Genomic DNA, 288,358 nt, shown 5'->3' with positions numbered 1-288,358 from the left:
TCATCCACCTTAGACTTTTTTATTCTACTCTGTTTATTACTAGATAGCACACTTAACCTGGGACATACATAATTCAGCAGTGAACTTTTTCCATTTTCCTGGTGTGCCCTTCCCCATAGTTGCTTTATTCCATTCAGTTTCACCTAACACAATCTGTATTTCTCCATTATCTTTTATTGTTTTTCTAATTTTGTCTCATTTTAAGTCCTAACTAATAATTTAATTAGAATATGGGCAGGTTCATACTGGTATGACCCTGGTTACTTCAGTGGCATTATTACTGATTCACACTGGTGTAAATTGCACTAAGTAAGATGAAAAGCCTGTCCCAGGAAATTAACTATGACACAATTACTTAAATCCCGAACAAGCCCTCCCTAAGGGTGTGTTTCCTGCCCTACCTTCATGTTTCCGGGCTCTTTCTTGTCAAGGGGGCTGGAGCACATGATTTATGAGGAGGGGCTGAGGGAACTTGGATTATTTAGTCTGCAGAAGAGAAGAATGAGGGGGGATTTGATAGCTGCTTTCAACTACCTGAAAGGGGGTTCCAAAGAGGATGGAGCTAGACTGTTCTCAGTGGTACCAGATGACAGAACAAGGAGTAATGGTCTCAAGTTGCAGTGCGGGAGGTTTAGGTTGGATATTAGGAAAAACTTCTTCACTAGGAGGATGGTGAAGCACTGGAATGGGTTACCTAGGGAGGTGGTGGAATCTCCTTCCTTAGAGGTTTTTAAGGTCAGGCTTGACAAAGCCCTGGCTGGGATGATTTAGTTGGGGATTGGTCCTGCTTTGACAAGGGGTTTGGACTAGATGACTTCCTGAGGTCCCTTCCAACCCTGAAATTCTATGATTCTATGATTAAATACATCTCAATTTCTGTCCCTTTGAACATATCAGTGTTAATCAAACAGGCCCCATTTGCATTTCTTCTGTACCCCAAATTCCCATTTTGTTAATTGATATCTGAGTAAAGCTGTTTAATAGGTTGAGTAATTCTGGTGTTAGAGAATGTGGAATAATTACAGATTGCATATATGGTTCAGGTCAGGTAAGTGCTATCCTAATAATACTACTTAGCACTTGACAGCTGTATACCCAAAGCAGTTTATAAAGGTGAATATGTATCACTAACTGAAGAACAGAGAAGTTAACTGGTCTGTCTACGATCATACAGTGAGGCTGTGGCAGAGACAGGACTAGAACACAGGCCTCCTAATTTCAGCCCTGTGTCCTACCCACAGGACCAACATTGTGCTTTACATTCATTGTCCTTATAGTCTATCTAATCATATTTAATGAATGTGATTGATTTTTTCTTGCTTGTTGGCTCATGCATGTGGCTCTGAGCTCTGTGTTTTGTGTCTTTGTGTATGGAAAAGGACTATCTGCCATTAGTTACTACTGTTGTTCCTATGTTTGTCTAGAGTAAGTTTAATAAGTCTGTTTACAACCAAATCTATGCAAGTGGGTTGAAGAGATATTCTTATCACTGGCATCCAGAGTGCTGTTATACCAATAAAATAAAAACCAGCAGGATCTTATTAAAGGGAAAAAGGCAAAATACCACATTTATTGTGAATACAGAAAGAATCATAGTAAGCAGTTATAGTTATAACATTCCATTCAATCTCATATTTATTCACACATTCATTCATTCATACACACACACACACAGGTTCTGCAAGGTTGTTATCATAGTTACCAGCCTTAGAGTTGCTCATGCCAAGCCACTGGCCAGGTGGCCTGGACATGAGGAGGGAGCAGGGCCTTGTCAGATGCTCATCCGATGCTCCTGGAAGTTGGTTTGCAGAATCAGACCCCAAAGTTCTCACTTTTTAGAGTCTATTTTTATAGGAATTTCTTCCTATGCCAGTCTATGGGAATTGCTTCATCATGCTGAATCAATCAGCAGATAGCACATTCCTGACGGCTCCAAGATGTTATCTTGTTCTTTGGTTCTCCCATTCTTGAGGCTGTTGGGCGGATTCCAGTTTGCCCTCCGGGGGGGGGGGGCGAGGGGGGGCTCCTCTGGTTATTTCCACTTGACGCCTTCTTCAGCCGATGGACACTGGATTCTTAGGCTGGCACCTTCCTGATCATTCAGTTATTATCAACACCAAGCATCCATCCACATACATCCTCTATCTCTATTTTAATCACAATTGTTAATACAACAAAAGGGCGGGGAGTCTCTGGGTGCTGTTTCTGTTGTTAGAGTATTGCTTTGAGTCTCTCTCTCTGTGAATTGCTTTGAGAACAGACTCTGTCTTAGAATGTACTAACACAATTAGCAGCTTGCAAGTTTCACACATAGAGGGAGAGAAACAGTACCAAAAACCAAGAGACCTCTTAATTAGTAATACCTGGAATTTAAACTCTGGGGAATCAAACTCATTTGTGATTTTAATACAGAACTTCTTTAATATGATCCAACATAATCCCCCTTTTGACACTAAGATTTATAATCGTCAGTGTCACTTTCTATGTAGCCTATTCAAGAGAAAGTATCGTGAGGCAATTTGAGTTTGTGATTCCAATTCATGCCACATACATGATCCTAGTGATGTATCTTTACTACAAGGTTCTGGGGCAACAGGCAAGGTGAGGCACACCCACTTCTGAGGAGTCCATTCGGTACAACCTCTAGTGTCCAATAGCTTCCCTCCCTCCCCAGCCCACTGGCTCAAGGTCCAGGGTAGCCAGAAGGATGCCTCCAGGGACTGTTGGTGTGCAATTTTGACAACAATTTCTCCCATTAACAAGTCTGGTTTACAGTACTGGAAACATATTGCATCCATTCATATTGATAAGTGTCAAACAATGATCTCTTTCTTTTTTAACAAATGCATCAAACCCTTAATATTTCCCAATATGACCGAGAACATTTTGTGTTCCAGAGTAGCTAGTGCATTTCAGTGCATCCCATAGCTATTGCTGTGTAGTTTCCTATTTCTAATATTCTTTTTTTCTTATGGATAAGCCATATGGTAGTATTAAGCCATTATTAAAGATTCCATCGGCCTTTTAGGTTACCCAGACCAATTTGGACCAAGTCTACATTGGCATGTACTTGTTTTTGTATCAGGCTGTCCTGTAGCTGGGACAGAAAGCTTAATTTATTTTTAAGTTCCTGCAGGTCTTCAGTATTTTTTTTTAAACACACAACAGTGCCAGCATCAAGACAGAACACAAGACAAAACATAGAACACAGAACACAATTTCTATTGTGACAGTAGATTCATGGTATTGGGTTGCTTTTCAGCTGGCATCAGCTTTTCCTGATTTTCTGAAAGACAAAAAGAACATGTTTCTACCCCTTTTGGGGTGGCAGATTATTGCTTAAAATATTTCTTTTACAAATACCCTTGCTGATTACAGGCAAAACAGAGGAATTGCCCCCACATTTTCCTGTTTTTGTTCTATAGGCTGGCCAGGTTTCAATGGCTTTTATCTTTTAAGGGTTATGGGGAAATTATCCCACTGTTTAGTCATTAAATCCCTGAGTTTTCCTTCTTATACAGCAGACCAAGTTTATAATGTTTTTCCTGCTGTGTTAAGCTTTAAGTTTTATTTACAGGTAATAACTGAGAAGCATCATTACCATACAACCTTAAAGGATTTTTCCAAAAATCATACACACGATACGTTGTTACAGGGATACTTATTATCATTACATTTATTAAAATTATCTTGTTATCCCATGCCTTTTATTTAGACAATTTGCTGACCAGGTATGTCCTTTATCTGCAGCTCCTTTGTGCTGCTAGTTCTTTCCTTCCTTTATCATTTAGGTAATTTGCATTTTCACAGAAACTTCCTGCTTTTGGATTTAAAGCCATCAGCAGCTCAGATAGTCTATCTTAAAAGGGACACAATCAACTTTCACCAGAGTTTTGATTACTTTTAACTTCTGCTTCCAAAACACACAGCAATCTGAAAAAGAAAACCCAACCTATTGTGGCTCCCTTTGGAGCCCTAATAGCATTTTAATTAAGTAGCATGGTATGTTTGCATTTCTTTTGCCCCTTCTACAATATACCCTGCACATGTTCTGGGACAAATGCACATTCCTTCCATAGTTTAACTTCTATAACATTATCCAGATCCATTTTTACATAAGGTGTCACTATTTCTTTTTTTGCTTACAGACTTTTCATGTACCTTAAAGTGACAGTCTGATTACACAGAGCCATTTTAAGACTCAGTGTTTCTAACATTGCTTCTTTTTGTTTTGTGTACCTCACCCCTGCTGTTGCTTCAGAGAGGCACTGTCTTTTAATTTTTTTTTTACTACAACTCTCATCTGCTATTTTGTTACAAAAACAAACAAACAAAAAGAATCCAAAATTTTTTTTTTATATTCTCCTGATTTTGACTGCCCTGCTGCAGCCACAACTTAAAAACATTTTAAATTTTGAAAAGCATTGAGTTACCTTTTAAGGGTTAAATGCCAAATCCCAAAGCCAAACAACACTAATTACCTGTATCTAGCAAACAGGTCCGTCAGTTTTGCAACTTTGAATTAAAGAGTCAAATGGATTTTTAGTGGCATTATTTAAAACAAAAACAAAACCAGTTGGTCCTTAGAACTTTACATATTTACACACACACACAGATAGATACATACACATTTTCTTTTCCTTAACATCCCTTCCACACTGCTCTGTTTTTTACATCTTACATTCCCTTTATACATTTGAGGCAGTTAAGTTCCAATAGAACCCTCTTATGTTCTTTTAGCAAATTTGACTAAATTGTCCAGTCAAATGATTTTAATCAGATAGTTTATTTTTGCCTGGCTAATTTACAGACATTCCTTTGGAAAAGGGCCCATTTTTCTTTCAGAATGGCTGCAAAGAAACCAAGAATGGTCTTTCTCTAACACTTTTCCTTTTTAACATTTTCAGTTAAAAGTTGTTTGGGTGAAATACAAAGTTTAACTGCTTAATTACCTCCAGCCTCTGCATAGTTAACTTTTTTTTTTACTCTCTTTTCTCTTTGTAATTATGCCTGGGGGTGCCGTACATAGGACCTTCTCCCCCTTTACCTGCCTCCCTCCAGCCTCTGCAGAGTTAACTTTTTCACTCTTTTTGTATTCCTGGAGTGCCTCTTTCACTATTTTCAGCTGGCTTTGGGTATTTGTAGCCAGCACCTTCCAATTGTCTGCTCCCTTTTCCGTTTGTGCCTTTTCCTCTTTACATGAAGATAAGCGGGGGAAGAATCCTTACATGCCTCCCACAACAACCAAATTGCTGCTGCATCTCTTTTGGCAGCACTAGAAGGTTTGTATATGAGGATATACTGAGCCAATCTATCCTCTAGGTCCGAAATAGTGCAGACATCAGCTAGGGCTTGTTTAGTCCAAGGACTGTCCCCAAATTTTTGAAGGATTTGTTTAAAAGGTGTAATTTCTTTAACAAACGGTGAGGTTGGAGTTCCTTCTTACTCCATTGCTCCCTCTGGTACTGGCTTACCCTGTTTTCTTTTAAACATCTTAACATGGATATTTCAATCTCTTTGTCACTGCTGGTATTACTTAGCAAGTGACACAGCCTAGATTCTGAAATCACAGCTTAATCTATGCATTTTTCCCCTGCTACCTTCTCGGAGGCCAGCAGGTCCCCTGCTACCTTCTCGGAGGCCAGCAGGTCCCCTGCTACCTTCTCGGAGGCCAGCAGGTCCCCTGCTACCTTCTCGGAGGCCAGCAGGTCCCCTGCTACCTTCTCGGAGGCCAGCAGGTCCCCTGCTACCTTCTCGGAGGCCAGCAGGTCCCCTGCTACCTTCTCGGAGGCCAGCAGGTCCCCTGCTACCTTCTCGGAGGCCAGCAGGTCCCCTGCTACCTTCTCGGAGGCCAGCAGGTCCCCTGCTACCTTCTCGGAGGCCAGCAGGTCCCCTGCTACCTTCTCGGAGGCCAGCAGGTCCCCTGCTACCTTCTCGGAGGCCAGCAGGTCCCCTGCTACCTTCTCGGAGGCCAGCAGGTCCCCTGCTACCTTCTCGGAGGCCAGCAGGTCCCCTGCTACCTTCTCGGAGGCCAGCAGGTCCCCTGCTACCTTCTCGGAGGCCAGCAGGTCCCCTGCTACCTTCTCGGAGGCCAGCAGGTCCCCTGCTACCTTCTCGGAGGCCAGCAGGTCTGGTTTAATCTGTTTTTCCTGCTACCTTCTCAGAGGCCAGCAGGTCCCCTGCTACCTTCTCGGAGGCCAGCAGGTCTGGTTAACCTAATAGAAATGCCTAGCTCACTAGAGCTGGCGGTGTGCACACCAATATTTACAATAACTGAGGTTTTTTACCAATATTCCCCCTTTCGCATTTCTCCACCAAAATGTTATACCAATAAAATAAAAACCAGCAGGATCTTATTAAAGGGAAAAAGGCAAAATACCACATTTATTGTGAATACAGAAAGAATCATAGTAAACAGTTAGTTATAGTTATAACATTCCATTCAATCTCATATTTATTCACACATTCATTCATTCATACAAAATCACACACACACACAGGTTCTGCAAGGTTGTTATCATAGTTACCAGCCTTAGAGTTGCTCATGCCAAGCCACTGGCCAGGTGGCCTGGACATGAGGAGGGAGCAGGGCCTTGTCAGATGCTCATCTGATGCTCCTGGAAGTTGGTTTGCAGAATCAGATCCCAAAGTTCTCACTTTTTAGAATCTATTTTTATAGGAATTTCTTCCTATGCCAGTCTATGGGAATTGCTTCATCATGCTGTTGCTGAATCAATCAGCAGATAGCACATTCCTGACAGCTCCAAGATGTTATCTTGTTCTTTGGTTCTCCCATTCTTGAGGCTGTTGGGTGGATTTCAGTCTGCCCTCCCGGGGGGGGGGGGGGGGTGTCCTCTGGTTATTTCCACTTGACGCCTTCTTCAGCTGATGGACACTGGATTCTTAGGCTGGCACCTTCCTGATCATTCAGTTATTATCCACACCAAGCATCCATCCACATACATCCTCTATCTCTATTTTAATCACAATTGTTAATACAACAAAAGGGCGGGGAGTCTCTGGGTGCTATTTCTGTTGTTAGAGTATTGCTTTGAGTCTCTCTCTCTGTGAATTGCTTTGAGAACAGACTCTGTCTTAGAATGTACTAACACAATCAGCAGCTTGCAAGTTTCACACATAGAGGGAGAGAAACAGTACCAAAAAACAAGAGACCTCTTAATTAGTAATACCTGGAATTTAAACTATGGGGAATCAAACTCATTTGTGATTTTAATACAGAACTTCTTTAATATGATCCAACAGTGCGGGTGTTATCTGATCATCCTTCCAGTTTAAAAATTTTAATTTCTATCTGGGCCTGGGCCAGCTCCAGCTGCAGTCACAGCCTAAAGTTCTAGTGATGTCAAAGGGAGCATGATCAAACTCTTATGGGCTTGCATACACATTTCTTTCTCAAATGTCCTATTGGTGCTACCACTGGTTCAGTTCCAGCTGGTAGACCTGGGAGAAGGGTCGGAATTTGTGGGGAGCATGGGCTGTTATAGCAGGGATAAGGGAGAGACAAGACAGAACTGGAGTGGGGGAATCAAATCAGTATCTTAGATGTCTGTATACTAATGCGAGAAGTATGGGGAATAAGCAGGAAGAATTCAAAATGCTAGTAAATAAACACAACTATGACATAGTTGGCATCACAGAGATTTGGTGGGATAATACGCATGACTGGAATATTGGTATAGAAGGGTACATACAGCTTGCTCAGGAAGGACAGGCAGGGAAAAAAGGGAGGAAGTGTTGCCTTATATATTAAAAATGTATACACTTGGGCTGAGGTTGAGATGGAAATAGGAGACAGATTTGTTGAAAGTCTCTGGGTAAGGATAAAAGGGGTAAAAACCAAGGGTGATGTCCTGGTAGGGGTTTACTACAAACCACCTGACCAGGAAGAAGTGGATGAAGCTTTTTTTAAACAACTAACAAACTCATCGAAAGCACAGGACTTGGTGGTGATGGGGGACTTCAACTACTCAGACATCTGCTGGGAAAATAACACAGCAGGGCACAGATTATCCAACAAGCTCTTAGAATGTATTGGAGACAATTTTTTATTTCAGAAGGTGGAGAAAGCAACTGGGGGGAGGCTGTTCTAGATTTGATTTTGACAAATAAGGAGGAACTGGTTGAGAATTTGAAAGTGGAAGACAGCTTGGGTGAAAGTGATTGTGAAATGATAGAATTCATGATTCTAAGGAATTGAAGGAGGGAGAACAGTACAATAAAGACAATGGATTTCAAGAAGGCAGACTTTAGCAAACTCAGGGAGTTGGTAGGTAAGATCCCATAGGAAGCAAGTCTAAGGAGGAAAACAATTGACAGTTGGCAGTTTTTCGAAGAGACATTATTAAGGGCACAAGAGCAAACTATTCCACTGCGTAGAAAATATAGGCAGTATGGCAAGATACCATCCTGTCTTAACCAGGAGATCGATAATGATCTAAAAACCAAAAAGAGAGTCCTATAAAAAGTGGAAACTAGGTCAAATTACAAAGGATGAATAAAAACAAACAGAGGTATATAGGCACAAAATTAGAAAGGCCAAAGCACAAAACAAGATAAAACTAGCTAGAGACATAATTGATAACAAGAAAACATTCTACAAATACATTAGAAGCAAGAGGAAGACCAAGGACAGGATAGTGTTCTTCTTAACCTCTGAGGATAGGACAAGAAGAAATGGGCTTAAATTGCAAGGGAGGTTTAGGAAGTTTTTCCTAATGTCCATCCTAACTGTCAGAGTGGTTAAGCACTGGAATAAATGGCCTCGGGAGGTTATGGAATCTCCATCATTGGAGATTTTTAAGAGCAGGTTAGACAAACACCTGTCAGGGGTGGTCTAGAAAATACTTAGTCCTGCCATGAGTGCAGGGGACTGGATTAGATGACCTCTCGAGGTCCCTTCCAGTCCTATGATTTTATGAAAATACTGCCAGTCTTCTTCACTTATAACAATGCTAGTAGAATCATAAGTGTAAGAGAGAAGAACACACTGTCATGAATCTGTTTCATCATGTGCCTTTTGCAGATGTGAAATATAGAGAAAAGGAGGCTATTTTTTCACACTCACAGAGACATGCATTTTTTCTTTCTGTCATGCGAAACAGTTATATTTTATATACTTGCAAAGGTTGCTAACAGCTAGCTTGTCAGAGATCAATAAATGCCTCTTTATGGGTATGACTAGCGCCTCTATTTGTCCTGACCTGAAAATGAGGAAATGGGGACTATTACCTGCAAACAACTATGAGGTTGGTAGGGCTACTGTGTATATTTATGATACTGTGTATTCCTAGCATTGCTTCTTCATCTCATTTGTTATTTAAGCCAAACTGAGTTTACTCTCCGCTTCACTTTACATTATATGATCTAAAAATAATACTTTGCAAGTCTACAGGGTGTTTCAGCTGAGGATCTCAAAGCACTTGACAAATATTATTCTACTGAGCTACACAGAACTCCGTTGGAATTGGTGTTAGTATACTTAATTTACAGACAGAGAAACTGAGATGCGGAAAGGTTAAATGACTTTCATGATGATGCAAGGAGTGGCACATGGCCTTAGAAATTAGGTACCTGCACAGAAAAGCAGAGCTATTTTGCTGATTCACCCTGATATACAGAGTAGGTATGTCCTATTATGTCCTGTGCAACCTGGGAGCATAAAAGTTTTTGTCTCTTTCTCTCTCAGAAAGATTGGGTAGAAAATAAGACGTCTTTCAGAAAAATTCCTAGACACAGCAATATAAGAAGGAAGCTGAGATTTGTGTTTTAGTTTTCTTAAGGAAAAAGGAAAATTTCAGGAAGAATGGGCTAGTGCTGATGAATTTTGGACACCTGTTGTTTATGTATATGGTGTGGAAAATGGGATAGAGATTCTGCCACTTCTCAGTCAGTGAGAGAGATAAAGAGAGACCCTAGGAATTCAGATTCCCACTCTGCAGCTTTAACACTATTCAAATATCCTATAGTTAGTTTAAATTAGAGTGTCTGTGAAGCCTACATTGAAAAATATTATTGCAATAATTTTGATTGATTGTCACAATACTGCTGTGTGTGTTTTTGAAGGGAAGAAGAGTGAGCGAGAGCAAAATGTTGGTACTGGTAGCCAAGACAGTTCATTTTATATCTGTGAAAAGAAAGAACATTAAACATCAGGAATGACAGAATTTCATGTAAAAGTATTTTTCATTAGGAAAACAATTATATTGAACTGTAACTGAAACTGTTTTACATGCCTGTAAATGGTTTCAAGCAGGACAGCTGATGGGTAAAAAGTTCCAAGTGCCATGGGATCATTCTGCACTGCAGATAGTGATGCAGTTGGAAGAGTTGGTATAAATGTATTTATAGCAACAGTGGAGAAAATACAGCAGTTATCCACTGAAGTTACTTCCAAGTATTGTGGTCCTGTGTATGCACAAAACTACAATTATATGCTGCATTACAATAATGTGTGTACATATTACATGAATATACATATATATATATATATATATATATACATACACACACCCCCCCACACCCCCTTATGTATTTAGATTCCTCCCCCGATTTAAAGGAGGAGGCATCAGAATCTTTTGCAGCTACATATAGAAATTATGTAACCTCCTGCATGCAATATATGCCTTTTATATCAAAGTGAACTTCTCAAATTATTTCACATAAAATTATACCTTTTGAAAAATCTCAAGAATTAAAAAAACAAAGCAAACGAGATTTAATGGTCAGCAACTAATTATATATAACATTATAATGGTGGTTGACAGATTTCCCCCCATACTCTTTTTTTGGAAAGACCCCTCTTTGAATTACAGCTTTGCTATTTCCTCCTTTATTAGACAGCAGGTAGTTTACTGCAGCTTTGCAGAGAACAACAGAAGTGAATTCAGGTCTATATAATCTTCTATATCCTGTTCCAAGCACATATTGTCATAACAAATGGAATAGAAGCCACCCTCCAACTAAGGCTGCACTCACTTTTAGAGGACTAAATAAATCTACCCTCAAGCAGAAGCAGTGTTAAACGAATTACATTTGTAGTTTCTTTGTAGTTGTGGCTTCTCCTCAGAAGTAACGAAGAACTCTTCTGAGCAAAGAACTACTGGCTACATGATTTTTAGTACAAAAACAAGACCTACCCATATTAATAGCATTGAGGTTCTCAGTGGGAACCTCATGAGAACAATATGTATGGTCGTATTTCTTCTGTTTTTCTGGAGTAGAAATAATATGACACACCATAAACTGTCCCCCACACAGGCTCACACAAGCTGCCTAAATTGGGGAGAAGACCTGGAAACTTAGCTATCAAGATAGGAATTCCATTCTCATGCTCAGGGCCACATGTTCAGAGATCGCTTACCTACCAGAGGTTTGAATATAATCATCAGCACATGTCAGTCTCTCTGGGATAGTATCAAATCTGTCACCACACAACAACTTGTACTGAAATGATATTTTCTAGCGTTAGACATTTCTCACTCAGAACAACAAGATGAATAGCTCAATACAAGTGGAGAGAAATAAAATTCCTAACATTGTCTACAATCGCTCTGAGAATTCGGTTTAATCTTTCGATGCAATTTAAGCATCTAGGGCTGCTAAACAACACGGTTGTACAACATTTATGAACACGTGTATGTTCTCCTGAAATTGAATCAATGAAAGAATAGCTCTAAACATGAAAAACTGGAACAAATAGGCAGAATTCCATGATGTTTCTGGCAAAATTTCAATCTCAAAGGTCAGTGCTTCTTAAATAGAATTCAATGGATAAATTCAACGTCTGCCCTTAAAGTATTACAGGCTTTACATCCTGAAAGGGTCTCTAAATTGTTTGGCTGGAAGTCAAAGACAATGAGTTACAATTAATGTCAGGATGATCTCTTCAGAATAACCAGTAACATTTTGGGGATCACACAGACCAGTAAGGAGTTCTGTCACTGTCTGCCCTGTAATCTTGGGTGCCTTAATATGCCACTAGAAATTGTGCAACAAAGCCCGTTGCCAACTGTGTCCACACATCTATTCAGGGGACACCATCATAGGGCCTAATTACATCAGCCACACTATCAGAGGCTTGTTCACCTGCACATCTACCAATGTGATATATACCATCATGTGCCAGCAATGCCCCTCTGCCATGTACATTGGCCAAACTGGACAGTCTCTACGTAAAAGAATAAATGGACACAAATCAGACGTCAAGAATTATAACATTCAAAAACCAGTCGGAGAACACTTCAATCTCTTTGGTCACTCGATTACAGACCTAAAAGTGGCAATTCTTCAACAAAAACTTCAGAAACAGACTCCAACGAGAGACTGTTGAATTGCAATTAATTTGCAAACTGCATACAATTAACTTAGGCTTGAATAAAGACTGGGAGTGGATGCGTCATTACACAAAGTAAAACTATTTCCCCATGTTTATTTCCCCCTGCCTCCCCCGTTCCTCAGACGTGCTTGTCAACTGCTGGAAATGGCCCACATTGATTATCACTACAAAAGGTTTATGCCTCCCCCACCCTCGCTCTCCTGCTGGTAATAGCTCACCTTACCTGATCACTCTTGTTACAGTGTGTATGGTAACACCCATTGTTTCATGTTCTCTGTGTATATAAATCTCCCCACTGTATTTTCCACTGAATGCATCCGATGAAGTGAGCTGTAGCTCATGAAAGCTTATGCTCAAATATATTTGTTAGTCTCTAAGGTGCCACAAGTCCTCCTTTTCTTTTTGCAGATACAGACTAACACGGCTGCTACTCTGAAACCTGTTAATATGCCACTGTGGCTCAGATAGGTTTACCATATTTCAAGTTCCCCAAAAGAGGACACTGCCGGGGGAAGGGGAAGCTGAAGTGTGTGTGTGTGTGTGTGTGTTTGGCTGGCGGGGGGGGGGGGGCAGGAGGAGGTTTACAGGAAATGTCTGGGATTTTTGCAGAGCAGACATTGCAGCTCAGAAGGAGCCCCGATTAGTCCGCTTCCCTTTTAGTTTTCCAAGACCAGGGTTTTCTTTTCAGTTTCAAGTTGTGTCAGTGTTTCCCCATTAACTTTAATGGGCCATCATTTGTGCATAGGTGCCTGGAGCTAGCTTCATCTGGTTGTGGAAGTAGCCCCTCCCTGTCTGACTACCTAGTACACCACTGTGAGATGGAGCTGAATGTTACAACACAAATTATGAGCACAGTTGTAGAGATACCCAAATACATAATCCGTATGTATACATTTTTCATCAAGTATAACCATCCAGTTCAGTACATTACAGTCTTTCGTAAGAAACCCTTCCCAACATACTTTTATAGCTCAATAACATTGTATGCAATCAGCTGATTCAACTGCTTATTCTTGGGTTCAAAACCCCCTACGTTCTTACTTTGAGGTATCTGGATCCTGATTGTTACCCATGCATGGTATAGCCAAAGAGTTTGGACAGCCTAATGGCTTAGCTGATAAGACAATGCACTAATGCATAGGAGACACTGGTATGAGAACTATTCATTTGGTCTCAGTTTAAACCCTGGAGTGGTTTTAAGGGAGCTTTGCAGAGATGATAGCAACGACCAATTTCTGCCATCCTGACTCAGATTGAGTAATACCTTATTATGTGACTAGCACTCCTGGAATCAGTGGGATTATTCATAGTACTCAGTGTGAGCAAGGGTGCCAGAACCTGGCCCTTCGTTGCTGTTGGAACAAAGAAAGAGGAGCTGGCATTATACTCTTAACACCTCTTTGTAGTTACAGGGAATGGGGAGTAGAATTGGCGGGAGAGTGGGGGTAAGAATGGTGGGTCAGAATGAAAGGGGAGGTTCAAAACCCCAGAGCCTCTCACTAAAACTGACCTACTATCCCCAGCTTCTGCTGTGGGAAAATGGGAGCTCCCTAAACATATATGGCCTGGGACAGGGATAGGTGTGAGAAGGGAGCGCTCAGACTCAGACATCCTGAGTTCCCTTTTTCATTAAAGGTCTTATTTTGCTAAGACTTTTATTAATTGTATTTAGTGTTTTGTGGAAGGCATTTGTTTTTATTTGTAGTTAATTGAAAGCTTAGTAGCTGGTACCATGAAAATAATTCCTGATTGTGGGGGTTGCGTTACCATAAATATTTTACCCCTCTTCCTCATTTCTCTATTGTCTTCCCCTCTTTCTTGGGACATATGTCCACTGAAAGCTGCAGCCACTAGAGAGTGACATGAACACATGCTTTTGAGCATGTTGGACAATGACATTCAATCCAGCATGGGCAATGTCTGGGAGGACAGAGAGACCCATGAAAGTCCAGAGATTATTACTATATATCACAACACCATAGTTCAAAATGACATTTGAAACCCATGTGTGTCATATTTAGCTACCATGAATGCTCAAGGAACAGACATGGGTAAACATATGGATGTAACAAATCCAGTAGCTGTTGTTACATAAGATGTCAAAAATATTCCTATTTTCACAAGTACCTTAAATTGGAATCCCCACCACATTTTGTTTCAAACCGCACTATGTGGAATCAGTATGGCTTTAGTTGATGTGGACAAGGCCAAGGACATAATCCATATTAATTGTTCAGGACAGGGGTTCTGATCCTCAACTTATTGCTACGATCCCAACCCTCACCTTGTTTTAGAAGAGATGAGGAATACTTAATTGAGAAAGGAGAAGAATAAGAGGTGATTTGATTGACATGCAAAAAGTTAGGAAGAGCATTTAGAAAATTGACTGTGATGCTACTTTTCACCCTGTCTGCAAAGTGAGAATGTAAAAGACATTGCATTTAACACAAACTAAAAAGGAAATACTGTACTTATTTACGCAATGTACAGTCAGCCTATGGAATTCACTTCGACAGGTCACTGAGACTAATAAATATAGTCTTTGAAAGGCCAGATGACTTTTTGTCCATTAATAATATTTTCAGCTTCCATGTGTAAGCTAAGAATGTTACAGGGGTATGCAATCCTAATGCCTGACCACATAAGGGGTTCAAGAAAGAATGTTCTAACCCTGTTTTTAGCATTGCACAAATTGGCCATAAGCATTATTGTGATTTCTTTTTTAGCTTTGTGTCATTCAAATGGAAAGAAAATATAGTTCAATCCCATGCATATATATTTATATATATGCATATATAATTATTATTATAATACAATAGATGTGCATGGCATTTTACAGAAATACGAATGACAGATTCACAGTCTCAGGCAGTTTGCAACATAAATTAGAAAACATGGCAAAGCATAGCTGTTCTGTCTTTGCTTGTTACACAGCATTAAGAATATGAGGAAACCACATGGACACAGTTGGGTTCTGGATAACCATGGTTAATAAGTATAGACAAACATACAATGCCTAACTAATACACACACACACAGACACACACATGCTGCTGCTCTGGCAGGGTTCTGATGGCTTCTACAACAGAAGACAGGGAGGCTCACTAGAAGTCTCACAAACTATTTAAAGGGTTATTACTCAGTCTCTGTACACTATAACAACAATAATAGAGGGAAGGAGTGTGGGAGACTGAAGGTTAGAGTGGTGAACAATAATGAGATGTGCCTTGTGTTAGTATGCATCACTTATATTTTGGTTTAACCTCCAAAGGGTATCAATTAGTTTAATAGATTAGAGTTCATGAAGAAAGTCCAAAGCAATGGCAAGGATGTGGGGGAGGTTGAGGAATGGAAGGCAAACTCTTGTGTCATTGAGCTCCCTATAAGTACTGCCAAGTTTCATATTAGCAGTGTGCTCTGAAGAAGAAATGGGAAGCAGCACAGCCAAATTGTAAAGCGTGTTCTGAGGTCTGATATATACTGCGTCAGAATCATGGGATGATGCGCTTCTTAAAACATTCTGTTCATGCCAGTGGCTAAACTACAGAGGAAGGCAGAGAAGGGAGTTAAAGTCTACCCAGTCCAGAACATGAAATATTTCACCTACTGTATTTGCAGAATTAGTCTTGAGTAGTATTGTGTAATAAATAGGGGTGTCGATTAATCACAGTTAACTCACATGATTAACTAAAATAATTAATTGCGATTAAAAAATTAATTGCAATTAATCACAGTTTTAATCACATTGTTAAACAATAAAATACCAATTGAAATTTATTAAATATTTTGGATGTTTTTCTACATTTTCAAATATATTGATTTCTATTACAACACAGAATACAAAAGGTACACTACTGATTTTATATTATTTATGATAACAAATATTTGCACTGTAAAAATGATAAACAAAAGAAATGGTATTTTTCAATTCACCTCATACAAGTACTTTAGTGCAATCTCTATCATGAAAGTGCAATTTACAAATGTCAATTTTTTTGTTACATAACTGCACTCAAAAACAAAACAATGTAAAACTTTAGAGCCTACAAGTCCACTCAGTCCTACTACTTGTTCAGCCAATTGCTCAGACAAACAAGTTTGTTTACATTTACGGGAGATAATGCTGTGATGGGTTCGGTCACAGACCCCCTTGGGACTGTCACCTGACGTCCTGGAATTACCTTTGAGCCCGTTTTCCCTGCCAGCTTGGGACTCCAGAACCATGCCTTATTGAACCAGACATACTAGCCTGCAGCAACAAAGACCCAGGTCTGGTCCACACCCCCAAAAGCTGCAGACTTTAACCAAAAACTGCTCAGCATGTCACCTATCTCCAGCACCCAGACACCCAGTTCCCAATGGGATCCAAACCCCAAATAAATCCGTTTTACTCTGCATAAAGCTTATACAGGGTAAACTCATAAATTGTCCTCCCTTTATAGCACTGATAGAGAAATATGCACAGCTGTTTGCTCCCCCAGGTATTAATCACTTACTCTGGGTTTCCTAATAAACAACAGTGATTTTATTAAGAATAAAAAGTAAGATTTAAGTGGTTTCAAGTAATAACAGACAGTAAGCCTGAGCTAAGCAAAATAAAACAAAACATGCAAGTCTAAGCCTAATACTTTAAGAAACTGTTTACAGGTAAATCTCACCCTCAGATATTCCAATAAGCTTCTTTCACAGACTAGACTCCTTCCTAGTCTGAGCCCAATCCTTTCCCCTGATACAGTCCTTGTTAGTTCCAGCAGCCATCTTAGGTGAAAAGCAAGGGCTTTCTTATGACTGGGATCCCCTTTCTTCTCTTCCACCCCCTTCTTTAGCTTTGACACAAGGTGGGAATCTTTTGTCTCTCTGGATCCCCACCTCTCCTTCTAAATGGAAAAGCACAAGGTTTTAGAAGAATACCATTCTTCCTGGGCTGTCTTACACAAACACAGGAAGGCTTGCAAGTAAACATAGCCATTTACAACTAATTGTGCTAGTCAATGGGAGCCATCAAGATTCTAAACCATCATCAATAGCCCACACTTTGCATAATTACAATAGGACCTCAGAGTTATTCTTTATATTTCTAGCTTCAGATACAAGAATGGTACATACATACAAATTGGATGAACACACTCAGTAGATTATAAGCTTTGTAATGATACCTTACAAGAGGCCTTTTGCATAAAGCATATTCCAGTTACATTATAGTCACACTCATAAGCATATTTCCATAAAACATTATGGAATGTAGTGTCACAAATGCTGCCCACTTCTTATTTACAAAGTTACCAGAAAGTGAGAAGAGGCATTCGCATGGGACTTTTGTAGCTGGCATTGCAAGGTACGTGCCAGATATGCTAAACTTTTGTGTGCCTCTTCATACTTCAGCCACCATTTCAGAAGACATGCTTCCATGCTGATAACACTCATTAAAAAAATAATGCATTAATTAAATTTGTGACTGAACTCCTGGGGGGAGAATTGTATGTCTCCCGCTCTGTTTTACCTGCATTCTGCCATATATTTAATGTTATAGTAGTCTTGGATGATGACTCAGCACATGTTGTTCATTTTAAGAACACTTTTGCTGCAGATTTGACAAAACACAAAGAAGGTACTAATGTGAGATTTCAAAAGATAGCTACAGCACTCCACCCAAGGTTTAAGAATCTGAAGTGCCTTCCAAAATTTGAGAGGGACAAGGTGTGGAGCATGTTTTAAGAAGTCTTAAAAGAGCAACTCTCTGATGTGGAAACTACAGAACCTGAACCATCAAAAAAGAAAATCAACCTTCTGCTGGTGGCATTTGACTCAGAGGATGAAAATGAACATGCATCGGTCCACCCTGCTTTGGATTTTTATTGAGCAGAACTGGTCATCAGCATGGACGCATGTCATCTAGGAATGGTGGTTTAAGCATGAAGGGACGTATGAATCTTTAGTGAATCTGGCGTGAAAATATCTTGCAATGCCAGCTACAACAGTGCCATGCGAATGCCTGTTCTCACTTTCAGGTGACATTGTAAACAAGAAGCGGGCAGCATTATCTCCTTCAGATGTAAAGAAACTTGTTTGTCTGAGCCATTGGCTGAACAAGAAATAGGACTGAGTAAACTTGTAGGCTCTAAAGTTTTACATTGTTTTTTTTTTGAATGCAGTTATTTTTTGTACATAATTCTACATTTGTAAGTTAAACTTTCATGATAAAGAGATTGCACGACAATACTTGTGTTGGGAGAATTGAAAAATACTATTTCTTTTGTTTTTTACAGTGCAAATATTTGTTATCAGAAATAAGTATAAAGTGAGCACTGTACACTTTGTATTCTGTGTTGTAATTGAAATCAATATATTTGAAAATGTAGAAAACATCCAAAAATATTTAAATAAATGGTATTCTATTATTGTTTAACAGTGCGATGTGTAGTCAGGGCCCTGAAGCCAGTGGCATTTTTACCTATGCATGGTCTCTCAGCCTGATGAGAGCATGTCTAAAATGACATCTTAACAAAACACGAGTGTCCTGTTTACACTAACCCTTCCACAGTTAATACTATTCATGGAGTTGACCTAACAGTAAGAGTGGTAGCAATTTTTGGTAAAAAAAAAAAGCCTAGCATAGAGAAGGCCTAAGAGTGGCTGCTTGAGACACAGCAGAGGGAGAATGCCTTTGGGAAATTAGTGCTTGACACTCTGCATTCACTCTCCTATCACATACCCAACACCATATGCAAAAAAACCCAACTCGACTCAACACAGTCAGCCAGCAAATTGGACTGAAAATCAACCGCAATAAGACAGATATCATGACCTTTAATATTGTCTCACCACCACCAGTATGGATAGAGGATTATGTTCTCACCAATGTAGAAACATTCACATACTTGGGCAGCACCATCAGCCAGGATGGTGGGACAAGCCAGGACATCCGAAAAAAAATCAATAAAGCCAGGAACACCTTCAGGAGCTTAAATACAGTCTGGAAATCATCAAAATACAACACCAAAGCCAAACTCAAAATTTATCAGTGCTGCATACTTTCAACACTACTTTATAATGCAGAATGCTGGGGAATCAGAAAGTATGACACATCCAAACTGTCTTTGCCTCAGCAAAATCCTCCATATCTTTTGGCCCATAACAATCTCAAACCAAGATCTATCGACACAGTGCAGCCAGGAGGATCTGAGCACCATCATTGCCAGGAGGCGTTGGAGATGGATCGGTCATGTGCTTTGGATGGAAACTGATTCCATTACCGGAGTAGCAATAAGATGGACACCTGAAGGCAAGCGAAAATGAGGCTGCCCGAAAACAACATGGCGAAGAGCTGTGGAAGCCGAGCTGAAAAACCTGGGGCAGAGCTGGGGAACCACTGAAAGACTTGCCAGAAACAGACAGGAGTGGAGGAGCTTTGTCACTGCCCTAAACGCCAGAGGCGTAATAGGAACATGATGATGATGAGTCTGCATTCATAGGACTAATCCCTCAAGACGGGGAACTTTTTGTATGTTGAACAATCTGTTTTCCTGTTGTTAATACAGCCTACCAGTGTACATCTCGAGGAGGAGACCTTGCTGACTGCTAAAAGTGTGTTTGCTGTTGACCGACTCTACCAGTTTACACAGTGAGACAATGGCTAAGTTGTCATCTCTACCTATAAAAAGGGCAGGAAACACGCTAAATTTAAACTCATGAGAGACCTCATTCCATTTTCACTCCAGCGTAATTTCAAACCAGCGTAATTTCACTGACTTCAGAGAAGCTACTTCTAATTTACATCAGTGGAAATGAAAGCAGAATCAGATTCATGGAGACCGATTGATAGGATGGCATTTAACATCCACAGCTGCCTCTGTGGAATAGACAAATAAATAATATTTCTACACAGTTTCCTGGACCACTCTTCCTGCCATGCGAGTCTGATGCTAAGCCCTCCTCCAGCTACCAGACTTGCGACAGTGGCAGCCAAAGGGAGCAATCACTAAATATGAGGGAAGCCTTACGCAATTAGAAATGACTATGATATTCTTGATATCTCCAATTCTGCAACTTCCTTCCCCGAGAGAACCACCCAGAAATAGTCACGCTCACTACAATGCATTTCGATATATGGGTAACCGACAACAGACATGTTATTTCCCCAGTGATTGCATTTTCATTAAATGAATGTTTTGTGTTTCCATCTATGCATTTGGCTAGTTTGGGCTGGTACAACCTGAAAAAAGAGGTTCAGCTTTCATAGAAACTGAGGTGATTAGTTCTGAACATTGAATGTGGGTTCTTTCAGCAAGTCTGCCTGTTTGGCCCAGTCAAAGAAGATATTTCTACCTCAGCCTCCCCATTCCTTTTCCACATGGTCCAGGAGCTGCTACACAACAGAAGGACAAGCAAAGAAATTGAATTAGGTTATGTGTAGGACCCTGCTGAATTCACAGCCATGAAAAATGCATCACGGAGTGTGAAATTTGGTCTTCCCCCATGAAATCTGGTCTTGTGTGCACTTTTACCCTATACAATACAGATTTCATGGGGGAAACCAGTGTTTCTCAAATTGGGGGTCCTGACCCAAAAGGGAGTTGCAGGGGGTGGGGTTTACAAGGTTATTTTAAGAGGTTCGCAATATTGCCACCCTTACTTCTGCGCTGCCGTCAGAGCTGGGCAGTCGGAGAGCAGTGGCTGTTAGCTGGGCACCCAGCTCTGAAGGCAGCATCCCGCCAGCAGCAGTCCAGAAGTAAGGGTAGCAGTACCGCAACCCTCCCTACAATAAGCTTGTGACCCCCCGCCCTCCACACACACCTCCTTTTTGGGTCAGGACCCCTACAATTACACTGTGAAATTTCAAATTTAAATAGTTGAAATACTGAAATTTATGATTTTTAAAATCCTATGACCGTGAAATTGACCAAAATGGACTGTGAATTTGGTAGGGCGCTAGGTATGGGTCAAGAAGTAACTGCTCTTGGCCTTTGCTCATTTTGAGGCCCAGCCAGCCTTGAGTTAGGGTACTCTGGGGAAGGGGTCAACATGCTTTCTCTGTTAGATCAGCTACTAATCTGAGTTGGAGGATCAGGCCCTCTCTCTTTAAGGTTTAAAGTCATCTAGTGCTCAGGAAAGATGTAAAACATAGTGCTTGTAAAATGTGCAAAACTGATATACTTACAGACATGGATGCTGAGGTCATCAATTCTATTCCCATCACAGGCCGTCAGTCTTTGATGGTAATACTACTGACCAAAAGGTGAAAGACTCACCCATTATCATTGTCTCAAGCCACACTGGAGATGTGGATATATCATTACAATGCTTTTATAACTGTTTCTGTACTTTTTGATAATTTTTTTTTTAAAAGAACGCTTCCTAGCATCCCATCAGCCTGTTTGTCAGATGCTGCACATTAAACAGACATCTTTACTGAACTGTTCACAATAATCCCTCAGGAACCTTTTTTTACTGAAAGGTGATAGCTAATTTAGAGCCCAACAGTGTGTATGAAAAATTTAAATGAATTCTGCCAATGTGCTCTGACCAAATGACTTCTGTTGATTGTGCTCCATCCTGGCGTGGTGTGAAAACAGAGAATTTGCTTCACTGAGGAAGGGCACCTTAGAGACCGCGTCTCTCTCTTTTCCCTGGGTATCTGTCATGGATAAAACCAAGGAGATAGATTAAATGTCACCAACAACCTTTACTCTTTTGTTTGTAATTAATGGCTCTTTGAGTGACTCACGAGACACAAGGAGTTAACAAATGAGTTATAATAAAGACTATTATATCCTGTTTCATAATTTCAGTTTCACACTGAAAAACATCCTTCTGTAACTCAGAGAATAAGGTTCATTAATACACGGTACATTGCCACAAATTGTATAGAGATTGAGTTTTGGTACCCCAGGAAGTCAGAATAGTTTCCTAATGTTTTCAAACCTCTGTGCCCAATGTTAGTTTCCTAAATCCAGATTTGACATCTAAATAAGTGGCTTGATTTTCAGAGGTGCTGAGTACGTGCAGCTACAACCAGCTTCACTGGGATTTATGGGTGCTCAGCACTTCTGAAAGTCAGACCAATTTTCTTTAGGAATCTAACTGTAGGATTTAGGAGCCTAATGTTAACCACCCAGGTTTGAAAACACTGGCAATAACATAGTGTTGAAAGAGTTAGAGAAATACTGGGCCAAATTTCAGAAGTAGCCATTAGTTCTGATTGCCTAACTTTAGGCACTTATTAGGGAGCTGATTTTCACGCATGTTGAGCATCCTCAGTTCCCAGCAGCTTAAACTGGAATTGTGGATACACAACAATTCTGAAAGTCAGAGCCCTTACAGGGGTCTAAAATTGGACAGCCATAACTAGAGCACTCAATATTAAAGGGCCCCACTTTTGAAAACTGGGGCCACTGTGATTTCTATATAGGATGACAGTAATAGCAATGATCATTTAAAATTTCATATATGTTGAGAGAAATGACAGGTATTTTTTCAAGCAATTCCACTGTGTTAGAACACTGCTGGTCCTGAATTAAACAGATTCACTTCCCAAAGGATTGCTGGAGCCTGCAGTATATTATTTGGCTTTCTGTGGAGAGAATTATGGCAGCATAATTTAAAGCAATCTTCATTATCCATGCTATAGTACGGTGTTCAGAAGCAGATTAGGAGTTTGTGGGGCCCTGGGCCAGAGCAGGTGGGGGCTCCTCCCCACCCCTTCAGCCTGCAGTCCCCCACTCCCCCTGCATTCCTGCCGGGGAATGGAGCCAGGGCACAGGGGCTTCCCCTGTTCCCCTGCAGGAGCACCAGGAGTGGGGCAAACTCCTGCTCCCTGACTCTACTCCCCAGCATAAACGCCAGGTGGAGTGGGTTGGGGTGTGCCCATTTTTCCGGGCCCCCCCAATTGGCTGGGGCCCCTGGGCATGGGCCCCGTTGGCCCAGTGGCTAATCTGGCACTAATGGTGTTAGGTCCCAATTCTCCAATTGATTCCATGCAGGCACAGGAATTTGCCACTGCTGAATCAGTTGCAGGATTGGGGATTTTAGTGGTGTTTGTACAGGGATAAAACCAATCCATTCACCTGGCCACAGGTAAGAAGCTATAGTAGTGACTGTGAAAGCCAAGGATCTAGGGTAAAAGGGTAAATATATGGAGAAAATTAAAAATAATCCTCTGTCAAATTTGTTTCTTCATAAATTAACATTTTAAAACTTCTAACATCTTCAAAAACAGTTAATGACTAATATAAGCTATGTTATTTCAATAGAAATTAGACTTTTATATAAATTATTAATTACAAATTATTTAATAATAAAATATGCTCTAACAGGTTGCAGACACAAACACTGCTTAATACCTTTAAAAAACAATCCATACTGGAGTACATATAATATTTACACTTCTCTACAACAGGGCCTAATACATTTTATAATAATTTATATTCAGAAAACAATTTCTGTTCATCATTTAGGGCAATGATAACAAACCTATATTTTCAATCTAAGGACTGAATATATTCTTTCATTAAGATCCAGAGGTCAGATGTGTCCCTTTCCCTCCCACCCACCCCACATCAAAATTTCTAATTTCAACATATTCAAAAACATCTCAATAGCGAGGTGAAAAGCAGGATGAATTTTTCATTAATTTTTACAAAATATTCAGCGTGCTTTTTCTGTCAAAAAATGAAAATTCCAACCAGCACGAAGCAACATTTTAAATATTTCCCTAAGCTCAGACAGAACGAGTTGAGCTCCTATCCTATTCTCCCTGGGACCCCCAGAGCCTGGAACAGAAGTAGGCAATGAAGCAATCAGAGCTACGTTCTCCTCCCCACAACTTCCCTCCTCTGTGATGCAGCAGGGAAAAGATTACACCTGCTCAGCATGCTCTCGTTTCACACCAGAGCTGTACCTGGGACTGCTGGGGAAGCATAATCAAATACAAATCTTAACAGAAGCACCCTCAAGGACTAAAGTTGCCCTCAGGCCTTAGGTTAGATGCCTTCTGTCACCCTTACACAGCGTAGTCCGTTTGACAACCTTACCCCACGAGTAGCCCCATTGATGCCAATTTTTGTGAATGAGCATGGTCTTCATTTAAATATCACAAAAAGCACTGACTCCCCTTTTTAAAAACTAAACCCCCGCAAAAAACAGACAACTTTACCATAATCCCAGTTAAAGTGAATAGAGCTGTTTAAGCTTACAGCAAGGACTGAATTTCACTCATGGTGATCTGGCTTCAGCTCTGTGTATCTTCATCTCTCTGCTGTCTTGTTCTTCTTGCTGGTGCTCTCTCTCTCAGAATTCATGATAACTTCAGAACTGCATCAGTGCTTATTTAATTCCTTAGGATTGGCTGGACCCAGAAAAGTTATATTTACAGTTCTTTTCATCTGACACACTGTGGGGTTCTGGGAGAGAGGGGTTTCCTTACAACTAGGTCTGATGGTCCAACTCTCTGATTGGTAGTAGTAGTTTACCTGCTACTAAACGGTTGCCATATTTTTTCTAGAACTTTCTATATTCTATTAGATCAAAGAGACTCCTTCTATTGAATTTTGATCAGTGAACAGACCTACTCCTTGAGCAACCCCAATAAATCCTAGGAGCTTTTCCTCAAGGAAACTACAGTTCAGAATCCATGAGCATATGAGAGAATATAACCTATGAGAAAAGTTTAAAGGGATTAATATTTAGTCTAAAGAAAAGATCTGGGAGCTTTAGAGGAATGATAATGCTAGGAAAATATTTATTGGGTGATAGTGTAAGGGAGAAAGAGAGAGATGACTATATCATAATGGTGTACCAGCACTATCATAGCTAAGGTTGCATCCCAACATCTGCTTAAAAATTGATCTTTCTAAGCCTCTAAATCAACATGCGTAATTGGATTTCTTTGTAGTTTGATGAGTCTCAGAAAGGTGCCCATTAGGGTTAGTGACCCAATTTGGAGTTATTTGAGCCAGAGGTTCTGGAGATAAGCCCCCACTCCAAACAGCCATTTAAAAAAGTTTTTTGGTGGTACCCCCCCGACCAACGATCACGCTACTGATGTGACGTAGGTCAAAATGGTTTCAACTCTGTTGCGTTCTACCCAAGGTGGTACCCATTAAATCTTTGGGGGCTCCAAACTGAGAATGGTATTGAAGAAAATATACACATTTACCTTGCATATGTGCCAATATTGAAAAATGACCCAACATTTATATGCTTTAAAGGTTCACTCTTGTAAGTGCTCTAAAATCTGAATGGTGAATTGGATTGCTTTGAAATTTGGTGTGCCTCATGGGGGCATGAGTTAGCAATAGTAATCCAAATTTGAGTTCATGATGGAGGAGTTCCCAAGTTACAACTCTGCCTTCCCCAAATGTTTTCCTTTTGCTGTGTTGTACTGAGAGGTACTGGATGAATCACAGACCTTGTGATGGCTGTGAACTCACATTTCAATTAACATAATTAAGGATAAATTAATAACAACCCCACACCTAAGACAAAAAGGAGTTTTGGACTGAATGGTTGGAGAGAGCTACACTTTGTGGGTCATGGATGGCCATTGTAATTTGGAGGGAATGTAATAAAAGAGTATGGAGGAAAAAAATTAGACATGTGAATGTTTCCTGGAAGGAGAGGGGCATTAGGCAGAAAAAGCAGTGGAGGTGTTGGTGGAGAGGGATTTGAGGGCTGCAGCAAAGGAAGGGAGGGAGGTTATGAAGAGGGGGATAAATGAGGGTGGATGGATGGTAGGGAAGATGAGAGTTGGAAGCTCAGGTGAGGGAGAACCTCCTGAATCTTATAATGCCAAGGACCAGCGAGTATGAGCTATGGGCATATTGAGGTGTTGCTTGAAGATAGTAGAGGGACAAGTATAGGCAACTTTTTTCTCCTTTAATAGTGTTAGATGGAATTCTGTGGGTAAGAGTGAATGGATTTAAAAGGAGGTGAAGAGCTTGTACATTTTCAGCAACTGTGGGATTGGCAGAGTAAAAGTATGTATGTTATCAAGTCATATAGGGGCACAGCTGAAAGAGGGCAGAGTTTAAGGTTCCATGGACAACCTTAATTGTTCATTGTTTGGTTTTCCGAAGTTTGAGTTTTACTCAACTCAGTGCTCTGCAAGAGCAGTGTTCCACAAAGCAATTTTAACTCCCTGATCATGTATTTTTTTGCCATTGACTTCATATAGGATATTAACAGCCTACCCACTAGTAGTAGGTTTACCCTGAAAATGATCAATGCAACTTGAATATCAGTAAAAGTTTTTTAAAGGTAAGGACCAAGGTGGCCGCCCACATCTGTAGGATATTTATTTCTATACATTTAAACAACATGCATATAAAGGCTCTTGTTATCCTAATACTCAATTCAGCTTACAGTAACATAATGCTGACTACCCAGTAACATTAACTTCTCATATACAGGAAACAAATTAACTTACCTGACAAAACCAAAAACAAACAAATTACATTACATGCCCTAAACTTCCCCCCCAAATGCTATCAAATAAAGGATAATTTATGAAAACTATGGGACAAAAGCTTATTTTGAAGGCATGCTATCCCCACCCTGTTTTATTCATGATACAAAATTTTTATCACAGCATATGATCCTTTGATTGGAAACAAATATTTATAGTTGAACTAATGCTTCTTAACAGCTCCTCCTTGGGTAAGGGTGGTGGAACATTAGATGCCAAATAAACAACATCCATTAAAGTACATCACAAAAGCTCATCATTTAGAAAGGACAGCCGAACTATGTGCATAATGAGGTAATTTTAGGTAAATTTATTTAGAGGCGTGCAAGTCTGGATTAATGAGATTGCAGGAAGATTCTTCTCTTTCCTCCTCACTTCTCCCATTAGTTAGGCAGCACAGATGACACTTACACCAAACTGTTCCACTTTTAGTATTCTACGTGTTAGTTGTAGACCTAATTGATAGATTGGTGTATCGAGTATCGATTAATCTCTTAGACTGCAGTGATCAATAAGAGTTGAGTCTTCTGAGCGGCTACAGCCTCAGAAAGATTAGTACCATTATTATTAGAATGAGAGACCCAAGGAGAACATGAGAAACAGCTGCAATTTATCGTAAGTCCTTTCATTAACAAATCCATTAAACATACAAACAATCCCACAAACACTGAAACACTCACATTTCATCCTGAGAAACCCCGGAAGGGAACATTTGCATTGTGAACTTGCAGCAGGAACATATCAAGGCACACTTTCATCAAGATGGAGTCCCCCCCACCCCTCCCCAGAGGAGGCAGGATCCTAAGCCATGAATTTGACCCTTGAAACAAGGCAAAGTTTGGAGGCATAAGGACACACAGAAAGACTTTGAATTATCGTTCATCTGAGGAGACAAGGAAAAACAGGGCCTTGGACTCTATGGGGATCCTGGCTAAGAGTTTGCCAACTACTGCTGGGAAAGGAACTTTGGGGAAGAAACGACCTAGAACAAAGAATGCAGTTTAAGTTAGGTCTTAGCCATTAGAAGGCACACTTACTTTTGTTTCTTTGTTTGTAACCATTTCTACCTTTATTCCTTCTACTTGGTATCACTTAAAACAAGTTTACTAAGAAAAGGACATATGTTATTTTTACTATAAACCAACTCAGTACTGTGCTTGAAGGGAAGGGTGAGTTTAACCCAGGTAAGTTAATAAGTTGTAACGTACTGACTCTTTAAAGGAGCAACAAACTTAATATCTTCTGTAAATGTACAGTGATAGGGGCTGTGCATTGCACAGACACATCTCTGAGGAGCTCAGGGGACTGGAGTTCACTGATTGTTACCTGCTACCCAAGGTTAAGACTGGCAGATCTTGAGGAGTTTGCTGGTGAGGAAGACAGATGGGTGTGGCATGGAGCTGACACAGTTTAATCTCCAGCAAAGTTCACTCTTGCTGAGGCAGAGAGGTAACATGGTGGCTCACAGCTCTGCATGTCCCCAGCTGCCTGTTAAAGGTCCTTCAGAAAGAATGCGTGAAGACTGAGAAACCCTTGACTGGTGAGTGGAATGCCGTGATGGCGGCTAAAAGAACCTTGATAGACCTCAGGGACAATCCCAGTGATTTCAAGGTTAGTAGGTAGTCGAATATGGACTCTGGGGGAGAAGTGGCAGGAGATATGGAACATTGGGTGCACCAGATCTTGAAGTGCTTCCTCTTCTTCTTCAAATAAGTCCTTCATGTGGTAGGTCTCCTGCTATTTAATAGAACTGAATAGACTTGGGAAGGCTTTCTTTGTCTAGGCCTGAGAACCATTGAGGAGTCAGGCCTTTGGGTGCAAGGATAATGGATTGTGGTAGGTTATGGATCCTGACTCCTGGGTCAGGAGGTCTGTCATAAGGGAAAGGTGCAAAGGTGTGTGTGTCTCCAGATGGATTGGGTTCAGGAACCACACCTGTCTTGGCCATACCAAGTCTATGGAAAATTATAACTGCTTTTTCTTATTTCAGTTTGAGCAGGGCTTTGTGGATAAGTGGAGTTGGAGGGAAGGTGTTAATTTTCCTGATATCTGCTGGGAGAGCAATACAGCGGTGCATAGACAATCCAGGAAGTTTTTGGAAAGCGTAGGGGACAATTTCCTGGCGCAAGTGCTAGAGGAGCCAACTAGGGGGGGCGCTTTTCTTGACCTGCTGCTCACAAACCGGGTAGAATTAGTGGGGGAAGCAAAAGTGGATGGGAATCTGGGAGGCAGTGACCATGAGTTGGTGGAGTTCAGGATCCTGACGCAGGGAAGAAAGGTAAGCAGCAGGATACGGACCCTGGACTTCAGGAAAGCAGACTTCGACTCCCTCAGGGAACGGATGGCCAGGATCCCCTGGGGGACTAACTTGAAGGGGAAAGGAGTCCAGGAGAGCTGGCTGTATTTCAAGGAATCCCTGTTGAGGTTACAGAGACAAACCATCCCAATGAGTCGAAAGAATAGTAAATATGGCAGGCGACCAGCTTGGCTTAATGGTGAAATCTTAGCGGATCTTAAACATAAAAAAGAAGCTTACAAGAAGTGGAAGGTTGGACATATGACCAGGGAAGAGCATAAAAATATTGCTCGGGCATGCAGGAATGATATCAGGAGGGCCAAATCGCACCTGGAGCTGCAGCTAGCCAGAGATGTCAAGAGTAACAAGAAGGGTTTCTTCAGGTATGTTGGCAACAAGAAGAAAGCCAAGGAAAGTGTGGGCCCCTTACTGAATGAGGGAGGCAACCTAGTGACAGAGGATGTGGAAAAAGCTAATGTACTCAATGCTTTTTTTGCCTCTGTTTTCACTAACAAGGTCAGCTTCCAGACTGCTGCACTGGGCATCGCAAAATGGGGAAGAGATGGCCAGCCCTCTGTGGAGATAGAGGTGGTTAGGGACTATTTAGAAAAGCTGGACGTGCACAAGTCCATGGGGCCGGACGAGTTGCATCCGAGAGTGCTGAAGGAATTGGCGGCTGTGATTGCAGAGCCATTGGCCATTATCTTTGAAAATTCGTGGCGAACGGGGGAAGTCCCGGATGACTGGAAAAAGGCTAATGTAGTGCCAATCTTTAAAAAAGGGAAGAAGGAGGATCCTGGGAACTACAGGCCAGTCAGCCTCACCTCAGTCCCTGGAAAAATCATGGAGCAGGTTCTCAAAGAATCAATCCTGAAGCACTTGCATGAGAGAAAAGTGATCAGGAACAGCCAGCATGGATTCACCAAGGGAAGGTCATGCCTGACTAATCTAATCGCCTTTTATGATGAGATTACTGATTCTGTGGATGAAGGGAAAGCAGTGGATGTATTGTTTCTTGACTTTAGCAAAGCTTTTGACACGGTCTCCCACAGTATTCTTGTCAGCAAGTTAAGGAAGTATGGGCTGGATGAATGCACTATAAGGTGGGTAGAAAGCTGGCTAGATTGTCGGGCTCAACGGGTAGTGATCAATGGCTCCATATCTAGTTGGCAGCCGGTATCAAGTGGAGTGCCCCAAGGGTCGGTCCTGGGGCCGGTTTTGTTCAATATCTTCATAAATGATCTGGAGGATGGTGTGGATTGCACTCTCAGCAAATTTGCAGATGATACTAAACTGGGAGGAGTGGTAGATACACTGGAGGGGAGGGATAGGATACAGAAGGACCTAGACAAATTGGAGGATTGGGCCAAAAGAAATCTGATGAGGTTCAATAAGGATAAGTGCAGGGTCCTGCACTTAGGACGGAAGAACCCAATGCACAGCTACAGACTAGGGACCGAATGGCTAGGCAGCAGTTCTGCGGAAAAGGACCTAGGGGTGACAGTGGACGAGAAGCTGGATATGAGTCAGCAGTGTGCCCTTGTTGCCAAGAAGGCCAATGGCATTTTGGGATGTATAAGTAGAGGCATAGCGAGCAGATCGAGGGACGTGATCATTCCCCTCTATTCGACATTGGTGAGGCCTCATCTGGAGTACTGTGTCCAGTTTTGGGCCCCACACTTCAAGAAGGATGTGGATAAATTGGAGAGAGTCCAGCGAAGGGCAACAAAAATGATTAGGGGTCTGGAACACATGACTTATGAGGAGAGGCTGAGGGAGCTGGGATTGTTTAGCCTGCAGAAGAGAAGAATGAGGGGGGATTTGATAGCTGCTTTCAACTACCTGAAAGGGGGTTCCAAAGAGGATGGCTCTAGACTGTTCTCAATGGTAGCAGATGACAGAACGAGGAGTAATGGTCTCAAGTTGCAGTGGGGGAGGTTTAGATTGGATATTAGGAAAAACTTTTTCACTAAGAGGGTGGTGAAACACTGGAATGCGTTACCTAGGGAGGTGGTAGAATCTCCTTCCTTAGAGGTTTTTAAGGTCAGGCTTGACAAAGCCCTGGCTGGGATGATTTAACTGGGAATTGGTCCTGCTTCGAGCAGGGGGTTGGACTAGATGACCTTCTGGGGTCCCTTCCAACCCTGATATTCTATGATTCTATGATTCTAAGTGGCAAAGAGTGTGTCTTCCAGGAAGTTGAGCCCACATCCTCTCCTCAAGAAGAAGTAGTGGCATTTCAAGTCGGAAGGCATGGCAAAGAGGTCTACCAGGGGATGACCCTGGGTAAAGTAGAGCTCTAAGAAAGACCACATCAGTCAGCTCCAAAACATGGTCTCAATAGAAAATTCTGCTCAGTGAATCTGCAATGGTGTTTTGTGATCCTGGCAGATAAATATGCACCAGTTTCATAGCCTCACTGATTCTTCACATAAGGATCCAGATTTTGCTCCTCAGTAGTTCATATAATCTGTGGTTGCTCAGTGGTCCAACATCAGTCTGATCATTGGGACCCCAGATGAGAGATAGGATGAGAAGACAGGCATAATGGACTGCTCAGAGTTCAAGGACGTTGAAGTGTAGTGACAACTCTCAAAGAGTCCCTCTGCCTTCAATGGTATAAGCTTATAAGTGAGGGCCCCAGCCTAAAGGGGAGGAATCTGTAGTGAAGTGTGTGGGAGACAGATGTGAGAAGGGGATTCCCATGCAGACTTTTTGAGAGTCCTTCCACCAACTGAGTGAGTTGAGAACTGTCTGAGGGACCGACACCTCCCTGAACAGCTTGCACATGCTGGGAATATAGACTGCCTTGAGACAGGCTTGAAGACACAGACAGTAATTGCATGTAGGTTATGAACATTTGAGCTGCCAGTGTGCTCAGAGCAAATGAAAAACCTTTGCTGTGTTTTGTGGGTTCTGCTGTAAGGTGGAGAGCAGGTCAGATATCATGACGAACCTGTCTGCAGGTCGGTACGCTTTGGCTGCCACAGAGTCTAGGGTGGCCCTTGTAAAGTCTGTGTGTTGCACAGACATCAAGATCAATTTCTCTATGCTGAAGTGAAGGCCTAGGGAAAGGAATAGAGCTAGGGCCTTCTTGGTGGCAGACTGGACTTCCAGGAAAAACCGGCCACTTAGGAGCCAGTTGTCCAGATGGGGAAAATTGACTATTCCCAAACAAGTGGGCTGCAATGAAGGAGGAGACCTTCCTAAAGATCCTCCGGACAGTAAATAGGGTGAAGGGCAGGACACAGTACTAGTAATAATCAGTTCCCACGACAAACCTGAAGAAGCGCTGGTGCGCTGGATGTATGGCTACATGAAAGGAGGAATTCTGAAGGTTGAGGGTCACAAACTAGCACCTGGAATCTAATGATGGAATGATTGTTGCTAGGGTGACCATCCTGAAGTGCTGTGTATAAATAAAAGTATTTAGAGATTGGAGGTCTAGAATCAGTCTCTATCCTCCTGTTTTCTTCCAGATCAGGAAGAACCTGGAGAAGAAACCCTTTCTAATAAAGTTCGGAGGAAAAAGTTTGATTGCCCCCACCTGCAGGAGGGACTCTGCCTCCTGCTTTAGGGCCCCATGTGAGAAGTATCTCTGAATAGGGACGGACAGGAAGGGAGAACAGTGTGCCCTCTCATTAGCTCCAAGTATTTCCACAATCGTAGACAATTTCAGCACTTTGTTTATGCTGGTTGTCATTTGTTGGCGTTGGTTGTTTTTCAGCAAATCCTTCAGCATCATCAAATGAACATGTAGGGAGTCAAAATCAAAGTAATCGGCATATAAAATACAGATTTCATTCAGAACTTCAAAGATATCGCCATTGGTAGCTGAAATCACAAGATTCACAATTTGGTGAAGTACTTTCAGAGTTTTCTGATTAAACTTCCAGGCCAGCTCACATGTTACAATGTCAAGCAGTTGAATGAATTGTTTATGAAATTTTTCTTCATGAATTTTAAATACATATGGTGCACTTCCATCATCCATGTGTCTTGGTCAGGGGTGGGCAAACTTTTTGGCCAGAGGGCCACATCGGCGTTGCAAAACTGTATGGAGGGCCGGGTAAGGAAGGCTGTGTCTCCCCAAACTGCCCTGCTGCAGTCCTCAGGGGAGAGGTGGTGGAGCGGTGGTGGAGCAGGGGTGGGAAGAAGCGGGGTGGGGATGGAGCAGGGGCCCTGGGGAAAAGGTGGGGTAGGGGCTGGAGCAGCAAGCAGCTGTGCAAGGCATCAGGAAATTTGGTTCAGTTTTCAGTCCAAATATATTAAATTTTTCCATGAGCTAAATCAGTCCTTTTCTTCTCCACTCCCACCCCAAATTTCTTTTCTTTGGTTACTCCACCTTCAATGACAACAGTATCCAGTGTGTCATGGAATCGTAGAATCATAGAATATCAGGGTTGGAAGAGACCTCAGGAGATCATCTAGTCCAACCCCCTGCTCAAAGCAGGACCAACACCAACTAAATCATCCCAGCCAGGGCTTTGTCAAGCTGGGCCTTAAAAACCACAAAGGATGGAGATTCCACCACCTCCCTAGGTAACCCATTCCAGTGCTTCACCCCCATCCTAGTGAAATAGAATTTCCTAATATCCAACTTAGACCTCCCCCACTGCAACTTTAGACCATTGCTCCTTGTTCGGTCATCTGCCACCACTGAGAACAGCCTAGCTCCATCCTTTTTGGAACCCCCTTTCAGGTAGTTGAAGGCTGCTATCAAATCCCCCCTCATTCTTCTCTTCTGCAGACTAAATAACCCCAGTTCCCTCAGCCTCTCCTTGTAAGTCATATGCCCCAGCCACCTAATCATTTTCACTGCCCTCCGCTGGACTCTCTCCAATTTGTCCACATCCCTTCTGTAGTGTGGGGACCAAAACTGGACACAATACTCCAGGTGTGGCCTCACCAGTGGCGAATAGAGGGGAATAATCATTTCCCTCGATCTGCTGGCAATGCTCTTACTAATACAGCGCAACAAGGGCGCACTGCTGACTCGTATCCAGCTTCTCATCCACTGTAATCCCCAGGTCCTTTTCTGCCGAACTGCTGTTTAGCCAATGTTGAGGTTTGCTTGATAATTAACCAGTATTGATTTGATACATGGTGTTCTTGTTGTCCACTTAGAGACAAGGATTTTAATGACTTAGGGCTATCTAATGGGAATGCTGCTTGCATGATTTTAAATATGGCTAGCCATTTTGCAAAGGCATGGATTATGTTGTGGACTTAATGAACTGCTCATTGTGTGCTTCTAACCATTAGACAACTCTTTGTTGCATCTTGCAAAATAAGGTTGAGGCTATCATTCAAATAATGAGTCGACAAAGCTTTTTGGTTTTATTTCTTCAGTGGTTGTCACCACATTAGAAGTCTTTCCCTGAAGTACACTCATACCATTGTAAATCTGTTTTCAGATGTTTTTGAGGTCTCATCCCATTCACAATAATACATCTATAATTATATTCAATAGAGATATTACATCCATCATTGGGCAACCGCACAGCCCAACAAACTCTTCTGCAACCTCCATTATTATCAGCCAACCACACAGCAACCACAAGTTGTTCGTGACCACTCATATCCCTGGTTTCATCAATAACAAAAGAAAATATGGACAAAGACAAGCAGTGAGAAATAAGTTTAAAAAATGCCTGACAGTACATTTCTGTAATTTGTGCATTGAAAATGTTGCGCGAAGCCTACCAGCTTTTCTTTTTCAACCATTGCTTAATTTCTTTGTCAAGTCTGTTGTTGGTTGAAATAATGCTGAAGAGCTTCTGAAAACTGCTTTCATCATCTGAAGGCCCCCTTACTGCCCTTACCTCATAAGATACTGGATGCACTTGAGTTGCTCCAAAAAACAACTGATTTGTATTTTGCTTGACTTCTTTATTGTATGGTAGCTGAACCTCTTCATTCACTTGGCGCGTGTAAGCGTGCACTTTAGAAATGCAGTCCCGTGGTAATTCAGTTTCTCATGTACATCTAGTTTTCCAATTATTCATGCCTATCAAAGAAAATGTTAATGAGGAGATTATACAAAAGCTAAGTTTCTGAACTGTGGCAAATCAATACACTGGGCAGAAGGCTTCCTTTCTCGTTTTGCAGAGTACAAGCCACAATCTATATTTACACCAGTCAAAATTGAAAATTGACACCAGATCCATATTCGTGAACATTTTCTTTCGAAATAGGCAATCCATGTGTTGCAACACGGTAGATCACAAGTCAGAGGTAGCCCAGGAATACCCAGTATGGTTTTGACCAGTGTAGTTGAAGGCAACTGCTTCCCAGAGTTCATCTGAATTTCAGCACCATTATTCCCTTCAGTAAGTACTGTCAGGAACAGCAAGGATGGTGGCTGCTGGATTTCAGAGCAACGATCACTGGAGGGCCTCTCTTTGGGTCTGCCTCCCTCTTCCTTTTGTTCTATATGTGAATGCTCATTGTCAGCCTCAGATGCGGCAAGTGACTTGAAAAAGGTTCCGAGACCCATGCTTGTTGTATAGTGTTTATATTACGCACACTTTTTAAAATTGTGCTGTTACTATCAAAACTATTTTACAACATACACGCAATTATGTGCAATAGATCACGTAAGGACAACCCAATGGACGATGGTAAAACAAAATGCAATGAGACAAGCTAAATATGAAATACAGCTTTAAGCCAGACATCAAAGAGACCTTAAAAAGCAGGGGAGCTAGAAACTCTGGAGAGAAACTATGGGCGTGGCCCAGATGGAGGTGGTGATGGTGAGGTCGCTTCTGCTCTGCTTAGTGGGTGTGGAGTTGCTTTCTGCTTCAACAGAAAAACCACAGAGGAAGCTTTCCCATCCAAAGAGGGAAACTTGCAAGTCTGCCCTGTGTGTGTTTTATACAGGTTCATCTATTGCACATTTGATAGTTGCTGGCTAGCTAGGAACTTTCCATTTGATTTTTCCCTGTAGATAATGCAAATATTTGGACCTTCTTTAAAAAAAAGTGTGTGATTTTTCAATATGAAAACTAAAAGCCCACTTGCCATCTGGCTCATGGAAGACAAAGTGAAATAATCTTAGGCTTGCTCACTCATCTGGCAGAGGGTGACCAGCTGCTAAGAAGGTTTGTTTACGGTTTAAAAAAAAAAAAAAGAGAGACTGAGGAAATCCACTCAGACACAAAAGGAGCTTAGTCAGTTTACTCAACACTAAATTTAGATTCCAGAGATATGGAAGCTGGAAACTCATGAAGCATTGTGATGGCAACCAGATGTAGCCTTAGGGGAAATATTTTGAACACTCATAAGAAAATTACTTGGGAAAAAACCAGTGCTGAATAAGATATAGAGGTTTGTGCTTTGCCCATCGGCCAGATCAGGAAGTTTTTACTCAGACTATCACTTGAAAGTGTATGAGTGTTTTGCTTGAGTAAGGAATAAGTAAAAACCAACTAAGAACCTTAGGCTTTGATCCAAAAATCTTAATACATGGCTGATAGAAGTGATAATGATAGTGGTAAAATGGAATAGCATGTGTCCCTTCAAAAGTAAGCACCAAGGGAGACTCTGGAGAATAAGAAGGACTGATCTAGAAGTCTAGTCCACAAAATTAGGACAATTTGGTGGAGGGAAATGCCCTAAAAAGTATATTTGGTTTCTTAAATGACTCTATAAAGTTTCAGAGATACAGTATATAAGGGTCCCGCCTATTAAAGTTTGTCCCCCAAGACCAATTCATTTTATCCCAAAGCTTGCATCTTGTTACTGTCAAGCATAAATGTTGTGATCCAACATTCTGATATGGTAATAAGTTAGCAACACAGATATTTGGGGGATTTTTAAAATCCAACAGACCTAGGTTGTAGGATGCAGAGCGGCCCCATCAAATACAAATAATCAAAATTTGAATGGCTGATAGCACTAGATATAGAGAAGAGCAAGGATTTAAGTGAGGGTTAAACAGATTGAAATGCAGCTATATCTGCACCTATATTATGTGCTTGCCCTGATCTGATTAGATTGGTTTAAAGTCAGTTTAGTTAAACGGTGCAACTTTTCTAACATAGGCCATGACTTAGTCTGTACAGTCCCAGGGTATGTCTAAACAGCAAAAAAAGGACATGCAGCCGCTAGTCTCTGAGACCAGGTCAATTGACTTCAGGCTCACAGGGCTAACAATAGCAGTGTAGACGTCTGGGCTTGGGCTGGAGCCTGGGATCTAAAACCTGGTGAGCGGGGAGGCTGTTGGAGCCTGAATGTCTCCTTTCTTTAGCTGTGCAGTGTAAGCAGCACGAGCCCAAGTCAGTTGACCCAGGCCCTGAGACTTGCTTTGGCAGGGTTGTTTTGTTTTGTTTTTTTTGCTGTGTAGATATATCCCAAGGGTCTAATCCTGCACTCCTTGTGAAAGGAGCCCCATTAAAGTCAGGGGTGAAAATCTGTCCCCATTGACTTCAGTGGGGCCAGGATTTCACCCAATGTAAATAAGGGAACAGGCTCATGCACCAAATTATTGTGGGTCAATGGTGGGAAATTGTGGGAAAGTTGTAAATATGGAGTAGCTGTAATCGTACCAAAGATATCTGTGACCATGAACAGTCTTGAAGTTTCTTAGAAGTAAGAGGAAATGTATTGAAATAGACATCAGGAAAGTAAGTTTCATCAAGGCCTTCAGGCATCTCTGCATGATAACAGAAGGGGCATAGTTGCTGTGACAGACTGACAATATCCTGAACAAACCTTATGGAATGAAGATAAACTTTATTGAATTAGGGTTAAAATGTTTGGGGACCATTGTATTAAAAATATAATTGTGTATGTGTTATTGTGGCATTGTGTGTACTTTCTCGTGTGTGTGTGGGGGGGAGGGGGGGCAGGGGGCGGGATGTTAATGTACTTCCTCTGTTACCAGCCTTGAAGTCCCCACGTGCCACTAGCACCTGAGGAGACACTCTTCTACTAGTTCAAACTGAATTCTCCAGTGGCAAGCCGACAAAGCAAAGATAAATAGCCTGAATTTATACGGACTTGGAGCTTTCTTCCTGATCCAGCCAATTCACAGGGTCCCTGATTCATGGGCAGTCCCACTGCTTAGGCAAGGATTGGAAGGACTTGGCCTTCCATGAGACTGTGCTTGTTCTGAGCTGAACCGGTGTTGAACTTGTAACCACAGAAACCCCCTGTGGTGGGAAATTGAAAGTCTGTTCCTGACAGAGCCCATGTTAGAGCTGGGATGAACTCTAGTAAGCTTATTAGCATATATGTAGTTTCTTTTATTGTTTTTAATAAGTGGTAACTTATAGCTGTAGCAATCATGCTTATTAGTCTCTGAAGAGAAAGCTAGCAGATGTCTCTGCTGGGAAATAAGGTATGTAGGACACCAGGATCTCCTAGAGGGAGATGCTGGCCTCAGTTGAATCCATTTCAGTAGTCAACCCATTGCTACTCCCCTTCCTTACCTCTTTTTTGTTTAGTTTTGGTGCCCAGATTATCATGGACTAAGGCATAGATGATCAGGCCTAGTGATTGGAACTGAAGTCAGGAACCAGGGATCAGAGCCAAGGGCGAAAACTGGAGACAGGAACCAAACGAGGGGCAGGGCTGGAGCAGACTGGAACAAGACTGAAGCAAGTTTGGGAAAAAGGCAGTCATAGGAGTGAATAAGGAAGTGTTATTTACCCCTCCACATAACACACGAACCAGGGGGCACTCAATGAAATGACTATGCAGCAGTTTAAAACAAACAGAAGGAAGTACTTCTTCACACAACACCACGGGCGGTGCGTGAGCTGCCTGTTCAGGGAGACTAGCCTCCGGACCTGCACCCCCGCCCCCCCCCCCCGCTCTCCTCCCCTTCCCCACCCTCTCCCCTCACCGGAGCCCTGAGCCCCACTGTGGCTGCTGGCACCCCTGCCCCAGCCCTCCCAGCCCCAGAGCTCCAGGCCCCATGGCTCCAGTGTCTGGAGCGTCAGGGGGACCCCCAGCACTGGGCGGCCCCAGCTGCCCCAAGTCCTGGCCATAGGCCGGCCTGCTCTAGCCTGAGCCCGCTTCCGGGAAGAGGAGCAGCCTGCCTTGGCTAGGGCCAAGGGGGAAGTGGCAAGCAGGAGGGGGTCTTGGAGCAGAGCATGGGCCACACAGGGCTGTTTGGGGAGGCTCAGCCCCCCCTGGCCTGCAATACCCACCACCCATGCACAACTCACAGTGAGGGATGCAACCCCCATGCTCTTGGTGTCCCTAAAACTCTGACTGTTAGAAGCGGGGCCTGGATGACAAGGGATGGATCACTCAGTAATTGCCCTGTTCTGATCATTCCCTCTGAAGTTTCTGACATCAGCCACTGTTAGAAGACAGGCTAGATGGACCATTAGTCTGACACACTCTGGCCATTCGTATGTTCTGATGTTAGCTTTCAGTCTACTCATAGATTTGGAATTTGTGAAGCATTATGAATTCATAGGTGATCTGAGTTCCATTTGAAAGACTTTACTTTCCATTTTATCTTTAAAATATTTCATTTATCTTTCAGTAACAGGCCAAGATTTTATAGACCTTCCATCTGTTCAGACTTTTTTTTTGTTTTTTTAATTAACTCTCCTAGATCAGGATTTCTCCATCTTTTTGATACCAGGGACTAGCTTGCTGCCTTCCTAAACCGTGTCAGTGAGATCTCCGGGACTGGTGCTAGTCCACAGACTGGTAGTTGAGAAATAGTGGCCTAGATTGCATATTTTCCTGTTTGTCATATTTTCCTGCTAGAAGAATTCCTGATTACTTAGGTTTCTGCAGAAGAATGGCAGTGTTATCTAATGATTATTATGAGCTCATACTTTTAAAATATGAAATAACCCTTTGCCTCATTCTCCTTTAACCCACCCAAAGCCTGTCACTTAATTCACGTGTCTCATTCTCCTCCACTGAAAACACCATTATCTTTCCTATGAATAACACATCTGCCCTCTTGACCCGTTAAAATCTCAGTTGTCACCACCTATCTTCCTACAACTTCTTGTCACATTGCCCTTTCTGTTCAGACTGTTAACAAAACCCTTCACAACTATTGGCACAAATTGGCATCCTTGTTATTTGGACACCTATCTACTAGCACCTGGTCTCAGCCCACCTAGGTCACAGTACAGATGATTTGAGCCAGTGCCCTAGAAGTAAAAGACACCATGTTGCATTACTGAGCCTTTCAATCATTTACTCCCTTTCTTAGTTATGCAACTTGACCACATTCCTTGGGTATCCTAGAAATCATTTTATGAATAAACATTGAGGGATTATTGTCACAAACATGATTATTGCATCCTAATAAGTGATAATGCTCTCCAAAACTGTATAACAGAACAAGCATCTTACAAGGCAAGTAACAGGCCAAATCTTTAGTATCTGGTATTAATGGTATAGAGAAGCTAGATCTAGAGCTTCTCTTCTTTCTATCTCATAACACAAGAAAGCAAGGGGATGGATAATAAAACTGGAAGGTTTCAAATTCAGAACTGATAAATGGAAGTGTGTTTTTTTTTCCCCACAGCATGCATAATTAGATCGTGGAATTTTTAAGAACATAAGAACAAAAGAAAGGCCATACTGGGTCAAACTAATGGTCTATCTAGCCCAGTATCCTGTATTCCAACAATGCCCAGTGCCAGATGCTTCAGAGGGAATGAACAGAACAGGGCAATTATCGAGTGATCCATCCCCTGTCATCCAGTTCCAGCTTTTGGCAGTCAGAAGTTTAGGGACAGCCAGAGAATGGAGCTGGCTAATAGCCACTGATGGACCGATCCTCCCTGAATTTATCTAATTCATTTTTGAACCCAGTTATACTTTTGCCCTTCACAACATCCCCTGGCAATGAGTTCCACAGATTAACTGTGTTGTATGAAGAAGTACTTCCTTTTGCTTGTTTTAAACCTGCTGCCTATTAATTGCATTGGTTTCCCCAGCATTCGTATGTTATGTAAATTGGTAAATAATACTTCCTTATTCACTTTTTCCACACCGTTCATGATTTTATAGACTGCTACCATATGCTGCCTTAGTTGTCGCATTTCTAAGCTGAACAGTCCCAGTCTTTTTTATTTTCTCCTCATATGGAAGCTGTTCCACACCCCTAATCGTTTTTGTTTTCCTTCTCCCTACTTTTTCCAATTCTAATATAGCTTTTTTGAAATGGGGCAACTAGAACTGCACACAGTGTTCAAGGTGTGGGCGTACCAGGGATTGATATAGTGACATTATGATATTTACTATCTTATCTATCTCTTTTCTAATGGTTCCTAACATTGTTAGCATTGCATCTATGGTACAGTTTGATACATTTAAGATTCTTACTGTATTTGACTCTGTGCTTTCTTTCACACATAGTGCCACACTCCCACCAGCATGAACTTCTGTCATTCCTATATATTTTGTACCCTGGTATTACCGTGTCCCATTATCACTGTTTCACCAAGTTTCTGTGATGCCTATTATATCAATATCCTCATTTAATACCAAGTTAGAGACCCAGAGAAGAAGTAAAGATTGTGGAGTTTGAAACAGCGATGAACATCAAAGAGATAACGTCTGTATGCAATAGAGTGGCAACACACAGGTGGAAATGAGTAAGAAGACAACAAGATGGAGTCTTACTCTGTTTTTCTGAGTAAATTAAACTTTTAGGGTATGTCTACACAGCAGCTGGGAGCTGTGATTCACAAAGCGGACAGACATACACAGATCGAGCTTGTGTGCTAAAGATAGCAGAGTGGCACAGACGCTGGTTTGGCCTAGCTGCCCAGGTACAATCCTGCATACTTGGGGGACTAGTCTAAGCTGCTGCGGTGACACTGCTATTTTTAGGCACCAGCTCGAGCCGAGCTAGCATGTGTATGTCTACCGGCACTGGGAATTACACCTCCCAGCGGTTGTGTGGGCATACCCTTGGATAGTTTTACTTGGACAACTCACTAGGGCAAAAGTTTACCCTTTTGGATATAGATTTTCCTATACTGTGCCTCTATGGCTAGTCCTTGGGCCATGTTTGCAATATCACGGACAAGCACGTTAGCTCCTTTGTAGCAAGAATTGTGTTTAAACACAGTTTGCTAGAGGAATGACAACAAGATTGCCACACTCAGTGTAGCCATGGCCTAAGGGCTGTTGACATAAGTACAAAGCCAGAGCATTGATTTAAGAATATGCAAAACCCACAGCATTTAAAATGTAAGTCACTAGAAAGTTGTTAAAACAGCAAAGAAGCAAAGCTAGGTCCTTCGAGAGCGGTGTTTAATAATTAGGTCAATATTGTATTTTAAAACTGTTTTGTGACCTAAGGATTTGCTCTAAAATGGGAAAAGTCAGGAACAGGTTGAAAATCAATTGCTAAGTTGTTTAGGAACCATCCTGGATAACATTAGTTGATTTTCACCATTGTAATTACCAATCTGCCGGAGAAACTGAGCTAACAAATTGGCTATTAATTTTAAAAGTTGTTGAATCCTCATTATAAGACTAAGAAGAGTCTTGGGAGATGGAAGTTAATGGAATGTCTCAGAACAGCTGTACAATGGAGAAATCAGCAACATATAAAAGTTTTCTGTGTGCTGAGGAGACACATGTTTCGCGCATTACAAATTCACCATGTTAGTGAGAAAATCATGTTTTCCTTTCTCTGGCCCCAATTCAGCAAAGCGAATAAGGACGTGTTTATAGTTAAAGCACATGCTAAAATTCCACACACTTTTCTGAATCGGAGGCTATAGAATCTGACAGGCAGGATCTGACATAAAATGCCTTCAGATGAACGTTGGGCATTACCTGCATCCTGAATCTAACTGTTTTCAGTTTGAACTACAGACTAGACGAGGAGGCTCATGTAGTGCCACTTAAGAACCACTGTAACTGAGTTAAGGAAGAAGAAAAGATTCACGCTCAGTTGCACACCTGAGAAGCAGATCAACACATCAGAGACCCTGGATTTAGGTTACTGCCCTACTTGTAATGACTGCATTGCTACTTTTCTTTTCTGCGGGTTAAATGTTTTACTGTTTTAAAAAAGAGGGCACGTGAAAAATAAAAAGTGTGGAGAGATGGCAAATGACTATCTCTCATGGAAGCATCCTGGATTGAGGAGGGTGAGATGGCAGCTGGATGTCCATGGATACAACTTTCTCATTGAATCCACCCTGCTCATTGTAGTGGACTGAACTGGTAGAGAAGCTTAGCACAGGGAGGCCATTTGTGATGTTTAGTGATGACAGTGCTTAAGGTGCTTGCTAATTATATATTGTGTCTGGTTCCAGCTGGTTGTGCATAACAACAAGAGCTTCACAGCCCAGACTCTCTGTCTGGAGAGCTCAGCCCTTAAAAGCACTGACTCCCAATCCCACACACCGTCTGGTTAGGTTTAGACAGACGTGTACGTAGTGCACTTGCTTTGGATTGACGTGTGCTAGTTCTCCAATACCTAGTGCCGTTTTGTTTTCCAAGCAATTTTAATGCTCATGTGATATACTGGAGTGACTGAGCACCCAAGACTCGGATCTTCCATTTAGCCATACAACGGGCATGGGGCCCAGACAACCGTAGTATCAGCATCTCCACACTGCATGACTTAGCGTCTCAATGCTGATATGGAGAAAGTGCCTGAGAAGATGAGAGGGTAAAATTCAGTCTGCATGCCTATGCCCGTTCACATCCTGTCCCCCATTAGGAGATCTGTTAGTTTCAGTTGTAATACCATCGTGTGCAATAGATCAATGACTTGGTTTGGATGGCTGTGCTGTGATTGTTGTTGTGTGGCTACTACTGCACTATACTTCCTGTTTCTTTTTTTAGTGCAATTTAGGTTCCCTTTCCACCTTTGTGGTGTGGGAAGCAGAAAAAAGGAAGAATAAGCGTGGAAAGTCTTCTCAGACAGAAATGTTATTACTGATGTATTTTATTATTTACATTATTTAATTTTTAAAAATGACAGTGTAGAAAGAATGGTAAAGGGTTGTTATATTTTAAAATGTTATTTAAAAATTGATAAATATTTTACATAATTTAAAGTGCAAATGCTTCAGGGCTGGGATCCGGCCTACTTTTTTGTTTTTACAGGGCCTAGCACATTGTGGCACTATGGAAAACAAATACATAATTAACCATGATAATAATAAATGCCGTGCATGGGCTTGATGCAGTATTCTTGATTTTTCTTAATATCACACAGGGCCTGAAAGCTCAAAGTCAATGGGTGTCTTCCAACTGATTTCACTGGCCTTCAGAACAGGCCCCTGGTCACTGAACTGCAAAATTCACTGAATTTCTGTAAGTCTCCTCATCATTAGTACAGATTAAAGTAGTTGAAATCTTCAGTGAAGTCTTTTCCTTAAAGGAATAATGGCTCGTCAGCTCATAACTTTGGAATGTGTCGTGTGATGCAGATACTCATTATTATGGAGGAAGAAGAAGCCCAAAGTTCAATTTAACTAGCAAAATGATGCTCTGTTATTTAATGCTTTCCTGAGCACAAAATCTTAGCTGACTTGAGAGAAAATATTTTCTTTGTCAATCCTGTCTAGACAATTAAACATAATTAATGTCTTTTACAATAATGACTATTTACCACCAGTGGACTATTTTCGTTATGTATTAGTGATCGGTTGCCACTGAGAACGTATCTTTTAAATCTCACTATTTACTCTAAACTAATTTCAATCTTTTTTTGCCACTGTACATTTTTGTGCTGGGGTTTGATTTTTCAGTCACAGATCTGTTTTGGAAATGCCCAATTCAGCTCCTTTGGGGCCTACAAACCCTTACTCTGCCCATATGACAATTTGTGGGAGTGGAGATTATTCAGCATCAAGCCCTTAGGTAGTTTAAAACATCTTTTTTATTGGTGTTTGCAGGAACAACAACTTTACAATACCATTAATAAATTATAGAGGGGCTGAAATTAACGATGAATGGAAAATACTGAGATACTGAATTGCAGCTTTGAAAATCAGCTGTCAGCAAGAAAAAGAAAGAAAAGAAACTCTGACAAAGAAGAAGGGAGGAAAACCTTATTAAAAGACATGTTAAAAAACTGATTTGTAAATACTTGTATATGTTCACATTCTCCAAAGTCATTCAGTATGAATGATATGCATGCTGGGTACTAAGATTTAACTAAGGTCAACAGAAAGACTCCCATTAATGTCAAAGGAATTGAACTGGGCCCCAAGAGCATTAGCAAATTACTGTACCACTGCCTTTAAAAAAACCAACCAAACAAAAAAACCCTGGATAACTCAGGGAGTGCCAGAAGATTAGAGAAAAGCAAATGCAGCACTGGATTTTCAAAAACAGAAAGAGCAATTCTTCTCCCATATGTCTAATTTCGATCCCTAATAAAATAATTGAACAAATAATGACAGAGAAACTGTACCTCTAGATGCTCAGTTTAACAATTTGGGGCATGTCTGCCTTGGAGCTGAAAGGTGCAATTCCCAGCTCAGATAGGCACACCCACACTAGCTCTGATCAAGCTAGCTCGCTAAAAACAGAAGTGTAGCTGTGGCAGTGTAAGCAGCAGGAAGGGCTAGCTGCCCTGAGTACGCACCTAGAGTCTCAGACACGATTGTACTTGGGGCAACTAGCTGCTTCTGCCACCCTGGTGGCTACACTTCTATTTTTAGGGCTCTAGCACAATGAGAGCAAGCGTGGGTATGTCTACCCAAGCTAGGAATTACACCTCCCGGCTCCACATACCCCTAGACTCACAAGTGACAAACTTGGAGAGTATTTTGGATAACAGAGTCAGAAGATCAGGAGGAGAAAGTGTCACTAAAGTCTGAGAGAAGGAACTGGAGTGAGCTAAGTCTTCGTTCGCTCATTAGGACGGGAAATAAAATGTTAAACAATACAGTGGGGGAATGGTAGGATAATTGTGCTCCCTGAAATAAATGGAACAAAATGACCCTTCCTTGCCGTTGTTGCATGGTGGGTTCCAAGTGCATGGTAAGATTTTGTTCTGACCAGATCTAAGACCAGAAACACAGACAATATGGATAGAATTGGTTCTTACCAGGGAAATTTTGGAGAAAGAAAAGAGGAGCAATACAGAACTGACAGTTTGGAGCAATGAGGGTTATGCTGGGTTTAAGCTCCCCTTGTCTCCTCCAGTCCTGGGCTGCTTTCTGGCACCCAGGGTAATTTAGAAAGCCCTGGGGACCTGTGTAAATGATGACAGTTTTCCCAGGTTGCCTATGGGCTGTAGCATTGCCCAGAATGTCCACAGAGCTGTGTGCTTCAATTCTGCCTTGCCCGCCTTATTCCCAGCCTATCTATGATGTACCTCCTATGCTGGGGCCCTTGGAAGACAGCCTTATGGCTGTCAGATATTCCTGCACCCGGGGAATCCTTCTCTGACAGCATCCAAGGGTTAAATTTTGGCCTCACTGAAATTAGTGGCTAAAATTCCATTTATTTCAGTGGGGCCAGGCAGGATTTCACCCTTAGAGAGGGATTTCCAAAAGCACTCAAGAGTTGACCTAACTCTGCTCACTGAAATCAGGGGAGCTGTCCCATGGACTTCAGTGAAATCAGGGAGAGGCCAGTGCTGAGTGTTTTTGAAAACCTCAGCCCTAAATCCCTAATTTCTAGCCATCTGGAATGGTTTGTAACAAAAGCAAAGCAATGTTTTTTCTCTGCAAGTGAATATTATCCTTTGTGAACCAGACTTCAATGGTAACACAACAAAAAATGAAACCTCCAAAACTCCCATATGTTGCTTGCCGAATTTTTTTTTGCTAGATCAACAAACAACAGTAATAGTAGTCAAATTAGCAGCTGCAGGGAAAACTGATGTAATGTACTGACCTATTGTTTATTGAATTCGAGAAGTGTTTTATATTATACATAGCATAAAATATTATCGTATTTCATAGTGTCTTATAAAACCTTAATTTCAGCATGAATTGCTATGGTTATGAACGTGTCACATGGTTTGTAAACAAGGTGGAGTATAAATAAATGGTTACTATAAAGACCAACTAGTGTGCCTTGGGAGGTGCTGCAGAGACCTCTGTTAACTTCTGTGTTATACAGTGCTTTCATTAATCCGCTAGAATAGGGAATAAAGAGCAGATTCCCAGATGTACTAAACTGGGACAAATTGCAAACACCAATGATTACAGAGAAATAATAGAAAGGGACCTAGAGAGATAAGAAACTTAGGAAGAAAGTAAGAAAATGGGATTCAGTGTGGAAATAAAGCAGCTACTCTAATTCAAATGGGGGGTGGGGGGGAGGAAGAGGGAAGGAGGGAGGGGAGAAAAATGATATGAAACATCTGTACACAGTGGGAGAAACCTGGACAGGAGTAGCTTGTAGTACATTTACAAAGCAATGTGGCAGGGGAAAAATAGCCAAGGCATCATAGCATGAAATCTGGGATGTAAAAGTCCCTCTGTACATGGCAATGGTACAATCACATCCGGAACACTTCATTCATTTCTTAGGGTCATGCTACCTGAAAGATGCTGGTATACTGGAGAGAGTTCAAAGAAGAGCAGTAAAAACAGTTAGGAGGATAGTGGGATTCATTTACAAGAAAATAGTAGAAAACTTAAACATGTATAGCTAGACTAAGTGACAGCCAAAGCCAGGTGAACAAAGGAACACTTTTTAACTATCTGAAAAGGGAATTGTTTAGCAAATTCAAAGGAAGTGCAACTAAGAGTGAACGGATGAAATTAAGAAAGGAAAAATTAAGACTGTCAGGAAAATCTCCCAGAGAGTAGATGATTCTGTTAACCTGTGGAAGAGTCTCCCAGGAGATGTGGTGGAAGAAACATCACTTTACTCAAATAAAATTGACCAGACAAAACACTAATAAATGTACAAAAAGAAAACAATATTGCACTAGTAGATACATGGGCTAGATAGATAGTCCAATAGATCTTTTCCATCTCTAGATTTTCTGGATACTGAAGTAAATGAACATTACAAGAAAAAGCCAAAAAGAAAAAGATTTTTTGGCTATGTTATAGACCAAACACAAAGTACAAGTTCAACAGAATACAAGAATTTTGCCTAGGTTGTGTCCATATACAGCTTTATCAGTCAATTTCCCAGGGATGAACTGGCATTCATCCCATTAGACAATTTCCACTCAGAAAACATCGTTCTCATTCCCTTGTTCAAGTGGAATTTTGCATTTCCCGGCCATGGCTACTCCGTCAAATATTCTTGGATACTCATAAAGGACAATGTCGGACTAGTCAGCAGACTATGAAGTGTATGGACCTTGGACTTCAGCTACCAATTGCAGCTGATCTACCAGAAGATTTGTGTCTCCCTGCACTCTGTTTCTCAACACATATGAAAAAAAAAAAGAATGCTGAAGCAAAAATAGGCAACTGTTGGGGAACACTGTCCATATTTTCTGTTTAATAACTAAAACACTCTGGTTTTCTGTTTTGTCCCTGATGTAGTTAAAAGAAATCCCAAAGTGGATGCTATGTTCTGGTATCTGCACAACACGCTGTGTTTTCTATTTAAGCTTCAGAACTGACTATTCCAGAAGTCAAACTGTCCAGCAGTTGATAATAGGATTTGTAAGTGTGGCATGTGCAAGAGCTTTCATCTGAAACAATGTTACATTTGAATGAGAGACCATAATAACGCAATTTTAAAAAATGACCCCGTCCTTATGTAGAATAGCAGCCTTCGGTCTGTATTAAAAATAGAAGATGAAGGCAGTGGACAGGGACTGAGTTATGTAATTAGGGTACTAACAGCAGTGACATGGCTCAGTGCAAACGTATTACTGAACTCAGAAAATGCTTATGTGACTCCTGCCATTAATGACCAGATTAGCATTTAAGCAACAGAGGATAAAGAGTTAGTTGCTGCAGGTAAAATCTGGCTTGTCCAGCTCCCTGATCCAGAGGAACCTTTTCCTTGGTCTTTATCAAATTCACTTGTCTATTTCTGCAAATATTTAAGCACCAAGAGCGTGATACTGGATTGCCACGCTCATTAGAGCAGGCAAGTGTATGGAATGTACAATATGACACAGAACAACAATTTTTAATTCCCTCGGACAACTTCTTTGTAGTCATTGGAAAATGTCTTTTGTTCTTCATTATACCTTTTATTAACACTCTGCAGGCTGTCTCTAACTGCACCTGCTGTGTTAATGATCGTATAGCGTATAATGGCATATGTACTTTGGGAAATTAGGCATATAATGCAGGCAGGAGAGCAATTGACCGGACATTTTAAATTACTAGCTTTTACCTTTGCTACCAACAGAAAGTCAATATCATTGAGTGGAAACCCTGAAATATCATTTTAGGAAGAAAAGCTTGCTTTCAATGAGATTTAAAGAAGCAGTAAAGAGTAAGGAGAAAAGAAAACGACTACTTGGCTTAAATGAAACACTTTCATAGCCAAAGCAGTGATGCTATGTTTGCAGGTAGGCATTTTTCCTTTTAAAATGCTTTTAAACCATTCAGTTATACAGTAATGTTTTCATACAATGAACGAAGTAAGATTAGTGACAGGTTTCAGAGTAGCAGCCGTGTTAGTCTGTATTCGCAAAAAGAAAAGGAGGACTTGTGGCACCTTATAGACTAACAAACTAAATGCAGCTGATGAAGTGAGCTGTAGCTCAAAAAAGCTTATGCTCAAATAAATGTGTTAGTCTCTAAGGTGCCACAAGTACTCCTTTTCTTTTTGCGAATACAGACTAACACGGCTGTTACTCTGAAAACAGTCTGTATTACCAGGATGATGCTGTCAAACAGGGAGTGCCACCAAGATGAGCTACAAAATGATCAGAGGGGGTTGATTTATGAGTAAAGACAAAGAATTAAAGAGCCTCAGTTTTGTTACAGGGACATAGCCCATGAAAGCTTATGCTCAAATAAATTTGTTAGTCTCTATGGTGCCACAAATACTCTTTTGCGGATCAAGACTAACACGGCTGCTACTCTGAAACCTGTAACTATGTATTTGACATCCAAAGAGTGTAAACACTCAGGGTGGAAGAAGAACTATTTGCATAGTGCAGGAAGGAATAACTAGGAGTAATGGAATAAAATTGAGAGAATATAGGTTGAATATTCCTGATGGAGAGCTGTTATGTATAGTCCAAGAGGTGACTGAACTTCCATCATTTAGGAGTCCTTAAATTTGACTGGACAAGGCATTAGCAAGTGAACCATAAGGAATAATCCTGCAGTAACAGGAAGCTGGGATGGATGAACTAAGGCACCCCTTGCAGCTGTAACTTTTATGGCTCTATGTGGTCCATTAGACTACGGCACTGAAGGGGACTGATGGAAGCCTCATCATTATAAACATTTAGGTGCTGATATTTCTATGCATGCAGCTTTGCACACACAAACAAACACAAACACCAGGCCATGCTTCTTCTATAATTGATGGGTGTGTGTGCAGGCATTATCACATGAAAAGTGCACACAGAAAGCTGCATGTGCAGAAATGGAGGCTACTTACTAAAGTACCCAAAGCACTGAAGAATATACAATATTGTAGGGAAGTAACCTGTACTATTGGGGATGGTACAGATGATCTTCAGTCATTTGTGTCTCTAACTTCTATGAGGAACTTAAAAAAAGCATTACAAGCTATTGGCAAGTACAGCTCTTGGATTTAAAAGCTTTTTTGGCCAGTCATGTTTCCATTTGTCAAAGCTGTAAGAGGCAATAATCTAATCCATCTAGGTACTTATACAGCCTCACCACTGTAGTATCTGAGCACCAGAAAGAGAAACAACAACAATCTCTTTCTTCTGTGCCAGCCTAGAGGAGAAATAGCTTGACTGGCTTATAGATGTATATGTTTACATGTGGAACACACAAACTGATTGAATGAACTTGCATTTAGTTGTGAACACGGGAAGGCCTGTGGGCATTCCTCTCTCAGACACAGCGTTCCTGTCCCTGTGAGGGTTCTGTCTCCTGTGCTAATGTCCTGTTTTTCATGGTGCTGCGGCTCCAGCAATGCACAGTTGGGCTGAGGGAGGAAGGGGCAAGCTCTCAGGGAGTGAGGGCCAGTTTCAAAAAAAGCCTTGAATATCAAGAAAGATCTTGAATTGGAGTCCGTATTCAAGTTGCCACAATACAAGAGGAGTTCCTGCTACGAATAAAACACCCAGGTGCTATGTGCCAACACACAGTGGTTTCTAAAGTTATGAGGTGAAATCCTGGCCCCATTTAAGTCAAAGGGAGTTTTGTCACTGAGTTCAATGGGACTAGGATTTCACCCATAGCATGTTGGATACAAGGAACACCATCTGCAAATCTGGCTGCCTAAACAAAAGTGACCTGAAGTTCCTTTGCAGCGACCGTTGACTTATGATGTAGGCAGCATGTTGGAACAATAGGAGCTGCAGTCACTTCAGCACCTCTGTATATCAGGCCACTTTTAGAGAAGCACGTGAATGTGAATGTAGGAACCTAACTCTAAATACCAGGTTTGGAAAGTACAGCCTTAGCTTTTGGCTAACATCTTGGTAAATTCTGTTCGGTACACTGCACAGCCCAAAGCTTTGGTCCCCTCTGGCATTACCACACAAAATCCTACACAGATGCTGATAGAAAACCAAAGTGGGAGTTGGCACACGTAAAAATGCTTTAAAACCAAACAAGAAATCAACAGAGAGCTCATTTTCAGGAACCAGCCTCCATTGCTTCAGGGGGCCAATTTAGCATCTGTGGATCAGGAGACGCCGCTGCAGCAGGCTCAGCTGTATAACCAGCAGGAGTCTGGCATTTGCATTTGGGAGATACGCTAATAAAGTAACAGTAAAATCAGATGCAACTCCTCCTCAGTAGTGCCTGGAATATTTACCATTGTACATCAAACATATTTACTGGTCCTCTGTAAATATACTCACAAAAGAGCCGAGTGCCTGGAAATAAACTGTGGGTTTTAAAGCCAAGCTGCAGAGTGATCCCTGAAAAGGGCTTCACAAAGGGAACGTCAGGCAGGCTGGCTGCCTGATGCACCAGCAACTGCTCATGGCGTCTCTTGGAAATGATCCGTCAGTATCAGAAAACAAAGCCGCAGACAAATCCAGGATTATTCAAAACTTTTGTGGTCTGCAGAGAAACCAAGAAGAAGCTTCCCTGATTGAGTAGCAAGTTCAGCTGAGCTCCAAGATACACTGGTCTCTTCATGCACAGTGTGGTAGGATCTGCTGATGGGAAATGGTGCCTTTCTTTTTAACTACTGACCTACATCTCTTTATGTACTCTGTTGTTTGCATTACTGGCTTTGCTCTCTATCCACCTCAGAGGTCTGCCAGTTCTTTTATATTTTTGTACTCTCCTACTGTACCAGCTGACGAGCCTGACATATGAATAGGCTGCAAAGCCAGTATTGCAAACTACAGAGTTCAAATGGGCACTATGTAAGGAGGTGTCAGCACAAAGAGTTTTGAAGTGTACGTTATAACGGGATAATTCATGTTTGTGACTCACAGAAGACGCTGGTCTAACTCATGACAGTTGAGCCTCACAATCCCAGCTCTACATAAAGGTATTCAGGCCACAAAGTTAAAATTACCCCATGTCTAAAACTGAGAAAAGATATTAGCTCATCACGAATGCTGATAATCAGTCACATAGCTCAGCAGCTGCACAATGGAGAAAAGGTGCCAGATATATAACAAAGTCCTTGCCCAAAAGAGCTGAGATCTGAAAGGCCCAACAAAGGGGAATACCAAACAAATCTGAACAGAGGGCAGGAGGAATATTTGTGGTTAGGACACAACACTGGGTCTCAGGAAATCTGGGTTCCATTTGTGGCTCTGCCACAGATTTCATGTGTGATCTTGGGAAGGTCAACTAGTTTCTGTGCAAAGTGGGGTTAACAGTACTTCCCTGCTTCACAGGGTGTTGGGAAGTGAATCCATTAACGATTCTATATCACTTGGAGACCCTCGGAAGGAAGACACTATACAAGGGCATATCATCATCCTATCTGGAATGCTTCAGGAGAGGGATGGGCCTTCCAGTGCTTTGAAAAATCAGAGGGGAGGCACTTAACACATGGGAACTGATAGGCTGTTCCAGGTGTAGGGGGTGGCTTGAAAGCAGGTACAAGCTTAAAGAGGGGAATTTGCACTTGGGATTGCAAGAAATTGAACACCTTAAACACACACATTCAAATGGTTGGTCAAGTCTTGATTTTCCGCAAAATAAAATAACTATTAAAAAATGCTCAAATAAATTATCTAGTTCAAAGTCACTCTTCAAATTAATTTGAATACGCTACAGCTATCTTTGCATAATGCCTGGAAGCAAGGAAATGATTGCTAAAGCAGTGGTTTGGTGAATTAGCTGATAATGACAATAATCCACATTGGAAAATGCTAATGTGATAATAAGTAAGGGGGAGGGGGAAGCAGCAAAAACATTCTATTATTTATCCTTCAAGTGCTGCGTATCAGTTATTAGTGGATAATGCGTCAAAACTTACCCAACGCATTATTGACTTATGTTCTCAACAAGGAAGGAACTGAAACTTACTGAACATCCTTTCAGAAGGAATCCTCCCAGCGCTATTATAATAAAAAGTATAGCTCTTAATAATCATTCTACAGTCATCTTCTGGAAAAACCTGCCCACACAATCTCTCTGTCAGGCAGGCTGTGCAAAACCTATTTTTATGTTTTAAAAAATGAGGTTCAAATCAATAACTAAGCTTTGCAACGTCTAAATTATTTAATATAATGAGCCACATTTTTAGAGGGACCTCATTTGGGACCTGAAAAAACAAAAATTACAAATGCAAACAAGGTTCAGATGACTAGCTAGCTGGCTTGTGGGCACAGAATGCTATCTCGGATCCGTTGTACACACTCATAAGAGATGTTTCAGAGTAACAGCCGTGTTAGTCTGTATTCACAAAAAGAAAAGGAGTACTTGTGGCACCTTAGAGACTAACCAATTTATTTGAGCATGAGCTTTCGTGAGCTACAGCTCATGCTCAAATAAACTGGTTAGTCTCTAAGGTGCCACAAGTACTCCTTTTCTTTTTACTCATAAGAGAGTGCATCTGCATTGACTGCAGGCATGAAATGAAAGGATATTGTTGCCCCTTTTCGACCTGGGTGGTTTGCCAAAGTTTGGGGCTCGGGGAATGTTCCAGTTGGGAGTAGAAACTGACCATAGGTATTTCTCAGTTGCAATCTTGTTTATTTACAGGGACCGTACAAATTCCCGTGTCCCTAAACGCAGAAGGAATCAAATAGGAGGAAACAGCTCCTTTCGCTCCCGGCACAAAGAACACTCTTTCCAGCCTTCACCCTGAACCAAAAACATGCTATTTTTTTTTTTAAAAACTTTGGTTTTTAGCTAACAAGTTAGCATCTGAAATTAACTTAAACTTGCACTCTCCATTAACTGCAATAGCAGACAGATTAGGAAGAACATCTCTACTGTGGTAAGGGAGTTGAGAAGTCTATACTAAGTGGCCTCTCTGTTCAGGACTATTCTTGTTTCTTGAAGGTAACAGCTATTACTTCTCTCACTAAGTTGTAAAAAACACTTGACATATGACTGTGCCATGGTACAAATTCTAGTCTTAGCCAAACCCAAGTTGCCATCCTCCTTCATTTCAGTCCTGAATCAGATCAATGTCCCACAAATACAGGAAAAAGAGATGCCCTGCTGTCTAATCCTATCTAACACCTGGGGGCTGCTGTGTTAATAGTCCTGAAGTTCTCCTCCCTGTAGTCTTAAAGGTTCCCAGTTGTCTAATATGGACGTTATCCATACTGTGGGGGCCTTATTAACCCAAGTGGTTATGAAACAGAAGAGAAACATGTACATTCCATACTTCACACAATAATATGGTCATTGCTGACTAGCTACTTATGATAACAGACATACAAATCTTACAGCAAAAGAACACTACTAGATCCATTATAGGTCCCACTGCAATTAGAAACATTTGTATTTCAACATCCTGTACTGGTGAAGTGATCTGCTATCTAAAAGAGTTGCTTTCTGCTACTTACATATTCCATTTGAATACATACTTGATGCTCCATCTCCATCTTCAAAGAAGAGTTTTCTTCTGTGCTGGGCAATTTCCATACTGTTGAGTACTTTTCCTGTCTATTTTAACTTCGTTTGCTTGCTTCCTGAATTTAAAAATGCAGACGTGAAGGCAATGCAAAGAATAGAAACTTCCAAAAAAGATAATTACACAGCAGTGATGACAAAAAGAACTAACTCTTAAATATGCTATCAGCGCTCCATAAAATCAAGCTGACAGATTATTTTAGCTACTGCACAAAATACTTGAGGTAGCTGGCTTGTAATTGCTTTTGGCCCCTCTTCGGGAGTTACACAGCCATGGCTCAGGTATGTATTCAGGACCTACCCCTGTTTTCTCAGGACAGCAACTCTAGTTACAACCCAAAAGGATGTTAGTTGAATGACCTTATATTGTGCAGCTAGTACAAAGTTGCTGCATAAGTGGATGCCACATTGGCATAGGTGTAGTTTGACTTCTATACCTGGGAGGGTGCCTCCAGTCAGGCCAACGGGGCCATGCGTGGGGACAACAAATTCTCTGCCTGCCCATAGGGGAGTGCCATTTCAGATTTGGGGTGGGGGCTGCAATTTTAACCATGATTCCAGAGGCTACTTAGGCAATTACTTAGGCAATCTGAAAACTCTAGTGTTTTTGCAGATAACAACTTAGAAATATCTTACAGGAACATTGTACCTAATTCCTATATCGAGAAAGAAAATTAAATAAATATTAGACCCACTCAGCTCTATCACTAACATATTTGATATCTTGTGGCAAGTCACTTATGCGACACATTAAAATTGTAATGTATATTCTTGCTCAGATACTCTTACTAAAGTCAGAAGAGACCATCGTGATCATCTAGTCTGACCTGCACATTGTAGGCCACAGAACCTCGCCCACTCATGAAATAGACCCCTAACCTCTGGTTGAGTAACTGAAGTCCTCAGATCATGTCTTTAAAGACTTCAGATTACAGGGAAACTGCCATTTACACTATTTTAAACTTGCAAGTGCCCTGTGCTCTGCCAATCTGACCCAGGGGAAAATTCCTTCCCGACCCCAAATACAGAGATCAGTTAGATCCTGAGCACGTGGGCAAGACTTACTAGGCAGATAACTGGGAAAGAATTCTCCGTAGTAACTCAGAGCCCTCCCCATCTAGTGTCCTGTCTCCAGCCATTGGGGATGTTTGCTATTGGGAGTCGCTGATGGGCCACACACCATTATAGGCAATCCCATCATACCACCCCCTCCATAAACTTATCAAGATCAGTCTTGAAGCCAGTTAGGTTTTTCGCCCCCACTACTCCCCTTGGAAGGCTGTTCCAGAATTTCACTCCTCTGATGATTAGAAATCTTCATCTAATTTCAAGCCTAAACTTATTGATGGCCAGTTTATATCCATTTGTTCTTGTGTCCACATTGATGCTTAACTTAAATAACTCCTTTCCCTCCCTGGTATTTATCCCTCTGATATATTTATACAGAGCAATCCTATCTCCCCTCAGCCTTCTATTGGTTAGACTAAACAAGCCACGCTCTTTGAGTCTCCTCTCACAGTGTCAGTTTTCCATTCCTTGGATCATTCTCATAGCCCTTCTCTGCACCTGTTCCAATTTGAATTAATCTTTCTTAAACATGGGAGACCAGAACTGCATGCAGTATTCCAGATGAGGTCTCACCAGTGCCTTGTATAATGGTACTAACACTTCCCTGTCTCTACTGGAAATACCTCGCTTTATGCACCCCAGGACCACATTAGCCTTCTCACACCCACATTACACTGATGGCTCATAGTCATCCTGTGATCAACCAATACCCCAAGCTCTTTCTCTGCCACTGTCACTTTCAACTGATAAGTCCTCAGCTTACAGCAAAAAATTCTTGTTCTTAGTCCCTAAATGCATGACATTGCACTTTGCACCATTAAATGTCATCCCATTTCTATTACTCCAGTTTACAAGGTTAGAGTCATATAGTCATATAATATCAGGGTTGGAAGGGACCTCAAGAGGTCATCTAGTCCACCCCCCTGCTCAAAGCAGGACCAATCCCCAATTTTTGCCCCTGATCCCTAAATGGCCCCCTCAAGGTCATCCAGATCTTCTTGTATGATATTCTGGTCCTCCTCGGTACTGGCAATACCTCACAACTTTGTGTCATCTGCAAATTTTATTAGTACACGTGATGCTCTGTACCTTGGGGGAACACCCAGCACTGCCATGTTCATCTTTGTAAAATGATTGTATGGTTTCCAGTGCAGTTTGTCATGTTGGGTGTCTTTGGAAGGCTCAGGATACACTGAGCATTGTTGTTACAGTAATGTTATAGTAAGGTTATAATTTCATGTATGTAGTTGTATCCTCATGGCTTAAAATAAACCCAGGCAAAAACTCTCCAAGAGCTGAGAAGCAGTTCACACCTCATTAGGGCATGTACGGGACAAACCCTGCCCAGCCTCACAGGAACAAAGGATGCTGGCCTAGACAGCAACAAAAGAATCTGTTGGACTCTCGAGGGAGTCACCCCCCTTCTTTTGGTCAGGTTAGAACTGCGATGAGGTAATGCTCACCTGACTCTGAAGGTGGGGGCAAAGACAAGAGGGAAGAAAGAACATGATAAAAGGGAGAGACGTTTGCCATGCTCTTCCTCTCTCTTCCACTTACTTCTATAGACACCACCACCAAGCGACTGAAGCTCTGATCAAAGGGGAGAGCCTGGCTGAAGAGCAACCAGCCAGCCTGTGGTGAGAAGCATCTAAGTGTGTAAGGGCATTGCAAGTGTTAAGATCAGCTTAGAATGAGTTTTGGTTTTATTTCATTTGGCCAAATCTGACTTGTTATGCTTAATCACTTAAAATTTATCTTTGTAGTTAATAAATGTTTGTTTATTCTTCCTGAAGCAGTGCGTTTGGTTTGAAGTGTGTCAGAGACTCCCCTTGGGATAACAAGCCTGGTACATATCAATTTCTTTGTTAAATTGACAAACTCATATAAGCTTTCAGCATCCTGTGGGCATAACTGGACACTGCAAGACTGAGGTTCCTAGGGTTGTGTCTGGGACCGGAGATATTGGCTGGTGTTATTCGGTTGCACAATCCAAGGAGCAGCTTACATGCCAGAGGCTGTGCGTGAACAGCCTAGGAGTGGGGGTTCTCACCACAGAGCAGGGTAAGGCTGGCTCCCAGTGTCAAGGATTGGAGTGACCTAGCATATCACTGGTCCAGATAACACCAGAGGGGAACATCACAGCACACTTTCATTTTTTGTGCCAAGGTCAGTAACAAAATGTTAAATAAAGTTGGTCCCAAGATTGATCCCTGAGGAACTCCACTAGTAACCTCCCTCCAGCCTGATAGTTCATCTTTCAGTATGACCTGTTGTAGTCTTCCCTTTAACCAGTTCCTTATCCACCTTTCAGTTCTCATATGAATCCCCATCTTCTCCAGTTCAGCTAATAATTTCTTATGTGGAACCGTATCAAATGCCTTACTGACATCCAGGTAGATAGATCTACTGCATTTCCTTTGTCTAAAAAATCAGTTATCTGCTCAAAGAAAGATATTAGTAACTTTGTTACCACCTCTTGAATACAACAATTGAAACAAGCATAGAAAAATCTACAATTACTTTTTATCATTTAGGTTACTCACTTTTTGCAGTTCACCAAGCTTGGAACAGATCATAAGAAACAGCCCCTTCTTATCTTAATCACCTGTTAATCACTCTGTTAATAAACAAAATTCTGACTTCCTGCCTCATGGGCACAAACTGGGAGCACCACCACTGTCTCCTCTGCATTGCATACTCGGGCTGCCTGCCCATGAGGCTTGCTGTTGGGGGAGGGGGCAACACCCTCCTTTCCCCCCTCCCTCCACCCCTCAACACTGCCTATGCACAGTGAGGTTCCCTTGTGAGCAGAGAGAGTGAGAATCCTTGGATTCAAGGACAGGGTGGAGAAAGTATACAAACAATCTGGACATTTTCTTTCCCACTCATTATTCAGTGTCAAATAAAGGGAAGCTTTATTGGGGAGTGCCAGAGAAAAATTTGGAGAGACTGAGTTAAATTCTGAAAACATTCATTCACCCGAGCACATGTTGAACCCTACAAAGACCAAATACATTCATTTAATTAAAAACAATGAACTTACCAAGGCCATTTAAAGTGGCGCTAAGTGACACACACATTCAATACTTTTGTCCTAACGGGCCATATATTTCCATTGTGATAGGTCTGAGCAGAAAATGCAAAAAGCTTTCCTAATGCTTCACCGGGCTCTGCAGAAGTACCAGCACTTGGTCTGATGGCGACATGAGGAGATTGATGTATACAGGCTTTTGCTGCTGACAAATGATCAATAGGGACGATGGCTTTTATTTTAGCATGAGCAGCTTGTGAAAGAGTGATGCCGTCCAAAATCTGACAGGCGAGGCAGACAAACATTCTTGGCAACTTAGAGCTGCCGAGCTGATTCAATTCAGGGGGAGTGAAGCAGACTTGGCCTCTCTCAGGATCATGAATTTGGTTAATGTTGCTTCATCCAAAAAGGGACTTCGCTGCTGCAGTGCCTCACTTTTAGGTGCCTAGAAAAATCAAAGGAACAACACTGCGACCCACAAGGCCAAGTTAGGCTCCTAGGCTCCTCATACAATGAATGGGGAGAGAGAGGAATGTAATCCACAAAGCCAGCTCTCTAGGCAGGGAGCTGCCTAAGCTCATAGGTGCCAAATCTGTGGCTGCTCTGGGGCTTGAGCACCCACAGGGAAAAAATGGTGGGTGCTGAGCACCCACCAGCAGCCGTCCTATCAGCTTCTCCCTTCCCCCAGCATCTCCTGCCAATCAGCAGGCCCCGCCAATCAGCACTTCCCCCTCCCTCCCACCTGCTCCAATCAGGTAAGTCCACCTAGACTGAGGCAAAAGTGCACATTCCCAGAGGCAGAAATTTAGGGCCTGGGAACTTTTACTGTAATAAAGTAGGTGCTGTGTGAATTTATGTGCCTACTGGGATAGGTAGCAGCCAAAACAAGAATTTTGTGGATTGCAGCGGTGCCTGAAAACAGTACTTAGGTGCCTAGGTACCTTTGTGGATGAGAGACATGGTCACTCGTTTTTTCCCCAAGAATCAATGTTGGGTATACGTCTAAAGGAGAACTGAAGATATCCCCCTTTGGCACAAGTAATATAGAGTTTGACACAAAATGATAACTCTTCTGTAGAATTCTGCACAGTGATTAAAAAAATCAGAGAAAATGTATGAAGCACCATTAAAGTTACAGGATTTTGCAGTAATTTCTCTAGATCCCTATTGGTCATTTCTATTAAGTTCATCTCCCATTTTATAGGACTTTTCCATAAGGGATCATTTTACTGTGGGGCTACAGTGGGATGGCATACTTTAGAATTCAATGAAAAAATGGTCTATAGAAAAAAAAATTAAATACTTGAATGTAACTGGAATATGATCTTCAAAGACAGCTAATAAGGGGAAATGACTCATCAGAAATTCCTTTTGTATTGCCTTTGCCCACATTATGAACTGAGAAAGGCCAGGACAGTCAGTGAACAACCATATGCCTGGAGAAGGGCTTACTTCACCATGCTTCTTATAGGACTTTTCTACACCTTGAAGAGTGGACCTGGACATATTCTAAATGTAGCTGTCCAGGCTGCAAAGGTGTCCCCAAAATGCTCTCTCTGACCAGTCAGTAATAGTTTGATGGCAGCTTTGCCTGTATGGCAGCCTTCAAATCTCACCCAACTGTTTAACTGTTCTAAATTCTTGGGACTGAATTGTAATACGTGCTTATCTACTGAGTGAAGAGCTCTTCCTTGTGAGGAAACAGAATCAGAACAGACAGTGGAAAGAACAATGGGTTCATCACATTAGGAACATTTTCTGTCATCTCTGGCTGGCTGGGAGACTACATCCTAACTTGGCACAAGCTGCCTCATTAATACAGCAGCATACTCTGTATGGGCAGGAAAGCTATAGGCCTGAGAGAACTACAACTGATCAGAATGGGGCACTGCATCTCCTCAGCAACAAAGATTAATGATGCAAGCACATCAGACCTGTCCACTGTTCCCTACACATGGACCCTGTCAAATAGTGCGTCAAATTAAAGCTCCTAGGCTCATTAAAAGACTTGAAATGATCTGGGCCCTGGATGCTTAAAAGATCACCTCACATCCTGGGATGAACCAGGACCACAGTTATCAACTCTGCTCCTTTGGCATGAGAAAAGCTCTGTCTACTGAAAAGTGACGCTCGATTGTGCAGAAGACAGAGCTTTCTCCAGGACTGGTGAAATCTGTGAAATCCACTTCTGTTATACCATGGACCTCACCATTTTACATTCCAAGTGCAAGGCACACTTCTACCTTGCTTTCCCAAATGAAAGCTTATAATGGTTAACAGGGCCGGCTCTAGGCACCAGCAAAACAAGCAGGTGCTTGGGACGGCACATTTGGGACGGCACAGGGGTGGCATTCTGGCGCCGGTCATAGCGCCCCTAGAAATGTGCCCCCGTTGCACCAGCTCACCTCCGCTCCTCCTCCGCCTGCTTCCCGGAGCGTGTCACTGCTGCTCCGCTTCTCCCCCCTCCCTCCCAGGCTTGCCGCATGCCAAACAGCTTTTTGGCGCGGCAAGCCTGGGAGGGAGGGAGAAGACTAGCGGTGGCATGCTTGGGGGAGGCGGTGATGGTGGAGCGGAGGCGAGCTGGGGTGGGCAGCAGTTCCTCTCCTCCCCCCCCCTCCGCTCACCTCCACTCCACCTGCTCCCCTGAATGTGCTGCCTCTCCCTCGCCTGACGTTTTACACATCTTAAGACATCCAACCTTTTCTCCAATATTTATACATGCAATGAGGACCATACAAATTCAACAATTGTTTATCCTTAACCGGATCAGGTACTTTCCCCAATTCCATGCTTTGTAATGGCTGAGTCACTATGTCAAAGACATATTCTCCAAATGCAGAACAAATTATTTCTTTTTCCATATAATGATTTTTGGCCTGATCATTATGGACAGCAATTAATTCATTAATGTTAATCTGGGTTTCACTAAACCATGTGGCAATTTCACACATACTAAAAACTGTAAATCTTTCTTCCCGAGCCACCCCATCTATACGCTGTAAAATTGGGCTAACTACTTTGTTGCCTTCTTGTTGCAATGCATAATTAACATTTTTTAAAATTCTTTCCACATCCACACGGTTCCAAATAGACATTCTTGTGCTACACAAACTTGAAACAAGATATCATTGTCTACTTCAAACTATAGAAACAATAGTCTGTGAAGATACTCCTTTTCAGGTTGCAGCTGAAAATCTGCCTGAAGTCCAAGAGCAATGTTCTGGTTGCAGAGTATGTTTCTTCTGCCTTTTCCAGATGTGGTTCTGTTTCTGAAACTGGAGGATGTAAATTAGATTAGGATTACTCAGAAGAAAGAGGCAGAAGGAGTTACACACAAGCAGAATCTGAATACAGTAGAACTACATAATCTTTCAACAGTGTGTATGTCCTTTGCCACTTAGTTAAACACTGTTCTAAGGCCCAAGCAACAGTAGCCAATTCAGCATACTGAGCTGAATGAGGAGTACATGCATGGCTTATTTCTGAGGACTCATCACCTGTTCCCTGAGGAGGTACTAGATGTATCCCAAATCCAGTGTGCAGTTTCGCTCAGTGATAACAGCTAGAGCCATCAACAAAAATATTTAAGCATTTTGAAAACTCAGTCTCTTTGGGGCATGGTTCAAATATAGGCTCAACTGAACATTTGGATTGCTAATAGCGCACACATGTGGCTCTCCCTCCTACAGCAAACTTACTGGCAAAGGAGAGGGAACTTGCACCAGTTCCACTTTGATGTCCTTTCCTATCGAAAGAGGGGACCAATGGGCCAATTGTGCACTGGACACCTGTCCATCCTTTACCCTGTTAGATACCAAAAATTTTACTGGGGTATAGGATAAGTGCAGTACAATGGGGCTCAAACCAATTAAAAAGGTGAAATGCTGAATTGCCCAACTTTTAGCTAACAAATATTTCTCACACTCCTGAACAGACATCAAGCATCTAGGAGCATAGCTTGTAGGCTGAAGTACTCCCTGAAGTTCTTGAGACACTACTATGCCAATAGCTGTGTTGTTAACACCTTTATGTAAGTGATAGAGCTTAGGTGGGTCTGGTCTAATTAACACTGGAGCAGAGGACTTCTTTAGGGCTGCCACTGCTTGCATGTTCCTTGGTCTATGCCCAAGAAACACATTTCCTAAGTAACTGATACAACAGACATGCCAAAGTGGCAGAATTTGGTATGCAATCTTGATGATAAACCAGTAAACTTCAAAAATGCTCTTAGGGCTTTGACATAAGTGGGTAGTGGGAGTGTGCATATGGCAGTCATCTTTTATCATTCTGGAGTGCATTCAAATCTGGACAGCATGAATCCCAGGAAGACAACATTTCTGGAGATAAGCCGACATCTTGGGGTTGCACTTTAAATCCTGCTCTTTGGAGAATTTGCAACAGCGCTTCCAGCATTATCACATGCTTCTCATTGGTCTTGTAGCCAAACAGATGTCACCTATGTATTAAAAAAAGCTGAAGGTTTAGAAGATCCATGCAATAACCTTTTAAAAATTGCCCATGGAAAATTGCAGGTGTGCAATGAAATTCTTTGGAGAGCCAATTCCAAGTGAATTTCTCCTTCTCAAACATGGAAGCAAATTAATATTGACACTCTGTGGCCAAGGGAATGGACCAAAAGTCACACAAAAGGTCCAGAGTGGAAAACCAAATTGATTCTGGGCCAAATGCTTTCAGCATGCTTGGCATTGTTGCTACAGTAGCAGCACACTCAGGAATGTTTTTATTAAGTTGCCAGAAGTCTGTTATAAGGAACCAGGAGCCATCAGACTTTCTTACCAACCATAAAGGAAAATTACAACTTGAATGACATTTCCTGATAACGCCTTGACTCAAGGAGGATATACAATTTTCCTCAAATCTGATATAACTTCTCTAGGAATGGCCTATAGCTTTTGAGAAGGAGGATCTTCTGTAATAAAGAGTTGTGTGTCCATACACCCACAGTCATGTCTGTGTGTTGTAAAAGCCACCACAGTTTGCTGTACAACTGGCTGTAAAATGTCCTCAAACACCGGGTCATTATATACCACACTGAGGTCACAAGAGGCTGGTGTAGAAACCATAGCAGCAGCATGTATTCTGGAACCACCAAGGGGTTCTTTTCCTAACTTTGTTACTGTTTCACAAATCAATTTCTTGATCGAATCTAAAATTAATTTATGCTTCACCAGAAAATCTGCTCCCAACAAGTTGCCTGGTTCTGGTACCTTGGCCAGAGCAAACACACGAGTCCTGCATAAGTCCCCTGTGTGGACTATCAATGAGTGTCACAGCCTTGTTTTAACAGGCTGTTTTGTGAAAGTCTCAAGATGCATGACTCCTCTCCCTGCCAAAGGAGAGGTGGCTTGATCTGGATCATATACTGTAGATACACCTGCACCCATATCACTTTATTCTGCAACACTTTTGAGATCTGATACAGTTGGTATCCCTGCTCTGTCTGTACTTAAGGAGACCCATATGTGACACGGTGGGGCCTGCTGGCTCAATTGTATGAGTATACTCTCCCACCCTGACCTGGTTTCTGGAGAGAGGGGCTTGATCAACTGGCCCAGAAAACCAGGTATCACATTCCATCAGAGAGGAGGCAACTACTCTTCTTCAATAGGATCTAATTACCTGTCTGACCACTTCAATTCCTTCCCTTAGGCTGGTTTCAGAGGAACAGCCGTGTTAGTCTGTATTCGCAAAAAGAAAAGGAGTACTTGTGGCACCTTAGAGACTAACCAATTTATTTGAGCATGAGCTTTCGTGAGCTACAGCTCACTTAAGTGAGCTGTAGCTCACGAAAGCTCATGCTCAAATAAATTGGTTAGTCTCTAAGGTGCCACAAGTACTCCTTTTCTTTTTCCCTTAGGCTACAATTCATTCAGCGAATTTCTGCCATCATGTCTTCCCATTGGTTTGATGAATCAGATTGGGCAGAGGCTCCTGGGCTTCACCCAGCCTCCTCGTGAAGTGGTTGAGGAGGGAGTTGTGAAGGGTAAGTGCATAGAGGGCCATAGGACTGACTGGGCCCATAAAAGAGTTTCTGTGCTCCCAGCTCCTGGTTTTTAAACCTGGGCAAGGGCCCACATGGAGGCTAACTGGGAGCATTCCCTCTTGTCTGAGATTAAAAGGGCTCTAACCTCCACACCACTGGGTGAGATTTGGTTGCAGGGGTACAACTGGGTCCTTCAGCTTGGACAATTCCTCCTGCAGCTATAGGAAAGTTTATGACCTGACCCCTTCTCAACTACTGTGTCAGCAGCTTTGTTTATCAACTCCAACACCTGGGTTTCTGTTGATCCCTTGTTCATATGAAAATCCATCTTCTTTTTAATAGCTGGCAAACCATTATTAATTAATAAATCCACATATTGAGGACAACCAATGTCTCCATGAATGTCAATGCCATCACAGGCTGTGGCTAATCCTTCATGATAGGCATAAGGAGACTTACCCTTTTTGTTTAACATTTGCTAACTGTGCAATTCCTGCCTGTCCTGCAAATAAAATCACTTCCAACTTAGCCAGTGTCTGAGCAAAACCCTGAGCTCCTGACTGAAAGTCTGATGGGAGAGTTTATCCTGAAGAAGGATCCACTGGCATTTGTAAACTCTTTAAACTAACCCTATAATCCAGTGGAAACATTTGACTATTACTCTCAATTCTTATAGCATGCAAACCAATTAGATCACCCTTCTTTAACTGACCAACTTTTTTAGCTACCAAGTCCAATGTTTTAACACCCACTACTGCCACAGGGCAAGGTCCCTCGTTTGGTTCCTCTGACTCTTCACCCTCTTCTGAGTTACAAGGATCTGTTATTAAGTCACCATTGCAGAGGGGTGGGTGGATGGTAGGCTAGAGAGCTGAAGGTTAGTATAGCCTGAAAGTCCCCCCGCCAGTGTTCCCTCTAATTTTTTACGTTTATGTGTGGAATGAATTTTGTTATGTGCACCAATATGGAGATGATGTGTGGTGGGGGTGGGGCTGAGGGTTTCAGAGTGCGGGAGGGGTCTCAGGGCTGGGGCAGAGGGTTGGGGTGGGGCCAGGGATGAGGGTATTGGGGTGAGGGAGAGGGCTTAGGGCTAGAGCAGAGGGTTGGGTTGTGGGGAGGATGAGGGTTCTAGCTGGGGGTGCAGGGTGTAGGAGGGGGGTTCAGGCCTGGGGCAAAGGATTGGGTGCAGGGGATGAGGGCTCCGGCTAGGGGTGAAGGCTCTGGGGTGGGGCCGGGGGTGAGGGGTTTGGAGTGTGGGAGCTGGCTCAGGGCTGGGGTGCAAGCTGCGTGGTGGGGCTGAGGGGTTTGGGGTGCAGGCTGCCCCAAGACTGCAGTGGGGAGCGAGGACTCCCCGCAGCCCTCTCTTGCCTCAGCAGCTCGGGGCTGGGTGAGAGGCCCCTCTTCTGGGCCATGGCAGATCCAGCGGGGCTGGGCTGTGGGAGGGGTTCCTGTCCCTGGCCATGGCATCTCCAGCGGGGCAGGGCTGGGCCAATGGGCTCGCTGTGGCCGCACAGCTTGCAGGGAACTTGGTCCCTGGCCTCTTGTGCAATCTAATTCTGTATAAAGAGGGCTAGAGAACATCAGTATTGCCCGTGCTTCCTCACAAAACAGTAATAGTCTCCAACATCCTTTTTTCAGCAGTGTCTAGAATCTCAAGATGAGAGGGGAAGGCATATCTGAGATTCCTGCCGCTCCCTCAACAAAACCAACGCTCCTATGGTTTGAACTGCTCTCTGTGCCAGAGACTGCTTGCTCTCTCAGTCTTTGAGCTCTGGATCCTTTTAGTATTCCACTATACTCTTGTCCTTCCTCCTCCTCTGGCTCCAGTCTTGGGGAAACCATCGACACAGATCTAGTTTCTCCAGGGGCACATTGGCTATTAGAGAAAAACATCCCTTGGAAGCTGAATATCAGCCTTCATCTCCCAAAACATCAAATCATCAGAGCGTCTGTTCTAAAATCCTGATTCCCTTCACATAAAACAGCACAAAGCTCAGCCAACTCACTCTGTGTAGCTGTGCTACAAATCTCTAAAATTCTGGAGCAAGATCGCAAAATTCCTCAAACTTACTGCTCCATAGCTTATTCCTTCCATAGCTGGGCATGGATCTGGAAATGGAGGGCAAGCCTTCTAAGATGCCAGTTTCTAATCCGAGCCTTTTCAAAATCATGACACCCTAGCAGTAAGATTCACCAGTGCTTGTACATGGCACTTTGCCTGGTCTGTAATATCTTTATCCTCTATTACAGCCAATTCATGTTTCTCTACCTGTTGTCAAAATTTTATTTTTAATGCATTGCATGCAATAAACGAACAATCCATTGCTACTCCCTTTAACTTTCAGCTCTTACGCTGCTTATCATTAGCTTTGTACTCAATGAATACACAAACTCAAAAGGATCTGGCTGGTCTGCTGCATTCACCATGATGTCCAGACACCCCCCACTCCCACATGACTGACAAGGTAAGACTTTTTTTAAAGTCACCAAAATTGCTTGTTCCCTCTGGAACCCGGACACGGTAAACCTCTAAGTGTCCTTTCCTAGGGCTTCTGTACCACTAGTTTCTGAGGAGGTGTTCCTCACTCAGTACAGTTACTAGTGTAAATATTAACTCATATAAAAGTTTATATATCAGCAACCTGACTCAGTTTCCCCAATATCCTTATTTGAATCTTAGGCCCCTCTTTGGACCAGAATCAATATAAGGTGGAGGCTACGTTCATTATTTTTGGTTACTTGAATCAAGAATAGGTGCTCGGTCAGGTTTCAAATACTCTTCTGAAGGTCTGTGGTCTCTTTGGACCAGAATCAATACAGGTGGAGGTAGATGCCCATTCACCTCCCACACTCCTCTTCAGTACCAGAATCAAAGGTAGGTGCACAGTCATCTCCTCTCTTTCGGGTATGCTACCACCTGGCAGTCCCCGAGGAATGTTACGTCTCTGGCCAGTCACTACGGCCTTTACGACTGTGGGAAGATGCTGGACCCAACCGTCAGATGCTTGTTGATATCTCAGGGTACCCAGACGATCTCAGATTTATGTCCTTGAGCCAGTACCGGGTTTCTACAGCCTCCAGTACCAACAAAAAACATTAAATCATATACTGAAAAAATAATTTCCCCTACACACCGCTACAAATGTGTTTAATGCAGCTGCTAGCAAACAGAAGGCACTCTGGATTGATAAGCAGTGCTCTGTTTGCAAAACAAACCCACCGACTGTTTCAAAACACTTTGCAGCTGGGTGCAGAATGTATCAAGGATTCTATGAGAAGTGCGAGTTTGCTCTCTGGAGCTTTCTGGACTTTCTCACTCCGCAGTGAACCCCCATATCACACAACAGGCACCCTACAGTCCTGCTGTGATCACCAACCTGTAACTTTGATGTGTTCTCAGTTAATTGTATAAAGATAAGAAATAGTCCCAAACTGAACTCTTTAAGGTTTAAGCCTCTTGGGCAGTTACAGATCATTTAATTTAGTGGAGGACTGTGAATGACACAATGAATAACGGAATTAAAGACTTTATTTAAAATAATATAGTTAAAGCAAACTGGCATTACAATATATCCACACACTGCATTTAAATGCACATTCCAAGATGAACTGGTGCATTCAGGTGTGATCAGTCCCTGGATGAGAATGGATATATAATGCTGCCTCTAACGGTACCTGGATGGTAGATGAATACACTACTCTGAAGTTAGTGAACTATCCCTTTTATAATCAATTATAAAACACCCCTTAATTAATTAATCCATATCTATATTTCCGCTACCATATTTAATCTTCCATACTCTAAAACCCAGTATCTTCTACTACTTTATTGTCCATTAATATAAAAACTCATTCTAATTACCATTTGCATCAATGCAAATTCTGCAGTTACTGATATTCCAAAACATCCAAACATTCCCCTACAAGACCTGCTAAAACCAGTTAACACAAAAACATATTTCCTACACGACCCAAGGTTATGCCATGTGTCATTTCTATTGATATCTCTTAGTCACCCATGCTAATATCCTTAGCTTTAGCTAATATGAAGTCTAAACTTTAGGCCTAAAGGCCTGTTCCCTACTTACACTTCAGCAAGCATTTACCTTAAGCACTGAAGCAAGCATTACCTTGTAGGCTGCAGTTGAAAGGGAGCCCAATGTGCATCTGTATTGATAAGAATAGAAAGAGGTGAGTAGGATGAAGAAAAGTTCGTTAAAGCATATGGTAATCGGGATCAACAGAGAAAGGAGAACAAGACTGACAGAAGAAAGTTCCCCCAAGTGACAAGAGTGTGTACAGCATGGCTAGAGGCAAAGAATGGGATAAGCCCAAGGGACCAGGGCCAGATAAGCTGTGAAGTGACCCAACAGGTGGAGAATGGAACTGACTTGGCAAATGAGGAAGACAGGATATGGGAGACTACACAGAGGGGGCAGGGGAATTGAAATCATGCACTTTTTGTGCGCAAGAAACTGTGCACACATCTGTTATTGCTTTCAGTTTTCTCACTGAAATACCAGACAGCAATTAGATATAATATACTTTACATTTTTATTTTGCCTGTTTACCTGGTTTAGCTACAAGTGACTATTTCTATATTTAAAAAAAAATCTGCTTTTTAGTATTTCTATTTCAGGTATTTTATAAAAATAAAAGTGTTTACATTTGTATACTTTAACTGCTTCATAAATATTAATATAATTGTTATCGGATAAGCGTGATTTAATAGTTTATGGGAAACTTGAGATTTTTCATCTGCAGATTGGTTCCATGCAACACTGGGGGAGTTGCCAGGAGCACGCCACCTATGCACAAAACCTGCTAGCAGAAGTATTTGTATACTTGAAGCCTTTCAGCTCAGTCTCCGATCATTGACAAAGAACCCTTCCAGTGAATCCTGAATGGAAGAATGCCTGGGCATCACTTGGTATCTTCATTGTGATACCACAGGTCTCAGGAGGTGTCTACACATAAAAATGTGAAGGCATGTCATGGTTCTATTGAAAAATAAGAATGGGTTTTATTAAGCACTGCTTGAAAAAAGGAAGAAAAATGGAGTATAGCTACAGATCTTACAATGAACAAAATTGCTCCTCTTTTCAGTTTCCGGCAAAGTTGTTAGAACACGAGAAAGTGGTCTCCTCTGGAGGGTTAGAGAAGTGACATAAGTCAAACTGAGAGTTTAACGGGTCAGCATGTACTGTATCCTCATTCTGTGGCCATTTCCATGCCTAGTACCATTAGTCAAAGCAGCACTGCATGGTCAGTTTAACTCAGATGATTTAAGTGGGATTCTGCTTTTTACATTAGCACTAAGGGTTCCTTCCTGGCAGCAGGTTATTGTTGAGGATCTAATGCACAGAAATAGGTCAAGCAGATAGCTTGTTTTTCCGAAACAAAGATTTGCCCTATGGATGTGAAATTACATTTGGAACAGTAAGCCAAGGCATATAGGTCATTTGTATAGGAGTTTTAGAAGCCATGTCATAAAGCACATTTGTAACCTGTGTAAGATACTTGTATTTTGAAGAAAAAAAAAGGCAGAAGTTAGTGGTAGCAAATGACAGCTTCATACATCTAGTGCCTTTGTACTAGCAGTTTAGCCAGGACATTGTTTTTGTGCCCTCTTGAAATTTCAGTTACAATCACAAAATAAATTTGGTGACTGGCTTACAAGAAACAGCTCTCCGAATGACAGCGAGATTCTGCTTTAAGACAAAAGCAAGATTAATCTCTCTTGGCTTTCTCAGAGATAGGCAATAGATTGGTACGTTCTGAAAACTCACTGGTAGCCATGGGTCCTGAAAAATATTTATGCTATTATTGTATTATAGCTATCTGAATGCATTATGTTAAAGAACAGAATATTCTGTGAAATACTTAGTCTTTTCTTAATTTGCAGAACTGTCTGGCTTTGACTTCAGCTGTGTTCTATGGAGCTGACTTCCCCAGCATTGGGGTCTAGGCATGTACTTGGTAGGAGTAAGTTTTGCAGTGCTAGCTCTAGGCTCTTCCAAATCCTGTACCCGACAATGGAAGCTGATCTTAACATAGGTGCAGGTTTCACTATTTGATGAAGGCTCCTACTTCAATGTTTGCATGGGACTCCATATGATCTTGGGCCTGACTGAAGCTTGGTCATTTGTAAGATACTTGCTTAGACATTCACTGTTGGTTAATCCAAAAGTAGTGATCATAAATAAAATAAGGAAAGGGAAGAGAAAATATATCTTTCATTTCTATATAGCATTCCTCACCCAAAGAGCTTTTCAAACTTTACATCTACAGGAATCACTCCACCCATCACTGAAATGCAGCTACCTTAGAGTGCAACTCAGCATCCATGTAAAAGTTTTCACCAAAATGACATAACATTGCTTCAATGCTATTTGACAGGCACCACACAAAACCCCCTAAGATACAATTTTAAAAATGTTCTATGAATGTCCTACGTGTCACAAAAATAACCTGACTGCTGTTGACTGGATCTTTACATCATTACTTCACATTCAGAGTTGGCTCTAAAATAGCACTCTACATTACAACCAGAAAAGAGCAAGAGTGATTATCCTTTGTGAGTCATCTAATTGAAGTTTATAAATGTGTGATACCTGTGAGTTCTCCTACTAATCTCAAAACCCCCAACAGCATTGAGTTAATGGCACTTGCTGAACTTGAGAGGCCATTCAATGGTAAAGCTGACATTCCATCCTTAAGAAAAACCGTTGGGTTTCAAAAGGTAACTAATTTATTTATGGCATAAAGATACAGGGGATATATTCTAAAAAGATGAAGTTCTGCTTAATCACAAGAGAACCTCATCTAGTACCCGCACAGGTTGCACAATGAAAGCTACATAAAACTTTTTGACTACTATTTGATTTTCCATTTTGTTGACAGATTAATTAGTATTTCTAGATGCCCTTTTACAATCTGACTTGGAGTAGCATTCAGTGTACTCAGAGAGCATTTCAGTGAATAGGTCATTTTAGGCTTGGGCTGTATGAGGGATTGTATGATTGTCCATTTCTCAGAATGAGGATATTTTAAATGGTCAGAAGTTACTAATGAATCAAATGTTTTCCACAAAAACTCCTGGTTAAGAAAAATATTTTTTGGTGTTCCCCATTAGGAATACTGTCCTTGCATCTTGCTGTGGAAATGTAAGGCAAATAGAACTTGCAATCCCCCAAATGGTTCTATCCCACTTTGTCTCTGATGTGCTCCCCCAAAGAACGGATATTGGCATGGTTCAAAAGGTAAAAGCTAGAGTGGGCTTGATTGTAGCACCTAATGATGACTTCCCTTCAGATTCTATTTTCATTCATCTATTTCCTATCCAAAGCCATTATATCAATGTTCTCAATTCCCTCGTTACACATTAGCTCATCACTAAGACAATGGCTACTCTGTCTGGGGTCTGTCAGAACAGCTTGAATTGTGCTATTCTCATAGAGGAGACATTTTCTTAATTATTTTATGGAACAAAAACATTGAGTTCTGCTAAATTTCAGCTTTACTGGAATGGTAAGGTTTTAAATTCTATTTTGGTGATTAGCCTCATGTCCTTCATTGATATTTGCTCATGAAGAGTTCTAAGTCCCCTAGAGATCAGCAAACTTAAACATTCTGAAAACCAAGCAACGGGGAAATGGGGCTGACTGGAAGGAGAAGTCTATGAAAGGTTCTCACTTCCTCTCCAACAGCTGTCTGCAGAATGAAAAAGATTGTTTATGATCCCCTTGCTGCTCTAAGGGATCATAAACAATTCAATATTTGGTGGTGATAAGATGGGGAAATATTTCCCAGATGTATTACTTAGTTCAGAAAAAGGATGGAAATCAAGAGTGGAGGTTCCTAATCTGAAGAAAATGTAGCTCCCAAAATGCAGGGAGCCAGCTTTTAAAAAAAATGAGGCGGGGGGGGGGGGGGTGAGGGAAGGAATTCTTAGTTTTTATTAAAATAGCCCTGAACTGTGTTTCAAGTAGATCTTTTCTAGTGCCACTTTCCTACCTCTTCAGTCCCTTCAGTGACGTTACCTTTGCTGTAGAAGCATGGCAGAACAATGCATGGTAATGGAGATTTCACTCCCATGCTGCAGCAACCACACTACAGCAAACTCTTAAGCAATGCTTAACTCTTAAGTGATGCTTAATCCATAAGAACAAACTGGCAATCTGCTCTGGAGCTGATGCAAAATCAATATGTGTATAATTAATCAGCACAATTCTCCCTTCACAATGACCTAATATATCAATTCAGTTACATACTCAGTATTTAAAAATTTAAAGACCGAAACCCAAGCCATATACATTAGAAGTCAGAACTGATTTGGTTTACTAGTCTGATAAGTATCAATACACTTCTCAGTCTGAAACCCAATAGCAGTAAGGGACCTAAAAATGAACAGAAGAATCAAAATGTTATTTCATACTAACACAGTTCCCACCAATGACCCACGGTGTGTTTTAAACATCCACTATATATATAATTTTAATATGGGAAGAAATGTGTTTCATCTGACATCAGAAAAAATTAGCTTTAGCATTTTAGCTCTTTCCCTCTCTGCAAATACTATTCAACATGCTTGGGCCTTCTATATTTTAATGGCAGTAAATATTTATATTATCTGAATCTTTTCCACAACGTGCGTAATTTTATACAGTATTTATGCATCTTTATAAAAATACTGAAAATATTTGAAAAAAGAATGCTCTTTTAGATAATCAAAATACAGATCTTCTGGTCAAATTATTTTGTAACTGTTCTATGTTAGCTTGGATAACAAGCACACTGTAAACTTGGACATTTGAGTATCTATCAAAAAACTAAAGTTTTGCTGTTGCTTCAGAGGATATTCACAATTTTCACAGAGAATAATGCAAAGGTGAGTAGTTTCTTGTGTGATGGAAGCAGGTGAAATATAGTCATTGATTTTTGCAACCCATGAAATGAAAACAGAATTTACAAAATGGATTTTTATTAAATGAAAGAAAATCTGTTTTGTGGGTCAAATATGAAATAGAATATACAAAAACTTTACATCAGATCTCCCAAAGAAATAAAATCCTATCTAGAATAAAGCAGCACGCATTTCTTCCAAGAACACAAATGGGTGAATAAGCTCCTTATGGCAGTACAGGATCACACAGTATGCTGTGCTAAAATTCCAGGTTACAGAGAAGCAAAGTTAAAAATTTAAGTGGTCTCCCTAAAGAGCCCGCTAGTCCACAAAGTAACTTAAGAGCATGAAATTCAGTCATTTTGTATTCTCTTAGAAGCCAGTGACAGGTAGGTCAAGTGCAGAGTTCACAAAGCTTGCATATTACATTCTCAGTTTCTATACAAATATAAATTGTTTATTTTAAAAATTCGTTTATATTTGATAGTATTTAATTGCGGAAAAAAGTACGACCAGATCATCAGGTTCCTGCTGTATTATTCAAGCAATTCCATCCTCTTTGCGGCCTCCTTTCCTTTGAAGCCGGTTACCAAAACCATACCTTGAGATATTTAAAAAAGTTACTGTATGTTAAATCATAAACCTTTTTACTACTGTCCTGGTGGTATATGAAGGTTCTACAGAGCTCATAACATGTCTTTGGCATAGTACACCAAGTCCCCCTTTAATACTTTTCCTTTTAAAAAAAGCATATTTTCCTTTAGTAAAACACCTTAAAAACATCTATTTCTGATTTTGTAAAATAATGTGTCACCTCTTGTGTTGCTTTGCAAAATATACACACACATTTTGGAAAAATCTCGAGTACTGACATAAGGGGCTTATTTGAAATCAGATCTGTTACAAGCAGTAAAACAGTTACAAATCTCCTCTCATAAGAATGTCACATGAAGTCATTCAATTCAGCTTCAAGTGCTGCTGCCATTTCATCTGCCTCTGAACTGCTCCCCTCCTCATCTTCGTTGCTGGACTCTTTACTGGATTCACTGGCAGCATCATCTTCATCCAGTTTACGCTTGTGACCCCTGTAAGCGTGGACAAAGAAAATACAAGAACACCATGATCTACTTGCCCATAACAATGGAAAACAGGCAGCTTAAGGTTTTTGAAGCTGTTATCAGATTTAGGCAAAAGATAAAACACCTGTTTCCTAACAAACAGAACTAGATCACAAACATTTGGTCTTGTAACCACTATTCTATACTGTAAACCTTGATACTGTAAACCTAGCTACTGTTAATTTATTATTCCTACTTTCTGAGCAACTAACAAATCAAAGTTTAAAGGACCAACTGAAAAAGTTGTTTTAATTTCCTTCCTTTCCTAGTCATGAAGGAAAAAAGTCTTTTCCCTATAATTTAAATACCAGCAATAAAATATTACTAAGGCAAATTTTCCAGGTAAGTTTTGGGTCTATCTTTTTGTCAAAATGAAATTCAAACTGAAAAGCAAAAATATTAATGAGGAGGCAAACATAAATGAAATGCTGCTATATTAGCTGGTGCCTCATAGGAAATACAGAGCAATAGGTACAGATAAAAATAGCAAAGAACAAAACTGGAAATGAGAAGAATTTGAACTAAGATTAGAGACCTTACAAAACAATGAAGAACACCAGCAAAGCCAACAGTTTTATTGTATTTGATAATGTCCTGTAAACGTCTAGTCTAAACTAATTAGAAATAAGCCCCAAAAGGATGATCCCCTTTAAAATTTCTGAGAGGGGATTGCAAGCCTGCATCTTCAGTTCTACTTCTGTTCGTAAAATGAAATGGGCCTGTTTTCCTGATCTTATTCAGGTACAGCTTAAAGAATGATGATGGAAACCTTGAAAGGTCAGATTTTGCCATTTTTGTCCAAAAACTCGTAAGATTTTGATGAGGTAGTTCAATTTAACACTCAAACACTAAACCCTTGTTAGTCTCCTTAGCTCAGTTCTCATATAATGTACAGTACCTGCATGAGATAGCATGAGGAGTAAGATAAGTTAACTTCTTCATGAGAACCCAAACCCAAAAACGTGACTGAATCAAAGGGAGCAAATAGCTGTAAAGAGAAGACTCAACCAATCCCCCCAAACAAAAGCTACCTTAAAAATAATAAATGACTTTTTTGTATCCTATATATAAAACCTGGGATACTAAACAGAAGGCAAATATCTTTGGACAGAGACAGCAAAGGCCTGTTAATGACAATTCACTAGATAGGAGCAGTTCACCACTTCAGTGTCCTTTAGTAGACTCCTTTGGAGTAGCCAAAAAACCAGAGCACAACTCAAACCATTATAACTTTTCATTTTCCACCCTGTTGGGAGGAGCAGTACTTTTGAGCAAGAACACCAAGTTTGGGATGGAGAGAACTACCTTGGAACTGAATTTTCAGGATTGGCAAGGCTGGAAGTCTTTTGGGACTGGCTATGGCTATATTCAGCAGAAGGAGAATCTTCACATTCTTTGGCCATTAATAGTATCACTGAACTCTGAAACTCTCCTAAGCTTTGCGAGGGGTCCTTTCTATAACTGTCATTAGAAGGTAGGCATGCATGAACTGTCCCTACTCGTTAGCCAAAGGGAGAACATGCAAACTGCCACTGTATGTTTTTTCTCCTGTGCACAAGACAGGCAGCTCCTTCTTGTGGGGAAGTAATCCACCCTGATTTCCTAAGTCAAGGAAAAACCTGCTTTGACAGTATCTTGTTTACGGAGAACAGCTGGGAATACCTTCAAGAGAGTCTCCGTCTACAAGAGTGTTATATTTTCTAGCAAGGCATGGAGATGTCAAGAGGCGTCTTTCTGCATATTGGCCAATTTATAAATGTGTGTGCTTCCCCACAAGAGGGTTGACCATGTTCCTCTTTCATGTAATAGCCAACTGCTTGTTTTGTCTGTTTGGATTAATACTGCTAGACTGCAAATTTTTGAGTCTCCAAAGAATTAAGCACAGTCTTTATAGGAGGTTGAAATGCATCCTAGATTCCTCAAAGAATCATGTTCCTGGGTGTGAAAGCTCACCAAGGAAGCTCCTACACATCAACTGTGATACATCCATAATCAAAAGTATTTGGTTCTGAGGTCCACTTCTCTTGTCAAGAAGGAATTTGAGTCCATATAGATTACCCTCAGATGGCCACACCAGCAAAGGATAAAGCTGTGTGCGCTTCAGTATGTCTGGGCTTCAATGTATTGGAAATAAAGAACCTTAGAGATGCCATATCCCTGGTGGTAATGTGTACTATCTCATCAATAATCAAGACAGAGATGAACATGTACAGTGGGTTTCTCTTAAATTAAGAGCCCCCCACTTTTTTAACCATTAGGTAGGGTAATACTGGCCTGTGCATGTGTCCACAACACATAAAATGGTGAATAACTCTAGTTCAATTAATATTTATCTATCAGCAAAAAGGAAAAGAGACATTTATTCAGAGTGCCCACTGTACCTTCAAGAGTAGAGAGATGTAGTATACTGCAACAAGTACACTTTGAAAAACAATATTCTGAACTGTACATTCCAAAAACATATAGATATGAACAGACCGGGATATGAGCTTGTAAGCCTGTCAGAGATCCAGAGCAATGAAATTAGTATAATTTTTTTTGAGCAATTCAATGTATTCTTCCTTTGGAAAGAAGCTTCAGAAGTTCTCTGAAGTCCAGATCCTTTGATATGATGGAGTCTGTACATGAGATGTTGGTAACCTTTTAACTCCTCTTCCTTACCTTTTTTCAAGGAGGACGACAAGATAGGCTCACCTCAAATCTCAAAATAAAAACCTTAAGGGAAGTGGAGTGGGTTGTGTTACCTTATTTGTGCCTTGATCTTATACCAGTAGGACCAAAACACCTTTCCCCAGAAACACTGCTGGTGCATCACTGCCTGTTATCTCACTAGGAAGCTAGACTTCTTCTTTTGGGGAATGGGGCGTGGTGGTGATAATGGCACATGGAGGCATCCTGAGTTTGAGGTTCAATTTTGGACCTAAACTCCAAATAAGGCTAAATGAAATGAGGTGAAAAGCTTTGCCCAGGACTGATCTGAATGCATCATTCTTGTAAATAACCCTGACCTTTTGGGGGTGGGGGAAGGAGGGTACTGCAGTACCCTGGATACAGACTCATGCACAGTAAAAAAGGATTTCTCAGATGTATTAATCACCTCTACACAGCATTTATTAGCATACAATTAAGATGAGAAGCACTGTTACTAAAACTGCCCAATAGATACCTTTGAACGTTTCCATTAAAAACTGTATAAACATGTGCAGGCAGGGTTTTGCTTGCTCACTTCACACTGATTTCAGCCTTTGAAGATACAGCTCTCTTTTGGTCATTACAGATATCTATTCGTTGAGCAAAGTGACTTGTAGAATTAGCTGTTTTTTGACACAGAATTCTATTCTACAAATTAATTTTCATGATGCTTTAAGGGATACTGCTGACATATTTCTTTCCCCCCCACTCGGTTGTACTGAACTGAGCCCTTGGAAACGTGGAAGATTAAATGCAATATATCCTGTCAGTTCTTATTCTGATGAAAAAAAGATAGAATGACAGCTCCACTCAGATGAATTTAGATTCGAAAACTTTCTAACTCACTGAAAAGAAACCTCCAAGGCAACTATCAATCTTCTGCTACAATGTAGGGAAATCCATTGAGAATATGTTTGTTCTCATTAAGACAAACACCTTTGACAAATTTGTGCTCTATAAACAGTACCTTTACAGCCATTCAAAAGCATTTAAATTAGTATTATGAAATCAAGCCAGAGCTAGTTTGGGTGGAGGAAAAGGGGCATCGATAAAATAATGTATTTTATATTTGTAAATTTAGACAATAGATATAACATTACTTGAATAATTTATAACCCTAAGAAAAAAGCAGCACATTCCCATGATGGCATAAAACAATCTGTTAACAAGCAGTTTGAAATGTGTATTTTCCTCATGAATTCATGTCCACTCCTCGTTATTTCCAGATTCTATGCATTGCACTTTAAATGGAAGGTTTTTTTAATTTCCTCTTAATGATAAAGAGAATGTACCAGCCTTATGCGTGCAGAGAATACAATTAGCTTGCCTTTTAAAGGTAACTTCTGTTTACTGTTAAACAATATGGAAGCATCAAATAAGAAAAACAAAAACACTGACAGCCATAAACCATCTTGAACACTCATTTTTAAAAGTAATCTTCAATAAATATTTACTTAGCTAAGATTAACTGATTGCTGAATTTTTCCTTTAAACTCCAAATATTGACACAAAAATGGGTTTCAATAAAAAGTAAACTTCTAAAACTGCACAAATTCACTCCCCCACCTTCTAAAACTTTTAAAACTGGTTATATATTTATATGTAGTCTCATTTAAAAAAAATAAAAATAAGGCTGCTCTCTGTGTGGATCACACAAAAGCCCACAGATTAAATGGATTTAGCCTTCAACAAGAATCAATAGGGGCATTGCCAGCAGATCGAGGGATGTGATCGTTTCCCTCTATTCGACACTGGTGAGGCCTCATCTGGAGTACTGTGTCCAGTTTTGGGCCCCACACTACAAGAAGGATGTGGAAAAATTGGAAAGCGTCCAGCAGAGGGCAACAAAAATGATTAGGGGACTGGAACACATGACTTATCAAGAGAGGCTGAGGGAACTGGGATTGTTTAGTCTGCAGAAGAGAAGAATGAGGTGGGATTTAATAGCTGCTCTCAACTACCTGAAAGTAGCTTCCAAAGAGGATGGATCTAGACCGTTCTCAGTGATACCAGATGACAGAACAAGGAGTAATGGTCTCAAGTTGCAGTGGGGGAGGTTTAAGTTCGATATTAGGAAAAAAATTTTCACTAGGAGGGTGGTGAACCACTGGAATGGGTTACCTAGGGAGGTGGTGGAATCTCCTTCCTTTGAGGTTTTTAAGGTCAGGCTTGACAAAGCCCTGGCTGGCATGATTTAGTCGGGGATTGGTCCTGCTTTGAGCAGGGGGTTGGACTTCTGAGGTCCCTTCTAACCCTGATATTCTATGACTACTGAAAGCATGTGGTGAGAAAATTTTGCTTTGAATCTAACAGAGTTTGTTAAATTAAGCATCAGTAAGCATTTCTGATTATGACTCATTAATTGTACTCACATAAAAATCTCTCTTTGTAGTTAATACACTTGTTTTATCTAATCTAGTGTGTTTAAGATGAAGTGTCTGGATAACGATTTAAAATAATGAGCTGGCATATTATTCCCCTAAAGGAATAATTGGACTTAATATATTTGTACTGTCGAGAAAATGGTTGGGCACTACAGGACATACATTTCTGGGGGAAGATCTGGGACTGGGTGTGTGTTGGGGTTACCCTGCAGCATAACCAAGGCTAGTAAAAGCTAAGGTGTGGCTAGCTGGCTGCAGCACACAAACATAACATTTTTAGGTTATGCTAATGCAAACATAACTATGACAAGCTCAGTCTTATTCTTGTTCATATTTAGATGCAAAACAGAAGTTCTGTGCTTCAGAATGGTTCTGCAGCTGTGGAACTGAAATCTTAAGGGAGAACCTTCCTCTTCAGGGTCAGCTGTGTAATGGCTATGGTTAGTTATCATGCTGTCTCTTGGACAGTTTAGAGGCCACTGAATATGTTATGTTCTGCCCTGAGCCAAATCTGGCGGGTTACAGGATAGGATGCCTGGTCTCTGTCAATGCTGTCCAACCATTGAGTTTTTAGGTCTTCGGGCAGGAGGGGTCTCTTCCATCCTACTTTCACTTGGTCAAAGTCGAAGATGGTTCTCACAAGGAACTTGGTAGGCATTCGGAGCAGATAACCATAGCACCTTAGAGAGTGTTGGACAGCCATTTGAGAGTGGGACCTATTTAATTAGAAACAGATCTTGTCATTTGATGTGAATTGATGTTTTTGATCATTCAGAGATGCTTCATCTAAATGGTGTCCAACTTCTTTTCAATCTTGACAGTGAGAGGCTATATTTCAGTCCCATAGGTCTAAATACTGACCACCAATATATCCTCAGCTTCACCTCTCTATTTATCAGGGTGTTTATCACCTGCTAAGAAGCTAGTGCCTGCTATGTGTTTGAAATTGCTGATCTGAAAAATTTTGGTTTTACCCCCAATTTATTTTCAGGCTGACTTTTGCCGCTGATGGTTCCAGGACTAAGTGCCACAACTAGCTATACGATTGATTTGATAACTAGCACTACGTTGCCAGCAAAGTCAGCAACAGTGAGGTTCTCATCCTCAAGACATATGCCTAAAATGCATTTGCTCAAGGTGTGGTCAAGCAGGTAACCTAGGACGACACTGAAGCCATTGGGGGCGGCAATACATTCTTGTCGAATTTGGAGGAAGGCAGTTCTTTTCCCATTTACGTGAACGGAGCTTGAGCAGTCATCACATGGGAGACAGAACATTAGCAGCTATGGGCCAACTGAACTCTGTTCAGGTGTGTGGAATCTGACTACACCTTCAAGTCTCTGTGAATGACTATTCTATTGTTTACCAGCAGCCACAGAAATCTTGTAAGGAGCTGCACAAGCCCAAACAGAACAATAGGCTGACAGCTCTGAAGTGGAGTTGGCAGCTGGGCTGCAGGTCTCCAATACAACCCTACGCAACCAGGAAATGGAGGGAAAATGGCCAAGTCCCTTAGCCCAGAAGAGAACACTGCCCTCTGTGGCAGCTCCATAGGAATTACTGCAACATCAGAACTACAGTAGTCTCTGAGAGGTCTTGAAAGGGCAATTTAAAGGCTTGGTAGGGAGAAATTAATTTGCATGAGTTCACTGCCCCCCTTCATGGGTTACAAAGGTCCAGACCGTAGGCAACAGAGAAGATTTATAGCAGTCCTTTCTGTCACCAGATTAGTTTGCCTGGCATGAAGCTCCCGTATGTGGGAGTCAAAGGCTTCTCTGCCTCTCACTGCCATGTCACAGAGTCATGGGCTCAGCCCTTAATAATTATGAAAGACACTGAACTGATATCCTTCATATAGTACACCCCTGGACAGGCACAGTACAGGCAACAGCAGTGCAAGATTCCCCACACTGCCCCAATCATGATTCTGAATTCTAATCTGGAAAGGCCACCTAAATCTCTATGTCCACACAGTCTATAGCCTTCAAATTGAATCGGTGCACAAGAGAGAGAATAGCAATGGTAAGCTTTGTAATATGATACCCAGTGCACTAGGAAAATGACTGAAGGCTTGTAGACACAGTTCTTTAGTCTGCACCACAGGGATGTAAATTTAAGTCTGCATTAGTGTGTCATATGCTAATTAGCCTGTGTGGACCCCGCTGGCGCGCACTAAAAATTCTTTAGTGCACATTAATGTAGCCTTCCTTCACACAGTACTATATTAATGCTCACTACTCACTGGGGAACACTAAAGCATGCATAAGCAGGATTCACATAGGCTAGTTAGTGAACACCACACTAGCTAGGAATAAAATGTACACCCCTCTAAAGCACCATGTGAACAAGCCATGTATGAAAATAACTCATTTAGATAGCCCAGTCCTCATGCAGTAACATTTACCCTACAATCATTACTGAGCTGGCATGAATTAGAACAGATAAACTAGAAAATACCTTATTCTGTATCATAGTACAAATCCCCCACAGCCTAACACTTGGCTAATTGGATTAAAACTAATGAAGCACGGAGGCTTGAAAGGGATGTTGGCTGTACATGTTCTGGGTATTAACAGTTTTTTGATTATATTTTTTTTAAGGACAAATTACATAATTAGCTACCAACCAGATATGCCGAAGTTTTCAATTATATTTTCTTAACATAAGGTAAGTGACACCACCTTTCATGTATATTTAATACAATTTTAGCTGCTAATCTACAACGTCAACAAAGGCATGATACCATTCAATTAAAAGAAAAAACTCTGAACTTGTCACTTTTTTCCTCTTAAGCTCAACTAAGAATTCCTGCAGGACTGGAGAATGATATCCAAGAAAAACACACTGAGAATATTTACTGTATACTACTACGCCAGGCAGAATTTGATTTTTTTTAATATCATCAGTGAATAATATTGGTTTATTTTTAAGCAGTTATTTCAATTTATCAATTTTAAAATTTCAGTTGTGCATAATTATGGGGTGGGGTCAGACAATAACTATTTAACAACACTAGAGATCGAGATTCAAAAAGTTAAATTATCAACATCACATGTCAAAATATGCAAAGTAAATATCCTTAAATCAAACACTAATAGATTCTCAAGCAGCATTTTTCTTATTTTGCCCATCTGTAAATTTCAATCATCATCAATGGAACTATTTTTCATCGGTTTGTGTATGGCAAGGTTAGATCTTTGCTATTAAGTCTCTTACTGTTCTGCATGTTTTTAATTTTAATGAATTTTAGAGAAAAAGTCCTGCAAGAAACACACCAATTTTAATTGACTGATAGTATCTATTTTTAAGTAGCATGACAGCCAAATGTGAGCAAACTAACTCTCTCAGGTAGCTGCACTTAAAACGGTTACAGCCAATATGCTTGCTTTGAAATTGAGAAGAAATCTTAGACATATGCATTTAATAGTGAGAAGTGTAAGGTTAGACATTTAGGGATTAATAACAAGAATTTTAGTTATAAGCTGGGGACGGATCAATTAGAAGTAACAGAGGAGGAGAAGGACCTTGGAGTATTGGTTGATCATAGGATGACTGTGAGCCGCCAATGTGATATGGCCGTGAAAAAAGCTAATGCGGTCTTGGGACGCATCAGGCGAGGTAATTCCAGTAGAGATAAGGAGGTTTTAGTACCATTATACAAGGCACTGGTGAGATCTCACCTGGAATACTGTGTGCAGTTCTGGTCTCCCATGTTTAAGAAGGATGAATTCAAACTGGAACAGGTACAGAGAAGGGCTACTAGGATGATCCAAGGAATAGAAAACCTGTCTTATGAAAGGTTTCAGAGTAACAGCCATGTTAGTCTGTATTCGCAAAAACAAAAAGAGTATTTGTGGCACCTTAGAGACTAACCAATTTATTTGAGCATAAGCTTTCGTGAGCTACAGCTCACTTCACTCAAGGAGCTTGGCTTGTTTAGCCTAACCAAAAGAAGGTTGAGGGGAGATATGATTGCTCTCTATAAATATATCAGAGGGATAAATACCACGGAGGGAGAGGAATTATTTAAGCTCAGTACCAATGTGGACACAAGAAGAAATGGATATAAACTGGTCATTGGGAAGTTTAGACTTGAAATTAGATGAAGCTTTCTAACCATCAGAGGACTGAAGTTTTGAAATAGCCTTCCAAGGGAAGCAGTGGGTGCAAGAGACCTATCTGGCTTTAAGATTAGACTAGATAAGTTTATGGAGGAGATGGTATGATGGGATAACAGGATTTTGGCAATTAATTGATCTTTAACTATTCATGGTAAATAGGCTCAATGGTCTGTCATGGGATGTTAGATGGGGTGGGATCTGAGTTACTAAAGAGAATTCTTTCCTGGGTGTCTGGCCGGTGAATCTTGCTCATAGGCTCAGGGTTTAGCTGATCGCCATATTTGGGGTCGGGAAGCAATTTTCCTCCAGGGCAGACTGGAAGAGGCCCTGGAGGTTTTTCGCCTTCCTCTGTAGCATGGGGCACGAGTCATATGCTGGAGGATTCTCTGCTCCTTGAAGTCTTTAAACCACGATTTGAGGACTTCAATAGCTCAGACATAGGTGAGAAGTTTTTCGCAGGAGTGAGATTCTGTGGCCTGGGTTGTGCAGGAGGTCGGACTAGATGATCATAATGGTCCCTTCTGACCTTAATATCTATGGATCTAACATTAAAAAAAATTATGAATACTGAAAGGTTTGTAATGTATGATTTTAATAAACAGTATTATGTTTTTAATATAAATTTTAAAATATAACATTTCAACACTAAGAACTCAGAAGGGAAACAGACTCCATTGAGTTTCATTGTCCAAGCTGGGAGACTTGCAAAAAGTAAGCAAAGAGCAAAGATATAACAAGTAAACTACATCTTTAAAATTCTACTTATATTTCTACTACCACTGATTAGTAGAAATATTTTAGTAAAGTTTTTACTTGTTCCTAACTGCTGCTTTTTATTTACTTTTTGCAATAATTAATGAAGTGTTCTCAACATACCATTTTGAAGTGGACAATACTCCTTTAAAAGGAAAATGCAAGAATGGTTGGTTTAGACCACAACATAAACACTTGGTATTACTTTGCAAAAAAAAAAAACAAAAACACCACAAAATTAGATATTCCTTTCCAATACACTGAACTCCACATTGTTCATCGGACATTTTCATAATGGAAATGCAGGGATGCATTTGGGCATGTAATCTCTCAATCCTATTTTATACAAATACACACAAAGATCTATTCACCTTATCTGTGCACACATCTGCTCCTGTGATGAGCAAGCTGTTTTTATTTGAACTAATATCCTTATATGGCACAAGATAACATTCGGACAAAAAAATACATGGCAACCAAGCTGCTAATCTCTCCTTTAAAAACTACAACTGCCATTCCTTATTTGAACAAAATTATCTCTAACCATCTCTGCTCCACAAATATTACCTGTTAACTGGAGTCAGCTACTGGTGCAGTTGAAGCAGTGCTGAACACAAACTTAGGTGCAAGTTTAGACAAAGGCAGAGCATGTTTTTTGAAGACACCAAACATGTTCTATCCTTGTCTATACTTGCAGCTAAGCAGTTCCTAGCACTAGTTCTGCTGAACCCACCGCTAATACCCATTTTTAGCAACAGATGATTTCCACAGTATAGGCAAGCCTCTGTGTATTAGCATAGACTAATGCATATTTTATAGTTTTCCTCTTGCTCTCTCTCAAAAGAGCTAATTACTAACCTACTAATTATGGAGCAATGGTAGAGCAACCATACCTCTATACCTCCTGGGTTTCTAACTTTTTGCCCTCTGTCTAATGTCCTTGAAAGTTAATATGGAGTCATACGCCCGTGAACTTGGAGGAGAGCCTCACCCCTGCTCCGGTCCCTTTAAGCTAGGTAGAAAAGCCCCACATTTGGCTGAAGATTCCCCCAGAACTGCAAAAGACACACTGAGGGAATCCCTTTCAAATCTTGGCAAAAAGTGCGTGCTGGGAGCAAGACTGCAGCACTATGGATGTTCACTAGAGACACTATCCTAACTTGGATAAGTACTCAGGGCTGTTGAAGTTACGTGGCGGGGGACCTCTCCAACCCCCAGAGCAGCCCACAATCTGAGGTGAGCAAAGGGGGCTTAAAGCCACCATAGCCTCACCTCCTACCCTGGGCTACAAGTTCCGTGCTGCACCTCTATAAGGTACAGAACAGAATCTCATGCTTTAACTTTATCTTAAACCTTTTGGCATGGGAATTTCACCACTCAAACTAACGTGTGAAAGATCACTTCCTGATTGTCAGATGATAAAGAATAACGTCCTGTGCTTATTTCTAATCATATTTACACAGGAGATTCAAATGCAATATAATGTACACATTTAAAATGTAATGTACAATCTTTAAATTTGCTTATTTTACTTACACCATCTTATAATTTCAAGTCTGCAAGTATACATAATAATAGCAAAGCAATGAATTAAAACAAATAGAACCAGCTTCCTCTACGAAAACCTAAAATAGTGTATGACTACAGTGTTAGGGTCTAGTTCTCCAAAATAATGTTAAGAATTCAGCTCTGCTGTAATCTCGCAGTGGTTTTGGCTCCTATCATTTAAATACTGAGTGCATTCTGAGAGAGAAAATTGATCAGGGATACTAATGACTGGATATATAATTTATTTTAAAATAAATTTGACTATGGTAACTATGGAGATCAGAAATATGGGCCACTAACTGGCTAAACAACAAATTTGTGGATTTAATAAAAAGCTGCATGGCAGAGAGTTTGACATGTGAAACTGGAAAATATCATCTTGCAGGTCTCCAGTGCTTTTCAGGTGTATACCCAGTTCTCCTCCCAGCACCTTTCCCTCCACAGATTATTCATGGGGGAATTCTGCACCACTGTGCGTGTGTAGAATTCATGTCCCCCCTCAAATTTCTTTACTTCCCAGCAAAAAAAAATGACTGACAAGGAAGCAAATGGAAGCTGCAAGAGCAGTCACATGCCCCTCCCCAGCAGCGCAGGTGCGTCCGCCCTGGCTGGTGGCCCCTACCCTGCACAAGGCTCAGTTGCTAGGCCTGGTTGGCTGGGATTGAGGGAGGATGGGACTTCCTCTTCTCCTGCAAGGAGCGGCTGGGGCTGGATCAGACCCACCCCCAGAAATCTCCCTCAGCTGCACACACAACCAGCTTACCCCTTACCCCCATCACTCCTCAGCTACAGGGAATGGGGTCACTGTACATGGAGCTGCTCCCCCGTCCACCCAACCCCTGTGCATCTGGATGCCCCCATACCTGGCCCCCCCACTGAGCCTGAACGCCTCCCTACACCCAGAGCGCACCCCTATTTGCCCCCGCCCATCTGAACACCCATCCTGCGGAGTCTCCTGCCCTGCACCCAGACCCCACTGCCAAGCCGCCCTGCTGCACCTGGACCCTCCACCCTGCTGAGCCCTATCCCCCCTGCATCTGGACCCCCACCCCTGCACCCAGACCACTCCCCACTAAACTCTCCCACTTGAGCCCCCACCCCGCTGAGCCCTACCTGTCCTGCACCCAGAGGGTGTGACCCCCCCACCCCCATCTAGACCAACCTATTGAGCTCCACCCCACCAAGCCCCACTCTCCCAGGACCTGGACCTCCCTGTTGAGCCCCCCCACACCCAGCCCTGCTGCCAAGCCCCAACCACCTTCATCAGGAACTCCTTGAAGCATCCCATTGCTCCTGTATCTGAAACCCTAGAATGAACCCCTGTGCATTCAGATCCCCCCTACACCCAGACCCCACACTGAGCCGCACACCCCCAGATTGCCCCATCCAGAACCCTCCCATCCCACAGGTGGATCCCCTCCACACTTGGATTCTGCTGAGCTGAGCCTGCATGCCTACACCTAGTGTGGAGGGGTGGGGCCTGAGGGTGTTTCTGGGGTAGGCCCGACCCCTGCGCTGTGTCAGCCTCACTGCTGAGGTCAGTGTCTTGGAGGGGGAGGGGCTGCAGGGTGATTTTCCTCCTCCATGCAGCCAGTGGCCTGTGCTCCCCACTTCCATGCTGGAGCCTCCAAATTGATTTATTGACAAATATAATTTGCAGCATTTTAAAACATTGTGCACAGAATTTTTTTTTGGCACAGAATTCCCTCAGGATTAACCGATGGAGAATATGACCATCTTATAAAATGTTTATTATAGCTTTCTGAAGTCTGTCCAGATTTTCATTCACAACTTTGTACAGACAGCTTGGGTTTTTGATTTTCTTATCCCTATTTTTTAACTTTTACAACTTGAGTGTCCTTTTGAAGGTGTACACACACGAGCACAGACTAGTTATGTTACACCACCATCACCACCACATCATCTTATTTCTAAGTCAGTCTCCCACACTCAAAGGCAGCCTGCTCTTTGCTCTCGCAAAAAGACCACGGCAGTTGAATATTAAGCGTCTGGCTGGAGAAATCAACCGAACCTAGCCTTCACAGAGAAAGGTTCATGTTTTTGTATATTTCCTTCAAATTACTTCTACTCCACATCAAATATCATCAGCATTAGTCTGTTGATTCAATCTGTCACAGTTAAGAATGTGAAGTCAAGCCAATACTCCTTTTCTGAAAGCTTGTGTTTCTAATTTTTTTATTCCAGAAATATTCTGATCTCTGATAGATTGGAAAGCTCTATTTTTGCTCAACCATCCCATCCTAGTATGCAGAATGCTACATCATATCCATTGAGTGGCTTTAAAACAAACAATGCCAAAGGCCTCTGTATTCAAATGAGGTTAACAGTTATTACTTTTATTTCTCTAATGTGCCAAGTCTATAATTTTTCAGAGTGCTTGCGAACAGTGAGTAATATAATCTTGCAATCAATCACAGCTTGTTATTTAATTCATTATTGAATCCAGTTTTACCACCATGACTACCTGGCTGTGCACGGCCACTTTCATGCACCATATACAAAATGCCACCAACTGAACACTGTCACACATGTATTTATTCAAATTAGAAAGAATAAAGTTCACACGGATTCAAATAATTTCCTAATTTGTGTTCTACTGGTTGGAGACCACTCATCTACAGCATAAACACATCTCACTCAGATTAAGAACTCTGACAGGAGTTAAAGATAACGTTTTTGCTGAACCACAAAACTACTATTTAAAGAAAATCTTAAATACTGCAACATTCCTATTCTTTGTCAACCTGAACTATGAGAAGTTGAATCCTCTCCAGTTAATTAGCAGCGCTTATGTTAGAACAAAAATTTAAGTCCCCATTCCACCCCCCAAACAGAAATTTTCCATACTGCCTCAAAATTATATGCATGGCTGTGCTTTGCCCTTTTTATACTTTGCCAAACTTTAATTATAACTTTACCATCTAAAGATAATCAAGGGAGCAATCTGGAAGTGTAAAAGTAATTTGAAAGACTTAGGGGAAAACCTTCAAAGTAAATCTCAATACAGCAAAAACAAAAGTGAGGAAGAAACTAGTATTTGTAGATCCACAGGTCAGATTACATCCAGATGTAAGATTCATGTCAGAGGGTATTGTATCAGTGTTGTTCCCTGCTAAATTGCAGATGATCATTGAGAAGAAAGTATATTTTCTTTGAATGTGATGATTTAAATTGCTCGACTGAAAAACTAAAGAAAAAAGGGAGATACAATAAAGGATTATCACCATAGTTTAGATGAGGATTTGTTGTCTGAGTCTACAGATTCAGAATTTGTATTTCTTCCCTCACTTTTGTGGCTATGCTTAAGCTGCTTTATAAATTAGACATTATAAATGTCAACAAGCATATGTAGGATAAATTACTTAATTCCTGTGCTGGTGAACTGAAGCTGTTTTATAGCTTTTTCAGAGCACTGTGTCAAGTTCTTAAATTACATTTTTTTTTAATGTTTATTGTTTTCTGAATTACCTTGACATTGCTATCAGTATGTTACTGAGGGTTAATTGCAAATAAATAAAGTGTTTGGGGGAAAAAAACCCACATACAACACATGACGTTTCTAGCATATTTATTAACTGAGAGATTGTTTTTAAAAACAGATGCCTTACCCAAAAGAACAAGGTGTGAAAATAACTCGGTGTCTTTTTAAATACTGCAGACAACACAAACCAAGCCCTGAACTCTTGCAGGGGGACAAGATGAGACTTTGGGGAATACCAGCAAGCTGATTGTGGCATTAACAGCGTTCAATCCCCTCCAAATGCTGTTCTTGATTAGCCAAGGACCCAGATGGGGGAAACTTGTGCTCTCTTTCTATGTAGGTACAATTTTAAGAGTTTGGGGAATACACTTATATTAGGACCTGCCATTTCGTGTAACACTCAACTGACATTGCTGTTTCTCTCAGAAATCAGAGAAGAACCCAGTAGGTGTGCTATGCATCCCTTGGAGCATACAGCCCATGACCTACCTTTAGAAAAGGCAGATTCATTCCCAGACACACCAATTTGGATTTTCTTTCTAATTACAGATTGGCTGAGGTTTCTTAGATCGAATATGAATCACCATCCTATCAAAATCTCATCTTTTCATGCAGTGACATGGGCTTGATGTGGTTGTGTGTTTTGGGACAGAAGAGCAGATTAACAATGAACATGCAACTATGGACAAAGGGGAAATTAAGTTTTTCTTGGGCAAGTGGTGATGAAAAATTAATGGTATTTTAAAATAAAACTTTGACATTTTATTTCCGATTTGCAATTGGTAGACCATGTTAAGAGTAATTCTGTATTCTATATAATCATTTGTGCATAACATGCCTTTCAGAGGATCCCAAACAGAGTTACTTTCAAATATATTACTATACTCAGAGTTAGATACAGAGAGAAGCATCCTGTCTTAAAGAAAGAACACAATTAGTCTAGTCAAGTGAAGGCCAACACTGCACCAGAGAGATGCCAGCAATAGTGTTAATCTGTAACAGGATAAGTAGTGGAAGATAATTTGTGGCCCTGTAATTGCTACATTATTTACACCTACTTAGCAAGACAATGGCTGATATTGGGTCCAAAAAGTTAGTATCTAAAGACATTTGCCTTCAGAACGGATCTAGGCTAGGTTTAATTATAAATTACCATTTCTATTGTACTTTACATCCATAACTCTCAAAGTAAATCTGGGTGCATTCAATAGGTTTTAGAAAGTCCAGTAAAATTAGCTGATTACCAGATGAGATGACACCAATGCAGGTAGTCATCTCCTGAGAGATCAAGTGTTATACTTCAATGTTTAGCATTTTGGGCCAGCTTGTTGGATTAACATGGGAGAGATAGATGAACATTGTATCAAGGCTTGCATCAAGAATAAAGGACACCATAAATAAAGATGGTGAAAGGGCTCTGTCAGCTGTTTAACTCTTAGCTAACTATTGATAGGTGATGTGTAATTTTTTTCTTTGGGTAACAGACTACTATGCCATTAAATGTAATATATACATCAGTGTTCTTCTGAAACACACTTTTACTTTTCTATGAAGTTTGACTTGTTTTCTCTCAGATATCAAGAGATGGAAATGATAGAATATGTATTTAATTATGTATATTTGTATTAATCTCACCTTGGTGTGCTGATGTTGATAATATAATTTACAAAACATACAGTCTGAAGCATTACCCGGATTTGACTGAAAAACATTTTATTTGTCCTCCACCATAAATCAAATAATCCACAGTTCAAGAAAAAATATGAGGAAAAAACAATGATCACACATACAAACCCTCAGAGGAAGAGCCTACTTTGAATTTAACCATACGATCTATAAATTGTAAATTATTCACATAAATTGTTCTTGGGGACAATCTGTCTTCATGTTCTGCTTTTTATCATCTAAATTACTAGAAGAGCGTTACTCTGTTAATATTTTTTCAACATAAGGTTAGGCAGACATTTTAACTGTTCGTTTACATTGCTTTCTAACAGCCATTAAAGTCATGTGGTGGTAAGGATTAATGCACTTCAGTAATTATGAATAGCCAAAGAGTACTTTGAGAGTTCATTAGGGAAACCAGAGAGCAAATAGAGGCTAGCTATGCTTCTGAACCACTTGTCTCATTTTTGTATTGCACCGACTACCATTGTTGTTCTTGTTACAGTATTGTGGCTTAATATAGGTATAAAATGTAGGATTAAAAGCTTTTTTAAATATCTGTTACTGTATTTTGAAGGCCTCCCTGCTCACAAGAGACATTTAGATCCCCATAAATTTCATTTGAAAAACCTTAAGTGCTAACCAGAATACAAACTGCACTGAAGCATCCAACCTCACTGGAGGCAAGGATGCCTAGGTAAATTATCCTAAGGCAAATAGCAGGGTATTTCTCATAGCATTCATATCAGCTTGCTCATTTTAATGTAAACTGAAAACTATGTTGGTAGCTTCCCTCAGATCCCTAAATTCTGCTGTATATCTTTTACTCAAATCTTTTTTTGCAGTCCTTAATCTAAAAATTCACTGACTTGGTAACATACTGGCTCTCATCACCCATTATTTTTGGTCATCTACTGTAGCCTTTATTTCTTATGAAATACAACATGCTCCAGAGCTCTCAGCATCTATATTAAATACATATAGCCAAAGGCATGTCTCCTTATTAAACTGTAGAACAAAACTATTTGCAAAATAGAAACAATACATAACATTATTCTTTGTGCTTCTCACTGATAACTTGCAGCTCATATTTGTGAAATATCAAATATGTTGTTTCACACTAATCTCTCTTACATAGAACAATCTTGTAGAGTGATAAGTCAGAAAAGAGAATTGTGAAAAACAAAACAAAAAACCCACACAATCCCCACCGCAAACCAACATGTCTGTAATTCATAAGCGTGTTCCAATCTGTGTCTGGTTAAATGTACTGATAAGTTTTTACCACTGCCACTGTGGTTTCATTAAAGTTATGCAATAGCAAGCTGTAGTCTACTCTACTTCCTCATTTAAATAGCAACAGACTCCTCATTGTTGGCAACAGTGGATGCATGAAACAGAAATCCAGAGAAGCAGAATGAACTTTAAGACTCCCAATTCAATTTGCAAGTACTGACAGTTACAAAAATTGTAGTGACACTTGTAAATGGAGCAGAATTGATGTTAAAATTATTGAGAAAAATAAGAATAATTTTATTAAATACAGAACTTTTCAGACTCTACCCACACAAATTTTAAAAACACCCACAAATATTAGGAGTATGAGTATTTCAACTTCTTGAAAATTTATAAAAAGACTGAACCAATCCATAAGGCAACACTGCGGCTATAATTTTAACACTTGATTCTTTTTAGGTCTACTGCTGCCTTGCACAGTATTTCTCAGATCAGGACACTGTTATTCTTAGCCAATCAATAGTTTATTAATTCACCCAGACCCACCTAAGTATAAAATCAACAGTTATATCAACCAAGTATAGATATAAATGTTCTAGGCATATATTGCTCATAAAGACCAAATGAACAAACTAATAATCTTGTAAGCAAACAACAGATCAGTCTTGGGGCTATATCAAGGACAATAATTATATTAACTTATCCACCATCAACTCTTTTAGTATCTCTAAAACATTTATCACACTTCAAGTAATTCTCTAGGGAGTAAGGATGAGTTCTTGGGTTTTTCTTAAAGCCATTTATTTATCCTTTCAGCCACAGATGCTTGCAGGTTGTCAGAAAAATTCAGATGAATATTGGAATGAAACCAAATCTCAAAACCCTCCATGAAATGGAAAAAGAGGTTACTTATCTATACAAGAAGAACTTGAGTTCTTTGAGAGATTTTGTCCCTATGGATGCTCCACCACAGGATACCCAAGTGCCTGTACACTCTCAGCCACAGACTATAAAGAACATCCATGGGCCTGCACTTGCGTAGAGCAGCTGTGCTCCCATATAAGGGCATGTAAGGAGGCACGGACCCATTGCCATTCAGTTCCTTTCCAACATAGAAGCCAGAGACTCTGCAGCAGAGGAGGAGGAGGTCTCCTCTGGTACTGAGGCAACATATGGAACTGGCAGATCTGATTGTGCCTTCGAGTGGGATGGTACTGGTAAGTGTTGGTGCCTCATCTTAGTGGATATCCTCTAAAATCGTTTACTATAATGCTCCCCGGTGTTCCATTAAGCCCACTGAGGTGGAGGATAGGGAAAGGGCCCCCCTGGGTATTCGTATCCCAGGCATGTAGGACGTCTGCTGGCCTCCTCATGGTAAGAACCTAGAGGGATGTGATGCTATGCTACCTAAACAGAGCCCCATATGGAGACCTCAGAGTCTCAGAATGTGTCATCCCACAGATTAAAAGGGGAAGCCTCAGATATCTGTGCCTGGACCAAGGGCTGGGGCTCTGATCTTGGCCCAATGTGGGAGGGTTCAGGCTACAGCTGTCAAAGTGGTAGAAGAGAAAGGAGCGCCACAAAAGGGCCCTTAGGAGAGGGGACTCTTTCCTCCAATATGAGGTGGTCCTCTGGGGAAACAAATCTGGAGGGTTTTGGAGGACTATGGTAGTGTGAAGTTGGAGCCTATGTCAGTACCAGGGCCTGGAATGGGGATCGGTACTATGCTGGAGACACTGCATGCAGTACCGGAGAAGCCGACAGGACGTCTCTGAGCTCAGCGCACTGATGTGAAGCTAACGGTACTGCAGCACGTGAAGAAGCCTTGGGTGCACCGAGAGGTGTTGAGCGGTACTGAGGTAGGAACTTCTCTGTGTTGCCTAAGAGAAGGCTTCTCTGAGTGAGGTTTCTTAGATGGTGATGACACCTCGGTACCGATATCAGTCAGAACTTCAGTGGTACCCTTTGTGGGATGAGAGGTCTTCTGGCAGTCATATATATGGGTGAACTACCCCTTTTCTTGACAGGAAAGTCTTTTTCTTTGATATCTTCATCTCTGGAGATGCTGCTGCTGGGGCTCAAGCAGTCACCAGAGAAGCTTGAGATATTGAGGCTGATGTATGGGGGGAAGGAAGCAAAATCCAACAAAACTAGGGAGCATTCCATTTAGAGAAGCTTCAAAATAGCCTCTATTCTTTTGAGATCTTCCTTTGAACCCTGTGCAGACTTTACACTTTGATGGGACATGGGTGTCTCTGAGACAGCAGAAGCTCGAGTACCCTGTGCTACGGGGCAAAGACCTGTGGCAGATCTGGTAGGGATTGAAAACCAAGGCTTTTGGCACACTCCAAGGAAGTGCTGAAGCACTAAACAAGTAGTACAGAAGGGAGAGAGGGAAATCCCCTTTCAAAACACAAATGTGCTGAAATTAAGAAAAATAAATAATGAAATAAAAACTTCAGAGAATAAAAAAGATTCACAAGTGAGAAAAGTGGGAAGCTGAGAACAGCAGATACCAAAAATGCTCTGTCTTGAGCAGAACTGAGTAGTGGTGGGTCTGTAGTTCCTTATATGCCCTCACGGGAGCATGAGGCACTCCTTTCTGCAGGTGCAAACCCGCTGACACTACTTTACAGTCTTTGGTTGAGGATGCACAGTTGGGCACAAATCCTGCAGTGGAGCACCCACAGAGACATATACTTGAAGAATTACCTTTCGCTGCCCAGCTCTAGTGCTTGAATTAACAGCTGCTGAACAGGAGAAATATTGTATCAAGAAGAAAACTGGAGAGCAAAGGCTGCAGGATATTTTAGGTTTCTAAGATTTTTTTCTTTGGAAGATGCAGGATTTACTGTGCATGTAGTGAATTTTATCCACAAAACCTTTGTGTTAGTTTAATTAATTCAGGTTACAATTCTGAAGAAGGAAAAGAAAAAACCGTATTCATGATTTCATGCAGAAATAATGCAAGTATGAATAAAGGAACAATTTCTGTAAGATTTTGAAAAGTTTTATCTGATAATAGAACAAGTTCACACCTTTTAAAAATATACACAGAACTCTCCCTCAAAATTTAGAGTACACTGCACATACTGCTTTTAGTTTCAACCACAAAGCATGAGCAGGACCTGGAGTGTTATGTGAAAATTTTCAATCTGTTGTGGAGCTGAGATAGCTACAGACCTTGGAATACAAAACAACTGATTTTCACTTTGTTTCACAGCAAATGGTGGCAGTATTTTAAACATTGGAACTCACATGAATTTATGTTGGCACACCACTACTATTCTGATTGGAATCAGATGCCAATGAATTATGTTTTGGGTATAAGATACACAAATATAATCCCTGTGGAGAAGCAATAAAGCTTCTGAGAATCAATGCCCATCCTCCCATAAAAACCAAAATAAAACAAGGAGAAAAACAAATAGGCAAAAGCTGTTTTTCTTAAGGCTTTTTATAAAACACTGCTTAAAAACCATTGTTAATATTTGACATCATTCACCTCATTCCATTACAACTACTTATTTTCTTATGGTTTTACTGTGATGGCATGAATGGTGATGAGCCACATGGTCAGTCATGCACTTGCATCTTTTATAGCAGGCACCTGTCTAGATGGAGTCCAGAATTCTTGGTTTAAAATGTTGGCTGTTTTGCGTCGATCTGGTGATATGCTTTATAACTTGGATATGTGAAGTAGAAAACCCACAAAATGCCGACATGAGAAGCATCCAGATAGACACAGTTTGCTAGGAATTTTCCATTTCTTTCTGTTTTCAATACTGATAACTTAAGTCTAAAGAGTCAAAAAGCCTCTCATTAAGTTCCTGGGTTGTAAGAGGCAAATTAGTAAGTACTGAAGAGTCTCAATTCCATTCCCAGGCAGGAATTCTTTAGCTATGAAATTACATAAAGCCAGGACTCTTGGATTTCACTGGAGAAGAACTGCAGACGGGTAGAGTTTAATATTCTTAAATTGTGGCTTCTGAAATTAACTGGAAAAAAGAGGGCAAAATGTCTCAGATTACTAATACTGCATATGCCTGGATTTTTCAGCTGTTTTGAAATTAAAATACACTCTGCCTTCTATATAAAAACAGCTCTGACTGTTTTGCAGCTTTGCATCTACAATGCTATCTTAAGGTTTTCATTGACTGTCATTAAGTGTTGTCTTTGTAAACATGATATAACAGAAGAACAGAGAGACTCATGGAGCAGAGTATATTTTTGTTTCTGGATTGGTGTATTGCATCTTAGCCTTTGCCCCCCCTCTAGTGACCGATATTGTTTTTTCACTGTTACACATCAGTAATGTTTACAGATTTTTCAGTATTTGCCAATTATATATTGAAATATTTGATGCGCTTCTCTCAAAAACATTGTCTCACTTTTAATGGACAAAAACATGCAGCAGAAATCTGCAACAATACCAACTATTTTGCACAAAATCTTTTATGCCCAGATTCCATTTATTTACTCCCCTCCTTGAATCCTACACTATAAAGCTACGGTGGCTCGCACATGATAGAAAAACACTAATGCTAACAGCCATCAATCTTGGTTATTGTTAAATCTGTCTTTTATCTGAATTTATTTTAGAAATCAAAGACAAAAATTATTTAAACAAAACTACACAAGAAGAATGTAAATGTTTCATGGTAAAGCACTCAACAGCCAAGATATGACAAAGAAAATTGCATGCACAAGCTTAACTCAGTCCCTCTGTTACTAAGCAATATATGACATACAGTTTCTCACACAGTCTCTCAAATATACTATTTTTCCTAAAACTTTGAACACATGTATATTTTAGTCCTATTCTGTATGCACCAGATAGAGTATTTGAAAGACATTTGTAAAATATATTTGAAGTGAAAATATGTATTTCATACAAACTATAAAACAAATGGTGGTTCTTCATGGTAAGGCTGCTACCTTGGCCCAAAATAGCAGTATTGCTCCTATCAGGGTCCATGCCAATCACTCATTATTGCTTCTTGGTTTTTAGAGGGACAAAAGTAATATTGTCTGTCATGAAATATGAACATTTTCACACCAGGAGCCAGCATTTAGTCTTCACTGTTACAGCATGGCACTGGCTACAAACATTGTTCCTTCCACAGGACCTTATATGTGGCATACATGAGAGACCACAGTATCAGCAAAAAGAGCTTTTATCATGGAAACAGTTAATTTCAAAACAAAATTCTGCATGTGTACAGTACAGATTAATGTCAGGATGCCTAAGAAATCATGGTTTTGTGTTTTCTTCATATCTTATCACCATCCCAGTTTGCTCAAGACAAACGTCAGGGATAATTCTGACTTTCATACATGGTAGGAATTACATTTTTAAGGCACATCATTCTGAGGGCATCATAAGGTTGACGGTATCCTTTAAAAATCAAACTGGCATGTAAGGGTTTTTATGAATTGCCTTTAAAAATATTTACCTCTCTTAGGTAATTGAAACAATTCTGACAGCACTGAAGCCTGATGATCTAAGAAAGATGAGAGAATACTTAAGGCAGAAAATTAGTGATCGACTGTAAAAAACCCCAAAACCATAAAAGCCTCATTGAGTCCACAGACATTATTCATTCAACATTTTTACATTTAGAAAGATGCTATGGCACTTTCTACCCAGAAGAGTGGTTTCACATAATAGGAAGTCTACTCAATTACCGGGCTTTTAAAAGTAATATAAAATTAAAAAAAAAAAGTCTCTGAAGGAAGGCACTATATTACATGAACAATATTACGGCATTCAGTGGAAAAATAAATTTCAGAATCCCCGCTTTCTCCAATCAGAGGAGAGCAATAGAATGAGCTGTCAAACTGGTGATAATTTTTTCCTCCCAAAAGGCTTGCACTGATCTTACAATATTTGTATTACAATAGCAATAAGAAGCTCCAATCAGGACAGTGGTGCCATCATGCTAAGTAGATGCTGTACAAGCACATATGATTACATGCTCTCAACACCAGGATGGCGAGCTCCTTAGTGGATCTCTTCTTTTGCTGTCATCAGTGTCCAATTTCTCTCCCTCTCCAGCCCTTTGTTTTTTTTTTTTTTATATTATGCTTTCTATCGTTCCTCTTGTATTTGCTGTCTCTCCATTTTAGAGCTACCCTCAAAATCTCTCAGTATCTTAAACTTTTCAAATTTATCTCAGCAAACTGTCCCTCTCACCAAAACACACTCCCTCATCCGCATACAAATTCAAGATCGGAATTAATTTAAATTCAGACATTCAATAGCGATATGACTAAACCTACTAGTCAAAGACTTATTTACAAGTAGGAGGGCAAGCCTGCCCAGAGGTTATGCTTTGGTAAGAAATGCTCTCTGTGCCCCCTCACCAGCTCCTGGGAAAAGGAGAGATTTTTATGATTCCTACCAGGAAAATGTCCCTGGACACTGCTTCGGAGCTCTATCTTTCTTCTCAGCCTCTGGCTAATGTCTGCATTAAAAATGATGCTTCATAGTCTGTCCCATCTTTTCATAATAACTAATACCTCTTAGCTACAGTGATGGTGTGTGGGTTGAGTCTCTGAAACACTATCTTATCCAGAAGCTGCAGAAGAAAACTGCACATTTCATCTACTTATAGTCCATCCATGTATAAATACGTGTAACTTGATTTTGACTGTCTCAGGGGAGCACCAAAATTAAATTAGAATCTCTTTTTAATAAAACCAACATCTCTTGCTTTGCCAGGCCAGCATCCTTGCCAAAAGTTACTTTAAATATAGTTGGAGTACTTGTGGCACATTAGAGACTAACAAATTTATTTGAGCATAAGCTTTCGTGAGCTACAGCTCACTTCATCGGATGCATGCAGCGAAGTGAGCTGTAGCTCACGAAAGCTTATGCTCAGATAAATTTGTTAGTCTCTAAGGTGCCACAAGTACTCCTTTTCTTTTTGCGGATACAGACTAACATTGCTGCTACTCTGAAACCTTTAAATAGAGTTGACTCTTCTAAATTACTTGAGTTTTACTAATTTATATCTGTCAATGACTTGCCTTTCATCTTCAGAAATCTTATATAAGAAGCAGCAGTAATTTATGTGAATAACCCAAAGAGACAATAAAACATTCTCACACAAACTATATAATTAAATGTAATTGCGTAAAAATTTTGTTCTTAAAATATAGTTTTCAGAGGAAAAGCTAAAATGTATCACCAATTCAATGGGTTTATGGTTTGAAATGGTCACACTGATTTGAGAGGTAAAGAAAACAACTAATTGTGCTTTACATACCTTAAATTGATTTGCACAAATTTCCATTGCTTTGGTAATTGTACTGTCTGACTGGTTAAAAAAAGTCCTTGACTGTTTTAAAACTTGTAGAAAAGGGGCTCATCGTACACGAGTACTGCACTAGGTTCCTTCATTTAAGGATTTCAAAGCACTTTACAAAAAATTAAGCTTTGGCACTCTGAGGTAAACCACCATTTTCCCTGTTTCAAGACAGATAAACTGTGGCATACAGGTTACACACCAAGTCAGTGGCTGACCTGGGAATAGAAACCATAGACTCCCAGCCCTTCTAACAAGTAGATAATACTGTCTCTCTACTGCATCTCCAAAAATTGAAGCAAATACCACCAATTTGATATTATGAAACTACAGAATCCACTTTCGTGACGTTATGGTTGTGGGATTATTGGATTCCATTAGAATGTCCTTGCATTTACTCAAGTATGAAGATGAGCATTCACCACCTTTTGATTATACAGCATATGCATACACAGTAAACAATCGCATATACATAAAACCATGTATGACAGTGTATAGATAACTTATTACGAGAATGCAGGTCCAGTTGCTACCATTTGTCCACACACTTTATTATGAAATGAGAGGCTGGGATGAGGCTCAATAACTCTGTCACTCTCTCACGGCTATTCATTTATACGGAACAATTGAGTTTATTCATATTCTGTACGAGAACTGAACAAACAAGTGCAATCAATAGCTAGAAGTCTAACAGCTACCATTTATACCTGCAATTCATTGTGTAATAGACATATTTGTAGTAATGGCCTGAAAATTTAGGCCACTATATCGACAGAGAAATAGCTTCAAAGTATGGACTTGCCCCATCCGATTAACTCAATGCTTATGTATAAAATTAAGTCAAGTACACACTGAATTACATAGCTGTTACTATTCATCACAACACCCCCCAATTTAAGTAAATAATCAAAGAGGTAAAATCATTAATCATTTAAAAATGAAATAGAGTACTGCAATGTATCATCTCTGAAGCAGATTGACAACAAACACTTTTTAAAAACTGTGATAGCTGTCAATTACTTAGGAAGACAGTACTAACATTCAAAAATGGTAATAAAGAGAAACAATACTGAATGTGTAACAAAGAAAAGTTTAAATTGTAGAATAAAACCCTTATTTACTTACTTATTTGTTCCTTGTTAATTATATGTAGGCAAGAAATCCATTTTACCTTGTTTTGCATTGCTGCACACTAAGTGTTACTTTATATTGCCCTCCAACCATCCATTCAACCCATCTGACCTTCAACCCACAGACAGCGCCTCAAACGTCTCTTAATCTAGTGGGATTCCCAATAAACTTCTCCCCTCCGCTCTGCCCAGTCACATCTGAGAATCACCTTCCTTCCTCTATTCAGTTTGTTGCACTGTTATCAAACTGTTATCAAACCTTGGCTCTCCCTTTAAATTTGTTTTGTCTGCTCCCTGTTTCCATGACCATTAACATCTCCGGATAAAGACCAGGAAACACAGACTTTCTCCACCACCACCATGTAACAGTTACTCCTCCCATACTGAAGGCTATACCTGTGAATCATGTTATTGCCTCTTCACCTCTGACAACCTCCTTCTAACCTTCACTGTCCCGTCTGCCCACATTTTGCAAATTTCTTTATGTTAATATGATCCAGCAAGACTCCTCCTTCCCCACCCAACCGCACCACTTCCTTCACCCCAGGCTCTGAAGTGAGATAGCTTTCTCAATCAAATTAGGATTGACAGCAACTTGCCATGACCTTTGGGAAGTCATTTAACCTCTTTATCTCAGTTTCCCTATCTGTAAAACAGGGATAATACTTGACTACCTCAAGCGTATGATGAGAATGACCTAACGTTTGTAAATATAGATTAAAAACCTCTATAAAACCTGCTACATATAAAACTCTGTATAAATGCTACTAAAGTTGGTGAACGAAGTATAGTTTCATCGTGTGACTGAAAAACTGGATGGTCATCATATTGCCATAGTTGAATATGAGCTGCTACTTTACAAGAAACTCTCATATGATTGCTATTCCTCAGGATTTAGAAACTGAATCAAGGTGGATAAAAATCAAGGATATATTTTGAAAATAATAAAATCAGATTTTTTTTGGATTTTGTTATTGAAACTAAGTTTTTCTTTTAACAAATAAACCTGTTTAAAATGAAATCTGAATTTAATCCAAAATATGCTAAAGCCTAAACATCCCATGATCACTTAAAACATTGAAATAAAAAAATAAATACACTGCATCCATGAACCTGTATCAAAAACTTTGAATTAAAGGCTGCTTTTATAGATAAAGAACGAACCAGGAGAAAAACATCCAACTTTTGAAGTCAAGCTTTGTAAATACAGTACAGTAGGTCATGTACTCTATTAAGGGCTTGATCCTGGGGTGGGAAGAGACCCAAGGGCTATGCTACTGGGTGCAAGAGACTGCTAAAGCCATTACAGGTGTTGGGATGCACACTACCTGTAGGACACACACCATCATGCATCTCATCATCAGGATCATGTACTGAGCCCACCTGGGTGGTCTCATGTTCTTGCTTTATAGCTTCCCCCTACAAGAGCTCTGACAGTTCTCACATTATGAATATTTATGATGCCACCCACTATGGAAACTTATTCTCCAGTTTAGGGGAAAACACTGATGTGCCCAGTAACTACCAGCCTTTGCTTCTGGATGGTTCTGGACACTTCAGATAAATGGCCTTGCTCTGTCTCCTTGCATGTGTACGCAGATAGAGATACAAACAGAAATCCATTAATTTCTCAACTGCCTCCCTCTCTGTCTTTAAAAAAAAATACAATACTGCAGTGCAAAAGGCAGGTGGGTTACACAAACAGAAGTCTTGGACTGTTAGTTCCCCTTCCCCGCCCCGGGGAAAGGGGTGGGTGGACGGGATATATAGCCAGGGAGAAGGAGCAGAGCGTGCAACCAGAACGAAGCAACACTGGTGTCAAAGCAGGACACTGTGGGAAGAAATGACAACAGTCTTCAGGGTGCAGGCTCCCGTGTTGATTTCAACATCTGGGAACTGGAGAAAAAACTGCCATGGCTGCATATCATAAAGAGACCTATTTCGGAATATTTTAAAGAAATTCTTGTATCTCTGGGTAAAAAAAGGAATACGTGCCACATGTAAACAGTGCAAGAAAGCCGCAAGGCCTGGTTGTCAAAATGAATCAATGTTACGAAAAATGATCCTCAGAAGGCAATGGCTTTGGAGACGATGATATGGACATGTCTGAAGAATCTGGATCTACTGGTTAGTAAACTTATTTTTGCACCATTCTTAGGCACTGCCTACCATGTATTACTATGCTAGTAAATGATAACTTAGATTATTGTCATAAATTTGTGTTTTGGATGGATGACTTCTCATGAATTTCAAAATGTTTTTGATCAGAATATAATTGGTATGTTGGTTAGTTATGGGAGTATTTACCAATTACTTTTTTTTTTTTTTTTTTATACACTGTTACTGCTGGACTTCTGAAATGATTTTCTACTGCTCAGTATAATCAAACCTCTTAGATGAAGATTTTCTGTTCAAAAGCAAAAGTTTTATTAGGCATTTATGAATCAACTTTTAAACATGTTTTGTTTGCTAGAGATAGGGTTTATATAGATTTAGAAAATCCTAATGATTTCTTAATTATTCTAAACCCAGTTTTACAGAGAAAATATATTACATAATTTAAAAAGTGGTACCAACAGCTGCAGAAGGACTCCTTTACAGTCTCATTTTTTTTTAAAGTAGTGCACTGAGTAATAGTGAATGAAAGTGATTTTTTTTAAACCCATCTTTTTTCAAGGTCCAGCTTAGACATAGAGGGTTATGAACGTCCATCATCTGCAATGTCTCCAATTTAAGAGTCATCTGCTAGTGCCACCAGCAGTGCTGCACTAAATTTAGTTAGCTGTATCTCAACAACAATGATAAACTCACTAAATTTAATCACCTGTATCTCAACAACAAAGTCTTTCATCATCCACTAAAACCATGGATGAGTTTGTAATCAGGACCAGAAAATTCCATCAAGACTCCACTGATGAAAAGATTGCTCAGTTTATTTATGCAAATTGTCCCTTTTGTCTTGTTCAGAACTTACATTTCATGGACCTGGTTCAATCGTTACGACCAGACTACATTCTACCTGGCACAGCAGACATTACTGGAAGGTTGCTGGATACAGTGTCTGAGAAGGAAGTTGAACAGTGTGCAAAAAACGTTGATGGGAAATTCGATAATTTGAGTCTTGATGGGTGGAGCAATGTACACAATGATCAAGTACAAAGTGCTTGTGTGACAAGAAAAGATGGAGTTGTCTAGTTTACAGAAACAAGTGATACATCAGAGAATGCCCATGCAGCACAATACTTAGAAGTAGCAGTAAAACTGTGACAAACTGAACAAAAATTCAAGTGTCAAGTGTATAGTTTGTTTCAGACAATGCTGCAAATGTAGCAAAGATGAGAAGAAATATAGAAGAAGATAACAAAGGAAACCTGGAACTTATAACGTATGGGTGCAATGCTCATCTTTTAGCCAAAAACTTAAGTACAACTCCGGAAATTGCAAAATACTTCCACAACAGCCAGGTTGCTTCAGCTTCACTGAAGGGGGGAGGAGGATCCAAACTAATTCTCCTCCAAGATGTAAGAATCAGTGATTCAGTGATTGACTATGTTGAGCTATTTATTAAGACCTGGCCTATTCTGCTGACATTTTGGGAAGAAAATCATGACAAAATAGATGGAACTATCACAGCCAAAACAGTCCACATCATATTAAAGAGAAACGTAGAAGATATATTAAACATATTGAAACCTATTTCCATACCTGTGGACAAACCACAGAAAGATTGCTGCTATATTGCTGATGCTGCTGAAATTTGGAAAGAACTTCAAGAGATATCAAAGAAAGAAATCCCCAGCAACAAAGCTGAATTGTAGGCAGTAAAGAAGCAAATAGATCAAACACTTAACTCCACCTCATTTTCTTGCTATTAGTCTCAACCCAAAGTACCAGGGTAGAGGTCTAATTGAAGAAGTTGCTGCAATGGCATGGGCATCTAATAATTACCCAATCAGTCATGCCAACCATAATAAATTTCAGGGCTGGAGGTGAACCATTCAAGCAGGACATATTTGCCGACGTTTCAAAGAAAGCCACACCACTGAACTTGTGGAAGGCACTAGCTAAGCACCTAGAAACAGAGTTTGTTGAAGTGCTATACCAGCTTTCGAGAGCAGCAGCCTCTTCTGAAGGCACAGAGAATATTTTTTTTCCTTTTGGACTAATTCACTCAAAGATGAGAAATTGATTGGGAGCTGAAAAAAATCAGGAAAACTTGTCTCTCTCTTCCAGTCTATGAATAAAAATGGGGAGGGGGGATAACATCTACCAGTTTTAGAAATCTGAAGGTCAGCCTAAATAACTTAGGAGACTTGTCTCCTTTTCAAGAAACTTAGGGTAGTAGGAATTTAAGCTCCAGTCACTTTCACTTAGGCATATTTGAAAGTTTTCCCAGGCTGACCCGCAACAGTCAGTTTAATTCACTGACTACAGTTAATCCCTCTGTTCCTTTTATTTATTTGTAAATATTTACAAATTTATTTGTAAACCATTTATTTGTAAATGTGAAACCTGTTTTGATAAGGGATGTTTATGTATCCAGCACATTTAGGGTTGTTTTGTTTGTTAAATATAAATCTTATATGCTCTTCTGTGTGTTTAAAAATTCCAGTTACCATCTTAACGCAGGCTAGCACAAATCAAGAGCAAAAAGTTAATTATCTAGTAAATAAGCAATATATCATTCACGATTTTCTAACATACTAAAAAAGTACAATTAATAAAAGTCTGAAAAAAATTAATTAAGCTATATAATTGCTTAAATAAATGTATATAGTTATAACGTACCCTCTTAGGTAGCAAAAAGATGTACCAAATCTAGTGTAAAGGCTCTGTTTAGTTGTGAATCAACATGTTTTAAATGTTATAATCAATCCATGAGAATGCACGTTTCTTTAGAAAATAACTGAAGTACAAATGGAAAAGTTATTAAAATAAATGATTTAAATTGCTCTGAATGGAATGCTATACAGCTCAATTTATACACTGATTAAAGCAGTAGTATACTACACACTATTTCCATATATCTTTGTCTAAAAACCAGAGGCAAAATGCATAACCTAACTGAGAAATCATAATAATTACAGTCCAATTATTGACTAATATAATGATTACACTCCTTGAGTAGTTAAGTGTTCGGAATACCTGCTGGAGCAGTTTACATAATATTATGATATATAACACCTTAAACTTGGTAAGGGCAAACATTATTTTTGCTTTATTCATATGTGGATAGATAAATTAAGCCTATGTATTTATTCCAATGGGAATATTTTTGATCTGCATATGTTAGAGAGACAGAATAAAACATCACTACAGCATGGCTATACAGATGAAAATTGAAAACACAGGAAGAAAGGAGAAACTGAACTGAATGCTTCCTTTTCTTGAAACGGACACGTGACAAAAACACAGAAATCAGATTTGAAGGCTTACAGGAAATCAGATGAGGTTTCTCTCTCTAAAATCCCCATAAGGAAGATTAGCTCAATCAGATGTGATGTAGGAGCAAATTAAGGGAGAAAATAATTTTCATCAAGATGTGGCAGTTTAATTTTTACTTGGGGCTAGAGCATTCCTCCTGAAAAACAGTATTAAAAATCAATGACCTGCTATATAATTATGATGCAGTGGCCATTTTTGGCTGGTCCTACTGACGTTTTTATTATTACTACAATGTAACTTGTCTCCATGAAGCTGATGATCCTCAAACATCTAATTTAAGCCATGCTAAGAGGTTGTTTTTTTTCCTCAGAGCAGTATGTGCATATAACACAAACTACAAGACTATGGAACACAGCATCATCAAAACATTTATGCTCCTAAAAAATAAACCTCTTTAAAAATAACCTCTCCTGGCACTTTCCCATATATCAACATGTTTATTTAAAGATGTTTAGAAATATAATTTCCAAAATAAATTTGGACAAATTTTCACTCTAGGACAAAACATATCTACCTTTCGACACAACCTTTTTAAAGATATGTTTTAAACAGAGTAACTAGAATGTGTGTCACAAGAAAGAAACATCCCCTTTGTTCAAAGTTCTAAGAGGCAGAAAATGGTAACTGACTTTTTGAACGAACTCATTTGTGCTTTCCAGCTGATGCAGATTTTTGTGGAAGTCCTGCTAGGTTAGATTAAGCCCTAATTCCATAGGTCCTAAATTTAATTCACTGTCGCTCTCCTTAATAGGAACTAACAATTTTTCCAAAGTGTGCATATTTAGTTCAATTGAACTGCTTAGAAATCAAAACTTTTTATTCTGGGGAACAGTTTTTTTAAAAAACTCATTCCATTAATGCAGAAACACATGGTTTGTTTCATTAAGCAATTGTGCGAGGTTGGACACTCAATTATTTAGTATTACATGCTCAGCACCACCTCTATAATTAGGAGAGAGGATAACCAGGATACCATATCTGTAAAGTGACAATGAATTTCCTTAGCTCAAATGAATAACTAAAAATAGATAAACCCGACAAATATAAAGCTGATGTCCTCCTCTGCATTTCTCCAATGTCACTTCAGTTTAATTCAGTTTTGAGAAACAATGCCTATGACATCTCTTATGTACCTTTGTCTCTCTTTTTTTCCCTCATTGGTGTAACTTTACGAAAGACACTAGGTGTCCTGTTAGGAAAAATGGAAAATTGGGCTGCGGTGAATTCTCAGGCAATTTTAAAATCAAGACTGGATGTTTTACTAAAAGATATGCTCTAGTTCAGTGGTTCTCAAAATTTATTAACCCGAGGACTCCCATTTTGATTTTAAATTTTTCAGAGACCCCCTAGCTGTCCTGCCCGTGCCCTTCTAAGGCCATGCCCCCGCTCCCTCCGTTGCTCACTCTCCCCAATCCTCACTCACTTTTACCAGGCTGGGGCAGGGGTGCAGGAGGGCATACAGGCTCTGGGAGGGAGTTTGGGTGCGGGCTCTGGGCTGAGGTTGGGATGTGGGAGGGGATGAAGGGTGCTGGCTCTGGCTGGGCAGTGCTTACCTCCAGTGGCTCCCCGAAAGTGACTGGCATGTCCCTCTGGCAGTGGCTCCTAGGCGGGGGGAACAGGGGGTCTCCACGCGCTGCCCCTGCCCACAGGCACCACCCCCGCAGCTCCCATTGGCCACAGTTTCCGGCCAATGGGAGCTATGGACTCGGCACTCGGTGAAGGGAATTCACTCATCTATAATTCTGATTCCTTGAAGGTTATGCACAAGATACTCACTCGAGTCTTACCCCGGAAGTGAGAGACTCAGGAGCGAGAATTCTGAGTGTACAGTATCTTTAAAGAATTTGTTTTCTTCCTGAATGAGCTTATTTTATACATAAAGCCTAAAAGGTTCATTTCCATTGAGGAAGTAAAAAGGAACCACTATAAAACAGAGGTCCGCCAATAGAACACTTTCCAGTATGGCTGTCAATTAATCACTGTTAACTCGTGATTAACTCAAAAAAAATTTAATGCAATTAAAAAAATTAATCACAATTAATTGCAGTTTTAAATCGCACTGTCAAACAATGGAATACGAATTAAAATTTAAACATTTTGGATGTTTTTCTACAGTTTCATATATATTATATTCTGTGTTGTAATGTAAATCAAAGTGTATATTATTTTTTATTACACAAATTTGCATTGTACAAATGAAACGAAAGAGTATTTTTCAATTCTCCTCATACAAGTACTGTAGTGGAATCTCTTTGTTGTGAAAATGAAACTTAAATATGTAGATTTTTTTATTACATAACTGCACTCAAAAACAAAACAATGTAAAACTTCAGAGCCTACATGTCCATTCAGTCCTGCTTGTTCAGCCAATTGCTAAGACAAACAAGTTTATGTTTACAGGAGATAATGCTGCCCTCTCCTTATTTATGTCATCACCAGAAAGTGAGAATGGGCCTTTTCCTGGTACGTTTGTAGCCGGCATTGCAAGGTATTTACGTGCCAGATATGCTAAACATTCGTAAGCCCCTTCATCCTTCGGCAAGAGGACATGCTTCCATGCTGATGATGCTCATTAAAAAAATAATGTGTTAATTACATTTGTGACTGAACTCCTTGGAGAGAATTGTATGTCCTCTTCTCTGTTTTACCCGCTTTCTGCCATATATTTCATGTTACAGCAGTCTCGGATAAGGACCCAGCACAGGTTGTTCATTTTAAGAACACTTTCACTGCAGATTTGACAAAACGTGAAGAAGGTACCAGTGTGAGATTTCTTAAGATTGCTACAGCACTCGATCCAAGTTTTAAGAATCTGAAGTGCCTTCCAAAATCTCAGAGGGACGAGGTGTGGAGCATGCTTTCACAAGTCTTAAAAGAGCAACACTCCGATGTGGAAACTACAGAATCCGAACCACCAAAAAAGAAAATCAACCTTCTGCTGGTGGCATCTGACTCAGAGGATGAAAATGAACATGCGTCGGTCTGCACTGCTTTGGACTGTTATCAAGCAAAAACGGTCATGAGCATGGACGCTTGTCCTCTGGAATGGTGGTTGAAGCATGAAGGGATATACGAATCTTTAGCGCACCTGGCATGTAAATATCTTGCGACGCTGGCTACAACAGTGCCGCAAGAATGCACGATCTCACTTTCAGATGACATTGTAAACGAGAAGCGGGCAGCATTATCTCCTGCAAATGTAAACAAACTTGTTTGTCTGAGTGATTGACTGAACACGAAGTAGGACTGAGTGGACCTGCAGGCTCTAAAATTTTACGTTGTTTTATTTTTGAATGCTTTTTTTTGTACATAATTCTACATTTGTAAGTTCAACTTTTATGGTAAAGAGATTGCACTACAGTACTTGTATTAGAATTTTGCAATTCACCTATTTCTTTTGTTTACAGTGCAAATACTTGTAATCAAAAATAAATATAAAGTGAGCACTGTACACTTTGTATTCTGTGTTCTAATTGAAATAACAGAAAATGTAGAAAACATCCAAAAATATTTAAATAAATGGAATTCTATTATTAACATGCAATTAATCGTGATACATTTTTTTTAAATCGCTTGACAGCCCTACTACTTTCCAGTAAAGAGTTTAAAATTTTTTTACTAAAATGCCATTAGAAAAAATCTAGTTTCACTCAATTTACACAATACAGCATATTCTGCATATACAGCTTTGTAAATAGAACTGTGACTGGAATCCCAGGAGAGACAGCTGAGGTCACTCCATTAGGGTGAACTGCGAAGAATGGGGCAGGCAATCCCCCAAAATGGCGGATATTCCAATACTTAGATTTACCAAGTCAGCACAGAACAGTTTCTGTTATATCTCACTGGTTACTCAGAAGTCAACAGCATAGTTCCCTTAAAGTAACCCAGCCTCAGGCCTCCACCTAGTCACCCCAGTCAGACATGAGGAGGATTAATGAAAATCTTAATCATACAAAAAAGGTTGTATGAATCCCGAAGGACTGGACACATTACCTCCCAGATGAGTGAATACTCCAGATCTTAACCAAATATACGCTTACAGCTAATTCTTATTAACTAAACTAAAATTTATTAAAAAAAGAACAGATAGAGAGAGCATGGTTAAAAGATCAATATACATACAGACATGAGTTCAATTCGTGAGGTTCAGATTCATAGCAGAGATGGTGACCTTTGTAGCTGCAAACAGTTCTTTTAGAATTTAATCCATAGTCAAATGTCCAATATCATATTCAGGGTGTTCCAGTTAAACCGGGATCTCAATCTTGTGACTCAAACTTCCCCTGATGAAGCTTAAGCAGATCTGAGATGACAGGATCAGGACCCACGGGTCTCCTATACAAAATTCTAGCATACACTTGACCATACAGTCCTGGGTAAACAATAGGCAATCAGGGCGACTTTGAAGTAGGTTTATTTCCTAAGCATTGCCTGGTAATTATTCACACAGATTAACATAAGGCAATTGCCTATTTTTCCACCATTCGCAGATGATTTGCTGTATTTCAAAGAGATGAATACAGCGACATCCTATGTTTACAGTTCATTTAAATGTTAAATTGTTCTTTTGATCTCTGAATTAACAGCATAGACAGGGACTGTTGATTACATTGTTGACCACTACCAATATACATGTAATGACACAAAAACCAACATTATCTCCCCATATGTCTTTAAGGGATGAATTTGAGTCATTCATCCTGCAGGATGCTTAACCCTTTCTGGTCACGTGTCACAAGAACTTTTCCGTACAAAGTGTTGTGGACCTGATCCAGCACCACAGAAATCAATGGTAGTCTTGCCATTGACTTAAATGAGAGCAAGATCCAGCCCAATAATTCTAACCAAAACCCCAAATCCCCTATTACATTTACACTGAGCTTGCACATACAGAGCCATCCCTTTGCTTGATGGGAAATGAAACAGGAAGGATGGTTGTGAGATTGTGCCATCAGACGTCCACACTATTTAAACTAGTGGTCAGTCCTCAGGCAAAAGATCAAGTTACTGGTTATGGTTGAACTCTAGAGGGTTTAAATATACTCTGCATACATTCATATGAGTGCACCCATAAGCATATGCATTGCCTGAATCATTTACAACGTATCCTAGTTTTCTCATTGCTTTTCAGCTATGACAGCAAACAGAATTGTCAATCAATTTTTATTTAAAAAAATTTATGATGTATACTAACTGTGTACATTATTTACAAATGGTGTTCTGCACAATTTTTCTAGGGCCCCTGCACAGAACTGAGTAACAAAATGGATGAGATCAGTCCATAAATGAGGCATTTGGAGCTCTTTTTGAAAGAGAAAAGAAGTTATACAAGACTAGAACTGTTCCTGCGCACACGACAAAGATAAAAACAAGCTGAACAGATTAGTCGCAAAAAAGAGATAAATAAGATGGAAAACTACTCGAGTACAATACTGTTAATACAAAATATTAAATGCCAAGGAGATATATGATTTAGTATTAAGGACAAAAAGATTCAGAGACGACTTAGTAAGTGAAGTATAAGCCAATCAATAAAGCTATTTCCATAAACAAATGCTATTCAGAGCTTAACTAAAAGATGTGTTTAAAAAAAGGTGCATCAACTCATTTTTCTATGTATTCTCTTTGGACCATTATAGAAACCACTTTAATTCTGTATGGAAAAAATGGTGAATGATGGCTCAGCTCCCATTTCCCAGTAAACACATTTCAGTACAAGTGAAGTTAATGCAAAAGAAAAATGAGGGTAAAAAAGACTAAGATTTTCAAACAGAGCCAGGATCTAAGAAAACACATATGGAAATTTAGCAACTCCTCAATCATGTAAATTTAAGAGCTACAGCTACCAAGATGATGTGCCTTATAGACATTGCAGTAAAGTAATTAGCATGGTTTCTCTTAATGACCATATTTTTATTAAATTGTCATATTTTTCCAAGAAGAAAGACTTTCCAGAACAAAGGAGACAGACACCAACCAAGCCGAACAATGCACTAAAAATAGGCAAGGGAACATTTTTAAAAGATGAATAGTTTATGTCTGGGTGGAATGTATGGCAAGGAGATTAATATGAAAGACCCCATGTGTTTTCTAACTTATTATCTCCCTCAGCTGGACCCACTAGATCAATGGAGAGAGAAAGCATACTTTCAGTTATGCTACTAAAAATAAAGATATTACATTTTTATAAATAGGTTTCATTTCAGTGCAAAATGCAACGATCTTATGCAGAAAAATAAAACAAATTCTGTGGGTCCTCCCCTCCTTTGGTACAAGAAAACTTCATTTACTTCTCTAGACTATGTTGCTTGTATTTAAAACACTCTACGTAAAATAGAAGCTAGTGGGGTTTTTTTTTTGGTTACAAGAAGATACTGTAACTGGATAGCTGCAGAACAGATTATAGTCAGAATAGTAGCTGATTTTTCAAATTTGGAAGGAAGGACCAAGCTTTTATGTTTTTCTGTTTGCTGTGAAGAGCTAAAAGAACCAAATTTCTTTTAACAAAATGAACTGAAGGACCAAAAACCAATTAAGTGTTCTTTTGGTTTCGCCTCTATTCTCTTCTCCTCCCCCATGAAAATACATATAGCATCTGTAATTAGCAGTTTACTTAGATAGCATAAAAATTAACAGCGAACCCTGGACTTTTGTTGATAATTGGAAATATCAAGACGACTCTCTGACAAGGGAACTTTTTTATAAAGGGCATTTTTATTCTTTAATAGCTTTAGATTAAAGAAAAATGACTTGAGCAATAAACAACTAAAGACAACAAAGCTTAACCTAACTATAATGAGAAGGCAGAACTACTAATCATTCTGTCATGCAAATGTAGTATTTCCACTATCGTACACAAAGACTGAAGGGCTTGAATGCATATAATTTAATATGCAAGATGATGAATGGTGCAAAGAAAACTCTAAATGAGCAGTATAAATACAGTAGAAGTCCTTTTACTGTGCAGCCATTAATGACATTGAAGCTATATCTGTAATGCCTTATTGATGAAACAGTATAAAATGTCCCAAAACTGGCATTCAAGACAATACTGAAATCATATAAAAGGATGTTGCAGTGTGCCCAACCACACTTAAAATATTAATACACCTTATCTTGGGCATTGTGGCTTTTTCATTTATTCTCATGCATTCCATCGGAGTGAAGTCAACTACAAGCCTGTTATGTAAATAACAGTAACATTTTTAAAGAGTCAGAGGGCACCTGCACTTTTAAAGTTCCCTACAGTGACTCAAATTTTTGGACAATATATTTTCTTGTAACAGTGTCATGGTGCATAACTTGCAAAGTTTAAACTTTTAAGAGGACAAACTGTTAGTCATTATTCTGAGGGCAGAATTTTTTTTGTATGGTTCAAACTTGGGATCTCAAGTTTGTGTGTCACATTTTAATACAATTAATCTGTCTATCAGAGCTGAAGTGCACATAGTTCTATTTCACAGACTTTGTTCTGTATCACAAGTCTTGTGCTGACCCTGAAGAAATCACTTTAGCAACTGTCTAAAGTTAATTTCACTTGTGTAACACACAGCACACTCTGTATTGTTTTTGACCAGACCATAACATGAAAATGATTTTTAGAAGTATGGTTACGGCCAGAAAACTGACTATACAATTGGAATCTTGAAACTACATACACCCATTTACTGACAGCAAACGTGGCGATGAATAGTACTGTAGAGCCCAAATGACTATTGTAGTGTCAAAATAAATGTAGAGTTAGGTACTTATGCTGAATTTTATTTTGCTGTATGAATCAACATTGGTTTAAATTTATAGTACAGTTTTGTTGCTGTGTGATCTCATATCGAGCAAAATATTGGAGACTAGGACTGTTTACAGAGGGGACAAAATAGAAGGGGACATTATATCAGTACATAAATAATGCAGGTTCTAGAGAAGTTCATCATGCTTCACATCTTAATCCAAATAACTAAACTGATGGATGTTAGGAAAATACTTCCCTAAGGTAAAAGTATTATAATTACTACAGAATGGTAGCTGTTACTTTGGGATAGGGGGTGAGATTTTCAAGGCCAAAAGAAGAATTAGGTACCAAGTTCCCAATCCCTTAACTCCTCTTTGTGCATTAGAAATCTCCCCCTAAATAAAAGAAAATTGAGTGTTTTATATAACAAGCTAATGATAGTGACTTTTCTTGTGACCAGAATTTGTTTAATGCTCTACACCTTTAGATTGCTGCACATTTCAAATTCTGTGAACTCTATTTAAGAAACCAGTGCAAATTCTGATTAATAGTCAAGCTCCACAGCATTGATGAACATTTGGAATAGATCCCTCATGCATCCATTACCACAATATCTAAACATTTCTACAAAGATTAGAAAGAAAAAAAAGAAATCACATGTTGTATAGTATTTTCACTCCAAGGCTACCTACTTTATATGAAGCAAAGATACCCAAAGAAAATAAGACAAGCGTCACAACTATGTTATCCAAGCACAACCGTCCTCTGTCCAGTAAGTTAATATTAATAATGTTTTATGTACTAGAAAATTTAAAGAGAAGATAGATGAGAAAATGTCACATCAGAAATAGACAAAGTAAATTGTGATCAATATATATAGCACGAGGGACAGCACGTTTCAAATATTATTTGTCCTAATTTTGAAAGGAAACAAGGGGTCTTTAGTATTTCAGAATGATATTTACCAAGGGTATAGTGACACTAGATTTTTAATAGAATTTTAAAGTGCTAATGTAACACCTACAGACCCCGATCGATCATCAGTGGGTGGTATGTAGCCAGACAGCCAGCCCCCCCTCTCAGACCAGCATTGCTGGGAACACAAGGGAGCCAAAACAACAGGGCACTTAACATCAATTCCAGCACAGCCTTTGAAGCTGTGAGAAGCACAGGTGTGCTGCTACAATGTGCCTCTGGGAACATATACAACGATTAGGCTCACAGCAGACAAAGAAGCTGTGACAGACATGGCTCTTAGCCCCTACTAAATAGCGTGATGCACACACCCCAACATCCTAGGTGGGAAAATATTTACCCTAATAAAAGGAATGTCCAATAGTCGAAACTTATTGTTTCTCTCCCTTGCAAGTGTAAACTACTCTGTCGCCCAGACAGACCAGCCCCAATTTGGCAGAAGAAAGGAGAAAGAGAATAAAGGAGTACAGAGGTTTTATAAGTAGGGGACCTACAGCACCATGATTTTTGAGTGCTTTTCACTATCTATCTGCTGGTCAGATAAGTGACAGCCTCCCAAGGCTTCTGCAGCTAAGATGGTCCCTAAGCCTTGTCCCTTATTCGTCTTTCCGCGGAACTGAGTGACCGATCCTGGCTTGGCACCGCTGGAATCGAGAGACGCAAGGAGGGTAAGAAGCACCCACACCTGATCTCCTATCTTTAGTGTACACATATTTTGAAATAGAGCTCTATACTTTGTTTTCTTTCTTTGGGATTGTGGCTTCAGTTTTGTAACTTGTTTGTGTGTGTAACATCTCTACATTTAAATAAGTAGGCACTAGCAATTTTGTAACCACATGATTAGAATCTAGTTTAATAAATTTTGGTAACCATTTGTGCGTAAGCCTGACTTGTTTCTCTGGTTTACTGTAAAGCAGCCAACACAATTAAAGAACCTCATCCGTTTTGGCTATAAAGCCTGGCCATTAGGTGAGAGTACTAAGAGCCTAGTGTTGAGTTGTGCCGCCTCCACGGGGCAAACTCTTGGGGCGCCTGTCAGTCAATCCTGACTGCTCACTGCGAAGGAGCTCTGAGCTCTAGCAGTTAAAGTCACAGGTGTTTAGGACCTTGGGGCATCCGTCAGCCTAGCCCAGGCTGCCCGCCGCGAAGGGACAGTGCGTCCTAGCGGTTAAAGTCACGGATGGTATAAAACGGGCATAGCTGGCACCTCACTAAACATCCTTGGCCATCGGCTAACAGTGGTACTGAAGCTAAAACCTCTGGAGCTTAGTGCATGAGCCTCTACTGTATGAGCTAAAAGCCATAGGGCACTTAGCTAAGGCTGTAGATCAGACTCATTAATCTCTCTCTCTACGTAGTCTTGGTGCCACTAGATGGGACAGAACACCACACCCAGGATGTATGTGGGCTACATACTTTCCTTAGCTGAGGAAGCGTGTCCCGAGCTTCAGAGACTTCCCAGTTGAAATCCTGGATGAGCCCCAACTTGTAACACGAACAGACCCCAGTTGTCGGTGGGCAGCTTCAAATCTGGGGCCTCTGGAGCTTAGTGCATGAGCCTTTACTGCATGAGCTAAAAGCCATATGGCTATTAGCTAAGGCTGTAGAGTAAACTCATTAATCTGTAAGTGGTCTCAGTGCCAATATCTGGGACAGAACAGCACACTCAGAAGGTGTGAGAGTTACACTAACACAACTGTAAATCCTGATGCATATACAGGACAAACATTTGAGGATAAACACAACTAGCAAGACATCTGTGCTGCAGAACAAATATTTTTGTAGTGTCTACACTAGAATTTAAAATGGTATTAGTTAACATGTTAATTAATGCATGTTAAACCATGGCTAAGAATTTAATAGTTGAAGTACCAGAACTCTAAAATTTAAACTAGATTAAAATGTATTAACCTGGCTATTACTACAAGCACACCAAAATAGGTATAAAATCAAGTCAGATGCGTCCAAGTCCAAAAAGTATATACAAAACCACATACTGTATCAAAAGGGTCAAAAAACTGGGGGAAGGTTAAAAGTTAATTAACTTAATACACTGTCCTATGCATTTCCTGTTCTGTATGCACCTGTACCCAAGACAGTAAGTCTATATAAAATATTCATAGAGTCCATTTTTGAGAAGAATTCATTTATTTCAGAAGACCTATTTCATCCATTTTTCTTTCTAGCTCTTGTTGGCTGAATAGGTCTGCAAAGATCTCACAGATGACAAGCTCCTGAATACTACTGTATTTTGATTTATGGTTGAGCAAATTGTAAGAAGTTCAGTTTGGACAAATGTTTTAAGACTCCTTTCTCCGTAAACTCATTAACAGGCCACAGTTCTGCAATAACTCTTTTCAACTTCTCACAACACTGCATCAGATTCCATTTTACATCGAAGATCATGTCAAACACCAGAAAATCTACTCTGCCTCTGTTGTACCCTTATAGCCAAGAAGGGTTAACCAGGGCTCCAAATAAAGTCATTAATGAATGCCACTCAGAGCACTAGTCAGAGAGCGTGCGAGACACAGTATAATTTTATATATATTTCTCTATAATTATGCAAAGACACTGAATTAAGAAATTATATTTTAATACCAAATGCTGATTTACTGTATATTACTGCTTTTCAATATACAATATTAAAGCATTTGTTAGACAGCTTCTCCTGCTATTTGCTGTATTTAACCCTCTGGCACCAGAATCGTCAATATTCCGGTTTGCAAACACTGCTGGCAATTAGTGCCAAACGGTTAATTTGATAGGACTCAAAGGATTTCCCTTTGATCTTACTGACAGTAGAGCATTTTGGAGTAGGAATCCAGAATGTTATCTTCTGTAGGAATAAATGGATTAGTTTAAGAGACTTCAGAAAGCTTTTATCAGTGCTGAAAGCCACAGTATTAATTCTTCTATGTAGGGATTTTGGATAACACTAGAGCTTTTAATTAAAACAGGTTTCTAAATGGTACCTACTTTATTTTTAATGTTAACAATGCACACTCATTTAAAATTGATAGTTCTCTTAATTAAGAATGAATGGTTAAGTATATTATGCTGCACGTACTCAGAGCCCCTCTCCTCTTAAAGCCCTTGCCAAAATCTCTTTCAAACAGAAGTGACACTAAATTCAGAAGAATAGCCTGCTCACGTGAAAATAGCAAGATGTTCTTGCAACACTTGTGCAACACTTGTGGTCAGAAGAGGATCCTGGATTTCATTCTCGAGTGTGTCACCACTGCCACTGGAAAAAACTAACCGAAGCTGCAATAATTTTTAAATTGCTGACGTATTCCACATAAAAGGAACCCAGTTTGTTAACAGACTGTTAGAAATGTGATGCACTCCAGTCATTTTAAAGCACTCTTCTAGGTGCTGCAATTGTGAATTTCATTTATAATATCAGGAATATTTTCCCCTGCCAAGTTACATTTATGATACAACAGGAATCCATCTATCCCTTCAAAGTTGGGCAAAATATACAGAAATTTCGTTTGGTATTTTTAATTCTGGATCTTTCAAAAATTATTTTTGAATAAAGTCATTAAAAATATTACGCTTAATTCAGGAGTACTGCGCAATACCCATAAGTCTAAATACAGTAGTTACCATTAACAGTATGGCATTTTCCAACAACTCTCATCTAGAGTTACCACAGTTTTCTATACTTAGAACAGGAAATAGCTGTGTGAGCAGTTGGCAACCTATTTAGTGGCATCCACAGCACAAACAAAACCTATACTAGGATATAAAATAATTTTATTCTCTCAAGTTAGTGAAAATGTGAACGCATATTTAGAACTATTAAAAATATATATAGTTCAATAATTTTAAGGAAATAATGTAATAATTACACACCAGAGTCTTGAGTATTAATCCTTGTCCTCTGTGGAAAGATCATGAACTACAGTAACCATGCCTACAGAAAGCATTTTAAATACTTGACTTTTATCAATACAGTAGTTAAAATAAAAAATCAACAACAATGTTGATATCTTTTATAGAGAGTTTATGAGAAGAAGGACACTTACCCTAAAATTACAAGTGATAAAGAGAAATGTGTTTTCACATAAATCATAATGAACATGACTGGAGTAAGTTATGAAATGATTTGGACCTGATTAGTAATTTGACACAATTAAACAAGAACTCTGATCAAATTTACAGGGGGTTATCTTATTTGCTCCACTTCAGCAATAAGGAGTTCCTAGAGGTCTGTGGCCAAGCTGATTGCTACAAGGGGAGGATTTCCCCTCAGGGCTCTTTAACCTTGTAGGGTTTAGTATTCTGCTAAATAGGTTTTCCCTGCTAAACCCTGCTATTAATTACCTTGAAAGGCAAGTAGTAACCCTTAAGTAGGAAATACCAGAATGGCTGCACAAGATGCTGTACTGATTACTTATTTTCTATTCAAATTACAATAAAGGATTCAGAGTAGCAGCCATGTTCGTCTGCATCTGCAAAAAGAAAAGGAGTACTTGTGGCACCTTAGAGACTAACAAATTTATTTGAGCATAAGCTTTCGTGAGCTACAGCCCACTTTATCGGATACATGCAGTGGAAAATACAGTAGGGAGATTTTATATACAATTGTTTCATGTTTTCTGTGTATATAAAATCTCCCCACTGTATTTTCCACTGCACGCATCCGGTGGAGTGAGCTGTAGCTCATGAAAGCTTATGCTCAAATAAATTTGTTCTTCTCTAAGGTGCCACAAGTACTCCTTTTCAATAAAGGATTCAGTACACAATGCTGAATTATGGACGGATACGCCAGGACAAATTGATCTCATTGCTGCATCCAGCAAGCACATTGCACTTGCGTTCTGAAGTGTGCTGACACCCTGAACTCTGCAGTTTTGGCCCAACATCTTAAATTGTTCAGGCTCTGAGACCTAACCCAGCACAGCATGGTTTGATCAAAAAGGAAATATGGGAAAAGGGGCTTGCTAACAGTTATACCATAGATACCGTAATTAAATGGCACTAGAACTAGATCTCATTAACTAGTTATAGTTTAAATAAAAGCAAAAGTAATATAATCCCAAAATAAAGTAATCTGATACAACAGCATGCAATCAATGCTGATTTTATGACAAAACAGGTTTTCTTAAATAATGTAATTGTTCCATACCAGACAGAGTAAGCTTGTTTTTCAGCTGAACTGAGAAACAGAGGAAGTAGTGCAAAAAAGATGTCTATGAGGCACCTACTTCCCCTATTTTGCACCTTCAGGGCTGCCATTAAACTCAGAAATCAGCTTTAAGGGCGCAGTATATTATGACCAGCTGTATATAGCCCACAGGGCTGCACTGGCAGCCAAGAATAGTTGAAAGGAGAGGTGCTCTGCCAACTTCCACTTCCTCTTCCCCTCCCCATCTATAAACACCCAATATGCTAGGGGTTGTAAAGGAAAGGGAAGCAGAACCATTACAATGGCTCTGTACCACCTGGGGATCCTCCCAGACTGATTGAGCACTCCAGTGGTAGGGTTGCCAACTTTCTAATCACACAAAACCGAACACCCTTGCCCCGCCCCTTCTTTGAAGCCCTGCCCCTTCTCTGAGGCCCGCCCCCACTCACTCCATCCCCCCTCCCACTGTCGCTCACCCTCCCCACGCTCACTCACTTGCTCATTTTCACTGGGCTGGGGCAGGGGTGCAGGGGCTCAGACTCTGGGGATGAGGGATTTGGGCGTAGGAGGGTGCTCTGGGCTGGGGCAGGGGGTTGGGGCGTGCGGAGGGGAATGAGGGCTCTGGCTGGGGGTGCAGGTTCTAGAGATGAGGAGCTGGGGGTGCAGGAGGGTGCTCCAGGTTGATATCGAGCGGTTCGGAGAGGAGAGGGGGATCAAGGCTGGGGCAGGGGGTTGGAGCACAGGAGGGGGTGCAGGCTCCAGGAGGTGCTTACCTCAAGCAGCTCCCAGAAACAGTGGCATGTTCCCACCTCCTGACTCCTGTGCGGCAGCGTGGACAGTTGGCTCTGCATGTTGCCCTGTCTGCAGGTGCTGTCCCCGCAGCGCCAACTGGTCTCGGTTCCTGGCCAATAGGAGCTGCAGAGCCAGCGCTTCAGGCGGGGGTAGTGTGCAGAGCCCCCGGCTGCTCCTACGCATAGGAGCCGGAGGAGGGACATGCCGCTGCTTCTGGGAGCCAAGCGGTGCTGTAGTAGGCAGGGAGCCTGCCTTAGCACCACTGTGCAACCGACCTGACTTTTAACGGCCTGGTCAGCAGTGCTGACTGGAGCCGCCAGGGTCCCTTTTTGACAGGGCATTACGGTCAAAAACCAGACACCTGGCAACCCTGGCCAGGTAACACCTTGCTCACAAACCTTTGCATGTAAGTGATATAAAGGGATCATAGTGGAGAATGAGGGTCAAATATGTATGTCTTGCTTTGTTTTATTATAAAGAATTATATATTTACTAATAAACTAAGGCTATGTCTAAAATGCAACCAGATAGGTGATTAGCAGCTCATGTAGACATACCCACACTAGTTTTAATCTAGCTGTCTTGCTAAAAAGAAAAGTGAGGACATTGTGGTGAAGACTTCAGAGCAGGCTGCAAAAGCAAGTATACACCCAGGAGGGTTTGCCAGGTTTGAGTAGCCTGTGCTGAAGCCTGCATTGCCGCACCCTCACTTCTATTTTTGACAAACCAGTTAGATGAAAGCTAACGCAGGTACTTCTGCTTGAGCTGTTTATCACCCCTCTACCTGAAATGCAGACAGAAGCCAAAGAGATGGACTGTACAATCCAAAATCAGTTAATACCAAAAGATCAGTGCAATTTCAGGGGTTGTCTACACTATTCCTTGCAGTTTGCCCGCGTAAGCATTTTTAGTGTAGCCCTTACATGTACTCGGTCACACCAACTTACTTGATTAATTTAAGTGATCATATATATAAGATTAAGTGTAAAACCAGGATAGCAAGTCCTACAGAGGCTTTCTATATAGCCCCTCAACACTGACTAACCCATAGCAAACTGGCTGTCCCAGCTGCGGCGCTCCTCAAAAGCATCAACATTGTCATACCATGTGGTAGTTTCCCAACATACACACTTGTACCACTAAAATACCAGTGAATTCATTTATGGCCTAATTCACATATGACTATAGGACACTAAATGTACAGAAGCACACAGCTACCATTTAACCCACAGACTAAGATGCTTCAGTCAATTACAGTAAACTCACTCTGTATAGAAAGATTTCTCCGAGTTATGATAAAAAATAAATTTTTTTAACAGGTGATTTAGACAATCAAAAGTTGACAGCTTTAAAATTTACATTTCTCTTCCATTACAGAGAAATGTATTTGCCTGCAATATGACAGCTGCAGACTTAAGTTGTTGATGTGGGATTTAAGAAATCTAAGTTCTTATAAATGTAATCATCTAAATGGAAACCCAAAGGAAAGCAGAGGGAAGGCATAATGAGCATCCTCACGTCACATTTGATTCTTTACTATTTGGTGGTAAATGGATACTGAACCTATCAGTTGGAATTTTAAGACAATAAATGGTCTCATCTTGAAGGTAATACTTTATTTGTTTTTATATAGCTGCGGACTTGGAAAAATTAAGTTTTAGTGGGCTTCAAATGTAGGGCTATTCAATATAGCATTCCTTTATTGTGTTTATGATTTAATGCTAACTCTGGTTTTAATATAAAATTGGTTGATAGTGTTCCCTCTAATTTTTTCCATCCATGTGCAGAATGAATTTTTTTTTATGTGCACCATATTGTGGTAATGTGCAGATGTATGCCACCAGTAGAAACCAAAAACCTAGATATAATATATATTTTTAAAAAGTTACCATAGGGATAATTACTCCAGCCAGGACAGGTTAGGCATTTTAGAGCACATTATTCAAAGAATTAAATTTAAGTGTAAGAGAAATAAAAATTATGAAATGAATAGACCAGTCAAAAAACTAAAACAACACACTTTGAAAGAAGTATCAAGAAGTAACACCACCACCACAAGTATGTGTTGGGAGGTGACAGAGGGAAAGAGAGACGCATTGCTCCTTTAAGTACGCTGCCCTTTTAAGTAGATAAGCACGTTCAGACAAGAGCAGCTGCCAGCAAGCTCCCTCCGTCCTGAGACCTATCGTGTTTCCCACAGGGGTGGGAGGAGGGGGACACCCTGACATCAGCGCCACCTCCCCCCCTCTGCACAGCAAGCAGGAGGCTACTGGGAGCAGCTCCAAGGCAGAGGGCAGGGACACCTGAAGTGCGCAGCACTTCATAGCCTGCTGGGTGGCCACCCAGCTTAGAGCGGACTTTGGTCACAAGGGCTGGGGAGGAACTGTGCTTATTTCTTATGAACATTTACTGTAGAAAACTCCAATTCTTTGTTTTAAGAAGACTGTATATAAAGCATAAGTGAATCCCATTTTAAATATTTTGTTGAATTTCTTATATAAAAACCACTCTTACATTTGACAAACTCATACCTGGAGATACTGCCTGTTAAGCTCCTTTCACTTGATGAGGATGATGATCCAGGCCTCTCTTCTATCTTCATTCCTAGCGATTCTGTTGCACTACTCTGTGGTTTCTCTCCTTCCTCTTCTGTCTTCTTTTTCTCACTGTCACTATCATCACTGCCTTCTCCTAAGATGTCATCAACCTGCCAATTGGTCAAGAGTCAGTATGTGCTCTACTGAGTTATTAATTATATCACTCTCTGTCACAGTTACTAGACTTGTCTTAATTATCCATTTTAAAATGTCTTATAAACAGCTTTCTTGCTCTTTTTGCTTAAAAAAAATGAAGTTCAAGTTAAAGGTTTCCACAGTAATCTTGACAACATTTTTATGCAGATTACACTAAATTTATATTCATGCAAGTATGATACATACTAAGCTATAGAAACCACCACCACCAATACAATTCCATTTTAATGACTTTTAAAATAATGTATAGGAATTCTATAGAAACAGCCATGAAGCCATATTATTGATTCTTGGTTATATTATTGGTAATGGGCAAACTCTTTAGAAATTAAAGGGACAAACTTTGCACCACCACAACAGTGTACAGCGGGTCATCTGTTCAAAAACATATATTGAAGTACATCTTCAGTTAATAAGAATTTTTATTTTTTCAGGCATTCCTATTTAAAAACCTAATTTTAGCAAAAGGTTTTTTTCCAAATGATACTGTATGACAGGAACTGAAGATACAGAAGACACTGTTTTAATCAGATTCTGTCTACTTGCTTGCCATTTAAGAAGGCAAGTCTATCAAAACGTTTCTACATTTAATTAAATAGCAGTTTGTCTTTTGCTTCTAAGAAGTTAGCATGGATTTTATGCTAGTCTAAAATACCCTTATTCATTCTAGGTTTGCAGCTGCAGAAATAAACATTAAAACACAACAAATACATGTGCTGTGTTGAGATGCCTCAAGAGGTTCCATACTTTTAAAAATAAGCATTTGAACTACAGGTGGGGAAGAAGTAAGAAGGTGTAGATGGTGTTGCCACACACTACTTCTCAATGCGAATGGTAGTGGGCAATGAGAAGGGAAGCAGGACTGTTGGGTTCTCTGGGACAAGTGACTGCAACTCTACTGAACCTTAAATTTTCTTCAGAAAGCAACATGTCCTGGCAGCAGTGAAAAAGAAGGTGGGTTAAGGCCCCAACTCCTCCATACTATCAATGGTCTAACCATTTTCAATGCTCAAATCCATAGCATGCTAGTATTTTTAGGCCTACCGGGGTCATCTTATTCCCATGACTGACCAAGGTCACAGCCTGCTGCAGAGCTACTGTAGGAGGCAAACACCAGGCCTCAAAGAAATGCCTGGATCTTTCTAATCCCCCTTCTCTGTTTAAGCCAGGATAATGCCAAATTCAAAGGAAAAGGGGGAATACACTAACTCCTGACTTCTTTGGGGTTAGGATAACCAACATCCCTGTAATGTTTTGGTGCTAAGCCCAGACCAGTGAGAGGTCTCACTGCCTCCCTGTAACCCTGGGTGCCTTCCATGTTCTCCTGCTGTCTCTCTCAATCGGAACACCAACAGACAAGCATGTGGTTCCTTGAGTTTCTCTGTGCTGTGCAGCCCTGGTTCAGAGGTCTGACCCTAGCACCCTGCCTGCAACACAGCAGCCCCAGCCTCATCTCCACCAGCAAGTTACTACTTGCAAGGTGACCCCAACACATCCCCAATCTCAAATTTCCCCCAAAATGTCTGCCCTAAAGTGTCCCACTCCCCCCTGGAACACTCAGGGATGTAAAGTGGGTCATTGGTCCTTTAAAGAGACAAAAGCACAGCTTATTACTTTAACAAGAGTTCATCACTTAAATTCAAAACACAGCAGTGTTTACTCTTAGATTAAAAGTAAAACAAGTTTATTTACAGAAGAGCAAGGATTATGTGATACCAAGTAAAGGAAATAAGGGTAGATCAGTTATAAGCAAATAAAAAAGTGAAGAACACATCTAAAAGCCTGAAACTTAATCTAGTAAAATACAGTCTTTGTTCAAGACTGTTTCTCTCACTCTTGTCTTCTTTCCAGCTTTTTACTGGCTGGCCTGACCAGGACCCAACACAGAGATCAAATTGCTTGGTTTCTTTGTCTCCTGAAGGTGAAGGATAATTTAGGGAGTGGTTTCCCCTCTCTTTATAGATCTGTCTGAAATATATTCTTCTGAAGGATACCACCAGATAAAGTTCACCAATGCATGCTGAGTAAATGATCCATAAGGTTTGGAGGATAAGGCTCCATGTTGGTTCCTCCCACGCTGGTGGCCGCTACTATGGAAATTATCTATTCCTGCTATAACCTCTAATATAAATGAAGAGCCCATGGAATTTAGCTACAACTGGTTTGAGATTGTGGCCACTTTCCTTTGTTTGGCAAAAACCTGTTTATCAATGCCCCTTGACATGCATGCCTGGTTTAAACACCTTTTAGTCAGGGACTTTAAAGCCTAGTATTCGTGAGTATCCATAATTTCACATACAGCATTGTTACATATATTGTACAGTGATATTATGACCCTTGTGTTAATTTTTAAATGGCATCTCACCAGGCATATTTTGTACAAATGTCATTGCAGTAATGTGTAGGGTGTGAATACAGGGGTGGCTAGGGTCATAACCCCCTTCCTGAAATAGTTTTTGTTTCCACTGTGGGAGAGAAGCAGCCGCCAAAGTAGCAATAATGTAAACTGAAGGCAAATCAATTATATCATGTGCCCACATGCCCACCACTGCTTTAGGGTCTGAAAATATGCACTTGAGACAAACCACACGATTGCTCCCAAGTTCCAATATGCCCATACCCTGTTCTCAAAGGCTATGAATGCCCCCACCTCCTTAACCTGACAAAAATGACTCTCTACATGCAGTGTGACAAAATATGTATACCTTATGAATCCCAAAGAGAAAGGGCAGGGATTTTGCAGCAGTGGACAGTAGATCAAAAGAGGGCCACTTGCTGTTGATGCTTAAAAGAAATGCTGGGAATTAACTACTTAGAGCCTCAAAGAGAAGTCTAGGTCATTTTAGCCCTCCAATCATACTAATTTTAGCTCAAAAATCAATTTAATGTCTTTCAAATGAGGTTGCTTTTGCCACATTGCATTCTAACTCATAGCTCTTTGGCATTTTTACAAAAACAGAAAAAGGAATCAAAATTTCTGAAGTCTTTGAAGATGTTGACAGGCAAGATGAAAACACCCACTAACTCTTCGATGTGGTGTACTTTTAAAAATAGTTTTAATGCCCGACCATTTGGAAAAATATCACATACACACATTTTTCCCAATTATGCCATTTAAAGATAATTTTTAAAAAATAAGGGAGATTACAGTACAGTCTATTCTAGGTCACATGGATAACACTCATTTTTATGTGGAAATCTATGAGAAATTTAGGACAGGAGTAACCATGATACAAAACAGCACATTACTCATGTAAATCAGCTCTGTTATATTCAATCCCTCTATTTGGGCCATACATGCTAACCACAACTGAATGTGGTGACTCGTTGCAGGGGGGGATGGAGGGGGGAGAGAGAAAGGGGGACAGGACTCCTTCTAGCTCCCTACTGCATTTGGGTTACAAAGGAGGGGAAAAGGGAATGGACTTACCTGAGTGGACAGTAAATAGCTGGACCAGAGGGGGACAGTGACCCATCATGTGCACTGGTGGAAGAGGAAGGTATTTATACCCCTGCTATCCAGAAGAAACATTCTCTCTCAGTGATCATTAGCACCTACCCTCCCATCCACAGATCAGAACAGAATCAGGTTTTTATCATCTACTGTGGGCGTGCGCTAGTCATCTTTTTTTTTTTGGGTGGGGAGCATGCCAGATTGGCTGAGGGGGGTGGGGTTGTTTGCCTTCCCCACAGCAGTCTGGGGAGGTAAAGAGGTTAGATCAAGACGTCACAACTCAATAGGCAGCCGGTGTCCCCTATGCAAGTACATGTTCACAGAGGGGATACAATTCTCTGACAAACGTGTGTTGAAAGGGGATTTACAGGATGGTATCCCATAAGGAAGATGGAAAGAGAGGGGCTGGAGCTCCTAATATCCATCACAGCATGGAGACATACACCCCTTCTAGTCTCTCTTAACTGTCATATGATGGGAGGCTGACAGGTCGCAGAAATGGTCTGGGTCAGGGGCGTGCAAAGGAATAAAAAGTTGGCCGCTTTTGGAGGGGCACTGTGTGTCTCTCACAGCCGGAGGACCTGGTTGTCCCCAACCATGGAGCTGGCACTCTCCCTTCTTCCCACAGACAGAGGAGCTCACTCTCACCGGGCAGCTGGAAGAGCTAGATCCAGGGCCAGAGGAGCTGCCATCTCCTGCCCTCTCCCATAGGAGTTCACTTTCCCCCAGCCCCAGAGGAGTTCTGTGCCCCTGCTGATTGCGGGGGGTGGGCTGTGCCCTTGCTTGCTCACCTTGTGCATGCTCCTAGTCTGGATGGTACCAGGATGGGAAGGGTAAGAGCTGATGGCAGCCCTCCCATGCAGGTGGAAACAATTAAGGAAAGAATGACAACCTGCACTCTACAATTTATTGTTGGTATTCCCAGATATGTTGAGTGAATAAAGTTGCAGCCTAATTAAACATCCATTGCCTCTTCTCTTTCATCCTTTGTGGCCAGGACAAGGAATCTCCCTAGAGGATAATTTCTCTTGCAAGTCCCAAACAGGAGGTGTGAAATCTTAAGACCAAACGCTACCCAATGATACACTGCACTGAGAGCGCTCCCTGTTTTATTTCGCTTATTTTAAGTGTGGCTGGTGTCACTTCAGAAGAGTGTCAGTGGGAAGACAAATAAAAACCTTTCTAAAGTAATTTTAATAGTAATGGATATATTATAAATACCTGAATGCAATAGCTAGAAGAAAAAACAGGCTGCAGTTCTTGAAAATATATAGACACAGGTAGTAACACTTCCTTCTGAGATCTCAAACCAACATGTGAAGCAGAGGAAAGGATGGAGAGTGTAGCTGGGAGTGATAAGCAGAATATCATGCAGTGAAACCAGCATGCTTACCTCCCAATCCTCTCCTTCAGAACCAGAGAAGTGCCTGCCTCTGCTTCCCAGAGGAAGCAAAAAAGGACAAGTCTTTCTCCCCCCCCCCCCCCCCAGCCCCACTTTTCAGTGGAGAGACATCTATTGAAGAGGCCAGGTTAGAAGGAAGAAGGGAGAGGAAAAGAAGGGTCTTGAGAGACTCAGGACCTTGTTTGATTTCCCCTCCTGGCAGGTTGTACAGATAGGCCAGAGAGGATGAATGTAGAGGCAGATCACAGGGCTCATAAAGATTTGTAAGAGGGACCTCTGTGGGACAGTTTCACTGACCTCTTTAGAATCCCTCCCTCCCTCCCCCACACCATTTGTGGCAGTTCAGAGGGAAAGGAAGTGATTCTTCCCAGTCCCCTGCCTGAAAGATGAATACTGGAGGACCCAGACCCTCCATACTTAGCCACTGTTGTTTCAGAGAGCAGCTGCATATGCTACTTTCTGCTGCTGCTTCTCCTGAGCTTATGTTGCTAGGAACAGGTGTCTCAGAAGGGGTAAGAGAAGAGGAATAGTGGCAGCCTCACAACTATCTAAAAGTAAAGAGACCATACCTATTTTTGGAATTAGTAAAATCATTTAAAAGGCGTGACAAACGATGCCAGCTACGATTCAATTATTTATGGCCCTGAGCTGCAACTTTAACTTTAAACATATGAGATAAGGCTACTGCATTCATTGTATAATGTAACAGAAGAGGATAGTAGCCCATATTATCCTATCCTTTTGTAGAGCGACTTTTATACAAAGTGAAATTTTACAGGTTAACTAGCGTACATTGATTAAACCCTGTTTTGTACAGACACTTTTGTTGACACTTATGCTGTAATATCTTTGCACTGAAAGATTTTGTTTACCATCTCATCTTGCTAACAAAACCTGTAAAAGAGCCATAATGCGTATTTTCAGCAACTAAATGTGACCTCATACACCAGTAATGTCTTCATTACAACATTAGGCAGAAACTGTGTTATGTAGGAATTGACATGTCAGATCAGACCATCGGTCATCTAGTCCAGCATGCTGTTGGAAAGTACCACACAGAGATGATCATTAGGGGCACAGAAAAAAAGACTGAAAAAACTGGATTGGAGAGCAAACAAATTTGAAAGAACAAGATGAAAAGTAGATAAAATAATAAATGGCATACATAAAGGAAATCAGGACTCTGTTCTCCTTGTCTCACAGCACAAAAACAACGGGACATTCAACAGAACTGAAAGACAGCAAATTCAAAACCGATAAAAGGAAATGCAATTTCCCACAATGCATAATTACACTATGGAACTCATTGCCACAGGATGTCACTGAGGCCAAAAATGTAGAAAGACAAAAAGATATTAGGCATTTATATGGATAACAGGGATATCCAGTCATAATAGAAAATATGAAGAAAAGAGCTCTGGAAAGGTTTATTTAAAAAAGCCTCAATTATGTACCTCTAGTAGCTTAGTAAGATTAAAAAACATATTAAATGAATATGACTAGTTAGGAAAATTACAAGAGCCATCTACTTCCCTCTTGATTAAAGTGAAATTTACAATTAGCTTGACTAAGGGATAAACTATCTGTACAGTATGCCACTGCATAAATAAGGAGAGTGAGAGTGTATTTTAACATCTTCCTCAGAAATATCTAACATTGGCCATTGGTCTGACTGATAAAGATAGTTCTGTTTTAATACAGTGATTCTTATGTTCATGATACAGCAAACAAAGAACTAATGAGATGAATATCTCAGAAAATTTATTTTATTAATGTTTTCCTAACGAAACTGCCTCAGTGGAAAACAAACATTCTTCCAAAACCAAAAGAGCTAATATACCATGACAATCTAAAGAAAGATACCTAATAGACAGAAGTCTGGTACAGTACTAAGTATACTTTATATATCTGTATGAGGTATTAGAATTTAAATTTTCTTATGACAAACAGATGGCACATGGTACAAAACTAACTCACTCACTCAGCAAAACTTTGTATATATTTTAAGTCCTTCCTGAAAGCTTAAGTCTAGCTTTCAGATAAAAACCTTTACGTACTAAGCAATATAACTACAAACTACAGAATTGATGACTACCGAAGTTAAAAATTTTGCAAGGCTGCAGAGAAATCTATCACTGCTCCAATGGATATGGAAATGTATTTTAACATCACTAAGTGACATGGTCAATAAGGTGAAGTTATTGTATGCCGTGTTATAGGACTTTCCTATAGGAATATATTGATCTAGCTTAATAGGGGGCTGAGAGAAAAGTAGGAAAACATCGTAAGAGCTACAGGTAAGCAGCCTCCCAGCAAACACTGGGGGCTACAGGCAGAAGTGACAGTTGTTCTGCCAATGCTGGGAACCAACAGATCAAAAGGGCTATAAACAGTTAAAAAGCCACTGTCAGGAAGTGAAGTGGGTGTCAATTTTTAGGAGCCATCCAGGGGAACACGCTGATACAGAGAATCTCTCTGTGCAGAAGTCTAAAGAAGTTGGGGCCTTCCCCAAATCCAGGGATTAGTAAGCCTTAGGGAAGGCAGGCATCTCTCTAGACTTGTTTATTGCTCTAGGATCTGTTCTCTCTGAAATTTTGTTCTAAATAAATAATACTTTGATATTACTCCTGGTGGCAACAGAACTTCAGAGTCTGAGCTTAGGTTAGATCTGCTGAAATAAATCACCCCAAGACCCATTTGGAGATTCACTGGGAGGAGAGGGCTTGACCCTTGGACAATTCAGCAATGGCCACAAAAAGGTTTGGCAATGTGCAAAAGGATCGAGCCCTGTGTAGGTAGAATGCCAGTGCATGGCAGACATTAAGGGAGTATAGGACCCTGTCAGTGTGGGAGGTGTACAGTTTGGGGTGGAAAACAAGTAGGTGGATACACTGATTCAGGTGGAATTCTGATACCACCTTTGGGAGGAATTTATTGTGTAGCCATAAGGACACCTTGTCCTTGTGGAATATAGTGTGTTGGTGAGGGTCTGTCATCATGGCTGCTAGTTCACTTATCTGCATGGCTGAAGTAATAGCTACCAGGAACGTCACTTTCATCAAGAATTGGGAGAGGAAGCAGGATGCCAACAATTCAAAGGGTAGCTTTGTGAAGGTGGAGAGAAAGAGATCAAGGTCCCACATGGGTGTGAACTTCAGTACTGGTGAAAAGATGTTGAGTAAACCCTTCATGTAGCAGACGGTGCTGGGGTGTGTAAACAATGAGGTGCCATCCACAGGAGGGAGAGATAGGCACTGAGTGCTGCCTCTATAGAGTTGAGGACTCCGCCTGATGTTTTGAGGGTGAGAAGGTAGTCTAGGACAACTGGTAAAGATACTGTGCCCAGTAAGTGGTGGTGGCGGTGAGCCCATACGATGAAGCTACCTTTAGTTTGGTAGCATGCCCTGGTGGATTCTCTCCTGCTCTGAGTAAGGATTTTTCATACTGGGGAGGAGCATGCCTTGTCTACCTTCGACCCCCATACAAATACCATGCCGTGAAGTGAAGAATGCCTTGATTGGGATGCTAGAGCCTCCCCTGATCTTGTTAGAGTAGATCCGGGACTGTGCGGTGGCAGAGTAGTGTGCGGGTAGAGAGTCTGAGGAGGTCTGTGAAGCAGAACTGATGGGGCCAGAATGGGGCTATGAGTATCATGGTGGACCGGTCCTAGTGAATCTTGTGGCAGGAGGGGAATGGAAGGAAAGGCATAGCACTGATTGCCTGTCCAGGGGAGGTGGAGAGCATTGCCCTGTGAGTCCTCCCTTACTGCTCTTCTAGAACAGCTGGGCAGCTTTTGGTTCTTGTGTATGGCAAAGAGGTCCCACTGGGAGTGTGCGCCCCATTTCTCAAAGAGACACCGTAGCATGTCTCACCGTAGCTCCTACTTGTAATTGAAGTAGAGTGTCCTGGCTGAGCGAGTCGGCCAGGGAATTATGGGTGCTTACGAGGTACGTGGCTTGAAGTGTCACATGGGTTTTGATGCACCAGTTTCAAAGGCAGACAGACTGAGTAGAGGGAGGGAAACTTGGCACTGCCCTGCTTGTTGGTGTGCACCACTGTCACAATGTTGGAGAGAAGTTGAATGTGGGAGGGACTAAACAAGTGAGGGAAAGGACTGACACACCACATGGACTGCCTGCAGTTCTAGCACATTTATGTGCCCCCTGTGGCATCTACAGTTCCTGGGCAGTGTGGCAGTCCAGGTGGGCTCCCCAACCCCCAAGGGAGACGTGTGTTTTGATGGTGGCGTGTGGTATGGGAGGGGTGAAGGGGATGCCTACCATGACTTTGGAAGGATCGGCCCACTATGCTTAGGAGGGCAGCACAGTCCGGGGAACAATGACCCTTGTCTCCATACGCTGTGCTCGGTCTGTAGATGGAGAAGCTAGAGTCAACACATATGGAGATGTGCATGCAGTGTAACATAGGTGCAGGTGTCCATGTGTCCAAGGAGAGACAGACAGCCAGACCACAATGTGAGGTCTGGGATGCAGGTTCGCAATGATGGTCATCCGTGTTGTGACGCGGTCTGCTGGAAAAAAACCTCTTGCTCCGATGGAGTTGTGCTGCGCTCCGATAAAGTATATCGTCTATGTACGTATCAACACTGACTTCTCCTCGTTGATGCAAATACCTAGCAATGCCAGGAGAGTGCGAGGATTGTGGAGGTCACTTCCTGGAGCAATAGTACCACGAGAAGCCAGTCGTTGAGGTAGGAGTATACTGAGTAGCCAAGGTGGCGTATGTGGGCTGCTACCACAGCAAAGACCTTTGTGAACACTTGTGGAGCTGGTGCTATGCTGAACATGAGGACCCGAAATTGACGGTGTTGGTGTCCTACCCAAAAATGGAGAAACTTGTGGTGGGGGTTTGGTGAATATCCATGTGGAATTAAGTGTCCTTCACATCAAGAGCCACGAACCAGGCTCCCTGGGGGAGGGAGTGAATTGATGCCAGTGTAACCATACTGAATTTGGACCTTCTGATAAAGGTATTCACCACCTGAAGATTTGGAATGGGGTGGCACTCTCTACCCTTCTTTGGGATGAGGAATTACAGTGAGTAGAAGCCTCGTCCTTTGTAGTGAGATGAGACAGGCTCTATGGCTCCTTTGAGGAACAGAGCATCTGCTTCTTGTTGGAGAATGCATTGAAGGGATGGGACCCCAGCGACAGTCTGGGGGGTGGTGATGTCGATGAGGTGGGAATGAGAGAAATTCTATGGAGTATCCAGTACCCAACTTCTCATGGTGATATTGCCCCAATTGTGGGCAAATAGGGCAAGATGGCCCCCAAAGACTATATGGGGCGCCGCACGTGGCATCGGGGGAGGTTTGCAGGTCTCGACCTGCACGCCAAAACTGAGCTTTTGGTTACTATTGGGAGAGAATCAAAGAGGTGGTTGTGGTGGAGGCGGGGAAGTGCGGTTGTCAAGAACGGTGCCGCCTACGTGGGACCTCCTGCTGGCGCTGTGGTAGCAGGCTGGGTAGACAGCATGTGGGCATGGAAGGAATGGTTGCCTCTGCTGTGTCTCAGGACCGGGGTATACATACTAAGGGACAGTAGTATGGCCTGGAGTCCTTCAGTGAGTAGAGGGATTCATCTGTCTTTTTGTAGAACAACTTGTGCTTGTCGAAGAGGAGGTCCTTGGCTGTATTTTGGACCTCCCTGGGAAAGCCAGACGACTGTAGCCATGAGTCCCAGCTCATAATGACCGCGGTTGCTAGACAGTGAAAGAATGTGTTGGCCATGTCCACAGTAGCCTGGAGTCCCACCTTGGCTATCAGTTGCCTCTCATCTACCAGTGCCTGGAATTGCTGATGTTGGTCTGGTAGTAGTTTATCCTTGAATTCTGCTAGCCTATTGTAGTTATTAAACAGTTCTTGCAACTTTATGAACAACACTGGAATAAATCAATAAGCCTGCCTATGTAAGTATCCGCAAGCAAAACCATACCACATAGCATGTGTTGCAAACGTATTGGTACAATAATCAGTTTTCAAAACAGAGGAAACATTTTCAAAAAAGTGGTTTGACCTGTTGAGTTGTACAGAATATTGAGTCATTAACAGTATCTTCAGTTTCTGCTTATAGTGTTAGAATGTCAGTCTAACAGAAATGCTGCTCATAGCATTTTAGAAGAAAGCTTTAATTAATACTAAAGCTTTTTATTGACATACAGTCCAGTGATTGTTGGTTTATTTAAATACCACTGCATAGCTGCTAAAGACAGTAAGGAACATCTGTCTTACATAATACAGCAAGTATGATTCACGTTAAAAAAGAAAAAGTGATTCATCCCCAAAGGTTATTGCTTAAGGTCTCCCTTCAAGAGGACAAATTGTGTGTCTTTTAGCAAACAGAATTAAAAGCCTTCTGACAGTTCCTTGAAGTACTTGCCTAAAAAGGCAAACAAAATTAAATAAATAATCCAACACTCAACCAAAAGAAAATTAAAGATACTTCATTTCTTGTCTTTGAGAAAACTAGCCCAACACCGCTTCATGCACATATAAAATATGAAAGACAAATAACACCTCCTAGTTCAAACAGAGCACCAAAGTCTTCGTTGAAGAGAACATGCAAAATCTCTTCCACAGTGTCAAACAAACCATTTTCACTGGAAAAGTGGTTCACTTTAGAGGCAAAGTAATTTTATAGTCAAACTGAATTAAGATATTGGAATGGTTTACCAGTATTTTAAACAAATTAAAAGAAGAACGGTGAAGAAAAGCAACACCACTTTATTGGAGGACAGCTGTAGAAAGGTTTTAGCATAAAAGGGTTAAGGTTCTCAGGTTGGCTAAGAAAAATATATGCGCTCTGTAACTAGTGTAGGCGGTTAAGCCAACGTAACAAGGCCTTGAAAAATAAATTCAAAAGTTAAGAGGAATGTGGCATTTAACAAGACAAGTTCTGGAAGCATGTTAAGCTTGGAATACGGCTAATGAGATAAAATAAAGGTTTCTGCACAAAAGGCCTCTAAATTATAGAAGACTGTTACAAACTGGTCCTAATAGACAAAGAGAAGTTGTTTTGTTATGTGATAAGCTTATAGTACATTCCAATGTACCAGTGTTATCTTAAAATATGGGTCACTGTAAGATGATAAAATGCTGGGTGCAGCTAGTTTTAAAATAATCTGAAAAGAGGACCAACCACCATACCTTGTTTTAGCCAAGGCTAAGGAAGCGGTCACATTCAAACAGTTCAAACACTTTTTGTAAAGCTAAGATAATAACCGGTCAATGTGACATCACTTGCTTGTTACACTGTATAATGGAAGCAGACTTGCTAGGAGTATTTATAAGATCCTATCTGATCATGCAGGAGCAAGTCAGGATGAGTGTGTTATATCTCTTGGACAGAGTATCTCCACTCATGAGTATTCTGATCAAATGCTTATGAATGTTTTTTACTATATGGATTTATTATTATTTAGATTTTTAAACATGTTTAGAGCAATTATATAAATATAATTTGAACTTTGGATTTAATACATGAATTTATGGTTAAATTAATGTCTGACAGTACCTTGTATTCACATAAATTAATAATTCCAACTGCAACAAATTCACAGAGTTTTTTGGGGGGATATATTTACAGCACATATAGGCTCATGTTGCTTTGTGTCTTCTGGAAAGCAATGACTAGATATTCACTGAAGTTCTAGCAACAAATACAAATCATTTGATTTAAGAAACAGATATAATCAAACTTTTAGAAATAAAGGCTCAAAAGTCATTCACTGCTCCTAATATTTAATGAAAAAAGTGTTTAAAAATTCAGTTTGTACAGAACTGAGAAATGAAGTAGAATCATAGGGCAAATACAGCATCAGAGAACAGTTGGCTCTGATACTTCATTTTTCTCCCATAGCAGTTATTAATACACAAAACTTCAACTGAATGCATGACCTCTCCTAATATGGGTAGCATTTCCCTATTAATTCTTTCCTGAGATTACAGAAATCTCTTGCATTGATTTCACAAGAAAGCCTAGTCTGTTCATTTCACCTCATAAAGGACATAGTGGAACTGGGAAAAATTCAGAGAAGGGCAATGATGATGAAGGGTAAGGAACGGCTTCCATACAAGGAGAGACCAAAAAGATTAGTGCTGTTCAGGTTAGAAAAGAGACAATGAAGGGGTGATATGATAGAAAATTCTTCCAACCAAAAACAATAACCAGAACTACCTCTAATTTAAAATATCAGATCACAAAGAGATAATCAACAGAGAATGCTCTCAGGGAAACAGGAAGAATATGAAGAAGTCTACTAGAATTAGTCCAGATGCTTGTCCTGTGCTCAATCTTCTAGCTAAACCACATTCTCTCTTCAAGTACACTCGGAATCCCAGATACAATTTTAAAATCATAGTGGAGAAAAAGGGAATTATTGGAAATATTGACTATGCCAAATAGGAAACAGTACAAGCAAACTCTACTGTCAGACTCAAATGAAAGTGAGCACGTGAGGACTGGAAGGAAAGGGGCAGTGGGGGAAGGCAAACATTCTTCGGAAAGACATTATTTCCAAAGGGGGGAAAAGAAAATGTGCAACTGTTCAACAGATCAGAGTATTGAATCTAGGCCTAAATTTTAGGATAAATTCATGAAACCAAGTATTTTGCCATATTATATTTGGAGATTCCACCCCAAAAAGCCACTTGTGCTGTTATAAGCAATAAGAAATAAACCACAGAAAGCACAAAATGATACAGGGTGTGATCTGTGCAAACAAAACATTATTTTAAATGTACCCTGCTATTTTTTCCTCTTCCCAGTGGCTTATTTTGTTTGGAGTTTTTTTTTGGGGGGGGGGGGCAGGGAAAGAAAGGGTATTTGTAAACCCTTAAACATTTTGTATATTTAAAAACTGAAAACTGTTTCCTAGTTATACTATAAAAAATTCAGGCACTGGCAATAAATGAGAACTGTATATATAATTCATGCTGCTATATTCCATTTACTCTTCTCACCTATCTGAAATAGCTGAACTGAGAGAGAGAGCACGTGAGAGAGAATGAACACACAGGCATACATATAGAGATCCTACTTTGTCCTGGGAGAAAAAAGCAATTATGAAAAAATCTTAAAGTCCTATTGGCACCACACCAAGAACAGCTGTCATGCTGAAAAGGGAAAAACAGCCATTTGAAAATGTTATAAGAAGTTATTTAGAGGAGTTCCCACTGGCAAAACCAGAGAAAGCACTTGGACCATATTATGAAATGAGTTGGAGCAGCAACCTGAATAGTTGCAGTTTATAACACTGTACACTAATGGCTGTAAACCCTGCAGTAAATTTAACTGGACTCCTGGGTATGAGATTATATTCTTGAAAAAAAGATATTACATGAGAAATCTGAGTAGCTCACATCAAGTTACCAGCTTACTCCTGCTTAATATCCACCTGCAACACACAAATGGCACTGAAGCAGCACCCTTCACTTCACTAGGTTTTACCACACATCTGTAAGTAAAGGAATATTTGAAGTGGAGATGTTTCCAACGTGCATATTTCCATCTGCATTCCAAACCTGAGGAAGTATTTATGCATTAAAATGAAAGCACACATTCTTCTATAAAGCAGTACCAGCACAATATAAAATGCTATTACTCCATGGTCACCATTAAAGTCTTTATGGCTGGTATTTGTAAGTAGTTAATTGTTGTATTATTACAGTAACAATTAGGCAAAAGGCAAAACTGTGAATAATTTAATGGCACCCATTGTTCTTGCACAAGTTGTTTACCACAGGGCAAGAATTATGCATGATGATAAAAATGTACCAGAAGCTGGTTCATATTAGTAGCCCTGTGTGTTAATGAACAGAAACATTTATTTGCACTTACCTGAATTTCCTTTCGAGTAATTACAATGGGTTGCAGCTTGAGGGCTACTGTCAGTCAGTGGCAGCAGAGCTATGTCCTGTTCCCTAAGGTTCCTTTCAATCAAGACAAATTCCACAGCCAGGATAATTCAAATCTATTTTTCTAAATTACAGACTGTGTCAATTATACTTTGTTTTCCCCTCAATTTCTCCTACTTCAGAAAATGGGAAATAAACCCAAATCCTTGGATGTCAATTTCTATTTCTAATCTGTAGGGGACATCCATCTGTCTTCAAAGCGGCCAAGATCTGCAGACCTTATTACTCAAAGAAAGGAAATTTTCAGGTAAGCAGGGATAAATATTCCTATTCTTCATCGTGCAAAGCTCCACAGATCCATTACAATGGAATTTTAGGTGGGAAGCAGGATGATTCCTTAAATATGGGACTCCAAAATAAAGTACATTATAATTATCTTCCCCTTGCCACTGAAATGTGGAGGAGGCTTCTGTCAAAAAATGGCATTGGCTAAAAGATAGGATTGACCAATATTGAAAGTTTTCATGAACTTATGTACTGATGGCCATGCAGATGCCTAGCAGATCCCCACACAGGAGACACGACTTCTCTGCCATAAGGACTGGACTTTGATGCTTAATAGAAAGAAGATTTGAATTTTCTTACGGAATGAGTGCTATTGACACTTGTGAGGACTGCTTGTCTGACTAAAAGTACAATACTGGGTCTCATTGGAGAAAGCTCCCAACTTCAAAAACCTCATCTGATTGTAGATAGTAGATATTAAGAGCTCTATTAATTGGAATGGAAGTATAACATCACCTCCTGAAGAGGTTTGATCTGGGTTGTGTCATACTGAAGAGAGCGAGGTTCCACGGTCATGTTCTAAGACTTTGATTGGCTGGAATAAGGGCTGTTGCTCAAAGGAATTATTTCTATGTTAGGATTTGTACAACACTTTCTTGAGCATGCTGATAACATTTTACGACAGAAACTTGACTTTTCTGCTTGGACACTCATACGTAGAGATTAAGACCTTTCTGGACAAATTCAAGACTATGTTCCACTTTAACACTGGTTAAACCAAAGACTTTGCACTATTCAGTAGCATAAGTTCTATTTGACGACTTTTTTTAAAGGTCCATGAGAATGACAGTTACTTTAGCCAAGTCTCTATTTTGAAGCTATCTGGGCCTAAGTGGATTTTTTTTTTCCCAGTAGCAGGTCTACTCTACAAGACAGACTTTGGAAGGTCTAATGTGAAGTTAGCCAGATCTAAGAGCCACAGCCTCCACAGCCAGAAAAAGGCTCAAAACAGTATTACTGATACTCTCTCCTTCATATATTGTGTGTGTGGTCCTAGGAAGCAGTGGCAAAGATGAGACGACATAGCATGGACCTTGTCCAACTTTGCAAGAGGTCATTCTCCACCTCGTATCTTAGGCCCTGAGAGACCACAGGGCACTTTAAATACTGTTTCCAGATGCAAAGAGATTGATCACCAGACCACCAAAATGACAGTGAGGTATTGGTGGGTGCAGGTTCAGTCTGGTAATCTGACTCTTAGCGGGCACTGCACACTGAAATTGGGAACTTTGCTCTGCCCAGTACAGAAGTTTTTTCCTCTCTAGTATAGGGCTGATTTGTTTATCCTAGTTTAATTATGAAAACCGCATTAGATGTATGGACTCTAATGACCAAAACAAGTCTGTTATCCAGGGAAGGAATAGTGCTCCAAGACCTCAATGAATCATTGTGTTCCAGCTGGCTATTGCTGTGCTCTCTCTGGTATCCATTCCCTGGATTGAAATAGGGACGTGAAGTCTCAGCTGCCTGGTTCACTAACAGGTTACTCCCTTCAAAAAATCTGAATCTCTACACTCACTTGTAGACAGGGCAAAGAACATACAATGGGAACTTGATCTCTGTCAACAAATGTGGCAGGGTGACACTTGGAAGGGAATAACAAGAATTACTGGATAATAACATGAACTCTGGCTTATTGTAAAATTGTGACTGCTGTCAGCTTGGCTGATACCGAACACTGAATCAGGAATCTCCAGAGCTAGAAACATGAGACGCTACTGCTAGAACTAAACAGACAGACTTCATTTAAGGAACTTCTTTGTTTTCATTAAAACCTTTCACGTAGTGGAAGACTGTAAAACCTTTAGTCCAAAAGTAAAATTAGACAAAGACAATCCTTTTATTTTAAAACGTTATAAAAGAAATGCACTCACGACCAGTTAAGCATATAGTGTAATTACTTGATTGAAGCACTGTGCTGATCAGATTTTCTTCAAGGATTAGTTTTGCATAAACCTAATTTGATTGTTGCAATCACATTTAAAGTGTAGAACATTCTCCTCATTGTGGAGGGCTTAGAATATGAGGAAGGCAAATGAATGAGTGGGTTCAAGTGGGGGACAAAGTTGTTGTGCAGACCTAAGAATCATCTCATGTGGGAAAAACTAAAAGAACCCAGGATGGGTAATGCCTCCAAACTTATTCTTTGCCAACGTACTTGCCAACAGGAAAAAATATTTAAATTAGAAGCATGGAGAAGACTCCTCCAATACGTTTTTTAAAAAAAGCAGATTCACACATTACTTGGAACATAGTCATTCTACCTCTCTTGATGGCATCCCTGCAGAGTAGAATCTTAAAAAACTGGGAAATGTGAGGGTGCTGCAAAAAAGTCCTGAAGTGTACAGAATTTGTTACAAGTCTCTTAATACTGAGACTTGGACCTTCAGGAAGTTAAGACTCAGATCCATTCAGAAGGAACTCTTAATATATCCCTGGCTGAGACACAAAATGGGATTCTTGCCCTTTCAAGTACCATGAGGAGTGAGATCAGAATCCCATGAAATGCCCAGACTTGTGGACAGTTTCAAAATCAGAAAGCCCATGAGCTTTCGTTAGAGCTGGACGTCAAATACTTGGGGTTCCAAGAAGAAATACAAACTGAAATCTTTCCTTGGGCAACTGGGCTAGAAACATGAATATCTGACAGAATGCTAGGTCCTGAGCAGGCACTAAATAGCGCCTCTGAAAATACATGAAGATGAGGGACTCGAGTAGTAGAAAGGTCCTATGATTACTTACAGATACTACCTCATATGGGGAGGCTATCAACAAGCATCTATGATAGCAGTTTCCAAACTGTGGGTTGTGCTCCCAAATGGGGCTGTGCCATGAGCAGATGGGTCACAGGTCTGACAGGCCAGATTTGGCCTGCAAGACTATGCCATCTGTCCTCATACATGTCCAGACCTGCTCCACAAATGCCACACCAGGAGGCCACCATTTTGAGACTTAAATTCAGAAGATCCTTATATGTGGGCAGCAGTCTTATCAACAGAGCAACCTCTCTGTCTGAAATGGTAGGCGCCTGTACTAACATTTTCTGAGATGGTAATCTGCAGTGGCGTTTAAAGCACCTTAAGGCAGGACCCACATCATCTGTTATGCCACCCTGAGTACTCTGCTGGTACTTGATAAAGAATCGTTTTATGTAACGGTCTGTGCTGCAAATTTTTGGCTGACAATGAAATTATTCAGGCTCCCACAGAGGTGATGGCTGAGCATCTCAATCAGATGAATGAACAGGTTTGCATTCTTTCCCTCTCAATTTGGACATGAAAGTATGATTGGGTGCAAAACTCCTTTCAGTGCAAGCCTGATGCCATGGATTTGACAGCAGCTGAAATCAAACAGCTCATCCGAATTTCCTGAGATTGAGTCTTGTGCGGAACACATGCCCAACTTTCTCTCCTGGAGTTCTGGTTCACTGTTGAGAATTAGTATTCTGCACTCTCAAAATGCGTCTTGAAACGGATGGTGCCATTTGTGAGCACCTATTTGTGTGAAGTTGGATTCAGCACACAGTCTCAGTATTGATCTACCATTGATGTCACACTGTAGATTAGATGTGCAATTTCTACCACACCGTGGGACACAGAGAAGCTCAAAATGGGGTCATGAAGGTGAAACATTTTGGGAATTCCCAATCTATGATCTTGAAGGGTCCTGTGCCATGGGATTCTTGTCCCTCTGACTTAGTCACCTGGAAGGCTCACCTGGACACCATATTTCATGCCAATCAGAAACGAAAAAACATCAAGGATCTCTGGCTTGTTACTTCCAGAATGCCATGTGCTGTTAAAATTCCAACCAATTTAAGGCTTGCCTGCTACACTGTTGCACAGCATGGGAGGCAGCATGTTAGTGCATGGCTAGGCAATATGCAATAAGCAAGAGCCCCTTCGATCTTTGCTGGGCTTGTTATACTGCTATGTTTTCTGTTGACACCTGTACTCAAAAATCATCTTCCTGCAAGGAGCACTGAGTGAGAAGAGGGAGAAAAATTAGACGAACCTCCCGCTTCTTCATGTAAGTAGGGTGACCAGATGCCCCAATTTTATAGGGACAGTCAATATTCAGGGCTTTGTCTTACATAAGCGCCTATTATCCTCCACCCTCTGTTCTGATTTTTCACATGATACTGTATCCGGTCACCCTTGATGTAAGACACTGGGAAATTTCTTTGAACAGCTCCACCTGCAGGCACTACATTGTGAAGTGTGAGAGATTTTAAAAAAATAAACGACAGAGGAGCCCTCCATGCTTGGAAGATGAGGGGAAATAACTAAGTTGTAATTGATCACAGAGTACCAGATGTCCTGAAGGAAAACTGACACTTTGTGGACAGACATACCTATTCTCACACCCTGCCCCTCTTTTGGTAACAGGGGCACTGGAATTGTAACCTTTGATTATTTACCGCCTGAATGGTTAAGAACAGTGCATATTCAAATACATTACTCTATGTGGACAGGGGTTTAAAATAATTTGGTGTACTGGTGACATCTCATAAATTGACTGGAAATATCTTGGTGGATTAGATCATAGGAACTGACAAAAACCCGCTCTGCTCCTAGAGATAACTGGCAATAACCGAACAGATTCCTGTCTCTTCCTTAGCAGGGTATTATCCCTGTATTCTCTGAGATACTATCCTTCATCTTTTCCTTTTCCACAAATTAGTCTCTTCCTCTCCCTCTCTCTCCCTCTCCACGCATATTTTTCCAAATTTGAATAAAGTAAGGTTAAACAGCAGTCCACACAAGGCCAACACAGCCATCTAACAGTCCGACTAAAAGGCACCGGCATTTGCAGTAATATCCTGCATCCATTTTCTCCAACTAAAGCAACATTTTATGATTCGTTTACTGACAGGGTGACCATATTAGGTCACATCTCTGCTTCCTCAAAGCTTTCCAGATGGCAATTACTTGAACACGCTCTTGCTGACTAAAGGTCTAACAAGTTAGTATCTGTAAATTCACAATTTTGGGTATCTGTAAATTCACAATGACATTTTTAATCCAGTAATTTAAAGTCTCAAAAGGGGAATTAGTGTCTCCAGAAAGGTAATAAGAGCTCAAGTGAAGCTTCCATCAGTCAGCAGAGTAGCTGTTGCAGTCCCAGTGTCCGACTGTTTGATTCATACTTCTAGCTGTAGCCTTGATCTGATTATAGAGAAAACTGTATCTTTAATCTTCCTTTCCTTTGTTCTGTTTTCAAAAGAAATTCTCGAAGTCCTTCGTTATACAGCAGTAATTCTGAAAGTCAGTAAGTGCTTTGCTTCTGAAGTTCTCAAACAAAAGCCAGACCACCATAATAAATCTGGCAATACTAAAATTCCTCCATGCCTGCTTTGGACAGCAACATGACAAATTTACTAGCAGAGCAGTAGCTGGCTGAGGTGTTCTTGTCGGAGTCATGTGAAAGAGGTTAAATATGATAACTCCCACTCTGCCAATCCTGGACTGACTGCATTGGGTCACAAGATACAGTAAATGGGATAAGTGAAGGGGTCCTTTGACTGGCTGTGAGGCAGGAGCTACCCTTTTCCATTTTAGGCCAGTTGCTGGTCTCCTTTGAGGCAGCAAATGTTTCAGAAGCATCTGCTGCTAGGCTAGAGCCCAGCACCCTTCCCTAATGCTATGCCTGTGATGCCGCAAAGAGGGAGGCATGGGACCCAGGGGTTCGAAGGTGGTCCTTCCTCAATGCAGCATGCTGAGGTGGTGTTCATGCAGGGGCTGTGTCCAGGTGGACTCCACTGGCATCAATAAAGGCCACGGAACCTAAAGGCTACCTACCACTACAGCTACCCTTTGCTGTAAAAACTGTCTTCCATTCATTTAATTGTTATTGGTTATTGTTTATATATACATATTGTGTCCTTTACTCAAAAAAAAAAAGAATCTCATTGTGAAGCAGTTTTCCTTAGGTACCTTGAGGATAACCAACCCTTAATTAGAACATACTAGAAACAGTACATCTTCATATGCAAATATTGTTTTTTGATAATAGCTAGATTCCACACACCTCTTTTGGATGTGTCCCTTCCATGCAGCGCACTCCAGCCTGGGATCGTGAGAGCTGCTTGCACACCCTAACCAACTATGGGCAGCTGCCAGTGAGCCTGGTGCCTGCCCCACTGGGTGGGGCTGGAGGTGGTACAGCCACACCAGAGGAGCTGCCGGCATGGGGCACTGGCTCCTACAAGCAGCATGCTGCTGCTTTCGCCACTGCGGTTCTCAGCAGAGCTCTGCAGATACCAATTTATCCGTGGCTATCCACATTCATGGATATAAACTGTGTTTGCGCAGGGCTCTGTCTAAACCCTGGGCACAACCACATGGGCAAGTATGTTCCCCTTTCCCTGAAAACCCTCCAACAGTACACCTCCCTAGTGGCAAAAAATATGATGGATCTTAATTGGGAGTCAAATGCCATCTATATTGTAATTTATAAAAAAATTCTCTATTAGCTGCAGAAACTGAAGATGCACACCCTCCCCCTTCCCATATAGAGACTCAATCATATACATCAATTTTTGTCCAAATCCCTCTCCCATCTTTTCATTTGGGTTGTTTCCTTATCTTTTTTCAATAAAAATTGTAGGTCTTAGAAATTAAACCTTTTGTTCCAGCTTGCACCTCAGTCAACTTCTCACATATGGTTAAAGATCTAAACACAGCTGTCATGTATACAGATTTCACAATAAAATGTTTGACTTGTAAATAATAAAAATATGGGATCTTTATATTATTTACATTATTACTTACCTGTTGGATCATTTCAAATCAGGACCCAGGAGCAGCTGTCTGAATTGAGTAGCCTCAGTTCTTACCCACAATGAATAGTCATTTTGATCTTTCTTAGAAATAAATTCCTGATTATTAATGAAAGTAACTAAGAAAGAGGGCCTCTGCAACATGAATAGCTATACTTGGGCTCCACTCTTTGGATTGTCTTTTGCTAACTGAAACGATCACATCTATCAGTGCATAACAATAATGCATACTAGTAATAAGCGAAAGTAGAAAATGCTAGTATAGTCTACCCCATTTTGTAGGCTTATACAGAACTTTAGAGCTAACCTTTTGTTTGTTCCCCTATGAATTTTAATAGTGCATCCTGTCATGTTTTTAATATCTCATGATAGATTATGAAAATTATGAACCAATTTGTCCCAAACCCAGGTACACTGAATTATACCAGATATTAAATACACTGGTAGCACACCAAATACAAAGAAAATTATTAGATATCCCACTGTACAGAGAGGATTAAACATTTTTTATGGTGGACTATGTCTTTTATTGTATACAATATTGTTGTAGCTGTGTCACAGTCCCAGTGTATGAGACACACAAGGTGGGTGAGAACTTTTATTGATCAACTTCTGTTGGTGAGAGAGAGAAGCTTTTGAGAGACAGAGCTTTTCTTCAGATCTGGAAAAGGTACTCAGAGCCCACCTTGCAAGGTCCTAGAGCCTGGGCTCCAGCCTGAATCCAAAAGTCTACACTGCAATTCAACAGCCCCTTCGTCTGAACCCCACGAGCCTGAGTCACCTGGCATGGACCCATGGGTGTCTAATAGCAGTATAAGAGTACCCAGAGTGTCACAGCTAAATAGAAGACTGAACACATAATTTACCATAAGCTGTTAGCACATATTCTAAGGGACATTGCAAGTTGCAGTGTATTTAGCTGCGACACCGAGTGCCTTTCCCAGACCTGGAGAAGAGCGCTGTGTAATCTCAAAAGCTTGTCTCTCTAATCAAAAGAAGTTGGTCCAACAAAAGATATTACCTCACCCACCTTGTCTCTCTAATGTATTTTATTGTAATCTTTACCTAATGTTTCTGATTCAGACGCTCCTCAAGGGAATCCCAGCAATAATTTGGATAGTAAATTGTAACATCAGGACTGAGATTCATTAGAGAGATGGCAGTGAAGAATACACAGCTGCTGTATTGCATTATCCTTGATTCAGGCCAGGGCTTAGACTTCTTCACTTTCCTCCTGCATGTAGTAGTCATGAAATAAAAATGTTTCTTACCAAATATTGAAATGCTACGATGAAGACAAGTCCTTCTCTTAGGTCACTCAGAAGAAAAAGGAACTGACCTTGTAACTTATAACCTTTTAACTTATAACCCACTAGTCCTATCACACAGTCTCCCTGAAACTTTAGACCCCAAAGAACCTTTATATGCATTCACTACAATTTATCTACCCCCCATCCCTATAAAATAGGATGATTTATATTTTACAGTATGTTTAAATTTAAATTCAACCTAAGTAATGCAATAGTGCAAGGACAGTATACATTCATTCCACCTTACTAACTTTCAAAGTTTCATTGTATGAAGAAGTTACACAAACACTTGAAGGTACCTCATTTAGATATCTTCTTCAGAAAGCCATTTAACAAAATTAAGTCATTATTACCACTTTCTGAAGAGAATATTTCAGTCATCTTTGAGTGGCAGTTTGAAGTCAAATATGCAGAAAATCTAACTATATTAGCTTTTCATTAGCAACTCTTGTTTGGACCATAAAGGATCATCAGTACAATGAAAAAAGTTTTCCTTCGCTTATGTTCACAACAATCATTGTGATAACATTCTATCCTGTATTTAGAATTTTTCACCAGTTATCTCATATATAAATTAAACCACATGAAAACTAGGATAGATCACTTAAAGAAATGCTACAGGTCAAATCTTTGAAAATGAATCATAAACTGTCATTGCTGATTAAATTATCTCATAGATATGTATCTTGAAACAGTGTAGGAAACTTCTAGATTCTCTAGGGGAAAAAGAAATCTAAATACTTAATTTATTATTTTCTTTAGATTGTAAGGGTACCTAGAACTACTTGTGTGAGTGTTCTATTATTTCAGTCACAAATCATGACCACCCTGCAGCAAAGTCACAGAACAAACAATCAACAAATAAGTCTTATTAAGCTGAAAAGAGGCTCAACATGGCCAAAATGGTCAGCTGACCCCACTCTAAAAACAGAAGATCATGACTATGAGCATTGTGGTCTTAATTCCAAAAGAAAAGGGTGGAATCCAAACCGGCATATACCCAGGACAATTACAGATTTTCAGCTGCCCCTTGAAATGGTCAAATGCCATCTTCCCCCTAAGGAGGGGAAGGTTAGGCATTTATAGGCATCTGATACATTCCTAGAACATCTGAGCACTTCACGATTCTCCTGTGAGATAAATGATGTATTTTTTTTGTACTGAGCTGCAGATCTTACTCAAAGGCTCCTGGGAAAAGATCACTAAAACTTATTTTTATTGGTGGAATTAAGTGTCAATCAAGGACAAGTGGAACAGCCTCATTACTCTAGTGATGCAGTCTTGAGCAGAGATCATTCACTTTAGCTTCAAGTCAAAGTAAAACCATTAAGGAGCAAGCTAGCCAACTAATGACAAAAGTCAAGAATGGAGTAAGAGTGAGGAGAACCTCACAATCTCAAGACAGACTGTGCTCCCACCAGACTTGAGCAGAATTCATCCTCACTTATCTACACCTGAAGATGCATCAACCCACAACTACCGCTGGGAAAGAGGAAGAAAACATGAAAGAAGACACTTGTCAAAACACCATAACTAGTTCTATACTGTGAATGACCACAAACATATGGTGTCCTTTCGCCTCTCCCTTTTCCCACTGCCCCAAGCCTTTGTGGCCGTTCCTGCACATTAGCCGCAAGCAGGCAAATAGTCCTTTCCCAGACTGGAAGAGAGTGTCCTTCAAGTTGCATAGCCTGCAGCAAGAGCAGCCTCAAGCAAGCATATAGCCCTTCTCTACATGGGGGTTAGGTTTTATATTAGGCTTACAGAATCTTTCATAGAGACCTGGATATGAAGAAATTACTTCATGAAATATAAAAACCTTAAATACAAGTTTGCATTTATTATACAAGTCCATTTGGACTGTCCATCTCCCAAATGAACAAGAATTAGCTGAGAAGTGACACCACAGTCATGCAAGTGACATATTATATACAAGCAACCTGAATAATTGTAGAGACTTAAGAATAGTCTCATCACCCATGGCAGTTCTCGGAGTACTCAGGACTGAGTGTCACCTTGTTACCTAGGGAGACTTGCTTGTAATTTTACACTGAGTTAACAGAGGCATAACATACAAATCATTGGAGGTGATAGTACTACTATACTCTGTGCTGGCTAGGCCTCTGCTGAAGTACTGTGTCCAATTTTGGTCACCAATGTACAGAAAGGATGTAGAGAAACTGGAAAGGATCCAGAGGTGAGCAACAAAGATAAGCAAAGAGATGAAATGCAAGCCATATGAACAAAGGCTGAAGGAACTGGGTATGTTTAGTTTGGAAAAGAGACTGAGGGAGGACATGATGATAGCTGTCTTCAGATACTTGAAAGGCTGCCACAAAAAAGGTGGAGAAAAGTTGTTCTCTCTTGCCACAGAGGGCAGGACAATAGTCAATGGGTTCAAACTACAGCACAGCAGATTTAGATTACATCTCAGGAAAAAACTAACTGTCAGAACAGTAGGACAATGGAACAGACTACTTCACTGGAAGTTTTCAAAAGGCGGCTGGATATCCATTCATCTTGGATGGTTCAGACCCAACAAATCCTGGATCTTGGTAGAGGGTTATATTAGATGACCCTTGCGGTCTCTTCTAACCCTTATGATTCTATTCTATGGTCAAAACAATCACTGCTGGACTATGCCAGCCCTTACTTTTCCTTTCTAGTTAATAGATATACCCCAGTCCCCAAGCCCCTTTGAAGTGTTCACCTGTAGCCACTGAACACTCAGAGAAATACCAGACCTGCTGTTTCCCAAGGGAACACTGTACATGCCAGCTTCAATAACTCAACTCAGGATAAGCACTTAACTTAATATCACAGCACTTGCATAAATTTATTGATTCATAGATATCAAGGTCAGAAGGACCATTATGATCATCTAGTCCAACCTCCTGCACAACACAGGACACAGAATCTCACCCACCCACTTCTGCGAAAAACCTCTCATCCAAGTCCTCAAATCGTGGTTTAAAGACTTCAAGTAGCAGAGAATCCTCCAGCAAGTGACCCGTGCCCCATGCTACAGAGGAAGGCGAAAAACCTCCAGGGCCTCTTCCAGTCTGCCCTGGAGGAAAATTGCTTCCCGACCCCAAATATGGTGATCAGCTAAACCCTGAGCATATGGGCAAGATTCACCAGCCAGATACCCAGGAAAGAATTTTCTGTAGTAACTCAGATCCCACCCCATCTAACATCCCATCACAGGCCATTTGGCCTATTTACCATGAATAGTTAAAGATCAATTAATTGCCAAAATCATGTTATCCCATCATACCATCTCCTCCATAAACTTATCTAGTCTAATCTTAAAACCAGATAGGTCTTTTGCCCCCACTGCTTCCCTTGGAAGGCTATTCCAAAACTTCACTCCTCTGATGGTTAGAAACCTTTGTCTAATTTCAAGTCTAAACTTCCCAATGACCAGTTTATATCCATTTGTTCTTGTGTCCACATTGGTACTGAGCTTAAATAATTCCTCTCCCTCTCCATTATTTATCCCTCTGGTATATTTATAGAGAGCAATCATATCTCCCCTCGGCCTTCTTTTGGTTAGGCTAAACAAGCCAAGCTCTTTGAGTCTCCCTTCATAAGACAGGTTTTCCATTCCTCGGATCATCCTAGTAGCCCTTCTCTGTACCTGTTCCAGTTTGAATTCATCCTTCTTAAACATGGGAGACCAGAACTGCACACAGTATTCCAAGTGAGGTCTCACCAGTGCCTTGTATAACGGTACTAAAACCTTCCTATCTCTACTGGAAATATCTCGCCTGATGCGTCCCAAGACCGCATTAGCTTTTTTCACGGCCATATCACATTGACAGCTCACAGTCATCCTATGATCAACCAATACTCCAACGTCCTTCTCCTCCTCTGTTACTTCTAATTGATCCGTCCCCAGCTTATAACTAAAATTCTTGTTATTAATACCTAAATGCATAACCTTACACTTCACTATTAAATTTCATCCTATTACTATTACTCCAGTTTACAAGGTCATCCAAATCTTCCTGTATGATATCCCGGTCTCTCTCTAAATTGGCAATACCTCCCAGCTTTGTATCCTCCACAAACTTTACTAGCACACTCCCACTTTTTGTGCCGAGGTCAGTAACAAAAAGATTAAATAACACTGGTCCCAAAAGTGATCCCTAAGGAACACCACTAATAACCTCCCTCCAGCCTGACAGTTCACCTTTCAGGAGGACCCGCTGTAGTCTCCCTGTTAACCAATTCCTTATCCACCTTTCAATTTTCATATTGATCCCCATCTTTTCCAATATAACTAATAATTCTCCAGGTGGCACTGTATCAAATGCCTTACTGAAATCTAGGTAAATTAGATCCACTGTGTTTCCTTTGTTTAAAAAAATTTGTTACTTTCTCAAAGAAGGAGATCACGTTGGTTTGGCACGATCTACCTTTTGTAAAACCATGTTGTATTTTGTCCAATTTACCATTGACCTCAATGTCCTTAACTACTTTCTCCTTCAAAATTTTTTCCAAGACCTTGCATACTACAGATGTCAAACTAACAGGCCTGTAGTTACCCGGATCACTTTTTTTTCCCTTTCTTAAAAATAGGAACTATGTTAGCAATCCTCCAACCATACGGTACAACCCCTGAGTTTACAGATTGATTAAAAACTCTTGCTAATGGGCTTGCGATTTCATGTGCCAATTCCTTTAATATTCTTGAATGAAGATTATCTGGGTCCCCCAATTTAGTCCCATTAAGCTGTTTGAGGTAGAAGCGAAACTCCTTGGATATTAGGAAAAACTTTTTCACTAAGAGGGTGGTGAAACACTGGAATGCGTTACCTAGGGAGGTGGTAGAATCTCCTTCCTTAGAGGTTTTTAAGGTCAGGCTTGACAAAGCCCTGGCTGGGATGATTTAACTGGGAATTGGTCCTGCTTTGAGCAGGGGGTTGGACTAGATGACCTTCTGGGGTCCCTTCCAACCCTGATATTCTATGATTCTATGATTCAGATATGGTAATATCTACCTCCATATCCTCATTCCCATTAGTCATGCTACCATTATCCCGAAGATCCTCTTTAGCCTCATTAAAGACTAAGGCAATCAAGAGAAATCAAGCATAAGTTTATTACTAAAGATTCAACATAAGAGATAGTGAGTAAGGATAATGGAAACAGAAGGGTTACATATATAAAACAAAATCATACCATACTTTCTAGAGACTAACTTAACAGGCTAACCTCTATGCTAAGTCAGTCTTTTGTACTGTCTTCTATCAATGTTGGCAGAGATCCCTTTTTCATTAATGTAAACACGCTGTTTACTTCCTAAGAGGAAAACTAAAGGTGTGTCTTTTTGCCTTCTATTTATATCCCCAAACTTAATTGTCTGTACCCTGAGTCAGGATAACCCCTGGCTTATTTTCCAGTGTGCTGCTGCCCCATTTATTTCACATCCCATTGACTTCACATATAGATATTGAAGCCGCTGTGTTAACTCACAATGCTTTGCGTACATGTTGACAGAGAGGTGAAGTAGTATCTTTTGTCTCTCAGAAAATCTGTCAACTCTGCCTTGATATAGACTAACCCCTTCCCCCAATTTTCAGTATACGTGTCTCCTTACATAGTATCTGTACATAAATTTTACAACAATATTAACAACCACTGTAATTCTGGCTTTCATTTAAGACCTCACATGATATTATTTGTTGAACCAGAATGTATACACCAGGATCAAGATACTGTTAACACCATTGCCAGTTGGCATTGAGGGGTCCATGGGTCACATCACCATTAATTTTTTCAAATTTCTTTGTTAATTCTGCATCCTCATTTAAATTATGGCAGCATCTCGGAACATCAGTAAAGGATCAGTTACCTTACATACAAGGCACCACAAAGACAAGCATCAAAGAAGACGGTCTCTGCTGCAGACAGCTTACAATATATATCTCAGACAGGACTCAGCAGGTGGATGGAAAGAGACAGATAGCATCAATTTATTTACAGTAGTGCTCCAAATGAACAGGAAGATTTGAAGCTAGTTTAAAGTTATCTAGTCTCTCCAATCCATAATGTTGCTAAAATCATGGATTGAAGAGAGAGACTGGATTTCTGGCTTATTACAACAATCTATAACCCATTAACAACCCATCCAGATGTTTTTTTCTCCCCTCCCTTACTTTCCTCCCTATCAATAGAGGGGTGTTAACTTTACCTTGAATGTCCCTTGAAATGTGTGTTAACTATTTATGCTAAACAATCTGTTCCATCTTGCATTGAGCTGTGACACTCTTGAATTAGCTTCCCAGACCTAAAGAGCAGGTCTTTGTAAGCTCGAAAGCTTCTCTCTCACACCAACAGAAGTTGGTCCAATAAAAGATATTACCTCACCTGCCTTGTCTCTCTAATATCCTAGTCTACAACACTACATACAAGCAAGACTGTCAAAATTAATACTAATATAGTTTTATAACAGACAGTACATGCACATGAACAAGCAAACACAATGGACACAATGCAGCATAACCCACTGGATAAGCAATACAGTCCTCTTTGCCATTCAGTAGACCTTTTTGACACCATTTCCTGAACTGAATTTCACAAGATATACTCTGACTTTGCTGAAAAAAAGTCATCTCAGCATGGATCTGATGCAGGTGGGGAAGACTGATAAAAAGGCGAGGATCAATGTTGCTTGAAAATTTAAAGGATGAATGAATGGTGCTCAGAAACTTGTCTGAAAGTATTAAATTAAAAACTGACCTAGAATTAATGGAACACTTGCATAGTTTAGTCAGGCCACCACATACTAGTTAAAATGAACACTGACCCCAGTATATTTCTCCAGTGCTTTAATTGCATGAAGCATACAGATAAAGACAGTGTTACATCTGTCAACTTTTATTTATAAATAAATGTAATGTAGTGGTTTTTTTTTTTTTACTTTTGTTGAGTTTCTCTCCTTGTGCATTCTTGAGGCCATGAAGAGACCGAATATCTCTGCCATCTTAAAGATGAATTAGGCAGTGCTCTGAAACTGTGTCTTTTCTCGGTTTTGAAGGAAAGGATTTTCAGCATTCCTCAAAATAACTTTGACAAATTAACTTGAGCTATACGATTACCTGACATACTCAGAATAAGCCAAAGATTTTTCAGTATGTCAAAATTTTCAGAATTTTAACCATCACTGAGAGCACAGGGCAACTAGAGTTCTCCCTTCTCTACTTTTTGTCTTCCTATGCTCTCTACCTTTCTTCATTCTACTCAATGTCAGAAAGGCCAAGACACCACAGACCACTTCCTCTGAGAAATAAATGAGGTTTCAAACCAATGGAGCATTTCTGCTATGAATAGCAATACATTTTTATATAGCACCGTACATGTCCCTTAAAGAGAATAATTTTGGTGTTGTATGTGGATTTTCTTAGACTAGTCCTCCTTATAAATTATAAGATCTCTTTTGTATGGGGGAGGGGGTGCGGAGTTGAGGGTTATCCTTTAAAAGGGTGTGGTCTATTTCTCTGGAGCTCTTTAGATTTCACAACTGAAGGTGAGCTGCAAAGGGAAAGTCATTGGAGATCAACCCCCCCCGGCACTACCTTATACAGAAGACTGGTCCTGATTGTTCTTCGGTCAAATAGCTTCACTGGCAAACAGCTTCATTCCGATATCCAGGAAAAAATCTTTCACCACCTCTTGATGCTGTCTACTCCATGAAGCTCCACCTCGAGTAACTGAATGCATCTGCTAGGGTAATTGTTACTGCAGGCTTACGGCATTAAGGGAGGTCATACTGGACATTGCTCAAGTCTAAACGTCGAGGCTTCTCAGAAAACTAACATGTGAAAGAAAAACTAAGGAAAGTTGGGACAAAATTTTACCCCATGTTCTAGTCAAATAACTCTTGTACAGTTAAATCCATTGGACAGCAAATGAGAATTTTTCCTCAAATTCATTTGTGTTCATTTCATGGATTTAAGAAGAATCTGGCACATCCTATCAAGTGCAACTGGGATGACCTGGTTTTTATCCCTCTCCTCAAGAGGAGGAAAAAAAGTGTCTAACTGATTTACAAAATCCAGCAGCCTTAAGACTCAATCATTATCCTACAACTAATCCAAAGAGAATTCTACAACTACAGACAGCATCTCCTGAAACATAATAGATAATCTAAAAACAATCAGATTGTAGAATTTACCCATCCAAATACCTTGGCAGATCCAACTTTTCCCAATATTTCTCTTTTGAAATTTCTGTTATTTGCTTTACTTTAACAATCAGTTTAAGCAGTTTACATTGAACTAGTTGAGTTCAATATTATTTAATCAAAAAGATATTTTGAAGCAGTCTTACAGTCACATGACTTTTTGGGGGAGAAAGTGGGGGGGGGGGAATGAAGATCCTAAAGATAAAGAGTAACTATTTGTGCACTTAAAATGAAGACAACAAGTGCACAAACTGCCATTTATTAGAAACAGTAATTTCATAAGCAAAAGAATAAGGAGGTTGCTTTTTAGAAGCTACTCAAGTTACAAAAAAAATAAGAACTTTCTTTGTATATTCATTATTTTATTTTGCTCACCAATACCTGCTGAATGTTGTCACAAACTACAAGAAATTATATTCTCTTTCAATTCATTCCCAAAGGGTATAAACTATTACTGAAGTGAAGCTTCAGAAACACTTCGAAATTGCTATTTTAGCCTGGAAATCTTTCAGAAGAACTAATTAGAATTTATTCAAGCATTCTATTTGTTTATTAAGGTATTCTATTAGTTTTGAAATCCTGAAACAAAAACAATCAGGGTATGAATTGATTTCCAAACACATTTCTTTTACATAAAGGTGATCTAAATAATCCACAACTGATTTTCGTTTCAACTGATAAACACTCCCCCATACAAAAAAATTAATAAAAATAAATAAAGCGTTTATCCAGTAAACACCAGAAAAACACCAGAAATGGTTACTTGTATTTAAGGGCTTGTGTTCATGAAGCAGTAATGCGAACTATGGGGGTGGGACTTCTAAGGCACACTAACGTGCTAATTGGTCTGTGTAGACCCTGCTGGCATGCACTAAAAATTCCCTGGTGCATTGTAACACAGTACTGTTTGAACAAGGGCTATGTTAAAATGCATTAGCAAACATTGTGAACAGATTTCTCATTACAAGAGGGAGCCTGGAACTTTCCCCTTCCCCTGATTTTTGGAAACCTACATAAAAGTCAAAACTTGCTAAAAAATAAACCCTGAAAAATGAATAAACCTTGAAAAACAGAAGCCTTGTCCATAACTTAAGACCATCATTTATGCGCACCTCATATTTCAATTAAAAGGTAATACCGAACATCCTATAATGCTGCAAAGTTGTCCAATTATTAAATGTTCAGTGTGCCATATCTGAAGTCTGTATAATTCCTCTTCAGTAAAGACCTACCTGTGGACTGTGTCCCACCATGTATGTGAGAAATCAAAATTTCTTCACACACAAAGATATTTTAAATCCCCAATTTCTACTTTACTAGAATATGAAGATCTTAACAATTACTGCTGACGGTAAAAAAAAAGGGCCATTTACCCTACAGAGGAAGGTAGGGTCAGGCCAATCATATGTTATAGTCAGGATGTATGTTTAATGCACCTCTCTCTGCCCTGACTCCTTCTGTGGCCTTGAACACAAGGTACCTGAGCCAAAGCCACTGAAATAACGGAAAAAAATTCCCAATTGACTTCAATGGATGATGAATCAGGAGGAGAGATACTGTCACTTTGCTCCCTTTTCCCTTCTTGCAAGCACATGGTGAGATTTACTTACCTTATTAAAATGAATTTCAAGATCCAAAGCTCAAGGTACTACTACTAGCATAAATGAACTAATCCATTAAGCAAGAATGTGCAATATATTTTTCAAATGTGTCATACAGAATTTGCACAAAAAAATACCCCGAAGTACCCACAGCACAAAACTGCAGAATTTCTAAATGTTTCCTTTGATATATGAAATGATTTAAAGCTCAGTTATGGAAACCAGAAAATGGGAAGCCTCAATGAAAAAGAAAACGGTGTACAAAATAGAGAGAAGTGTACAAAAAGACTTGAGCACCTGCAAAGCTAGGAAAAGAGGAAAGTTATACGTACAATGTAAACACAAGTTGTTTACATTCTTAATCATTATTTTCCTTGTCATTCTGTATTTTGTAAGAATACACTAAAAGCCAGAATTCTGCCCTCAAGATGCATACATACAAGACCTACCGACTTCAGTGGGAGTTATATGCATGTATCTGAAAGGAGAGTTTGGCCCTTGGATCTCAGTTCTCAAAATTTCCTATAATTAATTCCCCTTAACACATTTCTCGTCCCCCCCCATTCTAGCATTAACTGAACACAGTAAGAAACGTATGTGCCTATGCTGACTTCCCATAAACAGAAGTCATGTTCAGCATCACAGAAACTATGCTTTGAAATTGTATTCTACCCTAGCATTTTCTCAACTTATGTTTGTCAGTGAGAACACATTACAACGAAATACATATGTTAGCTAATATCACTGTATTATACTTTTATAACCGCTGTTGAAAAAGTAATTTTACTGTATAACAGGAGTGAAATGTGTGACATGCAAGTTGGTGGGTGGGTGGGTGCAATGAGGATGTTCTAGGTTTTGATACACTGATTAATCCAGCATCTCTAAAGAATATGTTCAAATCAGAACTCTGATCACATTAAAAGGATTATTAATCTCATCCCCAGGGGACAATATGTGTATACAACAGATTCATCAAAATCTAGCACTTTGTTTTAGAGACTCATTGACCTACAATGCTCCCTTTACTGCAGTCAGAATAGAAGTACATTGCTTCAGCTACATACGACAGTTTGTGCAGATCTGCCTATTCTATGACTGCTTCTAGCCATCACTTAAGTCAAACATTTCTGTGGCGAAGGAAGTGACATGTCAGATATTCATGCTCAACCTCCAGCTCAGGCACAGATCTCCTAACATCACATTTGCTCTATTACATAGGGGACAGAGAACACTGGATACAGCTACTGTACCATCACACACAGACCAAATCAAAACCAACATGAACTTAGATACAATAAAGTTATTTTAAAAAGATCCAACATGAAAGTGAATACAAGTAGCCTCAATTATTTTATTAAGCTAGCAATATGGCTGTGCCTAGGAAGTCACTCATTTTGGGACTTCATGGTGACAGCAGTTTCTTCCTAACAGTAGAGGGCTCCAACCCTAAAGCTCTTTATAATCCATACCTATGCAGAGTCCAAATAATCTTGATAAATGCTGACATATTAATTAGAATTCCTGCAGTTCTAAGAAGTTCATACCAAGAAAGAAAAAAGATGAGTGGATAAATCAGTAAAATATTACTCTTTGAGACAGGCAACTTTGGCCAAAAAATGAACACTGTAAAAACAAGCAAGGGGAACAATACAGTTCTTCAAAAATTGCTCAATTAAGCAAGCAATTTTATCTGTGTGTAATATCAAAGTCAAAGTAATTTTATGGTATGGGATTAAAAAAAGGTTTTTCCATGAAAGCCTGATTAAACAAACATTAACTGTGTCTGTTATGACGTTATTTAATTTATAAGTAACTTGATCTAGTATCTAAAAGCCTGGCCTTGAGCTTTTACTGACCAAAAACTCTTAACACATATTCAGTTTAAAATTTCAATTAATTAAATCTACTACAAACTGGTATAAAACATGTTTTCTAAAGTAAATGTTTTGAAAGCTACTGTCTTCTTTAGGTTAAACTATATTGGAATAATTAGTATACTTCAAAACAGAGCTAAGTAAATTAGAGAAAAAACACAAGCAGACAACTAGCAGACCAAAATGCTACTGGAACAGACAGACATGCTGGAGTTAACCTGTTTCAATTGAGTAGGGTAACTGAAACACACACATAGTAACACAGTGATACTCAGACCTCAGTGATTCAGGAACCAAATTACTGATCAACATTACCCAAAAGAGCCACAGTATGTGAATTCATGGTTTCATTTACTATATATTTCTCAGCAAAATGACAGACCACATATTCTACAATTTGTTAACCACATAGTAAAAGCATCCTGATTGGTTAAATAACTTAGATTGAAACACCGTGTGATTTAATTATTAACCAATATCACATGCTGCAAAGAGCCGCAGGAGACACATTAAACAGCCACTTGCGGCTCATGAGCCTCAGGATGTTTAACCTATTGATACTCATCATAATCTACAAGTAAACAATTTTTGCTACTCTGTGATGAGACGCAGGACCATAACACTATATTAACTGAACATTTTGCAAAGTGCTTTAACATGGCTCAGGCTAGCGTTGACAGGGTTAGCTGCATTCAGTTTAGAAGTTATAGCCTAAGTAGGGACATATGCTAAAGTATGGTTACTGAATTCCGTTTCAACAGAGTTTTGCCTCATCTTCATTGGAGAAATAAGCTGTGCTTAAACAGACCTAAAAGCCTCACTTTAAAGGTCTAAGGTAGAAGGCACCAGGCATAGAGTTCTATCATCAATCAAAAACCAAGGTGGCAGGGTAAACTATCCTCAGAATACAAAGAAATTGTTTTACCTTTAGATGTGTGACACGAGGGTTTTAGAAAAGAATATTCAATAAACCATTACTTTTTTACACTACTTATTCTCTGGGAGGCACCCATTAAAGAGCTATACTTCATTTTACATATAATAATGAGATTTTTTTTTTATTAAAAATGAAAATACTGAAAAGTCAGAGCCAAAAGTGATTTTGTGCCACATAATCAGAACACTGCTAAGACTAATTGGGGAAGCATCTCATATCAGAAGATAGAAGCTATACAGCAATCTTAGAAATCCACAGTGAAGTGTGGGGTTCACTGCCTTAAGTAGCATTTTGCCAGTAGCATAACAGCACACATACAGTGAAGATTCTTTAAAAAAGATCTCTCCACAAATGAGCTAAAACCAGGTATAAAAACTCCAACTACTTTCTTCCTGACAGAATGACATCAAAAAGGTTTTCAAAAGGTTCCACATAACCCACAGATGCTTCAGGGGTGCAATTTTGAAAGAATTGTAGAATACCTGTAATTTGCCCCCATGCTATTTTTTTATTCACCAAGTTCAAGAGAAGAATGGGTTTTTATAAATGCCTAAACTGAACTTTATAGAGAAAACAGAAACCCTAACTGGAGCAGGCATTAAGTATACTATGTTATTCTTTACTAAAAGAGACTGATTTTTCTATTTGTATAAACAGAGATGATATTTTGGTATTTGATGTGAAATGAAAGCAGCTATCACATTTATTTCCTGCTTTAATGATTAAAAACCTGTGAACACATTTTGGTACTTCAAAAATCTGTTGCAAGAATACATTCAAAAGCCACTTTGCCTTGAGCATGGTTGAGTAAAGATGCCCTGTTAAAAAAGCATATTGAACATTAAAACCGGTAAAATACTGAAAAAAAAAATCTGTGGAGCCAGGCCAGTAAATTGATACACTGCAGACAAAAACTTGCTAGGATAACAGTGAATAAATCTTTCAAATGCCAGTTACCAACTCGAACTGTACTACGGATTTGTCTGCACTGCATTTGTTTCCTAACTTTACTTATTTCAATTGCCATGATACTGGCTTCTAATTCCATTCTCCAATGTTTTCCATTAGACTGATTTCTAGTGCCTGAAGATGATCAATGCTGATTACTGGAATACATAGTCAACGACCTTTTCCAATTCCCTTAAGCTGAAAAGAAAGTTTGCATAAACAACTATTAGAACTAGTCTAGATCCAGTCTTCTCTAATGTTCTGAATCTCTTCAGAACTGAACATATAAAATATCTGAAAGCAAATAACTTCTATTCCACTGTCTACTTCTCCCATGTTCCTCCATCTCCCACTCTTATGGGTGGGTAGTGATCGATCCATCACAGATTGATTTATCGCGTCTCGTCTAGATGCAATAAATCGATCCTCGATCGCTCCCTGTTGACTCCAGAACTCCAGCTCGCGAGAGGCAGAAGCAGAATCGACGGGGGAGCGGCAGTGGCCAACTCGCCGCCGTCCTCATGGCCAGGTAAGTTGACCTAAGATACGCCGACTTCACTTATGCTATTCGCGTAGCTGAAGTTGCGTATCTTAGGTCAACCCCCCCCAAGTGTAGACCAGGGCTAGGTTTTCATTTTTTTCTTCTACAGGTAAAATCACCACCTTTTACATTCCTAGAGATTTAAATAGTGCTTTTATAATTGTTGCATCCCTTAATTTCTTTTTCTCATTGTTACTCAAAATAAGCTAGGATCTTTCTTTTAGACATTGGGTTGCAGTTGATGTACTTAATTGTGTTCTACAACTTCAATTATCACAGTTCTCTCTAATAATCAAAGGAGAAAAATAGGTGCGACAGCCAGTCTGACATTATACTTTACAAGCCACCAAACAGCAAACATTCTTTAATCCTGTGTAGAACTACAAAAATAAAAAAGTCTTAGCCAGAAAATAATTAGCAGCACATCGTACTTATTCCCACAACAGTTTACGCAGTCTATTTTCATTACAAAATAGATGTAAATTTTCTGATGCAACTGCTAACCACATGAGCTCTGTGTATGCAATGGGGTATTTGGATGCCAAAGTCCTAGCACCATAGGTTTAACATCTATCATATACTTAAAGTGACAGCCAATTAAAATATTGAAACAAAAAAAAAAAACAAATGACATTTATAGTCTTGCATTACTAAAACTTTAGGTAATAAAAGCTGAACACTGCACGTTGTGAGCTGGCTGGAATGGACACACTAGGGAGAGAAATGGGTCTCTGATCAATGTCCATACTATGCAGACATCTAGCTTTCCTACACAGGAAGCTGACAGACAAGATGGGCTGAAGACCCCTAGACTTGGCTAAGTTCAGGGACCATGTAAAGGAAGGAGGCTGCAGAAGGGGACCTTTCAAGAAGAGAACTAAAAAAGGAAGAGAGCAGGAACATAGGAGGTACTGGAAGTGCTTGAGCAGAAAATGGGAAATACAACCGGTTCCGCCAAATGTCTAGACAAACCAATAATCTGAACAACATAAATAACAGCACAAGCTACACAAGTTGTTTTGGCAAACTTACTTTCATGATGGTTGTCATATTGCCTAGACAACCCATAATTGTCTTCAATGTAGCCCATTGCATTTATTAACTTTGAGACTCTGCTACATGCATACTTTCATCCATTCTCATCCTGCTTCCTTGAAAAAAATTCAGACCACTTCACCCAGAATTAAGGCAATAACTTTTAAAACATGGCTCACACCTCCAGAAGGGCAATGGGTCAACTGAAAGAAGAGTTACCAAGAACAATGAAAATTTGGTTCTCCTCTGCACATTCTTGAAGCTAACCAAGTTAACAATTTATAGAAAGTAATCAAAAATTAATTTCTATGCAATGTATAGTGTACTGTATTTTAAGAAGCCATGCATAATGAAATTTCTTGTAAGGAACATCTGAAGTCTGAAGTGTAAGAACAGAATTTTAATAGCCATAGTTCTGGATAAGTAGGCTCCTACCAAATTCACAGCTGTGAAAGATGCATCATGGACATTGAAATCTGGTCTCCTCTGTGAAATCTGGTCTTTTGTGTACTTTTACCACACAGTAAAATCCAATGCCATTATATGCATAGTTACAGGTTCCAGATGTGATTATTAGCTTGTTTCAATATAAAGAAAGGTCATGAACTTGACAAGATTTATTGATTGACACTTGACAGCAGCAAACACTCAGGGCTCAACTCACTGATTGGTAGATATAGGTATCCAGGGTTGTTTTGTAGCATAGTGATTTCAACAGATAATTTCACTTGTCTTCCAGTAGGTTATTTTAAAATGAGCGTCCAAAGTAAATCGAAAACCTCTACAATCATTACTGCAGCGGATCATATGAAAGAATCTGGAAGCCAAATTCCATGTACTGATGGTGACAAACTGTTTTGTGCAAGCTACAACGTTTTGCTGGATCGCACACGGCGAGCAATGATTCAATGCCACTTAGACTCAGAAAGCCATCAAAACAGAAAGGGTTGCAGATAGTGCACTGCTGGGAAACAAAATGAATCCTCTACCTCTCCCCCCCTCAGCCTCCCCCGCCCCAAAAACCCCAACCACCCCAACTTATTCTCTTTTTAAAGAGAATGACCAAGAGCTGTCATTTAGCTAAAACGGAACTCGTGGATGCATTTGCAAGTGCTAATATACTGCTGGAAAAACCTAATCACCCAAAGCTGTGCAAATTCATTCAATGGAACGTGCGAAAAAGGAGTTGGTTACCATGTGCAAATAATCTATGACAGAACTACCTTCCAAAGGTTTCTGTGAAGGTGCAAGTTTGATAAAGTTGATAAACTGCTCAGCTACATTAAAAAGATCGTTAAACACTGCCATAGCTGTATCTTTGATACAGGCAATACATTGCAAGTAAGACTGAAATGGGGGAACAAAAAATTGCATTTCCCCCAGAGCCAGTAATTACTTGTTGGACTTCCTGGTTTTGGGCTGTACAATACCAGTTTTAATAGAACTTTCAACCCTTCTAAACAATGAGCTGAATGAGGAAATTCAGTTTGTCGTCAAGAATGCCAGAGGACTGATGGACTTAAGTTGGTTTGAATCTTGACATGTCACAGTCCACAAAGCTTACAACAAAGTAATGGATGTACTGTTCTGGGCTGAACAGTCAAACAAAAATCACTCTGATAACGTTGAGTTAAATGCCAGTGCTCAGTAGGTGTTTTCTTGCATGGCAAAGAAGCTCAGACAATATTACTGCTGTAGGGAACAGTCAAGCTACGTAGGAAAAAAAATCAGATCAAAAGGTTTCCAACAAGTTGCAGCAAGGTTCCTAAAAGCTGTGCATATTTTTGACCCTGCACAAATGCACCTGTTGATGGTGGATTTAACATCTCAATGCAATTCCTGGCTTTGACAAGAATTGTAGGCTGGAGATTCCTGCTTACAAAAATTTTGCCAATGAAACGGAATGTACTTTGTCTGAGCTACAGTTTTGGAAGTCAGTGGAAGACGGAATCCCCCACCTCGCAAGGCTAGCTTGTGCTGTCTGACAATTCCAATGAATTCCATGGATTCAGAGAGAGCAGTGTCTAATCATGGACAAGTGTTTTCAGCGCAGAAACAGGGAATGAAGACAGACAGTTGCAGGATGGAAAAGGAGCACTCGTGGCACCGTAGAGACTAACAAATTTATTTGAGCATAAGCTTTCGTGAGCTACAGCTCACTTCATCGGATGCATTCAGTGGAAAATACAGTGGGGAGATTTATATACATAGAGAACACGAAACAAAGAGTTCCCAGAAGTCACCTACTACAGGACAGGCCTAACAAAGAAAATAACAGAACGCCACTAGCCGTCACCTTCAGCCCCCAACTAAAACCCCTCCAACGCATTATTAAGGATCTACAACCTATCCTGAAGGATGACCCAACACTCTCACAAATCTTGGGAGACAGGCCAGTCCTTGCCTACAGACAGCCCCCCAACCTGAAGCAAATACTCACCACCAACCACATACCACACAACAGAACCACTAACCCAGGAACCTATCCTTGCAACAAAGCCTGTTGCCAACTGTGCCCACATATCTATTCAGGGGACACCATCACAGGGCCTAATAACATCAGCCACACTATCAGAGGCTCGTTCACCTGCACATCCACCAATGTGATATATGCCATCATGTGCCAGCAATGCCCCTCTGCCATGTACATTGGTCAAACTGGACAGTCTCTATGTAAAAGAATAAATGGACACAAATCAGATATCAAGAATTATAACATTCAAAAACCAGTTGGAGAACACTTCAATCTCTCTGGTCACGCGATTACAGGCATGAAAATTGTGATATTACAACAGAAAAACTTCAATCCAGACTCCAGCGAGAGACTGTTGAATTGGAATTCATTTGCAAATTGGATACAATTAACTTAGGCTTGAATAGAGATTGGGAGTGGCTAAGTCATTATGCAAGGTAACCTATTTCCCCTTGTTTTTTCCTACCCCCCCCCCCCCGACATTCTTCTTAAACCCTGGATTTGTGCTGGAAATGGCCCATCTTGATTATCATACACATTGTAAGGAGAGTGGTCACTTTAGATAAGCTATTACCAGCAGGAGAGTGGGGTGGGGGGAGGTATTTTTTCATGCTGTGTGTGTATAAAAAGATCTCCTACACTTTCCACAGTATGCATCCAATGAAGTGAGCTGTAGCTCACGGAAGCTCATGCTCAAATAAATTGGTTAGTCTCTAAGGTGCCACAAGTACTCCTTTTCTTTTTACCGTACACACTGTAAGGAGAGTGATCACTTAAGATGAGCTAATACCAGCGGGGGGGGCAGGGGAGGAGGGAGGGAGAACCTTTTGTAGTGATAATCAAAGCGGGCCATTTCTAGCAGGTCACAAAAACGTCTGTGGAACAGCGGGGGGCGGCGGATGGGATATAAACATGGGGAAATAGTTTTACTTTGTGTAATGACCCATCCACTCCCAGTCTCTATTCAAGCTTAAGTTAATTGTATCCAGTTTGCAAATTAATTCCAATTCAGCAGTCTCTCGTTGGAGCCTGGTTTTGAAGTTTTTTGTTGAAGAATTGCCACTTTTAGGTCTCTAATCGAGTGACTAGAGAGATTGAAGTGTTCTCCAACTGGTTTTTGAATGTTATAATTCTTGACGTCTGATTTGTGTCCATTTATTCTTTTACATAGAGACTGTCCAGTTTGACCAATGTACTTGGCAGAGGGGCATTGCTGGCACATGATGGCATATATCACATTGGTAGATGTGCAGGTGAACGAGCCTCTGATAGTGTGGCTGATGTTATTAGGCCCTATGATGCCCTGAATAAATGTGGGCACAGTTGGCAATAGGCTTTGTTGCAGAGATAGGTTCCTTGGTTAGTGGTTCTGTTATGTGGTGTGTGGTTGGTGGTGAGTATTTGCTTCAGGTTGGGGGGCTGTCTGTAAGCAAGGACTGGCCTGTCTCCCAAGATCTGTGAGAGTGATGGGTTGTCCTTCAGGATAGGTTGTGGATCCTTGATGATGTGTTGGAAAGGTTTTAGTTGGGGGCTGAAGGTGATGGCTAGTGGCAGTCTGTTATTTTCTTTCCTGGGCCTGTCCTGTAGTAGATGACTTCTAGGTACTCTTCTGGCTCTGTCAATCTGTTTCTTCACTTCAGCAGGTGGGTACTGTAGTTGTAAGAATGCTTGACAGAGATCTTGTAGGTGTTTGTCTCTGTCTGAGGGGTTGAAGCAAATGTGATTGTATCGTAGAGCTTGGCTGTAGACAATGGATCATGTGGTGTGGTCAGGGTGAAAGCTGGAGGCATGTAGGTAGGAATAGTGGTCAACAGGTTTCCGGTATTGGGTGGTGTTTATGTGACCATCGCTTACTAGTACCATTGTGTCCAGGAAGTGGATCTCTTGTGTGGACTGGTCCAGGCTGAGGTTGATGGTGGGATGGAAATTGTTGAAATCATGGTGGAATTCCTCAAGGGCTTCTTTTCCATGGGTTCAGATGATGACGTCATCAATGTAGCTCAAACAGAGTAGGGGCATTAGGGGACGAGAGCTGAGGAAGCGTTATTCTAAGTCAGCCATAAAAATGTTGGCATACTGTGGGGACCCACAGCAGTGCTGCTGATTTGAAGGTATACATTGTCCCCAAATGTGAAATAGTTATGAGTGAGGACAAAGTCAAAGTTCAGCCACCAGGTTTGCTGTGACATTACCAAGGATACTGTTCCTGACGGCTTGTAGTCCATCTGTGTGTGGAATGTTGGTGTAGAGGGCTTCTACATCCATAATGGCTAGGATGGTGTTTTTAGGAAGATCACCGATGGATTGTAGTTTCCTCAGGAAGTCAGTGGTGTCTCGAAGATAGCTGGGAGTGCTGGTAGCGTAGGTCCTGAGGAGGGAGTCTACATAGCCAGACAATCCTGCTGTCAGGGTGCCAATGCCTGAGATGATGGGGTGTCCAGGATTTCCAGGTTTATGGATCTTGGGTAGCAGATAGAATGCCCCAGGTCAGGGTTCCACGAGTGTGTCTGTGTGGATTTGTTCTTGTGCTTTTTCAGGGAGTTTCTTGAGCAAATGCTGCAGTTTCTTTTGGTAACCCTCAGTGGGATCAGAGGGTAATGGCTTGTAGAAAATGGTGTTGGAGAGCTGCTTAGCAGCCTCTTGTTCATATTCTGACCTATTCATCATGACGACAGCACCTCCTTTGTCAGCCTTTTTGATTATGATGTCAGTTGTTTCTGAGGCTGTGGATGGCATTGTGTTCTGCACGGCTGAGGTTATGGAGCAAGTGATGCTGCTTTTCCACAATTTCAGCCCATGCACGTCGGCGGAAGCACTCTACGTAGAAGTCAGAGGGGTATTGGAAATATTCCTCAGAACTGTATCATATTCATGGGGGTGGAGGGGCAGAAGGAAAGGCGCTGAAATAGGACAGATCCTTCTGCTGGGCTAAGAGTATAGCTGGATAGATTAACAATATTACTGGGTGGGTTAAGGGAACCACTGTTGTGGCATGTAGTAGTTTAGATAGTTTAGTATCCTTTTTCTTTTGTAGAGAAGCAAAGTGTGTGTTGTAAATGGTTTGTCTAGTTTTAGTAAAGTCCAGCCACGAGGAAGTTTGTGTGGAAGGTTGGTTTTTTATGAGAGTATCCAGTTTTGAGAGCTCATTCTTAACCTTTCCCTGTTTGCTGTAGAGGATGTTGATCAGGTGGTTCCGCAGTTTCTTTGACAGCATGTGGCACAAGCCGTCAGCATAGTCTGTGTGGTATGTAGATTGTAATGGATGCTCCATACTCACATTCAATGAGATTTGAAAACAATTTTTTTTCCCCATCTGCTTTTGTAAATTTAAGGGGTCTACGGGTTTATATTTTTCCATTTAAAATATACATATTCATGCTTTCTTTCAACACTGAAATTTAAGATTTTTTAAATTCTATGACCGTGAAATTTATGAAAAGGGACAGTGAATTTGGTAGAGCCATGTGTGTAAGTGAGCTCAAGGCAACTGTCATTTTACAGTAGATACACATCCATCTCATCCAATTAATATTTTAAACTAACCAAAGGGCTAGTAGTCATGGATATAATAGCTGTCATTAAACTGTGAGGGAAATGCTGATCCTTAATTCACATCATGTTAGTTACAGCTACATTTACTAATTTAGAACACAAAACGGCAAATCTATAATATGCTTAGCAGGATGGAAGTAGTAGGGACAGCAATAAAATGGACCAATGAATTACAACAATTTTTCTGACATTAACCTTTGTATAAGGGGTATGCACAAGTACTTGTTAGAAACAATAAAACATGGAGAATGTTTTGCTCAGCTGAATCATTGTGTATACGTAAATCCATTTTAATATAAAATGCACATTTTGTGATGTATTCTTTTGCAGATTATGGGTTAAATTTTCATCTGGTGTAAATTAGTGTATCTCCACCGAGTTTGGTAGGAGACAGAAGAGATGGAGGGTTTAGTGTGACTAAGTTTGGATCCAATTCTCCCCTTCCCAGATAGCCCTGTCTGAGAGGAAGAGAATTTTCTTTTCTTTTTTTTTTTTGCTGTGGGTAGCAGAGAAGACAATCCTAGAGATGATGGATGGAGCTGGGGAACTCAAGGGTGGGAGGTGGCAGCAGCAGCAAAAAGGGTTCTACCTCCGGTAAATAGGGAAGTGAAACGCTTACTCAACAGGTAGGCTGCACAGGACCAGTTATTCCAGAGTATGGTAATTGCAAGGAGGGCTCTGCTGGATGAGAATGCAGTGGAGCCAAGGAGAGGTTTGGCATCTCCATTCTCCATGAGAGCCCCCCATCACTGGGCTTCCCTATAAATGTGATCAGCCAAATCATCCTGGAAGCTCCTCTGGGGCTGGTTCTCTTCTGATCTACAGCGCTGAGAGGAGCTGCTGACAAGTGGTGCAAACATCTGCTTCATTATCTTCTGCTCCTATTTCAGTCTGGCATGGCTGTGACATCACCACACAAGCTAGGGAGTGGAAAGTAGGAACTTCTGTCCAGAATGGACTCCATATTGATAGCAAGAGAACTGAGGTATCGGAAGGTCATTTTCTGCAGCTGCTACTAGGAGACAAAAGAACAACTGGGAAGATTGCTTCCCTGGAGGCTGAGCAGGGAAATGGGATGGAAAATCCTGGCTTTGATAGCTTGCCTTACTGTCAAATGAAAATTCATTGTACAAACTGGTCTCATAATGAGAAATACTCTTTACAAGTAAGTGAAAGGGCTGTGAGAAGACATGGTAACAAAATGTGGGTCTTAAAAAAAAAAGTTGTTTCAAGGGGTAAAAATCTGAACAAAGCTGTTCGGGCTGAAAGCCACTATTCAGTTGCCTGATAGATATCCATGCAAACAGCCAAGTAAAAACCACTGCAGGCAAATGTGAAGCCAAGTTCTATCAGCAATGAAATTTTGTGCAACAAGCATACAGGTTATCTATGGCATCACAAGACAAGAGGAGAGTAAGATAAATTTTACTTGATTAAAAAAGGGTAACTATTTAAATGTATACTTGATACATTTCACAGAAATCTCTCCTAGTGCCATTAAATAGAAGGACAATCTTAGAAGTATAGTTTTCTTAATATCTAAGAGGCTTAGAAACACTGGTTTGAAAAGGATGTGATAAACTTGGTTTCTAAATGTACAAGGATACTGGTAATCTTGTCAAGTATTGGTAATTTTATTACTTCTTGCTTATTTAATGTAAAAAAAGATCTGTACGTGGGCTAAAATAGAAAAGATACATATGATCCATATGAAAGAAAAGGCTGGGTTTTGGAGAAGGATTTTTGGGGGTGGGGGGCAGGAGGTGGAGCTGTTCTTAATGCACCTACTCTGAGGAATCAGAAGTGTAGGAGTGGAAAGGACCTCAATAGATCATCTAGCCCAGACCCTTGCACTCAAGGCAGGACTAAACAATACTAGACCATTCCTGAGGGGTGTGTCTAACCTGTTCTTAAAAACCTTCAGTGATGGAGATTCCACAACCTCCCAAGGCAATTTGTTCTAGTGCTTAACAAACCTGACAGTACGTTTTTCATAATGTCCGACCTAAATCTCCCTGGCTGCAAATTAAGCCCATTGCTTCTTGTCCTTTCCTCAGAGGTTAACAACCTTTTATGCACTTGAACACTTATGTTCCCTCTCAGTCTTCTCTTCTCCAGATTAAACAAACCCATTTTCTTCAATCTTTCCTCATAGGTCATGTCTTCTAAACCTTTAATTATTTTTGTTGTTCTCCTCTGGACGTTTTCCAATTTGTGAACATCCTTCCATCTTGTTGGGATGATACTCTACAGCTATGTGCATTTGCTTTTCTACTGCAAACAAGGGGAGGAAAAAAGTTAGTTCCATAAATCTATTTGCAATTAGTTGCAAGAGAAGCAGATTCCTCCATGAACAGACTTTACTAACTGAAGTTCTTTATTAGTTACAGTGAAAAAATTCTTGGAGGCTTAAATGCTTAAAGATAATCCTAATCCCAACACTTTTTTTTTTGGCACTAGAACAACAAATTTCCCATGCTGTCGAACACTACACACTTAATTCACTTTGATACAGAGTGCATTTCTTTTTGATGCATTCTTTTTCAAGTTACAGGGAGATCATTAGGGGTTTAGAGGTAAAATTCCTACAGGTCATTTTTTATCTTAAATTCACTTTTAGTAGTTAATTTTGGTTCATTTTGATTTTCCTTGTCCTTGCCTCCACTTCCTAGCTACACACCGGTGACCTCTGATGATTTCTGTAAGAGAAGCTGATAGAGCAGAAGAAAGAGCAAAGTTCTTTGCTGTTAGGCTGGACCATTAACAGGCAGTGTCTTTTCTCAAGAGCTGTGCTTTCAGTGTTCAAATTCCACCATGTCTCCTGCATGCCACATAGTATCATCACATGCACACACATATATATGTAATACTTGCCAACTCTGATGTGTATGCATGTGAAACCTGGACTGTGTATAGACGCCATGCTATGAAGCTGAATCACTTTCACAAGGGCTGTCTGAAGAAACTGATGAGGATAAGATGGCAAGACAAGGTTCCAGATACTGAGGTTCTCATACAGTATTGATCTTAACGGATATGTTTCTATAATCTGTAAGTCTTACATTTTTCTGTACAAACATTCACCCTGTAGTTCAGTCAGAACATTCAGAAGAAATAAACACACTTTTAAAAAGTACTGTTAAGAAATGGCAGTCTATCTAATGAAAAACTACAGAAAAGATTTTTCAAACAAACACTGAATGAGTTATCAATAATACTCAGTAATCAACTAAAAGAGATAAGTATCTCAATTTAATGGGTGCTGTAAGAGAACCAGGAAAAACTAATGGAAAACTGCAGAGTACACACTCTTGTTTGTAATGCACCTAGAACTCTAGAATACATTTAGCTCTTTCAGAATACAAAGAATAGAAGAAAACTTTGAAGTTTCTAATGTTTCATTCGTGTGTCACTTGTAACTTCGTAATTTAAACACGATAGAGCTGATTACAGGCATTTCTGTCATTTCAGGGCATTCTGAAATCCTTCAAGTCATTGAAGGAATCTGGATCATTATCTGAAGTATTAGACAGACCAATCTCCCTGTATTATGCTTTCAGTACTTTTCCATAATAAGTCCCATGTTACCTCTACAGCTCTCCCCACAAAATTACTATTCCAAATTCAGCACAAAAATGTCAGAACAGAGGTTATGATTCTTTGTACTCCTGATGCTTTTTAATATCATATTTGGCTTAACCAGAAGATCAGCTATGAATAGCACAGGTGAGAAGGACCAAGTGACATAACCAGAGATAAATGGCTGCTTTGGATTGGAGAGGTGACACCACTTCCTTACAATGACTCTTAGACTTCGCACAGAATCACATTTGTTCTTGAGAGCATTGCCTGTTCAAGTAATCTCATCATCAGGGCTCCTACATGAAAAATCCAAGCAATGGAAGATTAGCTGTGTCATCTGGGAGCCAGATGTTGGAAGAAAAGTTTAAGTTACCTGATGAAACATGAAACAAGAGACCCTCAAAAGTAGTCACATGCACAGGAACAGGAAAGCAAGCAATGCAGTCCATATTCAGAAAAATAGCTACTCCTATCACAACACACTTATAAGCAGCTTGCTCTTGTCAGATGACCATTATTCAGCCCTTACATTGCACATGGAAAAATATGGAAGTGTGAGGAATGAACATAGAGAGTTTGGAACAGTCACTTCAGAGATGGTCCAAGTAGTAAGGAGTCAAGAAAGGTTCTCTAAGAAATGACTTAACAGAAAATTCTACCCTCAGCTATCATAAAGTAAGCTACTTCACTTTCAAGGCCCTTTTATAGCCTATCCCTACCCCACCTATCATCTGTCCTTCATGCCTACCTCCGCCCACAATGCCAGCCTCCATCACACACTTGTTAAATTTTCCAACATACTTGTTTGAAATCTGCTTTCTCTCATGCCATCCCTCATGCTTGGAAGGAGCTTCCTGTAAACATCTGCAAAACTGATACATTATTCTAATTCAAAAACCTCCTAAAAAAATCCAAAAACTTTTTTGCTGTGGTGCCTACAAAAAGCTTAACAGCTAAGCTGGTGGTGTACTGAGCTGACCAATGATGACCAATAGTGTCTCACTGTTTCCTTGTACTTCCTTCCCCCCCCGCCAACCCCAGTATGTCTGTCTGTATCCATCTGTCATCTCTTGTCTTACACTTACATTGTAAAGTTCTTTGGTGCAGGAACAGTCCCTTTACTGTGTTTGTACAGCACGTAGGACAATGCAGTCTGGGTCTTTAACTAGGGACCACAGGTGCTATAAATAATAATATTTGATTATTTGGGAGAACCAGCAAACAAATGTGATGTAAACGGGAGTGTTCATTATACTTTTCAATCCAGCATGCAAAAGGAAAGGCAGACTCTTGACCAAGCTGTATGGAAAATATGATATCCATCTCTAAGATGGCATTCCAAAGACTCCAAGCAGAGATGGAGTTGCAAACAATACCAGTCCCAACTAACGTCAAAAAATTATTATTTAATATATACTGCCCTTCTATGTTTACTGTTTGATTTGTGATGCGAACAAGAGCTGGAAAATTAAGTTAAAGGAGATATTCTCAGTGCATTTAATGAATACACATCTTTTGCTCAGGGGTTGGCATCTTAACCTTTCACAATACCCTCAGATGGTAAATTCAGTTTGTAACAGTTCATTGTAATTATTTTGTAATTAAGAACATTATCTTACTGCCTTCCATGAAGTGGCCTTGTTTTTTTGCATCTGATCCATTTTACCATGTAATACTCACTGTTTTACACAGCACTTTTTAAAAAAAAAGTGTCAATTAAACCTAGAATGTATACTATAGAATCTAAATAGACATTAGAAATACCAGTAAATCTAGAATTTTACACAAATCAACAACAATAAATCAAGGTACTTCTAGTTTTTAAAAGGTCTGTGAAGTTGACATTGAACATGAGCCTATTTCCAAAGGATTACTCCGATACCCCACTGACTTTCATTGGTCGGTGAAACTAAGTTTGAAGTCACCTTCACCATAATTTAAGAATCAAACAATGCACATATCCAACTCCCCATGAAACAGCTGTTTTTCCTTTCTTAGGCAAATATGCATGTATTACTGAATGCCAGTTACACAAGGTTGAAAAGGAAACTATGGCTCCTTCTGAAAGGTCACACACTAGCAGATGGGTTTTTTTTTTTTTTTTTTAAATCAGTGATCTTAAGGGTTTTTAGGTCCTCATTTATATGAAATTCAATGTGACAATGTATAATATTTTACATAACTAACATGCACCAAGATCCCATACATTTTCTTTTGTGCCAAAATTATATTGATGTGAAATAACTACTTTACAGGCCTACATCCATGAAACTATTTATAGTGGCATAGTTTACATTTGTTTTACAGCACAGCTTAGTGTTGAAAAAATTGTATTTCTAGGTCAATTAAAATATTTTTGTTTCAAGTTACTGTAAGTTGGCTTTTCCCCATTAGTAGTTACATGCACCTGGTAACATGCAAAATCATTTCATGTATGTGCATAATTTAACAGAGTTAAATACTATTATGCATAACTGACTAACTCAATTATACTGTTAGAATCCTGACAATTAGTTTAGCTCACCTCTTTATCCATACTCTCTAAATCCTCTTTACATAGCGTGTACAGTGGCATCGTCTCGGACATACTTGGCTGGCGTTTCCGTTTGGATGGACCAGGTTGATCTTCATTTTCATTTGCTGGTAACTCCTCTTCATCAAACAGCTGCTGCTGATGTGGTTGAACAACTCTGAAAAATTTCACAGGTCCCACATGAGAAAAATCATTTTGAATTACAGCTTCCATAGAATTGAATCAGATTCAACATGAAGTGTACGGTTACGGAAGAGCTACAGCTTCACTGAAGTACTGCTATGCCTGCCTTTGAATAATTGGAACAATCTGACTTGTCTGGAATTGGAAAAATAGATCACTACACCGCCTCTTTCTCACTGTATTCTTCTCCCTTCCTCCCACAAAAATCTGCATATTCGAATTGTCTATACCAATTTAAAAGTTATAAATATAGAAAGCTCATCAGGACACTGGAATGCCTATCCACAGTGCAGCATGTCTTTTGCCAATACAGTCTGAAGATGTATGGACCAGGTACTGGCATAATCAGCCAGGTGCTAACACAATCTTCCAAACAGTTTTGTAGGTAGTGTTATGCTGGCGGAACTTTTGCTGGTAAAGCTTTCTAGTGAAGATAAGTCCTTCCTCCCCAACATTCTGAGAAAATGTTCATTACATCAAGGATAAAAGCTATACTACATCTGTAAGATATCGAAGAAACCATGCACACGCTTTCATTAAAGCATTAATATTGTAGACACATGGATTGAAGGAGGGAAATTCAAAATTAGAAGTAGACTGTGGTTTTGTTGGGAGGAACAGGAGCTTTAAAAAAGATAAAAAAAACGACAAGAGGAAAAAAGGAGGGATATTGGCTGTTAAAGCCAATGTTAAAAAGACACTTATTCTTGTCCTTGAATCCACAGACTAGAAACAGTAATCTTTTTTGCTTGTGTGTCAAACAAAACAAGGTAATCGTCACATGGATCTCATGTGCTGGTAAATAATGTGATTTATTCTGTCTACAACAGAGAGAGAGAGAGCGCGAGCAAGTGAGCGCGAGGTCTTATTACAACACTGGAGACTACTAAGGCCTTTGGATACACTTTCATCTACATCATGGGTAATACTGGGAGTTCGTGCTTTTCAAACCTTATTTTTCTTTACATTGGCCTGACTGAACAAGAAAACAATGCTGTTTTGTGAATTTAGTCAGTGTGAAATGTTTGACAGCCTTGGAGGGCAGAATTTATTTATCCAAACATGTTGACAGTGCAGGAAGATGTCAATACAAGCTTCCTCACGTCACCCTGGAGAAGACAGATATTGCATCTGTCTCCACGGCTATTCGTTCCTTGGCCTCTCCGTCTCCAACAAGTGCAAATTGTGATGGCTTGTGTATTACAGAAATTCGATGCTAGCAATACCAGACCACATTTTTAAACAGAGTACGTATTTAAACTAGCAAAAAGAAAACCAAATAAGTAATGTACTAGTGCTGCACTCCTTATTGTGGCAATGGCTGTAATAGGGTACAATGAACCATATTTCAAGTTGTATTCTTTCCCCCAAAACTTATACTGACAAATTTTGAGAGCAATACAATGTTGTCAATGCACCAATGAATTATCCAGGACAATCCATTTACACAGAAAGCATCATCCATAGTAAAATACTTATTACAGTGCAGAAGAAATATACCCATTCATCTGGCATTGAAATAAAAGCTGTATATCATGTCCCTGATACTCTTCTCACACTAGATTTATACTGCTGTAACTCCATTGTTCTCAACAGAGTTACTCCCAATTTTACATGGGCACAAGAGAAGAATTGGGCAAGCAGGTAACTAGAAAAGATGCTGGGGAACTCAGCTATAAGGTCACACACACTGTTCTACCAGTACCGTTTTGATTCAACAACCTGAACTTCTAGCAGCCCAAATATTTCATTTCACTACCTCACAAAGGGACTATATGTTAAGTCAACAAACAAAGCTAAAAATAAGGGTGGCTCTAGCTAGCACCAGTGGGAGCTTTCAATCCAACGTACTTCTGTATTTGGAGACATAACATTTTTGTTCAACGGCTGGCATAGCTGAGAGATGGAGCTAGGTTCCAACCCCATCCTTTTCCAATCATTTTCTCCTGCTGTCAGCTATGACTCCTACTGGTGCTAATATTTTAAGGCTGAAGAACACGGCAGGGAAAAAAAGAGGGTGGACAGATTTTTATTCAGTGGATAATTACATGAAATAAACTACACAAAACCCAGAGAAGAGGTTCTCAGATATATTTATTATATAGTGTGCAACTAAGAATACAGGGGTCAATTTTTAGAAGGCACAAATGGCAATCAGACACCTACATACTATTTAAAGTAAGGCATGTAACTGACATTTGTGCCTTTGAATATCTTCCCCTTAGCACACATTTGTACATATACACAAATTAAGTTATCAGTGAACACTACAGTTATACACAAGAAGCCCCAATGCCTTCACCTTTAGAAGTCTGGTAGTGTCTTGAAGAGCTTTCATCTTCTCTATCCCCCAACAATCACCCCAGGTTTTTCAAAGTAAGCCTTTGCAAACACAATCATGCACCCCTGCACTGCAAAACAAACATTTAACCTTGCAAGATATTACTCCTTTGTAAAATATGGTCCTGAGGACAAGAGACTTGGATTCTAGTCCTGACCTGGACATTACCAATTTGTAACTTGTAATTGGACACATTATCCAGTCTGACCTCAGTTTCCTCACATGTAAAAAAGGGATATTGCTATGTATCACCCAGGAGAGAATCATAATGTTGCAAAGCTTAACATCTGTGAAATGGTTTAAGTTCTGATAGCAGTCATTGAGAAATTTTCAAAGCATAATATTGATTTATAAAGCTCAGCAAATCTGCAGATTTCTACTTTATATCCACATCTGTGGACTTCTTTTGTGGATAGAAATTTTGTATCTGTGCAGGGCTCTATAGATTTAACATCTCTAGAATTTAGCACGACTTATGATATGCCTGAATAATACCAAGTGTATATTCCCTACAGAGAAGCAAGTCTCATTATGACTGCTCTTATGTTCAGTCTGGCTGTTCTTAAGATTGTTACAAAGTGAAATCTTGGTCCCTCCTTCCTTGTCTTCTTTCTGAGCAGCTTTTGCACTCTAGATGAAGCAGACAGCTTCCAAGACAGGAGATGCTGTTACCCCATACTGTCAAAGTTTGAAAAAAAAAATCTCTATTGCATATAGTCTCTTGAGACTTTATCTATAAAACCAACAACTCTTACATTTCAAATCCTCAGTCAGCTCCCCAATTGCTGCAGGTGGTATTTGCATCCTTTGAGATCAAAGCATTTCTTTAATCAACAATCAGAGATCTTAAGAGGTTTGCAACAGCACTGATGGGGTCTAATTCTGTGACCTAGTCACCAGGACTTGCTAACTTTTCACTGATGTTAGTCTGTGCTTTGGAAATCACCCAGTCTTCCTTTTGCATGGTGTATTTATAGTCCAAAGTAGAATTTTGCTGATTTTTACTACTTCATTAACTTAATCAGCATATATAAATTACACAAGAAAATTACAAAGGAATGTTTTAAAATATCTGAAATGTCAAAACATCCATTGATATGGATCGAGCACCTGTGTAATTGCAAGGGGATTGCTGTTTTAATGACAAATTCCAAAAGGAAAAAGCTTGATGACATCTATCAAGACAGGAAAATAGAGTTGCAGGCACAAACAGGAAACAGCAGGAGATTTTCACAGCTCTTAATTAAATTCTCTATTTTTTGGTTTAGTGTAATCTCACTAAGAAGGAACAGTGGAATCTGTTTTCTGTGAGTCAAATGTTTAGCTGTTCTGCAAACCATTTTAAGCCACCATTGTGCTTCCAATCCTACAGCCTCTCTATTCCACATTGGGCCTGAGGTACAAGCTACACTGGCCTCAGCATGGCCCAACCTTGTGCCAGCTGCCTAAGATCCCAAGATTCATAACAGAAGTTTGGAATCATAAGTATGCCCTGGGTATGACCCTTATGTCATCCACAGCAACAAGAATTGCTCACCAAAGATGAACACAACTTTGCAAGTCTGTCTTAAATTAGCCATTTCAAATTGTCACCACCAGTTAGGGCACCAATATCAATACACATTTCGGGGAAGCTGTATAAGTTTATGAAATTAAGCCAGAGCAACAAGACAAAACAACTGTGCCTTGTTAAGCTTTGAGGTACAAGAAATGTATAAGCCCAGACTTAGCAAACACTTATGCATATGCTTGACTTCAATGAGAATACTCACATGAGCCTATTATGCACATGGACAAATGTCTGCAGGATCAACTTTACTTTTATTAACTTTAAGTGAAACATCTACACTACTTTCTGAGGAAAGCCATCTAGATGTCAAGCTGTATTCTATATAGGTTCTCCCTTCAAAGAACACAAAATTTGAAAGCCAGACGGACTTCAACTAATTTGACTCTTTAAAAAGGGAAAAGTAATTTAACAGTAAAGATCACCATTACCACCACCACCTCACATGAATACTTAGGGGAAAGACACCTTAGTTTTTCAAAGCTATAAAAATAATTTTGCCCTAATTTCAAACTAGAAGATGTCACCGATTCCTTGTTGAGATGTGATTAATATGGCACTGCAGTCTCCTGCCAACTGAATGCTATTTAACAATGTAAAATATGGGAAATATGACAATATAGTAGAAATGCTATCCTTTTCCCTCTTACATTCTCAAATTCAGTATTCATTCACATAAGCTGGGATTTTCAAAGGGGCCTAAAAGAATTTGGTTAGTTCATCAGGGACTATTCACTGTAGTATTTCTCCCCTTGTCAGATAATTTCTCACATACAATCTGAAAAATTCCATCTTGGTAAGAAACTGCACTGGAGAATATTATTTACAGTTAGAAATATGCAGTAGTCCACTTGTATCCTCAATACAACTGCTGGAAGGCAAATCTTCAAAATATGCATCTTTTTCAGTATACATGACTACTCATTTTTCATTAAATAAATACCCTAGCCAACAGAAAGATTCTGATGGTATTCATATCTTTAGTCAACTCTCTTTCAGAAAGGGAACGAAAAAACAAAACTACAGGTGTACAAGTTAGTTTGGAAGTTTAAGCATGTGAGTTGGCAGGAAGTTACATTTTATTTAATTATATGTAGCAGACAGGCAAGCAGGATCATTTTATCTTAGCGCCAATAAAATAAATTTAGTGGTCTCTCTTTGGTTGAAGAGGTAGAGGGCCCTTCCATATCAGCATTATAGTGTCACAATACAGTTTGCTTTCATCTACTTCCCAAACTTAAGCATTTACCAAATGGCATAGCGTGAAAGTCAGTCACTTTCATATAGTCTGAGAAGATGATACGCAGAAATAATACAGCTGACGACCAAAATTTCTGTCTTCAGACAAGGGATGCAAAGAAGCGGTCTGAGTTCCCTACTGTTCATACAGAGTGCGGAATAGAGGAACGTATGTTCTAATCCATTTTCATGTATATTCACACTATTATCAGCACATCCTGAACTTACAGAAAAAAAATTAACATAGCCGCTAGTGACTGCTTGACAATGTCAACATTTCTCCAGTATTTTCAATCTTAATTGAGCACTATTACTACATAAAGAATAATAGGTTTTACATCACTGACGTCATACCAAACAACAGTACAAAATACAAGAGAGACTTCTTAGAGGCTTGTAGTGAAGACAGTATTTTTATTTTATTAAACATGTTAATCTTTACAGTTTCCACTGATTATGTTGAATAAAAGATTAAATGCTAATTCCAGCCTCTCAGCTGTATGAGCAGAATTCAATAAACACAAGTTTCAGGAATATATTTTCAGAACGGGGAGCATAAAATTCTGTACACATGCATGTGCATGTACCTGTGCACTGAAGTGCCCTATTACATGTATTAATGTCCAGGATGCGTGAACACACTTCTGAAGATGACATATCTTACACCCTTCTACACTGGTACAGGTATCAGTGCAAGAACTAAAATTATGCTAAGGAAAGGATTAAAAAAAAACATCAAATACCATTCTTAAACTACATTGATCAGTAAGAACAGTGGCAAGAGATATAACATTGGAAAAGCAGCATTAAAAACAATTCTAACTAGACACTTGAACAGTAATGAACACTAATTCTGACAGCTGGACACTAACAATTGCATATATTTTGTTAATTTAGACCTTGATCCTAAAAACATGCACAGGCACTTTATACAGTTGAATGGTTCCATTAACATCAGCGGGAGTATTTACCTCTACTAAGTTAAGCATCTGCATACAGGGTATTTATGGGACTGCCTTATGGTAGAAGTGCTTATTTATGACCTTCCAAGTGTGTCATTTTATTCATATGACTTGAAAGACACAGATGCTTAGTAAAGTTGGGTTTTGACTTCTCTTCTCTACTCAGTTCCATTGTAGACTATATTAAACACATCGATGTAAATATGTTATGAAAACTACAACGGATTTAGTATTTTAATGACTACTGTCAAATCATTAAAAGCAAAAAAATGCACTTTGAGCACGTAAACTAAGACTAGAAATTCTACAGATGAACATGCATTTTTAAATGAATTCCACAATATTTACTTCAGCCATAAGTGCTCGCACCTCAATAAGCTAAAATATTTGGGGTCTCTTAGTGTCACCTAAAAAGCACAGTGCTGCTTTTACCTTTCACATGTAAATTATACCCATTTTCTAACAAGTCCGTCCTTATCTTTTACTGTATTATTAGTGTTCACTGGGGTTTAAAGTAAAAATAAGATGACATGTTAAGTCCAGCATGCCATCTGCAACGGTTTTCAGACAACATTCATTACTTCATCTCATGAATTGTTATAATTCTTAATTCTTATAACTCTTAACATTTACTAATTTTTTTTTAAAAAACCTCTATATTAAGATGCCTATTGTCAAGACACTTGCATATAAAGAAAAGAATCCTAACTATTCCCTGCTAAAAAGAGTGGTCCCTTAACTGCTGTCACCAACCCTAACAATTTAAAAAAAAGTGTCCCTCTAAACTACCATTATAGTCAGGGAATCATTGGTAACCGTTTTTTCTTCTTTGAGTGCTTGCTCATGTTGATTCCATTCAAGGTGAGTCACAAGCAGTATCCACGGAGGTGGGCTCAGAGTTCACAGTCGTGCGGCTTGCAACATTGCTCTACCGAATCCAGCATCATCTTGGGCCTGCTGGGTAAGCGCGTAATGAGACGAGAACGTGTAGATAGATGACCAGGTAGCAGCCCTGCAGATGTCCTGACTTAGCGCTTGGACAAGGAAAGCTGCCAATGAGGCCTGCGCCCTCGTCGAATGGGCGGTTACAATCACCGGTGGAGACACTTTTGCCAAACCATAACAGAAATGGATGCAGGCGGTGATCCAAGAGGACATCCACTGGACAACCTTTCATCCTGTCTGCCGCCACAACAAGGTTTGTGTTGACTTACGGAATGGCTTGATTCTTTCGATGTAGAAGGTCAGAGCCCTTCTGACGTCCAGAGTGTGCAATTTGTGCTCTTCCTCCAATTTATGAGATTTTGGAAAGACGACAGGCAAATGTATACCCTGACTCCTATGAAAATTGTAAGCACCTTGGGCAGGAAAACCGGGTGCGGACTCAGCTGAACCTTGTCCTTGTAGAAATCTCTATAGGGCAGCTCCGAGGTAACTGCCCTAAGGTCAGAGACCTGGTGGGCAGATGTGATTGACATCAGAAAAGAAACTTTCCAAGATAGGAGGAGAAGACAGCAGGAAGCCAGAGGCTCGAAGGGGTGGGAGACCCATGAGCCACGACAGCATGAGACTCAGGTCCCAAGGAGGGACGGGGTACTGGACGTGAGGATAAGAAACCAGACCGTCATGTCATGAGCAAAGACCGATCTGCCTGAGATTGGTGCTGCCTTGGCGAGGTGCTAGAGTCCCCTTCCAGTGACCAGGGAGGAACTGTGGACGCCTGAGTATGGTGGCTGGCCCTCGGAGCAGGGGAGCGGTGCCCTGAGTGGGGAGATTGGCCCCTGCCAGCGGACCGGTATCGGGAATGCAGGGACCGGTGCTGTGAAGCGCATCGGTCTCATGACATTGGGGAGCGAGATCTGTGCTGCAGTGTCATCTGGCAGGAGGGCGAACAGTGCCAGGCATACAGGGACCAATGTCCCATTGTGGGTGATCTGCATCTTGCCCGTGATGCCAGCAAGCTAAGCCGTCTAACTGGGGACCTAGGGTGCGGAGTTAGGGACCTTGGCCTCTGCTCTGGGGGATCGGTGGTGCACTACTGCCCTCTGAGGTGGTCCCATGCTTGGTTTACCCCTATCAGGGTGGTGGATGGGCTTTTGCAGCTTCCATCAGCATATGCAGCACCAGTGGGGCTCTCTGATCTTTAGCCCCCTCAGCCGTGGGAGGCAGTATCGGGTGCCTGGATCCCCTACTGCTCCTGGGAGTCAGATCCTTGCACACTGAGCAAGGCTTAAAGCCCAGAGACCAGCGTATGCCCTGTCTTGGGGCAAAGTCCCAAAAGGGACTCTAACTTACTAACCACTACACTTAACACCTAATGACTAACTAACTACAGTGAATAACTGTATACAAAAGAAGGCGGAATAGCACTAGGAAAACACTACTGATCACTTGCAAAGCAAGGGGAAGAGGCTCTGACAAACCACCACGGGCGGTAAGAAGGAACTGAGGGGGTGCAGGGCCGGTGGTGCCTAATATACTGATGCATGAGTGCAGCACTCCAGAGGGTGCCATGACTGGCCCTATGGATACCAGTAAGGCAAAAAATATGCGACGGCTGTGCACGTGGGCACGCACACACCTAGAATGGAATTAACACGAGGAAGCACTCAAAGAAAAACATTGCAGTTGTTTACGTTCAAAATGTTTAAAAGATCAGTTACCTCAAATGAAAACCATAAATATTTGTTGAAGAGTAGTTATTTAAGTCTTTTCTAGAGATAGCAACACTCAAACTGAATCAACACTTCTATGTTGATGGCTTTACTAATTTGTGGTTGAATTAAGCAGACTTGCTTACAAGTGTTCTCATTTTACAGATTGTGCTTCACAACCCCAACCCACATAGACTTTCCTAGGACACACAACTGTATAGTTATCTTAAAAACAAAACAAAACAAAAACCCACACATCATGTAGGTTGCAAAGTCAAGCACAGTGCCAATGCAACTTTATTTCTGCCCTCATATCTCATATGCATTCTGATACAATCTTCAGTTAAACGATCACATACTTTCGCCCCACAGCTCTCCTGCTTCACTCAAATGCACAGTGCTCAACCATTCTGTGTTTTGGTTTATCCCCATAGTTCAACGTGTTGCTCCATGCTTTATTTTCTTCCACACAATTTAAACACTGCTCTGAATACTGATTCTTTTCCTTATGGTCTTTTCTAGAGCTCTCATTACTGAATTTATCTCCACATCTCCCTTGCAGGACAAGAGTATTATTATTCCCATTTTACCGATAAAGAAACAAAGAATTCCCGGAGGCCACACAGTGATTCAATGCCAGAGCCAGGATTAGAACTCTGTACTTTGTGACTTCCAACACTTTACTCACTTCTCCAAACCCACCTCAGTGCCCAGGTTGGGATGAGCTGCTGGATCCAAAGAGTGATGAGAGAGGAGCATCTATAGAACTGGTATAGAATTATGAAAAACAGAGATGGAAGAAACCAATTATGTTATGGCAAAGTTTCCCTAAATGTGTGATGCAGTCCCTAGGAGAGTATGGGCAGAACTCTCAATTGCCTTCAGTCAACATTAACTAGAGATTTTTTTTCTTTTTTTATGTTTGAAGACAAAACCTTTAAAGCAAGTAACAGATGCAGTCTGCGGATACCTGAACAATTGCTCTGAGATATCTCAGAGCAATTCAGATGACAATGATACTTTGTAAGTTAACAATTTCACTGCTCACCAAGAATGTCATGGAAGAGGAGCAGCATTATATTATGAAGATTTGCATAGGCCTCTAAATCCAGAATGAGGCTTTGCATTGCCTGAAACCTTGCCTGTGGTAGTACAATCCTGGCCACGGTCCTGGACTCAACAACTCCTATGAATTCTGTTTTCTCTACTGGACTCAGGCTTGTCTTGTCTATGTTGATCAGCAAGCCAAGTGCATCAAAGGTGGATCAGATTATGTTCATGCTGAATACCACCTTCAACCTGGACTGACCTCTTATCATCCAGTTGTCCAGGTAAATGAATACATGGACCACTGACCTCAGGAGGAAAGCTGTAACCTCTACTACACACTTTGTAAAGACACATGGGGCAGCCAGGAAACCAAAGGGGAGCTGTGTGAACTGATAATGGTGCCCGCTGACAATGAATCTCAGAAATTTTCTGTGACTCTAATGAATCACCATGGGAAAGCAGGCATCCTTCAAGTAGAGAGCAGCATACCCATCCCCCACTTTCAGGGAAGGAATAATAGAAGCAATTGTGACCATGTGGAGTTTCTATTTTGGGTTTTTTGGGAACTTATTTAACTGCTGTAGATCTAAAATAGGCTTGAGATCCCTTTTACTTTTGAGATCTAGAAGTATCAGGAATAAAACCCCTTTTCCCCTGAACAAATGAGGGAACTCCTCTAGCTGCTACAAGGAGGAGTGATTGTATTTCTTGTAGCAACTGTCTCATGAGAGGGGACCTTGAAGAGGGATGGAGACTGCGGCGTAGAAATAAATCAGAGTGTATATCCCACTTCCACTGTGCTTATAACCTACCAGACTGTGGTGATGTGGCTCCAAGTACGACAGAAACGGAACAGACATTTTTCAAAAATCGAAGAAAAAGATGGCACTCATAACTGGTAGACTACTCTCCACCTGCCCATTAAAATGAGTTCTCAGAGTTGCTGCCTGTCTTGATGAACTGGTGGCTGCCGAAGCAGAGGGTGGTGGCAGGTGTCTCTTGTACCCTCTGCTTCTTCTCCCTGGCAGGTCTTGGGCCTGAGGGACAAACCCCTGAAAATGCTGGGACTGATGAGAATAGAACACCTTCCGTTTCACTTTTGTCCAAGGATTTTATGGCTGCTCTAGAGTCTGAGACTACGTAAAGTCTTGTCCAGCTTTTGTGAGAAGAGCGGGAAAGATGAATCCTGGATTGCCTGCTGCACCTTGGGAGGGAGGCCAGAAGAGTGTAATCAGGGCAAGCATCTCACCCTGATAGAGGCCAGGCTGTGAGCTGCAGAATCTGCTGCACTGAGACCTGCCTGCAGAGCTGTTCTTGCGACCAAATTTTCCCTCCTCTATTAAAAACTGGAACTCCTGTTTCATCTCATCTTGGAGCCTGTCTTTCAACTCAAACTGTATGAAATGAAATTGAAACACCCCAACAAAGCTCGCTGGTTTGCAATACAAAGCTGTAGCCTGCCTGTGGAATAAAGGCTCCTCCCAAAAAAGTCCACCTTCTTATCCTCTTTATTTTTGTGGGGTTGACACCTGGTGCTCGTCTCTCTCTCCCTCATTCATTGCTGCCACTACAAGGGAGCTGGGTGAGAGATTATACAGGTGCTCAAACCCTTGAGAGGGGACATGGTACCTCTTCTACACCTTTTTTTTTGGTGTGTGTGCAGAAGGCAGCAGGGAATCTGGGGACTGACCGAGAATCTTGGTAGGCTCCAAGATACTCTCCCTATAAATGAGATTATTTTGGCTGGGGACACAGATGTCAAAATGTCCACTAGCTTTTGAGACTTTTCCCAGGCCTCCTTTGGGTGGATGTCTAAAGCCATTGCCATCTTCCTCAATAATTCTTGATGGGTCTTAAAATCATCAAGAGATAGAGAAATAAACACCATGAGGAAGGGGATGTCAGTGGTACCAAGGGCTGGTTCAATTCCTGCTCCTTTTGCAGCTGGTTATGAGAAGGATCCTGAATCTGTTCAGTGCTGGGCTTGGTATTTGATGCTATGATGCTTATGGTGCTGATGCTCCTGATGACCAGAAGATGGACCTGGCTGAGGTGGCTGCAGGGATGCCCCTTGCTGCAACTGAATCTGAAAACAGGGCGGGCTGGTGCCATACTCTTGATGATGGGACATGCTAGGCTGGGACACACAGGATCCCACTTCAGAGTCTGATGAAAAAAAAAAAGGCTTTTCCTGTGACCATGAAGGCGCCATACTTGTCAGTACTGGTGAAGAAGGCTCAAGCTCTGAAGAAAAGGGAGCGGGGAGATCTGTGGCTTTCCCCTAGCTGATACCACTTTAAATCGGTTCCCTGATGGTTGAATCCAATGAATCTGCCCAGTAATGAGGTAAAGGCGCTGATGGCAGTATCTTGGGCGCCAGTTCCGGGCAAGTATCTAACTGGCAGTGACTGCATCACCAAGAGGTTTTAGCAACTTTCAAATGCCACAGGAGTAGAGGACACTGGGAAGACACTCTGGTAACAGGATTTAAGGAGATGGCAATGAAGGCGCTTTGGGAGCTGATTTCAACAGGCCTATACTGGGCTCTGGAGTCAACAAACTCCCCTGCTTAAAGGTATGCTCTGGGGAGTGCTTTCTCCTTGAACACATTCCTGAGTCTTTAGAACAGCTCTTTGCATCTTTTGACAATCCTGGTACTGAGTCCAATTTCTGATGCCTCTTCTTTGGTACCGGCTATGCTGATCTGCGTCTCGATACTGGAAGCACTGGAGGTGTGCTACTGACCAAAGCCAAGATGCTCAATATCTGGACTGAGGTTAATGGCTCAAGATGGAGGATGTAGCACTGATTCAAGCAGTAGATATTTTAGTCTGGCTGCAGTCTTTTTTAGAATGGGACTTAAAGCCCTTAGAAATGGCACACTTGTCACACATGGGAGGTTCCCGTCGCCCAAAAAAGTAAGGCAGCTGGGGTGAGGATCACTATTCGGCATTGCCTTACCCAGAGAGTGGCAGGGCTTGAAACCCAGAGGTGGTTTGGCCCTTTATGCCTGTGAATAATGTGTGAGGCAGCAGAGAGCACTGGGGCTACCACAGCGGGTACCGTTAAGAGAAAAATCTGATAACTATGCACAGGAGAGCTCAAACACCTACAGTGGAATGGACATGTGCAATCACTCAAAAAACATTGGGTTGCTGTATCTAAGCTATCCCCTCCCACCTGGTTTTGTATGCCATTGGTCTCAAATTCCTGTTCTGTGGTATGAGGGACAAACTCCCTGCTGAAACAGCAATGCCATTTAATACAAGTGGCAGTTAAAGTAACTTCCAGAACTAGCATTTTTGAAACTGGCATATACAGGCTCCGAATTTGAATCCTGACCCATTTAGTTGTTACAGGTTTTTGGGTACTTCTAAACCAAAACCAGAAGATAGGTCCTTTCTAATTCTGAATTGGACCTGCAACCATAGCCATAGGGACAGGTTCAGCATAATGCATCTGAAGTTTGAATCTGTTGAAATTATGTTCTGTTTTAGCACATCTCTACCTATGGTGACTGTTTGTCCTGGAGGAGACGTCTATGAAAATAACTGAACAAAACTTTGAAAACTAGATGCCCAAAATTAGAATAATAAAACCCTATTAGGCACCTAGCTAATTCACCTGGCTGAATTTCGGAAGTTCTGAACACCAGCAGGGATACCTAAATAGAGATACCTAAATTTAAGCCCCAATTTTAAACATTTTGGCTTGCTGCGTTTACGATGTTTTTTAAAAAGCATAATTTGTCACCTCTAGCCATCCCACAACTGAGCAAATGGGACAATGAAGTGTAACTGTTACCTCCCAGTTTCTGTGCTGCTAAGCAGGAACACAGTATGGGCAAAATGTTTAAACTTGGGTAGTAGGCAGGTAGCAAGCTATAGTTATTTTTTCTGTGGCTAAGAATTGTGCACATGCTACTGTGTTTTAGTCTCTCTCCCCCATTTCCCTTTCTGAGCCACTTGTTTGTCTCGTCCCCTCATTATGTCTGGTCTTTCAGACTGTAAGCTCTTTGGGACTGGGACTGATATATTCTATGTTTGAACAGCATCTAACACAATGGGACCTCAACACAGTTGGCCTCTGGGTGCTACCACAATATAAATGCTTAAAAAAAAAAGTATTTAAACACAAACTCATGAGAAAAGCCCCAATTTGCCAGGAAAGAGGTCCCCTGATTTCCAATTGGATAGTGCATTTGTCAAGCCCCAGTAAACGTAACTTAAGCAGAAATTCCTCTATCCAGTATTTTCCATAATTTTCCTAGCATCCCCAGTGAACCTTTAAAAATTAATCAGTGCTCTACCAGTTTTGTAAAAGTCCTATGTTTCTGAAACTGAAGGTTTGACAAATAGAAAATTGGATTTTAAATTAACCAAAGATTAGAGTGGCTCCTGTTAACATCAAGACAGGAGTGAATCTGAGAAGTCTACAGGTTAGCTTCTTATATGATTATATCATAGGTAGCATTAATTCTTTGTACTGTTCTACATAATTGGCTAATCTGAAGATAGACAGGGTCAACTGAGGAATCTGCATAATCCATGAAAAAAATATATCATGCATATGCAGAAGTCACTTTCCCCTTAGGTTTTTTCCCCAATATACAAGTTGTTCTTGGTGGCCAAATTAAAACCAAAATTTGACCCCCTACCAATGAAACTTGTAATCTTGAAAGCTCCACATTATTCTTTATTTTAAAATTCAGAATACCCATTTATTTCAAAATCTCATTTTTCTTCTTCCTGAAGTCATTAAATTCTTAGATTTTTCTTTCTCCAACAGAGTTTGTAAAATTTTGAACATAATATGCAGTATTTTTGGTTACAATCAAAGCAGCCCAATTGTACCACAATCGCTGGCTGTCAGAAGCGCTAAAGAGTAACAATCATGATTAACAAGGCGAAACAATTTTCCAAAGGCCTTCTCTGGGACTGGTTTATCAGAAGTTCCCACCTGAAGATACCAACCGACGTATACCTTTTGGAAGAGGAAGACAATCAAACGAGGTACCAGTTTCGCATTACAAAGCAAAATGAAAATAGCTGTGTGGATGTCAATTTTTGGCTCAGTAATTTGTAAACTTGGAGAGTGAGAAGGGAAGAATATGGAGATTAAGAGCGTGCACTTTTGAAGTTGTTGACTGACACATTAACACATCAGACTTTTACATGCAAGCATTTTAGAAAAGTCATACATAAATTCAGTCCAACACAAAGCTTCCCAGCTTCTTGAAACTTTGAGACAAATTCCTCTTCCCCAATGTCAGATAAGGAACAACAAAACCTTTCTAATTACTCTTTCAAAATACTTGCTGTCTTGACTGTTTCAAGTTTCTTTCTTGCCAACTCATTTAAAAGAGTATTAGAATGAAATGCAGGGTAAAAAGTGGTGATTTAGAAAAGGAGCTGAAAAGAACATTTCTTTTTCAAATATAAGAATGGAACTTAATAAATTCATGTTGGGAAGGGGCAAGGAAAGTGGAATGAAGGAGACAAAAGGAAATGAAGACCATGAAACTGGGAAGGGAGAAGTGAAAGCATGTAAACCTTTTGACAAAGAAAAGAGGTGGCAAGAGATTTCTGTAACACATGAAGACTTAAAGAATATAAACCCTAGAGACAATGAAAAGGCGAACATGCAGAAGAGTTCACCTTGCATCTCAGCATTTATAATACTTTGTACTTCTGTAGCACCTTTGATGATCTCAACTGTTTTCAGAGATAATTAAGTTAACCCCAATACTCTGCCAAGTAATTGCAGATTACATGTTAGAGAAGGAGAAACTGAGGTACAGAGAGGGTACCTAATTTAGTCACTTAAGTCAAGAGGAGTTGCTGAGTGCTCAGCACTTTTGAAAATTAGGTGACTTATTTAAGAACCAAAAATCCATACTTTGGAGCCTAACAGACTCCCACTTTTGAAAATCTTGGCTTAAATAACCCGACCAAGATCACAAAGTCTGTGGCAGGGCTCCCAGATCTCTTAGTTGCTAGTTCTATTCCTTAAATCATAAAGCCAGCCTTTCTCCCCTTTTATTTTAGTATCTTAATTCAAAGGTGAGTTAATGTTTTTAGTGCAGACTGACTAGTAGAAACTCACTGTAACACTGGTCAGTTAACCCTTTAAAAACAAACATTACTCTGGGATCTTACTTTGAAGTTATCTCCCATCTGAAAGTACGTGTATGAGGTAAGCAAAGAGGAAAAGTTCTAAAACAAAACTGATACTGCAGCCAGCTGTATATTTTATTTGATAGCCAAACAACAAATCCAAAGTAATGAATACAACTTAGAGCTGAAATTCACATGCAAAACACTCTTGTTTTGGGATATAAATTATCCTAATAAATTCTATAGTATATAAAATACAAAAACAGTATATTCTCTTTGGGGTTTCTACAAATACAGTTAAGGAAGCCCTATAAGGAATTAAACTCATTGGTAATACTACAGCTGTTCACCTATTTCTGATCATTTCCTTTAGTAAGATATTGCAAGAGTTGAAATCATTTTTATTTTTAAAGAGGTAAGCTAACTAAGCCAACTGAATGAAATATTATCAAGTAACAAAAAAACCTGTGATCTTAGAAAAATGTAACTTGCACATAAACTTAAGTGATCCTTAGCTTTCACATACCTGAAGGATGAGTGCTCCGCGTGGACCGGTAAAGTGAGGGGAGGAGCTGGAGACTGGATATACGGAGACTGGACAGAAGACTGAGAGCTCTTCCTGATTAGCTTTCCAGTGTTGGGATCATAAAGCCGAACTTCAGGACCCGGCTGAAACTTTGGATGGATGGGTGTCGGGTGAAACAGAGCAGTCTGGAACACACTGTGTGTATCAGGAAATGTGGCAGGACTGTTCTCTCTGTTAAATGTAATTTTTAAAAAGTTACATTAGAAATTTACATTAATTATTTGTACCTGGCAGTGGAAGCATTAGAATTTCCCTTTCAGAGAAAGGACACATCAGGCTCTGACAAAACAGAGCACTGGAGCAGTCACAGAGATTATTATAGGGCAAAATGGACTTGCCTTTTTTCTAAAACAGAAAATAAATTTCTTAGGGAGTATGTTCTCAGTACACATGAAAATTCCACAGAACTTAATAGGAATAATGTATGCATAGGGAGAGAACAGACTTAATGTCATACTTATTCACTAAAATGAAAATATTCTAAAACAGCTATCTTAAAACATTTCTCAAAATTTAGTTTGAAACTTCTTAAAACAATTTCCTCTGTAGCATTAAAACTAATACATATTTGTCTACCACAGTAGATACTAATATAAACCAGATAAAATCTGCGCATGCACACACACATGTTCGTTTGTATAATGATTTGTAGGATATGATAAATATTTGCTATTCAATATTGCTCTTCAAGCAAAACAAAAACAAAAAAATAGTACAGCAACTTCTGCCTCAAAGAAATTATTTACAAAACACCAAATTAATTCACTATTGCACTAAGCCACATATATGGCTACTTAAAAAAAAGCCATTAATGATGCCATCAAATGCGTCAGTCACTTAGATTAATAACATATGGAAACAGACACATACAATAGCATGGATAGAAGAACTAGCTATGCATCATATAGTGATGTAAGGAGGCAAACCTATCTTAAGAAGGGCGTTCAGCAAAAGTAAGTTAATCTCACATATTTATACATGCCAGCCTTTTAAAGTTCTGCTACAACACTAAGATTGAAGATCAACAGATACTTCATAGATAAAATTATCCATTTCTCTCCAATGTTCTTTATAAAATGAATTTACTTGCAAACAGGATCTCTTCTCAAGAGTTTATTTGCTTTTATAATTTGTCACCTGAAGTTGTAAGCCCTCTAGGATAGCAATCATTGCCACAAACAACTCTGACAGCGGAAGATTTGACTTCAGAAAAAATGCACATGCTGCTACACATTAGTAATTCAAGTCTTAGTTTGTATTTTAAAAGTCTCCCTCGTAAGAATATGAAAAAAGTATATGATGCCAGAGCAACATTTTATTTTAAAAAAAAATGTGTTCAGTATATAGAAGAAAAGACCATCACTATATCTCATTGAAACTGCAGTGTGAATTTTAAGTAAGCAGGAAAGCCAGCATTTTGGTCTTAGAGGATGTGATGTTGGCAATTCACTGAATGACATTCTGCTAAGGATTACTTTCTGTCTGAAGGCACCATCCTATGGTGAAAGAATAAACTAAGGTATTGAATATTTGGGGGTATAAGATCTCATGGCACATTTTAAAAACTAGTGAAGTTACAATTTATTTACTTTGGCCAAAATTTTCAAAGCTCCTAGACTCCAGTTTAGGCTTCTAATTAAAAACTGCCTCATTTTTAGACATATTGGGCACCCACAAACCCTATTTATGGTATAAATATTAATCCATGCACATGACTTCACTTAAGTCTTCACCAAAGGATGGCAGTAAGCAATCCCTAGCCTGATGCCATTCATTAAAATCACCAATATCACTTTTTGCAGCACTGCAAATTTTCCAAAGCAATCTCCTGTAAAAAGGTGAGGCTCTTCTGATTAGTTTGCAAGATTGACAAGATCAACTGATGTGGTGCAAACAAGAATACAGCCAGGATTTACAAGGTATAGGACAAGAAACAAAAAGCAGAAACTCCATTGGAAGCCCCTTGCCATCAGCTCTTTCAGTCACATCACCTCCTTCAAGAGGGCTCATCATCAATAGTGGTCTCTGCCCCCTTTGGTATTTTTCTTTAACCTTTCTTCTGCTTCCCCTCTCTCATCCAAGGTTTATCCTCTTCCTATTTGCTGTTCACCCCACTCCATTGTTTTTGTCTCCTTCCTTTCTTACCACCCTTCCTTCAGTTCACCCATTTTGTTCTCCCATCAGTGTTTTCCCCCTCTGCTCTCATATTTATCCTCCCCTTTTCTCTTCCAACCACATTTTTTCTTCTTACGTTCTGTTTTTTTCTCCCTTTCCTTCTCTTTGTTACCACGTGTAAAATGGCTAGCTGGTCAGGCTTCTCATACTCCATGAATCTGTGTGCTCACAAGGTGGGAGACTGCATGATTACGTCATGCTACACCTCCATTCCTGGTCTCTACTAGTCCTCCACAGCATTAGTATGCAGCACCACTGGTCAGACCTGCTGCTGCTTAATTGAAGTCCCCGCTTGTGGTACTACTAGTCTTAGGGACTTCCCTAAACTCCAAAGCTTGGATCAACTGCCTCCCAGTGATAGTCCTGTATGCAAATAGGACAAGAAATTGGCTGAAATATGGTATGGAATTTTCATACAAACCCTACATCTCACATACAATTTTGGGTTCATCATACCTTATGAATCAACTCTCTACACAGAATGAGAATAAAACCAGTCGAAACACGATCAACCTATCTTTGGTCCATTTTTTTTTTTTTGCAACTAATTTTACCTTTGTGTTTTGATGTAGTCATCCTTTAAGGGAAAGAGCTGCTCCTCTACCTTGTCCCAACGCTCCAAGCAGCTCCACAGCCAGTCAGGGTTTACAACATGGAGGTGTTTACAGTCCAGAGCTTGCCGTACTTTTTCTGTGCCTATTATTAAGTCAAACACAACATTACAGTGTTCTGAATAGAAAAGAAGAGGCTTATGTTTTTAAATAGGATATTCTGTGACCTATTTTGAAAGTTATCCGCTGGCTCAAAGACATTACAGGACATGTTAAAACAAGTCTTAAGCCTTGGCTGCACTAAGGTATTTTACAAGAAGCTTCTTAGTGGTGAAAATTAGTGAAATTCCTTAGTAGAGACACAGCCAGTGTTCCACTAAAGATCATTCAAATGGGAAGTGGAACCAATCAATTCATAACACTTGAGCATTTCTACACTGAGCAAACAGGCAAAAAGATAAAAGGAACAAAAAAGATACAGATTTCCAAAAACACAGCCTTGTATCAAAAGATATCACAGTCTAAAGCAGAAGTGGCCAAAGAGTGGCCCACTCAGTACCCATAAAAACCTGAGCATTTTCACATAACATTAATGTATGCAGTGTGCTGTTATACCAAGCAGTTGTACCACTAACTGTCAAACTAACTGTCAAACACGTGGTCATCCTCTTTGATTTGCCATGAGTGTGCCAGGCGCTAACTCCTATACTAAAGCAGAAATCATGGATTCTTTAGTTTCAAATGGGAGCACTGAATGTAAAATTACTCAGGACAGGCAAGCAAGTTGTCAACATGCGCCCTGGGACAGTGCAACAAATCAGCAAAAGAAAAAGAGGGAACCCTAGAACCATTGTGGCCAAAGGCCTTGATTTATAATGCATTGTAGATGAAAACCAATAGCAGAGTCACCGGAAAGAGCAAAAAGGCATCTAGATTTCTACAGATCTCTCCAGAGAACTATCATGATCAGCAAGCTCAACAAGTAAAAACTGAGAGGAGCTCTCCAGCCTACTAAAAGAAAAAGGGAAGAAAATGTATATTTTAAGAGAGCTGGTATTAAGCAGGCGAACAGGAAGAGATTAGGTATAAGAAAAAGAGGAATAAGTTCTTGATGAAGAACAGGAAGCAGTTCTTTATCTTGATTAAAAACAAGAGGTTAGAAAAAGTTTGAGGGCTGGGCTGATGCAGTCTCTTGTACTAGGTATAAGTCAGGAGACTAGTTGTACTATTTTGGACATTTTACATTCTGGGTTCAGGCAGACTACCTTACCAAAGTTACAAAAGATAAAAGATTTAATAAATAAGGTTCCCCAGAGGAACCCAAGATTTGTGGGATGCACAAAGTCCAGAACTGCCTGCATATATAATGCCCAGGTCCCACATAAGTGATAAAGGGGTATATGCACCATTTCATTTTCATTTGTAAGGGATTGAAGAAAAGAAGTTCTCCCACACACTTTTAGAAGAAGAGAGAAATTTATGGAGAGCACATGTCAGACCCCCACTGAATGGGAAAAAAAACTGAGTTCAGCCACATTCAGGGTTCCACATATTCCAGAATTCTGTAGAATCAAATATTCCTGTGCAATGGTGCTCCAGAACCTAACGTTTCATTAAAAAAAAAAAAGTTATTTTTAGTCCTCAGGATTGTGAAGAAAGCAATAAAAACAGATACCATATTGTCTTCTTTAATCTGTACAAAGCCTGAAACAGTACTTCAGAGATGTGAGCAGCTCCCATTCATTTCTATAGGTTAACAACACTGAACACTAAAAATGCCGTGCAGGCCCAAAAACCCTACTGTCCCCTACTTGGACACCAAAACTTCCAGCTTTCTCTCCGACAACTTCTACAATGCAATTATACAGAGCCGTTACAATAATCTGCATCAGACAGTTAACTGAAAATATGGAACAAGGCAATGAACGCTGAATAAACTGGGGATGTTTTGGGGACTGCCTTCTCAAGATTTCAGTTAGCGAAAAGAATTAAAGTGTTTAATGCATACATGACTTTCCTAGAGTGAAACTTAGTGAAAGTCAATTTAATTGGACATGAACCTTAACCCCCCATATGCACTTTTTACTTTTAGGCCCACTCTTACTGAGAAAGTATCAATCCAAAAGAAAAAATACTGGAGGATGGCGTGGATTGCACCCTCAGCAAGTTTGCAGATGAGGAGGAGAGGTAGATATGCTGGAGGGTAGGGATAGGATGCAGAGGGATCTAGACAAATTACAGGATTGGGCCAAAAGAAATCTGATGAGGTTCAACAAGGACAAGTGCAGAGTCCTGCACTTAGGATGGAAGAATCCCATGCACCGCTACAGACTAGGGACCGAATGACTAGGCAGCAGTTCTGCAGAAAAGGACCTAGAGTTACAGTGGACGAGAAGCTAGATATGAGTCAACAGTGTGCCCTTGTTGCCAAGAAGGCTAACGGCATTTTGGGCTGTATAAGTAGGAGCATTGCCAGCAGATCGAGCGACGTGATCGTTCCCCTCTATTCAGCATTGGTGAGGCCTCATCTGGAGTACTGTGTCCAGTTTTGGGTCCCACACTACAAGAAGGATGTGGAAAAACTGGAAAAAGAGTCCAGCAGAGGGCAACAAAAATAATTAGGGGGCTGGAGCACATGACTTATGAGGAAAGGCTGAGGGAACTGGGATTATTTAGTCTGCAGAAGAGAAGAATGAGGGGGGATTTGATAGCTGCTTTCAACTACCTGAAAGGAGGTTCCGAAGAGGATGGATCTAGACTGTTCTCAGTGGTACCAGATGACAGAACAAGGAGTAATGGTCTCAAGTTGCACTGGGGGGAGGTTTAGGTTAGATATTAGGAAAAAAAATTCTCACTAGGATGGGGGTGAAGCACTGGAATGGGTTACCTAGGGAGGTGGTGGAATCCTTTAGAGGTTTTTAAGGTCAGGCTTGAAAAAGCCCTGGCTGGGATGATTTAGTTGGGGACTGGTCCTGCTTTGAGCAGGGGGTTGGACAAGGTGACCTCCTGAGGTCCCTTCCAACCCTGAGATTCTATGAATATTCTAGACCTTCCAGCTGGTAACGCTTTTGAAGGGGCGTGGAACAACTACTTCAACCAGCTAGATATTTCAACTCTCACTCTTTATAGATTTATTTCCTTTGCAGATTACCCTCTCTCCCTTCCCCCACCACGTAACTGTTAGGCTTCAAATGGTCTTGAATCTACCCCTTCAAGAAGTGGAAAAAAAGGAGCTAGATGGGGAGGACAGTTTATATCAGGGGTCTCAAAATCAAATTTACCTTAGGGCCAGTGCCAGTCCTCAAATCCAATAAGGTCACTGAAGATGGCGTTCAGAAAAGAAAATGTTTATATTGTATTTTTCATTTCAAATTTCTTAGAAATAATAAAACGGTCATACAGCTTTATACCATTCTTTGCCTGCCAAAGAGTTTTTAGTGTTTGCCAGACACCTGGCAATGCTTCAGTTCTGTCAATTTGTTGATGTTTGGCCTTAGTGACTGAGCAGTTGAAACCTTCAGGATTGCAGCAAAGTGTGCATCGGATTGTTGTGTTCAGTGTTTTGACTTGTTTATATTAATTGTGGAAAAAAGTGACGTTGCCTCCATGGCTGACTCTGCCCAGTGACTTGTGATGGTATCTCTGTCCCTCTCCCACAGCCAATGGGAGCTGCGGGGGGGAGCCGGACTTTGAGACCCCTGGTTTATATGTTATGATGAAAAAAACCCACAGGACATCATATTTGTTTCAGAGGAGCAGAACTGCATTTATATAATATTGGGAAAAGACTGTTTACTTTTAAATTCTATGTTGCAGTAATAAAGGAGATAAAGCCTGTAGGAGTCTTTATAGAAGTTGCCTTTATTATTTTAATACATTCTGTTCCTAGGAAACAGAACAGTTCTGGGCTTATAAACATCATTTGTGTCTGCAGCTAAAGAAATAGGCTAGTTTCTATGCACTCATGAAACCTTTCCAGCGTCGTGATCATGCCTAGAATTTTATCTTGCATTCTGTTTAAAAAAAATACCAGTCACAAACTGCAAAAGAAATTTTGTTGACCAGTGTCAATTTAGGCATTAAAAAAAAAAAAAAAAATGAACCCAGGCTATTCACTACCTTTTGTAAAGAAAAGCATGACAACATGGGACATAATAAGTAGAAAACAATGTCCTTCTCAGAGCTGTTTGATGTCTTAGCAACAGAAGCAAGGAAACAGCACTCCTATTGTTGGTCACTTTTAGTTTAAAAGTGGCAAAAAACTATTGCACACAGGACCTACCCAATCTGTAACTAACAAATAATAAAAGCAACAATGCAATACTATTTTTATTGTGATTTTTGGGTCATACACATTTTATTGTTCTAGTCCTCTGGACAAATATTTTGATGAGATTATTCTGGCACATCTAAAATACAAAATAGTCTAAATACTGCAGCGGCTTGAATGACTAATAAGATTTTAACTTTATTTTTATGGACAAATTTACTCTAAACTTCAATACTATTTAAAATGTTTAGCTGTCCTACCAGTTGCCTCATACTTAGCTCTGGGAACAGGGTGAGTATTTCCCCTCTTCAGAAAGCAGGGGCTAGTGATAAATAGGTAAACATGCCTACATTCTTTAAAAGCCAGATCCTGAAGCTTTTATACAACAATGGTATCTTAAGACAAGACTGAACAAAACAAATTATTTTGCCCTAAGTGAATTAAGTGTGTATGAAGTTGATAGCTGGACTATTAGAGGGGCACTTAGCTTAGTTATGTTTTGTAAAAACAAAGTTTTACAGAACTAGAACATTTCATGATTCTCTCCTTTATAAATTCTCACTAAGTTTACGTGTTACCCATCCCTTCATAGCCTTTGCAACCTCAACAGTGCAGCACTGAGCTAGTGCAGGAAAACCAGAAAGCAAACTGACTTATCTATAGTCATTACCCAAGCTAAATGCATTACAAAAGTTGGACTTTTTAAGCTCAGTCTGAGCAATCCATGTTATATGTCCACAGACCTGTGCTGAAGATATGTTAAACCTGACACCCCTTAAAAAGTATTAAACCAAATCAGGTAGTAGACTGACAGACCTCTTTAGATGGTCTCCAAAGTTTAAGTGCTCTGGTCCCCACAATACACTTTAAACGAAAGAGCCTGCCTAGTATGAATCAGCAGAACCAAACTCAGGGGAAAAAGATTTACTGACAATAGGTGGAAGTAAAAGAATTCCAGTTCATACTGCAGTTTGATCTCTAAGCACCACTGGTATGTCACTAGACTTCAATCTTATTATGGCCCATTCACAAAATTAATGTCACTGAACTCCCAAACCTGAACAAGAGCTCTGTGTAAGCTCGTCTCTCTCACCAATAGAAGTTGGTCCAACGAATAAAAGATATTACCTCACCGACCTTGTCTGTCTAATATCCTGGAACAGATCTATGGCTACAACACTGGATACATTAAAATGCTTGTCATGTAGCTTTCTACAGTCCCATAGCTTTGTCATAAATTACGACGACTGGGTAATAACTTGGGATGAAATTGGTGAAAAGGTCACTAAATTTATTCTGCTTTTAAAAAAGAACAAACATTTTGGTGACACTGTCCCATTTACTACTACCCCAATATCGCCAAAGACAAGCCCTGTCAAGAAACTGCTCAGCTTTATTTTCTAGCTAAAGCTCAGTGAAGAAAGCCACTCAAAGCATTTTATATTTAGGAGCAGAAAGATTAGATTTTTTAAAACCAATGTCAATTTCACCATCCACCCACAAAAAGAGTAAAAACAATTTCTAAAAACAGAATTTTACAAATATGCTAAGAAAAAAATACTGCTTGAGAACTCAGTCTGATTTAAGGATATTTACTCCGTATATTTTGACATGTGATGTTGACAATTTGTGTTTTAATAGTTATGAAGTTTTCACTCTTTGAATCTCAACCTACACTGTTGTTCTATAATGGTCTGATGCCTCCCCCCCAAGTGAATTTTTACAGTTGTGGAAAATTAACTACATAAATTTTTTAAAAAGCTTAAAAAGTCAATATTGTCTTTCAAAGTTTTAAAAAATTAAAATGATAAAAATACAATTCTGCCAAGCCTATTCATATTTGTTCAGAGATCAGCGGAAGCAATGGGAATAGGTGTTGGTGGTGTTCGCGTTGTTTGCAGCACAGGGGGACTTTCTTTTTTTAATCCCGCTCCTGGCCCACAATACCCACTCTATTTTTATCCCGCTCCTGCTATTATGGTAGCGAGTCCACGGGATGCCAGTTTCTTCACATGCAACCCAAAAACCCCTTGTGCCCCTTTTCCTGCAATTTACTCACAACTGGTCCAGATTATAATTTGGGACACATCAGCCAACACACGTTTGCCTTGTCTACAGTATGCTATGGGTCTTTAATTGCCAGTGGCCTCCCGCACAGGCTTTAATTTGACAAGTTTAACATCTTCCAAAGTCTACAAATGGCCAAAGAATCTCTCACATTTAAACTCATGCCTCAGACTGCTTTAATACATTTTAAAAATAAAACTGAAAAAACAGCACTAGAAAAATTTTAGTCACAGCACTTTTTGAAACAGTCTAAATAACCTTGTATTATTTTATCACAAACGGTCATAAAAATTCATGTGGTTCATAAACTATAAGCATTTGGAATTGATCCTCTAACTCAAAACCCTTATTACAGTCCTTTTTCTCCTGTTAAAATGGAAATTCTGGTATAAACTGAACTTTACCCAAACTGATTGTAGTAAAATAAGCTCAAACAGCAGATATGTCCACAAAAAAGAAAAAAAGGCCGTCAGACCGTACAGCACAATGCATAGAAACACACTGTATATTTAAAAGGAAACATTCAAGTTTTCTGCAAATGCTTATTAATGCTCTGCCATTATATGGCAAACAGCAAGATGTCTCACCTATCTCAGGTTGAAAAAAGGAGACATCAAAGTCTGTGTGTGTAAGAGTGGATACTTATATTATTTTTCACCCACATGCCCTGATCTGGATCAGAGTTCTGTTTTGATAGATTTGTGGAGACAGAGGTAGAGGCTGTGCCTGCCCCGAAGAGTTTACAATCTAAGGATGTATAAAATTCTCATTGTGCCTCAGTATCAAGAAAACACTAGACACCAAACAAAAGATCCAGCCAGCATTTTACATCTTCATCTGCTTATCAACTACTGTAATAAAGTGCACAATTTATGTTTTAGACTCTGACTTCACTCCAGCGCCCTTGGAGCCTTTGTTGCGGTTTATCGTCATGGATTTGATGTCACAAAATGCCTCCAAGCATATTACTTGTTTTGTCACTTCATATATTCCGTGTAAGGAGCCAGGATTGTACTGCAAACTAATTACCAGCCACACAATTACCTACAAATCCCACAGGCACATGTCTTTAGGTGGTCTTTTGGTACATTTGTCAACAGTTGTTAGACAAAGACATATGGTATCCATGTGGAAATAATGTTAAAGAGGCGGGACTGCCTGAAGAAAAGACAGAGCTGCAAAATTTCTACAGGTTACCCATAACATATAACACAGATGCCCTAGTGAAATTCACATACCAGCTTGTAAGCAGCCACAACAGAATGAGCACGAAAGGCATGAAGACAGCTGAGTAATTGTGTCCCCAGCTATGCTGTAAGGGCACGGTTCCCACCTAGAAATCTTAGGTCAGTAGTTCAGAATTTCTACTCCAAAGGGCAATCACTAGCACAATCACTACTATCTGTACATAGGAGAGAAAAAGTAACTCCACAGCCACATACAAGTTGTATGACTCAATTGTTCTGTAATAGTGTGGGAAAAGGTACAATGGTGTTACCTTGGTGTAAGAACTCTTTCCCACCACTGCTATGGAAATCTGCTAAAACGGTTACACAGGACTACATTCCTGATCATTGGGTTGTAAAGATGAGCTACCCTCTCTATTACTTAACACTCCATACAGTGAAGGCTCATTTTTATTGCAATAGCATTCACGTACAGTATTGTTAATTAGTTTTCAAATCATTAATACTCAGTTCACATACGATGATGTAGCAAATTGATATAATTAAACCCTAAAGTTAAACCTAATATTTATATTAAGCTAACAATAGTGGGTGATTCATTGAAGGATGTGCAGTCATTAAAGACATTTGTGATAAAAAACAGTTTTGCAAATTGAGTTCTTATTTAGTCTCAGGGTTTTTTTGTTTTTTAATTTTGGTAGAAAGGTACCATACACTCCTAACAAAATCATGTTAATAGTGAAGTTATACATTCCAGAAACAACAAAAAAAGGAAACACGCAAAATGTTTCACTGTTTCAAACTGTGGGTTGGGACCCCAAAGTGGTTTGCGACCCCATTTTAATGGGATCACAGGAGCTGGCTTAGACTTGCTGGGACCACGGGCTGAAACCCAAGCCCCACCACCCAGGTTACAGGCCCCCTGCCTGGGGCTGAAGCCCTTGGACTTCAGCTTTGGCCGGCTCGGGCGGGCACAGGTTTCTGTCCCCCCTCTTGGGGCCATGTAGTAATTTTTGTTGTCAGAAGAGGGTCATGGTGCAAGGAAGTTTGAGAACCCCTTATGTGCCTTACTCTCCAGCTAGCCTTGAATAATACTGATATTTTTGAACAAGCATTAAAATTACATCACAGAGGTCAATTTTACAAAGAAATCACAATAAATACGTCCAGAAGTTATCTGTACAATTGCTTTCAAGAACAACCAGAACTGGAAACTGATGCATATATTTTTTGCAACAATATTGTGGAGTGTTTAGAAATATTTTCTTGGCTCCACTACATAAAGTTTATTTTGTACATAAGGAAACAAAAAATAAAATCTAACTTTATCATTTGCATTTTGATAGTGACCAACTACCCCAAACAGATCAAAGCCTCACTGGACAAAGTGTGGTATGTACACTCAGGAGGATATTATTCTTTGCCAGATAATCTAATCTGAAATAAGATACACTAAGTGTAACAAACAATAGGGAAGTGAGAAGGAAGAGAAGAAAATTGATTAAAAGATTTTGTAGGTATACCGGCTATTGCACAATTCAGTGGCTCAAACATCCGTCCTCACATACGGAAGAAATCAGCTATTCCTGACTCCCACTCAACCAAGCCATGGCATTGGCTGGATGATTTGTTATAGGCATCACAGCAGAGGAAAGTGTTAAGGAGAGTTTTGAAGGAGAGATTTGTGACTACAGACTAGATTAAAAAGGGCATTCATAGCTAAAGCTCAGCATTCTAAAAAGCAGAGACATTTGTATAGCTAAAACAGATTCTATAAAAGTGGTTATCAAAAAGTAGAACATATTTTTGTTTGATCAAAATTGGAGTGTTTATGACGGTGGAACTAGCTGGGACAAAAATGTATTTTTTAAAAAAGTGACTACTTAAGGAAGTAGAGAGTTATATTGGATACTTTAAATTACATCACATGAAGGCAGACAACTAAATATTGACAAATTTTATAAGTGCTTGCATACAAACGTTAGAAGTCTAAACAGTAAGATAGGTAAACCTGAGTGCCTAGTATTAAATGAGGATACGGATATAATAGGCATCACAGAAACTTGGTGGAATGAAGATAATCAATGGGAGAGGGTAATACCAGGTACAAAATACATAGTAATGACAGAGAAGGTCACACTGGTGGGAGAGTGGCACTATGTGTGAAAGAAAGAATAGAGTCAAATATAGTAAAAATCATTAATGAATCCAACTATCACAGAATCTCTATGGACAGAAATTCCATGCTTGAATAATAAGAGTCTAGCATAGGAATATACTACCAACCACCTGACCACAATGGTGACAGTGACTATGAAACACACAGAGATATTAGATGCTATAAAAACAGGAAAATCAAAAATAATGGTGGATTTCAACTATTTCCATATTGACTGGGTACATGTCACCTCTGGATGGGATGCAGAGATAAAATTTCTAGATGCCATAAATGACTGCTTCTTGGAGCAGCTAGTCCTGGAACCCATAAGGGGAGAGGCAATTCTTGATTTAGTCCTAAATGGCACACAGGATCTGGTTCAAGAAGTGCATATAACTGAAACGTTTGGTAATAACCATAATGTAATTATATTTAACATCCTCAAAGGAGAGAAAATACCAAAGAAACCCATCACAATCGCACTGAACTAAACAAAAATGAAGAAGCTAGTTAATGGAAATTAAAAGGAACAGTCATAAGGGTGAAATGTCTGCAAGCTGCATGGAAACTATTTAAAAGCACCATGATAAAGGCTCAAACTAAACCAAAAGAACCGTCAGAGGATCAAAATGCCACCATGGGTAAAGAGCAGAGTAAAAGAGCAAAAAAAGACAAAACAAAAACAATTTTATTTATTTTTTTTAAGCTGCAGGAAGTCTGTCGAAATCAGTGGGACCACTGGACGATCACAGTGCAAAACGAGCACCAAAGGAAGACAAGGCGATTGCAGAGAAGCTAAATGAATTTGTTACATTGTTTTCACTGCAGAGGATTCATTTTAGGTGACAAATCTGAGGAACTGTACCAGTTTGAGGTGTCAGTAACAGTAGGTTTTGGAACAAATTGATAAATTAAACAATAAGTCACCAGGACCAGATGACATTCACTGAAAGTTCTGAAGGAACTCAAATATGAAATTGCAGAACTGCTAACTGTGGTACGTAACCAAATGCTTAGATCAGCCTCTGTCCCACGTGACTGGAGGATAGCTAATGTAATGCAATTTTTAAAAAAAAGCTCCGGAGGCGGTTCTGGGAACTACATACTGGTAAACCTAACTTCAGTACTAGGCAAACTGGATGAAAGTACAGTGAAGAATAGAATTATTAGACAGATGAACACAATATGTTGGGGAAGAGTCAATATAGCTTTTGTAAAGGGAAATTATGCCTCACTAATCTATTAGAATTCTTGGGGGGACGGCAGGGGGTCAAAGGATTCTAGATGGATCACTGGTCTGACCCAGTGGGGCCATCCTTATGTTTTTACTTACAAGCTTGCAAGGCTAAAGTCACCAAAGGCATGCAAAAAGGCCACATAAAACACACAGTTTGCAGTACTAATTTGTAAGCAATACCAAGTGTTTACTCTTTGTGGTAAGTGAAATATTGAGAGCAAAACAACGGAAACCACCAACAGAGTCAAAATAAATTTAGCTGGTTTGGGGTTTTTTTGCCTTTTAAATTACGTTATTGAGTGAGAGCCTGGAGATCTAGATCCTCATATCAAAATCAGAGGAGATTAAAAATATCCACTCACTACTGGAGAAGGGAAGCTCTTCTTGGTGAGTGAGGGGACACAAGCCATCTATTACTGCAGACTTGAAGTTTTCATTTAAAATTAAGGTTGTCAAATGATTTTAAAAAATCACAATCACAAGATTAAAAAATAGTCACAATTACTTGCGATTTTAATTGCACTGTTAAACAATAGAATGCCAATTTAAATTTATTACAAATATTTTTGGATATGCACAACAGCCCTGCAGAACAAGTTTTTATACCTAGGTCTACAAATTAGATAACTAAATACACAAGGACTTTTTCCAGAAAACTGGATCGTCAGTTTCCCTTCCTATTTATGGAACAGCAAGGCAAACAAGGTAGAATATGTATATTATGAAACTTTTATATAGCCTTGCAAAACTAGGTGTTCCTAAAATAGTGCACTGAGCTTTTACTTTGCACCACCTGAGAAGAGACAAGAACACACACAAAAATCAAGTTCTTATGCTAGGTTCCTGTATTCTTTCCTCAATACTTAAACATTCAAGCATTATTTTCCCCCTTGCTCCAGCTTCTTTATCATGCTGCAAATGTAAGTGTGTAATTATCTTGAGACAACCTGTCATGGAAATATTTTGGTCATAAATTCAGGATTATTGTTTTTATGCAAAAAAACAGACAGATTAGTGGCCATAAGAGGCAAAGCCCCTTTGAGGCATTTTGTAATTTGGAATAGAAAACCCTGAAGAAATACATAAGAGATCAATTTAGTGATTTTTATTACTAAAATACTCAAGCCCTTTACATTTCCAATGGAATGTGACTCACATTTTGAGCTTAATTCTTATGATGGAGTTGCATTGATATCAGCGCAATTCTCAGACTAAGATCTGCTCAACAGCAACTGCAGCAGAGCCCAAGGGGTCATGAAATACTGTGACCCAAGTTTTCAGAAGCATACACCAAACACATTCACAAAATGAGAATTATATGAATGCACAGTCCCAACTAGCACACCTGCAAACACTGGAAGTCCCCAACTCCACTCAATCTAAAACGGTTCCCAATCTGGACACTTTGGCTATGTCTTCACAGCTAAGAAAGGTATGTATTAAAAAGTGTGATAAGTAACGCGGGTTATGTATCTCACTGTAAAAGTGAGGTGGAGGTGAGGCACAAGTAGCTTTTACCACAACCTAGCTAGCCAAGATCAACACTACAAACACACCTTGCCCACTGATATCTTACCTGGCTATATCACAGTAAAAGCTACCTGTGCCATGTCTCCATTAGGATTTTACAATGAGATTGTTAATCCAAGCTAGTTATCCCACTGTAATAACACCCCCTTTTCTGGCAGTGAAGACAGGGGCTTAGTCACCATTCATCTAGCCAAACAGTTTTTAAACCACTGAAACCAAGTTCATCAAAAACGTTCTTTGCCATGATGTGCTACAAATCAAAGTTTGGGAACCTAGAAATTACCATTGTTTTCAATATTCAGTGCAGAACTCATGATGAATATGAAAAAATATTTCTTTTTCAAGAAAAAAGATGGAAGACTGAATTGGTCAGACGATTAAAGTGGAAAGGATATTATGAGCTTGCACTGAAGTTATAGATTTGGGTGAAAAAAGCTTCACCACGCTAACAAAAATATACTATGATGTTTTTATATTGTAATCCTTTGAAATGAAATTAATGTTTATTTTTGCATATATTCTAATCTTGTAATAAAGTAGGCAGGCTAGGAAAAGAAATCAAAGGTGACAAAACTGGACTCGTGTTCTTAGTTTGCTTGTTCATGGTTTATAAAGAGGACTTAAAAAGTGTTTATTTTTATGAAAGTTGAGCAAGTGAGAGGAGAACTTTAAGTCAAGACTGCTTATCACTTGTTTCTTTTCAGTTACAGCTATTTCAGTTAAAAAATACTTGACATTGATAATTTTAGAACAACATCTTCGTTGAATAATCAGCACCTTCCCCCCTTTCATCAAAGAGTAAAAGCTAGCAATACACTTCCCATCTGACACACGCAAGACCAAGACAGACCAGATTTGATGAATGTTTGTTTTTAAAAGAAAAAACAATTTAAAAAAATTCTTAAACCTAAGGAAGCAAAAAGGATACAAGACCTTTTAAAAAATGATTTGCAGTAAACCTTTAAGCTACTTTCCCCCATAATTTAAATCAACATTAAAGATGGCAAGTAGATCAAGGCCCATATTTAACCTTTCCAAGTCTTCAGCCAACTTTTTGTGTAAATAAAATCATGAATGAAAACAATATTTTCATTAACAGAAAACTGATAAATTTCACCTACTTACCTCCCCTTGCTGCAATCAGATGGGTTGCCTTGTTGGGATCATCAGCATTCAGTACTAGGCTCTTTATAATTTTAGCTCCAAGTGCTGTAGCATGATAATGCTCTCGGGTTCTTTCTATGGGGAAATTTGTTGGATAGAGTCCACTAAATATTATGGTAACATCTGCCAATACCTTGCTTTTCAATTCTGGTACTATTTTTCTTATGTCTGGAATTTCATTGATCTCCTTTTTCAGGTATTTATCATACTTAGTATAATAATCAGTGTGCACCCGAACAAGGATCTCTTCGAGGTATATTAAATGGTCATCTTCATCTGTGTCGTCTTCTTCTTCCTCTTCTTCCATGCTCTGATCTAAAGACTCACCCATTGTAATCCCAGACTGCTCGCTATTCTGGGACTCTGTCTCTGCTTCTTTCTTGTCTGCACACCCATTTCCCAGATCACAAAGGCTATCCTGTTCGCTTTCTTCTTGCATTTCAAGATCAACTGTCTTGCCATGAGGGTATACACTAGGTGGAGCCGTCACCTCCCCAGAATGGTTCACTTGACCATCCTTTCCCCCACTCACATCAGTGCAACATTCTTGCTGCAAATTTTCAGCTTGTACAGGCTGCTTTGATTTTTTCCAGCTTCTCTTTCCCTCACTTTCACTATCTGAGGCAGAAGAGGACGACGACTTCTTAGCATCTAATCCACTGTCACTTTCACTGTCACTAGACAGTTCAAAGTCCAAGTTATTTGTTGGCTTGTCTTGGGTCTGCTGCTTCTCTGTAACTGTCCTATCATCTTGTTCTGAAGAAATCTGAGACTCCTTAACACTTGTTGAATCAATGACGGCAGCATTTGTTTTATGATCAATGGTATCACTTAAGGAGTCTCTAACATTTAATTTGTCATTGGAATTCAACCCCAAGTTAGAAGTTTCGCTGCTCATAAAGTTACTACCATTTGTAGTACATATCTCTTTTGTAGATTTCCTAAGACCATTACTTTGTTCTTCCACACTCGAAATATTCTTTGATTCTTCAGAATCTTTTGCTGTTACCACTGCAGGATCAGATGGTTCAGTTGTTTTTGAAGAATGATTTACTGAACAAACACACACAAAAAATAAGATGAAGTTTCCCTCTTTTATCCTTCCAAGTAGATGAGCTTTCAATTATGCTTTCAGAAACTCATCATTCCTTTCCTCCATAAATTAAATGAGTTCAATCTACAGCTAAACATATCTATGGATCAGAATACTCTCAGTTGGGATTTTCAAAGGGTGTAAGAGATTTATAGACACTCAACTCCTATTGAAACGTAATAAAAGTGGGGTGCCTAAGCCTCTTGAAAATCCCAGTTTATGTTGCCCTCATCATCATATTATTTGTCTGCCTCACAAAACTTAATGCTTTATCTTATTAGGTAAGGAAGTATCATTCCCATTTAGATGACACACGATGTGCCAAAGGTCAGAGCTTTTTCCAGAGTCCCAATCCAGAGTATTAGCCATAAGATCACCCTCTTTATGAACTTACAAGTTCTGCCCATATTTTTTCTACAGTGTTTTCAGAACTGATTGAATACACAACCAAGAAAAATGCTTTAGAAATTGAAAAATATATTTTACTACCATCAAAATATGTTGATCAAACCCTTTAAGAAGGCACTAGTGAGATGCAACAAACGAGAGCAGCGTGCTTCATATGCAGGAAAAGGATTACTCCATAAATAGCTTTTAGACAGGTTTTTTAGGCAGCTGACAAGCAGCAGACAAATGCAGTTAATATTCTTGGCAGGAATAGCCAAGGCCATTCTTAGCAGAGATGACCACATATTGTTCATAAAAAGGCATACATGTGACTTGACTGCCCCTTGGTAACCACTACTGCCACTACAGCACGCTGATCTCATACTATATTTTGAGAAGCAGACTGTCAGGCTATTCATTCCATTCTTATACTTTTTAACCACATGAAACATTACTAGAGTAAAATTAACATAGAACTGAATTCATTTCTAGATGGTAACAATGGCAAAAGAACAGTAAACAGGCTCAACAGGAACTAAACATGTACAGAAAAATACGAACTATCCTAAAATGAAAGCTTCTCTCCAAAATACTCAACTGTAAATAAAGTAGGTTCCTTTCCAGCTACTTCTATGAGTTTCAATAAATCCTGGATATATTGGCCTACCCAGTCATCACCTTTTCAGACCTATTTTCTCAGGTGAAAACCTCTGCTATAGCATCTGTTCTTCCACTGTTTACAGATTGCGGAAAATAAAATTCTGTCAAATGCAAAATGGATGAGTTTGGTAGACACTGAAACCCCACTATTAGTTTTTTCTTTTAGACAACACTTTGTTAGCATGGTTTTGGTTTGCTAGTCAACTGCTGCTCCAAAAGTAAAATAAGTAAAATGGAATTACCCTTCTTTTTCATCTGAGTTTCCCTTGATCCAGGTGGTGCATTAATATCGCCTATACCCTGAAAGTATACATATTTCTTTACAGTTATCAAATTGGGTGCAAACTTCCAAACATCTTCTCGGTCATCAATAATGCAAACCATGGAGTCACCACATGGGAAGAGATTTCTAAAAAAAAACAAACAAACTTGTTTTTATTGTCTTAAGATTACTATTTAAAACACTCTGGGTTGACATTCTGGTTAGTTGTGTGTGTTAAAGGAATTAAAACATGAATGATTTCTGAAAAATCAACATATTTATTAGGATTCCAGATAAGTCAATTCATTTACCTGTAACAGTTATCATACAGTCTGCAGCTCTTCTTACTGGTTACTCTACCAATCATCTTTTTGTGGTTTTAAAAAGTTTTATGAACAATTATTAGAAAGAATTTTTCAAGTGAGTTACACAAAAGTCTTTAAAAAAATGGCAATTACATTTATTTGTCCCCTTTGGTTCTAGTGGTCAAAAATATGAGCCCTCCCAAAGTTTAAATTTGAGTATACATAGTGTATTACACGGAATTTCAGTCTAGGTTCTTCTACCTAAACAATATCCTATATAGTAACTTGGTCACACTTATTCATTCCACAGAGATTACCTCTAAACAAGAAGTCTTAGTATAAACCTGACAGGAGAATACTCAGAATAGATCCAAAAATATACCCAGGATAAGAAAAAAAATGTATGATTTGCGGTGAGGAATCCTCCCCTCCCCATAACAGCTCCAATATGGCTATTATTAAATATCAGGCAATCCTATGTTTTACACAGACAAAAGGCCAAGATTGCCAAAAATTGGAGCCTAAAATATGGGTTAAGGAGCTTAAATTAAGCACTGAAGTGTAATTTTTCAAAAGTGCTGATCATCAATGAAACTCAAAAGTGATGCGGACCCAGCAAAGTCAGGCCATGTAAGTACCTAAATACAGATTTAAGAGTCTATCTTTAGGCTACTATTTTGAAAAATCTTGGCTTAAATTTCTACAATATAAAAACGCACAAATTATATTATGAAATGAACCACAAAATGAAATAAAATAACACTGGTTGCCTGCAAACCACAGAGGAAAAAATGTAGGGCCAGTCTACACTATCACTTAAATTGATCTAAGTTATGTCGCCTAGGGGTGTGAAAAAGTCCCCTACTTCCCCGCAAGTGACACAAGTTTCGTGCTGTCCACGCTGTCCAGATGCTCTCCCGCAGACATAGCTTACGCTTCTCAAGAAGGTGGAGTAATTATGCCGATGGCAAAGCACATCTTCACCAGATGCGCTACAAGAGCGCAGCTGCTTCGGTGCAGCTATGATGATGTTGCGCTGTAGTGTAGACTTGCCCTGAGTTGCAATTATCTGCAGGCATAAAACATCTGAAAACAGAGGTTATCACTGAATGTGAGAGTCTAAATTATCTTGCTTGAACATTACAGGGTGTAACACCCACTGAAGCATTGAGTAGATGAAGCCTATAAGCATCAGCTCGCACTTCTCAGTTTTATTACTCTCTGTGAAGGTACAGATTTATGGGGTACAGAAGGGATAAAGACAATTTCTCCCTTTAATACTTATGTTCCCAACATTCTGCCCTCATTTCCTCTGCTGAATTATTTATTAAGACGTTTTGCACCCCCATACATACCTAAGATTCCCCGTTTTAGAAAATGGATCAATACATTCATCTCTTGACAATATCCGATGAGAAAAAAGTTTCTTTTCAGGGTCCAAAAATCCTTTTGAAAGAAGAGTTTGAAGTTAATATTCCTTCACAGCAACATTTTCTCCCTGTTAACATTCTACATAATCTGTTTTCAGAGTCTATCACACCATACTACACTAAGCCTATCTTTGTGCATTAACAGAATACAAATGGAGCAACACAGCCTTTCAATTAGAAGTTTATTTTAAACTCTGTGATATTGGTGTAACCAAATATTGAGATATTTAAGCTCCAAAAAGTATTTGTTATATACCAGGTAAAGAATAAACATAGTAGGTTAGATATCTGTCACTAATTCAGTAGGACTCCTAATATCCAATCCCAATTCCTTTAACATAAAAGCAATAATGAAGTTACAAAAATTAACTTGTGGCATCAGTGAATAATCAAGGTAAAAGGAAGTAAGCATAGCTGACAGTTAAATAAGGTTCTGGCAACTTACATTTAGAACACTTTAAGACTAAATCCTGTCCTTAGCACATTGTGCCTAGGGTCTGCAGAGAAGTCTCATGTGAGCTGGCAAAGTACTGCAATGCTTAAGCATAATGGGCAAATTAAGGGGCAGTTTCAGTTTGAACTCTTGCATTTGTGGTTTTAAATTGTGCCTATAACATTGTTTTAGTGCATTTGTACTTGAACTAAGAATAAATCACAGGATTTCTTGAAATGTTAGACCCATTTACATAAATCTGTGCTGACTGCGCTGTTTGTTAAGAAGAAATAGGAGAAGGTATGCTGGCTAATTTAAAGACAAGATAAAATACAATTAGTTTGGCAAAATGGCAAATTCATCCATATACAAACATGGTAATGCAGCTGACCTCTCTGTTAATGTAATTAACCTTTCTTTAAAAGCAGACATCGTGGTCTCATAACTGCTCTGAAACAAAAAAGTGGTGTTTCATGTATTATTCTGAATTTGCCATTTTGCTGAACTGATTACATTATAACCTGCTTTGAGATTAGCTTGAACTTCTCACTGTTCCTGCAGATAACACAATCATTACTTATTTATGCAAACACAAATTTCAAAAAAGGTGGCCATGTTATAGTCTATTGCCCAAATTTTCAGAAGTGACTACTGATGTCAGGGCGGGGGGGGAAGGCAAATCTGAAGCTCACTCCAGGGGCCTTATGAATTTTCAAAGCATGTGTACTCAGAACTTTCTGAAAGTCCGGCCCCTTTTAGGTGTCTCAGTTTGAGCAAACAAAATCCTTAATCTCTTTCGAAAATTTGGACCTATATGTATTAATATAAATGTGTAATTGGAATAACTTAAAACCCATAAAAAGCAAGAAAATTCTGAGTTAAGGACAGAAGTTCAACCTTAACTCACCCGACTATGCTTAAGAATTGCAGCAAACGCATGTAGAATCATCCCCTGTAGAGAGACCCTTGCAGTACCTAGGCATAATGAATTGAAAATATTAACTACAGAGAACCATTGCCACACACAGAAAGAATATATTTTGACAAACTGTATGTAAATCATCATATACGGCATTATTGTACAACTGTCACACCGTCAGCTGTTCCTCCCCCTCGCCAGTCATCTGAGTAAAATAGAAGCCTTCCATTCTCATTAGTACATTCCTGCCTAATTCGTCAGCGAAACCACCATCTAGTACTTGCTACATTGTCACATTACATGTGGTAGGAAACCTGAACATACATAAGTGTTGACAGCCAATAATGATGGAAGATGCAGAAGTACACAGTTATTTAACAGGGCTTTGGGAAAAGTCTAGTTCATTTATGCTTTTTCCTGGCAACTGATGGCAAGAAAAATAAGGACAGTTCACTACAGATGCAAAACTGCCCCCCACAAATTGAAGACCCAATTTGAAAAAAGTCAGGTCCATTATATCTTTATCTTAAGAGTTTAAGCTTTCATATGACCTTACCAGTTCCTAATACAGCTCAGTATGGATTAGTCACAAAAAATTTCAGTGAAGCCTTATAAATTGGTGTTAAATTGAATGAAGTACACTAAGTAACCAAAAGGCATACTTTTTACTAAGGAGCTTCTCTCTCAAATTTACTTTTCTAAAACATTGCCAAGTCAATAGAAAAACAAAGTATAATATCCATTTGTTTATATATTTCCCAGAAATGGCATAAGGGAGGCACATAATATTTCTTTGATGGAATAAGGTTAATTTGCTTTAACAAAATGTCTGTCTTTAAATCTTTAAGAAGAATAAGAACTTTTCACCAGTACTGGCTACGAAGTGAGTTTCTTCCATACAAGAACTGAGACACTCAGTGGCTAGACCACGTATTAACAAAAAACATCAACTAATACACCAGCAGGTACTGACTAAACACAAAGTTCCTTGTAGTTCATTTCTAAAGGTTTCCTTCCTCTTCACAAAAAGAATTAGAACTACACACATTTTTCCTCTTGGGAGGTATGTCAGAAAATGTCAAGTGAAACATTTAAAAACTCTTAATGTTATTACTTACCAAGCTACACATTAGAAGAAAAAATAGGGGGTGTTGCTTGCTTTCAACAATAAAGCCATAAATAGCATTTCCTGTTAGGCTATAACTGCTACCTTTCACTAGTTAGCATACATTTTCTATATTTTTCATAGCACAATGTATGTACTTCTCAAAACAGCATTTAACACTGAGCTTCACAAATGAATTTTACTCATTAATACATTTACCCATCAAGTCACATCTTAGCACACATCAAAAAAAGCTCATTTCACATACAAGTACAGCCAAACATGGACTATTTAAAGCCTTTGATAGAAACCAAAGTGGACAACTGAAGAAACTGTCCTAACTAGAAACCGTGAGTTTATATAGGTCTACTTATTCTTTTAAGCAGCCACCCATTTGTTGAATACAATTTTTAATCAATTACATGTTCCATTGTCATCTTTGTGTAATCAGCTCTTCATTCTGCTTTTATACTTCTAGAAAATTCTCTATAGCTGTATGACATCAGAGATTCTACATAAATCCAAAATTCTTTAAGTGACACTCATTACAGCCCCCCTTTACCACCACCCTGTCCCCCAGTTGTTGCAGCCCATTGAACTTCTTGCCCTGCTATGGAATTGTTTACCATTAAAAATAATTAAGATAAAGTAACAACCACTACCACCAGAACATGGGAATGAGAGACAAAGAGGACAATGCCACGGATACATCACCATACTTGATTTTTCTACTCCAAGATGCTCAGACACTGTGGTGATGGACATAATATAAAACTACAGAGAGAAGAATTTAGTCTCCTACTTCTTAAAAGCGCAGGACTCGTTTGTTTCTAAGTTTATAATTCAAAGTTAGTAATTAGTTAATTTTACTGCTTAACCATTTCAATTGTTTTAGATAAATGAATACAGAGCACAGGGGTACATAGTGATATTTAATATTTTAAAGTATGCTATCTTAAATCTGTATGTAATACAGAATGTAATACAGAATCTCAATACATTTAAAAGCTCATCTAGTCTATCAGATGTCAGAAGGTAAACAGAAATGTTTTATCTGGGACAGATATCTCTGGAGGAGGAAGAGGGAATGAATACAGTTACAACCCAGTACTTGTCACAAACTGGAAAAAAGTTAAACACTTTCACAAGCTACCCTGGGGAGAAAACATATGTAATTATTTTGTATAAATCTGAAGGAAAACCATAAAGTTTAACTAGGATGCCATCACAGAAAATCACCAAAAACCTAATCAAGATGTTAATGAAGCCTCTGGGTATAACTCAAGAGAGTCTATCTACTCTATTTTGGTTCTTCTTGAGTCCTATAGCTCCAGCATCTGTGCACCTTTTGGGTGGGCTTACCATTCAGTCATAGAAAAATGAATGGTCTTGATTACAATAAAGATCAGATGACAGAAGATGAATGTGCAAGTGATTACAGCACCTGCACTCCATACTATATTTCTGCACAATTCAACTATCAACATTTATATTGTGCTAGGCTACACTGTGGGAAGAATGCATCCCTGCTCTGAAGAGCTTAACAGTCCAACAGACAGAAAGAGACGAAAAGTGCAGAAAGGGACACAAACTAGCACAACGATCAGATTGATGGTAGGCATACATGTCTGTTATGTATCTGCTTATATATTTTCTCTCTACCACAAAAAAAAAACCAAAACAAAAACAACAAACTTAGTTTTAGGGTAGTTTGAGGGGTGACAACTCATGGGTGAAGTGGGGAGGAGAAGGAATTGCTGGAGTAAGAAGGAAGTGAGTAAAGCAAGGGACAGTAGAAAATGCTGTGTGCGCCCAGGGAGACTATGGGAGGATAGTTGAAGCCTCAACACTCTTGCTAAAATTGCAGTGGTAGGAGAGGAACAGCAATACAGCGAGTAATAAAGAAGGTCCACAGGCCAAGTTTCAGAGTTGAACGAAGGACGTCACGAGGTGGTAGAGGTATCTCTCTGCTACTGTTGCTCTCAGTTCAGAGAGGAAGCCACTGGGCCCAGTGCCCCAAGTGTGCCTCTTTGAGCATATATGGGAGGGGTTTGGGCAGAAAAGCTCTGGACTTATTCCCTGCATCCTTGACCATAACTACGGCTGGCTGCTTTAGAGAAGTAGTCATTCTCTGAAACATCTAGCACAGGCCAACATAGGAGACATGTTAACTAGAGCATTAGTGTTTCAGTATGGGAATGCTTTTGTTCAAATGTTACCTCCTCTATCATATTATACACATTTCCAGGTCACAGCACTCAGAGCAGAAAGCCAGAGCCAGGCCCAGCTCCATGGGATAGGCACCAATGCTGTGGCATTTACTCACTTTCCAATCCCCACACCCCATTCCCTGGGCCTTACCTTTCAGCATCTCAAAGTATACTCATGAATGCTGATGTTGTGAAAACTACACTTGGCAACCTTTCAATGACGTATTGTTTTTTCCCCCTGCACCTCTGATCTAAAATTTACTAAAAATTGCTATCCCAAAAATTATAGCCTTCCTTAGTGGGGATATCAAAATAAAACCAAAATGGGGCTTACCACAGAAATTAAGTCTCAACTTTAATTCTGCCATTCCCTTATCTACCGTAGAATCTGGCAAGAGTTACTGACCTGATCCTCCAATGGGAGTCAAGGATTCTCAGCCCTTGGTGACCTATTTCAATTCTAGAACAACCTACTTCGCCATAGATCAGGGATGGTCAAACTTACTGACCCTCCGAGCCACATACGACAATCTTCAGAAGTTCAAGAGCCAGGGCTTCAGCCCCGTGGGAGGCGCCTGCTGGGGCTTCAGACCCACTCCTATTGAAGCCCCCAGCCCTGAGAGGTGCACCCCATGGAGCTAAAGCCCCAAGACCCTCCTCCCCGCTGGGCAAAAACCAGAGGTGATGCATGGGGGGGCAGAGGGGAGGGGAGGAATGGGACCGACATGGGGTCACATGCCTCCCCAAATTTCTACCAGGGTTTGCTGGGCCCCTCAGTCACATGGTGCCACCAGGCCCCCTCCTTACCACGGCAGCTGCTGGAACCAGCAACCTTGGAGCTGCAGCCCATGGGGAGAGGTGGCAGCAAACAGCTGGGAGCAGCAGGGAGAGCTACTGTTTTTGCTGCTACCTTTCTCCGTGCAGTGGCCCCTCCTGCAGCTTCCAGCTGTTTGCTGCTGTGTCTCCACGCGGAACTAACACCTGGGAGTTGCAGGGAGGGCCTGCTGAGCGTAAGAGGGAGGTGTGCCTGGGGGGGGCCTTGACTCAAGCTGTTGGAGGAGCCCAAACCTTTAAATTGTGTCCCACCCACTCTCAGCAGGCACCAGTCATCTCTGGCAGAAGCCTCTACACTCTTGCTAAAACTTGGAGATGGGTCAATTTGTTCAGCTGAAAGTTACAGATAAAACGTGTATTCCAGTTGCTGAACATATGTTGTTTCTACATAAACTGAAGACACAATCTTACACGTGTTTCATATCTTATGGTATTAACATGATATGATATTTGGCATGTGTAACAAAAATCATTACCAAATAAATTTATAATCAGACATTTGAAGGTGTGAACTTATCTGTATTAAAATTATCCCATATACAGTACTTACATTTAGAGGCAAGTCATGCTATTTTTTGTTCTGGTTTGACGCACTGGCCAAGTATGTTTATTTCATATTCTTCAAATTCTGTCATGCAATATGATTTTTACTGCTCAAGAGGCATTTTCATTGGGAAATCAATCAGGTTTGCAACACATGCAGCATCTTCATTAGATTTATCACCATGCTACTTCTACAGTAGCTAGGTTCACAGTAGCTATGTCATGAGCCTAAATAACATAGCATCACTAAATTTTTATATTCACTTGTGTATTATATAAATATTATAAAATTAGCTATAGCCGCTAACTAAAGAAGTTATTCCATTTTAAAAAGCATGTAACTTTCAATAAAAAGGTTCTATCTGATAAGGCTGAAAGTCCAGATATATAGAGATTTTATGTGAACAACTTATACTAATTATACATGTGATGAAAAAGTTTACTCACTTAACTGAGAGAAAACAGCCAGGTTATAACACATTTGAAGGACCCTACCAAATTCACAGCCATGAAAATTCTGTCATCTAGTCTCCCCCATGAAATCTGCTGGAGAGAGCCAGGGCTAAGGTGCCCCAGCTGGGGCTCCTACCATGCATCGAGTTACAGCTGTTAGTCCTGGAAGGACTGGAGAGGGACAGGACTTCCTCTTCACCTGCAGGGGCTGCTTCCAGGTCTGGATCAGACTCACCTTCGGGAACCTCCTCTGGCTGCAGGAAGCTTCGCACTCCCGCCCCACCTCCTGCCCCCACCACTCTCCAGCCACAGGGGGAGGAGTCACTGCACAGGGAGCAGCCACAGAACTTCTTGCAGCCAGGGGAGGTTCCTGGAGATGGGTCTGACCAAGCCCCAGCAGCTGCTCCTGCAGGAGAAGAGGAAGTCCAGTCTCTCCTCAGCCCAGCCGGGATTAGAAGCTGGAGGCCAGTGCACTGTAGGAGCCCTGGGCTGGGGCACCCCTAGCCCATGGCACCAGAACAGGGAAGGCCGGGGGTCACGCCCCCACACTTTTTTAACACAGGCGTATTTATTAGCTTCCCTGCCATGAAGTGCAGCCCCTGCCAGTGCCACTCCATGCCTGCCTAAGGCTTGCAGTTTGGGGGAGCAACGCTGCAGTGAAGTGCAGCCCGTCAATGCCACGCTGCACCTGCCAGAAGCTTGCAGTTTGCCCACCCCCCCCCCCAACTACACTCATGTTAAAAAGTGGGGGCCACAGCCTCTAGCCCCTCCAGTGGCTCCCCTCACTTCTACAAAGCTTCCAGCACCCTTACACCTAAGCCCTGCCCCTCCCTGGCTCTGGGCCTAGCGCTTGGGGGAGTTAAAGGGGCCTTGGGCTGACTATTCGGGGGTGGGGGGGGAGATCACAGCACACCACCCTGACCATGGGGCCCTGGGCAGTCACCCACCTGTAAGGCTGCCCCCCCCCCATACCATGCAACCATTACATCTGCGCTGCCTGCTGCTCTATGGCTGCCCAGCTCTGAAGACAGCGCTACTGTCAGCAGCAGTGCAGAAGTAAGGGTGGCAATACTGCGAGCTCCCTCACAACCCTTTTTGGGTGGGACCCCCACAGTTATAACACCATTAATTTCAGATGTAAATATCTGAAACTGTGAAACTGACTATTTTTAAAAGCCTATGACTGAAATTGACCAAAATAGACTGTGAATTTGGTAGAGCCCTATATATTGGGGTTGGAAGCATATCACCCATCTATTCTACCTCCTCCAATCTGAATCGGACATATTCTATGATTTTTCTTTATAAAGGATGGGTGGCCAGAGGAACGGCCCGAAAGTCTGTAAGTGGCAGCCAGTCTCAGTGGGAGCTCAGCCCACTGTTCCCTATTGCAACTGGACATATCTGGTGTGGGGATTCATAGATATTAAGGTCAGAAGGGACCATTATGATCATCTAGTCCGACCTGTACAATGCAGGCCACAAAATCTCACCCATCCACTCCTGCAATAAGCCTCTCACCTATGTCTGAGCTACTGAAGTCCTCAAAACATGGTTTAAAGACTTCAAGGTGCAGAGACTCCTCCAGCAAGTGACCTGTGCCCCATGCTACAGAGGAAGGCGAAAAACCCCCAGGGCCTCTTCCAATCTGCCCTAGAGGAAAATTCCTTCCCAACCCCAAATATGGCGATCAACTGAACCCTGAACATGTGGGCAAGATTCACCAGCCAGATACTACAGAGAATTCTTTTTTGGGTAACTCAGATCCCACCCCATCTAACATCCATCACAGGCCATTGAGCCTATTTACCATGACTAGTTAAAGATCAATTAATTGCCAAAATCATGTTATCCCATCATACCATCTCCTCCATAAACTTATCGAGTTTAATCTTGAAGCCAGATAGGTCTTTTGCCCCCACTGCTTCCCTTGGAAGGCTATTCCAGAACTTCACTCCTCTGATGGTTAGAAAGCTTCATCTAATTTCAAGTCTAAACTTCCGGATGGCCAGTTTATATCCATTTGTTCTTGTGTCCACATTGGTACTGAGTTTAAATAATTCCTCTCCAGTATTTATCCCTCTGATATATTTACAGGGAGCAATCACATCTCCCCTCAACCTTCTTTTGCTTAGGCTAAACAAGCCAAGCTCCTTGAGTCTCCTTTCATAAGACAGCCTGTGCAAAATTTATACAAATAGGAGATCAAAAGCAGAAAATATGGAAGGGAAGAGATACAGTGAAGAGGGTACAGGACCTGGATGTACATGAGGGGCAAACAAAGGCGTGCCGGGGAATCATGTTTTCTGATCTCAGATATAGGGGACTTACGAAGAAGAAAAAAGATCTCAGGAGCATGCAGGAAGGGGCCATCAAAAGTGTGTGCAGAAGATCTGGGGAGGCATACAGACGGTGTATGTGAAATCTGGCAAGGCGGAGTGGTTTAAGTTTTTCCATATGGATAAAAGACTCCTTTGTTTCATCTTCTATTTCCCCTAGTCTCATCTATTCCCTTCCAGCTATCTGCTACCCCTTGCTAAATACTAACTGAATATTTCCCACTATAAATTATTTCTCTGAACAATACCGCCATCAAGCGTTCAACACATGCACAGACTATGTCAAGTTTCACATTACTACAGCTTAGCCATCACTCTCACATACTCATTAGCAGCTCAACTTTCTCTTCCTGCCAGCACAGGATACTACAGCAGAAACTAGCAAAAGCTAGAATGTCATATCACATCTAGTGCTAAAGTTTACCATGCAAGAGAACCAAGCTTAAGTCCCATTTCCTCATTCCCTGAACAAACCAGAACCACTCTCCTCAGGAAAACGGGAGTAAGTTAACATATAAACATTGTGTCCTGTGCTGTGAAATAAAGACAGTCCCTGTCCCCAAAATTTATAATCTTATAATGACACTGATAGCCTCTAAAGGGAGCTTCACCAAGTATATCAGTCACCAAATAACGAATGATATTCAATCAATGAGGGAACAAGTCTTGTGGTTCTGTCCCAAAGTGGATGACACACCCTTCCCTTCTCTCCAGAAGTAAAGTTACTTTGATCCTCTAAATCATTAGTTTCAGGTTACAGGAGTCTCTTGCAATCTTTAAGCACATCAAATTGCATCTTCAATGCCTTACTTGGATCAAAATTCTCTACAAAATCCCCTATTTTGTAGTTTGTCATCCCTTGTAGTTTATCATCTCAGGTCATTATTTAACACTGGTATCTAGACAGGGCCCAAAGGCCCTAATAAAAAACAGTCCTGTTGTGCTTGACACTCTACAAACACACAAGACACAATACAACAGGAGGGAAAGGATATGGATAACGGCAATAGGTACAATTTTACTCACTGACAACATTCACTAGACAGACAGATTAATGTGTATTTTTATTTCTTCCACTGGGGTCACAAACTAATGAATTACTTAGCTGCTACTGACATGATCCTAACGGAATATTAGCAGAGTATTTTTAAAAGCAAAAACTAAGGAAATTAACAAAATACTACACTGAAACATGAGGTTCAGGAGGGGAAAACAGCCAAGTTTACAGTTCAATCATGTATTGGTGGTCGTGTCCTCAACTTGCATGTTAGGGTAATGTGTCTAACATTAACATTCATTTATGTCTGTTGAAAATGATATTGTAGATTTCCCTTTCCTTTTAAATTAAAACATTTGAGAACAAGTTTTAATGAGGTTGTGAGAGGCAAGATCTATAACTTGATGAGAAAGGATATGAAAACACTGAAATACAAAACGTTATTCTCTAATAAATGCCAATACTGAATCGCAGCTCCAAGAGAAGGGCACAAATAGAACTACCATATAAGCATCTCTTTGAGGTCTCCATATGAGCACCTCTTCATATGAGTAGAGATTAATAAGACTGGGACTTTTCAGCTTGGAAAAGAGATGACTAAGTAGGGGGATATGATAGAGGTCTATAAAATCATGACTGGTGGAGAAAATAAATAAGGAAGTGTTATTTACTCCTTCTCATAACACAAGAACTAGGAGTCACCAAATCAAACCATCAGGTAGCAGGTTAAAAACAAAAGTAGTATTTCTTCACTCAACGCATAGTCAACCGGTGGAACTCTTTTCCAGAGGAGGTTGTGAAGGCCAAGACTATAACAGAGTTCAAAAAAGAACTAGATAAATTCACGGAGGATAGGTCGATCAATGGCTATTAGCCAGGGTGGGCAGGGATGGTGTCCTAACCGGTTTGCCAGAAGCTGGGAATGGGCGAAAGGGGATGGATCACTTGCCTATTAGCTATTCTGTTCATTCCCGCTGGGGCACCTGGCATTGGTCACTGGCAGAAGACAGGACACTGGGCTAGATGGACCTTTCGTCTGACCCAGTATGGGCATTCTTATGTTCTCATGTCAGCTGATTGACATTAACACTGATACTTCTATGGAAGGGAGACAAAAGATTTATGTCTCTCACTCCCTCTCCTGAAGGGAGTGTTGCTTTCAGACTGCCTGAGGAAGGCATAGGGTGAAACCCAGATACCTCATCGAATCCACCCACTAAGGACCTTCTTTAAATGCAAAGACAGAGAAGAAAAGTTGTGGCTCATTTCCTAAAAAATAAACAGGACTGTATTTAAGTAAAAGAGAAATTAGTATATGGACTGTGGTCCAAAAAAGTTAAGCATTCTGCTTATAGAACTCTATTCTTTATTCAATGCAATATTTTAATTTGCATTATTAATTTACAGTTTTGGGTCTTCAATGGCATTATAGTTTGCACAGAATCTTCTTTCAAGGTATAAATGGACAGAGACTTGGAAAAGAACAGAAAGTCAAAGTCGCATCAAATCTTAAAGGCTGATAACTCAAGTAGCATGCTACTCACCTGCAATTGTATGTGCATAAAGTCTGCTACCGAAGGTAAAAACATGTAATTCATACAGCTTGGCAATCTTTTCTAGGAATTCCTTGCAATGAGGACGCAAACGAGTATGCAGCATAGGTTCACCTCGACCTAACTGGAAATGGAATATTCCCTAGAAGAGAATAAATAACCCCATAGCAAGACTTATAAAGCAATTAAGTTTAGTACAAAAACAAACATGCCTAAAAGCACCTCCCTTTACCGCAGTTTTATTCGGAGATCCTACTTCAGCCCAATTAAGCTGAATAAGATTTTCATTTGGACATATATTTGACCCAAAGCATATTTTGGTTTTTATAAGGCAGTACAACACATTTTTGACTTGCAGCAATTGTTTACGTTAGAATATTGAAAGAGTTACCCAGGCTGTCAAAGGTTTGTTTACACAACAAATTTTATGAAAATATCTAATTACATTTCTTAAAGAGTTTGTTTTACTCTCAGTGATGTGAGACAGTTTTACTACACACTGGGCTGAAAAATAAAACAAACTGCCAATTTGTGTTGAATGAAAAAAACTCTACCTATGAAAATGCATATAGCAGCTCAGGAAGGGATACACAGAAATGTCAAAGTAAGCTGAGCACTCATTTATGAGCCCCCTGAATACTTGTTTTATAAACATGGATTTACCCAGACAGACAGTCATTGAACTATGCAGGTCATTTATTTTATTTTGTCGTCACTGATCCCTCTCTAATGAGGGAAAACATTAACAAGTATAACCATGTCAGGCATATGGAAGTACAGGGTGGATAAAAAAATCAAAGATTTAAGAAATAAAAAAAATAAATAGATTTGTTTTATTTAAATTGGATTTTTTTGATAAAATGCTTTTTGAGGAAAAAACCTATCTAAAGATAGTTTTAATTAAGATACATTATAGCTCAAAGATATCTCATCATGGAATAGGGATTATAAATTCTAATTCTTTAGTAGGAGATAATATATTCATGTAATGTTTAAGAAAACTTTTGTAAAGGAGTTCCAATAGTTCATGGATTAGGGACCCAATCTTATGGGGTTCCAGGGGCTTCTGTATAGATTATTTAGGTTAATCCTTCTATCTACCCAGTGGGACTTAGTGCTCAGTCTAGAAGATACCATCAGAGATGCTTAGTTTTGCAGTTCTCAAACTGTGGATTTGTGTCTCCAGAGGTAACATGTTTGCTAACAGCAAAAATGTTTTAAAATAAATAATAAATAGAAGTGATAAATAACAGACCTTAAACTCTACTGTCCCTCTGCAAATTTGTGTACAGAGTCAATCCCTTACCTCTCGCTAAAAGTGAATAGTTTAAAAAAGTTCAATGCATAGAAGATTGTTGGGGGTGGAATAGATCTGGACAAGGAGAAGAAGTCTGGAGATAAATGTGAGAAGGGAGGGATAGGCAGTGGAAACAAAGTGAAACTGTGAGCAGCATATTCCAGAAGTCTTGAGGTCTTTCTGAGTGTAGCCTTCATTGACTTGATATCTACCATACCATTCTCACACTAGAAGAGAAAACCTATTATGACAGCAGGCCATAAAAGAGACCCAGTTTGGGAATATTTTAATATTTAATGTCTACCTGTGGGTAAGACAGACATGCGTGCAAAATGCAAACAGTGCAACAAAGAAATGCAAGGCCTGGTTGCCCAAATGAAACAACATCATGAGACGTGTTCCTTCTCAGGAGGAAGCTGCGTTGAAAATGATGAAAGGAACATGCAGGATCTTTACGCTGGTAAACTTTTTTATTTCATATTCCTTTCTTAAGGACTGCTTGTCTTCCTTCTGGACTATTCTTGAATTCTCATGTTTGAGCAAAAAATATAGTTGTTACTCTATGGTATTATCATTTTAGATGCAGTTGTGATGAAAATAAATAGCTGAAATAGGCAGATCTTCCTTTTACAATTTCACCTTTAAAGTAGTACTGAGTGTCAGTGAATGCAATGAGTAATACTAAATGAGCAGTATGGTAATATTAAATAACTGCATTGACTTATTTTGTTTAGGAGAATCCATCCTCAACAGACAGGATTCTGAAGACTATCCACCTTCAAGACCACCATCATTTTCTATAGTTTCAGAGTTATCTGCCAATGATAGTGTTTCAATCGCAACATGTATGTCACATAACCACAGTATATCACCTGTAGCAAAAAGAAAAAAAAAAACCCTCTATCATCCAGAAACAACCATAGATAAGTTGGTGATAAGAACCAGCAAATTACAAAAAGAGTAACCGATGAAAAAACTGCCCGGTTTGTTTATGCAACAAACTCCCCTTTCCATATGACTGAGAACCCATACTTCATTAACATGGTTCAGTCATTAAGATCAGGATACAGTCCACCCGACAGAGCAGATGTCGCAGGCAAATTGCTGGAAAAAGTGTATGAAAGAGAAATTGAGCAGTGTGCAAAAAGTCTAGAGAGTAAAATTGAGAACCTGAGTCTTGATGGGTGGAGCAATGTCCACAATGATCCTGTTGTATGTGCTTGTGTGACAACAGAAGAAGGAAATGTCTTCCTTACAGAAACAATTGATACATCAGGAAATGCACACACCGCAGAATACTTACAAGTAGCAGCAGTAAAAGCTATAACAAACTGAAAAAAAATTCAAATGTCTAGTACGCAGCTTGGGCACAGACAATGCTGCAAATGTATCCAAGATAAGAAGAAATTATTTAGAAGAGAGAGTCCCAAGCTAATAACATACGGTTGCAGTGCTCATTTGATGCACCTCCTAGCCAAAGACTTCATTGTGTCAGAAATAAACACTAATGTTGTTGAAATTACAAAATACTTCCGTAACAACCACTTTGCAGCAGCTGAAAAAAGTGGGAGGAATCAAGCTAACTCTCCCACAAGACGTGCGATAGAACTCAGCAGTGGACTGTTTTGAGCACTAGATCAAGAACTGGCCTAATCTGATGACAGTTTGTGAACAAAATAGTGAAAAAATAGATGGCACTGTCACAGCCAAAGTTCTCAACATTGGGCTTAAGAGAAATGCTGAACACATGCGGAGTACCCTGAAGCCTCTTTCTGTAGCCTTGAAAAAAATGCAGGAAAATAGGAGTTTTATTGCTGACGCTGTTGAAATCTGGAAGGAACTGAGTGAGATCTTAAAAAGAGAAATATGCAATGACAGAGTTACATTACAAGCATTAAAAAAATGAATGGGACAAGCACTATCTCCAGCTCATTTTCTTACAAATATTCTCAATACTCAGTACCAGGGTCAAACCTTAACTGCTGAAGAAGAGGAGTTGGCTATGACATGGACATCCAGTAATCATCCCTCCATAACACCAACTATAATAAACTTCAGAGCTAAGGGTGAACCATTCAAGAAATATATGTTTGCTGATGATGTTTTAAAGAAAGTCACACCAGTGAACTGGTGGAAGTCACTTAAGCACTTGGATTCAGAGACTGTTAAATCATAACCTCACTTTTAACAGCAGTAGCTTCTTCTGCCGGTGTAGAAAGAATATTCTCTTCCTTTGGACTAATTTATTTCAAATTGAGAAATCGTTTGGGACCTGAAAAAGCAGGAAAGCTTGTTTTTCTTTTCCAGATTATGAACAAACAGGAAAATGAAGGTGAAGATGACTGAGTTAGCTGCAGAAGCCAATATCTTAAGTTTCTCATGTTGTCCTGGCTGACGTAGTCTATTTAATTTTTGTTGTTTTTAAATATTCCATTTAACTATTTTAGTTAAACAATTTTAATAAAAACAAACCTGATTTTAAAAACCCTGAATGTTTAACTAAATTCAAAAATTCATATGCTTGTTTTGTTATAATATTATATGTTTGCTGTTGGAGAAAAAAAATCCAGAATACATATTGCTGTTTCAGTTAAATAAAACAATTTAAAATGTCTATCTGGTGATGTTCTCCTCCTAATTCAACATGGCAAAAAAAATCCTCCAAATATTAATGATTAACCTGTTGAACTGGAGATAAGTTCACCTCTCAATGACTTCAGGAATACCTGCTTCAATTACCTTTGGTAAATGAAATAACCAATCATTCATTTTCTGATATAGCTATAAAAATAATCTGAAAAGTTTTCAAAATAAATCACTTTAAAAATGTATCGTGTACCCCTTCTAAAAATGAAACCTACATCTATCTCTGAGTTGTGAAGAATATGTATTAAGGTTATAACAACCAACAAGAATGCACTTTTATGTAGAAATTCATGACTAAATCGAGTCTTCCTGATTAGTGATTTAAATAATGATTTAAACCAAATCCACCCTGTGGAAGTGTGAGGTTAAGTTACTCTATTTGTTTTAAGGTTTCCAACTAGGAAACACGAAAACAAACTTTAAATTTTCATCTATGCAGGTGCCTACCAACCTCTCTGAAAAGGAAACAACTTGACACTTACCTGAAGCAGCACAATAATACTTTTTTGCAAGCAAGAATAAAGACAGAGTTGGAAAATCACCTGGTGTTATCCTGAAAAATCACTTCTAACAACACTCCCTTAGAAGCGTCCTGTGCACTGTTTCTAGGTGGGAGGTCAGGGAAACAGAAAAAATGCTAAGGGGCAGCAGAGAGGATTTTTTGGGGGTAAATTAACTGCATCAGAATGTTTTACCTACTAGTTAGAAGTAACACCGGAACTATAAGAGATAAGATCGAAAAAAGTCTATTTTTAGTAGTTTACTTTGTATAGTTATTTTCCTGTGAGAGAGAGAATCTTTCACGCAGCAACGAGAGACAGAAAAACATTAAATGTTATTGAAAAACCCATGGATTGGCAGACTCACACAGATGGACATGTAGCATCCAAGGTACTTTTAACTCATTTTCTTAGTTTTCAAGCTGAAGATGCCCTACTAATTAAGACCCTAGAAGCTTAGACCAGATATATGGTAGGTTTAGTTAAACACAGTATGAGATGGGACAAAATTAACCTAATATGAATGGAAATTTTCATTTTATTTTTAATTAAAAGACAGTCTGTTCAGCTATTATTTTTTCTAGTGCTGTAACCTGAAAAGACACACTGTATTAGCATGAAAACCAAGAATTAAAAATGACTAGCTTAGCTTTGTTGTACAAGCTGACAAACAAAGCACAGAACTATATAAATGATGGAAAGTAAATTAGTTACTTTAAAAATAATTTCATTTTAAACAATCAAGGTGTTTCATTAACTAATGACAAAAATTTTGAAATATGCTTCATAATCTTGCGTCCCTCATGTATTTTCACTCCTTGACTAGCTTTTCTCCTACATTTTAATGTACATTCTTACAGAACTGTCACTTCATTAGAACTGAACAGAAAACTTCTCAAGCCACAGTAATAGCAAGAACATAATAGTAAATAATATTTACTTTATTAGACATCTGTTGGCAGTGCTGTTCTGTTGTATGGATTAACGTCTGGTCCAAATCTACCATCAGCACCAGCTTTCGGTTTCGGTGTAGTCGCTGCTGGTCTTCCCGCCCTAGTTGTTCAGCTTGCTATAATAAAGAGATTTACAGACTAAGCATAAACTGAGACAAGTCAATTAAATTTTAAATAAATCAAATTTATGACTCATCAGAAGCCCAAATGCTCAGTAACTTCTGAAGAGATTTTGCCACCCACCCACTTTACTTTCACTAGCTTTCCAGACATCTTTCAGTAAAAGGAACTGCATAATTTAGGTATAGAAACCTGTCAAACACTGCTGCTCTTATATTAAAAGCAACCAATCTACAACACATATCAAGGCACCAAAAATCATTAAAGGCCAAGATTTTCAAAAGCAACTCCTACTAGTTTTGATACACAACTTGCGATATGTTAGCAGAGCCTGATTTTCAGAAAGAGCTGAGCATATTCAAAAAAAATCAGGTGCCTCAAACTGTGCATCCAAAAACTGAAAATCACTTCTAATAACGCTCCCTTTGGAGCGTCCTGCGTCAACAGAATAAAGTATTCAAGTTGAAAATAAATTAACCTCCTACATTTCAGTGAATTCTTCTATCACTAACACCCCAGGCAGAGAGAAGTTGGTGTAACAGATGAAAATATACAAGTTGCAAACGACAAAAAGAACAAATAAAGTCATATTTAGCTTGTGCTCCAAAACAGACAAAAAGTGCTAGAGGAAATAACTGAAGTTCGTCAAATGGAACAAATGGGAGATTTTACAGATAATTTTAAGCTCTAAGAAGAGATTTAAAATCAATGGCTAGTAAGCAAATTTAACATTATGAAAAAAAGTACATTTCTTTGAACTAAAGAGATCCATTTGTTTCTCTTATAAGTTTTAATATACTTACAAGTTGTTATAATTAAACACAAACTGGCCTTCTAATGTGAGTTATACTTATATCTCCTTATTTAGGTCAGGTAGTTTACTGGAATAACTGGCTGGTGCCCAGCTATGTATGCAAGTAATTTACATAAGTTAACGTTTGAGTTTTTAAAAGGCACAAATGGGAGTTGGGTTCTAACCACCCTTTGTGCCTTTGAAGAGCTCGGCCAAAATTGGCATCTGTTTAGACTCTTGCATCTTCCCCCAAACTATTTGTTTATAAACTTTTAAAACTGAAAGAGGAGGAAAAAGAGAACAAAGTAGAGGAGAAGGATAGAATGAAGAAGAATAAGAGTTAGTATAAAAGAAAAAAGCAAAGAAAGCTGGTGAAAAAAACAGGGACATAGGAGGGATTTTTTTTTTTATTATATTTAAAATAATCAACTCCTTTTCCCAAAAAGGCCAGTGAGACAGGAACATTCCTGTTTATTTTAACATCTTCACTGCTCAGTTTTATTGCAATATTTAGGCCTCACAAGCTTTTCAAATACAAAGTTTATGTCACAGATACTAAAATGTTACTGAGGACAATGAGTCATTTCTCTTTCCTTCCCTTGAAATGTGGAGAAACTGGGTTTCAGAAATATTTCAGCCTTTAGAGGTTATTACAAGTGGTAAAAATAAGACTTTCACCAATTGCTTGTTTCTGAAAGGGCAGAAACACCTCATGGAAAGCAGAATATTTCAAAGCTGCCACCACCACAAGGGCATCATAGCTTTGCAGTAAGTAAAAATTAAAATACTGCAGAATCAGATGCAATTGCTAATGCATTTCTATAATCTATATCGGTACATGCTAACACTATTAGAAAAAACTAATTAAATACATGTCTATAGTGCAGATTTGCAGATCTTAGTCATATTTACTGAAATCTCAGCTTCCGTCTCAAAGTGAGGCCAATCCAATATGTTATATTAAATGGGCACATCTCTTTGAGGAACCCCTGGCTAAATGAAATCTCAAACTGTGGAATAAAAGTAGTGAGATTCAACTTGCCTCAGAGCTAACCATCAGTTCTGGAACACTATGAACCATAGATACAGTTGCTGTGGATAATGGCACATTCTGTTTTCCATTCTTGCTTTGTAGCCTAATCAAACAGGGAAGAAAATCAAAAGTTTCAGTCAAGTACATTTCAGCTAACAATTTCCACCAATGAAAGTGGTTAATTATTAAAAACTGCAATGTCAAACCAGCCACTGTCAAAAATCATGATTTCGTTTTAATATATTGATTCAGTATGATGCACCCTTTTTCAGAGGATCATTATAGCACCAATTTCTGAACAAAACGGATGAGAGAACCCAAGAAGCTTGCTTATAATATCATACAAGTATGACTATTTGCTGTAACTTTTGTTACTAGAACTCTTAAGACGACTAATTTATAGAATATAAAGATGGACATCAGGATTAAGTTATCTTTTATTAATTTTTACATCTGTTGCATTTGCTCAACATTTTAGAACGTTTTAGAACTACTGAATACAGATTTAAAAGGACATCATTAAAACAGTTTATTTAAATTTGAATGATTAACCTAGTGTTAACCAAAGGTATGAGATTAAACTTCTCCTCTTCTCCAAATTAGCTGTTTGAAGTTACTTAAAATGACTCACTCCCTGAAGCACACAATGACTTGCATGCACATACTTGAGAATATGGGCAATGCTATTACATACCCATAGCAGCACGGCTGCATACTGATTTCTTTCTACAAAGAATGTAAAGAACTACTGTACATTCTTTGCTTCTCTCTACATTTACCTTCTACAGGACAGATTACAATGTGCAATTCTTCTCTGAAAACTCACCAAGGAGTGACACCACAAGGCAGCATATTGGTATCTTAACTTCTACATAAAATGGGTTAGTTTACAAATAACTGCCAGCCTGGCAACCTCATCCTGAGATATCTACATCAAGTTCCTGTATTTCTGGTTCATGCCTCACTACCCACAAGAGATTCAGCAGACCAAATTTCACCCTGTCCTATTTCAGAGTAGCAGCCGTGTTAGTCTGTATCCGCAAAAAGAAAAGGAGTACTTGCGGCACCTTAGAGACTAACAAATTTATCTGTGTTTTCAATCATGTTTCACAGGTGTCACTAAGGCCAGAATCTGGTACTGCAACTGGAGCCAGAATTAAGTTCACTCTTCTATGAGCATCTAGTCTTCTGTTAAGAACATAAAAGGAAAGAAAAAGGGTGGGGAGGAAATGTGTTTCACAAAAACAAACCTGTACATACACAGGAAGCAGACCTTTTAAGACTAGAACCCAATTTAAGGGATGATCCACAAAACAAGAGAAAACAACTACTTTCCCCCTCATTTTTTACACACTAAACTGATGTAAAGCAAGGGGTCTTTAGAACTACAGAAGACACAGCCAAGCTTAAGGTTTACAGCAGGGATCTCAAACTCAAATGACCACGAGGGCCACATGAGGATTAATACATTGGCCCGAGGGCCACATCACTGACGCCCCCGCCCCCACTCCACCCCTTTCGTGAGGCCCCACCTCTTTCCCACCCCTATTCCAACCCCTTCCCCAAAGTCCCCACCCCAACTCTGCCCCTCTTTCCTCTGCCCCTATTCCAACCCCTTCCCCAAATCCCTACCCCGGCCCTGCCTCTTCTCCGCCTCCTCCCCTGAGTGCACAGCTCCCTGCTTCTCTCCCTCCCTCCTGGAAAGCTCTAAGTGCTGCCAAACAGCTGTTTGGTGGCAGGAAGCACCTGGAGGTAGGCAGAGGAACAGGGAAGCAGCGTGCTTGGGAAGGGGGGGGCGGGGCAGCGGGTAAGGAGAGTTTGGTGGCCACAGGAAATAACTTGGGGGGGGGGGGCAGGGGGAGGCGTGGGGAGCTTGGCGAGCCACAGCAAATAACTCTGCAGGCTGCCAGCATGTTTGAGACCCCTGGTCTACAGCGTCTGTGCAAGCTTCTCCATACAGCTCATGTAATCCCATTGCATCATGACATGCAGCACCACCCAATATTCTACTAGTTGGTACATTATGAAAGAATTATGCAAACGTTACATAATGGAAACAATAGTCTGAAAAAAAACAACAACCTGCTTGACCCATTTCATTGAGTCAAGTAGTATTTGAAAATACTATGATTTCCCAAAATCAAACGCAAGTTCATTATCTAGTCCCTTCACCCAATCTATAAAATGCATTTCACCCTGTCTCTCCTTCCTCATTTCTTTGGTTCATATTCCAGTGTGCCTCCAATAGTTTATTCAAACAGATATCTAGTCTCTTTTCTAAAAATACATTAAAACTCATTTTAGGTTATTTATTGCACAAAAACATTAATTTAACGAAGAGACGTGTATCATTGATTGAGACACTTAACAAGGTACCGCTACGTGCTGGCTGTGAACCCATTTTTCAAATCAGAAAGAGTGGTGAGTCTTTAAAGTTGCATCTAGTGTAATTCCGACAAGCGTAATAAAAAGTTTTCCCTGCTGTATTGTCATTTATCACTCCCAAGTTCAACCAAACCCAGAAAGCATTTTGAACAAAATAAACTGATAATGTATTTTCAAAGCGGTCCAATACTTTATTGGGAATACAGGTGACTGTCAAGGTACCTTCCCCACTCTGAACTCTAGGGTACAGATGTAGGGACCTGCATGAAAGACCCCCTAAGCTTATTCTTATCAGCTTAGGTTAAAACTTCCTCAAGGTACAAACTTTTACCTTTTGTCCTTGGACCTTATGCTCCCACCACCAAGCGTGTTAAACAAAGCACAGGGAAAGAGCCCACTTGGAGACGTCTTCCCTCCAAAATATCCCCCCAAAGCCCTACACCCCCTTTCCTGGGGAACGCTTGATAAAAATCCTCACCAATTTGCATAGGTGAACACAGACCTCAAACCCTTGGATCTTAAGAATAATGAAAAAGCAATCAGGTTCTTAAAAGAGAATTTTAATTAAAGAAAAAGGAAAAGAAAAACCTCTGTAAAATCAGGAAGGGAAATACTTTACAGGGTAATCAGATTCAAAACAGAGAATCCCTCTAGGCAAAACCTTAAGTTACAAAAAGACACAAAAACAGAAATATACATTCCATTCAGCACAACTTATTTTATCAGCCATTTAAACAAAACAGAATCTAATGCATATCTAACTAGATTGCTTACTAACTCTTTACAGGAGTTATGACTGGCATTCCTGCTCTGGTCCCAGCAAAAGCATCACACAGACAGACAGACCCTTTGTTCCCCCCAGCTTTGAAAGTAACTTGTCTCCTCATTGGTCATTTTGGTCAGGTGCCAACAAGGTTATCCTAGCTTCTTAACCTTTATAGGTGAAAGGGTTTTGCCTCTGGCCAGGAGGGATTTTATAGTTCTGTATACAGAAAGGTGGTTACCCTTCCCTTTATATTTATGACAGTGACATTCACTATATAATCAGACTAGGTTAATCTGGAAAATATTAAAATTATTATATAGGGAGCTAAGGAAAATTATAGTAGCAGTGATGCTATAATTAGGATGGCACTCTCATTCTAAGAACCAGAAACAGGTAGATTTAATACTTGCATTACAATACAGCTGTATGTGTTATTTTCCTATTTTATTAGATGCCTAATTTCTTTTACCAAATTAGTTATGTGTCTTACAAGATTAATATTTACCTGCTTTAATTCATTAAAATTATACTACTACTACCTGGACTAAACATTTCAGTGTGTGGGATCATGAAGAGAGACTTCTGAGCAATGACTGAACCAAGTTATCAGATTTAATGTCTCCACAACTTCGCTCAGGATTGCATCGTTTCTCACATAGGACCACTTATTGTAAGTATATGCGGTCAACAACCAGAAGATAACCAGCTGTTAGTGTGAACTATCAAGGAAGCAAATTAATTTCTGCACTAGACAAAGAACAAGTTCCCCTTTATTCACATCTTTTTGAAATAGAGAACACTAACTAGATCTCTGCAGTGTCAAATTTGTTACACAGAACAGAAATTCAAACTTCAGTATTCTAGCCATTTATACTGGCTCATAGTTTTAATTGAATTTATACCCTCATTATTGTGGGTTATTAGATTAAGGATTCTTTTGTGTACAGTAGATCTTAAAGCAGTTCCTTTCAAATCAAGCGATATCTTTTGATAATTAACACACTGCATTAATACCCTTCTATAAAAAGGCACTTTATCGACTGCATTAGTCATGAGTAAGGCAACGAGTCAGACACAGAGATCACAGATTCAGTGATTTTGTGAGACCTCTGCGACTTCCTCAAAATTCCACTAATTCAGTTCCCACCATCTGGGGCTGAAGCCCAAGCCCCGCCACCTGTAACTTAGCCTCATGGGGCCCCCTGGGGCATGGAGCTCCAGGCAATTGCCCTGCTTGCTAATCCCAGTGCCAGCCCTGTGTACATTGCCATGATTTTATTGTTTATTGCCCACATTCTGTCTGTGACTTTTATTAAAATTCCCTGTGCCAATATCTTAGCCTTAGTCATGAAACTCAGCAAGAACAGAATTGCTTCCATGCCATGCACTTTGACAGATCCAAAGAGCAATTGGGACTCTGCAGTGCAGGGTAGCAGGTGCCACACAACCAGTTAATTTGCAGTATTCTAGTGTGCTGCATAGATTTACACCTCAGCTTGTCAGGCATTAACTAGACTATCTAAATAATCCCTAAATTAATTAACAACCTTTGCAGTCATATAATCTCTTCTAAGTTACAGCTGAACTAAATATACACTATTTACTGTACTTATTTGGGTTTTGTGACTAGTTACATGTGAACCTAAAGGGAAGAAAAAAGTCCCTTTTTCAGTCCTGTCCCTGTCAACTTGTCTCTTATGAAATATTTTGAGCGCAATTACATGGATTTCTCCATCAATAGCTGGTACAATACTTTCAGATTCCAAGTTATTCTTATACCCTTAATTCACAGCTGCTAGTAGCAGCTAAGGTCCACCGCTTTAGAAGGGACATGGAGAGAAGAGAATCTAAGATCAACAACATTAAAAAAAAAAAAAAATCTTAATTTTCTGCCAGTGTAAATAGAAAAAAGCCTAAATAATACTTACTGAGTCAAGTCTTGGCCACATTCTGCGCACAAACCTTTCATAACAACAGGATGGCTACATCCTTCCAGTCTCACCAAAATGCCTCTGAAAACAACAAAACAAAACACCTTGAATTCTTTAACAAATGCTGATTTATTAAACATTTAAATTAATAGCAATTCACCAATATCCAAAAACCGATTGAGTTTGAAGTATACATTTCAATCATGATTCAAAATTGCTTTAAATGGCCCATTCAATAAGAGATATGTACTTTGGGGCTCAAAGGTTTAAGAAGAGAACAGTTCATTATTACTGACTGAATTAATTGAATTAACCTTTTTAAAAAACACCCAAATATGCAATGGTGTCAGTTTAGATCCAGGACAGAGACTATGAATACAGTATATTAACCAAAGATTTGGGCAAATAGCTCTCCTCAAATTACACTTAGATACAACTTGCTACTTGCACACTGCATCCCACTAATCGGGAGAGAAAGGGGTACTGATTAAGTTTGGATTTAATCTTTGGTTAATTACTTTGTTTGGGGGTTAGGAATATCTACTGGTCCAATCTTTTTATGTGACTATTTTCCTTTATGACACAAGCGCCTAAGGTCTCTGATAAGCACGTTGTGTGCGTATTGTAAGTTAAAATGAAATACACACAGCATCATTTAGCTTCTTAGGCAACAGGTCAAAAAGCACAAATGTAAAAATTAAAACTTGAAATGGAGAGACCTTAGTTCACTTCTGAGACCAAACCTTGTCTACAACACAGGAAGCCTGCATTCACAGCAGGCAGACTCAACTGTGATGCAACCAAACCACTTCATTATTCAAATCCAACTCTCAAGCTTCAAAACAGTTTTAAAATATAATGATTTGAGATGAAATACAAGAGACTTTTGGATTTCATCAACAGTCTCTGAGGAGCTAAATCAGAGAGCAGAAAGCACTGTACCTATTAAGAACTTAAGACAAAATATAACTAAGCCCCAAAACCTGCTCATGACAGTGGGCCCCCCAATGTATATCCTGAACATTTTAGGACTTAATACAAAAAGAAATTAACTAGCTGAAAAAATAATATGGCAGCCCTTTTAACCCTGTGCTTTTCCCAGTACATAATTTGGCTCTGATAAATTCTCTTTGGCTTGAAACCTGTGGCATAATAAGCCAGCATCTACTCAAAGCTCAAACTCTCGTGCTCAAATCTTCTCTCAGTGAAGAGTGCAGACGTTATGGGTTGTAGAATTCCAACAAGGAATTAGTTTTTAAAAAGACACCTACAGATGTTTACTTCCAGCATAGTCACATTTTTCATAGTGATGGGGAAGAAAACCGCGGTGTTCACAGAATTTGAGGATAATAATATTGCAGATTCCAGTATGCTAATGTTGAGACTTTTTTCCTCCTTTTGGAAAAGCAGGATCCTACTTCTAACTTCAATTTCAGTCCATTTAACTTTTGTTTTTGTTGACAATTTCCAGTCTTCCCAATTGATGTGTAACGCTCCAGCAATTACGTGATTTTCAAGCTTTGTGCACAGGTTCACTGCCAGCTTCACTTTTATACCAAGTCAGTCTCAGTAGACTATCATGAAAACAAAAACAACACTGCAGACAATAACTACCCCTAAAAGGGAAGGATCATCATAGCTTCCCATCAGGAAATCAAAGAAGAGATGGAAACATTAAAAATTTAAGGACACTCTCCATAAACTTGTGCAATATGTCATGAACCATGGTCATATTTTTACATCAAAGTGTATATTCCTGAACACCACCAAAAAGAAAAAGTCACACTGGCCCTCAAGACAACCCACTCATCCAGGGCAAGTAAGACGCTTTCATGGATAGGTCCCAGCAGTTTCAGCAGAATTTAAATTTGCATTTATAGCCTTTATGAACGCAAAAATAACTTTATAAATATGAAAGTAAGCAGTGCTATTCTCCTACATCTGCAGACAGACAACTCTCCAATACCCCTGCACATTGCTTTGCCAAGTTGCACCAGAGTGAAAACTGACTAGGCTTCACTGGTACTATCCAGAATCTCATTGACTTGATTCTTGCCAGTTACACTGCTGCCAATTTCACTCTGGGACTCCTTCGCAAAGTTATAAGCGGCAGAAAAGGTACAGAATGGATCTATTCACTATGGAGAGTAAAACAAAACAAAACACCACAACAAAAGGATGGGGGAAGAAGTAGAACATGGAAGACTCTCCACTTACAGCATCCTGCTAAGAATCCCAGCAACTGCTCCAATTTCAGTCACAAGTGTGGGGTTGGTTTCTCACCCTAGGCATTACCTCTTAGACAGTCTCCACCATCTTTCATATCTATTTATGGCTGCTAGGTTTAGCCCTCTAACAAATGCCTGACAAAAGAGTGCCCAAGCCTTATGCAATGGTGGAGAAGACTAAATTGATGAGATACATGGAGAGAGATGTGAAATGTGTATATATAAATTGGGGGAGAGGAGAGAAAATACAGGGGAAAAGATAGGGGAAACCCTGTAGAAAAATGGAGAGTGCACAATAAGGGAAGAGAGAAGGAAGATAGACATTGGGGGGGGGGGGGGGAACAAACAGGAAAATATACATTGTGAACTATTATTGGAAAGAAAAAAAGTAGAGTGAAGTCAAAGGAGGAAAGAAAGTTGGAGAGATGTAGTACGTCGTGCCTTCTTCACTGACTGAATACTGCAAAAAAGCATATGAATAAACCAAACGTATCTATCACTGCTATAGCTGGCCAAATATTTGACACATGCAAGTGAACTGTACCAAACAATATAGTAGGAAAATATTTCTATATGACTAGCTGTAGCTACCTACAAGATTTATTAAAATATTATTAAAATCTAATCACGTTAAAATAAGCTATAGTACACAGACATATGATTCCTTTAAAATGTAGAATATGTATCTCTGAGGGAGCGAGAGCAAAGATTTTTTTTCTGTAGCTAGCAGACTAAGTCCTGAGGTTAACGGGAGTCAGGTCATTTCCCCCCACCCCAATTCCTGCTCTCCCTTCAGTTTTCTTAAAGTCAAATTATAGATGAAATAAAAATCCAAACAGCAACACCTTACACTGTAAGATTTTTAGCAACTGATATTTTTTCCACTTTGATCAAAAATCAGTTGCCTCTTAAATGTCTTTTTCACTGGAATCCTAAAAACATTTCAGCAACAGAGAATGCTCCCACTATGATATACCATAAAATGTATCACATAATAAATAGAGCCAGATATTAAGATAAAGCAGGCAAGCATCTTGGAATTCTGAGGTAGTAATTCCATTAAGAGGTTTTGCCAACATGAATAATGAAAGCGAACTCAAATGGTCTGTGTAGGTATCAGGACCCAGAGATGGAATAACAGCTTCACATTATAAAGATTGCTTTGGTTTTTTTTGTTTATGTAATCTTACATAAAACACTATTCCAGTACAATGCCCGACATACCCTTTAACACTAACCTCAGTGGAAACAGCTGGTATTAAAAAGTTCATTGCCACTTAAAAAAAGAAAGAAACAAATATACACCCTAAAAATACACAGAGCACAGGCCAGCAATTCTTTGGCATGTTCTTCATTGTTGCTGCCATGGTAGTTGGTGAGAATTCTTTGATGTTAACACAATTGCTGCTGCCACCCCTGCCATTTACAGTCCTCAGCTCCTTGATCTCTCTGGTAGATTATTTTTATTTACAGGTGCACCCTCACCTCCATGTGACATTTTAATCATAGCTCAATGTTAAACAGGGAAATTGCCAACCTCTTAAGACCCCTAATGTACCTTCCTTCAAGGGACACTCACAATAAAAATGTCGTTACTTGTTTTGTTATTAACCATGCCTAAAGGGAATTATTAAAATGGAAATAATTCTAAAAAAATATAAATCGGTTTATACTGCGTACTGTTTGTATTTCTGTTACCACCCAGGTAGAGAGAATAGTCAATTTAACTTTTAAGCTATCATGAACTAGCTCAATGGTATGTGTTTGTGTTGTAAACAACAACATTTCCATACAGTGGTTTTAAATACAAATTTTATAAACTGTTTTCACCAGTACTTTCAGAAACAAAGTTTAGAAACATTTCTGTACATCTTGGGTTTTTAAACAAAAGAAGCTGGAAGCAACATCTGACCCAACTGCACCAAACTGAAAGGCCAACAAATCCCTTCCAACATCCCAAGAGATCAGTGTATACACATGTAATTTTTCTATATAGGTACTAATATGCCCCCCCTTTAACTGTAGTATCTTTAATATATTTATCCTTACAAAACTCCTGTGAGATAGGGAAGTGCTATCATCACATTTTACAGTCTGAAATAGAATAGGAAACTGAATCTGTTTCTCCCAAGTCCCAGAATAGAGCCATAATCACTGGACCATCCTCCATCTCTGTTACAGGATGTCAATTTTCTCTAACAGTTATTCCTAAAATACTAAGTTAACAGTGACCTACAAATAAATGTACTAACTCAATATTCAAAACTCAAGATGACGACAACTGGCCCCAAACCAATATTACAACACCAAGCGCAGCTTATATGGCAGCGACATTAGAATATTATGAGATTAGAAGTCAACCAGCGTATTTCTTTTCTGAAGGGTCTAATGCAAACATCTGCTAATTCCAATCAAGAGGATAAGCATTAATTGAATCCAACACAATTTGTGCACAACTTTTGTGCATGCACCAACATCAAAATGTTTATACTTACTGGAAACTAAGTCTAACATAAATCCACACTCCACTAGTTTTTAATATGTGCAAGCAGTCTGAAAATTATGTTGTCTCAAGTCACATAAGATTACGTATGTTAATTTAACTATGATTTAGAAATGAGAAAGACAAATATAAGCCTTGCACTGACACAGCATGGTAAAGATGTCCTTGTTTTTGGTTAAGGTACATAACTGTATCATAGAATCATAGAATATCAGGGTTGGAAGGGACCTCAGGAGGCCATCTAGTCCAACCCCCTGCTCAAAGCAGGACCAATCCCCAATTAAATCACCCCAGCCAGGGCTTTGTCAAGCCTGACCATAAAACTTCTAAGGAAGGAGATTCTACCACCTCCCTAGGTAACTCATTCCAGTGTTTCACCACCCTCCTAGTGAAAAAGTTTTTCCTAATATCCAACCTAAACCTTCCCCACTGCAACTTGAGACCATTACTCCTTGTCCTGTCCTCTTCTACCACTGAGAATAGTCTAGAACCATCCTCTTTGGAACCACCTCTCAGGTAGTTGAAAGCAGCTATCAAATCCCCCCTCATTCTTCTCTTCTGCAGGCTAAACAATCTCAGTTCCCTCAGCCTCTCCTCATAACTCATGTGTTCCAGACCCCTAATCATTTTTGTTGCCCTTCGCTGGACTCTCTCCAATTTATCCACATCCTTCTTGTGGTGTGGGGCCCAAAACTGGACACAGTACTCCAGGTGAGGCCTCACCAATGTCGAATACAGGGGGACGATCACGTCCCTCAATCTGCTCGCTGATCCCCTACTTATACATCCCAAAATGCCATTGGCCTTCTTAGCAAGAAGGGCACACTGCTGACTCATATCCAGCTTCTCGTCCACTGTCACCCCTAGGTCCTTTTCCGCAGAACTGCCGCCTCGCCATTCGGTCCCTAGTCTGTAGCTGTGCATTGGGTTCTTCCGTCCTAAGTGCAGGACCCTGCACTTATCCTTATTGAACCTCAACAGATTTCTTTTGGCCCAATCCTCCCATTTGTCTAGATCCCTCTGTATCCTATCCCTGCCCTCCAGCGTATCTACCACTCTTCCTAGTTTAGTATCATCTGCAAATTTGCTGAGAGTGCAATCCACACCATCCTCCAGATCATTTATGAAGATATTGAACAAAACCAGCCCCAGGACCGAGCCCTGGGGCACTCCACTTGACACCGGCTGCCAACTAGACATGGAGCCATTGATCACTACCCGTTGAGCCCGACAATCTAGCCAACTTTCTACCCATCTTATAGTGCATTCATCCAGCCCACATTTCTTTAACTTGCTGACAAGAATACTGTGGGAGACCGTGTCAAAAGCTTTGCTAAAGTCAAGAAACAATACATCCACTGCTTTCCCTTCATCCACAGAACCAGTAATCTCATCATAGAAGGCGATTAGATTAGTCAGGCATGACCTTCCCTTGGTGAATCCATGCTGACTGTTCCTGATCACTTTCTTCTCATGTAAGTGCTTCAGGATTGATTCCTTGAGGACCTGCTCCATGATTTTTCCAGGGACTGAGGTGAGGATGACTGGCCTGTAGTTCCCTGGATCCTCCTTCTTCCCTTTTTTAAAGATTGGCACTACATTAGCCTTTTTCCAGTCATCTGGGACTTCCCCCGTTCGCCACGAGTTTTCACAGATAATGGCCAATGGCTCTGCAATCACAGCCGCCAATTCCTTTAACACTCTCTGATGCAACTCGTCCAGCCCCATGGATTGTGCACGTCCAGCTTTTCTAAATAGTCCCTAACCACCTCCTTCTCCACAGAGGGCTGGCCATCTACTCCCCATGCTGTGATGCCCAGTGCAGCAGTCTGGGAGCTGACCTTGTTTGTGAAGACAGAGGCAAAAAAAAGCATTGAGTACATTAGCTTTTTCCACATCCTCTGTCACTAGGTTGCCTCCCGCATTCAGTAAGGGGCCCACACCGTATCTCTCCCACACAATCTAGTATCTTGCCCACACCATCTAAATACCAATTTATTGTTTCAGAGTTTTAGTCCTCATACGCTCTGTATCCTTCCCAACACAAAGCCCTTGGATAACTTTAGCAGAACCTTCTGGCATACCCTTGTTCCAGATTAGTATCGACAAAACATATAATGTTTTTAAAATATACTTTGCCTCATACTGAGGCAGCACTTGTAGAAACCTGTAGTTCTATTCCCCCCTCACACACTCAGTTCTACCACAAGAATAAAAATAACTAAAAGAAAGTGCTCTCCATGGGAAGAAGAACTCAATGGTCTTTTATATTATTATTTCTATTACTGACTGATAAAAATAATTTTGTTTATATATGCTTTGATACTAGTTTCTTGGATCTTAGAAAAGACCCAAAGTTACATAGATATTCTGTATATGCCATTTATTTTCCATAAAGAAAATTTAGGCCTGGTTGCATCCACCTAAATATCAAAAGACCTGCAATAAAAGAAAATAACTTGCCATCGTAAAACAAAGGAAGTAGAAGGTTTCAATGGTTTCCTGTTGAGAAAGACCTGTTTGAAGAGTAGGGTAGCAAGCCATTAGCCCAATTTCACCCAGAGAGCTGAAACATGCTATTCATAGCTGGGAATGCAAAGACTAACTATTTAACATTTTTAACAAGTCAGAAGTCAAATCAATAGTTTATATGAACACTGTTAAACAATGGGAAATATTTGTCATTTAATATCTCTCAATGTTGAGAGCTGGGTCACTAAAATGTTTTAATACCTAGAGTTGGTATACAAATATTTTAGTGTTTATAGCAACTATGTTGTAGTTTTTAAACAAGAGTTCTTCTATTACTGCAAACTGATCTCCAGATTAAACTTACAACTTTAACAGAAAAATGTTAGATTCCTTCACTATTTGATCTTCACTCCTGCAACGTACAAAAACAAACAGGAAACTACTGCTTCAAAAATACATTAAAAACTGCATGCACCTATTTGCACAGATCTGTGTTGAAAGCACTACTGTATTAACACTAAATGATAATCCACGTACAATGTTTCAGTGGTGTTCTAGAGCATATGCAGAGGGTGTATTTGTCTGTTTTCAATCTCCAGCCACTGGACTATGTTATCCCTTTCTCTGCTAGACATACCATCAGTATAATTCTTTATAGGCTTTTTCTGTCACACTCATCGTCATAGGATCTGAACAGGTCACAAATATGAAATAGTTTAGCCACACAATAACCCTGTGAGGCATAGAAATATTGTTGTCCCATATTACAGATGAGGAATTTGAGGCAAAGAGAGAGGAAACATCATTATGAAAGCTATTTCTATAACTCACCTTGCCTTCTCTTTAACATAGATGTCAGCAGTATCAAGGGCTAGCCTAGTGCACTCCTAAAATTTAGGATTACCTAGCTACATCACTCAGGACTGTGAAAGTTTTCTGCTGGGAAGAATTTTTGCCTAGACCAAGCTAACATCTCTCCAAAGTTGCACTTACTACAGTGACCAAAAAATCCCTTCTATTGCTGTAAGTGTCCACATTTCAGTGGTATAGCAGCAGACACGCTAAACTCAGTCTTCCTGGTTACAGAACTTTTTCCAAGTAAGATGTATGCTGTCAGTTTAAATTAAAATTTTCTGGTGTTTCAAAGTTACTTAAACTTTTACACTGGTGTGAACGACAGATTAATAACTTATGTCAGTTCGGTGGGGGCGTTTTAGAATTCGGGGTTGGGAGCCCCAGTCCCGTAAGCGAGGGGATATGACCAGCAGCAGATGGAAGAAGCCCGGTGTAACTGGTGATCGTTGTGTTGTTTTATCCGCAGGAAAGGGAGCGCAAAGCACACAGCGGACACTCAGTAGAGGAAACAGAAAACCAAGTTCTCTGAAGCTGAACTAGTCCGAAACCGTAATTTCAGCTGAACAACTCCCACCCCTACGACAGCGCATCTGCGCCTCGAGCTAGTCGCTCGGGGGAGCTGAGGGGCCGCACCGCCACGGGGACGCTCCGCCAGCGGCAGCCACGAAGTTCCCACACACAGGAGACTGGGGGGGGAGAGGGGGCAGGGGGAGACGCGCATGGTTTCGAGAGACCCCGCGAGTCGCCCAGCCCAGCCCAGCCCGCCGCCTCCAAGGCCCCCTTTCGCCGAAGCGCTGCCCGAGCCCCGGGGCTGCGGCCCGGCGGGGGCGGTCACGGCAGGCTCAGTCGGGCCTGAGCGATGCTGCGGCCGGCACCGGCTCTGCGAGCCCGCGGCGGCCGCATCCCCGCCTCCCGCCCGCCTCCCTCGGCCCGCGGCGCAGTCAAGGCGGCCGCGCTTCCCGTCGCCCCCTTACCCGGGCGCGATGACCTGTCCGGGCCGCGCGCAGAGCTCGCGCACCACGCCGGGCCGCTCCGCCTTCACTCGGCGCTCGGCGGCCGCTCGCGGGGGCCGGGCGCCGGGGCCCTGGGCCGGGGGGGTGGCGGCGCGGCCGGGCGGCGGGAGGGGCGCGCACAACGCCAGCAGCGACCCGATCTTCACCGCTGCTCCCGCTGACACCTTCCACTCCAGCAACCGCAGCGCTCGCGGGCCCGGCACCCGGATCTCGGTCACCGCCGCCCCAAGGCCCTCGGCGGCCCCTGCTCCTTCCGTCTGCTCCATGGCTCCGGCGGCGGCTTGTCCCGGCCCCAGGCCGCCAAGGAGAAGGTCGCTATGGCAACACTCGCGCCACTGACTCAATAAGGGGCTCGAACGCGGAGCTGTTAGTCTCCCGCCCCCCCGCCCCTTAAAAAAAAAAAAATCCAAACAGTCACGAGCGGCGCCGACTGGGCGCGAGGTCACGGCCCCGATACGCACGCGCAGGGCACTCTACGCACGCGCCCGTCCAGATTTAAAGGGACAGTAACGCGGAACTCGCTTCCCGGAGCCAGCGAGGGAAAGACTCACGCACATTGACTCTTCCCGCTCTAGGGAAGGAAAGTGACAGCCACGCCCCTCCGGCCCACACTTCCGGCACCACGTGCTGACCTCACAATCAACAGCGAGCGCGTACTTACCGCCCAGAACTCAATAGGTGCTCCACACACTCAGGAACCCGCCTGAATCCCGGCATGCAACGCGGCACACAAGAACTACTCTTCCCGGCAGGCAAAGCTCCATATTGACCTTCCCAGCACCTAAGGAACTACCACTCCCAAAATGCATTGCTCCCATTTGCCCCCCGCGCGCTTCCCCCTCCTACTAACTTGCGAGGGTGAGCCTCAGCGTGGGCCCGCAAGGGAAGTCGCGCTGCATGCTGGGCTCTGTAGTCTGCAGCGCGGAGGAGCGGCCTAGGGGTGCTCCGTCTGCGCTGTTCTGGCTGCAGGGCACAGCGGGGGGCTAAGAGGCTCGCAGGGATGAACGAAAAAAGAACAGGAGGACTTGTGGCACCCCAGAGACTAACCAATTTATTTGAGCATGAGCTTTCCTGAGCTACAGCTCACTTCATCGGATGCATTCAGTGGAAAATACAGTGAGGAGATGTATATACACACAGAACATGAAACAATGGGTGTTATCATGCACACTGTAAGGAGAGTGATCACTTAAGATGCGTTACTACCAGCAGGAGAGTGGGGGGGAGAAAACCTTTCGTAGTGATAATCAAGGTGGGCCATTTCCAGCAGTTAACAAGAACGTCGGGGGGGAGGGGGCGAATAAACATGGGGAAATAGTTTTACTTGGTGTAATGACTCAACCACTCCCAGTCTCTATTCAAGCCTAAGTTAATTGTATCCAATTTGGATGAACGAGCCTCCCCTGTGTTGCTGGCACCCAGTGCCAGAGGCGAACAACAGCAGGGGTTTGTTACCCGGTATGCGTCACCCAATAATTACAACGGGGTGGAGAAGCAGAAAAGTTTATTTGCAGCTGCAAACAAGGTACAGGGAGAATAGAATCTTAAATCCTGCACACAAAGCAGGAAGTTACACAGGCTTTTATACATTTTTTTTTAGCATACTTATTTAATAGCAAGCTGCCCTCAGTATTTATATAGCCAGCCAATTCAGTTACCAGCTAGTTTTCTTGTTTTTTGTACCATTTGTTAAACCATACATAAAGCTGCTTTATTTAGTATTGTTCTTTTATATTTGCCCTGTTTGGCCTTGTTTAGTTTTAGGCAGTTTGACTCTGCAACATATTATTGCAGATCCTTAGCATAACTGCTGCGTGTGCCTTCAGGCGGGGGGGGGGGCAAGGACACTTGGGCCTAGTACGCATAACTGCTGCGAGTGCGTTCAGGCCGGGGGTGCAAGGACACTTGGGCCTAGTGTGAGGGGGCTTTATCGACACTTCTGGTTTTTTATTCCCTTGAGATACCTAGTGGCCATGCCCCAGTGTCCCCAACAACTACTCCCTTCTTTGGGAACACTTAACAGCCTTGGCTGTGAGTTTTCTTACTTGGGCTACTTATTTTTTTACAATAGGACTTTGTATAAGCACTTTGTGATAGCCTTGAAGAGAATGACTTATTAACTTTTGCAAAAGGGTCCTGACTCATGATACTGCACAGCATAATACCATTAATACAAGCAATACAGGAAAGAGAAGTTTCAATAACAAGCTAAATAAACCACCAAGCCAAAACGACAAACCCCAGCCTAAAAACAAGGTTTGCAACCAATTGCTTTCGGGGGCAGTATAGGCAACCTGTGCTCGGGCATGGGCCTTAGCCTGTATCACCTTTTTATAGATTTTATAACTGCTATTATTTACATATACACAACATCAGGGCCCGACGAGGGCACAAACCCCTTCTTGGGATGCCAAGAGATAATCCAAAGCCAGCCTGTTTTGGAGGGAAAAGGTTTTGAGCTGCTGTACCTCTTTATTTAATGTTTTTACTGCTGACCCTAAATTACTAACGGAGTCCTTTAACTTTAAGGCAACTTTTTGAAGTACCATTTGCAGCCTTACAGTATAGCGGCCTATGCATGCCATGGCTGGCCCGGTAAACAGTGGTGCTATTTTTAGTACAGAGCACCCTACAAGCTTTTCAGTTGTGAGGGAATTTTTTATATTGCCCTCCAATGCCGTAGCTCGTTGCCGCAGGGGTTTTTTTTTGTGACTTAACTGAGGTTTTTGTTCTTTGGGCAGTGTGGCAGTTATTGACAGATGAGGAACTCTATGAGCTATATAACAGCTACCTGTCCAGTTGGCTGGCAGCACCTTGTAAGCCTTTTGGCCACATACAAAATAGTGACCCTGTAGGGCCCAGTAAGGACTGTTTTTTAAGGGGATTTTTGGGATATTTAAGGCTGTTTTGGCTGCTTTTTCAAACAGTTTATATGCCCCTAAGGGGGCATCCCATTCTTCTGATTGGGTACAAGTGGGAGTGTTTTTAATTATGCTGTTTAAGTTACACTTGCCATAAGGACCACTACAAACCCACCATTGGCTTGCTACATTGGAGATATTAACTGGATGGCAAGTTATATTTCCAAACCCTTTTTTTGTGGTAAGATTATTTGTAAGAGTTTCCCTAAAAAGGGGAGGAACCATTACACCCACACTGCTGGCCTCCCCTTTTGGTCTTTATCCAATACCCATCAGCCCACTGTGTAATAACACAGGAGCTTTTCCCCACAGGACGCCCATAGTAATCAGATTGGTTTCGGGCAAAACATAATACTCCCTCAGTGAATACTGCAACTGAATACTCCTGGTCCTGATAGGTGGCTTGCTGTAAAGAGGTCTTGTTCCAGAACAGCAAGTTCATTCTTTTTTGCTTTTTGGTGGAGGCTAATTTTGCTAGGGTCAGGGGCAGCATGTTAAGGGGCATTTCCGTTTTGGGGGACAGTGGAGTTGGAGCACATACCCAGTAATCAGTTTGGTTGGTTAAAGTAGCAACATGGTACGCAAGCGAAACAAAGGAGTTATGCTTTCAATATGCTCAGTTTGGAAATAACAATATAGAGAATAACAATGTTACCCAATTAATTATTACCAGAGTCTTCCCAACCCAGGGTCTTCAGTACCTGAGTGGGCCCATTTTGGCATTAAGGTGCCTGCTATTTGTGTTTTTTAAACAGTAGCTTTAGCCCGAGATTGTTACTAGATGAGGAGTCAGCAGGTTGGACGGTTCACTGTTCTGCTGACGAGGGGGCGGGTACTGCCTTTAGACGAGAGTGATGGATTCAGTTCTTGTGTTTCTTCATTTTTGCCGCTGTATGGGAGATTAGCAGGACGGTATAGGGTTCTTTTTACTTTTTTTGGAGGGGCTTGTTTTTTTAGGTATGAACAAGCACGGAGTCACCGGGCTGTAAGGAGTGGATGGGAGAGTTCAAGGGGAGAGGCTGGGAATTCTTGGTATACCTGTGAAGAGGCAAGAGAACAGCAGACAGGGAACACATATGTAACCCTTCTGCCCGTCAGAGTTGGCAGCAACAAGGGCCGGGTTCAATATCTAGGGGTTCCATTCCAATAACACAATGCAAACCGGCTCGAGCCCCCACCCAGTGACCTGGGACAAATATATACCACCCCCGCTGGGCGCCTCCAAGAGGCAATACTTCCCCTCTCGCAAGCACATAGTCTGAGTGTAGCAAAAGCCTTTTAATAACAGAGAGAAACAATGTGGCATTATGTTGGGGAAACACCACCAACAGGATTCATAACACAACCCATGAGCAAAAAAAGAACCCACCCCAGGCAAATTGGGGCATGCCCTTTTCCCTTTGGTTCTTGAGTCCAGCAACCCCAAATCACCCAAAGTCCCAAAAGTCCAATGCCCCAAAAGTCTCTGTCCCTGGTCAGGGCAGCCCCAGAGTTCGAAAGTTTATCTGCAGAGCTTTACCTCCCAACCTGGGTGGAAATGGGATGGGGGTAAGAGGCACCTTACGTGATCTGAAGCTGACCGCCCCATAGCTCCATAGCGGCACTCCGCTCCGCCAGCCGCCCCACAAACTCCTTCGCTCAGCTGCACTCCGCTCCGCCAGCCGCCCCACGAACTCCTTCGCTCCGCTCCGCTCCGCCAGCCGCCCCACGAACTCCTTCACTCAGCTGCGCTCTGCTCCGCCAGCCGCCCCACGAACTCCTTCGCTCAGCTCCACGGCCCACAAGCCGCTCCTGCCATCCACACACTGCTCCGCGTCGAACTGCTTCACCAGCCCTCCCGCAAACTGCTCCACAATATATCTTCAGGCTCCCCCACTACTTAACACAACACTCAGTGATTTCAGCTCTTAGGTGAATTCAGCTTGTAGTAGGGGAGCCCCAGTGCTGGTGCACTGTCAGCCCAAAGTGAGCTCAGCAGCCTATAACTAGACTTCTAATGAAATCAAAATTAGCTCTGATATTCCACAGTGGAGAGAGGAGGAAGTGCAATTAGCATGTAAGGCCCTCACCAAGGGGCCCATGCCACCAAGTATTAATACTTGTCCCCAGCCTCTCTCCATTCACACAGTTTTGGAACCCATGACCCTTGCCTAGCGAGTGCTACTTAGTTGATGGTGAATCCCTCCATCATAACAAAAGGCCACGTACAGTTCCAAGCACAGTTCCCATAATCAGGGTAATAACAATTTATTCTTCCTGCCCCAATAACAGAGACACTGGGGATCCCACAGCAGCCAAAGTGACCATTTGGGCAGCTATGGTCTCATTCTAGGCGGGGTGGGTGTGCCTATGCAAATGAGATCGGCCCCTGAAGTTCTTTTCCACAATTTGCCACACCTCACCACCAGATGTCAGGGTGGAGCTCATCCTGACACTGCTTACACATATACTGAGACAAAAACACATTACCCAACTTCCATTTCCCTGACAGAACCGGGGTGCCATTTACAGGCCATGCCCTTCCAAACATAATTTTAAAGGGACTAAGCCCTAATTTACCCTTTGGGAGAACGCAAATATGGAGTAGGACGAGGGGCAAGCATCAGGCCATTGCAGTGATACTTTTTGGCACACTTTTGAGAGATGTTGTTTAAGGGTTTGATTGGTACGCTTTACTACACCACTGGCTTGTGGTTTTCAGGGCGTATGGAGTTTTCAGGGGATTTGTAAGGCATGTGAGATGCTTTGGATGATTTTTGACATGAAGTGTGTTCCGTTGTTAGATTTCATTTACTGGGGGAGTTCAAAGCGAGGAATGATCTTCTTAACAAACTTGAGGGCCACTGTTCTGGCAGTGCAGTTACGGCATGGGAAGGCTTCTGGCCATTCGCTGAACCGATTTACTAAGACGAGGAGATATTTGAACCCTTGGGTCCGGGGAAACTTAGTGAAATTTATTTGCCACACCCGTTCGAGGCCTGGAGTGGGTTCTAGGGCAGCTGGTGGCACAGGATGTTCCAGTCGGGGGTTATTTTTTTGGCAGACTAAGCAGTCCGCTTGTACCTGGGCAGCCAGGGGTTGGAGTTTGGAAGTGATCAAGTATTTTTTCATTAGTTGGATAAGTGCTTTCCTGCCAGCATGAGTGGTTTGATATAGTTTTTGCAGCACCGGCCGGATTAGGCCCTTTGGTAGGAGGACCTTTCCTTCCGGGGAATGGAGCTATTCCTTCTTTTTCCAGAGACCGAGTTTGTCAGTTAGCTGTTTTTTTTCCCCCAGAGTACTGAGGGGTTGGAAGCTTCCCTACTGATGGGATAAGGGCATGCATATGGACGTTTTTAGTGTGAGGGGATGGCAGGGTGGCAGCACGCTTAGCCTTTTTATTTGCCCTAGCATTACCCCTGGCCATATTTTGATTTTTCCTTTGATGGGCTTTACAATGTACCACCTCCACTTCCGAGGGAAGTTGTATGGCTTCTAGGAGCCAGAGGATCTGGGGCCCATACTTGACTGGAGAGCCTTGAGGTGTTAGCATTTCCCTTTGCTTTTACAGGCCAGCATGAGCATGTAGCACCCCAAAAGCATACTTTGAATTGGTAAAAATGTTGCCCACTTCTCTTTTGACAGTTTAAGTGCACGGGTTAGGGCTATTAGTTCGGCAAGCTGGGCAGAGGTCCCAGCAGGCAAACCTTTAGCTTTTACAGTGTTATGGAGGGTTACAACAGCATAACCCGCCCTTTTTTGCCCATTTATTACAGTACTGATACCATCAGTGTACCACTTATAATTTGCATTTGGGAGGGGTACATTCTTTAAATCCGGGGACGGCTGGAGTACTGGACATTTATGATCTTTAAACAGTCATGTTCCTGTTTCTTTGTTTTTGGCAAGAGGGTGGTTGGGTTAAGGGAGGGGCAAGGCTGTACGTTGACTTTAGAGTTTTTTAACAGCTTAGCCTGATACCGAGCAATCCGAGCCTGGGTGAGCCAGAGCCCACCCTTAGTGTCTAGCAGGGCTCGGACCATATGGTGAGTATAAATTTGCATAACCCCTTCCAATGTTAGCTTTTTGGCTTTCTTAAGCACTAGGGCAGTAGCTGCGACTGCCCATAAACATGCCGGCCAACCCTTTGCAACCTGATTCAGTTGCTTAGAAAAATAAGCCACGGGACGTTTCCATGCTTCTAACAGCTGTGTGAGCACTTCTAGGGCCATCCCCTTTTGTTTATGTACATACAACTGAAAAGGCGTAGAGAGATTCGGCAGGCCCAGAGCCCGGGCTTTCACTAACTTTCTTTTCAAGATTTTAAATGGCCTGTTAGCCTTTGGGGTCATGATTTGCCTTTTTTTTTTTTTTTTTTTTTTTTTTAAACACAGTCGTACAGGGGTTTAGCCCATAGTTCAAACTCTGGGATCCATATTTTGTAAAAGCCTGCCATACCCAGAAATGCCCTGAGCCATTTATGAGTGCTTGGGGTAGGGACTTGACAGATAGCTTCTTTATTTTTTTTTTGCTTGAAAGCTGACACTTCCCTTGCCTTAGCTGTAACCTGATTTCGCTTTACCTCAGACAGCAGGGTTCTTAGGAGGATATTACAGTTGTTTTAATTCGGCTTGTGACTACTGAGGCACCCCTTAAAGACTGAAATAAACCAGCTTGGGTTTGTTGAGAATTCCCCAGCCTGTGTTTTAAAAGCTGCTAAGTTTATTGGATTGAATGGCACATGGGTGTAAACTTGTATAGTGGTAGCCTGACGTCAGTTTGCCCCTGGGCAAGCCACAACAGTCTTGGTAATTAAAGGATAGAGTTTCACCGAGGGGGCAATTTTTGTAACCCGAGGCATCCTACCCTTGTAAGGTGGGGGTGTGGGGGATGAAGGGGACACCGGCTTTGCCACTACAGGGGGGGCGGGGGTCTGGGGACTAACATTAGCTGCTACCGAACCCGTTGGAGTCAAATTACAGCTTTGCAGAATTACAGCTATGTTCTATGTTTTAAAGAGATAAGCTTTTGAGCTTACACATGAGCAGAGCATAGCTCAAAAGCTTGTCTCTTTTACTGATATAAGTTGGTCCAATAACATACAGTACCTCACCTCACCCACCTTGTCTCTCTCTTCTACATCCTGTTATACAAGATGTTGCACAGCTCAGGCCCTTTGAAGTTCTAACTGCAGCTCCCTCTTGTGCGTGGGAAGCTGTCTCACATAACATCCCCTTTATCATGTTTGTTTAGGGCAGTATACCTCAACACTACAGTGTGGTTCTGTAAGAAAACTTCAGAACACAACAAATACCAGAACAGACCTGACTGCAACAACAGTTGATATAGTTTGGGAGGGTCAAACATTTACCATTCAATCAATACAAAGTATGGGGTTTGATGTCTCTTCATGGGCCAGGAAAGGCTGATGTGTTTGACTTGTCATTGGTGTTGGTTTTACTTGTCTTTTCATGTTGTTAGGTGGCATATTCTAGTGGTTCCACTCCTGTCATGTGTGTGTTGTTAGGTAGCAAATTCAATGTATTCAAATTATCAATGTATGGAGGATCTTGCCTTTCTCCTCACCCCATATCAGGTTTCCTTGGCTGTAGGATATTGTAGTGGATGGATTAATTCACTGTTCCAATGATAGGTATGTCCATCAACCACAACAGTATGGGAGTGGAGGTTTATCTGTTCCATACATGTTGCCCATTTCCATCTGCAGGATCTGACTTAAAGAAATAATCACACTAACTGGTTCTCCAGATTGTACCTCCGGAAAGTCTCTGGCCTAGTTTTAGCTTTGTTGCACTTCTTCTCTAATTGGATTTGTGATTCCTTCCATTACTTCAGGCTGTAATAGCACATTGACTATAAGTACCAGTGTGCATGTGTGTCTGGACATTAGAGGTTGAACAGAGCTGCTGGTCATGCCTTCAGTGGGGATATTTCTCCGTTTTAGGATAGCTTGTCACTTGTTTTCCTTATTCTTTAAGGATTTTTTTAAAGAGAGTTTTTGCCATTTTGATCATCGATTCAGCTTTGCCATTGGACTGACTGTTGTAAGGGAGGTTGTAACATAGTTAAATGTCCAATCTTTAGCAAAATTTGCAAATTCCACTCTGTACCTCAAAGAAGCACTCTGAAACCTCCATATTCATCATTCATCTATTGTTGTGATATTTCATAAAAAGCATGCCATGTATCATATGAAATGTCATGATCTACTGAAACCCATTATTCTGTCAAAATATGTATATCGTTAGTGTGTATGAAGTTATGAGATTTTGCTCTTTGGTTACCACTGAAGTATGTTGTAAGTTTGAGAGGTGTGCACTGCCAGTTCTCCAGTGACAGCAAAGAAGATGATCCACTCCTAGGAGGGTGTGAAACGACTATCAATCAGCAGGTGAGTTGTAAACAAGAGATTTACAAAACTGTAAGAGAACTGTGCAAGCATCCCACAATGGGGGGTATTGCTGTGACTCAACAAAGCCCACCAGGACACGTCCACGCTAGTATTTTCCAGGCATATATAGACTGAGGGTATAAAGTAAGGGACAGTGGCATTGTGCTTTTACCTTTCTCTTCCTCCACCTACGTTGAAGGCGATAAGAACCCTTGGAAGACAAAGGCTTGAACTGAGGGGACTGGTCCCAGGCTTAAAGGGAAAGCCTGTGATTAAGAACTGTAATCTACCTGCAACATCCAGTGGGGTGAAAGAAAGTGCTTGATCCAAATACCATCTAGTCTGTTAATGTTTAAGATTTAGACTGCATAGTTACCAAAGAAAATAAAAGGTATCATTGACCATTTGTACCTACCACTTAAAAACTATCGTTCTGTAGTTAATAAATCTGTTTTATATTTTACCTAAAACAATGTGTTTTGGTTGAAGTGCTTGGGAAATCTCATTTCAGGTTACAAAGGCCAGTGTGTGTCCTCTCCACATTGAGGGAGGGGCAGACTGGATAATGAACTTACACTGGTCAGGTTTCTGACCTGGGCAAGATGGTACAGTTCTGGGGTGCAAGGCTGGGGGCTTGGGAAATTTGCTAGTGCCTCTCTGTGATTGGCTCAAGGAACATACATGCAATTTAGTTGGGAGTGGGGCTCCACATGCTATCATACTGAGGGATAACAGGGCCTGAAGGGGTTTGCTGCTTGTCACTAGTAAAGCATTGTGAGAGACAGCCCAGGCTGGAGAGTTAAGGGGGCACAATGGTACCCCATGTCCAGATTGTACCCCGGGGATCCCATCACAATACTACATCCCTAGCTTTTCACAGGCCACCTTCTATCCCAGAAGGGCTGGTATAGAAGGATCTCTCTCTTTTTAAGGGTTTAGGTATTTGGTTGCTTTTGAATATAATGATGTCCTTCACACTGAATTCATTACAAGAGTTTCAGTATTCACAGGTGGCCTCTTCATGTGTTTCAGGCCATCCTCTTAACATAAGAGATGTCAGAAATTGTAGCTCTTTATCCTGTAGTTTATGCTCAGGGAGTTTCTATAGTCCTAGCTGGCTTGATTAATATTTTCCATTTCTTTTAATTAGGTTAAGGATTTCTTGTTCATCTGTACCTGTTTCTTGAAGCACAGTTTCACTGGGGAGGAAATATGCTATATATGTTTTGGTTCCTTTTTAATAGCATGCACCTAGGTGGTGACATTGTCATTTAATAGCGTATATTGGAGGCGTTTTAGAGCTGATAGTGATTTCTTGAAAATGACTTCAAGAGGCTTATGATCACTTTCAGTATGTATGGATTTTTCACCTGGTATGTACTGATACATTTTTTCACAGGCAAGTACTATTGCTAGACTTTTTCTTTCCATTTGAGCATATTGTCATTCTGTCAGAGGTAAGGACCTTGATGCAAAGACTACTTACTGTGTTTTTTGCAGGAGGACTGCTCCAAGTCCAGTTTCACTGGCACCACACTATATGGTAACTGCTTCTTTCACATCATAATATTTTAGTACAAGGTTGCAGTGACCAAGTCTTCAATGCGCTTGAGAGCTGTGTCATGCTCGGGTAGCCAAATCCACATTGCACGTGTATCTAGTAAGTGTCTAAGAGGCTCACATACCTCTGAAAAACAAGGAAGGATATTGGTCAGGTAATTTACAAATCCTAAAAGCCATGGCAGGCGTTTGTGTTTGAAGGTTTGGGAATTTGCTATATTGCTCTCACCTTTTCTGGATCTGGTCACAGAGCGATGAGTCACTGGCACGGCACTTCCTGCTGGTCATCTGGGAATTAGCTCTTTCCAGCCTCAGAGCGCCTTCTGTTGGCCAGTGTCTCACCTGCCTCAAGCCTTCTTGTCCCTTCCAGACCTGGTGCCCCTTTCTTCAGGGTTCTGCCCCCAGCAGTACCCCCACACTGTGGGTTTCCCCTCCCAGGGGAACCCCATCCCCCTAAGCCCACCTTGCCTCAGTGGCTACTGTCAGTCATCATCTAGCCCCCTTTCCCTGGAGCAGACTGCAGTCTGTAATCGCCACTCATCATTGGCAAGGGGGTCAGACCAGCTACCTCTGCAACCCCAGTACCTGCTTTGGCCTTTAGCAAGGTCCACAGCCTGGGAATTTGCCAGGCTGGAGCTCCTCTTGCCTTTCCCCAGCACTGCACTACTCCCAGTATCCTGAGCTTCCAGGCAGCCAGGTCCTTCTCTCTCTACAGCTAGAGAGAGACTACCTACCTTCTGGCCCTGCAGCCCTTTTATAGGGCCCAGCCTGGCCCTGATTGGCTGCCTCTCAGCCTTTTCTGATTGGCTCTCAGCCCCAGCCCCCTCCAAAGGCTGGCTTTAACCCTTGCTGAGCCGGAGCCGGGTGACTGCCCCCTACATAGACCTTGTGAGGTCAGCAGGCATCCCATGTGTGGTACCTCTGTGAGTCATCTTCTCTTTGTTGAGTTTTAGGTTGACCTCCCTGGTTCTTTCTAGGAGATTAATGATATTACGATCATGATCTGATATTGGATCTTTTCCATTATGTCTCCACACCTGTACACTAAAATGTCCTCAACTATAATGCTAATCCCCTTGAGACCTGCTAATACATCTTGCTGGTGGCATTGATATTCTTTTGCAGCTGATTTGATTCCAAATGGCATTATCAGACATCTGTATCATTTTGCTGGTGTCCGGAAGTCGGTGAGATAACTGCTTTCTTCCTTCAGTAGAACTTGCCAGTATCCATCTTTTGCATGCATCGCTGAAAATATCTTTGATTTAACAAGGTCAGGTATAATTTCTTCTTTTGTGGGTATCTGGGTAATGAACCCTCAACAGCACCTTATTTAAATTGCTTAGGTCTATGCATATACAAAGTTTTCCTGGTTTTTCTATGGCCACCATGTTTATCCATTTTGCAGGTTCAGTCACTTTGGCAATAATGCCACCCTTTTCCATTTGTTTTATTGCTTTCAGTATTTTTTTTCTTTTAATGCTATGGGGATTCTGCATGGTAGATGTGGCAAAGAGATGCAACCACCTAGCCAGTGCAAGTGTAGTGTGCCTGAGAGGAACCCCACTCCTTCAAAAAAACATCATTGTAATTCCTCAGGAATCAAGTCATGGAGATACCACCTGGTTGTGTTTGTCCGTGTGCATTGGTTTCTTTTGCTTGTTAGTTGATTGTATGAATTGTAGGCAAGAGATTTATGTGTTCACTTGTACTGGCTGATAAAAGTGGTTTCTGACTGGAGTTCACAACCTGAAATTCTAGCTAGTATACCTTCCCTTGGTTTGCCTGTAACACACATTGCTCTAGTGTTGTGAGGATGATACCATCATACAGTTTTAATTTTGCATTGTTTGGCTGCAGTTTTGCTGCTCCATCTTGCATGATGTTGAGGAAGTCCTTTTATCCCATTATATTTACAGATGTTCCACTATCTATTTGGCATTCTATTTCTTCCTTGTGCCACCACTTCAATGTTACCTTGCAGTTCCTGCATATAGTTACCTTGCAGTTCCTGCCTATAGTCCGTAAGCTGGACATTTGTCTTGTACCACAGTATCCACAGCTTTCATTGTGAGGTGTGTTTGCCTTTTTCCAGTACTTATGTGGTGTTATTATTTATTTCCTGTGGATTCCTATATTTGTTTTTGTATATATAATGTATACTCTCAGTCTCATGTGTGTTTATCATCTTCATTGGAGTGAGAGCTTGTTCACTCACTTTGTTCATTTCTATGGCTCCTGCCAGTGTTAACTTGTGGTTTCCGAGCATTCTTATCTGAACTTTGTCTTTGGTTCCTATGACTAAAGAATCCTCTTTCAAAATGCTGTACTCACATGAATCTGCCCCATTTTGTGCAGCTTGACAATATTCTGGTCAGTGGTTTCTGTAGATGCTTGCTTACATTGGAAGAGATAGTGTTCACATATTAACATTTCTTGTAGGTTCAAAATGTTTTTGGAGTGCACCCAAAATTTTTCTGACTGTTGGTGGCATGTCCAGGTGCTGCCGGAGCATGTGGCATTCTTTCTGTTGTAGCCCGTATTCTTTTATCTTTTTCATTCAGTCCTGTGGCAATTTCATAATTTTCCAATTGTGCTCTGAAGAACAGTCAGTTGTTGAACACATCCCCTTCCATGTCCATGGCTTCAGGAACAGAAGCAGGTTGGTTGCTATGACGGAGTTTTGTGTTTAGTTGTCTGCTTATGTAAGTCTAACAATCAGATCTGCTAATTGCTTTGTACTTGCAGTGGCACATTTACTTTGGACACCATGTTCTGGTTCTGTCAATAATGCACAGAAATCCCTGAAACTTTTCAATAACAGACCTGTATTTCATATATCTGAGATATTACAAACAGGGCTGCAGCACTGACTGCTTCCTTATCTTTTGTTACTCTGATCTACCTGGTGCTTACTGTTTACATCCTATTATATAATACGTTGCACAGCTCAGGCCATTAGAGGTTCTAGCTCTAGCTCCTTCTTGTGGGTGGGAAGCTGTCTCTGATAACAAATGGTGTACTCTCTGCAATGCAAAAGAAACCCAATTCCCACATAGCTCTTAATTTAAATAACAGAGTTGAGGATGTATAATGACGAAATACTGTTCAGTATTTTGTCATTTATAGACATTCAAAGCCGAATTCTTTATTCAAGCAGCATTTGCAACACAGAAGGTTGCATTTGCGATACATGGCAGCATTTCCCACAGACATCTCGGGATGGACTTCACCTGAGTAAGGAGGGAAATAGACTTCTAGGATGGAGGATGGCACAATTGATCAAGAGAGCTTTAAACTAGGAATGTGGGGGAGATGGTTGGGAGATGTCCAGGTAATCTCCACGCCAGTTATTCTCTTTGAGAGGGAAGAAAACGAAGCAAGAAAGGATACAGCCGTGGGTAGGAGAACAGATATAAGGCGGAAGGGCAGTGTACATACCAATCTAATAGGTAATATTGGTGGTAGAATGTCTGTGCCCAATCAGGTAAAGAATGTGAGCGAAGCCAAACGGCAAAAATTAAGATGTTTGTACACTAATGCAAGGAGCCGAGGTAACAAAATGGAGGAACTAGAGCTACTAGTGCAGGAAGTGAAACCAGATATTATAGGGATAACAGAAACATGGTGGAATAGCAGTCATGACTGGAGTACAGGTATTGAAGGGTATGTGCTGTTTAGGAAAGACAGAAATAAAGGCAAAGGTGGTGGAGTAGCATTGTATATCAATGATGAGGTAGACTGTAAAGAAATAAGAAGTGATGGAATGGATAAGACAGAGTCTGTCTGGGCAAAAATCACATTGGGGAAGAAAACTACTAAAGCCTGCCCTGGGATAGTGCTTGGGGTGTTCTATAGACCGCCGGGATCCGATCTGGATATGTTTTTAATGAAGTAAATACTAATGGGAATTGTGTGATCATGGGAGACTTTAACTTCCCAGATATAGACTGGAGGACAAGTGCAAGTAATAATAATATGGCTCAGATTTTCATGGATACGATAGCTGATGGATTCCTTCACTAAGTAGTTGCTGAACCGACAAGAGAGGATGCCATTTTAGATTTGGTTTTGGTGAGCTGTGAGGAAGAAATGATTGTAGGGGACAACCTTGGTTTGAGTGATCATGAGCTAATTCAGTTCAAACTAAATGGAAGGATAAACAAAAGTAGATCTGTGACTAGGATTTTTGATTTCAAAAAGGCTAACTTTAAAAAATTAAGGAAATTAGTTAGGGAAGTGGATTGGATTGAAAAGCTTGTGGATCTAAAGGCAGAGGAGGCCTGGAATTACTTCAAGTCAAAGTTGCAGAAACTATCAGAAGCTTGCATCCCAAGAAATGGGAAAAAATTAATAGGTAGGAGTTGTAGACCAAGCTGGATGAGCAAGAAGCCCTCTACACCAACATTCCACACAAAGATGGACTACAAGCCATCAGGAACAGTATCCCCGATAATGTCACGGCAAACCTGGTGGCTGAACTTTGTGACTTTGTCCTCATTCATAACTATTTCACATTTGGGGGCAATGTATACCTTCAAATCAGCGACACTGCTATGGGTACCCGCATGGCCCCACAGTATGCCAACATTTTTATGGCTGACTTAGAACAACGCTTCCTCAGCTCTCGTCCCCTAATGCCCCAACTCTACTTGCGCTACACTGATGACATCTTCATCATCTGGACCCATGGAAAAGAAGCCCTTAAGGAATTCCATCATGATTTCAACAATTTCCATCCCACCATCAACCTCAGCCTGGACCAGTCCACACAAGAGTTCCACTTCCTGGACACTACAGTGCTAATAAGTGATGGTCACTGTGATACAGCATGGCCAGAGGGCAGCAGAAGAGTACTAGAAGGGAGCCTTATTCCCTGTAGAAGGAAGAAAGTTTGCTATAGACTAATTAAAGCACCTGAAGCCAATTAGAGCACCTGAAGCCAGTCACATGATAAAACCCCCCTGCTTCAATCAGACCAGGAGGAGTTGGAGCAGAGAGTGGTTTGGAGTTGGAGCAGAGGAGAGTTTGGAGAAGTACTGGGGCTGGCTAGAAGACCAAGACCCTAGGTAAAGAGACACCTGGCTTGTGCTGAGAGAAAGGGCAGGAAGCCCCACAAGTTGAAGAGCAGGAGAGGGAAGTAGCCCAGGGGAAGGAAGCACTAGTTCAAGTGGTTTACCACTATCCCTAGGGCCCCTGGGCTGGGACCCAGAATAGAGGGTGGGCCCAGGTCCCTCCCTCTCCACTACCCTTCTCTGGGTTACTATTGGGACAGTAAATACCCTAGTTCTGGGGCAGACAACTGCTTCCTGAACCCCCCCACAAGAAGAGGAAGCACGGGACCCATCATAATCGTACCGGCAATTTGCCACAGTCACATAAACACCACCCTATACTGGAAACCTTCTGACCGCTATACTTACCTACATGCCTCCAGCTTTCATCCAGACCACACCACATGATCCATTGTCTACAGCCAAGCTCTATGATACAGCCGCATTTGCTCCAACCCCTCAGACAGAGACAAACACCTATAAGATCTCTATCAAGCGTTCTTACAACTACAATAGCCACCTGCTGAAGTGAAGAAACAGATTGACACAGCCAGAAGAGTACCGAGAAGGTACCTACTACAGGACGGGCCCAACAAAGAAAATAACAGATCACCCTCAGCCCCCAACTAAAACCTCTCCAGCGCATCGTCAAGGATCTACAACCTATCCTGAAGGACGACCCATCACTCTCACAGATCTTGGGAGACAGGCCAGTCCTTGCTTACAGACAACCCCCCAACTTGAAGCAAATACTCACCAGCAACCACACACCACACGACAAAAACACTAACCCAGGAACCTATCCTTGCAACAAAGCCCGTTGCCAACTGTGTCCACATATCTATTCAGGGGACACCATCATAGGGCCTAATCACATTATCTACACTATCAGAGGCTCGTTCACCTGCACATCTACCAATGTGATATATGCCATCATGTGCCAGCAATGCCCCTCTGCCATGTACGTTGGCCAAACCGGACAATCTCTACGTAAAAGAGTAAATGGACACAAATCAGACATCAAGAATTATAACATTCAAAAACCAGTTGGAGAACACTTCAATCTCTCTGGTCACTCGATTACAGACCTAAAAGTCACAATTCTTCAACAAAAAACTTCAAAAAACAGACTCCAACGAGAGACTGCTGAATTGGAATTAATTTGCAAACTGGATACCATTAACTTAGGCTTGAATAAAGACTGGGAGTGGATGTGTCATTACACAAAGTAAAACTATTTCCCCATGTTTATTCTCCTCCTCCCCCCCCACCCGCCTACTGTTCCTCACATGTTCTTGTCAACTGCTGGAAATGGCCCACCTTGATTATCACTACAAAATTGTTTTTTTCCCCCTCTCCTCTGGCAATAGCTCACCTTACCTGATCACTCTCATTACAGTGTGTATGGTAACACCCATTGTTTCATGTTCTCTGTGTATATAAAATCTCCCCACTGTATTTTCCACTGAATGCATCCAATGAAGTGAGCTGTGCTCACGAAAGCTTATGCTCAAATAGATTTGTTAGTCTCTAAGGTGCCACAAGTACTCCTTTTCTTTTTTCATCTCAGAGAGGTGATTAAGAAAAAGCAGAAAGCCTACAAGGAATGGAAGATGGGAGAGATTAGCAAGGAAAGCTACCTTACTGAGGTCAGAACATGTAGGGATAAAGTGAGAAAAGCCAAAAGCCATGTAGAGTTGGACCTTGCAAAGGGAATTAAAACCAACAGTAAAAGGTTCTATAGCCATATAAATAAGAAGAAAACAAAGAAAGAAGAAGTGGGACTGCTTAACACTGAGGATGGAGTGGAGGTTAAGGATAATTTAGGCATGGCCCAATATCTAAACAAATGCTTTGCCTCAGTCTTTAATGAGGCTAATGAGAAGCTTAGGGATAATGGTAGGACGATAAATGGGAAAGAGGATATGGAGGTAGATATTACCACATCCGAGGTAGAAGCCAAACTCGAACAGCTTAATTGGACTAAATCGGGGCCCCTGGATAATCTTCCTCCAAGAATATTAAAGGAACTGGAACATGAAATTGCAAGCCCATTAGCAAGAATTTTTAATCAATCTGTAAACTCAGGGGTTATACCGTATGACTGGAGAATTGCTAACATAGTTCCTATTTTTAAGAAAGGGAAAAAAAGCGATCCGGGTAACTACCGGCCTGTTAGTTTGACATCTGTAGTATGCAAGGTCTTGGAAAAATTTTTGAAGGAGAAAGTAGTTAAGGACATTAAGGTCAATGGTAAATGGGACAAAATACAACATGGCTTTACAAAAGGTAGATTGTGTCAAACCAACCTGATGGGGTTGGACTAGATGACCTCCTGAGGTCCCTTCCCACCTTGATATTCTATGATCTCCTTCTCTGAGAAGGTAACAGATTTTTTAGACAAAGGAAATGCAGTGGATCTAATTTACCTCGATTTCAGTAAGGCATTTGATACGGTTCCACATGGAGAATTATTAGCTAAATTGGAAAAGATGGGGGTCAATATGAAAATTGAAAGGTGGATAAGGAACTGGTTAAAGGGGAGACTACAGCGGGTCACACTGAAAGGTGAACTGTCAGACTGGAAGGAGGTTACTAGTGGAGTTCCTCAGGGATCGGTTTTGGGACCAATCTTATTTAATCTTTTTATGACTGACCTTGGCACAAAAAGCAGGAATGTGCTAATAAAGTTTGCGGATGACACAAAGCTGGGAGGTATTGCCAATACAGAGAAGGACCGGGATATCATACAGGAAGATCTGGATGACCTTGTAAACTGGAGTAATATAGTAATAGGATAAAATTTAATAGTGAAAAGTGCAAGGTCATGCATTTAGGGATTAATAACAAGAATTTCTGTTATAAACTGGTGATGCATTACTTGGAAGTAACAGAGGAGGAGAAGGACCTCGGAGTATTAGTTGATCACAGGATGACTATGAGCCGCCAATGTGATATAGCCGTGAAAAAAGCTAATGCGGTCTTGGGATGCATCAGGCGAGGTATTTCCAGAAGAGATAAGGAGGTGTTAGTACCGTTATACAAGGCACTGGTGAGACCTCATCTGGAATATTGTGTGCAGTTCTGGTCTCCCATGTTTAAGAAGAATGAATTCAAACTGGAACAGATACAGAGAAGGGCTACTAGGATGATCCGAGGAATGGAAAACCTGTCTTATGAAAGGAGACTCAAGGAGCTTGGCTTGTTTAGCCTAACCAAAAGAAGGCCGAGGGGAGATATGATTGCTCTCTATAAATATACCAGAGGGATAAATACCATGGAGAGAGAGGAATTATTTAAGCTCAGCACCAATGTGGACACAAGATATAAACTGGCCATCAGGAAGTTTAGACTTGAAATTAAACGAAGGTTTCTAAGCATCAGAGGAGTGAAGTTCTGGAACAGCCTTCCAAGGGAAGCAGTGGGGGCAAAAGTCATATCTGGCTTCAAGACAAAGCTTGATAAGTTTATAGAGGAGGTGATATGATGGGATAGCCTAATTTTGGCAATTAATTGATCTTTGACTACTAGTGGTATATGTACCCAATGGCCAGTGATGGGATCTTAGATGGGGTGGGACCTGAGTTACTACAGAGAATTCTTTCCTGGGTGTCTGGCCGGTGAGTCTTGCCCACATGCCCAGGGTTTAGCTGATCGCTATATTTGGAGTCTGGAAGGAATTTTCCCCCAGGGCAGATTGGCAGAGGCCCTGGGGGTTTTTCGCCTTCCTGTGCAGCGTGGGGCACGGGTCACTTGCTGGAGGATTCTCTGCACCTTGAAGTCTTTAAACCACGATTTGAGGACTTCAGTAGCTCAGACATAAGTTAGGGGTTTGTTACAGGAGTTGGTGGGTGAGATTCCGTGGCCTGCATTGTGCAGGGGGTCAGACTAGACGATCATAATGGTCCCTTCTGACCTTAAAATATATGATTCTATGATACTAAAAAAATTCAAGGATTTCTGTCAGCCCCAGGCGGGGGAAGAGGGAGAGGTGGCCCCAGCTCCAGTCCTGAGCAGCGAAGGGTAGTTCTGGCGAGTCCTGTGGGTGGGGAGAAGGGCATCTTGGGTGAGCCCAGGCCATCCTGTTTTTACTTTCGGATATATGGTCACCCTACAACTCACAGATGCATGAGGGAGTAGTGGATAGGGCTGAATATTCTCTCTCTTTTTTTTTTTTTTGCCCAATGGTCAAAAGATCATGCTGTTTTCTTACTCAGGCCGAACTCCCACTGACTTTAATAGGAATTTTGCCTGTTTAAGAAATATAGGATTTGGCCATGAATGCACTTGTGTATACATTCCCAAAATGGGACCTGATTCTGCAAACATGCACATGAGTAACTTTATTCACATGAGTAGTCCTATTGAAGGTTACTCACCTATGTAAGTTTTATACGTTTGAGCCCATATTTTGTCAGATGTATAGCTTTAACAAAGATTTTTATGTAATACACTGATTGTTTTCAAATACATTAATGTTTTTGAGTCTAAAAGAGAATAAAAGTTATATACAATTTTAATATTAGCATTTTCTTCTTTTTCTATGTATATTAAAAAAACAGATAATAAAAATACAAAAGCAATTTCCCCTCTCTTGGTATTGACACCTCCTCATCAATTTTTGGAAGTGGACCACCTCCACCCTGATTGAATTGGCCCTGTTAACACTGGTGTTCCAATTGTAAGGTAACTCCCTTCTCTTTACGTGTCAGTATATTTATGCCTGTGTCATAAACATACAGCTAAGGGTAGCATAAAATCCCTCCTTTACCTGTAAAGAGTTAAGAAGCTCAGATAACCTGGTTGGCACCTGACCAAAAGGACCAATAAGGGGAGAAGATACTTTCAAATCTGTGGGGGGGAAGGTTTTTGCTTTGTCTCTTTGTGTTTGTTCTCTCGGAGACAAAGAGAGAGACCAAGCAAGTAATCTAGCTCCTACTGAATGATACATCTAATTTACAGAAATAGTAAGTAATAGCAAGGAAATGTGTTAGAGTATCTTTTGTTTTAGCTTGTGAATTTTCCCTGTGCTAAGAGGGAGGTTTATCCCTCTTTTTTGTAACTTTAATGTTTTGCCTAGAGGGGAATACTCTGTGTTTTGAATCTTATTACCCTGTAAAATTACCTTCCATCCTGATTTTACAGAGGTGTTTCTTCTACTTTTTTTCCCTTTATAATAAAGTTCTGTTTTTTAAGAATCTGATTGGTTTTTAGTGTCCTAGAAAACCAAGGGTCTGGTCTGTGCTCACCTGGTTTACCTATTTGGTTGGTAGATTATTCTCAAGCCTCCCCAGGAAAGGGGGTGAAGGGGCTTGGGGGGATATTTTAGGGAAACAGGAACTCCAAGTGGTCCTTTTCCTGAACCTTTGTCGAACTCACTTGGTGGTGGCAGCTGTACCCATCCAAGGACAAGGAAGGATTTATACCTTGGGGAAATTTTTAACTTAAGCTGGTAGAAATAAGCTTTGGGGGTCTTTCATGCGAGTCCCCACATCTGTACCCTAGAGTTCAGAGTGGGGAGGGAACCCTGAGAGCCTGCATCTGTAATTTTCACTCCATTCATCTGAAGAAGTGGGTTTTTTACCCACAAAAGCTTATGCCCAAATAAATCTGTTAGTCTTTAAGGTGCCACCGGACTCCTCGTTGTTTTTGTGGATACAGACTAATACGGCTACCCCTCTGATATTTGATTCCAGAATTACCCAAAGATAAATAACTCAGCATAGGACATCATTAGCAAATGGTAATATTAAAAAAATACAGAAGACTAATGACCAAAGATTAATGATCTTTAAATCCAGTGAACTATATATTTAAAGAACTTTATAAGATCTTCAGTGGTACTCATGACTGCATCATTTGAGCCCTTCATGTACAATAATGAATTTCTCACAACACACGTGTGAGATAGAGAAGTTTAATTAACTCTGTTTTACTGATGGGGAATAGAGGCGCTGAGAGATTAAGCTTAAAATATTCAAAAGTGTCCCCTAACTTTGCATGCTCAACTTTGAATATCATGCCTAAGGTGACACAAGATGGACATCCAAAAAAATTATGTACCAATAATTAGTGGCCACTTAAAAAAATTTGATTCCAAATAAAGGTCACACCGAAAGCCTGTGGTAGAGTTGGGCCAGAGCAGAGTTCCAGTCCAGAGTGCTCGAAGCACAAAATTATTCTTCCTTTCACAGCGCCTGATTCCTCAATTAGGTGCTTAACTTTAAGCATGTGTTTAAATCCCATTGAAATTCCCTGCCTTTGAAATACTGTACCAATTAAATAATTTTCACTCTGACCCTTAAAACCGAAAATTGGTATAAGTGAGGCACAAATCCAATATGAAACAGGTTTTGAAAAGTAAGGTTAGAACCAAATAGCCAAATGATCATGGCAAACAAGGATCAACAGAACAGAATTCCATTGCATAGGTTTGCTGAAACAATGTTTTTCAATCATTTGTTATATTTACCTAAGAAAACCAGAACAAATATACATTTCTATATATAAACAGCATCTCTGTGGAACTTCTTGCTATTCATTTGAATGTTTTGCCACTATTGCTCAGACTGCTTTAAATAATTAACAAAAAAGCAATTGAAATATTTGCTTCCTGCTTCAAACATAGGTGATTGTGTTCATTGTCAAAGCATCTGGCACCTATCTGATCATGACTGATTAGAATAAGAGACATGAAAATATGTTAGTTTCTATCAGTCAGCAACATGGTACTCAGATGATCTAACAAATTGTGCCCGCAAGGTGGGGAGATACCAGTGAAAGGATGACACTCAGGCCTAAGAATAGCAAGCTACGCTTTATTGAAGAACTTACGCTCCAATCTGCACAGGGAGTCCCTAGGGCGCGCGGAGAGCCTGCAGGGGACTTTGGCCGTTCGGGACAGCTGACCAGGCAGGACTCCGTTGGGGGGAGTCTCCTGCGGTGTTATATTCTCCGCGCTTATCTCGAGGTTACATGGGGTCAACAGCTGGTTACATCCGTTACATTCATGATTTATGCTTGTTATATAAACTGACTTGTTTACAGGCAAAAAATATGCTGAACTATGCTAAACTATATTTTGGCAGGGTCTGTTGGACAAAGTTCATTGAACTGCCTGCATCCTCCACTTACATTCAGTCACGTACGTGGTCCGCGACTTAGCTCCTCGCCAATCTTCTGCAACCTTGCCCCTACACAAATTGACTGGTATAGAGGGCAGGATGCATAAACCATGCCCGTATTCTATGGAGTTCTTTCAAGATCTATTTTATGTTAACATTGGCGCTTTTCCCAGGCATCTCAAAGCACTTAAAATTGGAGAACAGAGCAGCCTACCTGTTTCTTATAGTGTCACCCCATTCTGTGTAATGGAAAGAAAAATGAAAGCCCAGGAAAGGTTTTGTGTACCAATATGATCCCTTATCTTGACTTTTAAAGGGACTGGCCTAAAGGGTTAAATAGTGGGGCCATGCTACATTAGTAGTCCCAGAAAGAATTCTGGCTGGTAATGTATTCTGGAGGGTCAGCATCACCACCCTGTGGGCTACATTGTGGCAACAAATCTATGGCTGGCACCAGAAGGGGTGATGATGGTTCACATGATGGAGCATGAGTCCCTGGAGAAATTCTGGCTATCTTCCTTAGAAACTCTCGTAAAATGCATGCTGGAACGGGAACTCTGCCACCCTTTAAAAGCATGTGCCTCTCCTCCCAATAGCAGGCCATCTCAGAGCTGCCCTCACCCTTTCCCCTCTCAGGAGACTAGTAGTACTGGTGACATTAGCCAGAAGTTTATCCACTCCTGGAGTTGGTGAGAATTAGGCCAATCCCTAGGTGAATTTTAGAGCATTCAGAAGGCTAGTCTAAACTGTCCTATAGCCCCAGCTACTGGTCCAGTGCACAGGGACTAGCAGGACATAAGAATTGCCATCCACTGCTGACACAGGAGCCCCTACACTGTTTTTACACCACTGAAGGAATCCTTTACACTGGTGGAATCACCCCCCATGGCTAGGTTTTGTTATAACTTTTGACCCAAGCAGTTAGCCAATATTCAGGGCCTTCCAGGTTGTTTCTGTTAGGAGGAGAAATGGATGACAGAGTCAGGTATTTCTTTGATGCAATCCTGTTTATTTACAAAATGTACATAAAGTCCTGTTTCCCTGAACACAGTGGGAACACGCAACATGATTCAGTTCCCTTGCTCACGGTTCCGAGCCTGCCTTTTCAGCCAGCACTCCACCCTAAAATCACTCTCCTTCTCTTTTCTGTTAGGGCCACACTAAATGTTTCTTTTGCTGTCTCCTGGTTTTCTGCTGCTCTCTGCCTGCTTTCTGGCTGTTTCTGAGACACACTGCTCTGCCAGTTAGCCCCCAGCTCCAGCATTTGGGTTCAGTCTAATCTTTGGGCAGTGGCATCCTTTGTTTCAGCGATCACTAAACAAAGGAGCATTTAATTTTTCCCTCATTCAGCCTAAACAGAAGCCAGTTAGCACCCCCCTCACGCTCAGGCTAATGTTTACACTTGGAGCTAGGGGTGTGATCTCCCGCTCACACAGACATACTGGCACTAGCTGTCATCAAGTGGGCACACTAACAACGCTAGTGTAGCTGTGGCAGCCCAGGCAGCAGCACGTGGCTCCCAGAACAAGCCCGCCTGGATCCTGTGGTTATGTACGCAGCCTGTGCCACAGCTTGCCACTGGCTGTGCAGCCACAAGTACTGTACTCTTTCTAGTTTGCTCGCATGTCTAGAGAAGCTGGGGGGAATCACACCCTCAGCTCAAAATGTAGATGTCGCCTCAGTGAGGTGTGTTACTATGCAGAGATCAAAGACACACTAACGGGGAGCTACCCACGCTCCAGCATAACACTTCGATAACTTTAGGACAGGTTTGGACAGGTGGAGCCGCACAAAGCTGCCTCATTGTACCAGAGAATCAGGGTGAGAGGCTGTGAACTCTAGGTCACTGATTCAGATTTAGCCCAGGACAATAGTAGCTGAAAGGCATTACTATCTCATGGCTGTTCAGTCTACGGGAAATGATTATGTCACAAAAACCATCAGGTCACATCACAAAAGCCACCGCCACATTTAAGAGTTACTAGCACCTATTTTGTGGTCTCAGCAGAAAGGCCAAAGACTGTATATTGAGTTACCCTGTCACACACAAAGGATGTCTCTTCAGGCCAAAGTGAGGCCCATGAGGTGAGAAAGCTTTTACTGCCACTGTTTGTACCTATTTTCTGGATAATCAATGAAAACTCTAGACCACCAGTGGCCTTTTCATGAGTATAAGAAATTTTCTTTAAATAAAGAAAATATAGATTGAATAGATATACACAGCACTCTGAATTATAGACAGGTTGGTAGCACCACCTACTACAGTGGAACCCCATTTATCCAATCTAATTGGGACTGGGGCCAGCCAGACTGGATAATCAAAAATTCAGATAATTAGGAGAATGAGCAGGGCTTGGGCTGTCAACCCCAGGAGGTGGTGCTCCAGCTGTCAGCCCCACCACCCAGGGCTGACAGCCCAAGCCCTGCCACCCGTTTCAGTTAATACCAAGAGATAGATAATGGAGGATCAGATAAATGGGGTCCTACTGTATGAGGGTTGCCTGACACTTCTCATTATAAGCCCCTGTTTTCAGTTGCTTATAATTTTGCTGAACTTTAATTGCACAGGTTGAAAGTTTCCATGCTGGGCATCTGCCTGAGGCTAAACATACTTGTGTTGAATATTTCAGCCAAAAATATTCAGCCATTTCCAAGAATGAGGAAGGGGAAAATATGTTGTTTTTCCCACATTAAAAATTCTTCCATTTCCTTCTCTTTCAAATGCTTTTGCACCCTGCCTCCCCTAATGCTTTGGAGGAGGAACTTGAAATTTGGCAGGAGTGTGGCTCTTTGCCCAAATTTGTCCAAGTTGGAAGGTGGGCTTCTGTTTGGAGGTGGGGATTATTAATTTCATTTTTGGGGATGTCTTTTTAGCAAAGTTGGAGTTTTATGTAGATGTCCAAACCAATCAGGGTTTTCTATGTCTTAATTTTTGTATTTACTGTAATGAGTAATGTATGTTATATATGTGGCTCATTACAGTAGTGTATAACGTAATGAGTAATCTCTTTTAATGTTCCCAAGTGCTCTTTAACATAGTACTGTTTCAAACACCACTTTGTTGAAGTGCACTAGGGAACCTTTTGGCTTACCAGCCGGGTCTACATGGACTAATTAATGTGCAACACATTAGTGCACTTTGGAAATCACACCCCCATAGCTGCTCTGCATAGACAAGCCCTTAGATTCAAGTAACCATTTCCAGTGTTTTTCCAGAGTTTATTGGATTAACACCTATTTCTTTTTCTTTGTTTTTGTATTGGGGGTGTTTTATTGGTTAGAACCAAAAGTCAGAAGCCCTAGTTATAAGTTTTTCACAAATCACAGGTCAGACATGCTCAGTAGAGTTTTCTTAGGTTTTAGCAGCTAAACTCTCCAAAGGTTCTGTTCTCAATGAGCATGCTTCAGACTCTGATAGCTCCTAGTGCTGACCAGACTGTGCATTGCACAATCCCCAGAAAGCAACTGAGACACCATGCTTCTACCCCTTATGACTCCCACTTGTGTGCCACCAAGACAGCATTCAACTGCCTTAATTATGAGACCCTCCTTACTTTCCCTGCAGTCTCCTGCCTCCTTCATTACCCACCTTCGAACCTGCCTGTCCCAGTACTTGCAAATAGTACACACCTTCTAACTTCCACAACAAATGAAACAGGGGGCCTACTGACAACCTCTTTTACTACACAAGCCTGCTTCCTTCCCAGAGCAGATCCATCCTGGGCACTGAATTTGACAGGGATCCTGTGGAAAAAATAGTATGTGATAGTGTAATTAAAGACGCTACCCTAACACATATATACAAGGCGGGCAAATTAAGGTTGGGCAACCTTAATTCTGACATTTCTAACTTTTGAGTACTTGACTTTACAACCTTAATAGTGTTCTTCTAGCATAGTTTTTGTGTGTATAGTATAGCAATATAATTGAAAGAAGATGTGGTCATTCTTTTGTTTGTTTGCATACAACACTTTTAAAATGTACAGAAATCTTGCCTGACTGTTGCTTGGGTAGGTAGGAGGCACTTGGCATTTGGTTTTTCAACTCAGATACAGAATGTTACACAGTGAGTCTCTGTTCTCTCTCACACACTCTCTCTCACCCTCATGGAGACTTTATGGGTTCATTTGTTTTGTTTTGTTTTTGGTTTAATCTGAAATAAAAGTAAGTAAGAGTGAAATATCCATGTTTTGCTCTTTGCGTATGAGAAATCAAAACCTATGTAAGCAACAAGCATCAAGGAGAGTAACAGAACACACTGGACTGCACTCTGAGACCCCCAGTGCACAGGAACTCCAATGGATGTGCTGGCCTGAAGAGTCCCACCCCCAACTCTCATTCTGACCAATGAGATTATGTCTTTGATTGCTGCCTCCCATTCCCTTTTGTTCCTGCCACTCTTCAGTAAGGCTCCCTCTGGCTCCCTCTGTGTGTAGTAGGCAGCACAAAGTGCCTATGCCAGTGTGTTTGGGCAGGATGCTGAGACCTGCTCTCCGTGTTTGTGAGCCCCTCCCTCTTCAGATGTCCCTGTTTCTGCTCAAGGGATTAGAAAAGGGATCCCACGAACAGATAGGTTGCTGAGACCAAAGAGCTAAAAGAGAAGGCGACACATCACCAGGGAGCAAGAGAACTGCTCAGGAAATTTCCTTGGGCCTAGCAATAAGACAGGCTAGGGTGTGGAGAGCCACTGAAAACCTCTCTATCCCATGGTGAGAAGTAGTCATGGGGGAAAGGGAAACAGCTGACCACTTAGCAACAGCATCCTCTAGACCTATTGGGAGAGGGGAGTGGAGACTCAAGATCAGCTCTGGGTTACAGCATTGATTTGTTCGGTTTCCACCAGTAGCAACAACCCTGATTAGGCAAACTTGTGCCTTAAGAGACCACTCAAAGTATCCCAAAACTCAATGAGTATAATTCTACTCAGTCTGTATTAGATCACCTCCATTAAACAAGTAATATTTGTCAAACTGCAGTAGCCCCCTATAACAAGATCCAGTGTGAGGTGAGATCCATTTGACAAAATTGCAGAACCATGTGATGAATGAATTTATCATGAGCCTTTGACAGCCACATCTACTCTTTTCACGTTAGTTCATCTCCAATATTTATTCTCACATTCTGAACCATGAGCCACTCCAAACAACTGCCAGTTTTTAAAAATCAGCCTAACACTCTTTGCACCCTACCCACCATCCAAAAATTTACAGCTTCCTCAGGGTCAGAGTGGACAAGATGCAGACCTTTACCAGTGACACGGTTTGTAGGTGTAAAAATGTCATGACTTTGAAGTCTTATGTCATGGCCCTGCAGGGCTAGAAATGTCAATGTTGTTCCATTGGGAAGGGGTGATTCCCAGTAAGGCAAGGAAAACCTCCCTCACGCTTCCTAATACTCTGGTGTTTGCAAATTCCTGACCTCTGTAAAACTCAGCAGGGTAGCTTTTGCAACAATGCTAAGTATTTAAATGAGTATTCCACATGTCAAATAGTAATGAACTAGCTCGGCAACCCTTTGCCCCCCGCCCTCGCTCTACACACACAACTGCACAAAAACAATTTTTGACTTTCGCTGCACCTGTAACTGTGCAAAGCTAAGGCAGCATCTCAGCTGGAAGATTACAAGTTAAATCCTAAATAATAATAATTATTGTTTCTAGTTATTTTGAATTCACTGACAAAGACCTTTACAAAGTAATTGCACTGATCAATCCCAGATAAGGTGCAAGGGAAAATCCCTGAGTTGGTGTGTGATGAGAACATTGGGAGGCGAATCTGTAATACTGTTCTGTTCAGCAAGTGTAATTCTGAGGCATATACTGTGTTAAAATGCTTGACTTTGTGTCTGGTAATAGCAGATGGTTTACATTAAAAAGCAGATGTTTTCCACAGTCTTCAGTTAGAAAAGGACATCAGAATTAACCACACCCACTTATTTAACTGCATAACATGAACAAAGTCATTTGCTCTAGATATCAGCTTCCCAGGACTGCAGCCTGTAAGACATTGGGCTGGTAGCTACAGCTCCCTGAGCAAACAAGATTTCAAATGATCAATGAGTGAAGGCTTTGAAGGAATTTTAAAATACAGGATTGGTTTGTGAGAAGGTAAAAAAGATACTTTACAGTTAACTTATTTTAGCTTCTACCTCACTAACCTGAACTCCTCTTCCCTTGAAATAAAATATACCCCACCCTGTTTTAGGCATTCGATCCTTAACAAAGAAACTTGAAGTGTATTAAATGCGGTCTCTTTAGGATGGCTGTCTGTTTTTCTGTTCAGCTTGGGTGACTTCTGCTGCGTAGATCTGTCATAGTACATTTAAATTGCACTGATACCTTACTGTAGTAATTCTAGGGAGGTAGTAGAGGGCTAAGTGCAGCTAAGTTTAAACATGTGAACACAGCCATTAGGACATTCAAAAGATAGGGTTCTCTTAGTAGTATTACCTCACCTGCATTGTACATACATACTGGGCTAATTTAACTCACTGCACCCTAGCTGGTATGATTCACCTCAGGGAGGGCAAACGGTGGCATTGCCACATGCCTTACCTTGGGATTTGCGCTAGGGGAGGACAGTTTTAATCTCAGCAAGGTGCTCCACAAAAGCCCCCCTCGAGGAGGCTTCAAAGGAGATGTGTATGATCCCCCAGCCATTCTAACCACACTTCTTATCCAGCTGACACTATCTGATACTGAAGCTAAACTGGCTGACTCTGAGCCCCAGCGGAGGTGCAGTTGCAGATGCTTTCCATTGTTGCAATTCCTCCCGTGCTTCTCCTCAGCCAAGGTTTGTGGACCCTCTGCCAAGGTTTGTGCCAATTTTACAGGTGCAGAGTCTACACTCATTCTGTTACACTGCATATAATAAAATGTACATTTGAGACTCAATCCTCTTCTCACTCAAGTCAACTGAAGCTTTGTTATTGCCTTAGGGAGAATAAGCAAACTCTTAATATCCTAATAAATAATAGTCATCAATATTATAGATGTGCAATGTCAGTGAGTTAATGTCACTAAGAGAATCTTAACTTTTATGCTACCTCAGGTTCTGTGTTTGAAAATGGAGCCTCATTGCTGAGTTAGCATCGTTTCTTGCATTTCATTTCTTTGCAAAAACCCCTGGTGAAACTTTATGGACTTCTGTGGAAGCATATCAGAGATTAGTTTTGCTTCTTTATTTGAATTTACTTATTTATTTTAAAGGAAACCTGAAAGCAAAATAGAAAGAAAAGAAATGGGTCCATGAATGGTAGCATTTAAATGATCCCAGCTGGGTTTTGTGCACAAAAGGGGCATTTTTGCACTGCTGCAACTACACAGACATAGCGGCACTAATGCAAAGCCCTGGTGTATATATGGTGCACCAGTGTAAAAACTGACTTGTGCCAGGGCAGCTTACCTGTCTTAAACCAGGTGCAAATTGGAATACATCTTCACTGCACTAACACATCTACATGAATGTAGCTACAACTCCATCTCCAGTGCAGGCAAGTCCTTAGGGCCTGATCTTGTAAATCCTTAGGGAAGGCATCCTTACTCATAAAAGCAATCCCATTGCCTTCCAAGGGGCTACTTGCATGAGACTGTTAGGATTTGGCTTTAGGCCTTGAAGCTCAAATTTCTCTGAGATGCATGACTCACCAGTTCTCCACTCCCCTTGGTAGGGCAGAGATGTATGACTCAGCATTTCCTCCTCCCTCAGTACAGGTCCTCTAAAAAGTTCTTGACAAGTTCATTGACCAAAAAGGACATGTCTACAATAGGCTAAAACTTGTTCAATTCCACCATTGTTAGGAGAGCTAGTGTCATGGTGTAGACAAGACAGCCTGCCGGCACCCGACACCATTTGATGCATTGTGTCTAGTACACTTGCTCTGAGCAGGTGAGATGATGGTGCTTAGAAGTGTCAGCCACTAATGGGATGTCTACATTAAGGCTTCTAATGTTGCTAAACCAGTGGAGCTTAACCCCATTTAGCAAAAGTGGAAGATTTTTGTAAAGTGATCCTGGAGTAGACGGAGCCAAAGAGCATGAGGCAAGGCTCTGACATAGCCTTTGCACTCACAACTATGGGTGCGTTGGTGAAGTAGCCAAAAGGGTTGGGGAATTTCCACAGTCTGCTTCCAGGACCTCCTCCTAACTGCAACGCTTTAAATAAAAGAGTAGAGCTTTCATTAAGTATATATAAAGATTCAATTACTCAAACAAAAACCTTTACAGACTTCTGCCACAGGCCACTGAATAGACCTTATTCCTTTTAAATATGAAAAAGAAATGTTTCTGAACACACATTCAAGACAAGTTGATGGCAGTCATGCAGCTAGATACGGTGGCTTGTGTTATTATCTATTCCCACAAGGTGGCACAAATGGACTTCTTTAAAAGCCTGCATATGATACAATATTTGTCTATAGCTCCTCTGCACAAAATGCCACAGAATGCTCAACAGAGTGAGATGAAGTTGCAAAATATTGGATCTAATAACTCTTGTTTATACAGAAAGAGAAAACAATGAAAAACAATGGCTAAAGCAAAAGAAAAGAATGCTCAACTGGGAAGATGCAAGCATGCCTTTACACTAGTCACAGTGAGGGATGACGGAGATGAGTGAAATAAAAACATTCCTCATCCACTAATTTGAATAGGAAGATTTCCAGGTAAAATTTGAAGTGGTTCATAGGGTGCTTTTCATCTGCACAGAAATGATAGCCAAGATTGAAGCAAAGTGAAGAAACACCCTAGAGCTGTGGTTTTCAACCTTTTTTCATTTGCAGACTTTACAAATTTTGAATGGAGGTGTGGACCCCTTTGGAAATCTTAGACATAGTCTGCGGACCCCAGGGGTACTGTCCTAGAGTGAGAAGCCTGATGAAGGAAAGCAAAAGGGATTAAGGAAGCTGCGCTGAGAAGGGTGATATGAGAAGAGTATTTTCTTCAGTTTCTTGTTGAGTAAAGAGACTGGCCACAGGACGGTCATTAGCAAGTGAGGAATTTTGCCTTGCAAAAGAGAGGATGATACCAGTACTTTTAAGTGGGATGGGGGAATATGTGTACACCTACATGAGTGACCAGGGATGACATACTAGCTGCAGCATGAATATAGAATGCTCACACGGCAGCCACATAATGTTGTCCTGCAAACTACAGATTGAGACTGTAAAGCTAGGATTAAGTGGCTGAGATGGTGGGAGTGAGTTCTTTATGGTCTAACTGTATTACTAAGGAACCTATTATCATAAGTTCATACACTGAGAATCACAGTGAATTCTACCTAAAATGGGATCTAAATCTTTCCTTTCCCTTATTTTAGCCAAAAATTCTGTCTCTCATATGAATGCTGCTGGTTGTTTTTCCACTCCATTATTTGGGGAAAGCCTTTATGAAAAGGTGACTTTTGCATCATGCCCTGAACATGGCAAAACTTGGGCTCATCCTGATCTCTGTTGACTGGCAGTTCCATAGCTCAGGACCCTAAGTTGAGAAAGCCTTGCCACTGTTTCTTAGTAGTTTTACCTGAGGTCCTCTAAGCCACTACATGCCAGCAGCTCACAGTTCCTGCAACACAACTCAGATGGAGAGGCAGTTCCTGAGTTAACACAAGCCTAACTTATGACTTATTTTATAGGACCAGTACCTCAAAGGAGACATGGTAAGGACTGGGGAAGCCAGTTGTAGGCTTCAGTGTCAAACCTAGCTGTCAAGTATTTAGATAAATGCACGTTCTACATATTTTTTTTTGGAAAAAATGCTTCCATGTCCCACAGCTTGAAAGAGAAAAGAGTAGCTCTCCAGGGGTATAGTGCTCACCATACTAAATCCACATTTTTCTGAAATAGTAAATTGTGGTCTAAAAGCTTCAGACTAAAACCATGTTTGACGTGTCAGAGCATAAGTTAGAACCGTCCCCTGCAGCATTCAATTATAGACCAGACGTTCTGGTAAACATTCTATCTTTTCATTGCATATTTTGCACATTATCTGTATAACATCTCTTTTTCTCTCTTTCCCCTATTAACTGACTTACGGCCTTTTCCTTTTGGCTTGTTCCTTTTTAAAAAAAAAAAAAAATGTAAAGCCCTGTGTTGATTCATTGGAAAACAGTCCTTTTATCCAGTGAACAGGAATTTATGACATATTTACAAAATGGAGTTCACCCTGTTTTCACAAGTCTACAAAAACAACCTCCCCCCCCACCTCCCAAGTAAACAAAACAAAAACAACCACCACTCCAAAAACTGCATTTAGGGCCAGATCCGACAAAGTGCTGAATGCTTCAGCTCCCACTGACTTCTGTAGCATCTCCCTGAATGCTACTCAGTCACATGACCGCACCCTGACCAAATTAACTAAGCTCGCCTCAGAATGCAGAGAGCATGTCTTCTGTGTTTGCACGGTGCATAGGTTTCAGGTGCTATTTCAAGAACAGAGATAAATAAATAAAATACTACCCCAGATTCTGCTCTCGACAATGCTGGTGTAAAATCTGGAGTAATTCCAGTGAAGTCAATAGAGTTACTCTGCATTTACACTGGCATAATTGAGAGCAGAATGTGCTCCATCCCCTACCATACAGAATGGGATCAAAAATATGCTGGGTTGTGTGCATGGTTGTTGCTATCAGGGTTTTAGCATAGTTTTCCTACACAGTGTGGACAGAGTTTTCTAAAACTGTCATAGATTTAAATTTTTTTTAATATAAAACAATTCCCTATCCACAGTGGTCAGGGATACAAGCTATAGAACTTGGTTTGCAACAATCATGCTTAAACCAGGAAGTTTCTGATCCCTGCATAGACAGGATCAGGGCCTGGTGGGGATTGCTTCTGAGGGTTTGTCTATACTTACAGAGCTGCACCAGTGCAGCTGTGCCACTGTAGTGCTTAATGAAGATGCTACCTATGCTAACGGGAGCGCTCCCATCAACATAGGTACTCCACATCCCCAGGAGGCAGTAGCTATGTCAATGGGAGAAGCCCCGCAGTTGACATAGCACTGAGTGATGTGGTTATGCTGGCCTAAATTCCTAGCATAGACCAAGCCAGAGTATCAGAAAACCTTCTCCCTTCATACAAAGCTGAGGGTGTCACACCTTCGTAACATCTCGATCTACTCTTCCAAGGAGTAAGAAATTGATTTCCATGATCACTAGTTCAGTGCAGAGCTCTTGGTAATTCTGCCTCAAGATCTCCAAAGCAGCCCAATGTTCACATTTTGTAGAGAATAATCTGACTCTATTGAGCTGGACAATATAATATCTTCTTACCTTTCACCACAGGATGGCAGTGTAAGGTTTTAGTTTTCTGCCTCTGGATTTGCACAGTGCGTACGTGTCTTGTGTGCATGTGGCAACATAGTTAGACAGAAAATTAAAAACAGTGATGCTTTTTCCATTTTGAAAACAAAGATACAGTAGGCTCCTCTCAAATAGGGTTGGATTATAATATCCCTAATGGAACAGGGGGAAAGTGCTGCTTGCTGCTGCTGACTCTGAGATCCTGTCATGAAAAATTATGTCTCAGAATTGCATCTCAGTCCTGATTTTAGCGTCTATGCAGACTATATAATTGATCAGTTTACAACTTTCACTGTATGCATCCGATGAAGTGAGCTGTAGCTCACGAAAGCTTATGCTCAAATAAATTGGTTAGTCTCTAAGGTACCACAAGTACTCCTTTTCTTTTTGCGAATACAGACTAACACGGCTGTTACTCTGAAAACAGTATAAAATGGTTCTTAATAGAAGCAGAGACCCGAAATTACATTGTGAGGACTGTAGAGATTGTAGCTATTAAATGCTTTTTGAGTTCGGGGGTTGGCTTCCAAAAGTATGTCCCCTATTTGTACATTAAAGAGTATGTTTAGAAAACTTTCAACCCCAGGTTCCATTTATGTTGATTCTATTGATTTGTGATTCCATAAGCAACTTTCTGGCACTGCTGTTCACAGCTACTAGCCTCCTGTTAACCCCTGGACACATTTAAAAAGTAATTTGCCTTCAGATGAGCATGCATTGCAGAACACATCAGCTAGAGATACATTAATGCCAAGAGCAGTAACAGCTATATTGCTGAACATTCTGTGAAATTTTACTGAAACAAATTATACCCTTATAAGCACCTTTATACGGGTATAATTCTCTCCATGCCAGAGGGTTGCACTGATTTATCTAAACCAATTTTTCTATTGATTTAATTCAATCAGTACAAGAACTACATGTAGACAAGCCCCTAGAGTTGGAATTCAGTGTTGTCAATGCTTATGATTTTATTAAAAAGAAAAGGAGTACTTGTGGCACCTTAGAGACTAACCAATTTATTTAGCTGTGTTAGTCTGGATCTGTAAAAGCGGCAAAAAGTCCAGTGGCACCTTTTAGACTAACAGACGTATTGGAGCATAAGCTTTCGTGGGTGAATACATGCATCTGACAAAGTGGGTATTCACCCACGAAAGCTTATGCTCCAATATGTCTGTTAGTCTATAAGGAGCCACAGGACTCTTTGCTGCTTTTATGATTTTATTGTTAATTTTGCAGTATTTTGTGTTTTTCTTAGAGCTGTACAGAGAAACGTAATTCCATTTAGTGAAGGATTACGAAGTTTTGAAATTTGGTTTAATTTAGAATCAAAATGAAACCAAAAATTTCAAACTTCTCCACAAAAGGGAAAGCCCTGACTTCTCTAACTCAGGGGCAATCCACCTGGCTGGCTGGCTGTCTCAGGGCCGTGGATGCTGGAAGCCTTAGGGACCCCAGCAACAGGGCCATCTGCTTACCTGGCTGCTATGGAGTCACAGACCCTGGAATCCCTAAGATCCCCACCTTGGGGCAGTCCACCTGGCTGGCTGCTCTGGAAGTCATGGACACTGGTGGCAGATTTCAAAAGCTTCCTGGGTTCCAAATGAATTTTGTCCAAACATTGCACAGAACATTTCAATAAAGACAAATCAGTCAATTTGAATGAAAAAAAGGTTTTGTCACAATTATTCTAACCTGCTCTAGTTTTTCTTAAAGCCCAACTCCTGTGATTGTGTGTGAATCTCCACTTCCATTTACAAAGAGCAAGTTTCTAGCCCTCATGTTGCAGTGAACAGCTTAAAAATGTGAACTCTAGAGGCTCAAAAATGAGAAGGCAAATGAAAAAGAATACTTTTTATTTTTAAAATTTCACAGTATTTAAGCCAATCTTTTGATTTTTTTTCAGGCTTGACTCATGATTTTTGAACTCTTGGGTTGGCAACAAGGGTGCTTTCCTTATGCATCATCCCAACAGCGGAGGTCTGCTGAGGCATATTTGCTAACAGACCTCAGATATGAGTATAGGGGACTGGAGGCAGGGCATTCTCAGACCTTAACTATGGAACTCCCTCCCCCTTCTCCCCCACTTGGACAAAAAAGCCTGATTTGGATTACACTCAGGACATAGGCATGGCTCATCTAATTACTCCAACTTTGGTTTCAAGCACATGGTTTGAGTTTTAATTACGATGTGAAGGGAGTTCTTCTAGTGGTAGCTATTCGTCAGTTTTGTTACTATATTCTTTGTTTTTAAATTGATGTACATGTGTCCAGAGATTCCAAATAACACATTTAACCAATTGAAAAATTAAACAAGTAAAATTTACAGTACATGCAGCATTGCTGGCAGTATAACAAAGGCTTCACAAAACATAAAGACAGCACTTACTTCCCCCTGTAAAGGACAACTCCAGAGGGTGTCTGATGTCTGTGACATGGTCTTGCTGCCTTCAGCTCCAGCCTGCATGTAATGGGAAAGTATACTGCAGGACTTGAAAGGAGACAGATACATTTTATAGGACACAGGATGCTGGATGCCAATCTTAGACTGCGTATTGGGGGCATTCAGCAAATATTAATAAAATTATTGAAGTCTTTTATTTTCTCTCTGCAGGACAGCTACAAATAAACTTCATTTGTGTCTATAAAGAGGAGAATTTCGCTTCAGGGCATCTCCCTATCCTTCCCTCCTGGATTTGTAATAATTGGGGATATTTTCTTTCACTGACCAAGAACAACCATGTCTTCAGCCTGAATTAATTTTATTTTGGATTATGGAATACAGCATAAAAGAACGAGAGCAAAGGCTCTATGAGAGAGCACAGTGTGTGTGTTCGTCTGAAACAGACTGTGGTAGGTCTCAGAACAAAAAGGCTGCTCTCTCTGTTAGAGACAACACTCTTAGACATTTAAAGATACAGTACCCCCCAAAATAAAGAAACCACAATTTCATAGCTACATACACCACATAGTGCACTACACAATCTTTAATAAGTTAAGCTTCACAAAGCCTCTGTGAGATAGGGAAATATTTTGATCCCCATGTTATATAGATTATTAGTATTTATATTTCAGTAGTGCCCAGAGGCCCTTATCAGGATTGGGGCCTCAGTCTGCTTGGCGCTGAACAAACATACGGGAAGAGAGAGTCCCTACCCCAAAGAGTTTACAGTCTAAAAGACAAAAACAGACAAAGGGAAAAGAAAGGAGGATGACATAAACAAAGTGACTACCGTGATGGCAGGCTCATGTCAGGTTTGCTGTGTATTTATTTTTCATGTTTTAGTTTGACTTTTTGAGGAAGCACTTGTCTGATTTGGATTATAGTGTGGTTGAAGTGGAGCTGGGAAGGGATTGCTGGAGTAAGAGCTGGAAGTGGACAAAGGGTTAAGGAGGTGAATGGGAGGAAGAAAGGGAACAGTGGAGGTGAGAAACATGAAGTGCAGGGAGAGTGAAGCTGGCCAGGTGAGGTGTTGCAGTGATGGGAGAGGTGCGGGATGAAGGGCACCAACAACTCCCCCACCCCCAAATCTCCACAGATGAAGTTTCAGAATTGACTGAATCATGACGCTATGAAGGTTCCTCCTGGCTGCTACAGTTTCTTACGTGAAGAGAGGTCAATGTCCAAGGTTGGTATTTCTGGATTCAGTGAGGAAGCAGGGACACCTAGAAGGCCCTAACTTACCTATCCCTTGCACACTGGCTGGAGCTGGTTGTTTTGGGAACACTGAAAGTCTTGGAATTTCCAGAGTCTTCCACCTGTGAGCTCATCCCACCTGCTGCTGCAGTGTCCCATGTGGAGAGAGAAGACCTAAGCCATTGGATTTAGTGCCCAAGTAGGGAAAGGAAGTGCAAATTGGTTTAGTGACATATGCATGGAAGTCTATAGCAGAGCTGGGAAGAGAACCCAGATTTCTTGAGTCCTAGTTCTGTGCTTTATCCATAAAACCATATTTTCCACACACTGTACCTTACACTGCTAAACATACTACAGTGCAAAGCCACAATGAGGCTGAGTTAAGGGTGTAGTGGGCATTTGCCTCACATGTGATAGCTCCCTTCCTCCACAAATTTCTTTTTACTGTTATTTTAACATAGGCTTGTGTGAATTCCCTGAATTCCTGTAAAGTGGTCTCCTGCACCTCAGGCAGTTATTAGAGAAGGAGTCACAAGCCTGCTCTGTGCCTGGAAATTAGAGAGAGACAGACATAGAACAGGCATTTGAGAAGGAAACGGCAGCACTGGAAGGGATTCATGAACCACTTTGGCAGAATTCAGTTGTTAGGCAAATGATTAAGGCTAAGGAAAGGGGTGTGTGTGTGTGTGGTGTGTGTGGAAGGGGTGGCATGGGGGGGGAATAAACTGCTGTCCCAGTTGTATATATAAGCCAAACCATTTGTGGAGAGTGAGCCATTAGAGCACTTGTCACAATAAGGGGGTAATAAAAAGATAAGATCTTTCCATTGCAATTAAAAGAAAAAAATAGTAACAGGATCAGATACTTTCACTAGAAGACCCTTGTGAAATTAAGGATTTTTCCTCAAGCAAGAGACAAATAATACCTTCTCCTTCCATTTTATCAAGTATTAATACACAGGCCTCTGAAAGTAAAAGGCAGTGTGGAAGCATAGGAATTTCTATTGCAGGTTAGAAAAATTTCTAGTTTATCATGTGAATCCCAGGAAAGATTGGATCAACCCATCATTGCAGAGGAGGGAAAACAAGCTATTAGGAGATTAGTATCAGGGAAAAAATCAGGCCCACATGACTTTTCTGATGGAGCTGTGTAAGAAAGTAGAGAAGCGACTGTTTGCTTCACTTCCCACTCCCTCATCAGCTAAATCCTTTCAAAATACACTGTACAACATACATAGCTTCACTGGCAAGACCAGCTTCTGTGACAGACACTGCTTTCACAGAGGTTTTCAAAGCAACAAACAATGGAAAGAAAACTGCAATTTAAGTGACCTGGTGACAGCACATTGACATCATCAAATCTTTGAGTGATGTATGTACAAATGCAAGAGTTCTTAAAGGGAAAAAAAGAGTTTCCAATTTGTTTGTCTTGTCCACATTTTAATTTATAAATCGCTCCATAGTAATTAGAAAGATGTCAAAGTGTTATTCACATAATAACGAATTTACCAAAAAACACAGCAGGCCAGATTCTGGTTCCCTCTACAGTTGTTTTGAACCACTCGGTCAATATATTATAATATCTATGTGGGGCATGAATATTTGATAGTGGGCTCTTCAATCTAACAGAGGAAGATATAATATGATCCAATTGCTGGAAGTTGAAGCTAGACAAATTCAGACTGGAAATAAGGCATACATTTTTTTAACAGTGAGAGTAATTAACCACTGGAACAATTTACCCAGGGTTGTGGTGTATTCTCCATCACTGGCCATTTTTAAATCAAGACTGGATGTTTTTCTTAAAGATATGATCCAGGAATTATTTTGGGGAAGTTCTATGTCCTGCATTATATAGGAGGTCAGACTAGATTAGTGGTTTTCAACCTGCAGGTCTGCAGACTATGTCTAAGGGGGCCATGAAAGGTTGTCATTACCACAGAACAGTGGTTTTCAACCTGTGGTCCGCGGATCTGTTGGGGTGCACAGATTTATGTCTAAGATTTCCAAAGGGTTCTGCACCTCCATTTAAAATTTTTAGGGGCCCACAAATGAAAAAAGGTTGAAAACTATTGGATTAGATCACAATGGTCTCTTATGGCCTTGAAATCTGTGACTCTATGAAAAAACAGATATCTGAAAATCAAAAACTGAAACATTTTAGCTGAAAAACATAACATTTTGATTTGGATATGCCACTTTGGTGCCTCAGGGGAGTTGTAAGTTCGATGGGCTCATGTTCCCATTCTCCTCTACAGGCTGGACTCCCCAGTCTGACTTCTCCCATGGTGCACTGCCTTTCCTCTCCAAGAGGGGAGACTCTAGTGCATCATGGAAGATGAGTCAGGCTGGAAGCCTGACCTATGGAGGAGAATAGGTGCATGAGGCACTGGAATGACAACTCCCATGAGGCATTGCAATGGCATTTCTGAATTGAAATATTTGTTTTCAGTCAAAATATTTCCGTTTTACCAAAAAGTTGAAATTTTCCATGCAAAATTAAAATTCTGACCAGATCTCATGTTCATCAATCTCTTAATCCCATGACATATCCTACTGTATTTTGTTTCCTTTGACACTTAACTAATAGCTTCATTATCTTCCCTATCATTGGCTCATCTTTCTTCTTATGTACTGGTGTAGATCAGAAACATGTATGTCTCCTTCAATCTGATTCTTGATGTTGCCATTACTTTTCAAATATACAGCAGAAAAGGCTAAAAGGTTACTGTAGCTGTCATTTGTTTCAGGTCTAGAATCTAAACAGAAATTCATTACATCCTCTTATTTTTTATGTTACAAATGAATGTTTAACTGTACTTGGCACTACGTATATTGGCTAGTGAATAGACCTTCCACAATAAATATTTATGAGTTTAAATCTGCATACAGCAGGCTGAATTTTAATGCATAAACCTACTGTGTATGTCAAGTATGCTACCTTCAAAAGTAGTTAAGCAGGCTCCCAAAACCATTGTAGATGTCTGTGCTGGAACTGGTCTGTTATAAATTCTATACAGTTAATGTCCCAGATACAGATTCCTCATGTGGGTGGAGTACCTGAATGGTTTCCCATTCTTCTCTTTCACTGTGGTCCATGAAGGTGATGAAGTTATTCTCCTCATGCAGGGGACTTTCAAAATGGGCATAATAGACACTATCTGAGGTGTAGCTGGCTGCCCCTTCTGAACCTCTGTCCTTTTGCAGAAGTAGATATTAAGTATTTTAACATATTTAAGTGCTGTGTATGTCTTATGGTTACTTTTTCAAAAATGAGGGGAGAATGTTGTAGCTGAAATTAAATAAAGTTGGATATAAAATGTACCAACTGCATCCTTTTAGAAACCTAGACCAACATTTTCAAAAATGTCTACTGATTTTGGGTGCTCAAACTTAATATTGCACTGATTTTCAGTCACGCTGAGCATTCACAACTCTAGTTGAAGCGAGTGGGAGCTGTAGATGTTTGGGATCGCTGAAAAACCAGGCCCAAGGAGGCCACTTCGGAAATGTTTTGTCTGATCTACTTGACAGTACCTAGATGTCTATATGAGTTCAAATAGGGACACAAATATGCTTGCAGTTTTGCTTCAGCTGGATTTAAGCATGTCTTACATGCTTTCCTGACATGGGGCCAGTGAGTAGACCTGGTATTTTCAGTGGGATTATTCTCAGGCTCCAATTCAGCAAAGCGTTTAAGCATGTGCTTCATTTTAAGCATGTGCTTCAGTCCCATGGCAGTCAATGGGAATTAAGTAAGTGCTTAGTTAAGAACCCAAGTCCTTTGCTGAATCAAGGTTAATAATGACAGGTTTCAGAGTAACAGCTGTGTTAGTCTGTATTCGCAAAAAGAAAAGGAGTACTTGTGGCACCTTAGAGACTAACCAATTTATTTGTTAAGCTTGTGCATAAGTCTGTGCAGGATTAGGATTTAAGTCAATAGGTTTACATGTGTGAGTTAGTAGGCCCTTGGTCGTACAACACTGCTGAGAAATACCTAAGTATTAGCATACTTATTTTTACAGGGAAATCAAGGCACAAAGAGCTTAAAATGACTAGCCAAGATCACACACAATCAGTGGCAAAGCAGGGAACAGAACCCCGGGTATCTGGCTGCTAACTCCCTTGTTCTAACCAGACTCCTTCCCTTCATCAGAGAGCAAAGTGACAGATGGAAGCTGTAGCAAAAGTTAAAAAAAGACCACAAAAATGTGATGATAAAGTATATAATTTAAATGAGTAATTTTTTTAAAATATTTACTAAACCTGTAACATTTCCCTGATTAGTTTTTGTTAAAATGTTCCCTTACTTATTTGTTATATATTATATTTGCTGCATATTTTCCCATTTTTAATCATAAAATATTTACTTTAAACATTAGAAGCTTATTGAGTTTTTTCCTGTTCCTAGTTTATTATAAATGTTAGCACATGAAAAAGCTCTCTCAGACTTGACTCATCTGCTTGCTGTAAATATTCTGTGCTAAATTAAGTACAAAATCAGTCAGATACCTTATACTCTGGAAATATAGCTATAACCAATGCAAGTGTGATAGCTCAGGAAACTGTGCAGTAATCATCAGCAAGACTTCAGTCCTGATGAGTAACAGGAAAGATTTGTCATTGTTTTCTACCATTAAAGAATTTACAGATGATCTCTCCTTTCAGAGACAATCAGGCACTGCATACTGTTGCACATAGGCACGTTTTCCTTAAAAATATGGAAAGGACACACTTTTGAATTAAAAAAAAGGAGAAGTTTAGATCACGCTTATTTTTTCAGCTTGTTCTAAACATGCTATTTCCCTTTTTTCTTTAAATAGTTTTCTGTGTGGTTGGTGAAATGTTTTTGTAAGACATTCAGACCAGGAAAGTCCCTGATGGTTTTGAAATATCATTTTATTTAGCTAGTTTTAATAACGAGAGAGAGCGATCAAATAAGCACACCAGCCAAGAATACACCTTAAGACCTGGTTACTACTGAAGGTTTCTGAAAAGCAACAGGAAAGACACAACCACTAACCAAGGATTAGTTGGGGGGCAGACGGATAGCTCAATGGTTTGAGCATTGGCCTGCTAAAGCCAGGGTTGTGAGTTCAATCCTTGAGGGGGCCATTTAGGGATTTTGGGCAAAAATTGGGGATTGGTCCTGCTTTGAGCAGGGGGTTGGACTAGATGACCTCCTGAGGTCCCTTCCAATCCTGATATTCTATGATTATTCTAGTGAACACTATAATGTGGCATGAGGACCTTAGGCCACTCTGAAAATATTTCCACCTAAAAATATTCTCCTTCTTAAGGAATACTGTAATGGTGAAGGCAATAGATTGACATCTCTGAAAACTGACATCTTCTGTCTAGCCACAGTACAGGTACAGCATGGGCAGTGGTATGTGCAAGCCTCTTTGCACT

At 40.5% G+C, this 288,358-nt stretch overlaps 1 protein-coding gene across 1 annotated transcript; it reads right to left on the bottom strand.

Annotated features, from left to right (window-relative positions):
• Positions 1 to 74,241: 74,241 nt before the first annotated feature.
• On the bottom strand, positions 74,242 to 245,357 carry CTDP1 (CTD phosphatase subunit 1). Its single transcript, XM_048840036.2, has 13 exons — positions 244,925 to 245,357; positions 235,890 to 235,973; positions 230,820 to 230,913; positions 228,852 to 228,980; positions 223,460 to 223,610; positions 212,008 to 212,098; positions 210,328 to 210,494; positions 207,907 to 208,998; positions 194,336 to 194,477; positions 191,547 to 191,777; positions 174,900 to 175,065; positions 124,251 to 124,426; positions 74,242 to 75,265 (listed from the first exon to the last, which is right to left on the bottom strand). The coding sequence occupies exons 1-13, from the start codon at positions 245,227 to 245,229 to the stop codon at positions 75,124 to 75,126; spliced, it is 2,970 nt and encodes a 989-aa protein (XP_048695993.2). The 5' UTR covers positions 245,230 to 245,357; the 3' UTR covers positions 74,242 to 75,123.
• Positions 245,358 to 288,358: the final 43,001 nt, after the last annotated feature.

Source organism: Caretta caretta, chromosome 2, assembly GCF_965140235.1.
Source record: "Caretta caretta isolate rCarCar2 chromosome 2, rCarCar1.hap1, whole genome shotgun sequence".
Lineage (NCBI taxonomy): Eukaryota > Metazoa > Chordata > Testudines > Cheloniidae > Caretta > Caretta caretta.
Note: the sequence above shows the minus strand (reverse complement) of the source record. Positions and strands in the feature narration are given on the sequence as shown.

Coding starts and splice junctions, on each gene's coding strand:
- CTDP1 (XM_048840036.2), bottom strand. CDS start 245,229: ATGGAGCAGACGGAAGGAGCAGGGGCCGCCGAGGGCCTTGGGGCGGCG. Junction 210,495..212,007: donor TCTAAAACGGGGAATCTTAG/GTATGTATGGGG, acceptor GTTTTTTTTTAG/AAATCTCTTCCCATGTGGTG. Junction 175,066..191,546: donor GCGGAGCACTCATCCTTCAG/GTATGTGAAAGC, acceptor GAAATTTTTCAG/AGTTGTTCAACCACATCAGC.